The sequence below is a fragment of the Lepidochelys olivacea genome (genome assembly GCF_965140295.1).
Source record: "Lepidochelys olivacea isolate rLepOli2 genome assembly, chromosome: 8".
In the NCBI taxonomy this organism is placed as follows: domain Eukaryota; kingdom Metazoa; phylum Chordata; order Testudines; family Cheloniidae; genus Lepidochelys; species Lepidochelys olivacea.
Window position 1 is genome coordinate 42,886,526 of NC_140418.1, and position 288,358 is coordinate 43,174,883.

At 46.9% G+C, this 288,358-nt stretch overlaps 1 protein-coding gene across 1 annotated transcript; it reads right to left on the bottom strand.

The window, feature by feature from the left end:
• Nucleotides 1-40,646: 40,646 nt before the first annotated feature.
• On the bottom strand, nucleotides 40,647-222,455 carry TMEM121 (transmembrane protein 121). The gene is made up of 2 exons (XM_084637022.1): nucleotides 222,074-222,455; nucleotides 40,647-43,969 (listed from the first exon to the last, which is right to left on the bottom strand). Exon 2 carries the CDS (start codon nucleotides 43,184-43,186, stop codon nucleotides 42,248-42,250), a length of 939 nt encoding a protein of 312 aa, XP_084493148.1. The 5' UTR covers nucleotides 43,187-43,969; nucleotides 222,074-222,455; the 3' UTR covers nucleotides 40,647-42,247.
• Nucleotides 222,456-288,358: the final 65,903 nt, after the last annotated feature.

Below are 288,358 nucleotides of genomic sequence, written 5' to 3' on the forward strand. Positions count from 1 at the left end.
ACAGGTGAAAGGGTTTTTCCTCTGGCCAGGAGGGATTTTAAAGGTGTTTACTCTTCCCTTTATATTTATGACGATCATATTTTGCAGTTGCTGTGTGCCCCTGGGGGAATGTGCAGAGACACATCAGCGTTATCATATATACACCGCCACAGGCATGTGTGCTGTTAGACTGCAGCCTAGGCAGTGTATCATCTCAGACAATGATGCAGATGGGTACCAATGTGGTATCCAGATCAGTTTAGCAGAGTGAAAAGTGTGAATTGGCTATAGATGCAGAGTAAGTGGTTAGAGAATGAACCTGGGCATCAGGACGCTGGGGTTCCATTCCCAGCAATGAGGAGGTCTGTCTTAAATCAAACCAATGACAGCAGACACTTCTGGCCAATAGGCCTCCTGCAGCCTTATACTGCTCTAACTAACTTCAGAATGCAATGTAACCCCTCTGTTGCTGGATTCTAACAGAACGGATCACACATCTAGAAGTTTAAGTTTCTCCTTTTTACCTTCAGGTTGTTCTAAATTTCCACCTCTGTGGATACGTGTGTTCTCATCTCCTTCCCTTCACTTCATATAAGCAGCACCCTTTACCATTCATTCTCCCAATCTCGTTTCATCACTTCCACTGACTTCAATGGGATTTCTTACATGCTTTAAGTTGCACACATGCTGAAGAGCTTTGCTGGGCCACAGCCTGAGTGACTGGCCCAAAGGAAGTCGGTGGGACAGTCAGGAACGGACCCATCCAGCATCTATAATGAAAGAGGCAGAAATGCAATGGGCACCAGCCTTGCTCCAGACTCATCATGCAAGTGGAAGTCACCTACTACAAGATGGGCCCAACAAAGAAAGTAACAGAACGCCACTAGCCGTCACCTACAGCCCCCAACTAAAACCTCTCCAGTGTATCATCAAGGATCTACAACCTATCCTGAAGGATGATCCCTTACTCTCACTGACCTTGGGGGACAGGCCAGTCCTCGCTTACAGACAGCCCTCCAACCTGAAGAAAATACTCACCACACAAGAAAACGACACACCACACAACAAAAACACCAAGCCAGGAACCAAACCCTGCAACAAACCCCGGTGCCAACTCTGTCCACATATCTATTCAAGGGACACCATCATAGGACCTAACCACATCAGTCACACCATCAGGGGCTCATTCTCCTGCACATCTACCAATGTGATATATGCCATCGTGTGCTAGCAATGCCCCTCTGCCCTGTACATTGGCCAAACCAAGTCTCTACATAAAAGAATAAATGGGCACAGATCAGACATCAGGAATGGTAACATACAAAAGCCAGTAGGAAATCACTTCAATCTCCCTGGTCACTCAATAACAGACCTAAAAGTGGCAATTCTTCCACAAAAAAACTTCAAAAACAGACTCCAATGAGAGACTGCTGAATTGGAATTAATTTGCAAACTGGACACAATTAACTTAGGCTTGAATAAAAACTGGGAGTGGATGTGTGATTACAAAACCTAAATCTAATTTCCCCAATACTAATTTCCCCCTACCGTTACTCACACCTTCTTGTCAGCTGTTTGAAATAGGTCACTCTCATTACCACTTCAAAAGTTATTTTTCTTCTCTTGGTATCCTGCTGTCAATTGAATTGTCTCGTTAGACTAACCTCACACTTGGTAAGGCAATTCACATCTTTTCATGTATTTATGCCTGCTCCTGTATTTTCCACTCCATGCATCTGATGAAGTGGGTTCTAGCCCATGAAAGCTTATGCCCAAATACATTTGTTAGTCCCTAATGTGCCACAAGGACTCCTCATCATATTTCTAACAGTGTTTTTTCTAAATGTATTTTCCTCATTTTAAAAAGAATAATGAGGAAACAAAGAAATCCCACCCATGTGCTAAACAGCAGTAGAACGCCTCTTGCTGCACAGTATGAGTCATCATTGAAGAAGGCCCTCTGCCTCCTTCTACTGGCATATTGTTAGTTTTATCATATAACATACACCAGGGTGCCTTGGCAAAGTTAATTTCCAATAGACTCATTTGACCTAGGCAATGTTGCAGGGGTGAGATTTTATGTAACGAGATATAAATACAATAATAATGCATGGCACCCATATAGCACCTTTCATCTGAGGATCTCAAAGCATTAAGTAGGCTTCCTGAAAGCTCTGGGACATAGGTGTTGTTGCACTTGTTTACAGAATGGGTCCAGCGAGGTGAGCTGACTTGTCCCGGGTCAGTAGCACAGGTGAAAATGGAACTCAGGTCTCCTGACACCTTCTAAAGATGGTGGCATCTGGAGCCTTCCATATGTACTAGAGTGTCCCTTTGCATAGGAAGTTCTTGGCACTGAGCAGTTATGTTAGCACCACAGAAAGCTCTTTTCTGACATCCCTGCTTTACTCAGAGAATCTCCAGAGGCAACCCTCTCCCATCTCCAGAGAGGTTTAATGAATCCTTTCCCAGTAGGATTTGCATTGTTTTTCCAGAAATAAGAAATGGAAATAGCATCTTTAAAGGAAACAAAAGGTAAGGGGGGAAGTTTGAGCTTGGAGGACAATACAGATATAAAGAGTGAGCCTGTCAGGGTTCCCTCCCCACTCTGAACTCTAGGGTACAGATGTGGGGACCCACATGAAAGAACCCTAAGCTTATTTCTACCAGCTTAGATTAAAACTTCCCCAAGGCACAAATTCTTTGCCCTTCGACGGTATGCTGCCACCACCAAGTGATTTAACAAAAGAATCAGGGAAAGGACCACTTGGAGTTCCTATTCCCCCAAAATATCCCCCTAAGCCCTTACACCCCCTTTCCTGGGGAGGCTGGAGAATAATATCCTAACCAAATGGTTACAAAGTGATCACAGACCCAAACCCTTCGGTCTTAGGACAATAGAGAAATCAGTCAGGTTCTTAAAAGAAGAATTTTATTTTTAAAAAAGGTAAAAATCACCTCCGTAAAATCAGGATGGAGAATACTTTACAGGGTAATCAGATTCAAAACACAGAGGATTCCCCTCTAGGCAAAACTTTAAAGTTACAAAAAACTGGGATAAACCTCCCTCCAGCAAAGGAAAAATTCACAAGCTAAAACAAAAGATAAATCTAACATGCCTTGCCTGGCTTTCCTTATTATTTTTGTAATATTAGAGACTGGTTGAGGATTGATTTATAGGAGAAGGAGTTTTCTGACCCGAGGCTTCTCTGCTTCCCAAAAGAACACACTCAAACAAAGTCTCCCCCCCCACAAGATTTGAAAGTATCTTCTTTCCTCATTGGTCCTTGTGGTCAGGTGCCAACCAGGTTATTTGAGCTTCTTAACCCCTTACAGGTAAGGAGGAATTATAGGCTACACTTAGCTCTATGGTTATGACAGAGCCATACCCTATCATGCTTGATATTACAGATGAACACAGTTCCCATAGCGGCGATGCTGTGACAATGAACTTCTAAAGGGCAAACTTCATAATTCAGAGGAACATGGTGAGCAGCAGGCTGCCTGAAGGGTAAAGGATAAATCTTTAAAAGCATTGAATCTGCTTTGCAGCTATGTAAGACAATGTTCTAGCAGGACACAGATGGCTCATGCATTCATGAGCAGGAAAGAAAGAGGAAAAAGAGGGCAGTAAAACCCATATGCTTAATCATAGAAGTACCCAGTTTATTAGAGCTCACAAAGCATCCTTAAAAGAAATGAAAATTGTGCTTAAATTGCACAGATAAACTGGAACCATTCAGTGCTTGGTCGGTCCTAAATTGGGAATGAAAAGGGAAAGAGATGAAACAAAGAACTGATTGCCTGCGATATTCAGCTAAACAAAAAAATCTTCTGTAGATCTGATAGACCCAATGCTGCATGAGTTCAGGGGATGAGTAAATAAGAGGGCGGAATCACAGAGGTGTTATATACATTGGTATTTTCTGTAGTAGAGTATGGGGAACTTTCCGTCCCAAAAGCATTTCGTTTGGGAAGTCTGAGTGGTTTCTAAGGAGAAGGAACTCAATTGCAATAAATCATTAAGGCTGGGTGGTACTCATCCAGGAATTCCAAAGGAAATACAGTGTGAAACATCAGAGACCCTGACAGAGACATGTTTACTCCTCTACCACAGAAAACCACGTGGAGAGAGCAGAGATCTACCAGGAGATGGCAGGAAAGTGGCTTGCGGAAGAGGCACAGTAGCATCCCATCTGATATATGCACAGTCTCTAAATGTGGAGGGGATAGTGGGTCTGGCATATTGCAAATAGCCACACTGTATTTGGGGACTTCTTCCTTGTCTTCTTTCAATGTGACCTGCACAACAAGTGAAGTAACAGTGTCACCACTAGAGGGAGCTGTCGTACTAACATGATGGAACACTGCTCCGTACTGTTCATCATTGCAGCTTCCCTTTGTAAAGACTCAGGCTAATAATTCTAAGAGAACTTCATTAATGTTGTCTGATGCATTTTCTCCTAACTTCAGCAAGAACATGTCCTACAGAGTCACTACAGCAGGGGTCGGCAACCTTTCAGAAGTGGTGTGCCAAGTCTTCATTTATTCACTGTAATTTAAGGTTTCACGTACCAGTAATACATTTTAACGTTTTTAGAAGGTCTCTTTCTATAAGTCTTTAATATACAACTAAACTATTGTTGTATGTAAAGTAAATAAAGTTTTAAAAATGTTTAAGAAGCTTCATTTAAAATTAAATTAAAATGCAGGCCCCCCCCACCCGGTGTCCAGGACCCAGGCAGTGTGAGTGCCACTGAAAATCAGCTTGCGTGCCGCCTTTGGCAGGCGTGCCATAGGTTGCCTACCCCTACACTACAGCAAACATATATGTATGTATGTTTGTGTGAGTCATTAAAAGCTTGACATAGGCATAAGTAACCAACCACATACACGCTTACCAATTCAGCATTCCTTTTATTGTGTTTGTAACTTTAAAGTGAGAGCAAAGGTTACATTCTCATGACATCAGAGCATATTTGCCATAGAGAGTTGTTCTCTTTTGAGAGGTGCACTTAAGTTGTATGTCACTCAGGGGCTACTGAACCCCTCATTTTCCTTGATGCATGTATGGGCCTGCTTGGTCTTGCCATCAACAATTAGTCACTCCAAGCTAACAAAAAGAGTGGCTTTTCTGTCCTTTTGTAATAATTTGCTTCATCTCTTCACCAGCTCTCAGCTGCTTCTTAACGGAGTCACTATTGCTTGGTTTGAGTGAATGAACTGCAATTAGCAATCCTCTTTTCAAATGTCTGCCCACTGGGTATATTTTTGTATACAAAAATAGCCAAAGAAAGATTCTGATTGTGCTCCTTTACTTTCTCGAGAATATGTCCGGCAGTCTGACCAGTTCATTCTGCTAATCCTTAGCTACTTTGGACTTAGCGTAGCAGGCAAAACTTTTTAAACAGTTTGCAATTTTCACACAGATATTTTAGGTCATTATCTGAAGACATCTGATCAATAAGGCAGATTTCAGATGGCTGTTCTTTTTGTTTCACTCAGCATATTATAGTCAACTCTCTGCCAAATAGTAGCCAGTGTCAGGGCTTTGCAGGTCAGTTGCCTGTTGGAGGAGACATCAGTTACATAGGGTCTGGGTGTTTTCAAAATATAACTTGTTTATTTACACTGTATACACCAGTCCCTGAACAGAGGTAGAGGCTGCCCTAGCTATAGGCAAACTAATCAGCTGCCTAGGGCTGGAAGATTTCTGGGAGAAGAGATTTGTTTTGTAATGCTTGATGGTGAATGAAATGATATTTGAAAATGAGTGCTAAGGATTAGTCTCTGTGAGGTCCGCACATGCACAACTATGACTGTTCCTCCTCCCCACTGCTGCATGCAACAATCTGTGCATGTGCAGGAAGGGTTGAATGGAGGGGAGCTGGGGGTGGCAGCAAAGTTTTGCCTAGGGTGGCAGATTGCCTTGAGGAGAGGTGGTCACAAACAACTGGCAGGCAAATCCCTCTTTCAGGAATTGCATCCCAAACCTCAATGCCAGGTTCCCAGAATCAAATCTGCCCTAGGAGTTTATTCTAGATAGAGAGATTATGGCAGAGAGCTAACTCTCCTGCTGTTTGCAACAGCTCTCCCAAAAAAGAACTACATCACAAACCTAACAATACAGAATTTCTTTAAATGCTGCCCACTGCTTGCATACCATGAAAAAGAACCTGTCAGGATAAATGTACCAGCACCATGTTTTGACTCTTGCCATAACATTGTAGTAGATTTCACTCAAAAGAGCTTGAATACTAGTCTGCTTCCGCTAAATGGTCTTTGCATTCAAAGTACAGTAAAAGAGGTCAGTCAATACATTTTGCCAGTGTCTCATCTAGTTGAGTGTCAGGTCTTACTTCTCTCGGCCAATTAACCATTTTCAAAATACTGAGCATTCCCCATTGGTATATAATCTGGGAGTGATATTGCTCTAATTGCATTGCTTATTGGGATGAAATGATGTTTGTCTTCCAAATGGGCCTCTTCAGCTTGCTCTGCCTCCAGCTTTAAGCGGTCAGTACTTAGCAGATGATTAGTGGCTCTCTCCCTGGCACACCCCTGAAGGGGTCTCCAGGGCCTAACACTTCCGAACCAAGGTCCCAGTTCTGCTCCTTGTTCTTTGCACATGGATTGCTCCTGCACATGTGCAGAGCCCCAGTAGTTCACACTGGTTGAACTAGCCCAGGATTGCCCAGATAAAATGCAGGGGTGTGATGGGGGGGCTATAGAACCATCCCAGTCTGGAAAGGTTAACTTGCAGCCAGAGGCTCCCTGGTTCACCTGTACTGGCTGCTAGGCCTGGGTGCAGGATTTAAAATGGAAGCAGCCCAGCTGCTGGGGGGAGGAGGGGAGAAGGGCTGATGGGCTGCTCTGTGGGTGAGCTGCCAGCCTGACTGGAGACAGGCTCTGAGGAGCTGCAGCCTGCCTGAAACCCTGACTGAGGGGAGCAGTGGGCTGGCTGCTGAGCTGTGGGTTGGCTGAGGCCCAGGGGCCTGTGATTAGACAGGAGGACAGTCTACAGCAGCAGATTTGAACCTGTGATGATCTGGCAGTCGGCTGAGCCCAGCCATGTTGAAGGTTTGGTTGTTTACACATATCTGTTAGACCTTGGTAAAGGCCTCTTTGGCTCCAGAAGTGGTCAAGCTCTGTCAAGTGGTCTATCCAGATGGCCAGGTCACTCCTGTGGCTGGAGTAGACCAAAGAACAGTGGGGAAACTGAGGCAGACTTGCTGCATCACTACCTCCAGCCACAAGGGGGCAGGCTGTTGTGCCAGATTTGCTATGAGGAGATATGGAAATTGAAAGAAGGGAGTTGTCTGGAGGAGCTGGTTAATTACACTAGGCTAGGGCAAGGTCTCACTGAGACAGAGAGAAGGGCTTCTTCATCCTAAATAAGTAAATACAGTTTGACAACTACTTCCAGTCCTGCTGTCTGGTGCGGTGCCTGAGGAGGCTGGCTTGGAAACACTAGCACATGGTAGAGTCTGATGAGGGATTGGTACTGTGTTCAGAGAGAGAGCTCAGTTAATCTATCAGGGTGAAATTCACCCCGTGTGGAGGCAAGCACTTAGATCATCCTCATTGATGGCTATGGTGGGGTATGGTTCCAGTGTGCCCTGGCTGTGATACTGGGAGACATTGCCTCTCACTGGACGAGGCCAGCAGATGGCATTTCCCAGGGTGTTGCTTTGCATCTGATTCCTTTCAGTGTCAGTTGTGAGGGGTCTGACTTGGGCGATTGCTCAGTGCTCCCCAGCAATACTGCATATTGCTCTGTCTTTTGCCTCGGAGCAGAATTGGTGAGGCATAAAGGAGGGCATTGCTGAGACCAGAGATGGCTGAGAGAAAGCCGTACTTAAACCCTAGTGGAAGTGAACAGTCGCTGGTTTGGAGAGCAGCAGTTCCCCAGGCAGCCTTGACTGGGCTTCAGAGGGACACGTGTGACTTCTGGCGGAGCCTGACTTTATACACTCCGTTCTCAGCCATGGCCCAGGGAGCTATTTACCATTTAAAAATGACTACCAGGTGGCTTGCTGTTGTCGTCATCATCTATTTAGTGTATTATGGTAGCACAGCCGAGCCCCCGTGATGGACCAGGACCCCATTGCACTCGGTGTACTAGAACAAGAAGACAGTCCCTGCCCCAAAGAGGTTACAAATGAAGTCTAAGCCAAGAGACAGTGGCTGGCTACAAACAGAGAAGGAAGTACCAGGAAACAGAGACAAGCTTGCAGCTTTTCCTTTCTCCCCGCCTCCAACCTGGTGCCCATCACACACCCTGCCTCTGTGATATGGAGATTGTGCTCTGTATGTAGATCTGCTGAAGTGACCAATCCATCGCTCTCCCAGTTAGCATACAGGAGGACGGCCCCGTTACTCCTGCCTCCCACTTCTTCACTCCCTGCAAGCATTAGTTTCCCTGGGAGTCCTGCCCCGTTCTGTCCCATAGCAAAGCAATGTCCTACCAAGCTGTTCAAAGATGGTGCAGATAAAGCCGAGTGTCAGCAGGGAAGAGCCCTCCATTCAGCTGCAAGTGGAAGGTTATACTGACTCTACTGTCTCTGAATTGGTCTGCCCACCCCTAATTCTCCTAGACCTTTTGTGTGTTTTTGTTTTTTTGGAGAGGGATGGGATTTATTGGGATAGAGGTGATGGGGATCTCAGTTCATCTATGTTCTTCTCTTATGCTGTCAGCCTTCTCTGAATTTCCACCACTGCATGTGAAGCAAGGCTTGTGGCACCAACATGCTGAGCATTTCAGCTGGCTTGAAGGACCCTGGGGCAATATCAGCTGTGACTGTTTCTGATCGGTTTGGAATAATCTGATGTATGGGTCATTGTAGACAAACTAGTAGGGGGGAAGCTTCCCTGATGACTTCCTTTTGGCAGGTTAAAATGTTTGATGACTAAATCTAAGGTGTGGAGGAGGGCAGTGGTGTGGCAGCTGCCATCAGGCCATGGGGACACTACAGTCAGCTTTCTCACGTCTCTCTCAATGTGTGATGCCAGGCATGCAGCAGCACCAGCCCTTTGCTGTCACTTCATCCAAACGTTCATCCAACAAGGGATGCCAAATGGATTTGGCTGGGCTCAGTGCTTGGTGAGGAGCTGGAGTTTCTTGCTTAGTTAAGCTGTCTTGGAACTATTTATTGGCTCCTGCTTTTAGGTGAGATTTGGGAACACCTTGGGAAACACCTTGGGGAAAAAATAAATTCAGTTATAAATCCTCAGCACATCTACTCTGCCAGATGAATGATGTCAGATCATCTGTCTCTGCACAGATGCTAAGGCTAGTCTATAAGGACCAGAGTGCTGGAAAGGCTAAGAGAAGCTCTCTCTTTCTCTTTGTCCCTCCAGACAAAATGATTATGTTGTTCATGCAGCTGAAACTGCTGCAAACTCTGGTGTAGATCCTGCTATAAAAGTCTCCTTTTAGAGCCCTGAATTGGCTTGCAAGGATGTTTTTCCCCTTAGCTCTGCCCAAACGGGTATGACTAAATAGAGATCTAGGGCTAATCTACACTAGAAGCACTACAGCGGTGCAGCTGCACCACTATAGCACATCTGGTGAAGATGCTTTAAGCTGACAGGAGAAGCTCTCCTGCTGATATAGCGCTGTCCATGCCAACATTGCTCAGGGGAGTGGTTTATTCACACTCCTGAGTGACATAAGTTATACCGACATAAGTGGTAGTATAGACATAACCTTAGTTAGTTGGGGGAGTGTCTAGTTTTGGAGTTTCCAGAGGGGTCATCTGTGGGTGTAGTTCTGGGTAGCTACCCTCTCCTCATAGTCATGCCCTGAGCTGGCTTTTTGGAAGGAAAATCCTGGCAATATGAAATTAGAAGGTATCATTAAGAGGCACCAGGGGAAGCCCTCAGCTGATGACATTTGCTGTATTTTTTTCCCATCAAAGGGCTTGTTCTGTCCCATTGTGCTGTCTTCACATCAGATTGCCAATGGCTTTGCTGATTGAATCCCAACTCTTTCCTACAGGAACCAAATGGCCAAAAGTCAAGTCTAGTCAATGCAGGACTCTGATGGCCACATTGCATTTCTGAGCTGGAAGCACTGTTACCTGGATACTCAGTGCTGCCTTCTACTTTCTGGAACAGGTAGTTCTGTGTGTGCATCCTTCCAGATCCAGGAAGGCATTGAGTGTTTTTGTAGCCTTCATCGCTACTGTAAGCGTAGCTGGAGTTTTTGTAATGCTCAGACTGGTCTTACGAAACACTCTTGTTCCATAGAAGCCTGTGCTCATTCCTGAGACCCTACAATCCAAATAGGCATCTAGATAGCAATCCTGAAGCACTTACATGAGAGGAAAGTGATCAGGAACAGTCAGCATGGATTCACCAAGGGAAGGTCATGCCTGACTAATCTAATCGCCTTCTATGATGAGATTACTGGTTCTGTGGATGAAGGGAAAGCAGTGGATGTATTGTTTCTTGACTTTAGCAAAGCTTTTGACACGGTCTCCCACAGTATTCTTGTCAGCAAGTTAAAGAAGTATGGGCTGGATGATTGCACTATAAAGTGGGTAGAAAGTTGGCTAGATTGTCAGGCTCAACGGGTAGTGATCAATGGCTCCATGTCTAGTTGGCAACCGGTGTCAAGTGGAGTGCCCCAGGGGTCGGTCCTGGGGCCGGTTTTGTTCAATATCTTCATAAATGATCTGGAGGATGGTGTGGATTGCACTCTCAGCAAATTTGCGGATGATACGAAACTGGGAGGAGTGGTAGATACGCTGGAGGGGAGGGATAGGATACAGAGGGACCTAGACAAATTGGAGGATTGGGCCAAAAGAAATCTGATGAGGTTCAATAAGGATAAGTGCAGGGTCCTGCACTTAGGATGGAAGAACCCAATGCACAGCTACAGACTAGGGACCGAATGGCTAGGCAGCAGTTCTGCGGAAAAGGACCTAGGGGTGACAGTGGACGAGAAGCTGGATATGAGTCAGCAGTGTGCCCTTGTTGCCAAGAAGGCCAATGGCATTTTGGGATGTATAAGTAGGGGCATAGCGAGCAGATCGAGGGACGTGATCGTTCCCCTCTATTCGACATTGGTGAGGCCTCATCTGGAGTACTGTGTCCAGTTTTGGGCCCCACACTACAAGAAGGATGTGGATAAATTGGAAAGAGTCCAGCGAAGGGCAACAAAAATGATTAGGGGTCTGGAACAGATGACTTATGAGGAGAGGCTGAGGGAACTGGGATTGTTTAGTCTGCGGAAGAGAAGAATGAGGGGGGATTTGATAGCTGCTTTCAACTACCTGAGAGGTGGTTCCAGAGAGGATGGTTCTAGACTATTCTCAGTGGTGGAAGAGGACAGGACAAGGAGTAATGGTCTCAAGTTGCAGTGGGGGAGGTTTAGGTTGGATATTAGGAAAAACTTTTTCACTAGGAGGGTGGTGAAACACTGGAATGCGTTGCCTAGGGAGGTGGTGGAATCTCCTTCCTTGGAAGTTTTTAAGGTCAGGCTTGACAAAGCCCTGGCTGGGATGATTTAATTGGCGATGGGTCCTGCTTTTGAGCAGGGGGTTGGACTAGATGACCTCCTGAGGTCCCTTCCAACCCTGATATTCTATGATTCTATAGCCTGCCATTTTGCTGCTTAGTGTCCCGAGCCTGAATTTAATGGATGAATGGACTTTAAGGTGGATAGGAAGCTGGCTAGATTGTTGGGCTCAACAGGTAGTGATCAATGGCTCGATGCTTTAATGGATGATTGGCTCGATGATGGACCAACGGCTTGATGTCTAGTTGGCAGCTGGTATCAAGCAGAGTGCCCCAGGGGTTGGTCCTGGGGCAGGTTTTGTTCAACATCTTTATTAATGATCTAGATGATGGGATTAATTGCACCCTCAGCAAGTTCGCAGATGACACTAAGCTGTGGGGAGAGGTAGATATGCTGGAGCGTAGGGATAGGGTCCAGAGTGACCTAGACAAATTGGAGGATTGGGCCAAAAGAAATCTGATGAGGTTCAATCAGGACAAGTGCAGAGTACGGAAAAATCCCATGCACCACTACAGGCTGGGGACTGACTGGCTAAGGGGTAGTTCTGCAGAAAAGGACCTGGGGATTACAGTGGATGAGAAGCTGGATATGAGTCAACAGTGTGCCCTTGTTGCCAAGCAGGCTAGTGGCATATTGGACTGCATTAGTAGGAGCATTGCCAGCAGATCAAGGGAAGTGATTATTTCCCTCTATTCGGCACTGGTGAGGCCTCATCTGAAGTATTGCGTCCAGTTTTGGGCACCCCAATACAGAGAGGATGTGGAAAAATTGGAGAGAGTCCAGCAGAGGGCAACAAAAATGATCAGGGGGCTGGGACACATGACTTACGAGGAGAGGCTGAGGGAACTGGGTTTATTTAGTCTGCAGAAGAGAAGAGTGAGGTGGGATTTGATAGCAGCCTTCAACTACCTGAAGGGGTTTTCCAAAGAGGATGGAGCTCGGCTGTTCTCAGTGGTGGCAGATGACAGAACAAGGAACAATGATCTCAAGTTGCAGTGGGGGAGGTCTAGGTTGGATATTAGGAACCACTATTTCACTAGGAGGGTGGTGAAGCATTGGAATGGGTTACCTAGGGAGGTGGTGGAATCTCCATCCTTGGAGGTTTTTAAGTCCCGTCTTGACAAAGCCCTGGCTGGGATGAGTTAGTTGTTGTTGGTCCTACTTTGAGCAGGGGGTTGGACTAGATGACCTTCTGAGGTCTCTTTCAACCCTAATCTTCTATGGTTCTATTATTTGCAGGTGTTGTACAGGTGAAACAGCACTGCTTTCTGTCAGAGTAAAGTGTCACTTTGTGACACTGGAATGTTGTGTCCTCTCCGATGTCTGTGCTGGGTTTAAAAAAGTCTGTTAAAATTGTTTCCAAGTTGATGGAATGCAGAGTAATAGCCCTATAACACCCAGTGCTTCCAGCACCAACCCGGCTTCTCACAGTGATGAGAGACTGGCTTCCACACCAACTAGTTCTGAATGTGTACATTACTGCTACCAGCTGTAAGTCCCATTCTTCCATCTGTTAAAGACAGTCCTAGTTTCAGTTTGCCTAAATCAACCCTTCTTTTGCCTGTCCCCAGGGCTCTGTATAGCTCGCTGCACAGGGTTATTGTTGTGTGCTACACCTGAAAGGGATTCACTTGATCCCCTTCATCACCTGCATAGCCAGGGGACAAGGAAACCAGCCACCAAGAGGAAATGGTCTCTTGGATGCAGCAAAGGAGGCAGGAAGCAAAACCAGATTGTTGTCTCAATTCAAGCCCCAAGAGTGCATCCTCTCAATGATGTGGGAATGGGGGCTCCCCTTTTCTCTCAGCCAACAGAGAATGCCGGGACTTGTAGTCCAGGGGCTGCTGGGACTTACAGGTGATCCTGGCAAGGCATGCTGGGAAGAGTGCAGGATATTTAAGCAGCTCTCTTCCCTCAGAAGAGGGAGAGACTGTTTGTGGAAATTGAGTTCTCCCAATGACCGGAGAAACCCTGCCTGCCCAAGCACTGGGAAGTGACTGAGTTCTCCCTACAGATGCTGGGAAGAAAGTAGACTCTGTGGAAGGGCTGGTTTCCTTTGCTTTAGAGTTTGTTCACACTTGGCCTCTGACTCCTGGGGAGAGTCAGGAGAAATGCTTACAAGGCAGAAACCTCTGGGCAAGGGCCACATTACTTTTAAGGGAAGCCCGAGGGAGGGGGTGGGGACTTCTGAGCCACTGTTGTGAGCCACTTGGAAGGCTTTGTGCTTTGATAACTGGAAAGTCACCTCATGATGCTGGATATCCAGCCCACTGTGGGGCTTATGCCCCCTGTCACACTTTACACGCTGGTCTAGGAACCACTCACCACAAACTACACATGCCCCATGACCCAGCTGTGACAGCCATGAGACCTGGCACGTGTAAGGAGTTCAAAGGACTATACAGAAATGTGCCAGATGGACATGGACTTTTGGGACAATACGTGTTAAGTGGGTTTCCTGGGGAATCCCTGGTTATGCAGAAACCCAGCTATTTGAAGGTAGGGCCTGAGGAGGGAGACATTGGCTGGTGATAACCTGGTCCCAGGTCTGAGCTGTGTGAAGAAACAGCCGAACTCTCTAGTGGGGGTCTGGTTCCTGATCGAAAAGCTGACATGAACTTGGGACCAAGGGCAGACCCAGCTGAGGGGTTTGAAAAACTGATTCCTACCAGAGCCCGAGTTGCTTTGTGAAGGCTGGTTGTTAGTTGGTGTACGCTGTTAGAACCTGTGCAGAGAGTTACCCACAGATGCTGGACCCCGGTCAGACCTGCTGGGGAATCAATGAGATACAGAGGGCCTGCAAACCTAGTCCCCCACACACTCTGAAGGGAGAGAGATGTGGGTTTCCACCCCAAGAGAGGTGAGGTCTGGGACCCTGAAACTTTAAGTGGGTGCCTTTAAGGAAGACCACGAGGGGTCAAAGGTGGAGTTAACTGTGTCACCAGCTACAGTGACTCCCGCCATTAAACCATGCTTTACACCAGGGGTGGGCAAACTTTTTGGCCCCAGGGCTACATCTGGGAATAGAAATTTTATGGTGGGCCATGAATGCTCGCAAAATTAGGGTTGGGTTGCAGGAGGGGGTGAGGGCTCTGTTTGGGGGTGCAGGCTCCAGGGTGGGGCCAGAAATGAGGAGTGCATTCTGGAGGGGGTTCTGGGTTGGAGCGGGGGAGTGGGGTGGTGGTGAGGGCTCCAGCTGGGGATTTAGGCTCTGGGGTGGGGCTGGGTATGAGGGGTTTGGAGTGCAGGAGAGGGATCAGGGCTGGGGCAGGGGTTTTGGGCATGGGGAGAGGCTCAGGGGTGCAGGCTCCGAGTGGCGCTTACCTCAAGCGGTTCCTGGAAGCAACAGCATGTCCCTTCTCCAGCTCTTACATGGAGGCATGGCTAGGCCACCAAACATATGGTATGTCCCTCCACAGACACCACTCCATGAGATAGACAGACCAGTAAAGTCCCCCACCCCCACATACTAGGAACACCGCTGTACTTAGCTTAGACCTTGTCAGCACTGGGGATTTCAGCCACTAGCATAGCTGCCCCATTGCAAATTTTATGCCACACCCACAAGTGGGTGATTGGCAGCAGGGACTGAACTTCTCCCTCACAGCAACCCACAAGCCTCAACTGTTCTGTTATCTGAGGCTGTAGAAGGCTCACCAGCCTCTGTGTGAGTGTGACGTTCCCCTCTGGTGTTATCTGGACTGGTAATCTGCTAGGTAACTCCAATCCTTGATTCTGGGAGCCAGCCTTACCCTGCTTTGCTGTGAGAACCCCCACTCCTGGGCTATTTCCCTCACCCAAAATAAACAGAAAATAACAAAACTGTGACCTCCTCCTGATTGTTCTTAGCCACTGCACTTAAGACTCACTTATAATCACAAATATCAGTGCTTAAAGTGTGAACTTCACTTGAAGTAACAAGCCGTACATACACCCTACTCGCTGCGCCACTGTGACGTTCCCCTCTGGTGTTATCTGGACCAGTGATCTGCTAGGTCTCCCCAATCCTCAACTCTGGGATCCAGCCTTACTCTGCTCTGCTGTGAGAACCCCCACGCCTGGGCTGTTCACTCACAGCCTCTGTGAGTGAACAACTGAATGTTCACTTCGATTGTGCAACTGAATGACACTAGCCAATATCTCTGGTCCCAGACACAACCCTAGAAACCTCCATCTCGGAGTGTCCAGTTATGCCCGCTGGGCACTGCAAGCTTATATGAGTTCGTCAATTTAACAAAGAAATTGATATGTACCAGGCATTTTATCCCAAGGGGAGTCTCTGACATGCTTCAAACTAAACACATTGCTTCAGGTAGAATAAAGAAATAGATTTATTAATTACAAAGATAGATTTTAAGTGATTATAGTCAAAGCATAACAAGTCAGTTTTGGTCAAATGAAATAAAAGCAAAACGTATTCTAAGATGATTTTAACACTTGCAATGCCCTTATAAACTTAGATGGTTCTCACCACAGGCTGACTGGTTGCCCTTTAGCCAGGCTCTCCCCTTTCATCAGCGCTTCAGTGGTGTGGTCTCTGTAGACATAGGTCAGTGGTTCTCAAGCTTTTGTATTGGTGACCCCTTTCACACAGCAAGCCTGTGTGTGTGGGACGCCCCTTATAAATTAAAAACGCTTTTTTAATATTTAACACTATTATAAATGCTGGAGGCAAATCGGGGTTTCAGGGTGGAGGCTGACAGTTCACAACCCCCCACGCAATAACCTTGTGACCCCCTAAGGGGTCATGACCCCCAGTTTGAGAACCACTGATGTAGGTGGAAGAGAGAGGAAGAGCATGGCAAGCATCTCTCCCTTTTATCATAAGAACATAAGAACATCCATACTGGGTCAGACCTAAGGTCCATCCAGCCCAGTATCCTGTCTACTGACAGTGGCCAATGCCATGTGCCCCAGAGGGAATGAATCTAACAGGTAATGATCCAGTGATCTCTCTCTTGCCATCCATCTCCACCCTCTGACAAACAGAGGATAGGGACACCATTCCCTACCCATCCTGGCTAATAGCCATTAATAGACTTAACCTCCATGAATTTACCTAGTTCTCTTTTAAATCCTGTTATAGTCCTAGCCTTCACAACCTCCTCAGGCAAGGAGTTTCACAGGTTGACTGTGCGCTGAGTGAAGAACTTCCTGTTATTTGTTTTAAACCTGCTGCCCATTAATTTCATTTCTTATATTATGGGAACAAGTAAATAACTTTTCCTTATTCACTTTCTCCACACAACTCATGATTTTATATATCTCCATCATATCCCCCCTTAGTCTCCTCTTTTCCAAGCTGAAAAGTCCTAGCCTCTTTAATCTCTCCTCATATGGGACCTGTTTCAAACACCTAATAATTTTAGTTGCCCTTTTCTGAACCTTTTCTAATGCCAGTATATCTTTTTTGAGATGAGGGGACCACATCTGTACACAGTATTCAAGATAAAAAGAAAAGGAGTACTTGTGGCACCTTAGAGACTAACAAATTAAATACTCCTTTTCTTTTTGCGAATACAGACTAACATGGCTGCTACTCTGAAATCTGTCAGTATTCAAGATGTGGGCGTACCATGGATTTATATAAGGGCAATAAGATATTCTCCATCTTATTCGCTATCCCTTTTTTAATGATTCTTAACATCCCGTTTGCTTTTTTGACTGGCACTGCACACTGCGTGGATGTCTTCAGAGAACTATCCATGATAACTCCAAGATCTTTCTCCTGATTAGTTGTAGCTAAATTAGCCCCTATCATATTGTATGTGTAATTGGCGTTATTTTTTCCAATGTGCATTACTTTACATTTATCCACATTAAATTTCATTTGCCATTTTGTTGCCCAATCACTTAGTTTTGTGAGATCTTTTTGAAGTTCTTCACGGTCTGCTTTGGTCTTAACTATCCTGAGCAGTTTAGTATCATCTGCAAACTTTGCCACCTCGCTGTTTACCCCTTTCTCCAGATCATTTATGAATAAGTTGAATAGGATTGGTCCTAGGACTGACCCTTGGGGAACACCACTAGTTACCCCTCTCTGTTCTGAAAATTTACCATTTATTCCTACCCTTTGTTCCCTGTCTTTTAACCAGTTCTCAATCCATGAAAGGATCTTCCCTCTTATCCCATGACAACTTAATTTACGTAAGAGCCTTTGGTGAGGGACCTTGTCCAAGGCTTTCTGGAAATCTAAGTATACTATGTCCACTGGATCCCCCTTGTCCACATGTTTGTTGACCCCCCTCAGAGAACTCTGTTAAATTAGTAAGACATGATCTCCCTTTACAGAAACCATGTTGACTTTTGCGCAATAATTTATGTTCTTCTATGTGTCTGACAATTTTATTCTTCACTATTGTTTCAACTAATTTGCCCGGTACTGAAGTTAGACTTACCGGTCTGTAATTGCCAGGATCACCTCTAGACCCCTTCTTAAATATTGGCGTTACATTAGCTATCTTCCAGTCACTGGGTACAGTAGCTGATTTAAAGGACAGGTTACAAGCCATAGTTAATAGTTCTGCAATTTCACATTTGAGTTCTTTCAGAACTCTTGAGTGAATGCCATCTGGTCCCGGTGACTTGTTACTGTTAAGTTTCTCAATTAATTCCAAAATCTCCTCTAGTGTCACTTCAATCTGTGACAATTCCTCAGATTTGTTACCTACAAAAGACAGCTCAGGTTTGGGAATCTCCCTAACATCCTCAGCCGTGAAGACTGAAGCAAATAATTCATTTAGTTTCTCCACGATGACTTTATCATCTTTAAGTGCTCCTTTTGTATCTTGATCGTCCAGGGGCCCCATTAGTTGTTTAGCAGGCTTCTTGCTTCTGATGTACTTAAAAAACATTTTGTTATTACCTTGTGAGTAGCTAGCTGTTCTTCAAACTCCTTTTTGGCTTTTCTTATTACATTTTTACATTTAATTTGGCAGTGTTTATCCTCCTTTCTATTTACCTCACTAGGATTTGACTTCCACTTTATAAAAGATGCCTTTTTATCTCTCACTGCTTCTTTTACATAGTTGTTAAGCCACGGTGGCTCTTTTTTTAGTTCTTTTACTGTGTTTTTTAATTTGGGGGATACATATCATGTCCTTTCTTCCCTCTTGGCTTTGCTCCCCACCACTTCAGAGTCAGGTGATCATTACCTCATTGCAGTCCCAAACTGATCAAAGGAAGGGGGGTGATTCACTCGAGAGTTTGTTGTTGTCTAGGCCAGTGTCCTTTGTTCCTGTGAGGCTGGGCTGGGTTTGTCCCATACATGCCCTGGTGAGGTGTGAACTTCCCCTCCCATTCTGGAAGGCTTTTGCTCAGGCTTGCTTTAAGCCATGGGGACACATTTTCAGCCCCATAACTATATACATGAATTACAACCTATAACAGCACTATAACAACAATGGTCAGTATATCATGAGCCTTCCGAAGACACCCGACATGAGAAACTTTGCATTAGATACCACACAATCATATTATAAGATGAACATAGGGGTGCTGGGTGTTCCTCCGAGGTACAGAACGTCACAGTGTGGACTATCCACCACTAGAGGACAACAGAGTGCCACTCTGAGCCAGTTACACAAAGCCACAGTTAGCTACAGTTTGGACCAGTGTCACAAGGAAATTTAGTTAAACACATGAAGCCCTGGACACTGAGCCCTCTTTTTAAAGGACAGTATTGTTTGATGCCCTTGCAGCTTTTCAGCTGGAGGCTGGAAATGTAGGTGGTTCTCACACTTTTTGGTTTGGGTTGGTTTAAAAAGGAACAGGCTGGATTTTGCCAGCAGGATGTGTCATTTTGCAGAGGGAAGAGTTTGCCAACTCGCCTGCTCAGCACAAAGCTGAAAGGTTACAGACTGCTTATTTTGAATTGTTCCCATTGCCTGCTGCAAAATATAACCTCCACCAAACAAACAGCTGAGACAGACACCAGTAACCCAAGCATCTGGCCTGATAAACCTGTTGAAACATGTTACTGAATCTGTGTCCAAATTCCCAGACAAGCCTTCTCCATTGACCATGGCTCCTGCCTCTGTCGATGAGTTATCTATTCTCATGGATTATCCCACACGCACCCTAACCTAATTCTTCATTCATTTCCTCCATCAGCAACAACTGATCTCGCTCCTTTTTGTAGCCCACATTCGTTTGCTGCAGGATCAACAATATATCCACCTGACAATGAGCCTGTCCCATAGGCACTGGTGTCAGCATTATCTTTCAGGGATATTGAGCTGTTCTCCAAGAGCAGACTTAACCAAGAGCACCACTGTTTTACATGGGTGCCGGATTGCAACTATGCCAGCCCTCACTCCATCAGAATAATAGAATCATAGAAGATTAGGGTTGGAAGAGATCTCAGGAGGTCATTTAGTCCAACCCCCTGCTCAAAGTAGGACCAACCCAAACTAAATAATCCCAACCAGGGCTTTGTCAAGCTGGGCCTTCAAAACCTCTAAGGATGGAGATTCCACCACCTCCCTAAGTAACCCATTCCAGTACTTCATCACCCTCCTGGTGAAATAGGTTTTCCTAATATTCAACCTAGACCTCCCCACTGAAACTTGAGATCATTGCTCCTTGTTCTGTCATCTGCCACCACTGAGAACAGCCAAGCTCCACCTTCTTTGGAACCCCCCTTCAGGAAATTGAAGGCTGCTATCAAATCCCGCCTCACTCTTCTCTTCTGCAGACTAAATAAGCCCAGTTCCCTCAGCCTCTCCTCATAAGTCATGTGTCCCAGCCCCCTGATCATTTTTGTTGCCCTCCACTGGACTCTTTCCACTTTTTCCACATCCTTTCTGTATTGGGGTGCCCAAAACTGGACGCAATACTCCAGATGTGGCCTCCCCAGTACCGAATAGAGGAGAATAATCACTTCCCTCGATCTTCTGGCAATGCTCCTACTAATGCAGCCCAATATGCCATTTGCCTTCTTGGCAACAAAGGCAAACGGCTGATTCATATCCAGGTTCTCATCCACTGTAATTGCCAGGTCCTTTTCTGCAGAACTGCCCCTTAGCCAGTCGGTCCCCAGCCTGTAGCAGTGCATGGGATTCTTCCATCCTAAGTGCAGGACTTTGCACTTGTCCTTGTTGAACGTGATCAGATTTCTTTTGGCCAAATCCTCCAATTTGTCCAGGTCACTCTGGACCCTATCCTTACCCTCCAGCATATCTACCTCACCCTGCAGCTTAGTGTCATCCGCAAACTTGCTGAGGATGCAATCCATGCCATCATACAGATCATTTATGAAGATATTGAACAAAACCGGCCCCAGGACCAAACCCTTGGGCTCTCTGCTTGATACTGGCTGCAAACTAGATATCAAGCCCAATGATCTAGCCAGCTTTCTATCCACCTTACAGTCCATTCATACAATCCATATTTTTTTAACTTGCTGGCAAGAATACTGTGGGACACCGTATCAGAAGCTTTGCGAAAGTCAAGGTATATCATATCCACCGCTTTCCCCATATCCACAGAGCCAGTTATCTCATCAGAGAAGGCAATCAGAAGTTACTAGATCGCAGGCCCTGGTTCTCATGGGAGACTTCAATCACCCTGATATCTCCTGGGAGAGCAATACAGCGGTGCACAGGCAATCCAGGAAGTTTTTGGAAAATGTAGGGGACAATTTCCTGGTGCAAGTGCTGGAGGAACGAACTAGGGGCAGAGCTCTTCTTGACCTGCTGCTTACAAACCAGGAAGAATTAGTAGGGGAAGCAAAAGTGGATGGGAACCTGGGAGGCAGTGAGCATGAAATGGTCGAGTTCAGGATCCTAACACAAGGAAGAAAGGAGAGCAGCATAATACAGACCCTGGACTTCAGAAAAGCAGACTTTGACTCCCTCAGGGAACTGATGGGCAAGATCCCCTGGGAGAATAACATGAGGGGGAAAGGAGTCCAGGAGAGTTGGCTGTATTTTAAAGAATCCTTATTGAGGTTACAGGGACAAATCATCCCGATGTGTAGAAAGAATAGTAAATATGGCAGGCGACCAGCTTGGCTTAACAGTGAAATCCTTGCTGCTCTTAAATACAAAAAAGAAGCTTACAAGAAGTGGAAGATTGGACAAATGACCAGGGATGAGTATAAAAATATTGCTCGGGCTTGCAGGAGTGAAATCAGGAAGGCCAAATCACACTTGGAGTTGCAGCTAGCAAGAGATGTTAAGAATAACAAGAAGGGTTTCTTTAGGTATGTTAGCAACAAGAAGAAAGTCAAGGAAAGTGTGGGCCCCTTAATGAATGAGGGAGGCAACCTAGTGACAGAGGATGTGGAAAACGCTAATGTACTCAATGTTTTTTTTGCCTCTGTCTTCACGAACAAGGTCAGCTCCCAGACTGCTGCACTGGGCAGCACAGCATGGGGAGGAGGTGACCAGCCCTCTGTGGAGAAAGAAGTGGTTCGGGACTATTTAGAAAAGCTGCATGAGCACAAGTCCATAGGGCCGGATGCGTTGCATCTGAGAGTGCTAAAGGAGTTGGCGGATGTGATTGCAGAGCTATTGGCCATTATCTTTGAAAACTCATGGCGATCAGGGGAGGTCCCAGATGATTGGAAAAAGGCTAATGTAGTGCCCATCTTTAAAACAGGGAAGAAGGAGGATCCTGGGAACTACAGGCCAGTCAGCCTCACCTCAGTCCCTGGAAAAATCATGGAGCAGGTCCTCAAGGAATCAATTCTGAAGCATTTAGAGGAGAGGAAAGTGATCAGGAACAGTCAGCATGGATTCACCAAGGGCAAGTCATGCCTGACTAATGTAATTGCCTTCTATGACAAGATAACTGGCTCTGTGGATGAAGGGAAAGCAGTGGACCTGTTGTTCCTTGACTTTAGCAAAGCTTTTGACATGGTCTCCCACAGTATTCTTGCCAGCAAGTTAAAGAAGTATGGGCTGGATGAATGGATTATAAGGTGGATAGAAAGCTGGCTAGATTGTCGAGCTCAACAGGTAGTGATCAATGGCTCCATGTCTAGTTGGCAGCCGGTATCAAGTGGAGTGCCCCAGGGGTCGATCCTGGGGCCGTTTTTGTTCAATATCTTCATAAATGATCTGGAGGATGGTGTGGATTGCACCCTCAGCAAGTTTGCAGATGACACTAAACTGGGAGGAGTGGTAGATACGCTGGAGGGTAGGATACAGAGGGTAGGATACAGAGGGACCTAGACAAATTGGAGGATTGGGCCAAAAGAAATCTGATGAGATTCAACAAGGAGAAGTGCAGAGTCCTGCACTTAGGACGGAAGAATCTAATGCACCGCTACAGGCTAGGGACCGAATGGCTCGGCAGCAGTTCTGCAGAAAAGGACCTAGGGGTTACAGTGGACGAGAAGTTGGATCTGAGTCAACAGTGTGCCCTTGTTGCCTAGAAGGCCAATGGCATTTTGGGCTGTATAAGTAGGGGCATTGCCAGCAGATCAAGGGACGTGATCGTTCCCCTCTATTCAACATTGGTGAGGCCTCATCTGGAGTAATGTGTCCAGTTTTGGGCTCCACACTACAAGAAGGATGTGGAAAAATTGGAAAGAGTCCAGCGGAGGGCAACAGAAATGATTAGGGGACTGGAACAGATGACTTATGAGGAGAGGCTGAGGGAACTGGGATTGTTTAGTCTGCAGAAGAGAAGAACGAGGGGGGATTTGATAGCTGCTTTCAACTATCTGAAAGGGGGTTCCAAAGAGGATGGTTCTAGACTGTTCTCAGTGGTAGCAGATGACAGAACAAGGAGTAATGGTCTCAAGTTGCAGTGGGGGAGATTTAGGTTGGATATTAGGAAAAACTTTTTCACTAGGAGGGTGTTGAAACACTGGAATGCGTTACCTAGGGAGGTGGTGGAATCTCCTTCCCTAGAAGTTTTTAAGGTCAGGCTTGACAAAGCCCTGGCTGGGATGATTTAGTTGGGAATTGGTCCTGCTTTGAGTAGGGGGTTGGACTAGATGACCTTCTGGGGTCCCTTCCAACCCTGATATTCTATGATTCTATGATTCTATGATTCCTCCAAGTACTTCAAAATGGATTTCTTGAGGACCTGCTCCAAGATGTTTCCAGGGACAGAGGAAAGGTTGACTGGTCTCTTTCTTCCATTTTCTAAAGATGGGCACTATATTTGCATTTTTCCAGTCATCCAGGATCTCCCCCAGCCACCACGAGTTTTCAAAGATAATAGCCAATGGCTCTCCAATCACATCAGCCAACGCCCTCAGCACCAGTGCATTGCACCTAGCCCCATGGATTTGTGCATGTTCAGCTTTTCTAAATAGTCCTTAAACTGTTCTTTCACCACTGAGGGCTCCTCACCTCCTCCCCATACTGTGCTGCCCAGTGCAGCAGTCTGGGAGCTGACCTTGTCTGTGAAGACCAAGGCAAAAAAAGCATTGAATACTTCAGCTTTTTCCATGTCCTCTGTCACTAGGTTGCCTCCCCCACTCAGTAAGGCTCCCACACTTTCCCTGACCTTTCTTCTTATTGCTAACATACGTGTGTTAGGCGGCTTATTCCTTCACCCACTTACTTCCCTGGTCCTTCTCGCATGAACAGAGAGCAACAATACCCGAAGTCCAAAGGTGCAAACATTTCGATGTTTATTGGGGTGAACTTCCAGCAAGCATGATTCCAGTTTCCTTCCTTAGTGTCCCCCTTCCCAGCTCTGACACCACAGAGCCTTACACCTGTGTCCCTGTTCCCATTCCTCCCCTTAGCAAAACATGATTCCAATTTCCCCACCCCCATTCCATGTTCCCATTTCCCCCACCTCCTGATTGACTGCAGACTATATAGTAAAACTTGAGTTCTGCTTTGCTATACCTTAACCAATCATTTTCCTGAAATTTAACTAACCAATCCTAACATATTGTAACATGATTATTTAACCAATTATATCCCACCACATTAATTAGTTTACACTCAGCAAAATTAAATATACAGCAGACAGAAACAATCACAGACCAGACAGAGATTATACAGACAAACAATGGCAAAGTGGGAACTATAATGACAAAACAATACAGAAGTGAGGATTTCACAAAAGACCAAGGCAAAAAAAGCATTGAGTACTTCAGCTTTTTCCACATCATCTGTCACTAGGTTGCTTCCCCCACTCAGTAAGGGTCCCACACTTTCCCTGACCTTCTTCTTGTTGCTGACATACATGTAGAAACCCTTCTTGTTACCCTTCACATCCCTTGCTAGCTGCAACTCCAGTTGTGCTTTGGCCTTCCTGATTACATCCCTGTATGCTCGAGCAATATTTTTATACTCTTCCCTAGTCATCTGTCCAAGTTTCAACTTCTTGTAAGCTTCCTTTTTGTGTTTAAGCTCACCGAAGATTTCACTGTGAGGCCAAGCTGGTTGCCTGCCATATTTGCTATTCTTTCTGCACATCGGGGTGGTTTGTTCCTGCGTCCTCAGTAAGGTTTCTTTAAAAAGGCTCTCCTGGACTTCTTTCCCCCTCATATTAGCCTCCCAGGGGATCCTGCCCATCAGTTCCCTGAGGGAGTCAAAGTCTGCTTTTCTGAAGTCCAGGGTCTATATTCTGGTACCCTCCTTTTTTCCTTTTGTCAGGATCCTGAACTTGACCATCTCATGGTCACTGCTGCCCAGGTTGCCACCCACTTCTACTTCCCCTTCCAATTCTTCCCTGATTGTGAGCTGCAGGTCAAGAGGAGCATGGCCCCTAGTTGGTTTCTCCAGCACTTGCACCAGGAAGTTGTCCCCAACACTCTCCAAAAGCTTCCTGGATTGTCTGTGCACTGCTGTATTGCTCTCCTAGCAGATGTCAGGGTGATTGAATTCCCCCATGAGAACCAGGGCCTGTGATCTGGAAACTTCTGTTAGTTGTCCGAAGAAAGCCTCATCTACCTCATCCTCCTCGTCTGGTGGTCTATAGCAGATGCCCACCATTACACAACTCTTGTTGCTCTTGCCTCTAAACTTAATCCAAAGACTCTCAACGGGCTTTTCTCCAGTTTCATACTGGAGCTCTGAGCAATCATACCACTCTCTTACATACAGTGCAACTCCTCCACCTTTTCTCCCATACCTGGCCTTCCTGGACAGTTTATACCTATCTATGACAGTGCTCCAGTCATGTGAGTTACCCCACCAAATCTCTGTTATTCCAATCACATCATAGTTCCTTGACTGTGCAAGGATTTCCAGTTCTTCCTGCTTGTTTCCCAGACTTCTTGCATTCATGTACAGGCACCTAAGATAACTAGCTGATTGCCCTGCTTTTTCAGTAAGAATCAGGAGGCTTCCCCTGTTGCACCCTCCTCCTTGTGTTTCCTCCCAGTATCCCAATTCCCCCTTACTTCAGGGCTTAGGTCTTTATCCCCTAGCAAACCTAGTTTAAAGCCCTCCTCATTAGGTTAGAAAGCCTCCCTGCGAAGATGATCTTTCCTCTCTTCGCAAGGTGGATCCCATCTCTTCCTAGCAATCCTTCTTCCTGGAAGAACATCCCATGGTCAAAGAATCCAAAGCCCTCTCTCTGACACCACCTGTGTTACCATGCATTTATTTCCACAATTTGATGGTCTCTTCCTGGGCCTTTTCCTTCAACAGGGAAGAACGTTGTGGCCACAGAGAAATGTCTCTACATCTTGAGCATCTCAAAAGCAGGACTTTAGCTTACCAAGATATTCAAAAGGAACTTTCTTCAAGCACTGAAGAAGAACAAGAAGGGATCAGTGCGTCACAGAAATCGGGGCTATTGTGCATGGAGCAGAGCAAAAGAGTGCACCACAAGAAAACATAGGGGATGAGGTTTTCAAAGCTAACTATAAGGTTTGGATGTGCAATTCCCATTCAGTTTACTGGTACTCAAATCTCTTAGGCAACTCTGAAGGTATGGGGCAGAGGTGGTGCAGAACATCCTGGTGAACACTGATGGAAGAGCTGATAGTTGTTAGCAGCTTTATCCCCATCAGGAACAGAAAGATTCTGCCTCAGTGCAGGCAGGTCTTTCTTCCTTATGCACCATGCTGTGAATACAGGGATGCTGGAACTATGGGTGCGGGGGATGCTGTGGCATCCCCTGGCTTGAAATAATAATAACAATCCAAATACATGGTTTCTGCCTTCAACACCCTCACTATAAAAATTGTTTCAGCACCCCTGTGCTAAATGATAGCTAAATGATGATCCTGTCTCAAGAATGAGCTAGGTGAGATTGATGGAATTCTGCAGGAGATTTTTCTGTGCATTTGTTGACAAGAAGTTGAAGACTTGTCAGAAATCTGGTCTGCAAACTACACAGTAAGCATGCAGCACCATTCAGAATCTGCTGAGTGAGGGTGCTGTGGGAGAAATATGTCACAAAAGTCTCCAAGAGTTCAAAGTTTGTGTGTGTAAATGGCTCTCTGAGATTACTGTATGTCTGAAGCATCCCCAGATGTCTTCCATAAAGATGGAATTCATTTGCATACTCTTTTGCTTACTGGTTCAATCACCCACACAACTGCATAATCCCTCCCCTAGATGCAAGATCAGCAATCGGCAGCAAAAGACATGGTGTGTGTACTGCCATTTCATGCACGTCCATGGGTGGGATCAGAAGAAAAACAGGGGCCACTTGCCTTAGATCGAAAACACTCCTTGTGCTGACTAAATAGAATGGTTCTTTTGTTCTGCTTTAGAAAAACTTCAGCACTCCGTGAGAATCCTTGGCCACGTTTACTCTGGAAAGGGTATGCAGGTAGAGCAATACTGGGCTAGTTATTCATGTGAACCCTCCTAGTGGAGACACTGGGATGCAGGCAAGATTCTTTTACCAGTATAATTTATATCAGTTCTGTAAACAAAATAAGCTACACTTGGTAAAAGCACCTTTTTGCTGGTATAACTGTGTGTACACCAGGGCTTTTGCCAGCACAGCTATGCTGGTTATGGGGTTGATTCTTTTCATACTCCTATGACATGGCCATGCTGGCAAAACTTTTCCATGTGGCCCAGGCCTTACGTAGAGTCACACCCAGTGATGAGCTGCCAAAATCTTAACAACGGGTTCCCTCCTCATCCCACAAAGAGGTCGTTGCCCACCCCTACCCCCCAGGGACTCCTGCCCCATCCAACCGTGCCGCGTTCCTTGACGCCCCCCCCCAGGACTGCCCCCAGAACTGGGCAGGAGGGTCTCGTGGGCCACCGTAGTGGGTGCCCACCCCTAAGAGCCAGAGGCACCTGCTTACCTGGGGCAGCTCCCAGGAAGCATCCGGCAGGTCTCTCTCACTCCTAGGGGTGGGGGTGCGTAGCTGGAGGGGAGCAGGGGGAGCAGCTGCTCCCCCACTGATCACATCAAAGGTGGCGCCTTAGGCGCTGACTTCCTGGGTGCTCCGGGACTGGAGCACCCACGGGGAAAATTTGGTGGGTGCAGAGCACCCACTGGCAGCTCCCCACCCCGCGCCCAGCCCCAGATCACCTCACTTCCGCTCTGCCTCCTCCGCTGAATGTGCTGCCCTGCTCTGCTTCTCCGCCCCCCGGCTTCCCGCGAATCAGCTGTTTGGTTGGAAGCCTGGGAGGACTGAGAAGCAGGCAGCGGCTTCCTGCTCAGGCCGAGGGTGGCGGAGGTGAGCTGGGGCGGGGAGCAGTTCCCCTGTGTACCCCCCCAGGGTTACCTGCTGCGGAGCGAGCGGCCCTCCTCGCACCCCCCCACCCCAGCTCACCTCCGCCTCCCTGGGCCTGAGCTGGAAGCTGCGGCCTGCTTCTCAGCCACCCCGGCTTCATGCCCGATCAGCTGATTCGCGGGAAGCTTGGGGGGGCGGAGAAGCAGAGCGGGGGCGGTGTGTTCAGGGGAGGAGGCGGAGGCAGAGTAGATGTGAGCTGGGGCTGGGGGTGGGGCGGGGAGCTGCTGGTGGGTGCTCTGCAACCACCAAATTTTCCCCTTGGGTGCTCCAGGGCTGGAGCACCCATGGAGTTGGTGCCTAAGGCGCCACTTTTGGCCAGTTAAATTTAGAAGCCTTTTTAGAACCGGCTGTCCCCCGTGGAACAACCAGTTCTAAAAGGGCTTCTAAATTTAACAACCAGTTCTAGCGAACCGGTGCGAACCGGCTCCAGCTCACCACTGGACATCCTTTCCTTGCTTTGCACAGGTTTCCTCTGGTCTTTTTCTTTCCACAGCAAACCTCAAGCTTGTCTCTGAATTCCAAGGAACAGCTTTAGCTCTCTGCTCTTCTCTTTTTATTGCCTGTGCTGAGCAATCTGAGAACAGTGGCTTTTATGGACACATTGACAAGAAAGGATCGTTTAGCTGGGTAATGAGTGTGCTGAGCAGGGGGATGCTATTACTGCTACAGATGGATTTTTAAAAGCAGATTAGAGGCTTCCTGACCACTGACCTTTGCTACAGTTTGGGCAGCGCATGTACATGCCAGTCAGCAGCCACAGTCAAATGGCTGAGGGTCCAATAGTCTTGTCATTGAATCTTGGAAGTGGATCAGAAGAAACAAAGCTCATGACATGGCAGAAGAAAACAGATGTTGTCAGGGTTATTGTGGTCAGTGCCTGTCTCTCTGACACTGGTGATGAGTGGGATGGATAGACACACAGTCGGGAGGGACAGACCCTTGAATGAACACCCACCTAAAAGGGACACTTGTTACTTTCACATAACACAGAAGTTGGGCAATAAACATAAAATGGCCTTGCTGGGAGATGGCAACGTAACATGCCTTCTAGTCCTAGACTCCAGACCAATAATACACATTAATCAAAATCAGAGAGAGATAAAGCAGGCTGCACCCTAATGCAACAACCAAACTCACCCCACCTTATTCTTGGCTGGCTGGCTGGCTGCAGACTGACTCTGATCACATGCTTCCCAGCAGAGCCCTCCCCCTAGCCTGCAGGCAGGACCAGGAACCACCTGCCCTTCCTAAAGTGATAGGATGTCTTTCCAACACAGTCTTCAATACACCACATCTCTGTCAAATCAGAACTCATAGGGGACCCAACTCTCCCCTCACTAAAGGGCCTGGTCCAAAGCCAATCAAGGGGAGTCTTAAGTTTACACTGAGTTCAGTGGGCTTTGGCTCAAGCATGCACCACCTGTATCATGTTCACTGGAGTCAATAGAACATAATCTGTGTAAATGACAGGCGAATGGGCACATTGCACTGAAAAAAAATCCTTCACTCTGTTACTAATTCAACCCCGATACTGTCAAGGTGGAACCTGATGAGTGGGACTGGGGCAGGCCAGGCAAGTTTTGGTGGGACCTACATTGGTGTGACACCTGGCTCTCCTGTTTGCAAGCTGGGGCCAGGCGGCTGCCAAACAAACATAAGCCTCAGCATGTGACCCTGGCCTCTGTGCACACTCAGGAAAGATCTCTCAGCTACAGTCCTGGTTCCCTGGCACACTGCTAAGGAACCAGAAAGTGCTGGAATAATTTGTGCCTCGCCAGTGAGCTTTTTGTTTCTTTTTAGCTCTTCACTCAGGAAAACTGAACTGGCTACTTCCCTCTGTATTTCCAGGCCCTTGCAGGCTGTGACCTTCTGGCACTAGAAAGATGCTGGTGTGTTTTGGATTCTCAACACTGCAGGAGAAGGATTAGGTAGCAGGGGCCAGATTTTCACAGTCTTCAGGTGCCTACAGAGGCAGCTTGGTGCCCAGTGCAATTCTGAAATGCACCTAAGCAGGCTGGGTGCCTAATGCCATTGATTTCAAACCCTGGGTGCTCAGTTGCTGGGTATTATCTGTAGTCTGTGACCACGGTCCCCAGGAGCAGGGAGCAAGTAAGCTTCTCTGTCTATCCAGGCCCAGCAGGTGGAGGATGGAGGCTCAGTACACCAGCATGTTAAGCCATGCTCTGCATCAGCTCAGCTGTGTGGCCCAGCAAGCATAGGGGAGGGAGGCAGGCCAAGGTCCTGTCTGTTCCTCCCCATGCCATGCTGCCTGTAAGCCTATCTGCAGCTTCTGAGGACCCTCTGTGCCCAGGCCCAGTGGCTGCAGACCCTGCAGGTGTGTATATGATGAGGGAGGGGGCCTGCTGTCCTGTGTGGGCAAGGGAGCCAAGCCAGAGTCTAGTCCTAAGGCTGAAAAATCATGGCTTGTGAGTCCAAGCTGACCCCTGAATCTGGAGCCCAGTGCCATCAGACGCCAGGGAGGCTTTTGGGGTAACAGAAGCACACTTGTTTGGGTAATGGTGTGGGTTTTGTCAGGCACGTGTCGTGTGTTTTATGACTTATGCATTTTGTGTGTAATGCGGGGTGTGTTTTATGGGGCACATGGGGTATGTGTTGCAGGGCACGTGGGGTATGTGTTGTGGGGCACGTGGAGTATATTTTGTGACCTGTGCATTTTGTAGGGCACGTGGGGTGTGTTTTGTGACACATGTGAGGTGTGTTTTGCGACGCATGTGGGGTGTGTTTTGTATACTATATGTAATTAAAAAATTGCTTTTTCAAACCCCTGTAACCTGTGATTCTCACTAACGTTTGTCACTTGTCCAGCTCTTGTGTCGCTGTTGCCCTGACAACTTCACACAGCACCGGCATGAGTGAGGGCTCCAATGTACATACTTTTATCTACTCAGGATAGTAGCTTAAAAAATCCTGTCCTGCTCCCTCGTGCCACACCCACAATTCCATCCCAGCTACTGGGAGCAACCACTGGGGGCAGCGAACTGACAGCTGGGCCAGGGTGTGTGAGAGATGCAGGAGTCAGAGCCTTGCAAGAGCCTTGGCAGGTGGAAGGAGAAGTACCTGGAGCAGGTCCCTCTTATCAGCTAGACATGAATTGTGCTACCTCTGGCTGGCAAACTCTGACCACTGGATTACTAATAAGCCTGCCTCTGATGGGGTCTGTGGGCAACATTCTCAGAAGTACGTAGGCAATTTAGGACCCTATGTTTCATTTTCAAAAGGGTGTTAAGCATTTGGGGCCAGGTATTCAAAGTTTTTAGGTGTCTAACTTCTACTGAAATCAGTAGAGGAGGGAAGTCATTTATTGCTGTTATGGGCCAGTATTGCATCTGTCAGGCTTCCCTCCGCACTCTGAACTATGGGGTACAGATGTGGGGACACGCATGAAAGACTCTCTAAACTTATATTTTACCAGCATAGGTTAAAACTTCCCCAAGGTACAATTCCTTTCCTTGTCCTTGGACGGTATTGCTGCCACCACCAAGTGATTTACACAAAAATTCAGGAAAAGGGTCACTTGGAGTCCCTGTTCTCCCCAAAATATTCCCTCAAGCCCCTTCACCCCCTTTCCTGGGGAGGTTTGAGAACAGTGTCAATACTGACCAGACCCTTTGTTTCTAGGACACTGAAAATTAAACATGTTCTTAAAGGAAGAACTTTATTTAAAGAAAAAGTAAAAGAATCACACCTGCAAAATCAGGATGGAAAGTAACTTTATTGGGTAATAAAAAGATTTAAACACAGAGGATTCCCCTGTAGGCTTAGCTTCAAAGTTACAAAAAACAGGAATAAAACTCCCTCTTAGAATAGGGAAAATTCACAGGCTAAAACAAAAGATAATCTAACGCATTTCCTTGCCCTTACTTACAATTTCTGTAATTTTATATGTGTAATGTATTAGGTATGTTTTCAGGACATGTTTTACCTGCCTGGTCTCTCTCTCTGTCCAGAGAGGGAACAAACAAAGAAAGCACAAACAAAACCTCTCCCGCCCATTTGAAAATATCTTCTTTCCTTATTGGTCCTTTTGGTCAGGTGCCAGGTTATTTGAGCTTTTTAACCCCTTACAGGTAAAGGAGGGATTTAATGCTACCCTTAGCTGTATGTTTATGATAGCGTCCTTTTCCCTCCTCCCCTGGGAGGGAGAAGGGAGTGAATTGGGGCCAGAAGGTCTGTGATTCACAGTGCCTCCTGGCAATGCTACCATGCTGGTGCATGTTGTTCAGGGCTGTGTTCAAGTCATGAGCTAGCCCTAGCTGTCTGGTTGTGTGGAGGCTGAATGCACTCAGAAGCATTTGCTGCTGGGCAGAGTTAGCTTGTTTGTTAAACGTGAATGTGTGTGACCTTGCAATGGGTCATTTATATGTCACAGGACTGAGTCAAGGGCTGGAAAACCTGCCTCAGCATGAGATGAGTTTAGCAAGTTCAGTGAGAGGTGATTTGATCACAGTGGGAAGAAGATTTCTGATGCTAAAGGGCACCTCAGTCTAGCAGACAAAAGACAAACAGACTCCAGTGGCTGGAAGCTGAAGCAAGACAAGTTCAGACTAGAAGTTGGGTGCATGTTTTTAACAGGGAGGTTGGTTCACTATTGGAACCCCTTATCTGGGGATGCGGTGAGTTCTCCATCACTGAGATCTCTAAATCGAGACTGGGTTGTCGCTTTCCAAAAGATCAGCTCTAGCTCCACCAGAAGCTGTGGGCTGGATGCAGGAATCCCTGGGTGAGGGTCTCTGGTCTCTGCCATGCTGGTCAGATGAGATGGTCACAGTGAGCCTTTTCCGCCCTTAAAGTCTATGAATCTATGTTATTGTCACTGGTCATTTCCATGCTTCCTAATCCCTCAGTGTTTTGCTTGTAATGTCCTTGTGGTGCAGTTTACAAGAGGCTTGTGGTGTGTACGAGATCAGACTAGATGATCCAACTGTCCCTTCTGGCCTTAGACTCTATGCATCTGTGTTACCTGCTGGAGGAATCTTGGCCATATCTTACCAGTGGCATGTGCAGGGGATCCCAGCCAGCACAGCTCTGGGGGAAGATGGGCTATGTTACCTGTAACATCCCAACTCCTCTGCCTAGCAATGAGCTGTTCACAGGGAGCAGCAGCAGCAGCGGAGGGTTAGGGAGCAGATCTGTGAGCGCAGGGCTGGGCAGAGCTTAAGGTGTTACTGTGGGTTCCAGTGGCAGCTGGTAGGAGCATGAGAGGTAGGAAAAGGCAATGGGAGGGGGAGAAGGGTTAGCACCCTATGTTGTGGGCAGAGTGAAATCACTGGGCTAAGGCACTGCTTAGCCTGAGTGAGGCCAATACAAGGGCCAGAGTCACACCAGTTACACTGTCATTTTCGGGCTAGAGAGAAGACTGGCTCAGTGGTCAGGGCAGTAGCTGAGGACTTAAGAGACCTGGGCTCAAATCCCTGCTCTGCCACAGACTGCCGATGTGACCTGGGGCAAGTCACTTAGTCTCCATGTGCCTCAGTTTCCCATCTGTACAGTCGGGATAATAGTTCTGCCTCATAGGGGTGTTGTGAGCAGAAATACATTACAGATTGTGAGGCACTCAGGTGCTATAGTAATGGGGACCATATGGATTTGACACTCTGTGCCTCGGGGGAACCCCCTGCACCCCATGTTCATCCTTATAATATGATTGTGTGGTATCCAATGCAAAGTTTGTCATATTGGGTGTCTTTGGAAGGTTCATGATGCACTGAGCATTGTTGTTATAGTGATGTTATAGTAATTGTTGTTACAGTAATGTTATAACTGCTACAGTATGTTATAATTGTTACAGTAATGAAATGCATCTGATGAAGCGGGTATTCACCCATGAAAGCTTATGCTCCAATACATCTGTTAGTCTATAAGGTGCCACAGGACTCTTTGCCAGTAACGACAGGTTTCAGAGTAGCAGCCGTGTTAGTCTGAATCTGCAAAAAGAACAGGAGTACTTGTGGCACCTTAGAGACTAACAAATTTATTTGAGCATAAGCTTTCGTGGGCTACAGCCCACTTAAATCCGATGCATGCAGTGGAAAATACAGTAGGACAATTTTATATACACAGAGAACATAAAACAATGGGTGTTACCATACACACTATAATGACAGTGATCAGTTAAGGTGAACTATTACCTGCAGGAGAGAGAAAAAACCCACCTTTTGAGTGATAATCAAGATGGGCCATTTCCAGCAGTTGACAAGAACAGTAGGGGGGAAAAATAAACATGGGGAAATAGTTTTATGTTGTGTAATGACACATCCACTCCCAGTCTTTATTCAAGCCTAATTTAATGGTGTCCAGTTTGCAAATTAATTCCAATTCAGCAGTCTCTCATTGGAGTCTGTTTTTGAAGTTTTTTTATTGTAATATTGTGACTTTTAGGTCTGTAATCGAGTGACCAGAGAGATTAAGTGTTCTCCGACTGGTATTTGAATGTTATAATTCTTGACATCTGATTTGTGTCCATTTATTCTTTTACGTAGAGACTATCCGGTTTGGCCAATGTACATGGCAGAGGGGCATTGCAGGCACATGATGGCATATATCACATTGGTAGATGTGCAGGTGAATGAGCCTCTGATAGTGTGGCTAATGTGTTTAGGCCCTATGATGAGGACATCACTATGATGGTGACTGCTGAACTGGAATTAATTTGCAAACTGGATACCATTAAATGAGGCTTGAATAAAGACTGGGAGTGGATGTGTCATTACACAAAGTAAAACTATTTCCCCATGTTTATTTTTCCCCCCTACTGTTCCTCACACGTTCTTGTCAACTACTGCAAATGACCCATCTTGATTATCACTACAAAAGGTTGTTTTTTTTCTCTCCTGCTGGTAATAGTTCACCTTAACTGATCACTCTTGTTATAGTGTGTATGGTAACACCCATTGTTTCATGTTCTCTGTGTATATAAAATCATCCTACTGTATTTTCCACTGCATGCATCCAATTAAGTGGGCTGTAGCCCACGAAAGCTTATGCTCAGATAAATTAGTCTCTAAGGTGCCACAAGTACTCCTGTTCTTTTTGCCAGTAATGTTATCTCGAGTGAGTCAGCCCCCTTCCTTTGTCAGTTTGGGACTGCGATGAGGTAATGCTCACCTGACTCTGAAAAGGGGGGTGGGGGCAAAGCCAAGAGGGAAGAAAGAACATGATAAAAGGGAGAGATGTTTCCCAAGCTCTTTCTTTCTCTTCCACCTTCATCTATAGACATCACCATCAAGCCTCTGAAGCACTGATGAAAGGGGAGAGCCTAGCTGAAGGGCAACCAGCCAGTCTGTGGTGAGAAGCATCTAAGTTTGTAAGGGCATTGAAAGTGTTAAGATCATGTTAGAATACGTTCTGCTTTTATTTCATTTGACCAAATCTGGCTTTTTATATTCTGATGTATAATCACTTAAAATCTATCTTTCATAGTTAATAAATTTGTTTATTCTACCTAAAACAGTGCATTTGGTTTGGCATTTGTGTCAGAGATTCCTCTTGGGATAACAAGTCTGGTACATATCAGTTTCTTTGTTAAATTGATGAACTCATATAAACTTGTAGCGTCCAGTGGGCATAACTGGACTCTGCAAGAGGGAGGTTCCTAGGGTTGTGTCTGGGACCAGAGATATTGGCTAGTGTCATTCGATTTCACAATCCAAGGAGCAGCCTACATACCAGAGGTTGTGCATGAACAGCCCAGGAGTTGAGGTTCTCACAGCAGAGCAGGGTAAGGCTGGCTCCCAGAGTCAGGGATTGGAGTGACCTAGCAGATCACCGGTCCAGATAACACCAGAGGGGAACATCACGATGGAGTCTGTCCACACTGCATTGTAAATCTGGGTTTACAGTTGCTGGACCTGGGTCTCACAGCCATGCTAAGGCATCCACACTGCACTACACAGAACTTCTGACTCAGGTCTGTGGCTTGAGCAGCGTCCATGCTGCAAAATGACAAGGCATGGCCCCGAGTTACAGCAGGACTCAGGCTCTGACTCACCCGCCTTTCAGGATCCTGGGTCCTGAGTGTGGGCTGACCCAAGTTAGACTGATTTCCATGTGGACAGAAGCCTAGGAAGTGTGCATACCCTGTAAGTGCATACCCTGTAGACAGATAGCCAGGAGAGGCCAGAGCAGCTATCTGTCCTGGAGTAGTAAGGAGGTTGTAGGGACACCAGCAACAAGTATGCCCTTCCCAGGACGGCAAGGAGGGAGCAGCACCCAATGTTTAATTTGTGCCAGAGCTGAGCCTACATACCTCTAGGCTTGGCATTTCATGGCCCCAGCATGTCTGGGCTTGCGGCATCAATTCTGAATGTAAAAAAACTATTTGCACCCCAGCACCTCTTTCATTACAAATGAAGCAGTGCCTGTGTAACCCACACACCTCCTGGGTGTGGTATTCTGTCCCATGTAGTGGCACTGAGACCACTTAAAGAGAGAGAGATAAAATGAGTCTGCTCTACGGCCTTAGGTAAGAGGCAGTTGGCTTTAGCTCATGTGGTAGAGGCTCATGAACTCCAGAGGCCCCAGGTTCAATCCCACCCACCGATGACCAGGGTCTGCCGGCGTTACACCTGCACCAGATTGTGGCTACAGCTCTCAGTGTTCTCCGTTCAGCTAGAAAATGAGCTAAATTCTGCCCTGGCCCTGCCGCTCCCTCTCCCTTCTTGGCAAGGGGATTGGAGCCTTCATTGCTCGGGAAACATTTTGAGCTCCTCCGGTGAAAGGTGCTGGAGACATGCAAAGAGCTGGGGTCAGGCTGTTACTCTGACATTCCCTTTGCCTGCACGCAGCAGGGAGGTGCAACAGCTGTGGCTCACGGGCAGTGCTACGTGAAGATGTCTTCTGCAGAACTTCCCAGCACTAACTTTTGGATTGACTGACCGGGATGAGGGAGGGAAGGCAGTGAAATCAGACTGCAGACTAGCTGCAAGTTCTGTGTCTGATGCCTTATGGCAGCCTGGAAGGCAGGTCTGTATGAGTGCTTAGTGCAGTGGATATCCCTTTGTTCTGATCTCCTGGATGCAGGAGTTACTCTGTGTCCCATAAAAATTACTGACCCATGTTCCAAATGGCAGTAGCCATTATCTGGAACATGGTTAGCGCTCATGTAGCATCTTTATACAGTACCAATGCCAGAGGCATTGCAGGAGTTTGAAGGGTCGGTAGGTTCCCCATATATCTATTATGGGAAAAGCTTTAAAAGAATGGGACATAAATTAATTAGACACCAAAAAGAGGGGCAGAATGTTATTAGGTACTTGAGAGTTAATTGCACTTATGCTAATCATGATGTATTCTAATGACATCAGTAGGGTTATCATGTAATTCCAGAGTAATTTAGCAATTTAATTAATTTCTGCTAATCTATTTTAAATACCTGCTCTTCTCTCTCTTGCTCTCTCTAGGAAGGGAATGAGATGTCTAATCTCCAGTGCTACCCACTCTACTTGGGGCTATTTGAAAGTCGTTTGATTTTTTTCCATTTGCTTTTCTTCCTTCCCTGTTTTTATCCCAGTGGACAAGCCCCTACAACATCACCCAGGAGGGAAGTGACCTCCACAGAGTTAACAAACATGAATAGGGAGATGCGTCCCATTAAGACTAGATTCAGGTGTGAGGACAGCTGGGTGGCTGGAGTGGTCTGTCAGCACAATCAGGTAGCAGAGAGAGTCCCCAACAAGGTAGCAATGTTGAGCAGACTGGAGTGGCTGCTTTCACTAGGAGCCTAGATTCCTGCCCTGGGTCACCTGGATTGGCTGGGCCCTTAGGACTCGCAAGTAATTCTTCAGTCTCAGAACACTCCCCACACTAGATCTGGTACAAGCCCCACAGCAAGATGGAGCATCACTTACTGTGGCCCATGTTCTCAGAGAGGTGGGAGCAGGGTTGGGGGGGTACCTTTCTGTTTCAAGAGGAGAGCAGCTGTCACCAGCTCCATTTAGCACCAATTATATGGCCTCGCCAAGATCCCGGCAAGTTGCCAACATGGCCTTTGCGTGAGATGAATTTGGTGACTCTGACCCAGCGTGTGGGGTGCCAGCTAACCATGAGCATCCACACTAACCAGGGACATCATATCCCCACGTCCCCACAGCCATCTAGGGAGCATCTTCTGTGTGTGGGGAGGTAGCACTTTTGTTGGGGTGCAAATGGAATCTCATGAAGGAGCTTTGTCTCGTTACATCTCTGAGGAACCCTGGTCACTGAGTAGGCTCGGTCCCAGCTTGTACGGGGGGTGGCTTGGGTTGGAGTGGGTGAGGTGAGGTGGGACTGGGTAGAGAGAGTGGCTGAGAATGTGTGTGTGGGGTGAGGTGTAGCTTTTCTTTCGAAATCCCATGGCCATGAGGGCTCACACTAGCTGTTCCTAGATGACCGTGCTGTGGCCTTGTCCCTGTATGGTCAGCGCTGGGAGGCATCAGTGCAGATTGCCCATAGCTGTGCAGATAATGAGTGCCGGCTCCAGCTTTCCCAGTGCGCTGCAGTGAGACGTGCTAAGTACAGGTCCCCTGGGTGCCATGTGGACAAGGCTGTTGTCCTGACTAGAAATGGGCTCAAACCAGTCCTGGGCCCCATCCTCTGCCTTGCCCTGCCCTCTTCCCGGGGGTGGGGAGAGCTCAGATCCAGGTCTGAACGTGGTAACTAGGACAAGTTCAAACCCCCCCCCCCGACTCTGGGCGAAAGCTCCCACTCGGTGCTCTGTGCCCAAGCCCTGGCTGTGACGGGCCAAGCCCACACCCTGGAGTGGGCACCTGCAAGCTCGATGACATGCAGATCCAGGCCCATCTCTCACCCTGACAGCAGCTTGCTGAGCTCTCTGAAGCAAGAGGAGTGATGGCTGCCTTGGCAGGCTGGTTGCAGAGGAGACAGCGCTGCCCGCTGGGGTTCCCAGTGGCCTGAGCGTTGTGCCTGGGCCCCCCATGCACAGAGACCAGAGCCAGCCCTGCAAATCCACAGTCCTGCCTAGCTCAGGAACTGGCGGGAACTCCCATCCCTCTGCCCTCCTCCCATTGCAGGGTGGGGATGGCATGGGGAAAGGGTCTGGGTAGGCCGCAGGGAAGGCAGGGCCCTGGTCAGGGACTGTGGAGCTGCTTCTGGAGGGCACTGGGAGTATCGTGGGGCTGCAGTGATTTCTGGGTGAAGCCTGGAATCCCAATGGCTGTAGAATGGGACTCCAACCCATGGCAAGGTCTGGTGGTTCGGCACGAACTATGAGGAAGGGTGCCTTCGCTGCAGCAAGGCTTCACAGCAGAGGCCACAGGGCTGCAGTGGCACCTGACAGGCCGTTCCAGCCCAGTGATTCGGGACTCCTGGGGACAGATGGTGTCAGGGCCACGAGTGAGCAGAGGAGGGCAGCAAGCAGTAGGGTGAAGTGCCCCAAAGGGGGCAGGGTGGCAGTTGGGCCATGGCACTGCAAGGAGGAGTTGTCTGTACATTGTCCTTGCACATTGAACCTCTCAGGGAAGGGTGGCATGTCCATAGCTCAGTCCATAGCTACTCAGGGAGCCTCCCCCATCTCCTTCAAAGGAAGAGCGTAAAAAAAACCACCTGCGGCTTTCAAGAGAGCTGAGGAACTGCTGCCCACCCTCTGCCTCCCGCTCTCCCTGGGGGATGTGTGCAGCACCCCAGAGGGCAGGCCATATAGGAAATCTAGGCATCTGCGTCTGAAAACATTGCCTTGCCCGCTGATGGATATCTGCACTGCAGTGGGCTGGCCACTGCCTTGGCTGACCCTACAGTTGAACCCAGGTCACCCAGCACTAAAAAGCACACGCTGCTGCAGCATGTGCTGAACAGCCAACCTCTGAAGGGGGTGGTGTGGTGCAGTGACGGACTCACAGCCTTTGGGGGTCAGGCACAGAGGACGGTAACAGTGTGTTACAGTAGCACTATAGCCAGTGAGGATCAGTTATTGCCTGATGCAAACTGGATTCCGTGGGCACCTGATCAGGGTAAATAAGAATCTGTGTCATGCCAACAATGCCCTGCCATCGCCTCTGTGCCCTGCATTGTGTATGTTCCCCTGAGAAAAGCAGAATGAGAGACTAGTTCACAGGGTTTTGAAGTAGGGCTTCCTGGGTCAGGGAGGAGAGCAGAGTCAGCAGCTATGTGCTCTAGGGTGGGGAGGGAAGCCAGTGGCATGACCATGCTATTTTGGGGGTTAGCAGTACCAGCATGGGTGTATTATGGTGGGTAGGGGCAGCAGGAGAGAAATCGGAACATCTGGCCTGTGGGACATTCTGAAATTTTGAAATTTGTTTTCATCCAGTATTGGGATGTAAAGTTGAAATTTTCATAGAATGGAAATTCTGAAAAAAAAATCTCACTTCTGAAACATTGAAATAACCTAACTGAAATGTTTAATTTTGATATATTTAAATACCATATAATATTAAAATTTATATTTATAATGTAATATAAAAATCAAACTGAAACAAGAAAATCAGAATGGAACAAAATGGGAAACGCAAAATGAAATGAGAAAGTCAAAGCAAAAAACTCCATTTTGAAATATTTTTATAGAAAACATCATCAGAATCAACACATTCCCATGAAACATTTTGCAATCAATGAAACATCATTTTCTGATGGAAAACTGTTCCATCAAATTTTTTTCAACCAGTTCTAGGCAGCAGAACAAGCAAGCTATGGCACCCGGGGGAGGCCATGAGACACACCATGATTGTGCTCTCTGGGGAGAAGAGAGCACAGCCATGTGCTCTGGAATCAGGATGGAGTAGCAAGAGAAGATGCCGTGGAGCTTGGATGCTGGTTGCAGGAACTGCTGTGGATTCAGGAGATCCCAAATGAGATGGGACACCAGCAATGTTGCAGTACTACGAGCCCTCCACATGCCTCCAAACACAGACACAAAACTACAAATCCGGTTTGTTCTCACTGGGTTTTTATTTTTATTATTCAGCTGCCCCCCCAGCAGCGTGTATGAGCCATTTGGCATGCCCAAAGGGGAGGAGATCTGTACATGGTGCTGGTTCCCAGCTCTCCCATGGTCACGCGGCTCAAGCAGCATTTCTCTCCATTTCATGGAAATGTTTTATTTTTAAAAATATAGTAGCTGTGGAAAGCAGCCCTCTTTATAAACATTGATGCTGGAGTGAAATGCATCATCATCATCATCATCATCATTGTCATTATTATTAGCTCTCCTCGGCATCTGCTTCCACTCATGCTGGCCCTGGCTGGACTCACCAGGCCAGCTGCACTGCACCATCTGTTGTAGTCAGGAGCGTTCACACTGCCAGAGCGAGCGAGAGAGATATCCTTCTAAAAATAGAAATATTGTGCTGAGTCATTTGAAGTGAACAAGATACATAAAACACCAGCATTAGATTAACATTAGCTTGTCAAATACTGCTACCCGCTGAGTTGGCTTAGTGCACTAGCAGAGATGGATATCCCTGCTTCCCAACCTGTAGCCTAAGCCGAGTAGCAAGAGAATGAGAGGAGAGACATAGCTGTTTATAGTGTTGGGTGCTACTTTTTGTGTCATTCCTGCTGGGACTAATAGCAAAGGGAGCTGTTCCAGTGGATTACAAACCAAAAGAAGCCAGACCCAACAATGGGTATTCCCAGAAAGGATCAAAGAAGAGACAGTTATAAATAGGGAACAGTAAACACAACCATTTGGAATAAGACACATCTATAATCACAGGATTCACTGGTGCAAACGCCCCTCCCCCCCATTCCCATTCCATACAAAGGACTCTGGTAACAATATCTTCATTCCAGACTTGGAGCGAAGGTGAGAGTCTTAAGGAACAAAGAAATCTCAGCATCGGTGAATTTGGTTGGGCAGGGAAGGAGTGGGTAAAAGGAAGGGAAGGAAAACAGAAGGTGTAGCTGGTTCAGGTCCTTTGCAAGTTCATTTGGTTTTCCTGGAGAACTCCTAGGGCTATACCTGAGATGAAGAGGTCTAGGAAACACTCCATAGTTTGATTAAAATGTGGTAAGTGTTTTGTGCCTGGGAGAGCTCTCCTTGCTGGGACTTGTCCATCACGCATGCCCCATACAATGGGAGAGCAGCTTCTCTCCTCCCTACACCTCTAATGCAATGCAAGCCAATGCTGATGTCCAGAGGTGATCTGTCATGTAACCAAAATTTCCCTGGTGGGTGACTGCTCATGAGAAATGCCCTGTGTACTGTGGATAGTCTGATTGTGAGAGATTGAGTTCTGCTGGAGCTCCAGGGCAATAGCATTCTGGGGGAATTCTTTCACCTGTTTCTTATACTCTAAGAAAGTGCATGCCTTGGTGGCTATGGCAATGATGTTCTTGCCAATAAAGATAGTGGAGACCCTGCTGTCCTGGAACAAGACCATGTTAATGGCCCGGATGAATATGGTGACAATGTTGATGGTGACCAGGCTCAGTACAGGGTAGAGCATCATTTTCTGCGGAGCAATGTGCTCCCCTTGCATGCTAATCTCACTAAGAGAGACACAAGGCAGGATCAAGAGCAGTATGTAACAATAGAAGAACATGAGCCCTTCTGCCCAGATGGGAAGCCCAGTTTTGTGTGGCTCCCACAGGTTGGCCTGAATGTCTAATATATCCAGCAGGTCCAGGGCCACCCAGAAAAGGCGTCCCCGCAGATCCTCCTTCTTCCTGAAGGTTCGTATGTACTCCATGCTGTCCAAGGCCACCAGCACCAGGTAGAGCCCTGGCACACAGATGGACAGGAGCAAGGTCAAGGCCTTCCTGGCCACCGTCTCCAGATTCTTCTTGTCTGCTTTGTAATTCTGAAATATAAAATACAGCTTAATCTCCAGCACAAAGATGTAGAGAAACCACAGGATCATGGCGTAGCCCCGCTTGGCTGTTTTCACCTCAGCCCCCACCCATACCGCCACATAGCGCAGCACGATGAGGAAGCAGATGTCTCCCACCAGGACAATGATGCAGACGCCAATCTTCCGTGGCCCTTGGTTCTGCTCCACCAGGTAGGCGTCCATGAAGGCCATACTGGTCATGATGACAATGGTGGTCAGACATACGTGGCGTTTGTCAGGCGGCGGCAGCACCATGGTGAGGTGAGCGCCTCCTTGTTTCACTTCAAGCACAAGCCTGCATCAAGGGAGGAGGCCCATGGGCTGAGTGAAGAAGCTCATCAGTTATAGACAAAGCACCAAGGCCACCAGGAACAACCCCCCCTAAAAAGTCCCTGAAAGGACAAAGCAATAGACAATCCCGGCTCTCCAGGGTCTCACATCAGGGTGCTGCAGCAGAGAAATGCACCAGAAATTCCAAGTCACCCTTCATAACAGCTGATCCCAAAGGCTTAAATCCAGTAGCTCTGCTCTTTAGGCAGCAAAGCTGGTCCCACACTGAGCCCTCAGATAGATCCTCCACGACATCGCCTAACACTCTCCAGTGCTGTTCCCAAGGGCTACACAGGGGTTAAACACATGGAGCCTTCATTAAGAAATCCTCTGCCTCTTTGCTGGGTTTCCCATTGTGGTCAGTAAGAGGGGAGAGAATGCCCCTGAATGGCCTGTGGGCAGCAAGTTAATGTCTCCAATGCGCTTCGTAGCACCAAGCCGGAAATTCTCCTCCAGATCACTGGAAATCAGATTAATAATCAGGCAAGTGAGTCAGATCTGTACTGCCAGGACCCAGTTGGGGTGTAAGAAAGGCAAAGCAGCTCAGGAAATGGCGCTTTCCTCCTGGTGAACGGCTCAGGAGTCAGAGATTAGGGGCTTCTCACTACCTCCGCTGGAATCTCATTTGTATTATCCATGGTGAACCTTGTTCATTCTTCCTGGCATAGGGTTTAAAACCTTCACCTCTGGCCCACCATTCACTGCGATCTGGAAGAGACCAAGAAGAATACTGGTTAAGGGCCTACCAGTCACAAATACCAGGGGTAAAAAGATGCATTTGTGGATGTTCCTCAGCTTTAGAGGTGATGGGTAGGCTCTGAGCTGGACTCCCTACTTGTAACTGAGACTCCAAGTCCTGCACACTCAGTCTGCTTTAAACCTGTGTTAACCAATGCTACCAGAGTGTGCGGGAGGCTAATGTCCCTCTTCTCTTCATGCACAACTTAAATATGTACTAATATTAGAATGCCTGCCTGTGACTCTGGAAGTGCAGAATATCTTTCTATTCAGGGAGATGCACAGCAGGGTGGTGCAGTTACATGGATTTGCATAGGAAATATGCATCAAATGGCAGAGGAATAGAAGCCTCTTCCTAAGAACCCCAGCCCTTAGGTGCAAGAGAATCCCTGCTGGTCTCTATCGGACAGCAACACAGTGTGATGACTGGCCTATCAATTTACCCTCATTGTGAGCTCAGCTGTGAGAAGGGAGGAGTGGAAGGTCCTAAGGTGTCACAATAACCTAAACAGCTAATGCTGATGGGAAAAGGTGAAAAGGAGAGACAGAGGGACTGAATCCAAAGAAAAAGGCTATAACTCAAGGACTGTGTTAAGCGCATGCCTGGTAAACAGGAACAGTGTGAGACTGAAAGTCAATGAGCCAGTATTGGTGTGTCTGATATTAGGCTCAATTGGTGGATGAAATAATGAGGGGATGGGCTGCTCTACTCACCACGGCCTTCAGGGTTCCTTACAGAAAGAGACTTTGGGAGAAAAACTGGCTACTGGAGTGACTTTCACCATCATGGCTGCCACCCCCACCATCTTCTGGGCCCAGCCCTTCTTTGTGCTGATCCTGAGAGGTGTCCTGACCCAACCAGGCCGGAGAGAGGGATCCCAATGACATCACCACCTCCACCAGCTGTGGCTGAATCCCAGCTGCCACCTGGGCTGTGGGACTTTGCTAGCTTTGTGTATTCTTTTCCTTCCCCACTTTATTTCTTCTCTTTCCTATTCCTCTGATTGTCCCTTCTGTCTTAATAAGAATTTGATTTAGCTGGCTAAGACCATCCATTTTACAGCACTGCTGTGCGCCTGTGGCCCGATGGAGGTAGCTAAACCAGAGCCTTGAATAGCCTGATGCTGGTACAAGTTTGCTAGGTCTCGGTGTGGCTGGTCAGACCATGTGCTGGGCCTGTGTTTTTCCAGCAGTGAGGTTGCATGTCAGAGTCAACCCCAGAGACAGAAGCTGCATTTTCTGCCTTTGCTGTTCTTTTCTCTCCCCTCTTGTTTGTCTTGTTTTGTCTTCTTGGGAAATGAGATCCTATTTAACAACAGCAACAATGACAGCCCCAGCCCCTCTCAACTAACTTCTTCTCTTTCCCCACAAATGGACAGTTCTTACCATCTAAAGGATTGTCAAACAGGGGCTTTTTCACTTTAAAGACTCTCTCCAGCTGCAGGGAAAGGGAACAAGGGATGTTGTTAAAAAGAAAGCCTCACTTAAAACTTTGCATTTCAAACACATTAACTGTTTTCCTTCCTTTCTATATCTTTAGTAAAAGGTTTAGAAGACTGTTGAATGGGGTGTTTGCCATGGCACTGAGCAGGTCTCTGTGTACCAAACCCTGAACCTTGTTTAACACTGTTTAATGCTGGGCAGGGTCTGGTTATGCCAGCACCTTATATTCCATCCCAATTAACACACCACCACCTTTCAAATCATGCATACAAAGAAGCATGGGCGACAAGTGCTGTCCAAGAGGCTCTGTGCGCTTTAATGAATATGGGCTCCAGTTCAGGAGCTGTACCAGTGTGGAAAACTAGGAGGCTCCCTCGCTCCACAGACAGGCAACAGTACACAAGGCTATGGTTCTGCCAGTGGCACAGTTGGGCATCAGCATTCAGTGTAGTATGGGCTGGGTGATAGCTACAGGGCAGATCACTGCCACATATGTGGTGGCCCCCAGCTTGGCCAACACACTGGGGATTGAACCAGGGGCCACTGGAGCTAAAAACATGAATGGCTACAGCGAAAGAGTCAGGCAGTCGGGGCTGGGGCTGTAACAAACTCCCATTCTCTGTGGATCAGGTACAGCGAGGAACCTGTAGCACACACTCACCAGTGGGTTACACGGAGCCCTGGCCAAACTCAAAGCAAACAGGAAGTTTAGCTTTTACGTCATTCTTGTCCCTACAGTCCTAGTGCTGGATGTTACAACCTGGCCCAGCCCCCTCTGTACGGGCACCAGTCTCCTGCAAGTGGACCTAATTGCTGGGTTTCATGGACTTCCAAGCCATTTGGGTCTGGGTAGAGTCCAGTCCCTGAGTCGCTAGACTGTAGCTCACAAAAGCTTATGCTCAAATAAAAGTGTTAGTCTCTAAGGTGCCACAAGTCCTCCTTTTCTTTTTGCGGATACAGACTAACACGGCTGCTACTCTGAAACCCAGGGATATACTCTTTGCGATAGTCTTGAGGGAATCTATTTCTTAGCCATTACCTGCACTAATTTGCAGAAAGTTTGGTAGGAGTTGTAATAGAAAGAAAGCCTGGGACATGAGGCCTGGAAAAAGAGGCCAGGCATGAGGTGTGAGGCATGAACTAATGTAGTGGCCAGGCCTTGCGAATATAAAGCCGAAGTCAGGCTGTGAGCAGAAGTCAGGCTCTGCCTCCACGCACGTTCACAGTACCTGGCCAGAACAGGGCTGGGATTACCAAAAGACACACATTCCTGAGAAGTGCTGGGCACCGAACACTCACGCAAGCACATTCCAGAAGGGTGGTAGCAAAACACCGCAATACCTAGTATGGAACAAACACACTCCCCGAAGATAACAGGGACACACTTCTCAGAGTAACAGCCGTGTTAGTCTGTATTCGCAAAAAGAAAAGGAGGACTTGTGGCACCTTAGAGACTAACCAATTTATTTGAGCATAAGCTTTCGTGAGCTGTAGCTCACGAAAGCTTATGCTCAAATAAATTGGTTAGTCTCTAAGGGACACACTGACTCCCCCAAAAGATAAGGTCAGGATGACAGTCTGATTGAGAGAGATGTTTTAATTGAACCAACAGGTACAAGGTAAAGGGTGATAACTAGCCACGTCAGAGGAGCAAGACGTAACTTGTTTGTATTGGTGTATAAAGAGAAGTCTCAGCAGGAGTGTCTTTGTCTAGCCGAGGGGGGAATGGAAAGTCCTGCCGTTCTCTGAGCTTGTCCATTGTGACGAACATACATGTGTTAGTGCTTCTGTAGAGTCTACAGGATACTAGGACTGTGCTTTATTAACAATAAATCTGGCTGGGTGCCTTGGCTACTAATCAGGTCTTGTGGTCTTTGTGGGCAGTTTGATCGAGGTCTGCTGTGTCAGCTCTCTGGCCAGAGCTGAGGCAGCACACAGAAAGAATACAGGCGCAGCCGATGACTGACAACAGAAGTCATTTATATTGGCTGGCCCTGGTGCTGGTATTTGTGCTAGTGAAATACTGTGCAGCAGTTTGGGGGAGAAGTTGGCATATTCATCACGTGATTCAGATCTGAACTTGTACCATTAGTGGTTGCCTGAGCCGTACATTAACATCTAATTTCTACGTGTTGGCTCTAATAGCTCCTCCAAAACTTTAAGACAAGATGCCTTCACCCTTATAACTGCATGGAGGGCTGTGCCAGATGAAAACAAGCTGCCGCACACAAGGCTGACATGGTTCCAATAGGTGCAAATAAGCACCGCACACTTCCCACAAGAGCTGCCTGCCTCTGGAAGAAAACAGCTAGACTGGCAGTTCCTGCTAATTGCCATGACTGACTTTGCAACATCCTTTTATAGTGGACATTCATGCACTCATGTCCAGTGCTGCTGGTCCGATACCCAGCTCAGGTGAACAAGCGCATATCAGGGCCGACAGCTGTGTCTCGCAGAGTGACAGCAACTGTGGGTTAGACAGGTGTGCTGGTCAAATGTCAGAAGCCCAAACTTACATTCACCTGTCGGCAGACTGGGACACAGATCATGGACTAGCCTTAACAGGCTGCTGACTGGAACAGTCTGCCACCGGTCAGAAATTTGGCTTAGTCCAATCTTCACAGTGCCAGCAGTGCCTGCCAGCAAGGCAGACAGTCAACATGGGGTGGAGAAGTGCATGCTTAGAAGATCGCAGGGTGGACTGCAACGTTGTGCTACCCTCAATGATCCATCAGTTACATGGCTGAACAATCTAGATGTGTGATACACATGAAAGAAGAAACCTCAGGGTGGCACTTTGTGACCACAACTTTGGCCTTGGCCAAAAATGGAGGTTAATAAGCCTACTACAGACTTGGCTAGTAGAGCTGATTCTTCTAGCTCAGGCAGTAGAGGTGTGTGGTCATCCAGAAGTCCCAGGTTCAATACCCCTTGCTAACAACCTATCCAGGGGTGTGGTATTACCGTAGTAGCCACCCACTTTATTTTCTCCCTCTCCCACAAAGCAACAGGAAGGCTCCACTCTCCCCACCTCTGCAGCAGCAGAAGGCATGGCCAGCAGTGGTAGTGAGTAAGAGGCCAGGTGGCTGCCACCTTGGTATTATTGGTTGCTCCCCCTGCTGTAGGATGTCTGCATTCTCAGGCAGACCTTAGTGCCTTGGTTACAGTAGGGGCAGTCCCTCCTTTCTGACTGATCTTCCCAGACTTAGGCAGCTATCACTGCATGGGTTACACATGGAGCTGTTCCCTCTCTTAAAGCAATTGTCTCAGGCTTTCTGCAGACTCAGGCAGACACCACTGCATCAGTTACACTTGGGTCACGTTCTTAACCTTTTCGTCACAACCGCAAGGGTTGGAAACACATTTGTTTTAACGGAAATGAAGCTGAGATTCTGATGTCATCACATGGGTGGGAGTCAGTGTCTTAGGTACCTGCGTATTGTGCCTGTGTCAAAAAAAGGCTAATGTAGTGCCCATCTTTAAAAAAGGGAAGATGGAGGATCCTGGGAACTACAGGCCAGTCAGCCTCACCTCAGTCCCTGGAAAAATCATGGAACAGGTCCCCAAGGAATCAATTCTGAAGCACTTAGAGGAGAGGAAAGTGATCAGGAACAGTCAGCATGGATTCACCAAGGGCAAGTCATGCCTGACTAATCTAATTGCCTTCTATGACGAGATAACTGGCTCTGTGGATGAAGGGAAAGCAGTGGACGTGTTGTTCCTTGACTTTAGCAAAGCTTTTGACACGGTCTCCCACAGTATTCTTGCCAAAAAGTTAAAGAAGTATGGGCTAGATGAATGGACTATAAGGTAGATAGAAAGCTGGCTAGATTGTCGGGCTCAACGGGTAGTGATCAATGGCTCCATGTCAGGTTGAGAGCTGGTATCAAGTGGAGTGCCCCAGGGATTGGTCCTGGGGCCGGTTTTGTTCAATATCTTCATTAATGATCTGGAGGATGGTGTGGATTGCACCCTCACCAAGTTTGCAGATGACACTAAAGTGGGATGAGAGGTAGATATGCTGGAGGGTAGGGATAGGATACAGAGGGCCCTAGACAAATTGGAGGATTGGGCCAAAAGAAATCTGATGAGGTTCAACAAGGACAAGTGCAGAGTCCTGCGCTTAGGACGGAAGAATCCCATGCACCGCTACAGACTAGGGACTGAACGGCTTGGCAGCAGTTCTGCAGAAAAGGACCTAGGGGTTACAGTGAACGAGAAGTTGGATATGAGTCAACAGTGTGCCCTTGTTGCCAAGAAGGCCAATGGCATTTTGGGCTGTATAAGTAGGGGCATTGCCAGCAGATCGAGGGACGTGATAGTTCCCCTCTGTTTGACATTGGTGAGGCCTCATCTGGAGTACTGTATCCAGTTTTGGGCCCCACACTTCAAGAAGGATGTGGAAAAATTGGAAAGAGTCCAGCGGAGGGCAACAAAAATGATTAGGGGACTGGAACACATGACTTATGAGGAGAGACTGAGAGAACTGGCGATGTTTAGTCTTCAGAAGAGAAGAATGAGGGTGGATTTGATAGCTGCTTTCAACTACCTGAAAGGGGGTTTCAAAGAGGATGGCTCTAGACTGTTCTAAGTGGTAGCAGATGACAGAACAAGGAGTAATGGTCTCAAGTTGCAGTGGGGAAGATTTAGGTTGGATATTAGGAAAAACTTTTTCACTATGAGGGTGGTGAAACACAGGAATGCGTTACCTAGGGAGGTGGTGGAATCTCCTTCCCTAGAAGTTTTTAAGGTCAGGCTTGACAAAGCCCTGGCTGGGATGATTTAGTCGGGGATCGGTCCTGCTTTGAGCAGGGGGTTGGACTAGATGACCTCCTGAGGTCCCTTCCAACCCTGATATTCTATGATTCTGTGATTCCTGAGGAAATCACACACCACCATTTTGATACAGCTGAATAGAGGGATACTGACTCTAAACTCCGAAGGCACCATATACTATGTATGAGTTGATCTATTTGCCAAATGATCAACCATTCTTTTCTGACAAGTCCTTATAGAATAACATGTCAAAACACATTATAGCCTCTGGATTATTGGTTAATTGTTGGGAACTGGGGGTGAGGGGGGACTGATACCAGGACTAGGGAGTTTTAGGACACTGAAGATATTTTCCTGTCCTCCTTTACACAGGAAAGTGCATTAAACTTGGCTATGTGTATGGAGCCCAGATTTAATAAAAGCTAGTTTCTTTCTTGCTTGAGGGAATGAGAATGAGAGAATGAGAATGAGAGAGAAGTTAGATTTATTGGCTGTCTAGCAGAATTGACATGGATTTTTCTCTGTTCCCATTAATTCCAGGTAATTGCACTTGCATATTTGTAGTTATGCCCCCCAAAGGAACCAGAATAGCTTATAGAATGGGACACTGGGTCTCAGACAGCAGATGACTTTGTCAAGGTCAATAAGTATGTCACTGGCCAAGACAGAACCTGAATTCTGGTCTTTTGAGTCCCTGGGGAATGCCTTAATCACAAACCATTCCTCCTGCATCATGTGTTCATGGGTGGTTTCCCTACACAGACCTCAGAGAAGCCACTTCCCCGGCATCACACCACAAACTAGGGGTAGAGGAGAAGACAAAACCCAGTTCTTCTGGGTCTCAGTTTATTTCCTTAGCTTTCTTTGCTGCTGCTGCCTCTTCTTCATTCAGTACACACTATCACTGCACTGAAATGCCATCCTGTGTGACTACTGGCCAGGCAATTCAGCTGTATGTCTCCCAGACCACAAATCCACCTGCAAAGGTGGCAGACTTGTTCCCAGGGGCAGCGTAACTAGGCTAAACAAAACTTGGCACCGTGATATTAGTGCTGTGTGTTCTACCCCCAGCTAGGCTGAGTGTGATCTAGGCAACCTCTGTTACTTTGTCTGGTGAATGGGGGACACAGGCCTTGGTCAGAGGGAAGAAGGCCCACAAGTGGTAATGGCAGAACTGGCTGAAAATGAGAATTTCTGTGCTTCAGGAAAGGCTGACATTTCAAAATTTGTTTAATCTTGAATTGGGATGAAAAGTCAAAATATCAACATTTGTCACAGAACAGAAAGTTCTTAAACATTTCAGTTTGCCATTGTGGAAACATATTTTGGAGTGGTTCAGCATTAACTTGTGCTGCCATGAGTTGCCACAGGGGTTCATGGAACTTGTAGTTTGGGTTTCCCCATTCTCCTTTATGGGCCAGGCTCCTGGCTGGACTACATCTCCCAGGATGTAGCATGTTTATGCAACTGTCATGATTCATAACTGTGCTTTAAGAAGAGAAGAGACTGCAATGTATTGTGGGAGATGATGTCCAGCCATGGACCCCAGCCCATAGAAGAGAATTGGTCTATGAGACATCTGAACAACTCCTCTGAGGCAGCTCTGGTGCACACAGATGAATGTTAAAATGCCCTGAAATGAAACATTTTGATTCAGTTGGACACACTGAAATATTTTGATTCAGGATGACCTGCCCCAAAACAAAACGTTTCATTCTGATTTTCCTGACAAAATTTCAACAAAATTGAAATTTTTCCACAGAAAATTTAAATCTTGCAGTGACTGCGTTTGTGATCAAATAATCGTTTCCATGTAAAACGCCCAATCAGCAATTAGAAGGGGAGACGTGAACACATGGCCTCCAGATACTCAGCTGACTGTGTTCCTATTAGGGTGGAGGGTACTTGTTGCAGAGGGTCTCTTAGATGCCTCACAGGAGCACATGTCACACTGCAAACATTTCACAGGTTGTCTGAAAATGAATGGAAGGGTCCAGGAGTACCAGCAAATGGAGCTCCCCGTTGTGACTGGTAAAAATTTGCAAGCACTGTTCAGAATTACTCATGTGCTATGTGAGCAGCAGACAGCACTTAGCATTGCACTCATCAGCATGAGCATCCTCCTCACACTCCTTGACTGTTCCTTGCTGCCATCAGTGCCGTGATTAGTTCTCTCTGGAGGTTTCAGATAAAAATATATAGCCATTTCTGTAACTGCGTTTTAAACTCTTGCCAGGGTTTACTGGGGATTTACAGCCGGGGATGGATAATTCCAGATACATTAGGTCTCTCAGGAGGAAATGGTGGTTTCTGCCTTCAAGTATTTCTTCTTTCCAAAGACACTGATTATTTTAAAGTCTGTGTATGCCTTGTAAAGAAGCTGACGGCACCGTTTTATTTAGAAACAATTCTGCTTGTACATCCTCAGCTTTGCACTTCCCTTCCTCCATTCTGTCTTGCCAGGTGCTATCCAGCCACAGCTGCCTCCGTCTGAGGAATGGGCAGCTAGGAGAACAGCAGAGGTTTCGAAGAAGCACAAAGCCTCCAAAGAACATCTCATGCTTTAAGGAAAATTGTCCTTGGGCGCAGAAGCAATCAGAAATACCCAAATTATAATTCACTGCAAAACTGTTTCCCAGTGGAAGAGTCAGCAGTGATGGAGAAGGTGTAAGTCCTAAACACAGCACCTGTTCACAACTGCGGGACACTCTTCAGTCCTTGTGTGGCTCCCCCTAATGCCCTTGTGGGCGCATGTGCCAAAGGTGGTGGGAGAGCTGGGGTAGGTTAGAAATGCCTGCAGTGCTGAGCCTGAGGTGGTAATTGGAGCATTTGCTATACTGTGACATGCACACGAAAAGCCAAGGAGACAGTCTATCAATCAGGTAAGGCACAAGTTTGCAGGCCATGGCTGTGGAGGGATACTCAGTATTAGCCAAGGGCTGGAGGCAGTGATGGATGGGGAAGCCTTACAGCCATTGAATATGTGTAGCTTGGCTGAGCTACAGCTAAGGAAGTGACAATGCTAAGTAGGCACAGTCCTTCCTTGAGTGTGTGGGCTGCACGCCAGCACACCCAGGCTGCCCTGTGCAAGGGTGCAGGATGGAGCAGGACCACAGACCAATGCACCCCAGGGTCACTTCCCTGTGCTCCAGGATTGGGTACTGGCTCCAACCAATGACAGGTCTAAGAGTCAGAACCCTGCTGTTACACTGTGAAGACAGGTACTGTCCTTCCTGCCTAATGAATATCCCTAACAGAGCCGGTTGGAAACCTTTAACTGAACCATTTTCCACTGGAGAATGTGGTTCTGTCAGAATGGAAATGCTTCGTGAAATTGTGTCGATTTCCCTAAAATCTTGTTTTGGAGAAAAAAATGGAAAAAAGTTCCTGTTTCGACATTTTGTGAAGGAAACATTTTGATTTTTTATGTTGAAATGACTTTGCCCTATAGGCTGTTTTTATTTTGTGTAATATAATATAAAGTGATATAATTTACAAATTCAAAACTGAAATGGAACATTTTGATGTCATCAGAACAAAATGCTTTGATCAACCCAAACATTTTTTTCAGAATTTTCTTCCACAGAGGATTTAGAAATTTTTGGATTTCATTCTAATTCATAATGAAGCCAAATCTCTGAAACTTGAAATCCTTCACAAACCAAAATGTCCAGTCCATACTCTGTACAGCTCTCATCCCTAGTATCCAGCCTCTGCCTCCAGTGTCTCCCACAAGCCTAGCAAGACGTGAACAGGAATACACCACCCTATCTAGACTGGTGCTTTTAGATTTCAGACTCAACTTTGTTTGAACAACTCACTGAACAACAGAAATTCAAAATGCATCATGATCTCATTATTTCCAGTTACTGCCTTCCTTCCACATCAACCCAGACTGGGCAGAGTACCCAAGCCAACATCATGGGTTGGAAACAAAACACAGACTCAAAAAGCAGACAGACCTAAAAGACCAATTGCTGCTCTCTATGCAGGTGTGAACAGCAATGTAAGGAAAGTCCCCACACATAAAATACTATGACTCCTTGGCAAAACGCGAGTCCCCACTGCTAGTTCCATGGAGAGATTTCCAATGCACAGTAATCTGAACAGTTGGCCGGGCACTTTTATATAGAAACCTACTCAAACAGTAGGCCCGAGAAGTCACCAATACAATTAACCAGCCCCAGTCCTCTGCTGAAGATCATGTGGGCAAGAAAATCTCAGACAGTCTGCGATTCAGGAATCAGAAATGTCAGTCACACCTATGCAAAGGCATACAGAAAGTCTCCCGACTTCATTTAGACTAAAATCCAGCCCATTGGAAGGTATTTATTCAGGATATTAACAATATCAGCAAGGGATTTCATCATTGCTAGAGCTGAGTGAACTATTTAGAGCACACAATAATTTTGGTTTGTGAATTATTCAGGAACAGATCATAATGATTTTTAAGAATTAGTTTGTTTGTTTCAGCTGTTCACTGTATGGTTTGGAGGAAGAACTTTTAGCCATGTGATTGGTGAACTAAGTAACATGATTTGGATTCAGTTCCTTCTTTGTTTGATTTCAGCACTACGAACATTCATGTTGGACCCTAAAGGTTCGATACCCGAAGGCAAATGAAAAGAACCTAAAATGTACAGGCAGTCCTCGACTTTACAACATTCGACTTACGACAAATGGCACTTATGACATTTCTGAATTGACACACTGATTCGACTTATGACAGTTGGTTTCGACTTTCTGATGCTTGGTCCTGCAATGGAGTATATTGCGGTTCCGATTTACGACATTTCAACTTACGACGCAATTTAAGTCCAAGGACTGCCTGTATCATTTTTAAAAAAAACCTCATGATTTTAAACCAGTCTCTTTTATTCTGGGTGTCTGACTCCAGATTTTTGAATGATTCAGGCAGCAGCAGTCATAATTGCCTGACAAATCTGTTATGTAAGTAATAAAAAGAGCGTCTCAGAATGGCCACAAGAGATCAGCTGGGACAAATATTTATTCACATGAGTAGTCATCAAACTTTTGCTTCCCATAAGAATTCTTGCAAATAAAACCCAGCTCACCTGACTGCTCCTAAATAATGAAATTAGAAGGTCAAAGGAAAAAAAAATCAACAGTTTTGTACTGGAAACCATGAACCTGTGATTGGCTAACACAAGCCTTCTGGGAATGCTGTTGTAGGGGCTTATGTACAGAGGCAGTGTTGAGATTCACTCAGAAGCCTTGGCACAGAACAGGTATTTCTGTGATAAACTAAACCACTGCAAATATGGGATGAGCCAATATAGACTTAAATCAATATGTTAGATAATAAGTTGCTCTACTGCTAATAACTTATGCAAATAGCAGAACAATTACATTGGCACACTCAAGTGCATTCCACAACCTTCCTAATCAATAACGGTTTTAACTCAGCTGGCCAAGTGTGTCTGAAAATTCAGTTCCCTAAGTACACATTGTGATAATGACAAAGTGATCCAATGGAATCAGCGAAGGAGCTGAGGTGTGGAGGGGAAAACAGCAATCCCAATCAGAATATCCAGCCTCTTCACTGAGGGGCCAGAGGAGGGAACGGCACACCCTGCAGCGTAGAGTAGCCTGCTTGCTCAATGCCCACGGCCATTTGAGTAGAACAGAACCACACACTGCAGAACCTCAGCCTGTTAATTATGCCGCATGATCGTTAACTGTATGTTCCCCAAGGTGCCAAGTTGAAGGGTGAGGAAATGTGCAAGGTGATGTGTAAGTCACTGATGTGTGCTCCAGATCCCCCTCCATGCTGATTCACAGAGCCTATGACTTATTACAGCCCTTAGCTATAGAGCCTTGGCTCATTCACTCCCGCTGAACCAGCTCATGCTTTTAGCTCCGGAGGTACCCCATGTGTCAGTCAGGATGGCAGCCATCACAAATGTACACTGGAAGGCATGACTTCAGATACCCCTACAAGCTCTGGATGAGCAGCAATCAAAGGTCAGCTCTACACATCGATTTCATACCAGTATAAATCTAATGGTAAGGGTGTGATGCAGTTAACACAAGCCCTAGTGTGGCTGCAGTTATACCAGCATAAAGGTACTTTATCCCAGGCTAGCTATACTGCCTGTATGGGATTAGATACAAAGCACCTTTATTCCTGTATAACGGTGTGCACATCAGGGGAATTGAACTATATGTATCTGACTTTTGAATGTCACCTAATTCCACTGGCCGCCTTTGAAAATCTCACCCTCAGCGCTCGACCCTGCTCCCAGTGAGTAAACAACAAAAGTCACATTGACTTTGAGGGACACAGGAGCCTCAAGGAGCACTGCTGCCATGGAGCATACTTTTTAGAAAGTGAATTAGTGCTAGTAAATTGTCAGGGAACATCTTTGATCTGCAGTTCAGTTTCTCTGTCATGCGGCCAAACATTTAATTCAGGAGACTGGGAGTCAGGTTTAGAAATGCCTACAAAATCAAAACTTTCTTGTGAAAAATGTCATGGGAAACATGTCCTGTTGAAATTTGTCTGCTGAAAGACTCCAGTTTCCTGTGGGAAATTCCTCAACAAATTGAAAGCAATGTTTTCATTTTATTTAGTTCTGAGACACTTCAAAATGATGTTTTTGTTTAATTTTGGCTTGAAACATTTCCTTTCAACATTTGAAAAATAAGCATTTCAATTTTTCATTTTCAGTTTTGGGATTTTTAGGTTTTTTTTTTTTTTCCTTTTCTCTCCCTTTTTTCCCACTAGAAAAAAGGGGAGGAAGATAAAAAAGAGGGAGAAAAGTGACGGGAAAATAATTTTTGCATTTTTTTTTACTGTTTTTGAAAAGCGAGGCAGAAAGAAGGAGAGAGAGGGGAAAGGTCCAGTTTCTCCAAATAAATCTTTTCCCAGTCATTCAAATGACTCAATGAGTCGGACGACACTGGGCAGGGGCAGAGAAGGGAATGGCTAGAGAAAGCAAGGCAGTGCTTTCATTGACTGGTTTGATTTTCAAGACAAGGCCACAGGCTAGCAGGGTAATTGGTTACAGGTGCACAGCAAACAGGCTGGTGCAATATTCAGGTCGATGTAACTGCAGTTGTCCCAGTGTTGGGTTTGCTCCTCTCCAGGGACGTGATGAAGACCAGCAAGGAGGGGCATTGTTTGAAGAGTGAGATGGCAGCGGCATGGGCACCATTACAGGGCTTTGGATACCACAGGAGCTTTCCTTCTGCCCCTTGACATTTGAGCTCAATCATCGCTTCAGATAGCAGAGCTAGCTCTGGAGCAGGAGATGGCATGTGGCAGGACACGTTGCTGACAGAGGCCAGGGAGGTCAGGCTCAAAGCTTCATGCTCTTCTATGGATTTTCAGCTCCGTTGTGAGCCTGCTCCATTCTGTGGGGACCTAGCCCTTGGAGAACAAGTACATCCGCACTAGCGCACAAGGGTCCATCCCATATATTGAGCGTCGGTCCCACAGTCTCACCGGGGGACTGAAGTATCAGACGTCTGGGAATGATGATTTCCCACAAGCAATAGAACACTCAGCATGTGTGACCCAGGTACCACTCTACCTCATTGGGGTGGGGGACCTATGCTTGTAGCCACATGTGTCAGGGAAGGCTCGTTGTGTGGGGATTTGCAGCTTGCTATCAGGCAAATAATTGAGTGTGGGGGGTGATTAGAAAAAGCCCTGCTAGGACAGCATAGCTGGCTCTGCAGCAGGGCCTCACAGAAACCATGATGAACAAACAGCCAGAAATGTATTCCTCTTCACCAACAGCCTTGGATTCAGCTATGCTCCAAGCCCCTCTGCGTTGGGTTCCAGGGAATATTTGGGCACTGGCAGTTTGCTAAGGGCTAATGCAAATCCTCCGCACAAGCCCATTTTAAATGTGAATGCTTCAATCTCCCCTGGAAGAGAATTCTAAATCCCATGTTTGTCGTGTTCGAAATTCATGCTGTGTTGCTTAGTGACCTAAATCACCAGTCAGGGAACAGAACCAACACAGTGGAGATTTTGAAGGTAGTATGTTAAATATTTGCAGTCTGGCTCAGTGGTTGGGGTCCTGTCTCATCCCCTGCTCTCCTCTCGCCAGCAGCTCCTTCCTTGCACCATCAATGGTGCATCAGTGAAAACGGGAGCGGGGTCTTGTGAGACTCCACCTTTCTTTGTACAGACATCACTAACTACCTCGACTCCTTCACACACCTGCACCAAAGGCAGGGACTTCAAACCCAGGGAACCAGGCAGCTTTGAATTTGCTTTGCTGACCCTTGTTCTGCAGAGTGAGAGGAGACCCCTGGCCAGACTGGCTCCCCAGCTCCATTAGGGTGATAACCGGGAGGAACATGTGTGTACCTGGGACCTTCAGGGCCTGACTGAAATGAGCTGGCACATATAACAGGTGCGGGCAGCTGGGCAGACAGAGCTACTTTCCAGTTGTGAATTTCTTAACCATTTTTGGATTAAACCCAAAATTTTACATAGGGCGCTTTTGTCTTCTTCCTCCTTGGGTTTTTCTACTTTCCCCAGCCTGTCTTTCACCTCAGCCTCACAGATAGTATCTATCTAATCCAGTGGTTCTCAAACTGTGGCTTGCGACGCCATTAAAATGGGGTTGCGAGGGCCAGCATTAAATTTGCCGAGACCCAGGGCTGAAGCTGAAGCCCGAGCTCCATCCCCTCCCAGGGGGGCAGAGCTCAGGCTGTGGCCCCTTTTCCCCCCACCTAGGGTGGCAGGGCTTTGGCTCCAATCACCCCCCAGGGATCATGTACAGGAGGGGGTCACAGTGCAATGAAGTTTGAGAACCTCTGAGTTCTAATCTATCTATCGATCCCCGCACACCTCATCTATCTATCTATCTATCTATCTATCTATCTATCTATCTATCTATCTATCTATCTATCTATCTATCTAGCATAGAATCAGAGAAGATTAGGGTTGGAAGAGACTTCAGGAGATCAACTAGTCCAACCCCCTGCTCAAAGCAGAACTAACCCCAACTAAATCATCCCAACCAGGGCTTTGTCAAGCTGCGCCTTCAAAACCTCTAAGGATGGAGATTCCACCACCTCCCAAGGTAACCCATTCCAGTGTTTCACCACCTTCCTAGTGAAATAGTTTTTCCTAATATTCAACCTAGACCTACCTCACTGCAACTTGAAACCATTGCCCCTTGTTCTGTCATCTGCCACCACTGAGAACAGCCGAGCTCCATCCTCTTTGGAACCCCCGTTCAGGTAGTTGAAGGCTGCTATCATATACCCCCTTACTCTTCTCTTCTGCAGACTAAATAAGCCCAGTTCCCTCAGCATCTCCTCATAAGTCATGTGTTCCAGCCCCTTAATCATTTTCGTTGCCCTCCGCTGGACTCTCTCCAATTTGTCCACATCCCTTCTGTAGTGGGGGGCCCAAAACTGGACGCAATGTAGTCTCACCAGTGCTGAATAGAGGGTAATAATCACTTCCCTTGATCTGCTGGCAATTCTCCTACTCATGCAGTCCAATATGCCATTAGCCTTCTTGGCAACAAGGGCACACTGCAGACTCATATCCAGCTTCTCGTCCACTGTAATCCCCAGGTCATTTTCTACAGAACTGCTGATTAGCCAGTCGGTCCCCAGCCTTTAGCAGTGCATGAGATTCTTCCGTCCTAAGTGCAGGACTCTGCACTTGTCCTTGTTGAACCTCATCAGATTTCTTTTGGCCCAATCCTCCAATCTGTCTAGGTCACTCTGGACCCTATCCCTACCCTCCAGCATATCTACCTCTCCCTCAACCTTAGTGTCATCCGCGAACTTGTTGAGGGTGCAATCCATCCCATCATCCAGATAATTAATGAAGTTGTTGAACAAAACCAGCCTCAGGACCAACACCTATCCATCCATCCATCCATCCATCCTCAAACACACCAGTGCTCCTTAATCATGACCCATAGTACCTCATTCTGGTTCAGCTCTACGAATGCTACTCAGTTCAGACCCACAACACCCCCTAATAGGCTAGCCCTGGGGTTCCTCATGCCCAGCTCAGCTGATGCCCCTCAAATGTGACCCACATACCCCAGTGGTATTTCAGCTCTGGGCTCCCACACATACAGCTCTGCTGATGCCCCTCAATCCTGACCTACAGCTCATTCTGTCATTTTAGCTCTGGCTCCCCTGGCCCATGACCTTCAATCATGTCCCACAGCCCACCCTTGGATGTCCCAGCCCAGAACTCCCCTCTGCAACTTCCCTCCAGCTCTGCTAACACACCTATTACACTTGGGACGAAATCTCTTTGTCAAGTTTCTGCCCTTGCCTCAGACATACCTGATGAAGTGAACTTAGCAACAGAGTGTAGATCTCACTGTAATTGACTGAACTGTGCTCCCTCAGCCCTTGCCACCTGCCCTGTAGCCACGGTTCATGATCAGTGCACAGTTCCCAGGGATACAATAGCTGGGTTTTGCTTTTTCCGTTTTTTGCACTAAGGCCCCATTTTCATTGCTCTGTTTCTTGTTACTTAATGGGAGCATCCCTGCAGCCTCTGCCCCCGGTGCCACCCTGTCCAGCCCCTTCCTGCACAGATACATCCTGCACCAGTCAGAGCAGCGCAGGCAGGTTGCGTCTGGCTGGCGAAGCGTGGCTTCCAAGCAATCCCAATAGCTCTTTGATTGATTATTTCTTAGGCAAGTTTTACAGCCAGTGCCTGGAAATACCTCTGCTCTGCTCTTGTCTAGGGCAGGAAATCTTGGGCTGCAGAGGATTTACAATCAATCAGCTTGGGCAGCGGCACTGCATGCTGGCAGGGCCAAAATGCGCCGGTAGCTGAATGTCAGCTTCTGCGCAGTCCCAGGGGTCTGTGTGTCCTGTTAGCAAGGGGATCAGTTGTGTGGGGTCTCAGGGCTGGTTAGACTGATACGGGGCTTAGCCTGCACTAGAGTGTGATCTTTAGCCCTTGAAATCCTGCCTTTCAAAACCGCACACTGCACTGGCATTGCAATGTAGTCTGGCCAGGCAGCACTGTCCACTACCTTTCTTTTGTTTGCTCTTTTGTTTGGTCTTTGAAGGCCAGAACATGATTTGAACCATCTCCTTTTAAATCCATTCTCTGCCACTGACAAGGGTCAGCCAAGTACCGGCTGCTTTACTGTATAAAGAACTAAGACAGGCTCATCTTCCTCCCTACTATGTTTTGAGCAAGAAGACACATTAGATACGAGCCCTACTACTCCTTTCTCTCTAAGGGCAGGTCTACACTACTGCTTAAGTCAATGTAAGTTACATCGTTCAGGGGTGTGAAAAAAATCACCTCCCTGAGAAATGTAACTTACATCGGCTTAATGCGGTGTCTGCACCACTGTATGTCAGGAGGAGATGCTTTCCCGCTGATTTAGCCTCCGTTTCTCATTGAGGTGGATTAATTATGTTGATGGGAGAACGCACTCCTGTCAACATAGCATGTCTTCACCAGATGTGCTAAATTAACACCACTGAATTCTGATTTAGCATGTTAGTGAAGACAAGCCCTAAGTGAGGAAGGGAAGCTGAGTGCCCAGGTATTTATTATTTGTATCTCTTTTTTAAGGTGGTGTTTCCCACCCACCATGGTCACAGACTCCTAGACTTTAAGGTCAAAAGGGACCATCATGATCATCTAGTCTGACCTCCTGCACATCGCAGGCCACAGAACCTCACCCACCCACTTCTGTAATAGACCCATAACCTCTGGCTGAGTTACTGAAGTCCTCAAATCATGGTTTAAAGAGTTCAAGTTACAGAGAATCCACCATTTACTCTAGTTCAAGCCAGCAAGTGACCTGTGCCCCAAGCTTCGGAGGAAGGAGAAAACCCCCAGGGTCTCTGCCAATCTGATCTGCGGGGAAATTCCTTCATGACACCAGAGATGGCGATCAGTGGACGAGACAGCCAGGCAGACACCTAGGAAAGAATTCTCAGTAGTAACTCAGAGCCCTCTCCATCTAGTGCCCCATCACAGGCCATTGGAAATACTTGCTAATAGAAGTTGCAAGATGGCCCATATGCCTTTGTCAACCTTATCAAGCTTGGTCTTGAAACAAGTTAGATTTTTTTTTGCCCCCTGTACTCCTTCTGAAAGGCTGTTCCAGAATTTCACTTCTCTGATGGTTAGAAACCTTAATCTAATTTCAAGCCTAAACTTGTTGATGGTCAGTTTATAGCCATTTTCTCTTATGCCAACACTGGCTCTTAACTAAAATAACTCCTCTCCCTCCCTGGTGTTTACCCTCTGATGTATTTATAGAGAACAATCCTATCTCCCCTCAGCACTTTTGTTAGGCTAAACAAACCAAGCTCCTTAAGTCTCCTTTCATAAGGGAGATTTTCCATTCCTTGGATCATCCTAGTAGCCCTTCTCTGCACCTGTTCCAGCTTGAATTAATCTTTCTTCAACAGGAAAGACCAGAACTGCACATAGTGTTCCAGATGAGGGCTCACCAGTGCCTTGTATAATGATACTAACACTTCCCTGTCTCTGCTGGAAACATCTCGCCAGAGGCATCCTATGATTGCATTAGTTTTTTCATGGCCACATCACACTGGTGGCTCATAGTCATCCAGGTCTTTCTCCTCTCTGTCACTTCCAACTGATAGCTAAAATGCTTGTTGTTAGTCCCTAACTGCATGACGTTGCACTTTGCACTATTAAATTTCATCCCATTTCTACTACTCCAGTTTTCAGCATCCAGATCTTCTGATATTCCAGTCCTCCTCCATACCGACAATACCTTCCAATTTTGTGTCATCTGCAAATTTTATTACCACACTCCCACTTTTTGTGCCAAGGTCATGAATGAAAATGTTAAATAAGGTTGGTCCCAAGGCAAATCCCTGAGGAACTCCACTAGTAACCTCCCTCCTGCCTGACAGTTCACCTTTCAATATGATCCATTTTAGTCTTGCCTTTAATCAGTTCCTTACCCACCTTTCGATTCTCTTATTAATTCTCATTTTCTCCAGTTCAACTAAGCTGGAAACACACTGGGGTGGGGGGTGGGGGGGGGCTCCAGCTCGCTTGGCCCTGTCCCCTGCATCCAGGCCTGGGCGGGGAGTGAACAGGGTGGGCCACCGCCACATTCCCAGCTGGGTTCTCGCAGGGAGCCACTGCGCTGCACAGAGCAGCAACCTGGAGTGGGACAGGGGCCGAACATGCCAGGGAGCAGGTGCAGAAGGAGAAGGACAGAGCCACTCTACCTCCCTCTGCCCTTCCCACCCAAGCTGAGCATAAATTTGGGTGGGGGGGCAATTGACCTCGCATGCCCCTCCCATGCATCGCCAATGCCTGTACAAACACTGAACCAAAAGACATTCTATGGTGAATGTGGGAATTGTGGCAATATTTGCATGAGTCCTGTGTTCACCTCCATTTCTCTGTGAGCTTTGCATTGCTATTCACTCTGTGATGGGAAGGGATGAGGTGTTTGATTTGGGTAGTGGCCCGGTTGGAGACAAGAGTTGTTAACAAACTGACTAGAGTTTACATCTGTGACTGGAGGACCCGGAAGAGACAATGGGAATCCCAATGGCTGGGACTTTCACACCTTGAGACCACCAGCCAAGCGGAAAGAGTTTCCCCCACCTCTCTGCAGGGAAGCTGGAGAACAAAGAGGAACGGTGTCAGGCGTCGGGGTTAAGTGCTGAGCTCACAGGGTCTGTCTACACAGCTAAGAAAACTCCCCGGCTGGCCCATGCCAGCTGACTTGGGCTCATGGGGCTCGGTCTGTGGAGTTGTTTCATTGCTGTGTAGACTTCCGGGCTCAGGCTGGAGCTTGGGCTCTAGGACCCTGTAGGGTATGTGACAATGTCCCTGTCCCAAAGCGCTTACAATCTGAGTGCCACACAAGAGACCAGAGATGGATCCAGACAGACAGGGAAGTACAATGAGACAATCTGGTCACCAGGCCAGGCAGTGGTATCAGCACACCAGCATCTTCACTATTGTCACATTTTCCATAGGCACCAGGGCAGAGCATTTTTGAGAAGGGATTTGAAGATGGACAATGCGGAGGGTGACATTTACAGGGAGCCTTCCAAGCGCGGGGGGCATCCTGGGAGAAAGCATGAAGAGACTGGTCTGAAAACATAACAAATGGGTGATGGGAGTAGATCAAAGCCTACGAGGGACACATTAGTGCACAATAGTAGGGTCAAGATGGCCAGTTACTGCAGGGCAGGCTACAGCGCTAGAGTGTTGCAGATTTACACCCCAGCTTGCATCCAATAAGTCTCCGTGTGGACAAGCCCGAAGATTTTGATTCATTGTGATTTGATTTATTACAGCTAGATACTTTTAATGCACAATGCTATCTTCATCCACTTAAGCTTTATAAACACCCTCCTATAAACTAAAAACAATGAGGAGTCCTTGTGGCACGTTAGAGACTAACGCATGTATTTGGGCATAAGCTTTTGTGGGCTAAAACCCACTTCATCAGATGCATGGAGTGGAAAATACAGTAGGGAGGTATAAATACACAGCATATGAAAAGATGGGAGTTGCCTTACCAAGTGAGGGGTCAGTGCTAATAAGCCAATTCAATTAAGGTGGAAGTGGGCGATTCTCAACAGTTGACAAGAAGGAAGGAAAAATCACTTTTGTAGTGCTAATGAGTTCAATGTAATCAAGGTGGCCCATTTCAAACAGTTTACAAGAAGGTGTGAGTATCAGCAGAGGGAAAAATTAACTTTTGTTCCTTTGCTCTCTGTCACTGCTTATCTATCTTTAAATTTTGCTTTGGTGAATAAAACCTACATATTTATAGCTAAGCTTGGAATGATTCGATTTTTATTGGTCAATGTTGGTAAATGTCCAGTCACCGTACACTCAGAAGCCAACAACAATATTTCCAGCAATGATAATTGAAATGTACAGCTAGGCTAAGTAAGAAAAAATGCTGCTTCAGAACTTATTAAAGTTTTATTTATTTATTTACTTTCTATATTGTGACACGTGACGCTGACAATCTGTGTTTTAATGGCTATAAAGCTTTAACTTTTTGAATCTCAATATCCACTGTCATTAATTATTGTCCAACTGTCCCTATTACCTGACCTCCTTAATTTCCTACAACTGTGAACGTTTAAATAGCTAAACATAAAAAAAATGCTTAATACACCCCATTTTGTGCAGGTGCTACAATTTCTATTGATCCAAATAGAAAAAAATCTCGAAAAGAACCATTGATATTATCAGTCTGAATGAATTCCGCCAAGCCTGTCTCTAAGATCTGGAGCCTGTTTTTTAGAAAAGCACCTCAGAATTCAACTGCCACTGAAATGGGCAACTGGCCCATTAAAACTCCTGCAGCCGGTGTGCCTGCTTTATACCATATTCACCCTCATGCTTCGTCACCGGGCTGACGCCACATCTCAATCCCTCTGCTAAAACTTCTTCGCTCCTGGTACATGGTTCCTTTGCTCTCCCACAGCTAGGAGGGCTGAACTAAGCTTTCTTCAGAGTCCCATAGATGCTGCTGCTGGTTGGGCAGGTAGCATCGCTGGGTTCACCCTCCCACGTGCTCAGAGTAAGCCTGCTGCACTTCCCTCATCCATGTGTCAGCCTTTGGGGGAAGGGCTCAGCACAGCATGTGATATGGGGGTCCTGGTGTTATGCCCACTGGGGTCACAAATCACCTAGATGTGCCAAAACCACTGCTCACTCTTTGACTGAGGCTTCCCAAGATTTGTGGTGTCCTCAGCTGTGATTGAAGCCTGGCGCAGATAATCCACAAGGCTGCAAGTCTGTTTCAGGAAGCTAGGGGGTAGAGTGGGAGGGGAGGTTCATCTCACAGACAAGCTCTATACCCCAAGGAACAATCCTGCTTTGCCTTCCCCTTGCACCAGGAGCTGGACTGGAGGGGATCCTATAGCCCTTTCCCACATCCAGCTGGTGTGGGCCCGATCCCCAAGTTATCACCCTGACTTTCTCTGGCCAGACTCCTGTTGAATCCTGGATGGAGTGTGGGCCCTGCCATTCCAGGAACTGCTATGTGACTGAGAAGCTGTGGCTGGCCAGGGACTGGAAATGCATCTCCCGCTTCTCAAAGGCAAGTGCTCCCAGGAACCAACAAAAAGCGAAAGTTGGACAGAGCTGCGTGCAAAGATATAGCAACAGCTGAGCTGACTGCAAAAGACAGTCTCTGTAGTGGAAGCAGATGGCTTCTGAACCCAGCTCTACCTGGCAAATTAGATTCAATTATTTCAGTGATTTCAATTCTGCTATTAAAAATGAGAGAAGCAAAACCCTACAGAACATATGTCACCCGGTTAGTCAGGATGCGTAAAGAGTCATTTTGCCTTTAATTGCCTTGATTTATTCCAGATTTACTGGATGTAAATCTGAAGCCCCCCTTCATTTAGTCTTTCATTAGTGAAACAAACAGATTCTTGTAGGCCTCAGACAATCCTCTCCGCTGGGTTTGTTTTCAGATCAGGTTCCTACTGCAGCGCTATGCTCTGAGCAGCTGTTCAGCATCCAGGCAGGAAGAAGTGGCAGCCTGGTCTAGGTGGAAGGTCGAACAGCTCCTGGAGAGGCAAGTGACCTGTGGTCCTACCATGAGGCTGTATTTTACAAGGGACACAGGTTAGCTTTACAACAATTGCCAGTATTCTCTTTTCCTCCTTGGAAGCTGGTGCCACATTTGCTTTTCTCCAGTCTCTGGGGCTTTCCTGTTTCTCCAGAACTTTTCAAAAAGATTTGCCAGCATTGTCTAGAATCCTAGAGCTAGAAGGGACCACAAGGGTCATCTAGTCTAACCCCCTGCCAAGATGCAGGATTTGTTCTGTCTAAAAGGTTCATCATTAGTTGATTCCAGCTTCACCCCAGGATGCATGTCCTCTAGACCATTTGATTTGTCTGGGCGTTGGCCAAAGCCAGAGAAATGAATTGCCATTGAGTTTTGATGGCTTTGATGAGAGGGAACCCCTGTGTACTGAACCCGGCCCTTGCTGCTATCAACTTGGCCTGGCAGAAGGGTTACACAAGGAATCCGTTGTGTTCTGGGCTGTATGACCCCTCCCCTTGGATGAACAGGTAAGCTTTTGATTTTCGCCATACTCAGGCCCAACCTCCCAGGCTGCCATTAGGCTGAGCTGCCGCAGTGCCTCATGGGAACTGTAATCCAGGTGCCACATGCCCCATTCTCTCTTATGGGGAGGGCTACGTCTTCCACAATGCATCGTGTTGGCTCAGTGGAACATTTCGATGGCAAATTTCTGACCAGCCCAAGTGATGGGCACCATACAAACGCCTAGACAGACATGTTACAAACAACACAAAACAGTTGATGGGTTGTTCTGCCAGCTGCTCTTTCTGTTCTGAACGTGATTTCTTTGAATGGTTTTAACAAGCTCTGCCATGCACAGAATCTCTCCTTCACTGTACATAAAGTTCTGCCTTCCCCACTGCCTGGTCCTGATGGCTAATAGTGTCTTGCTGCCTTGCACGGAGATTAAACAAAGCTACAGCACAGCCTTCTAGGTGACAGTATTACTCACAATTCAGCTGATTGCATTTCCCAGGAACAATCTATTAATGATAAAGCCACCTACTTGCCGCAGAGGTCAGAGCTGAACAGTGGTGATAATTGCTTCTACTTCCTGTGACTGATTGAATAATTTGCAGTCCCTGATCACAACACTGCCCTGAAAGAAAAACCATAAATCCTGCTCCCCCAATGCCCACACAATCACTTACTTCCACTTACCCACTCTGGACACCATCATTAAACACCTGCTTTTACGCTAGTCAGTTTAGAAATTCACTGCACAAAACTGAAAATAGCCACAGATTTGGGGACTCTTTGAAATTTCTCATCAGCTCCACATGGTTTCTTCCAGAATTCACCATGATCTTCCCCAAATCCTCATCCTTTGCATGAACCTTGGATGTGACTTTCACAGGTTTGAAACCACAATTTGCACCTTACACCTCCTGATCCCATTTTCACCAGAGACCTTTTCATGCTAGTGTAAATGGCTGACATGAGAAGGCAATTATTGCTGATGAATAAAAAAACAACCTTTTGTCTCACAGGTTGACTGTGCATTATTTGAAGAAGTACTTCCTTTTGTTTGTTAAACCTGCTACCTGTTAATTTCATCTGGTGACCCTTGATTCTTGTGTTACGTGGAGTAGTAAATAACACTTCCTTATTCACTTTCTCCACACCACTCATGGTTTTATAGACCTCTATCATATCCCCCCTTAGTTGTCTCTTTTCCAAGATGAACAGTCCCAGTCTTTTTAATCTCTTCTCATAAGGAAGCTGTTCCATATGGCTAATCATTACTGTTGCCCTTCTCTGTCCCTTTTCCATTTCCAACATATCTTTTTTGAGATGGGGTGAGTAGATGTGCATGAAGTATTCAAGGTGCAGGCGTACCAGAGATTTATATGGTAGCATTGTGATATTTTCTGTTTTATTATCTATCCCTTTCCTAGTGGTTCCCACTGGTTCCTATCGATTCCTAATGGTAATCTGCTGCCGCATACATACACGGACTTGTGGTTGCCCATCAGCTATACACATGGCATCAGGGAATAGATCTCATGACCTCTAGCTCCAAAAGCCATGGCCTCTACATCAGATAAGTGAAAGGAAAGTCCCCCATGCCTCTCTGAAGTAATGGTTTAGAGTCTCTTTGCAGGATACAGCCACCACAAACTGACATAATTGAGCAGATCTGCACCTGAGAGAGGGCAATAGCTCTCTCTCTCTCTCTCTCTCTCTCTCTCTCACATACACACACACACACACACGTACGTATATTAGAAGCTATGAACAAGGACACAACATCCTTATCCCCACCATGCCCTGCTGCTTTTCTATGCCCATTAATTGCCATGTTGAGGTTCCCCACAGAGCTGAACTGCATGTCCCATACCCGGCAATGGTCAGGCATTGGTCTATGGCAAGATGGCAGAGGTGCTGTGGGTTGTGGGGGGCAGAGGAGGAGAGGCGCAAGACTGGGGGCAATGAGAGACAGGACAGAGAAGGGGAAGGGGCCAGAGGAGCAGGTGGCCAAGTGAGAGTAGGCCTGGGGAGGGATACCTCAGACTTGGAGAATGGGTGAGGGAGGGCTGGCTGAGGTTGGGAGGAAACCGGGGTGGCGTGCTCCTTCTGGAAAAGGAAGCAGTTGGCAAGATCCGGGGGTGGGGAAGCTTTGAGGGAAAGGCACGCTAGTCCTACGGCACAAGGGCTCAACTCCTTGGAGCAGCACCACGTCCATTTCCCACTGCTCTCCTCGCAGCAGGCTGGGAGATCCCTCTGGTGCCAATGCTGCCGCTGCATGTAGCTTGGAGCCCTGTGGTTGGAAATGTAGCAGACATGCCTCTCCTTGGGGCTGCTGTGCAGCACCAAACACAGGGAGAAATTAGAGCCCTTCTCCCCTTGCAGGTCAGGCTTGGCATGCTCACCCCCAGTTAGCCCCAGATCCCAGCATGGTCTGGAGAGGAAGGAGCTGCGTGAGTAGAGGGAGTGTGGCTGCAGAGTACCTGTTTACTCATGCAGCATCACTTCACCTTGCTGCTCTGCCTCGCAACCTCTCGGTGCCCAGCAAGGCGCACACACACAGTGCCCAGGGCAGGTGCCAGACTGCAGCTTCTGCTCAGCTCCTTTGCCCGGGAGATGCTGGGACCCACGAATTTATATGCTCAGTGCTCCCTTTCCAGCACCTTCCTTGCCACTGCACTGATGCAGGCTCCTGCGGACAGCGAAGCCAGGGAGTCAGTCAGGAACATGCAATCTCCCCAGGTCCTGACCCTGGCCTTGCTGAGCTGCTCAGTGCTGCTCAGCTGCTGAGTGGGTGAGCACAGCCCTCCAGCTGGGGGGCTAATTTGGCCTGCGGGCACCTGCCACTGTCCAACCCCCTGACAGATTTTAAAAGATCCCTCACCATGTATCTTTGGCTCCGTATGCTGCTCAGTCCACTCATGTTTCTAACGGACTGTCTCCTTTCTCATGTTTCCCTGTGCCCTGTTACTGGCCCAGCAGGCCTGGGAGCACCCACTCTGGGGAGGCACACATCAGAAGTCTCATTAGAATGCCCTGTTTCAGATGCCCGCTCCTTTCTGAAAAGCCGGGCCCAGTCCCTAGACAGACGTGACTTGTGCACAGGATGAGTAGAATGTGTCCAACCATTCTGGAGGAGAAGGAGGTTAATACAACCCACATTCTTCCCCTCTGAGGAGGGCTTCTGGCCCACACATCATACCCCACATCCCAGACCTTGGGCCCTGGCCATGACCTGGATGGGACTGATGACCTCTGGACCCAGCCTGCTCGTCCTTTGCAGGAAGACAGCAGAAGAGCTGCAGAGCTACAGAGCTGGCCAGGAGCAAAGGGTGGGGGACGGGCTGTGAGACAGAAGCCTCCGGAGCAGAGGGCAGGAAGCAAATGACAGGTGTAATAGGGTGAGAAGGAGCAGCTCAAGCTGATGGGAATAAGCCCCAAGGAGAAGCAGACTTTGGAAGACAGAGCCTCAGGTGGGAGGAATTGGGTCCAGCGGGGGGTCAGGGTGGAAGAGCCTCTTTGTACTTGAACTTTGAATGGAACATTAAAGAGAGGCCAAGTCCCTGGGGAGCTTGGGGCGGGGATGAAGACTCTGGGGGCTTGTTTATCTTTTGGGGACTGGGGTGCTCCAGAAGGGATGATTTTTTTGTTAAACAACTTAGAAGGAACAGCCAAACCATGCTGGGTTGTTTTTTTGAGAAGGCCTGAGAAGGGGAAACTGAGCCACCTCCATTCATGAGGGGGCACTCAGGAGGCAGCAGCCTGGCCACAGCACGGTTTAATTGGGATGGGATCAGCTAAATAGAGAGCCAAAGGATAGGAGAGGGTCCATAGGAGGCAGAGGGTGATGGGGACAGGACTAGGATGACCAGGTGTTCTGTTTTCAACTGGAACACCTGTTCAAAAAGGGATCCTGGTGGCTCCGGTCAGCACTGCTGACTGGGCTGTTGACTGTCTGGTTGGTGGCGCCACACAGCGGGGCTGGCAGGCTCCCTGCTAGCCTCCACGATGCATGACTTCCAGGAAGCAGCCGGAGCATCCCCCCTCCAGCTCCATGGAGTCCCCGCCACAAGCAGCACCCCCGCAGCTCCCATTGCCTGGGAACCATGGCCAATGGCAGCTGCGGGGGTGGCACCTGCGGACGGGGCAGCGTGTAGAGTCGCCTGGCCGCGCCTCCGCCTAGGAGCCAGAGGGTGGACATGCCACTGCCACTGGGAGCTGCTTGAGGTAAGCATTGCCCAAAGCCTGCACCCCTGAACCCCTCCCAGACCCCAACCCTTTGCCCCAGCCCTGATCCCCTTCCTGCCTTCCAAACCCCACAGTCCCAGCCCCACCCCAGAGCCCACATCCCCAGCCAGAGCCCTCCCCCAACATGCCCCAACCCCCTGCCCCAGCCATGATCCCCCTCCCACCTTCCCAACCCCTCATCCCCAGCTCAAAGCCCCCTCCTGCACACCAAATCCCTCATCCCCAGACCCACATCAGAGCTTGCCCCCCCAGCCGGAGCTCTCACCCCCCACCCCAACTCCCTGAGCTAGTCCAATGAAAATAAGGAAGGGAGTGAGGGTGGGGAAAGCGAGTGACAGAGGAAGGGGGGATGGTGTGAGTGGGGGCGGGGACTCAGAGAAGAGTTGGGACACATGTGGGGCCTCTGAGGAGGTGCGGGGCTGGAAGTGGGGCAAGGATGAAAGTAGAAAGTTGGTAACCTTAGACAGGATGGGGCTGGTGGAGGGAGGGGAGCATGTGGGGCAGGTGGAGTGGGGCTGAGGTGAGGGAGGGGCCTGGAGGGGATTGGAGCAAACAATTAACCAGCACAGGGCAGAGAAAGTCCAGAGTCACAGGCATGCCTGGTACCCTCCCCTTTACTCAAGGCTCAACCTAACATTTACACTCGGTTTCAGGCACACACAGCTGGGACATTGGCTAACAGCGACAGATATCACCCTGACTGAAGTGCTGCACTTGCACGGTAGCGCATAACTGTGGGGAAAGCATTCCAAAGACAAACTTTCCATGTTGTAGTAGAAAGAGAGAGCCTGAAGCCTGAACCAAAGTCAGCTCTGAGCAACAGTCAGGCCCTGTCCAAAGCAGATGCTTGCCAGCAAATCAGTGTCTGGTACACGAACTCGGCACCAGTATTGCTACCAGTGCTAAAACACACTGAACGTGTGACCACATTCCAGCAGGCCAGCACAGGAACCCCCCAGCCTAGCACACAATAAAATGGTTCGACAAAAGTGGTGGATAGTGATATTCTGTCTGAAACATTAGGAATAAAAGTACAAAGACAGGTGGTGAATAGGGATGTTTTGTTTGAGACATCAGAAGGAAAGTACAAGGGGAGGTAACAAACATTTCCTGAAACACATAAGATGATACGTTTCAGAGTAGCAGCCATGTTCGTCTGTATTTGCAAAAAGAAAAGGAGGACTTGTGGCACCTTAGAGACGAACCAATTTATTTGAGCACAAGCTTTCGTGAGCTACAGCTCACTTCATCGGATGCATACTGTGGAAAATACAGCAGATGTTCTTATACATACAAACCATGAAAAAATGGGTATTTACTACTACAAAAGGTTTTCTCTCCCACCCACCCCACTCTCCTGCTGGTAATAGCTTATCTAAAGTGATCACTCTCCTTACAGTGTGTATGATAATCAAGGTGGGCCATTTCCAGCACAAATCCAGGGTTTAACAAGAATGTCTGAGGGGTGGGGTGGTTAGGAAAAAACAAGGGGAAATAGGTTACCTTGCATAATGACTCAGCCACTCTCAGTCTCTATTCAAGCCTAAGTTAATTGTATCCAATTTGCAAATGAATTCCAATTCAACAGTCTCAGGATTTCCAGGTTTATGGATCTTGGGTAGTAGATAGAATATCCCAGGTCGGGGTTCCAGGGGTGTGTCTGTGCGGATTTGATCTTGTGCTTTTTCAGGGAGTTTCTTGAGCAAATGCTGTAGTTTCTTTTGGTAAGTCTCAGTGGGATCAGAGGGTAATGGCTTGTAGAAAGTGGTGTTGGAGAGCTGCCAAGCAGCCTCTTGTTCATATTCCAACCTTTTCATGATGACAACAGCACCTCCTTTGTCAGCCTTTTTGATTATGATGTCAGAGTTGTTTCTGAGGCTGTGGATGGCATTGTGTTCTGCACGGCTGAGGTTGTGGGGCAAGTGATGCTGCTTTTCCACAATTTCAGCCTGTGAACATTGGCGGAAGCACTCTATGTAGAAGTCCAGTCTGCTGTCTCGACCTTCAGGAGGAGTCCATCTAGAATCCTTCTTTTTGTAGTGTTGGTAGGGAGGATTAATCCACAGAGACCTCCCTAGCAACACTACAAAAAGAAGGATTCTATCTACTACCCAAGATCCATAAACCTGAAAATCCTGGGCGCCCCATCATCTCAGGCATTGGCACCCTGACAGCAGGATTGTCTGGCTATGTAGACTCCCTCCTCAGGCCCTACGCTACCAGCACTCCCAGCTACGTTCAAGACACCACTGACTTCCTGAGGAAACTACAATCCATCGGTGATCTTAGGACCTAGGGGTGACAGTGGACGAGAAGCTGGATATGAGTCAGCAGTGTGCCCTTGTTGCCAAGAAGGCCAATGGCATTTTGGGATGTATAAGTAGGGGCATAGCGAGCAGATCATGGGACGTGATCGTCCCCCTCTATTCGACATTGGTGAGGCCTCATCTGGAGTACTGTGTCCAGTTTTGGGCCCCACACTACAAGAAGGATGTGGATAAATTGGAAAGAGTCCAGCAAAGGGCAACAAAAATGATTAGGGGTCTGGAACACATGACTTATGAGGAGAGGCTGAGGGAACTGGGATTGTTTAGTCTGCGGAAGAGAAGAATGAGGGGGGATTTGATAGCTGCTTTCAACTACCTGAGAGGTGGTTCCAGAGAGGATAGTTCTAGACTATTCTCAGTGGTGGAAGAGGACAGGACAAGGAGTAATGGTCTCAAGTTGCAATGGAGGAGGTTTAGGTTGGATATTAGGAAAAACTTTTTCACTAGGAGGGTGGTGAAACACTGGAATGCGTTGCCTAGGGAGGTGGTGGAATCTCCTTCCTTAGAAGTTTTTAAGGTCAGGCTTGACAAAGTCCTGGCTGGGATGATTTAATTGGGGATGGGTCCTGCTTTTGAGCAGGGGGTTGGACTAGATGACCTCCTGAGGTCCCTTACAACCCCGATATTCTATGATTCTATGATCTTCCTGATAACACCATCCTGGCCACTATGGATGTAGAAGCCCTCTACACCAACATTCCACACAAAGATGGACTACAAACCGTCAAGAACACTATCCCCAATAATGTCACGGCTAACCTGGTGGCTGAACTTTGTGACTATGTCCTTACCCATAACTATTTTACATTTGGGGACAATGTATACCTTCAAATCACGGCACTGCTATGGGTACCCGCATGGCCCCACAGTATGCCAACATTTTTATGGCTGACTTAGAACAACGCTTCCTCAGCTCTCGTCCCCTAATGCCCCTACTCTACTTACGCTATATTGATGACATCTTTATCATCTGGACCCATGGAAAAGAAGCCCTTGAGGAATTCCACCATGATTTCAACAATTTCCATCCCACCATCAACCTCAGCCTGGTCCAGTCCACACAAGAGATCCACTTCCTGGACACTACAGTGCTAATAAACAATGGTCACATAAACACCACCCTATACCGGAAACCCACTGACCGCTATTCCTACCTACATGCCTCCAGCTTTCACCCCAACCACACCACACGATCCATTGTCTACAGCCAAGCTCTGCGATACAACCGCATTTGCTCCAACCCCTCAGACAGAGACAAACACCTACAAGATCTCTATCAAGCATTCTTACAACTACAATACCCACCTGCAGAAGTGAAGAAACAGATTGATAGAACCAGAAGAGTTCCCAGAAGTCACCTACTACAGGACAGGCCTAACAAAGAAAATAACAGAACGCCACTAGCTGTCACCTTCAGCCCCCAACTAAAACCCCTCCAGCGCATTATCAAGGATCTACAACCTATCCTGAAGGATGACCCAACACTCTCACAAATCTTGGGAGACAGGCCAGTCCTTGCCTACAGACAGCCCCCCAACCTGAAGCGAATACTCACCAGCAACCACATACCACACAACAGAACCACTAACCCAGGAACCTATCCTTGCAACAAAGCCCGTTGCCAACTGTGCCCACATATCTATTCAGGGGACACCATCACAGGGCCTAATAACATCAGCCACACTATCAGAGGCTCGTTCACCTGCACATCTACCAATGTGATATATGCCATCATGTGCCAGCAATGCCCCTCTGCCATGTACATTGGTCAAACTGGACAGTCTCTATGTAAAAGAATAAATGGACACAAATCAGATGTCAAGAATTATAACATTCAAATACGAGTCGGAGAACACTTCAATCTCTCTGGTCACGCGATTCCAGACATGAAAGTTGCAATATTACAACAGAAAAACTTCAAAACTAGACTCCAGCGAGAGACTGTTGAATTGGAATTCATTTGCAAATTGGATACAATTAACTTAGGCTTAAATAGAGACTGGGAGTGGCTAAGTCATTATGCAAGGTAACCTATTTCCCCTTGTTTTTTCCTGACCAACCCCCCCCCCCTTTCCCCTTCCTCAGACGTTCTTGTTAAACCCTGGATTTGTGCTGGAAATGGCCCACCTTGATTATCATACACATTGTAAGGAGAGTGATCATTTTAGATAAGCTATTACCAACAGGAGAGTGGGTTTGTGGGGGGGGGGGGGAATCTGGATTTGTGCTGAAAATGGCCAAACTTGATTATCATACACATTGTAAGGAGAGTGATCACTTTAGATAAGCTATTACCAGCAGGAGAGTGGGGTGGGGGGAGAGAAAACCTTTTGTAGTGGTAAATACCCATTTTTTCATGCTTTGTATGTATAAGAACATCTGCTGTATTTTCCACAGTATGCGTCCAATGAAGTGAGCTGTAGCTCATGAAAGCTTATGATCAAATAAATTGGTTAGTCTCTAAGGTGCCACAAGTACTCCTTTTCTTTTTATAAGATGATACATAAGCTGTTTATCCCAGATTGTTTGTCTCAGTCTATAAATTTGGGATACCTTAACCCTTCGGCTGGCTTAGGGGGCAGTGGACAGTCCTGCCACTCACTGAGCTGGTCCATTGTCACAGCATACATGTCTTAGTATCCCCATATGGTCTGCTGAGTGCTATTACCATGCTTTGTCAACAATAAACCTGGTCAGGTGCCTTTGCTACTAACTGTGGTTATTGGGCAGTTCAACTGGAGCCTGCTGTACGGGCTATCTGGCCAGAACCAGTGCAGCATGCAGAAAGAACATGTACGCACAGCCAACATCTGATGACAAATGTCTTCAGCTTTCAGCACAGAAGTGGGTAGCTTCTGAGCCCAGTGCTGCTCCAATGAAATCCCCCATAATTTCAGTGGGGTCGGGATCAGGCCTGCCACGCTGTACACTCTGCAGGAGGACCCTGTGGCAGGACCCCAGCCAATCACTTTGGGACTTTTTAAACATTTTTTCTTTCTTGAAAAAGAGAAAATAATCCAGGAACGTAAACTACAAGCACCCAAGTCACTGAACATTGCCAATGCACCATGATAGCTGGTAAATTAAATGGTCAGAAGTCAGGAAATGTGAATATTTAGGCTGAACATGAAACTGTATTTCTGTCTCTTAGTGCTCATGCATTAGGGTTATCTTTAATCACTTGATTACAAGCAGTACAATTTCCTCATGAATGCTATCAAATATAGCGTCCTCTTCAAAGTCCATTGAAGTGCCTTGGATTTACACTGGGCTCAGTGAGACCCGAGTTTGCTCCACCACCTTAGCACCCCACAGTTTTGTACAAATGCATTGGTTCAGAACAAGGCAGACTGGAGCACCAGCACTGCTTCTCGCAGTATCATGTGCACCTTGGCAGACTCCCATTGAAGTACTCACCAAGCCGAACCCTGCTTAATATCTGACAGCTGGGCATATAATAGCCACAGGGGTGACTGCCTGGAGAGCTGCAGCTCAGTAAAGAATGCAACACATAGGCTCAGAATGTGACAGTCTTATCTCCCAAATGTTATTGCTTCCACTGAGAATCATAGAAGATTAGGGTTGGAAGAGACCTCAGGAGGTCACCTAGTCCAACCCCCTGCTCAAAGCAGGACCAACCCCAACTGAAGGGTTAATGTCTAGCTATTCCACCTGGAAGCAGGCGGGGCACACCCTGACTGTTTCCTAGGAGCAATGCACACATTGCTCTATCCAAGGACAAGGGCTAGATATGAACCCTGAGAACTTGATTGTTTGGACAGCAACTGTGGGAGGTTTCTTTAGCCTGGGCTCAAGGCCTGAGAACCAGGATTGTAGTAGATAGAGGATGGTAACTAAGCATATGAATCAACGTCATACATTCCTTTGTGTAGCAGTGTGTAATGCTTAGGGGGAGAAATATAATAAAAGGAGAAGGTGGAAGGCAGGGGGGGCAGAACAGCCCATCTCTGCTGACCAGCCTGTTTGCTTGCATAAAGCTGTGTTCTGTCTCATCACTGAACCGCAACAACTGGCGCCCAAACGTGGGGCCCTCAGCACTCACCTCGCCCGGCAAGGGTTTCAGACGCGTCACTCATCCACTTCGTGGATCCCGGTGAGTATTTTTCATTGTGGTAAGTATGGGAAACTCCCTCTCTGCTTTGCAAGTGCAACACCGCAATGAGCTGCAGTATTTGCTGCGTAAGGCTCAGCATGACTGCCCGGCTTGAGAACTCACTCTCCTGCTACAGGAGGTGCGGGCCAAGTGCCCATGGTATCCTGAAGCCGGAAGCCTTAAGCTAGCGGACTGGGAGCGATTGGGCCAGACATTGCACAAAGAGCCTCGGGCGCCTGTGCAGGCTTTACATGCCTGGCACCTCTGCCGCGACGTGGTACAGCGTGTCGCCTCGGACAGACCCTCCCTCGCGAGGCTGGTGCTCTCGCTGCCCCCGTCCGCCCCTGCAGCCATCCCCCCTCCTGGCGATGTGACACAGCGTGTCGCCTCGGAAAGGCCCTCTCCAGCACCAACAGAGGAGCTGCCGATCCTGCCACCCCCGTCCGCTCCTGCAGCCATCCCTCCCCCTGCTTCGCCCCCAGTGCCTCTATTACCACCGCCTCCCTGGCCTTCCCCACCGGAGCCGGTGTGTGATCACCCTCCCCCCATGGGGCCCCCCGGAGAGTCATCTGCATCTGCTCAGAAGCTTTCGCTGGTGCAACAAATGGTTCACGCAGCGAAAGCTCGATCAGATCTTACAGCAGAGGAGCTGGCTGATCTGGTCTCCGTTTGCCCGGTGACCTGGCAGAATGATGACCAGGGCAACCCCGTGGGCACCTGGACCACTCTGCCATACTCGGTGGTTAGAGAGGTAAAGAAAGCAATTCTTGAATTTGGCCTGACTAGCACCTTTGTGCGTGGTCTCATTGAAGGGATGGGTGCTGGGTACTCCCTAATCCCTGAGGATTGGAAAACGCTGCTGCGCATGATGTTGTCACCCAGTCAGTATGTTATTTGGCTTAGTGAGTATCGGCAGATGGCAGAACGCCAAGCCCAGGTATATAGAGAGCAAGGTATCATTTATGAGCATTTGGCAGGGGAGGGCCAGTTTGCTACTATTGAGATGCAGTCTCAACTCCCTCAGGCCGTCTTCCCCATTATTTCCACCTGTGCCCAGCATGCTTTCAAGAAGGTCCCGGATTCAGGCAAGCCTACCAAAAGCTTTGTCAGTATCCGTCAGGGTGCCTTAGAGTCCTTTTTGGATTTTACCAACAGATTGCAGGAGGCTATCCTCCGGCAGGTGGATAACACTGAGGCAGCTCACGAGCTCCTGTTAAAATTGGCAGTTGAAAATGCAAATGAGGATTGCCGCCGTGCTCTCCAGGCAGCACACGCCTCTGGTATTTTAGAGCTCTCAGACATGCTGCGGGCGTGCCAGAACATTGGCACACAAGCCCACAAGGCTGGAGTTCTGGCTGCCGCCCTCAGAAAAACTGGGAAGGAGGGGAAGCGCTGTTACCGCTGTGGTAAGGAGGGTCATTTTCAGCGGGAGTGCCGCTCATCTAAGGCACCAGCCCGACCCTCAAAGAAGTGCCCCAAGTGTGGGAAAGGTTATCACTGGGCTAATCAGTGTCGTAGCGGGTCGGGAAACCGCGCGACGGGTCCCCCCCGAACCCAGGGCCAAACGGGGGTGTTTCCTACTCAGGCAATCGCTCCTCTGCCTTGGAATCCGTAGACTCTATGAGGGCAGCGACTGCTGGAAGTGCAGGGCTTGATTTGATCATGCAGGAGGACACTGACTTTCGGCTGCCAGGGGAGGTCTGTGCCATACCTACACAGGTGACGGGACCTCTCCCTGCCGGCTTTGTAGGTCTTGTTCTCCCTCGCTCACATGCTGGGAAACAGGGCTTTTTTGTCATTCCAGGGGTCATTGATGCTGATTACACTGGCATTATTAAGGTTCAGGTGTGGACTCATCTTCCACAGTCGCTCCCGCGTGGACGGTCAATTGCACAATTGATTTTAGTCCCCTATCAGGTGCCAGCTGCCGAGGATCGAACTCGGGGCAGAGGAGGCTTTGGATCTACGTTGTCTCACTCGCCGTCTCACAGCGCATCTTCTCCACTTGTTGCTCTGACAATGTCAGTCCGCCCCTCGAAACCTCAGTTAACACTTCTCTTAAATGATGTTCCTTTTACAGGGCTGGTGGACACTGGAGCTGACGTTACAGTGATTTGTGATCTGGAGTGGCCGGTTAGTTGGCCTACGGTTCCTTCTAAAGAGTTGTGGGAGATTGGGGGTAGCAAACCCGGGCGCCAAAGTTTGTCTTGGGTCACGGTCTCTAAACCAGGAGGCCGTGCCCTTGCTACAATCCGCCCTTTTGTGCTCCCTGTCCACCTCAATATTTGGGGCCGTGATTTACTTACAAAGTTAGACACCACCCCTCGATATTAACATCTGATGGCCCAAAACCCTCCCTCACCCACCGTGCCCTCCGCCTTACCCTTGGTATGGCAATCCTTAGAGCCCGTATGGATTGACCAGTGGCCCCTCCCTCTAGAAAAGCTAAAAGCGCTTCATTCACTTGTGCAGCAGCATTTGCAAGCACAGCGATTGGAGAGCTCCACCAGTCCCTGGAACACCCCGGTGTTCGTTATTAAGAAAAAATCAGGTGCTTGGCGGCTGTTACATGATTTAAGGGAAATAAATAAACGCATCCAACCTATGGGCCCCTTGCAATTTGGCTTGCCAAATCCAAATTTAATTCCTCAAACCGATCAACTTTGTGTGTTAGATTTAAAAGATTGTTTTTTTACCATCCCCCTTTGCCCTTAGAATTAGCTGCTGTTATTTTGGCCTTTCAACTTTTTGCTGATTGTCCCTTTAATTTAATTGTGGATACCCATTATGTTTATCAGGTAATTGATCATTTACCCCTTGCCCTCATTACCCCTCAGGTTGATGCAGACCTCCTTCACCTGTTTTTGTCTTTACAGCATCTTCTTGCCACTCGTCATTTCCCTTACTTTGTTGCTCATATTCGCAGTCATACCCCTCTGCCTGGGCCACTCACTGAGGGCAATGCACGCGCCGATCGCGCGTTGCGTGGTCAGGTAAATTCCCTTTTTTCTGACACCATTGAAAGCCATGCCTTTTTTCATCAGTCTGCCTCTGTTTTGGCCCGGTAGTTTCACATTCCTGCTGATCAAGCACGTTCCATTGTTTGTTCCTGCCCCCACTGTGCTGCTGCTGCTCCTACTTTTTCTTATGCCGTTAACCCCCGAGGTACCGCAGCAAATCAGCTGTGGCAAATGGATGTTACTCATGTACCACAATTCCGCCCCTATTCATTTTTACATGTTTCCATTGATACTTATTCAGGCTTCCTTTGGGCAACCCCACAATGTGGGGAAGCCACTAACAAAGTTATTCACCATTTGCTGGCCTGCTTTTCTGTTATGGGTCGCCCTTGCCAAATTAAAACAGATAATGCCCCAGCCTACTGCTCTGCAGCCCTCTCCACCTTTTGTGCCCGCTGGGACGTCCGTCTTAAACACGGAATCCCTTATAATTCCACGGGCCAAGCCATTGTTGAACGTGCCAATCGCACACTCAAAACCTTGCTAGATAAACAATTAAAACAAGGGGAGCTGCGTCTCCGAACCTTAGGAGACATTCAACAACAAATGCATATCCTCTTGTTTACTTTAAATAATTTAACACTGAATGCAGATCAGCAGACTCCTGCGGATCGGCATTTTCACAAATCTGAGGTACTGGAAAGACCGCATGTCTTTTACCGTCAGCTGCCCGATCCACAGTGGCTGGGCCCAGCACCTCTAATCACTTGGGGTCGGGGATATGCTGCTGTGTCTCTCCCTGCAGGACCGTTGTGGGTTCCAGCCCGGTGTGTGCGACCAGCACTTAAACAACATGGCATGGCACCAGGGGCTGTCGAATCCCATACCAGAGTTTCAGCTGACCTTGGAGGAGACCGCGTTGCCCCCCGAGTCGACAACGGCGGGACGGAAACGGAGGAGGCGTAGCGTCCCAAGCCAGCCCGTGACATGGGGAGCAGTAAAAGCATTGGTCGCCACGGCTCAACGAAAACTGGCAGCAGATCAGCAGCCAGAAACTCCTAAGACTTTGTTTGTGGCGATTCTCGCCCAAATCACTGCTAATTCTGTGATGATTGTGTGCCTTTTGTGCCTGTTATTTCCTGTAGGGGTTGGCTCGGAAGCGCCTCCCCCGTTACAAGCCCGAATGACATATAACATATGGGAAAGATTGGCTTCAATAGCAAATGTTACCCACTTTTGTTTATCTAATTTTGTAGCAGCCGGAGATTTGTTAGGTACATGCCTTATTCCAGTATGTCATCACCCTGAGGAGATGGAGAATAAGACACTGTTCTCTGCTTATGCTAATCTTTCCTCCCAGTACTCTAGCATGGCTAATTGGGGCCCGGCCAACTATACTCTGCCTCGCACGGCTATATCCCTCCACACACCGTACCCGGCCGGGGCTCACAATGTCACCGGTGCGCGTGTAGTTAACTGCACTAGTGCAAAGGTGCCCTTGGGCTGTCAAAAAATTTCTCAATCCCTTTTAAATTGTTCCCATGCTGTTAATGTTTCATATAATTATGGCCATATCATCCTACCATCAGGATGGGTTTTTACTTGTGGTTCATGCACCTTTAATTATATTCCTGCAAATTTAAGTGATGGCACCCTTTGCTGTCTTAGTAGAATGATACTTATATTGCCTTTTGCTGGTCACAATTGTAGTAAAAGAAGTGTACCCCTTTTAGATGATTATATTGCAGATGTTAAGCTTTTGGTTATTTTGTGTTTGTAATCATTGGGCTTATTTTTTTGTTGTTGCTGTGTACAATGTATTCCTTCCTTGTTAAGACTTTGTAAAATTTTGCCCTGGAAAGCTCCCCAGGTTATGTCCTTGTCTGTCTGGGAGTTAAATAGCATGACAAAACAAATTGACGGCTACCATGAGATGGCCAACTATCAATAAACAAAAAAAGGGGAGATGAAGGGTTAATGTCTAGCTATTCCACCTGGAAGCAGGCGGGGCACACCCTGACTGTTTCCTAGGAGCAATGCACACATTGCTCTATCCAAGGACAAGGGCTAGATATGAACCCTGAGAACTTGATTGTTTGGACAGCAACTGTGGGAGGTTTCTTTAGCCTGGGATCAAGGCCTGAGAACCAGGATTGTAGTAGATAGAGGATGGTAACTAAGCATATGAATCAACGTCATACATTCCTTTGTGTAGCAGTGTGTAATGCTTAGGGGGAGAAATATAATAAAAGGAGAAGGTGGAAGGCAGGGGGGGCAGAACAGCCCATCTCCGCTGACCAGCCTGTTTGCTTGCATAAAGCTGTGTTCTGTCTCATCACTGAACCGCAACACCCAACTAAATCATCCCAGCCAGGACTTTGTCAAGCTGGGCCTTCAAAACCTCTAAGGATGGAGATTCCACCACCTCCTTAAGTAACCCATTCCAGTGCCTCACCACACTCCTAATGAAATAGTTTTTCCTAATATCCAACCTAGACCTCCCCCACTGCAACTTGAGACCATTGCTCCTTGTTCTGTCATCTGTCACCACTGGGAACAGCCAAGCTCCATCCTCTTTGGAACCCCCCTTCAGGTAGTTGAAGGCTGCTATCAAATTCCCCCTCACTCTTCTCTTCTGCAGACTAAATAAGCCCAGTTCCCTCAGCCTCTCCTCATAAGTCATGTGCCCCAGCCCCCTAATCATTTTCGTTGCCCTCCTCTGGACTCTCTTCAATTTGTCCACATCCCTTCTGTAGTGGGGGGTTCAAAACTGGACGCAATACTCCAGATGTGGCCTCACCAGTGCTGAATAGAGGGGAATAACCACTTCGCTCGATCTGCTGGCAACACTCCTACTAATGGAGCCCAATATGCCACTAGCCTTCTTGGCAATAAGGGCACACTGCTGACTCATATCCAGCTTCTCCTCCACTGTAATCCCCAGGTCCTTTTCTGAAGAACTGCTGCTTAGACAGTTGGTCCCCTGCCTGTAGCAATGCATGGGATTCTTCCATCCTAAGTGCAGGACTCTGCACTTGTCCTTGTTGAATCTCATCAGATTTCTTTTGGTCCAATCCTTCAATTTGTTTAGGTCACTCTGGACCCTATTCCTACCCCCCAGAGTATCTACCTCTCCCCCCAGCTTAGTGTCATCTGCGAACTTGCTGAGGGTGCAATCCATCCCATCATCCAGCTCGTTAATAAAGATGTTGAACAAAACTGACCCCAGGACCAACCCCTGGAGTACTCCGCTAGATACCGGCTGCCAACTAGACATTGAGCCGTTGATCACTACCTGTTGAGCCCGATGATCTAGCCAGCTTTCTATCCACCTTATAGTCCATTCATCCAGCCCATACTTCTTTAACTTGCTGGCAAGAATACTGTGGGAGACTGAAACAAAAGCTTTGCTAAAGTCAAGATATATCATGTCCACTGCTTTCCCTATATCCACAGAGCCAGTTATCTCATCATAGAAAGCAATCATGTTGGTCAGGCATGACTTGCCCTTGGTGAATCCACGTTGACTGTTCCTGATCACCTTCCTCTCCTCCAAGTGCTTCAGAATGGATTCCTTGAGGACCTGCTCCATGACCAATACAGAACTGTCCAAATACTAGTAAGCTCCTGGGACATGACCAGGAATTGAATTCAGATCATCTCAGTCCCAGCCCTGTGTCAAAATCATAAGAGTGTCCAATACATAGCACAGGGTCAAGTCTGGCTGGCATACTTCTTATACTTAGATTGTAAACTCTTCCGAGCAGGGACCCTCTCCATGTGCTTTGTTTGTATGGAACCTAGCACAATGGGTCCTGGTCCATGGCTGGGGCTCGTAGGCACTACCAGAACACAAATAAATAATAATGCTAATCATGAATTCTTTTTGCGAATACAGACTAACACGGCTGTTACTCTGAAACCTGTTTGTGGTGTGTTAATAAAAAGTTCCATTCAGCCACCAAACAGGAACCATTTCAGTCAACTAGCTTTTGCCAAAGTTGTAAGAGGGTGCAAATTGGGAATGCGAATGAAAGCAGCTATGTTGACGGAAAGATGGGCCAGAATTATGAATGCAAATTGTGACTCTGTGCATCTGACAGCTCCAGTGTTTCACAAGCACCAACAGTGGCCAGTGAGGCAATGTCACTCAAAATGGAATGAATGATCAAGGCCACGGTCACTGAATCTCCCGACTTGGCTGCGATGGGACCAGACCCCACAGGTTCACAGCTAATCTCATTCTGACCGATGCTCAGCATCTTTCCAGTGAAAATCTCCTCTCGCTTTCTGCTGATCCCTTTCCCTGCTGAAGCTTTTGCTAGAACATAAACGAGGTCCCCGCCCACCAACCTTCTCCCATGCACTCTCCCTGAGTACGCTGTGCCAATGCTAGAAAGACATGGGAGGATGAGGTGTCTGTAGGCCACCGTGGAGACCCCGTTCCATGTCAGAGCCCAGCCCCCTGAAAACGGGTGTGCACAACACACACCTGCCAATGGAGCAAGTTAGCATTTACCATGCCGCTCCTGGCAGGCGAGCTGGCGTTCTGAGTGCATATGTGCAGGGGCTGCTTGCTCATTTACATTCCATGGCTTTCCCTGTAAATCCCTCACTGCCCTTTTTCCGGCACCTTTTCTCTTCCCTCTCTGTCGCTCTCCTCGCAGTCACTCCTTGGTTCTCAGATACTAATCCCTTTGTCTGGGCTGCAGGCAGACAGCAGCCAGAGGAAGCACACAGGGAGCACTGGTGATGTTACAGTTTAGCTTTGAATCAGTCAGCATGTTCTCTCCTGACAGAGATGGAGACCCGCAGCTCAGAACAAAGCCTAGGGACAGAGGAGATTCCGTGCCTGAGCCATCAACACTCTCTTGCCATTCTTCTCTAAGGAGAAATAATTTGTCCTTCTAGAAAGCTTCCCTCAAAGCACTTGGCAAATATAGATTAGTTGAGCCCTGTACTCCCCACTTTGAGGAAGGCCCAGTAAATGTCCCTTTTGCAGCAGAACAGACTTCCTCAGAGTCAAGCAGGAAGTGTGGCAGAACTAGGAAGAGAACTTAGGAAACAGAACACCCACACCAGAAGCAATGACATGGGTTGAGGATAGGTGCTTTTCCTCTATACCTGGCTAGGGCTGGCTATTGGGGCTTGGTTGCGCCCAGTCAGTTAAAAGGATCTGAAGAGTTTAGGAGGGGGTTTTGTCCACAGAGACACAGGCAGTGTTGGCAACTGTAACTGGTCAAAATATTTTCAGCAAATAGTAAATTTGCTGAGAAATCCATTTTTGGGGCACTGAAATTATTCATGAATTTGGGGCAAATTCAGCAAACTGTTTTGGCCCTGATTTTTTGGGGGGAAGGGGAAGATGTTGAAAGATTTTGTTTTGACACTTTCAAAATGAACTTATTTGGTTTTGAATCAACATTTCATTTCAAAATGTCATTTTGTTTTGAAATGATTGATTCAAAATGATTCATTCAGCCCAAAGAAATGTTGTTTGCTTGTTTAGTCAATAAATTGAAAAAAAAAGTCCATTTTAATTTAAAACTAACCAAATTTGAGATTGTTCAGATTGGTCACCAAACCGAGACTCAGTGCTTTGCTCAGCTCTGTTGGTGACAGTTCTGGCTGGAGCATTTGACCACCTGTCTGTTTTAACTTGTGCTCTGAAAGTGGGGCTACTCCAGTGCAAATGTCACAGCTACTTTTGTTCATTCTTGTTGTTCAAGGCAATAATAGCATCTATGTGCAGCATGTGAAGGACAATAAACTAGGAGAGATTATCCTGAGCCTCCGAACAAGGACATAACCTGCTCCCTAATTATTATTATTACATGTGATTTAATGTGCAATCATATGCTAAAATCGAGTGAAGTTACATAATTTGCCAAGAATCTGCCCAAACTCCAATCTGCCCAAACACAATCCAGCCGGGCCAAATGCACTGAGTGTCAAGCAGGTATAATTTGGCCTTAAATATGCCGATTAAATTTCCAATTGGCACTTTACAGTCACTGTGCTATTAGTCTGCTCATCTTCGATTTATACTCCCCGACAGATCATGCAACTACCTGCATCTCAGAGTTGATAGTGTCGTACCAGTACCACCTGCTAGTCTTGTGTTCACGCTGTATGCACTTGGAATGGCCTACTTAATGTAAGAGTAACTCTTGAAATTAATACCTACTGCTTACACAGCGAGGGCTGTGGAATTGCTCACTTACTGTGGAGCGTAAATCCCCAAACAACACTGACTGAACTCCCTTGCTTTCCATCTGAACATTTCATGCTTTAAGCTGACAGCCTGAATCTGCAACTGAACAAGGTGAGCACTTGCAGCGCAGTGTGTCCATGCTGGTCTGGGGGTGGGTTTGCCTCACTACCTCTGCATAAAACCAGTGCAGTCACACTGCCCACTGGATAGCTAGTCCACAGGGCCCAGACAAACCCTTCAAAGAAATGGCTCATGGGATATTTGGAAAGGCCTTCTGGGAGCCCAAAGGGGACTGTGGGAGAAGAGATCAAACTTCCATAATTCCCAGGGAAAACTTGTATTTCTGGGTCCTTTTTCTCAAAATGGAGGCCAGGATGAAGAGTCAGATCTCGCTTGCTGCTCAGCAAGAAAAAGCACTGCTGCAGCAGCATCTGAAAAGGACCTGTGAGGCAGCACGCTCTTGGAATAAGGCATACGTTTTTAACGGTGAGTGTAACATACCATTGCAACAATGTACCAAGGGTCGTGGTGAAGTTTCCTTCACTGGTAATATTTGGGGGATGTTCTCTGGCCTGTGTCATACAGGAGGTCAAACTAGATGATCAATGGTCCTTTCTGGCCTTGGAATCTACGGGAGGAAAAAAACAGTGTCCCTCTGTGTCATAAATATAAAGGGAAGGGTAACAACCTTTATGTATGCACTAATATAAAATCCCTCCTGGCCAGAGGTCAGAATCACTTTACCTGTAAGGGGTTAAGAAGCTCAAATAACCCGGTTATTTATTAAAGCACCTGACCAAAAGGACCAATAAGGAAAGAAGATACTTTCAAACCTGGGGGCGGGGGGGGACGGGGGAGAGAGAGAGAGAGAGAGAAAACAAGCAGGTAAACCATCTCTCACCAGCTGAAATGATACATCTAAAATTATGGAAATTGTAAGTAAATGCAAAGAAATGTGTTAGATTAACTTTTGTTTTAGCTTGTGAATTTTCCTTATGCTAAGAGGGAGTTTTATTCCTGTTTTTTGTAACTTTGAAGCTAAGCCTAGAGGGGAATCCTCTGTGTTATTAAATCTTTTTATTTACCCTGTAAAGTTACCTTCCATCCTGATTTTGCAGGTGTGATTCTTTTACTTTTTTTTTAAATAAAATTCTTCTTTTAAGAACCTGATTGATTTTCAGTGTTTTAAAAACCCAGGGGTTTGGTCTGTGCTCACTTTTTAACCAGTTGGTTAGTATATTATTCTCAAGCCTCCCCAGGAAAGGGGGTGAAGGGGTTTGGGGAAATATTTTGGGGAAACAGGGACTCCTAGTGGCCCTTTTTCCTGGATTTTTGTCGAAATCACTTGGTGGTAGCAGCAATACCATCCAAGGACAAGGAAAGGATTTGTGCCTTGGGGAAGTTTTAACCTAATCTCGTAGAAATAAGCTTAGGGGGTCTTTCATGTGGGTCCCCACATCTATACCCCAGAGTTCAGAGTGGGGAGGGAATCCTGACACTTTGCATGCCCCAAAGCAGAGCCTGCCTGCTCTTCCATTCCTCTCCCCATTTGGTGCATCACTAATTTGGCTATTTGTGATCTCAGACGCATGCCCCCTTGGCTGATCTGTAGGGTCTGGTCATAACACGGCTTGTGAGGAAAGCTGATGAGACATTTTTGCTGGAATAGTTTTGCATCAGAAAACACAATTTTGCCAAAATCAAAGCATTTTGTGGAAAAGTTGATTTCAATGACTTTTTTCATGGAAAAGTGTTGAAATGAAGTGTTGTAGTAATGCTGAAATGTTTTGGTTTAATAAGGTAAAAATGTTTCTTGTTTACTTTATCATTTAATTTCATTGCCTGAGTAATTACTCAGGGGTCAGGGCAGCTTGTACAGCCTGCACTGATGTGTCACTGCTCCAGTAACCAAGCTAGGTAGATTAAAACTAGCTTGCCTATGTGTCCACAAGCTGCAGTCAGACCTTGTGAATGACGAGTAAATATACCCTCTGGTTAGATTGTTATATTATATTATAGTTCATGTTTTATGGTATAATACTTCAGCATGATCAAAACAAAATATTTTGAAGTTTGCAGATCAAATTTTTTCAGAATTTCCATTCCATGAACATTTTTGAAGTTGTGACTTTTTGTTCTGATTTGGAATGAAAACAAATTTCAGAATGTTGGCCTTTCCTGTGGGATGGAAATTCCATTTTCTGACTAGCTGTACCTGTTAACGTGAGGAATAAGAAACTTCAGGGTTAATAATAACTATAGTGATGGCTCATCCATCCCTGGGACTACCAAAGACAGAGAAAAAAGGTGTGATAATTTCTGGTCATATTTGAATTCCTGGGCCTTCCTGCAAAGGGCTAAAGGTGGTGAGGGCATCAAGGTAGTGTTCAGTTACACATGTAGTAAGACCGTACTGGGGAGAGGAGAGGAATACTGCAGGAATTGGAGCCATGAGGTGGCATTCAGTTCCAAGGGTCCAGAGATATTTGCTTATTGCAGGCAAACAGGATCTTTGACAACATCTGTATGCAGAGGGGTACCAGCAAGGGAATGAGCAGGCCTGTCTGAGAGTGCTACTCATGCTGCCTTCCCTCCTCCTGCGCACTCCCTGGCCACTCCAGTCCAGCTCTGCTCCCTCCACTCCTCTGAAGCCACCCTCACCAAGTTCACTAATGATCTCCCCAGCTGCGTCTGTTTCTCTTTCTCATCTTGGCTGTCTCTCTCCTCTTGACTTCTCGGACTGCATTGTCTACACTAGAGCTGCTGCAGCGGCACCTCCCTGAGAGGCGGTACCTAGGGTGATGAAAGAATTCTTCCCTTGATCGTGCTGCATCTATACTGCACAAGGCGCGAAATATTTCACAGCCCTGAGCAATGTGGCTGGGTCAATCTAATATTTAACTGTAGACCAGGCTTTAGTCTCACTGCAAAGTGATGCTGGTTTAGCTACGTCAGCTAGGAGTGTGAACCAAATCCCCATCTACTCCTTGCCTCTCCCACTGTGCACAGTCTGACTTCTCTGCCAACCCCTTGGGAGCTCCCTCTGTCAGCTCACATTCCCATGCTACAGAGAGTGTATGTTCCTGAAGTGCTCTTACAAAACAGAGTCAGAACACGGACCCTGCCAAACATTTACACCAAGTGTGAGATATCACATTCAACCTGACATTACAGCAAGTGCTAACAACACCTCCAGGGCAGGTGTGGGGAAAGGAGAACAAGCTGATGGTTCAGATCCCAGGAGTCCCTGTTCATCCCCATATGGATAAAGACAAGTTTGAGGGAGCAACCTTTGTAGCAAGTGGGAGGGCTGAACCAGGGGAGGGAGACGTACAAAGGGGCAAGTGGTTAGGAGGGGCAGCAGAGGCTGTATGAGCATCAGCATAGGGTACATCTACACTGTGATAAAAGATGCACGGCACAGCCCCGGTCAACTGACTCGGGCTTGTGGACTATCACATTGCAGCAGGAAGCTTCTGCAGTAAAAGCAGTTGAAGTGAAGGTCCCATTGTCCTGCAGGGAGAAGCAGGGATGTGGCATATACCTGAGCTCATCATAATTACCATGGGCAGGGCCAAACGGGCATTATAGACAGAAATGCACTGCCCCATGGAAATCTCAGAGGGGATTGCACAGTGGAGACAGTCACTCCACAAGCACCCCAGAAGATGCGGGTGAGAGGGCACATCTGTATCTGTTAAACAGTGTGGCCCTCCCGGTTATTGGGAGTAGGGCTGGGCAACATGTTTTTGACAAAACTTTTCTCTGTCAGAAACAGCCATTCTGTCAAATGTTTTGAGGAAATGCACTGGGCTCAATTAACATGGCCTCAGGAATGTGTCCCAGGCCATGCAGCAATTCTGGGGGGGCTCTCCCTGGCTATATGCTATTCTGAGGTAATTGTCTGACTCTCTTGTGTTTTTTCCATGAAAAATTTCAAAAGGTTTAATTTCTGTTCCATAGCAGAACAAAAATAAATTGCAAAACCTTGACTTTTTGGCCAGACAGAATTGCTGTTTTCCAGACCGGCCCGGCAGTGCACATTGCCACATGACCACGTGCTGTACAAATTAAACAACACATGGCACCTCCCCCACAGGGTGGAAGGGCTAGGCAGAGACCTGACAAGAGAGGCTGACACAACACGGGAAGTGGCTGGCTTCCATTCCTGGCTCTGCTGCTGATCTCACGTGTGACCTTTGGCCAGTCACAACCCTCCTGCCTCTTGTCTGGTTAGGTTGTCAGCTCTTTGGTGTAGGGGCAGGCTTGCAGTCTGGGCTGGCGCCTCTAGGTGGCACAAATTAATACAAAGAGGCAGGTGAAAGGAGTGACGAGGGCTCCAGCTCCAGAGTGAGCCTGATGGCAGGGCAAGCTGGGGCTGGATGACAGGGGATGGATCACTCGATGATTACCTGTTCTGTTCATTCCCTCTGGAGCATCTGGCATTAGCTGCTATCAGCAAACAGGATACTGGGCTAGATGGACCATTGGTCCTACTCAGTGCAGCCGTTCTTATATGGAATATAGCTGTGTTTGTGATGTCATATTCATGCATAATGGGTGTATTAGTGTGAGCACAATAATCAGAAGACAAGCTCCCCCTTTTCTTGCTCTACCCCATTGCCTTCCTCTGGTGCTTGCTCTGTGACAGCAATAGTGTCTGGGGTTTGCAGCCGTGGCAGGATCTTTTCACCCCACTGTGCCATAGATGGGTCAGTAGAAACTCATTCTTATTCCGCTGCGTTGGAGGGAGGGGAACTGGTGATGCAGCATCATTAGTGCCCTGCCCTTTGCACAGCACCTTTGGAGACCTGGGCCTGTTTGTTTGACTCTGTCACAATCGCCAGGGCACAAGCTTTTTGCCACATGCTGTGAATCTAAATGGGTGCTGCCTCTGGCTCTGTTTGATGGACAACAGTTCTGCACGAGCATTCTTCCTGCCAGCCCCATAAAAACTAGGACCTGAGTTGTGCTGCTGTGGTAATTATTTTCTCTGCAGTGGCAGACAGCAGCATCTCTCTCTCTCTTTTGTTGTAGCTGGGTGATGGGCAGCTGCAGGCACTGGGGAGGAAAAGGGTGGCCTGACCACTTAAAAAGGACTTTTGCCAACTTTGATTCTTTGTAGCCAAACACAATGGTTGAAATGACAGTGCAGGTGCTTTCTAAAGACATGACACAGGGATGAGGGCCTGGGAGCTGCTGAGACCTGTATCATCTCCTGGGACTGGGTGATGAGAGACACAACTGGAGCAACTGCCCTGATTCTCCCTCCTCAAGAGAAGCAGCTGGAGCCACATACTTATAAAATCTACTAATAGCTGGCCACCAGACCACCCCAGGGCTTCCTGGTGGCAGGGAGGAGATCCTAGGAGGTCCTGTGCAAAGTTAAAGCAAATAATTGGAGTCAGGATACCTAGGTTCTATTCCTGACTGGGCAGCTAATCTTCTGTGTGACAGTGGGCAAGTCCCTGCCCCTCTTTATGCCTCAGTTTCCCCATCTGTAAAATGGGAGCTAATGATCCTGACCGTCCATGACAAAAGGCTTGGAGATGTGCTGTATAACAGCTGGGTTGTATTATAATGTGGTAAGGCCTTGATCCTGATGGGGGCCAATAACCACTATCACAATGCAAATAATAGTGCACTCCCAGCATACCTTTGTACTAGCTCTGTCTGTGTTTGGAAAACATTTTATAATCAGCCTGAGTTACTCAGAAATATTTGTCATTTGGACAATATGAATAAAGCTCATTGACAGGCAACTAGACTGAGAAAAATATAGACTACTTCAAGCTTCCAGAAATATTCTTCTGCCCAAGATCATACAATGGGTTTCATTTTGGGCAAAGGCAGAGGCGAAGCGTGTGAAGGACATGCGGGGTCACGTCTCCCCTCCCCCCGATTTACTGCTTGGCTTGTACTGAGCATGCTCACACTGCTGCCCCTCCCCCCGCTATTAGCAGGCACATGTCGTCTCGGGGTAGAGAGAATGGGCTTGGTTTAACTTGGTCTTGTAATGGACAGCTAGCTTCAGCCTTAACTCTAGAGAGATCATAGTATCATAGAATATCAGGGTTGGAAGGAACCTCAGGAGGTCATCTAGTCCAATCCCCTGCTCAAAGCAGGACCAATCCCCAACTAAATCATCCCAGCCAGGGCTTTGTCAAGCCTGACCTTAAAAACTTCAAAGGAAGGAGATTCCACCACCTCCCTAGGTAACGCATTCCAGGGCTTCACCACCCTCCTAGTGAAAAAGTTTTTCCTAATATCCAACCTAAACCTCCCCCACTGCAACTTGAGACCATTACTCCTTGTTCTGTCATCTGCTACCACTGAGAACAGTCTACATCCATCCTCTTTGGAACCCCCTTTCAGGTAATTGAAAGCAGCTATCAAATCCCCCCTCATTCTTTTCTTCTGCAGACTAAACAATCCCAGTTCCCTCAGCCTCTCCTCATAAGTCATGTGTTCCAGCCCCCTGATCCTTTTTGTTACCCTCCGCTGGATGCTTTCCAATTTTTCCACATCCTTCTTGTAGTGTGGGACCCAAAACTGGACACAGTACTCCAGATGAGACCTCAGCAATGTTGAATAGAGAGGAACGATCACGTCCCTCAATCTGCTGGCAATGCCCCTACTTATACACCCCAAAATGCCATTGGCCTTCTTGGCAACAAGGGCACATTGTTGACTCATATCCAGCTTCTTGTCCACTGTAATCCCTAGGTCCTTTTCTGTAGAACTGCTGCCTAGCCATTCGGTCCCTAGTCTGTAGCGGTGCATGGGATTCTTCCGTCCCAAGTGCAGAACTCTGCACTTGTCCTTGTTGAACCTCATCAGATTTCTTTTGGCCCAATCCTCTAATTTGTCTAGATCCCTCTGTATCCTATTCCTACCCTCCGGTGTATCTACCACTCCTCCCAGTTTAGTGTCATCTGAAAACTTGCTGAGGGTGCAATCCACGCCATTCTCCAGATCATTAATGAAGATATTGAACAAAACCGGCCCCAGGACCGACCCTTGGGGCACTCCGCTTGATCCCGGCTGCCAACTAGACATGGAGCCATTGATCACTACCCGTTGAGCCCGATGATCTAGCCAGCTTTCTATCCACCTTATAGTCCATTCATCTAGCTCATACTTTTTAACTTGCTGACAAGAATACTGTGGGAGACTGTAACAAAAGCTTTGCTAAAGTCAAGGAATAACACGTCCACTGCTTTCCCCTCATCCACAGAGCCAGTTAGCTCATCATAGAAGGCAACTAGATTAGTCAGGCATGACTTGCCCTTGGTGAATCCATGCTGACTGTTCCTGATCACTTTCCTCTCCTCTAAATGCTTCAGAATTGATTCCTTGGGGACCTGCTCCATGATTTTTCCAGGGACTGAGGTGAGGCTGACTGGCCTGTAGTTCCCCGGATCCTCCTCCTTCCCTTTTTTAAAGATGGGCACTACATTAGCCTTTTTCCATTTGTCCGGGACCTCCCCAATTGCCATGAGTTTTCAAAGATAATGGCCAATGGCTCTGCAATCACATCCACCAACTCCTTTAGCTCTCGGATGCAGCACATCCGGCCCCATGGACTTGTGCTCATCCAGCTTTTCTAAATAGTCCTGAACCACTTCTTTCTCCACAGAGGGCTGGTCACCTCCTCCCCATGCTGTGCTACCCAGTGCAGTAGTCTGGGAGCTGACCTTGTTTGTAAAGACAGAAGCAAAAAAAGCATTGAGTACATTAGCTTTTTCCACATCCTCTGTCACTAAGTTGCCTTCCTCATTCAGTAACGGGCCCACACTTTCCTTGACTTTTTTCTTGTTGCTAATATACAGAAACTTCTCACTTAAAGTCATCCCGGTTAACGTTGTTTTATTGTTATATTGCTGATCAATTAGGGAACATGCTCATTTAAAGTTGTGCAATGCTCCCTTCTAAGGTCGTTTGGCTGCCGCCTGCTTTGTCCTCTGCTTGCAGGAAGAGCAGCCCGTTGCAGCTAGCTGGTGGGTGGTTGAAGTAGGGTGGACTGGCAGCCCCCCTATCAGCTCCCCACTGCCCTAAATTCCCTGTGCAGCAGCTGCTCAGCAGGCTATCAATTGCCGGCAGTTCAGCTGTCCCTCTCCCACTGCCATGTGCTGCTCCTGCCCTCTGCCTTGGAACTGCTCCCCAAGACTCCTGCTTGCTGTGGGGGGGGGGAGGAGAAGAAGAGGGGGGCTAATATCAGGGTGTCCCCTTCCCCCCTGCTCCTGCACCCCACTTACCCCATCTTCCATAGAGCAGGGGGGACATACGGATGGAGGGAGCTGCTGTCCGGTCTCAGCTTGCTGATCTAATTAACAAGGCAATGTACTTCTGACCCCACTCTTCATACTTAAAGGGGAAATCTCTATCTCACAAACACACACATGGTGTGTGTCTCTGTTTCTGTCTGCCCTCCCTCCTTTCCTGTAGAGTGTGAGAGTTAACCCTTGAGGGCTCAGCCAATTGCTAGTTCATCATTTAGCAGTAAGGCATTCCCTGGGAAATATCCCACCCTCTGACTTCACCACCTCAACCAAGCTTCACAATCACCGTCACTGTGTACCAGTATTAAATTGTTTGTTTAAAACTTATACTGTGTATATATATATATATTGTGACAAAGCTCTGTCCTTGCCTCCATGGGTCCCGCATTTCCTGACAGATTTTGCTAGCCTCAGAGGCTGACTGTCACCCTCCACGTAACCCTTCTCTCTCTAGAGACAAGGGTCACAGTCTACTGAGCCATTTTCATCATAAGCCAGCAAGGGAGGTGAGAAGTTATCCTTCCTTGCACAGTCTCTGTTGTCTCCTAGTCTCAGTGATTAATCAGGGGGCAAAGGGGGGGGAGCCCTGGCCCACACTCTACTCCAGGCTCCAGCCCAGGGACCCTAATAGTATCAGCTATGGTAGCTGACCTTTTAGAAACATGACATGTCCAATTCCCTGGGCTACTTCCCCCACAGCAGCCCTCACTTCCTCAAGCTCCACTTCACCCTTACCTCAGGGCCTCCTTCCTTGTGCCTGATATGGTGTGTACTACTCAGTCTCTCCAACAGTGCAACTTCCTCCCACAGCTCCTGACATGCACACCCACCTGACTGACTGGGAGGCTTTTAACTAGTTTCAGCCAGTCCCTGATTGGCTTCAGGTGTCCCAATCAACCTAGCATTCTCCCTGCCTTCTGGAAAGTTCTTAATTGGCCCCAGGTGTCTTAATTGACCTGGAGCAGCTGCCATTTCACTTATCCTGGTACCAGGGATTTGTTTAGCCTGGAGCTAATATATCTATCTCCCACTACTTTTCTATAGCCATCTGACCTTGCCCCATCACTATATATATATATATATATATATATATATATATATATATAGTCTTTTGTCTGGTGAAAAAAATTTCCCTGGAACCTAACTCCCTCATTTACATTAAGTCTTATGGGGAAATTGGATTCGTTTAACATCATTTCCCTTAAAGTCGCATTTTTCAGGAACATAACTGGAACGTTAAGTGAGGAGTTCCTGTACCTGAAGAAACCCTTCTTGTTACTCTTAACATCTCTTGCTAGCTGCAACTCCAGGTGTGATTTGGCCTTCCTGATTTCACTCCTGCATAACTGAGCAATATTTTTATACTCATCCCTGGTCATTTGGCCAATCTTCCACTTCTTGTAAGCTTCTTTTTTGTGTTTAAGAACAGGATTTCACTGTTAAGCCAAGCTGGTCACCTGCCATATTCACTATTCTTTCTACACATCGGGATGGTTTGTCCCTGTAACCTCAATAAGGATTCTTTAAAATACAGCCAGCTCTCCTGGACTCCTTTCCCCCTCACGTTATTCTCCCAGGGGATCCTGCCCATCAGTTCCCCGAGGGAGTCAAAGTCTGCTTTTCTGAAGTCCAGGGTCTGTATTCTGCTGCTTTCCTTTGTTCCTTGTGTCACAATCCTGAACTTGACCATCTCATGGTAACTGCCTCCCAGGTGCCCATCCACTTTTGCTTCCCCTATTAATTCTTACCAGTTTGTGAGCAGCAGGTCAAGAAGAGCTCTTTCTTTCTTTCTTTCTTTCTTCTGGAGGAATTGGTTCCTCCAGCACTTGCACCAGGAAATTGTCCCGTAAACTTTCCAAAAACTTCTTGGATTGTCTGTGCGCTGCTGTATTGCTCTCCCAGCAGATAACAGGGTGATTGAAGTCTCCCATGAGAACCAGGGCCTGTGATCTAGTAACTTCCATTAGTTGCCGGAAGAAAGCCTCGTCCACCTCATCCCCCTGGTCTGGTGCTCTATAGCAGACTCCCACCACGACATCACCCTTGTTCCTCACACTTCTAAACTTAATCCAGATGCCCCAGAATCCATAGCTGTGCTGTAGGGAACAGGCCTGCATTGGCTGGAAGGAGGGAGGGGAAGACTAGATGTACCAGACGAGGTCTCCTCCACCTCCGACGTCTGTCAGCCAGATTCTGATCTCAGTGATGCGGGTGTCTGATTCCAGCGACACACGTGCATTGGTGGCATGACGGTGAGTAAAGCTGCCTTCTAAGGCCTGGTCCACACTAGAAAATTCAGCTATATCAGCCAAAGAATTCTTCTGTCAACCCAGCGCCCACCTCCTGGGTATTACCTGTGCTGATGGGAGAAGTCTGGCTGTGCAGGGAGTGTCTCCACTGCAGTACTCAGCAGTGCTGCTGCAGCGGCCGTGCCATAATGTTTAGGTGCAGACAAGCCCTATGCCGTTCACCTGTGTGTGATTGCCAGCATGGCAGTGGGCTAACTGAGGAAAGATTGCTGGCTGCCTAGGTGGTAACCTGCCTTATGGGGGTGGGAGGGTAAATACACTGAAGACTGAAAGTGCTCAGATACTATCACAATGGGGCCAGATAAGTGCCTTGGATACATTGGTGTAAATCCCTGATTCACTTCACTGGTCCTACACAAAACCCACAGGCTGGAACTCAGAGGAGAAATAGGCCCTTGGCAAACCCCAGGACAGGCACCAGAGATCAGTTTAACCTACCAGAGGAAGCTAATGCAGGCCCTGCCCAAGCACCAGAACCCAGAGCCCATATGCTGCAGCACAGAGGGGTGCATTTTTACTCACTGGAAGGCTGAGGGCTGCAGCTAATTTGCATAAATTATTAAATCAAAAATAAACATGCACATTCCTAGCTGTGGTTTGTGCTTGTGGTCTCCTGTGTAGTTCAACCAAAACTGAATGGTGGTTAGCTTCACCAGCACGAGATACCTGCAGTTGGGGTTATCCACCTAACCCCAACTCCAAGCCAGCCCAAATGGAGCGCTTCAGATCTGGATCCAAATTCGAGGGCATGAAGCTATACTAGCAGCATCACTTGGTTCATGGCAGGTCAGGGTCGGGAAAGGCTGGCATCTTACTGGACTCAATGGATATTCTCCCTTGGCAACTGTAAAGCCCTGCAAGTGGAGCACTGAAAAACTACCAGCTCTTGGAGAGGCTCATCCTGATGCTCATAAGAGTTAGCAGGAATCATGGACTCTCCCAGCAACCCCAGTGTCTGCACTTGGAAACTAACAGTTTTGTGTTGACGACTTATGTTTAATTCCCCAGTCTCATGGAAGAGGCACAATGGGATCCAATGGCTGGAAGTTGAAACTGGACAGATTCAGACTGGAAATAAGAGTGAGGATAATTAGCCATTTTAATTTAAGTTATTTTAATTTAAGTTAATTTAAGTTTTAATATAAATAATTTAAGCTAGGGTAATTAGCCATTGGAACACACCTACAATGTGGTGGAGTCTCCATCACCAGCAATGATTAAATCAAAATGGGATGTTTTTCTAACAGACCTGCTCTAGTTCACACAGGAAGTACTTTTGGAAAGGCCTGTGTTATACAGGAGCTCAGACTAGATGATCACAGCAGTCTCATCTGGCCTTATCACCTAGGAGTCTATGAAATTTGACCACAAAGATCACTTTTTTGTGGGCATCCATGGCAGTTTTACTTGGAGAAGCTGGGTTAAAAGTTGTATGGAAAGCAGCATCAGGTTGGAGGGGAAACTGTAAAATGCTTTACTTGTTATGGAGCGGGTGAAAATTTGATTCCTTCCCATCTCTGCCATTCAGCAGGCAGGAGGCCTACAAGACTTGAATTGGTTAAAATGGCATGAAAAAATGGTCAAGATAAATGACAATTTACTGCGTTGTGAGGAGGTGCTTAGGGGGTCACCATAGGGACAGCATAAGGACTTTTCTTATTTAAAAACTTTGTTAGCAATTAGAAGGATGATGTGAACAATGAGGACATTAATGACGTTTACAGATTATTCTAATTTGCGGAGGATTACAAATGTCAGAGAGGGCAGAGAAATGGCACAGTGGGATCTAGTGCAGGGGATAGAGGAATGCTAAGCCCAACTATGGAAAATGTCAGTTCCAAATGAATTATTTTGAGCAAGTTGTGAGTTGATGTAAAAGAAGTGACTTTGTGTGTACAAAGTGCAAGCTGGTCTCCATATTGGAAGAGAAGGTTCAAGGTCTGGAGCAACAGGTATCGATCCTGCGTTGCATAAGAGAAACTGAAGATTTCCTGGACAGACGTCAGGATATGCTTCTACAGGCACAAGGTTCTGAAGATTCACAGCAGCGCGGACAGGAGGATGGTGAAGAAATCTGGCAACATGTGACCTCCAGAAGAAGAGGGGGGAACGTCCATGTACCAGCAACGTGGATACAGGTAAGTAACCGTTTTCATGTTCTCTCCACAGGTACCATTGTGGGGAGTGGCCCAGATGATACGTCTGGGGGAAGGGAGCAGAAGGAGACTCCACCAGTTGAAAAGCATGAGATGCACTGTCCTAAGGTTGGGGGTTCCACGACCACCACGCCCAAGAGAAGGAGGCGGGTGGTGGTGGTCGGGTACTCTCTCCTCAGGGGGACTGAGTCATCTATCTGCTGCCCTGACCGGGAAAACAGAGAAGTCTGCTGCTTGCCAGGAGCTAAGATTCGCGATGTGACGGAGAGTCTGCCGAGACTCATCAAGCCCTCGGACCGCTACCCCTTCCTGCTTTTCCACGTGGGCACCAATGATATTGCCAAGAATGACCTTGAGCGGATCACTGCAGACTATGTGGCTCTGGGAAGGAGGATAAAGGAGTATGAGGCACAAGTGGTGTTCTCGTCCATCCTCCCCGTGGAAGGAAAAGGCCGGGGTAGGGACCGTCGAATCGTGGAAATCAATGAATGGCTACGCAGGTGGTGTCGGAAAGAAGGCTTTGGATTCTTCGACCATGGGATGGTGTTCCAAGAAGGAGGAGTGCTAGGCAGAGACGGGCTCCACTTAACGAAGAGAGGGAAGAGCATCTTCGCGAGCAGGCTGGCTAACCTAGTGAGGAGGGCTTTAAACTAGGTTCACCGGGGGAAGGAGACCAAAGCCCTGAGGTAAGTGGGGAAGCGAGATACCGGGAGGAAGCACGAGCAGGAGCATGTGGGGGAGGGGCTCCTGCCTCATACTGAGAACAAGGGGCGATCAGCGGGTTATCTCAAGTGCCTATATACAGATGCACAAAGCCTGGGAAACAAGCAGGGAGAACTGGAGGTCCTGGCAAAGTCAGGGAATTATGATGTGATTGGAATAACATAATATGGAGACTTGGTGGGATAACTCGCATGACTGGAGTACTGTCATGGATGGGTATAAACTGTTCAGGAAGGACAGGGAGGCCAGAAAAGGTGGGGGAGTTGCATTGTATGTAAGGGAGCAGTATGACTGCTCAGAGCTCAAGTATGAAACTGCAGAAAAACCTGAGAGTCTCTGGATTAAGTTTAGAAGCCTGAGCAACAAGGGTGATGTCATGGTGGGAGTCTGCTATAGACCACCGGACCAGGGGGATGAGGTGGACGAGGCTTTCTTCTGGCAAGTCGCAGAAGCTACGAGATCACACGCCCTGGTTCTCATGGGTGACTTCAATCATCCTGACATCTGCTGGGAGAGCAATACAGCGGTGCACAGACAATCCAGGAAGTTTTTGGAAACTGTAGGGGACAATTTCCTGGTGCAAGTGCTGGAGGAACCAACTAGGGACAGAGCTCTTCTTGACCTGCTGCTCACAAACTGGGAAGAATTAGTAGGGGAAGCAAAAGTGGATGGGCACCTGGGAGGCAGTGACCATGAGATGGTCAAGTTCAGGATTGTGACACAACGAAGAAAGGAAAGCAGCAGAATACGGACCCTGGACTTCAGAAAAGCAGACTTTGACTCCCTCAGGGAACTGATGGGCAAGATCCCCTGGGAGAATAACATGAGGGGGAAAGGAGTCCAGGAGAGCTGGCTGTATTTTAAAGAATCCTTATTGAGGTTACAGGGACAAACCATCCCGATGTGTAGAAAGAATAGTGAATATGGCAGGCGACCAGCTTGACTTAACAGTGAAATCCTTGCTGATCTTAAACACAAAAAAGAGGCTTACAAGAAGTGGAAGACTGGACAAATGACCAGGGAGGAGTATAAAAATATTGCTCGGGCATTTAGGAATGGAATCAGGAAGGCTAAATCACACCTGGAGTTGCAGCTAGCGAGGGATGTTAAGAGTAACAAGAAGGGTTTCTTCAGGTATATTGGCAATAAGAAGAAATCCAAGGAAAGTGTGGGCCCCTTACTAAATGAGGGAGGCAACCTAGTTACAGAGGATGTGGAAAAAGCTAACATACTCAATGCTTTTTTTGCCTCTATCTTCACGAACAAGGTCAGCTCCCAGACTACTGCACTGGGCAGCACAGCCTGGGGAGGAGGTGGCCAGCCCTCTGTGAAGGAAGAAGTGGTTCGGGACTATTTAGAAAAACTGGACGTGCACAAGTCCATGGGGCCAGATGCGTTGCATCCGAGAGTGCTAAAGGAATTGGCGGATGTGATTGCAGAGCCATTGGCCATTATCTTTGAAAATTCATGGCGGTCGGGCAAAGTCCTGGAAGATTGGAAAAAGGCTAATGTAGTGCCCATCTTTAAAAAAGGGAAGAAGGAGGATCCTGGGAACTACAGGCCAGTCAGCCTCACCTCAGTCCCCGGAAAAATCATGGAGCATGTCCTCAAGGAATCAATTCTGAAGCACTTAGAGGAGAGGAAAGTGATCAGGAACAGTCAGCATATATTCACCAAGGGAAAGTCATGCCTGACTAATCTAATTGCCTTCTATGATGAGATAACTGGTTCTGTGGATGAAGGGAAAGCAGTGGACGTGTTATTCCTCGACTTTAGCAAAGCTTTTGACACGGTCTCCCACAGTATTCTTGTCAGCAAGTTGGATGGATGCATTACAAGGTGGGTAGAAAGTTGGCTAGATTGTCGGGCTCAACGGGTAGTGATCAATGGCTCCATGTCTAGTTGGCAGCCGGTATCTAGCGGAGTGCCCCAAGGGTTGGTCCTGGGGCCGGTTTTGTTCAATATCTTCATTAATGATCTGGAGGATGGTGTGGATTGCACCCTCAGCAAGTTTGCAGATGACACTAAACTGGGAGGAGTGGTAGATACGCTGGCGGGTAGGGATAGGGTACAGAGGGACCTAGACAAATTGGAGGATTGGGCCAAAAGAAATCTGATGAGGTTCAACAAGGACAAGTGCAGAGTCCTGCACTTAGGACGGAAGAATACAATGCACCGCTACAGACTAGGGACTGAATGGCTAGGCAGCAGTTCTGCAGAGAAGGGCCTAGGGGTGACAGTGGACGAGAAGCTGGATATGAGTCAACTGTGTGCCCTTGTTGCCAAGAAGGCCAATGGCATTTTGGGGTGCATAAGTAGGGGCATAGCGAGCAGATCGAGGGACATGATCATTCCCCTCTATTCGACATTGGTGAGGCCTCATCTGGAGTACTGTGTCCAGTTTTGGGCCCCACACTACAAGAAGGATGTGGATAAATTGGAGAGAGTCCAGCAAAGGGCAACAAAAATGATTAGGGGACTGGAACACATGACTTATGAGGAGAGGCTGAGGGAACTGGGATTGTTTAGTCTACGGAACAGAAGAATGAGGGGGGATTTGATAGCTGCTTTTAACTACCTGAAAGGTGGATCCAAAGAGGATGGATCTAGACTATTCTCAGTGGTAGCAGATGACAGGACAAGGAGTAATGGTCTCAAGTTGCAGTGGGGGAGGTTTAGGTTGGATATTAGGAAAAACTTTTTCACTAGGAGCGTGTTGAAACATTGGAATGCGTTACCTAGGGAGGTGGTGGAATCCCCTTCCTTAGAAGTTTTTAAGGTCAGGCTTGACAAGGCCCTGGCTGGGATGATTTAGTTGGGATTGGTCCTGCTCTGGGCAGGGGGTTGAACTAGATGGCCTCCAGAGGTCCCTTCCAACTCTGTTATTCTATGATTCTATGAAGAAGGGTTAGAACTAACTGATACTGACACCACATGTTTCCAACAGTGAGGTTAATTAATCATTGGAACCACTTACCAATTTACTAACAAATATGCCCTAGGTTGACCAAAATTTATGGGCTCAAAGCAGGAATCACGTGAAATTCTCTGGCCTGTGTTATGCAGGAGGTCAGACTGGATGATCATACTGGTCCCTTCTGGCCTTAGAACCTATGAGTCCATGTCTTTCACTCCTCTTGAGGAGCTTGGATTCCAACCCTGACAACCAGAAGAAGATTGCAGAAGACCATTGAGGGCCAGCCTCAGATCTGGGACCTTCTACTTTTGTGTCTTGTTACTTTTTCCACTACTAACTGCTTATGCTTGGTATTTTAGACAAAGATAAGAGCTCTAGAAGAACCAGAAGGGGCAAGGGGTAACCACTGAACAGATAAAACAGATTAATCTCAGTTAAGGCTGTGTGTATGCTTGGGGATGCTCAGTTCTTATTATATCCAAACTGGTTCAACCATCATTAGTGAATGATTCCATATAGCTCATTGCTGGTTCATTCTAATGACTAGGAGAACCTTTCATGCATTACCAGATGTTGTGACTTTGGTCTACACTACACAGTTAGGTCAAGAAAACTATATCGCTCAGGGCTGTGAAAAATTTCACACCCTGTGCAACATGGTTAAGCCGGCCTAAGTGCCAGAGTAGACACTGTTAGATTGATGGAAAAATTCTTCCATCAACCTAGCTACCTCTTCTCAGAGAGGTGGATTGAGTACAGCAATGGAAGAACCCTATTTGGTCTACATTACAGTGCTATAGCCGCAATTGCACCACTGCAGCTGTGCTGCTGTAGCGTTTCCTGTATAGGCATAGCCTTAGCGTGAAAGGGAATAAGCAGGATTTACAAAAGCAAGGATGCTTCATCCCTCAGCATGCTTAGTTCATTTATTTTGGCAAGTGTGATTGAGTTCTAATTATTGGTGGTAATATCTCATTGCCTACTAGTAAATGTGCTGCAGTATATTTTATAAAAGTCATCAATTCTTAGCGTTAGGAGATCGCTCAGCAGCTCGGCCTCTCTTAGATGGCTATTAAACCTGTTGCTATTAAGTCTTGGTTGAGTCCTGGGTTGGATTTGATGAGGAGTGTCAGATTTGCAGAGTGGAGGCAATGTACTCTGCTGTATTTATTTGCATTTGTAGCTTGAGAAGAAGCATGCAGGCCAGTGTAGCACCTGCACCTCACAGACACTTAGAGATGAGAAATTTTCTGAAAGCTGTGGCTGTTAAGACAGCTGGGGCTGGGGCGATGCTGGGTTTCAGTTACCAAAGAAAGCAGGAAGCAGTGAAGCAGGTATCCAAATGGAAAAAGGTTCTTGCTGGTGCCTTTCTCAGGGTCTGCTCCATTGTTTGATAGGGAGTATTGTGGGTGGTGGCTGCTGCAGCATTGGCTGAATGACCTGGGGAGCAGTAAATATTCCCTCTACACATCACCCCATCTTCATCTAGGACAAGAAAAATCATCCCAGCCCATAAGTCACTGAGGAGTCACTTCTTGTCCTCTATTTTCCAGCCTTCTTTCCTACCAACCATCTAATAAATCTAATAAAATCTGTCTAATTCAATCTGTCTAGAATGGTGTCTAATTCCATTCCAGCTTCCTGACTGCAGAGTTCCTATATCACTCACAGGTCTAACCAGCTGCATCAGTGGCATATGAGCCAAGCCAACAGGCTGCTGCATGCTGCTCAAGGAAAGCAACTACTTGGAATGGGAACTTGCTCACCTGATCGATTATAGGTTTATAGGCTTCTCTGCAGCTAGGTCTAATTGAATTATCAGGAGCTTTGAGCTCCAGGGTCACAAACAGCTGACTGCTTCTAGCCTTATGTCTGGGCAGTAAACAAGTTGCCACTTAATTTGTGTGGAGATGAACATCACACACCACACTCTGTCTCGGTACTTACAGTGTCTGAGCACCTCACAATCGTCTATGTATTTCCTCACAACCCCCCTGTCAGGTAGAGCAGGGCTGTTATCCATGATACTGATGGGAAACTGAGGCACAAAGAGACTAAGCGACCTTCTCAAGCTCACAAAGGAAGTTTGTGATAGAGCAGGGAACTGAACACCATGCTCCTAAGTCCTAGCCTAGTGACCTAACCACTATCCCATCCTTCCTCTCCAACACTAGTTAGTAGCTCCCCAACATCCGAACGAACTCCTCCCTTGGGGAACAAACAGTTGCAGCTGCGATTCCACTCCACAAGATCTACTCTGTTCCAAAGCACGGGGGACCTGGGCAGGCATCAGCTGTGCTCTCTAATGTAAGAACCAGAGCTGGAATTGTGCTGATCAGATCTTCAGAAGCTTTGCTTTCTGTCAATCTCCTGGACACAGCTTCTGCTGCTGTGAGGCAGGGAGATGGACAGCACAAGATGCATGGCTCTGAATGAATGATTTCCCTCCCTGCTGCGTGGCTCCCAAAAGCATATCTGAAGGAGGCTCTCAATTTCATTAGCTTCATAGGCAAAAATACCCACACCTGGCATACAGCGTTAACAAGCCTCAGCGCATCAAAGAACAGGAGCGATTTGTACATCTCCAAGGGTCTCAAAGTGCTTTACAAACAATTCAATAATGATGCTTCATAAAAACCCGGCACAGTGGAAAAGGGACATAGAGTCATTTTCGGTTTCAGAGTAACAGCCGTGTTAGTCTGTATTCGCAAAAAGAAAAAGGAGTACTTGTGGCACCTTAGAGACTAACCAATTTATTTGAGCATGAGCTTTCCAACTTCCCTGAAATTCACTGGCTTCTTGGGGACAGCATAGCAGCTCCTCCACAGGGCACAGCAACACTGCATGAGAGTGAAGAGGAATACCATGTCTCATGGAAATTGCAGGGGTGATTTAAGGTTAGCTGAATATAATTAACTGAGCTGTACACTGGGATGAATATTCCTGCTCTTAGGGGAAAAATGTGCCAGGTGATTTAGATGACCAGAAATCGTAAGGGTGTGGATTTTATGCCTCATGCAAAGCCATCACTACATGATCCCTTACATCTTGTCTGGGAACATGTCCAGTGCTAGATCAAAAGAAAGAATGCGTCACGGACCAGGATGCAGGCACTCAGAGCAGTAGTGGTCATGCGTAACTCTCAGAGCAGGAGTCAGGAATCAGAGCCAGGGATTAGAGCCAGAAACTGTCAGAAATCAAACCAAGGGTCAGAGCCACAGTCAGTAGGCAGCAGTGGGGCACAGAAGCAGGGATCTTGAACAAAGCAGGAGGGCAGGAAGCAGGAACAAGGCAGGTATCAGGAGTCAGGCAAGAAGGTAAGATCCAATGTAGCAGCCAGCCAGGAATTCACCTAGTTGCTCAGACAACTTCCTGTGCCTTCTTCTGGCCTAAATAGTGAGTCTGAGCCAATCGGAGAGACCAGATGTCTTCTCCCATCAGGAGCTTCATTGGCGGTGCCTCTGGTAAGCTGGGGTCCACCCACTGACACTCCCTGCTGGCAGCAGCAAGCTGCCAGATGGTGGCTGCGGCCCGAGGACTGCCTCGAACCCACGACCCCTCAAAGGATGCCATTAACAGTATCTCCAGCTAGTTAGGGGAGCACCTCATTGTTCTTCGGGGGACTTCTACCCTCACTGGGTCTGCCTCTAATTAGCATAGAGTAACTAATGGGATTGCAGCTCCAAAGGCTGATTGCAGGAATGACTGGCAGCTAGCTGTTAACTCTACTCCCCAAAAATTGCATGGAAGTGTATTTAATGCGAATTTGCACTCCAGCCTCTGATGTTGTCTCTGCCACTGAGAGATCAGCAAACAACTCCTCCGACAGGGAGGGGGTGACTCCCAGGTCAGCAGAGAATTCCTCAAAGGGTATGCTGCTGGCCTCACATTTCCTCCCTTGTTAGTTCCGAGAAGACACCAAGGGAAGTGGGTGGCACTTACAACTGCACAAATTCTCTAAAGCGGGCTCCAAATGGGCGGTTGGAAAATTCCTGACAATTCCCTGAGCCTAAATCATTCATCCACTTCCAGAGTATTATTTCCAGACTAGCATAGAAGGTGTCAGGCACTATGTTAATCAAATCAGGAACCATCAGTGTACAGAACGTACATTGTGTTATCAACTGGAATAATAGTGCATGCAAGGTGGGGGGGGGGGACACCCCAGCAAGTCAGTCTTGCTAGCAATTGTCTGCTGCATGACAGGGTCAGTGGATTCTTGTGCCACCACCACAGATCCACGGCTCCATGGATCATGAGACCAAAGCAGCCTAAATGTTTTTGATCTCCTGAGGGGTGGCACCTCTGTGGATTATTTCAACAGGTGAGTTTGTAATGTGAAGTGACCTGGTGCCCATTCATATCTGCTGTGTGTTTTAGCTCTTAGGTCTTTGGACCACTGGAGTCAGGTGTATGTTTTCTAATGCTGGTTAAAAAATGCCATTTATTTTCCACAGGAAATTTAGATTTTTTAAAAAAATTCATGTGATCAATTTTGAAAACTAAGAATGTGCACCAAAAGAAAAAAAGTTTTTCATTGAAAACAGAATGTTTTGACACACATACAAAGTTTTAAAATGTTTAAAAATGGTTCAATGACAAAATGTCTAGCAGCTCCAGTGCTTTGATGGTGTTCTTCTCTGAATGATTGATCCACCATGTGTATGGAGCACCAATCACTGCGATATCTGGCGAATAGTGGTCAAAGAGGATTGGCTCTGGAGTGAATGTACCCTAGGCAATGAACCACTGGAATCAACTGAAGGGAAGTGATGGATTCTCCATCTTTTGCAATCTTCAAATCCAGCCTGGCTGCCTTTCTGCAAGATGCATTAGTCAAACACAGGATTTTGGGCTCAATACAGGGGTGCCTGGGGGAAATTCTTTAGCCTGTGATATACAGGAGGTTCATCTAGATGATCTAATGGTCCCTTGTGACCTTAACATCTATACTCAGGTCGAGACTGGAGGATAAGGCACCGATCTTGCGTGTTCTGAGCTCACTCCAGACAACACAGGAGCTGCCAACTGGAATGATACTGCTCTGGGAAGTACCAGAAATGGTGCTTCCTGGAAAGCCATCCAACTATTTTATTTTACAGTATTCCAAGTGTGCTAGCTTCCTGACAGTGCCAATAAAGAGACAGGACCCTGCTTTGAAGCGGTTACTCTCTTCACAGATACATACTCATAGACTGTAGCTGCCCACTCTGCGCATCTAGTCACAGTACGACTGACCAATTGTAAAAAGGTTCATGGTGGACTGGAATGAAACACACGCTAAGGTAAGTGGGCACTGCCTAATGTTAAACCTGGATGCGTCTCCCAAGCCAGTGGATGTGGCACAATGGAGACCTGATTCTTTTCTGTCTGACCGATGTGATGGTCCTTGTCTCATGCCAAACTGAGCAGCAGCAGGGCTCACTGGGAAAGTCATCCTGGAGCAGCCAGAGCGGACAATAATCCCAAGACTGCATCCCCATGCAACACCAGAGAGCGTCAGAGTCCCCTTGCCCCAGAGAGTGTAACATGGTGTGAAAATTAGCTGTACTGGAGCTCATTGTCAAGGAGATCAAATATTTATGGCTGCATTCTCCTGCTTCCAATTTTAAGCCGTGCTGCCTTATTTGTTACAAATTTACACAAATGTTTAAAGACATCTTTACATTCTTTCTAAGTACAAAAGGCTTATTTCTCCATGTAGCATTTTGTTAGTTAGACTCAACCTCGACATCTCATCTCCACCTGCATTCATCCTTGTCTTCAGTGCACTTCTTTTCCTCTTAGTAATGATTATCATTATGCTGAGAAAAATGGGTCATTTAGAGCCATTTCTTTACTCCCCAAATAAAAGGCAATGGGATGCAGGATATCATTAAAATTCTAAACCTGACTTCCAACCTCAAAAACAGCCTTCTTGGTATTCATATGTCTCCTCTGCGGCAGGCAGGAGGGGAGGTAGGAGGGCAGAGAAATAACTTTTCAGAGTTTTCCAGTGAGACATGCTCTGTCTGCAGTGAGATGCATTTGCATGCAAGATCCAGCATGATCATTAAGTGACGTGTCAGGAGAAGAAAAAGAACAGAGCCATGGGCACAGTCACTGGCAAACTGAGAGCAGACTGGCAGAGCCATGGGCATAGTCACAACCTGGCACAATTCCAGTGACTTCAATAATGCTATGTGGACTTACGCCAGCTCAGAATCTGGCCCCAGGATATTAAGTAAGACTGACCCTGTGACCAGAATAGTGCTGCTTATTACTCTCTACACACAGTCTCTACTCTACTCTCCATTCACTTTTCTTTGGGACAATGTTCATACTAGAACAAGTCAAATTCATTTTAATGGTAGGATTTTGTGGAACACAATATCAACTGATTTACAAAACTCTGGATATATTATATTTCCGATCCCAGTTCCAGGATAAAAAATTATCTCAATTTGGTGGATCTCATCCTAGTTCTAGTACCATGACTGACAAATATGGGGTGTATCTCAGCCTGCTGCTGCCCATGGTGATTTCTGTATAAATGTTTGTGATTGAGAGCTTTCTAATAGGGGACTGTCTGGGATGGCCCAGGCAGGAAGGAGGAAATGGCTCAACATAGCCATCTAGCATCTTACACTTAATGGTGGTTAAGAGACAATGACAGAATTATTAGCTCTGCTGTCTCTAGAATCCCCCAGTTACAGTGGCGGATTAATTATTTTGCTGCCCCTAGGCCCAGAAATAATTGCTGCCCCCCTCACCCCCCCAGCTCACCTCTGCTCTGCCTCAACCTCCACCTCCTCCCCTGAGCACGCCGCTGGGTCCTGCTTCTACCCACTCCCTGCCAGTGCTTGTGCTCGAAACAGCTTCATGAAGGAGGGGGGGAAGGGGGGGAACGCGGCATGCTCGGGAGAGGAGACGGGGCTGGGGCAGGGATTTGGGGAAGGGGACCAATAGGGGCAGGGAGGGGTTGGGGCCTGGGGGGTGGGGGGTGGGGAAGGGGTGGAGTTGGGGCGGGGCCGGGGACAGAGGGCGCGAACCGGCACCGCGAAAAGCAGCCTGTGGCTGCTATTATAAATTTGCCACTGTCATAAATATAAAGGGAAGGGTAAACCCCTTTAAAATCCTCTCACCTGTAAAGGGTTAAGAAGCTAAAGGTAACCTGACCATAATGACCAATGAGGAGACAAGATACTTTCAAAAGCTGGGAGGAGGGAGAGAAACAAAGGGTCTGTGTCTGTCTGTATGCTGCTTTTGCCGGGGATAGAACAGGAATGGAGTCTTAGAACTTTTAGTAAGTAATCTAGCTAGGTATGTGTTAGATTATGATTTCTTTAAATGGCTGAGAAAAGAGTTGTGCTGAATAGAATGACTATTCCTGTCTGTGTGTCTTTTTTGTAACTTAAGGTTTTGCCTAGAGGGATTCTCTATGTTTTGAATCTAATTACCCTGTAAGGTATCTACCATCCTGATTTTACAGAGGTGATTCCTTTACTTCTATTAAAAGTCTTCTTGTAAGAGAACTGAATGCTTTTTCATTGTTCTAAGATCCAAGGGTTTGGGTCTGTGGTCACCTATGCAAATTGGTGAGGATTTTTACCAAACCTTTCCCAGGAAGTGGGGTGCAAGGGTTGGGAGGATCTTGGGGGGAAAGACGTGTCCAAACTACGTTTCCCAGTAAACCCAGTTAAAGTTTGGTGGTGGCAGTGGAAATTCCAAGGGCAAAGGCTAAAATTAATTTGTACCTTGGGGAAGTTTTAACCTAAGCTGGTAAAAGTAAGCTTAGGAGGTTTTCTTGCAGGTCCTCACATCTGTACCCTAGAGTTCAGAGTGGGGGAGGAACCTTGACAACCACCCCTGCAAATTTGCCGCACTAGGCCTAGGCCTTGTTGGCCTAGGCGTTAATACGCTGCTGCCCAGGTAGACTGCGGAACTGATTTGATGGGAGGGGCGGCCAAAGCCTGCCGACACATAGAGATGCCTCACGGAGAACACAGATCCCAGCATGGCTTAAAAGGATACACTCATGCACAGGAACTGGAGTGAAATGGGGCATGTCAAGGAAGCTATGCCTGCTAAGAGCACCCTGCTGTGCTGGCAGGACCTTAGCTAAGACAGATGTGCATAGGCTTTTTGTTTCAAAAACCTTAATGCTTTGTTCCAACTGATAAATAAAAACCATTTTGTTTTAAGGAAGCTGTCGGTCATCATCTCACTGGTCACAGTTCCCAGAGGGAAGAAAAGTGGGCCTGAAATCCAGTTCCCCCCTGGGCAGGGGGCAAATGGCACTGCCCTACTTCACAGGGGTATTGTGAGGATACATACAGTAAAGCCAAGGCAGCTGCTGGAGATGCAGTGAACCAGATTCTGAGCTCCCTAAACCACACCAGGGACTGAGCCAGTGTAGACATGGCCCCTGGACTAGGGAGCTGAGAACGGCACTCCCAGTGCATATTGAGCACAGCTGGGAATTGAGGCCACTGCATCTCCAGCAGCTGCTTTGGATCACTCAGTGAAACTAATCAGGAATGGTGGGTTTCCCTTGTGGTGGCTTGCACTTCCCATAGAGAAGATCCACATCCCTTCACAGACAGCTGCCAGCCCAAAGGGACATCAGCAGAGGAGCTGCTGGAGCAACAGCTTCAGAGAAGGAAGCTGTTTATTCACAGAATAGCAACTAGTTTCCCCTGCATGCCATTTGCCAATGCATCTCAGCTGTGAGCAGTATGGCCCATCAAGAGCTCAGGTGCCATAGCACATTGAGTCCTTAAAGCATAGAATCATAGAATATCAGGGTTGGAAGGGACCCCAGAAGGTCATCTAGTCCAACCCCCTGCTCAAAACAGGACCAATCCCCAACTAAATCATCCCAGCCAGGGCTTTGTCAAGCCTGACCTTGAAAACCTCAAAGGAAGGAGATTCCACCACCTCCCTAGGTAACCCATTCCAGTGCTTCACCACCCTCCTAGTGAAAAAGTTTTTCCTAATATCCAACCTAAACCTCCCCCACTGCAACTTGAGACCATTACTCCTTGTTCTGTCATCTGCTACCACTAAGAACAGTCTAGATCCATCCTCTTTGGAACCCTTTTCAGGTAGTTAAAAGCAGCTATCAAATCCCCCCTCATTCTTCTCTTCTGCAGACTATATAATCCCAGTTCCCTCAGCCCTGGTCTACACTAGGAGTTGAGGTCAAATTTAGCAGCGTTAAATTGATTTAACCCTGCACCCGTCCACATGATGAAGCCCTTTTTTTCGACTTAGAGGGCTCTTAAAATCAATTTCCTTACTCCACCCCCAACAAGGGGATTAGCGCTTAAATCGGCCTTGCCGGGTCAAATTTGGGGTACTGAGGACGCAATTAGACGGTATTGGCCTCCGGGAGCTATCCCAGAGTGCTCTATTGTGACTGCTTTGGACAGCACTCTCAACTCAGATGCACTGGCCAGGTAGACAGGAAAAGGCCCACAAACTTTTGAATTTCAATTTCCCGTTTTCATGGTCACCTGCAGCTTGCCATAATGGCCAGAGCTCATCAGCAGAGGTGACCATGATGGAGTCCCAGAATCGCAAAAGAGCTCCAGCATGGACCGAACAGGAGGTATGGGATCTGATCATTGTATGAGGAGAGGAATCTGTGCTATCAGAACTCCATTCCAGTTTTTGAAATGCCAAAACATTTGTCAAAATCTCCCAGGGCATGAAGGACAGAGGCCATAATAGGGACCCGAAGCAGTGCCATGAGAAACTTAAGGAGCTGAGGCAAGCCTACCAGAAAACCAGAGAGGCAAACGGCCGCTCCGGGTCAGAGCCCCAAACATGCCACTTCTATGATGAGCTGCATGCCATTTTAGGGGGTTCAGCCACCACTACCCCAGCCGTGTTGTTTGACTCCTTCAATGGAGATGGAGGCAACACAGAAGCAGGTTTTGGGGACGAGGAAGATGATGATGATGAAGTTGTAGATAGCTCACAACAAGCAAGCGGAGAAACTGGTTTTCCTGACAGCCAGGAACTATTTCTCACCCTGGACCTGGAGCCAGTACCCCCCGAACACACCCAAGGCTGCCTCCCGGACCCACCAGGCGGAGAAGGGACCTCTGGTGAGTGTACCTTTTAAAATACTATACATGGTTTAAAAGCAAGCATGTTTAATGATTAATTTGCCCTGGCATTTGCGGCTCTCCTGGATGTACTCCCAAAGCCTTTGCAAAAGGTTTCTGGGGAGGGCAGCCTTATTGCGTCCACCATGGTAGGACACTTTACCACACCAGGCCAGTAGCACATACTCGGGAATCATTGTAGAACAAAGCATTGCAGTGTATGTTTGCTGGCGTTCAAACAACATCCGTTCTTTATCTCTCTGTGTTATCCTCAGGAGAGTGATATCATTCATGGTCACCTGGTTGAAATAGGGTGCTTTTCTTAAGGGGACATTCAGAGGTGCCCGTTCCTGCTGGGCTGTTTGCCTGTGGCTGAACAGAAATGTTCCCCGCTGTTATCCATGGTGAGGGGTGAGGGGCTAGCCACGTGGTGGAGGGAGGCAAAATGCGACCTTGGAAAGAAAGCACATGTGCTGTGTATGTAATGTTAACAGCAAGGTTTACCGTGAAAGAGTGTAGCCATTGTTCTAGAAAATGTGTCTTTTTAAATACCACTGTCCCTTTTTTTTTCTCCACCAGCTGCATGTGTTTCAAGGATCACAGGATCTTCTCCTTCCCAGAGGCTAGTGAAGATTAGAAGGCAAAAAAAACACACTCATGATGAAATGTTCTCTGAGCTCATGCTGTCCTCCCACACTGACAGAGCACAGACGAATGCATGGAGGCAGAGAATTTCAGAGTGCAGGAAAGCACAAAATGACCGGGAGGAGAGGTGGTGGGCTGAAGAGAAGGCTGAAGCTGAAAGATGGCGGCAGCACGATGAGGAGACAGGATTCAATGCTGAGGCTGCTGGAAGATCAAACGAATGCGCTCCAGTGTATGGTTGAGCTGCAGGAAAGGCAGCAGGAGCACAGACCGGCGCTACAGCCCCTGTGTAACCAACCGCCCTCCTCCCCAAGTTCCATAGCCTCCTCACCCAGACGCCCAAGAACGCGGTGGGGGGGCCTCTGGACACCCAGCAACTCCACCACAGAGGATTGCCCAAGCAACAAAAGGCTGGCATTCAATAAGTTTTAAAGTTTTAAAGTGCTGTGTGTCCTTGTCCTTCCCTCCTCCACCACCCCTCCTGGTGCTTCTCTCCTCCACCACCCCTCCCAGGCTACCTTGGCAGTTATCCCCCTATTTGTGTGATGAATTAATAAAGAATGCATGAATGTGAAGCAACAATGACTTTATTGCCTCTGCAAGTGGTGATCAAAGGGAGGAGGGGAGGGTGCTTAGCTTACAGGGAAGAAGAGTGAACCAACGGGCGGGGGGTTTCATCAAGGAGAAACAAACAGAACTTTCACACCGTAGCCTGGCCAGTCATGAAACTGGTCTTCAAAGCTTCTCTGATGCGCACCGTGCCCTCCTGTGCTCTTCTAACTGCTCTGGTGTCGGGCTGTGTGTAACCAGCGGCCAGGCGATTTGCCTCAACCTCCCAACCCGCCATAAACGTCCCCCCCTTACTCTTACAGGTATTGTGGAGCGCACAGCAAGCAGTAATAACAATGGGAATATTGGTTTTGCTGAGGTCTAACCAAGTCAGTAAACTGCACCAGCACGCTTTTAAACGTCCAAATGCACATTCTACCACCATTCTGCACTTGCTCAGCTCCTGACTACTGTCCAGGCTGCCTGTGTACGGCTTCATGAGCCATGGCATTAAGGGGTAGGCTGGGTCCCCAAGGATAACTATAGGCATTTCAACATCCCCAACAGTTATTTTCTGGTCTGGGAATAAAGTCTCTTCCTGCAGCTTTTGAAACAGACCAGAGTTCCTGAAGATGCAAGAGTCATGTACCTTTCCCGGCCATTCCACGTTGATGTTGGTGAAACGTCCCTTGTGATCCACCAGTACTTGCAGCACTATTGAAAAGTACCCCTTGCGGTTTATGTACTCGTTGGCTTGGTGCTCTGGTGCCAAGATAGGGATATGTGTTCCGTCTATGGCCCCACCACATTTAGGGAATCCCATTGCAGCAAAGCCATCCACTATGACCTGCACATTTCCCAGGGTCACTACCCTTGATATCAGTAGATCTTTGATTGCGTTGGCTACTTGCATCACAGCAGCCCCCACAGTAGATTTGCTCACTCCAAATTGATTCCCAACTGACCGTTAGCTGTCTGGCGTTGCAAGCTTCCACAGGGCTATTGCCACTCGCTTCTCAACTGTGAGGGCTACTCTCATCTTGGTATTCATGCACTTCAGGGCAGGGAAAAGCAAGTCACAAAGTTCCATGAAAATGCCCTTACGCATGCGAAAGTTTCGCAGCCACTGGGAATTGTCCCAGACCTGCAACACTATGCGGTCCCACCAGTCTGTGCTTGTTTCCCGGGCCCAGAATCGGCGTTCCACCGCATGAACCTGCTCCCTTAGCACCATGATGGCAGCATTGCCAGGGCCCGTGCTGTGAGAGAAGTCTGTGTCCATGTCCTCATCACTCTCATCAACGCGTTGACGTTGCGTACTCGCCCGGTATCGCTTTGCCAGGTTCTGGTGCTGCATATACTGCTGGATAATGTGTGTGGTGTTTAATGTGCTCCTAATTGCCAAAGTGATCTGAGCGGGCTCCATGCTTGCCGTGGTATGGCGTCTGCACAGAAAAAAGGCACGGAACGATTGTCTGCCGTTGCCCTGACGGAGGGAGGGGCGACTGACGACATGGCTTACAGGGTTGGCTTACAGGGAATTAAAATCAACAAAGGGGGCGGCTTTACATCAAGGAGAAACAAAAACAACTGTCGCACAGAATGGCCCCCTCAAGGATTGAACTCAAAACCCTGGGTTTATCAGGCCAATGCTCAACCCACTAAGCTATCCCTCCCTCTTGTATTTCATAGAATCATAGAATCATAGAATATCAGGGTTGGAAGGGACCCCAGAAGGTCATCTAGTCCAACCCCCTGCTCGAAGCAGGACCAATTCCCAGTTAAATCATCCCAGCCAGGGCTTTGTCAAGCCTAACCTTAAAAACCTCTAAGGAAGGAGATTCTACCACCTCCCTAGGTAACGCATTCCAGTGTTTCACCACCCTCTTAGTGAAAAAGTTTTTCCTAATATCCAATCTAAACCTCCCCCACTGCAACTTAAGACCATTACTCCTCGTTCTGTCATCTGCTACCATTGAGAACAGTCTAGAGCCATCCTCTTTGGAACCCCCTTTCAGGTAGTTGAAAGCAGCTATCAAATCCCCCCTCATTCTTCTCTTCTGCAGGCTAAACAATCCCAGCTCCCTCAGCCTCTCCTCATAAGTCATGTGTTCCAGACCCCTAATCATTTTTGTTGCCCTTCGCTGGACTCCCTCCAATTTATCCACATCCTTCTTGTAGTGTGGGGCCCAAAACTGGACACAGTACTCCAGATGAGGCCTCACCAATGTCGAATAGAGGGGAACGATCACGTCCCTCGATCTGCTCGCTATGCCCCTACTTATACATCCCAAAATGCCATAGGCCTTCTTGGCAACAAGGGCACACTGCTGACTCATATCCAGCTTCTCGTCCACTGTCACCCCTAGGTCCTTTTCCGCAGAACTGCTGCCTAGCCATTCGGTCCCTAGTCTGTAGCTGTGCATTGGGTTCTTCCGTCCTAAGTGCAGGACCCTGCACTTATCCTTATTGAACCTCATCAGATTTCTTTTGGCCCAATCCTCCAATTTGTCTAGGTCCTTCTGTATCCTTTCCCTCCCCTCCAGTGTATCTACCACTCCTCCCAGTTTAGTATCATCCGCAAATTTGCAGAGAGTGCAATCCACACCATCCTCTAGATCATTTATGAAGATATTGAACAAAACCGGCCCCAGGACCGACCCTTGGGGCACTCCACTTGATACTGGCTGCCAACTAGACATGGAGCCATTGATCACTACCCGTTGAGCCCGACAATCTAGCCAGCTTTCTACCCACCTTATAGTGCATTCATCCAGCCCATACTTCCTTAACTTGCTGACAAGAATACTGTGGGAGACCGTGTCAAAAGCTTTGCTAAAGTCAAGAAACAATACATCCACTGCTTTCCCTTCATCCACAGAACCAGTAATCTCATCATAAAAGGTGATTAGATTAGTCAGGCAGGACTTCATGGAGGGAGGGCGGAGCAAATGAATACAAAACAAATCTGGTCTATTTCTTGTTTTGATCCACTCCATCTATCTTTTACATCTTTGGCTGGTAGCAGACGGTGCAGAAGGACTGCAAGCCATCCACATCTCCTGCCTGGCAAAAGATGGTACAATAGGACTGCTAGCCATTCACATCTCCTGCCTGATCACCATAAGATGGTACAATAGGACTGCCTGCAGGGCTAAAGAGAGTGACCTGGTTGAGTCACTCCTAATGTAGCCCCTGCACCCATGTCTGCCCAGGCGCTCCTGACCGACGTGGCCAGGAGCACCTCGGACATGACGATGATGGCTACCAGTCCTATTGTACTGTCTGCTGCCACAAGGCAATGGGTTGCTGCTGCTGTGTAGCAATGCAGTACTGGGTCTGCCAGCACCCAGGAGACATACGGTGACAGTGAGCTGAGCGGGTTCCATGCTTGCCATGGTATGGCGTCTCCACAGGTAACTCAGGAAAAAAGGCACGAAACAATTGTCTGCCGTTGCTTTCACAGAGGGAGGGAGGGAAGGAGGGCCTGATGACATATACCCAGAACCACCCGCGACAATGTTTTTTGCCCCATCAGACATTGGGATCTCAACCCAGAATTCCAATGGGCAGAGGAGACTGCAGGAACTGTGGGATAGCTACCCACAGTGCAACACTCCGGAAGTCGACGCTAGTCTCGGTACTGTGGAAGCACTCTGCCGAGTTAATGCACTTAATGCACTTAGAGCATTTTGTGTAGGCACACAAAGACAGAGGCAAAAAAAGCACTGAGTGCATTAGCTTTTTCCAAATTCTCTGTCACTAGGTTGCCTCCCTCATTCAGTAAGGGGCCCACACTTCCCTTGACTTTCTTCTTGTTGCTAACATACTTGTAGCAGTATACCCGGAGCTCTGAGCAGTCATACTGCTCTCTTACATACAATGGGAGGGGAAATGTTTCCTGTTTCTCTTCATCTCTGCTTGGTCAGTGAGCTGGTGTACGATGCCTTCAGGATTGAGACAACACTCTCATTTCTCCTCAGAGGGATCATGGGACAGATGACTAGGCTTGGAAGATGTCTCTGAGAGGGGGCTGGTCAAAGGAGGATTAGTGGTATGGTAAAAAGAACTGTGTTAAGTGCCCATGGACCAACCTCCACTGGACAAAACATCTGGTGGCTCAGTCTCTTTAAAATGAAGGGCATACTTCTGCATCCAGCTTTAGTCTTACATTTGTCCCCATCACATTGTCTTTGGCCTATCTTCTCCCTTCCTTTTCCAAGGCTTGCACCCTGTAACTTACTGTCTGCTGAATTCTCACAACTGCCTTGACACAGCCTCACTGGGAATATGTCATAATCAGCCTCCCTCTGGGCCCATGTATGGGATGTGCCAGCTCCCCCAGGAGGTGTGCATTCTCCATCAATCTCTTACTCTGTGATGCAGGAAGGGTGGTCCAGTGGGGAGGTTCTACCTGGGGACTAGAAAGAGCTGAGTTCAATTCCCTGTTTGCCACAGACTTCCTGTGACCCATGGCCAAGTAACTTGGGCTTTGTGTAACTTAGTTCCTCATCTGTACTATGGGGCTAATAGCTCTGCCCTGCTCATGTGGGTGATGTGAGGTTAAAGACTCTGAGGTGCTCAGATACCATGGCAATGGGGCCATCTTGGTACCGCAGATAGAGTCTGTTAAGCAAAGAACTGACAATGAGGTCTCCTTCCTCCAGGCAATACCCCTCTTCCTGGCTGCAGTAGACCTCAAGAGATTTTGGTGCACGCTGTGTGACACCCTGGTACCCCCTTATTCACCAGTGTCATGTAATTAGGATATGTTTTGCACAAAGTAGTGAGGTATCATTCTAAAAGACTGGATCTGCTAGACATTAATATCTTGTTGGATTGCATGTGCTATTGTTGTATGTAAAGTTATGAAGTTTGGCTATGTATGTGTTACTGAAACATGTTGTGAGGTTGAAAACACCCACAAGCAGCCTTTCAGGTACAACAGTAAAAAGGCCAAACAATGTTAATGGCTTATTGAGGAAATACACACAAGCACAAGGATTACCCCAGGAACTGTGTACAACAGAAACCTCTCAGAGATAGCACTACACAATGGGAACTGTTTGACCCAGGTCACAGCAAAAGAGCTTTCTAGCAAGTGGGAAGAAGACATAAAATGGGGAAATGACATCATGATGGTACCTCACTCTACTTACAACACCACACCTGGAAACACCTGAGGAACACAGACTGAACTGGGGGATGTGATGGTCCCAGACTAAAGGGATTTCTAGCCTGTGTATGAAAACCTGGGAAACCCATGCTGAAAAGCAAAGGCAGCTTGTGCCTTAAGAATCTGCCAGTCTGTTTATCACTCAAGGTGAGAATTTGCTAATTCATATCCTACCTATCTAGTATGTTAAACTCAGTTTGCGTTTTTGTTTACTTACCAGGTAATCTACTTTGATCTGTTTACTATCACTTATAATTGCCTAAAATCTATCTTTTGGAGTTAATAAAGTTGTTTTTGCTTTATCTAAACCAGTGAATTGGAGTGAAGTGTAGGGGAATCATAGCTCAAGGGGCAAAGGCTGTTGCATATTCCTCTCCACATTGAGGGAGGGGGCGACTTTATGAGCTTACACTGTACAGTTCCCTATGCAGTGCAAGACAATATAATTTTGGGTTTATACTCCAGTGGTGGGTGCATGTCTATGGAGCTGGGAATTGCCTTGGTTGTAGTCTTCCTATGCAGGGGCTGGTCAGTGAGCCTGCATATAACTGCAGCTGCATGTGTCCCTGCCTGTATATAGGCTGGTGAAAGTGCAGGCTGGAGGGCTTTGCAGCTTGTCACAGCAGTACAGTGTAAAGAGGGAGCTCAGGCTGGTGGGTCAGGGGACTCAGTAGTACCCCAGTACCAGGTGGCACCCCGGGGGGAACCCCATCACACAATGATCCTCTGCCCCACTACTAGTCTGAAACTCCTCCCTCAAAATCAGGGCATGGGGTGAAGGAGGGTAAATATACAAAATCTTTGTACAGTTATGGGGAGCTACCTGCCCCCAGCACAAGGAGAAGGAGAGCCCAGCAGACACTGCACAGCCGTACACTAAGATTTCTGAAATGTCCTCTGAGCTGCTCTGCTCCCTCCCTCCACACCCAGGGTTGTGATTCCCTGAGGCCTTCTCCCCTGCCCCCACCCACATGAGAAAGGCTTCTCCTTCCACCCCACTTACTTACTCTGAGTAGCACTGTACGCTGGGCACAGTCCCATTGCTTTCAAAGGGCCAATTCAAGGGGCTGGGTGACATTTAGTGGGAGGAAGAACCTGATTACAAGGAATGATTTAGAACTAGAGCTAGTGGGGAATGTTCCAATGCAGTCAAAACTGAAACTGTCCGCGGGAAAGTTAGTTCCAACAAATGTTTTGACTCAAAAAATGGAAAAAAAAAGTTTTGAGAATGTTGTTTTGTCATTTTCAAATTGAAAAACTCTGGTTTTCCAATTCAAAAGAATTTTTTGTTTAGAAATTTTAACTACTTATAGTAAAAACATATTTTGATGGTCAAAATTAAAACAAAATGTTCTGAAATGATCAAAATGGCTCATTTTGATTGACACAAACTGAATTTTTTTTTGTATTTTCAGTTAATTAAAAAATTGAGATTTTAAGTTTTCATCACAATTTGAGATGGGAAAAATGTGCTATATCTTGAAATTTTTCACAAGATGGGAAAGCCATATCTTGCCCATCTATATTTACAACTGCTTGAAAAATAGACAAAAAAATCACCTTAATTCCCAAACTTTTGAAGTTCTTTCTGCAGGGTTCAAAACAGATTCATTTCTCAAATAAAAATGTTGTGAAATTTTTAATTTTTTTTAATCAAAAGCATTCTTGAAATTCTTATAGAAATTTCCATTTTATCCTAAGTCAGGTTTTCAGTCAACAAAACAAAACAAAAACGTCACCAAGTTGCCAACCATTTCGGTATGAGCTTCTGGTAAAAATTTAGATGACAAATGTAATGAAAATTTGTTACTTGTTTTTCTCACCAACAGAAGTGGGTCCAATAAAAGAGATTACCTCATCCACCTTGTCTCTCTAATATCCTGGGACCAACACGACTACAACTACACTGCATACATCTCCTGATATTTGGTGTTTTTTTTAAAGCCCCAGCTCCTGGGGTCATGTAAATACAGTGGAATCTCAGCTTTCATGTAATGAATAAGTAAGTGCATAGTTGCACAGAACAGCTTGAAAACTTTGTACCTTGTATATTGGGTGACCCAGGGATACCCTAAAGACTCAAACTCAAAAGGTAAATAAAAAGAATGACAAATCTTTTATTTGTTCGGCCAATTTAATGAATTTGGGGGTCCTAACTCAGGGTGTCTAGTTAGCAGCCGGTATCAAGTGGAGTGCCCCATGGGTCAGTCCTGGAGCCGCTTTTGTTTAACATCTTCATTAATGATCTAGATCAGTGGTTCTCAAAGCCGGTCCGCCGCTTGTTCAGGGAAAGCCCTGGCACACCGGACCGGTTTGTTTACCTGCCATGTCCGCAGGTTTGGCCGATCGTGGCTCCCACTGGCCGCAGTTCGCCGCTCCAGGCCAATGGGGGCTGCGGGAAGCGGCTCGGGCCAAGGGACATGCTGGCCGCCCTTCCCGCAGCCCCCATTGGCCTGGAGCGGCAAACTGCGGCCAGCAGGAGTCGTGATCAGTCGAACCTGTGGATGCGGCAGGTAAACAAACTGGTTCGGTGCACCGGGGCTTTCCCTGAACAAGCGGCGGACCAGCTTTGAGAACCACTGAGCTATATGATGGGATGGATTGCACTCTCAGCAAGTTTGCGGATGACTATAAGCTGGAGGGAGAGGTAGATACACTGGAGGGTAGGGATAGGGTGCAGAGTGACCTAGACAAATTGGAGGACTGGGCCAAAAAAATCTGATGAAATTCAACAAGGACAAGTGCAGAGTCCTGCACTTAGGATGGGAGAATCCCATGCACCGCTACAGGCTGGGGACCAACTGGCTAAGGGGCAGTTCTGCAGAAAAGGACCTGAAGATTACAGTGGATGAGAAGCTGGACATGAGTCAACAGTGTGCACTTGTTGCCAAGAAGGCTAAAGGCAGATTGGGCTGCATTAGTAGGAGTGTTGCCAGCAGATCAAAGGAAGTGATTATTTCCCTCTATTCAACACTGGTGAGGCCACATCTGGAGTATTGCATCCAGTTTTGGGCCCCCCACTACAGAAAGGACGTGGACAAATTGGAGAAAGTCCAGCGGAGGGCTATGAAAATGATTAGGGGGCTGGGGCACATGACTTAGGAGGAGAGTCTGAGGGAACTGGGGTTATATAGTCTGCAGAAGAGAAGAGTGAGGGGGGGATTTGATAGCAGCCTTCAACTACCTGAAGGGGGGTTCCAAAGAGGATGGAGCTAGGCTGGTCTCAGTGGTGGCAGATGACAGAATAAGGAGTAATGGTCTCAAGTTGCTGTGGGGAAGGTCTAGGTTGGATATTAGGAATAACTATTTCACCAGGAGGGTGGTGAAGCACTGGAATGGGTTACCTAGGGAGGTGGTGGAATCACCATCCTTAGAGGTTTTTAAGGTCCGGCTTGACAAAGCCCTAGCTAGGATGATTCAAGCAGTGGGTTGGACTAGATGACATGCTGAGGTCTCTTCCAACCCTAATCTTCAATGATTCTATGATTTTGAACACTGGGGGTTGGCCACATTGCTGCAGTGACTCCTAAGGGGTACAGATCATGTTCCTATGTCCATGTCCCTAGCGACACACAACTAAGGAGAGAGAAAAAAATCAGGTTATTGTCTTTTTATGGAATCTTTGCCAGAGCCCCTGTTAATGAGTCTCCAGGCTGGATGACATTCTGCATGCCATATGCTTGGCCAAGCCTTTGAAAGCTCTCCATTTTCCCTGCCCTCCCCCCAGGAAGCAGACTTCCTATGTCCGTCAGTGTAGAATGCCAAGGCCCATGGGCCAGGATTTGGGAAGGTTGATTAGTAGTTTCTCTGTGTTAGCGGATGCCCAGCGACACATACTGGGGTTCCTCTCTCCAATTCCCCTTTGTTTGGCTGGTCTTTGTTTCTCACTGCAGCTGGCAGCCTCCTAGAACCATCACTGATGCCTGCTGCAGAAGTCTGAACAACCTTCTATTTAGAGGTAATTCTGCTTGCATCTCTGTTGCTGTCTGGTCTGTCTCTCTATCCCTGGTTAGTCAATGAGGTGTATTTGAATCGAAACAGACTCCCTGCTGTTTAACAGTCTTCTCATCTTGTTTTATTTCCCACCTGAGGCCATCTTTTAATGGTGCCCATTGCAGACTGCTGAGTGATACCCTCCTGCGGACCATCTCCTAGAGGACTGTCCAGTTATTAGGCACACATCCCGTGGCACTGAATGAAGGGGAAGCTGCTCCTCTTTTTTATCACTTTGGTAGCCACTTTGTGATGCCGGTTTAATGAAATGCAAGGCAGTGTGAATAGAACACTGGACTGGGACTCAGGAGACCTGGGCTCTGCCACTACCCTGCTGAGTGATCTCGGACAGGGTCATTGTTCTGTGCCTCAGTTTCCCCATCTGTAAAATGTGGAAATGACACTGACCCTCTTTGTAAGGCACTTTGAGACTTACCGATGAAAAGCTCTAGAGAACAGCCAGGTATTATTATTATTGCCTCTACCCCAACTTGAAAAGCTCTGTATGGACCCTCTTATTCCAGTTCAACAGTAGTTTGTTTGGCTCAGCATAAAGTCAGGAGCAAATGAGCCCAAGTCCCCTTCTGCTGCTTTAACTGGAAGGCCCCACTTCCTTCTGCTCTTAGCAGGGTGTCCCACTAGTTCTTACCTCTGCAATGAAGCTAGGTATCAAACCCAGCCAGTGTTTGGCAGGGAAAGCCAAACTCCACAGCCCATCTCTTCCCTCACTGCCAAGCATAGAGAAACTGAGCTGGACTCAGCTAAGACAGACTCTTTCCTTCGGGAGAGCACATGGGGGCTGCAAGGAACGAATGTGAAGGGCTGGGTGCAGGCTCGGCAGGAGATGAGTGTGAATGAGGAGGGCGGAGGGGAGCATGGGGGCTGATGGAGTATGTGAGTGCACTCAGTGCATATCCTAGTGTAGGGTGGATGAAAACATGTGTATATCTGGAGTGCATCTGTGAGCTGGAGCTTGCGGGGCATTGGCTGAGAAAGAGTTAGACCAGAAACTGAAAGCTGTCCTCAGGAAAAACCTAAACTGAATTATTCATTTTGAGTCACTTTGGCAAAAATTGGTGTCAGCCTGAGTGGCCACAATGTCTTATGAAAGTTGTTGTATGGGTGACTCGTCCCTGGCTGGACTACATCTCCCGCTTCCACTTTTGTACAAGGTCATCCATGGCCAGAGGACTATTTTTTGCCCAATCTTGGAGGGGTTTGGATACTTTGTTTCTGGGATATGGGACTTGCATGATACTCAAACCAGGCCCAAACCTATGTTTAAATGGCTTTGTTCTAGAACCTTCAAGTGAGGCTAAATCTCAATCAGTAAGAGCTAAAGCAGAGGGCGGCTTATTGGGAAAGAGATCCACTGGTGCATTTGCAACATGGGATGTCAGGCTCCCTGGGTTTTTTTCATGTGCCAATGAGCCCTGTGAACACCACAAGAAGAGAGAATAAATTGCTAAAATCACACTAGTTCCCAGGGCTGGCTCCAGCTTTTTTGCCACCCCAAGCGGTGAAGAAAAAAAAAAAAGAAAACCCGATTGAGCTGCTGCCGAAGTGCCGCCAAAGAGGAAGAGAGGGAATGAAGAACCCACTGCCGAAGTGCTGCCGAAGAGGAAGAGAGGGAATGAAGCACCCACCGCCGAAGTGCTGCCAAAGAGGAAGAGAGGGAATGAAGAACCCACCGCCGAAGTGCTGCCGAAGAGGAAGAGAGGGAATGAAGAACCCACCGCCGAAGTGCTGCCGAAGAGGAAGAGAGGGAATGAAGAACCCACTGCCGAATTGCCACCGAAGACCAGGACGTGCTGCCCCAATAACACATGGAGTGCCGCCCCTTTCTATTAGCCGCCCCAGGCACCTGCTTCCTTCGCTGGTGCCTGGAGCCGGCCCTGCTAGTTCCACCTCTGTGGTGACTCCATGAGAAATCCCTGAAACTCAGAGACAACATTCTCTCTCCAAAACAAACAGTTCCCTCTCCTCCCAGACTAGGATGCTTTACACTTAAGGACATGTTCTGCTCAGGGATAAAAACAGTATTTGCACATTCCTGATTAGACAAACTCGGGACTGAATCCACTCATTACCCTCTCTGCACTAAGACACCAAACATAAAAAGGGTCATTACACACAGAGCTAGTGTATCCACATAGATACAGACTTCCTCAGTCTGAATCATGAAGTCATGGAAAGAGCCAAGATAACAGTGAGCTTTAAGAATCAGCCTTAGTGGTGGAGACAGGTATATATGAAATCAAGTGTAATGCTAAAACCCTGTACTAAACCCCACCTGGAAGTTGTACTGTGCTTTCTCCAGATCTAGTAACAATAATTACCCACAGTCAGACTTCTTTAAAACCTGTATGAGAAAGGTGATGGAAAACAAGATGGGAGGATCATAGAATCATAGACAATTAGGGTTGGAAGAGACCTCAGGATCTCATTTAGTTCAACCCCCTGCTCAAAGCAGGACCAACCCCAACTAAATCATCCCAGCCAGGGCTTTGTCAAGCTGGGCCTTCAAAACCTCTAAGGATGGAGATTCCACCACTTCCTAAGTAACCCATTCCAGTGCTTCACCACCCTCCTAGTGAAATAGCTTTTCCTAATATCCAACCTAGACCTCCCCCACTGCAACTTGAGACCATTGCTCCTTGTTCTGTCATCTGCCACCACTGAGACCAGCCTAGCTCCATCCTCTTTGGAACCCCCCTTCAGGTAGTTGAAGGCTGCTATCAAATCTCAAATGAGGATAATCCATACAATGGCCTTTCCATTTTTTACAGCTGCAGGCTCAATGAGTTATCATGTGCTTGAACAAGTGTTTTGTGTCTTTTAGAAAAAATAATTTCTGTTCCTAAAGCACAGGGAATCACATGAGGGAGTAAAAGTAACAGGATGCGATGCAGGTGACCAATCATGCAGTACAAAAAGCAGATAGTGAACACTGCCAGCGAAGAGTTTGTAAATGATCCACCTTCCGTTGGGTCAGAAAGACCATTCCTCAAACAGTTGCAAATGAGAGTAAATTCAATAATATCATGTTCTGCTCCTGGAAAAGGGGTTAATCTATCCCATAAAAAACGGAGGGGGAATAAATATCACATGCATCACATGCATTACCTTGTAAGGCCATATTATCATGCAACTAGTTTAAACCATTTCTGTATTTGCTCACTGCAGGCCATGCTATTCCTTCCCATGCTGCATGATACCTAGATCCCCACAGGACTGGTGGCTTTTAAATTCCTCACTAAATTGAAGTAGCCAGAAAATGTTCTGCTCCATAAACTGAGTGTTACACAGAAAACACCCTTCTCTCCTACCCCACCCTCCAGTATTGTTTCATTTCAACCTGTCAGACTGCAATCTGCAAATGAATTAGTACCAGTGTGATGGAAAAGGTGCAATATCATCTCTGATGTTGTAATCCCACCACTCGGCAAGGAGGGAAGAGGTTCACAGGATAGCAGCAAAGGGGAAGGAGGAAAGGAGAAGAGGATGGAGGAGATGGATTAGTATCTAACCTAGCTCTTCATAGGCAGATGCAGTGACAGGAGGGGAGCGTGTGCTCAGACCCACTCAGCCTGGCGCTCCGTCTCCTCTGCTGGTGGCTGATGAACCTGCTACCGTCTTGACTAGCACAGCTGAGTCTTTTCGCTCAGGCACTGCCGCTTTAAGATTTTGAGGTCCCAGGTTTTATCCCTGCTGCACAGGCACTGTATTACAAGGGCAGGAGGTGGGGAGGGCATTCACAGGCCCAAGGGAACCGCAGTGGTACTGGGGATAAACATAGCACTTCCTTCTCCAGGGCTGCTGATCCAGGACCAAAGCCCCTTCCAATCATGTTAGTGAGAGGGATGGGGTTGTACACACTGCTCTCCCCTTGCCTTCCTGGCTCTGGCCACCTGCAGCAGCATGGCCTTCCCATCACGAGTAAGGACTCAGGCTGCTACACTGGACTATCAGAGCACAGACCCTTCAGCTACGGCATCCCAAGCATAGGCACTGACTCAGTGGGTGCTCCAGGGCTCAAGCATCCACCAAAAAAATAGGGGTTGCTCAGCACCCAAAAGCCACCAGTAGGAGCACATACCTGGCGCACAGTGAAACCAGAAGGCGGAAATACCCACCAGCAAAAACAAAAGTCAAAATCTATGACCCCAAGTGACTGCGGATTGCTTCGCAATGACCATGTTTGGCTCCAACAGGAACTCCCAGGGAGGCTGCTGCTCTGTGGCTTGGACAGAAATCATCCCGTATTTACTTTGCAGTTCTATGGCACTTCCCATATAATCATTTAACTAATCACTACTTAGTGACTGCCAGCCCTGTAACTAAAGTGGTCCAGTGCCCTGAAAGGGCAGGATTTACATAACACTTACATCTCCTGACCTGACCAGACAGCTATTACCTTCGCTTCGGGAGCGTGGCCTGTCACATGCTGTTCACACATTAGAACAGGGGTGGCCAACCTGTGGCTCCGGAGCCACATACAGATTGTCAGAAGTTAATATGCGGCTCGTTGTATAGGCATCGACTCCAGGTCTGGAGCCACAGGGGCCAACTTTCCAATGTGCCGGGGGTGCTCACTGCTCAATCCCTGGCTCTGCCACAGGCCCTGCCCCCACTCCACCCCTTCCTGTCCCCTCCCCTGAGCCTTCCATGCCCTTCCTCCCCTCCCCCCCAAAGCCTCCTGCATGCCACGAAACAGCTGATTGGGAGGTGTGGGGAGGGAGGGGGAGGCGCTGATCGGCGGAGCTGCTGGTGGGTGGGAGGCATTGGGAGCAGCGGGGTGGGGGAAGCTGATGGAGGAGCTACTGACATATTACTGTGGTTCTTTGGCAATGTACATTGCTAAATTCTGGCTCCTTCTCAGGCTCAGGTTGGCCACCCCTGCATCAGAAGATGCTTATGGGCTTGTACATGGTCCTCACCACCCCTTAACCCTTCCCATGCTGCAGTGGAACCTTCCTTCATCCTCCCATCCAAACTGGGCTACTGGGCCATTTTCACAGTGATGTAAAATAGAAGTTTGATGTGGGAGCAAACCAGTAGCCTGAGTGAATCTAGGCAGGAGTTTCTCATCTGTTGCAAAGTGTTGTTTGCCCCAGAGCTGTATTTAGAGCTGTGATTGTCTTCTCTCTGATATGGGTGTTGACTTATCTCAGACAGCGATACCCCTCCCTCTCAACTAGCCAGCTGTCCCAGCAGTGCTGCCTCCAGAGAGCTGCAACAATAGGACACCAGTCAGCCATGAACAGAGGATTGCAAGCCTGGGAATGTCTTTCAGTTAACAGCTGCTTTCCCAAATGCAGTTACTGCCAAGGCCTGCCTTCGTGCAGCTGAAGTGGCGTTAGTGTTGACTCAGCTCTCACACAGGGTCTGTCTATACTTTGAGCTGGGGGTGTAATTTCCCAGCTCAGACTGAGCTAGCGGGCTGGACACAGACTGTAGCTGTGGTGGCATGGTGACACCATGGGCTAGCCTCCCCAAACACCTGGCTATTGAGTTCGATGGGATCGTAGGCAGGGTGGCTAGCTCCTCCTGCTGCTTGTGCCACTGCAGCTATGCCCTATGTTTAGCATGCTAGCTCAGTCAGAGCTAGCCAAGGTACATGCCCTTGGGCTGGGAATCACAGTCCAGCTTAATGTGACTGGTGCAGAACCAGTGTAGGAAAGAGGCTCCGGGGGATGGCACCTGTTCCGGGGGATGGCACCATGGGGCAGCAAGTATCTAGCCGAAAAGGAGTAACTGGAGGTCACAGAGAGGAACAGGCCCTGGTCTCTGACATGCTCTTTGTACCTCTGCTTTCGGCCCAGTGAGACACAGATGCCCCCACCCTCACTGGGGCCTGAGTCTTAGCAGTGACGAGTTGCAGCTTTCCCCGTGGTCACGGCAGCCCTAGCCTGGGTTGCAGCCCAGTGTCTGGGTTGCATCCAAAGGGCTCAAGGGAGAAAATGTCCATCCTCCCCTCATCTGAGCAGCTCAAAGCAGGTGGCAGATTAAGGAAGCTTTTGCCCCTCCACAGGAGACAGGGATCCATTTTACAAAGTGGGAATTCGGGGCACAGACAGGTCAACTTACTTGCCCCAGAGCATCTAGCAAATGGAACCAAGAGACATGACTCCAACACCCTGACAACATTCCCTTGTGGATAGCCAGGTACCAAGCACCACAGGAGAGTGGTTTCCTTCCGTGCAGCCCTGTGCACTGATGTCAGCTTCACCTGCACTCTCAGGGTCTACGCTGGGATTAAAATAGAAGAGCTGCTGCTGATACCTGGCATACCCGGAGGCAGCTGCTGCAGAGACTGTCAGGGGCTGAACAGTCTCTGCACAGCAGTCCTCAACCATTTCTTCTCCATTAGTGTCAGCACAGTCTGTACCGGACAGGCTCAGGGGAAAGCCCGGAGCTGCTGAGGAAAGTCTCTCCTTAGCCTTTTCTTGTGCAGGACACATGGTGAAGTTTTGGAGAGGGGGCAGCTGGGCTTGGGCTGTGCTGTCAGCGGCCCCAGCTGAGGCACTGTGGAGCTCCCCATCACTTTCCTTTCTCCCATAAAACCCTGGAGCCAGGCACATGCTTGGCCCATGCAGACCAACTCCGTATTACTGACTACAGTAACATTGCTAGAGGCCACTACCCCCACACTATGTTCCAATACCTCCCACTGCCAAGGGGGCACAGCTCAGACTCTGTCCCAGTGGGATTGCTCACTCAGCCACCCCACCTTCACATGTGCAAAGAGACCTTTCCACATGCTCCAGCTGGGCTCTCAGGGAGGAGCCTCTGGAATAGGGTGCTGCTGTATGAGGCTCCTGACTGGGGAGGGGCACTCTGTGCTGAGTGAGGGGACACCAGAGGCTAAGAATGGGAACAGGGTCATGGGCTGGCTGAGAGCTGCTAGTGACCTCCTTGGGGGTCAATAATCCAGACTGTCCTTATTGGGCCTTTTCTATCCTCATGCTTTCCTATCCTCTAATGCATATAAGGATGCTGAGGGAATTGGCTGATGTGATTGCAGAGCAATTGACCATTATCTTTGAAAACTCGTGGCGATCGGGGGAGGTCCTTAAGGACTGGAAAAAGGCAAATATAGTGCCCACCTTTTAAAAAGAGAAGAAGGAGAATCCGGGGAACTACAGACCGGTGAGCTTTGCCTCAGATCCTGGAAAATCATGGAGCAGGTCCTCAAGGAATCCATTTTGAAGCACTTGGAGGAGAGGAAGGTGATCAGGAACAGTCAACATGGATTCACCAAGGGCAAGTCATGAGATAACTGGCTCTGTGGATAAGGGGAAAGTGGTGGACTTGATATATCTTGACGTTAGCAAAACTTTTGATACGGTCTCCCACAATATTCTTGCCAGCATGTTAAAGAAGTATGGATTGGATGAATGGACTATAAGGTGGACAGAAAGTTGGCTAGATCGTCGGGTTCAACGGGTAGCGATCAACGGCTCGATGTCTAGTTGGCAGCCGGTATCTAGCGGAGTGCTCCAGGGGTTGGGCCCGGGGCTGGTTTTGTTCAACATCTTCATTAATGATCTGGATGATGGGATGGATTGCACCCTCAGCAAGTTCGCGGATGACACTAAGCTGTGGGGAGAGGTAGATATGCTGGAAGGTAGGGATAGGGTCCAGAGTGACCTAGATAAATTGGAGGATTGGGCCAAAAGAAAGAGGTTCAACAAGGGCAAGTGCAGAGTCCTGCACTTAGGACAGAAGAATTGCATGCACCGCTACAGGCTGGGGACCGACTGGCTAAGTGGCAGTTCTGCAGAAAAGGACCTGGGGATTACAGTGGATGTTGGATATGAGTCTGCAGTGTGCCCTTGTTGCCAAGAAGGGTAATGGCATATTGGGGAGTGATAGCTCAGTGGTTTGAGCATTGGCCTGCTAAACCCAGGATTGTGAGTTCAGTCCTTGAAGGGGGCCATTTAGGGATCTGGGGCAAAAATTGAGGATTGGTCCTGCTTTGAGCAGGGGGTTGGGACTAGATGACCTCCCGAGGTCCCTTCCAACCCTGATATTCTATGATTCTATGACATTGGGCTGCATTAGTCAGAGCATTGCCAGCAGATCTAGGGAAATGATTATTCTCCCTCTATTCGGCACCGGTGAGGCCACATCTGGAGTATTGCATCCAGTTTTGGGGCCCCCACTACAGAAAGGATGTGGACAAATTGGAGAGAGGCCAGCGGAGGGCAATGAAAATGATCAGGAGTCTGGGGCACATGACTTATGAGGAGAGGCTGAGGGAACTGGGCTCATTTAGTCTGCAGAAGAGGAGAGTGAGGGGGGGATTTGATAGCAGCCTTCAACCACCTGAAGGGGGGTTCCAAAGAGGACGGAGCTAGGCTGGTCTCAATGGTGACAGATGACAGAACAAGGAGCAATGGTCTCAAGTTGCACTGGGGGAGGTCTAGGTTGGATAATAGGAAAAACTATTTCACTAGGAGGGTGGTGAAGCACAGGAATGGGTTACCTAGGGAGGTGGTGGAATCTCCATCCTTAGAGGCTTTTGAGGCCTGGCTTCACAAAGCCTTGGCTTGGATGATTTAGTTGGAGTTGGTCCTGCTTTGAGCAGAGGGTTGGACTAGATGACTTCCTGAGGTCTCATCGAACCCTAATCTTCTGTGATTCTATGCTTTATATTTTCCACGATGAAGATTACAAAACAGAATTTTATTCTGCAATGCCTTCTTTTCAATTAAGCACAGTGGTGTGAGACTCATCCATCTACCTACCCATGGCATTGTAAAATGCCCATCGCGGTAGCATTTAATTGGCCAAACCTCAATCTCAAAACCTTTGCAAGTGAGTTTCAAACATGCTCATCCAGTACCTCTCCAAAGCTCTCTGATCTGGAAACAGGACCTCCTGCATCCTAGTGTTGAGTCACATGCTGCTCAGGAAACATCTGTGGCTGCATGAATACAGATGACAGCATTACCAGCAAACAGGCATCAAGCAAAGGTACGATCATGAACTTCAGCTCCAAAGCCACCAGTCTCCATCAGATATTACGCAGTGACAAGTCAATCTAATAGATAAGCCCTAAGCCCATAACTTGCAGTCACACACTAGGCCTCCGAGCCACGTTCCTTTTCTAGGTGACCTGGAGTGTTCACTCCTCCAGAATACAAGCAACTAACAATAACTCTCATCTCTGGCTCTTTCCATCAGTAGATCACAAAATAGTTCACAAAGGAGCTCAATATCATTATTCTCACACCCAGGGCATGAAGAGGGAAAGTGACTTGCCAAGGTCACTGGCAGAGCTGGGAACAGATCCCAAGTCTCCTGAGCTGTAGTCCACTACTGTATCCACTAGGCCACACCACCTTCATAGCTTGCAGCTCCCACACTCGGTTTCTGAGGCGCATTCCCTCTCTGGGCAATATAAGGAGTACAAAGAGACAGCTGAGCACTCTTGTGAGAATAACCCTGCCTGGCTTACATTCAAAGAACTGCAATGATTCGGAGCTGCTAAACCCCATTACTACTCTCTCCGAGGCTGCTCATCTTGGCTTGTGTAATGCCCCCACCAACAGATCGCTTTGGAAGCATTTGTTTCCAACTGTAGTTAAAGAGAATCTCTCTTCGAATCATCAGTAGGAGTCACTACAGCCTGTGTGGCTCTACAAACTGAGTGGTGGCTGGAGTACTTCTTAGCAGTAAACAGAACTCCAGCTTCCACTGTTGCTATCACAGGTGGAGCTGCACCAGTCAAGAATGACGCCTCCAGTTTTTCCCACTGTACTCTAAGATCAGCTGCTAGTTTAACCCATTTTGCAAAGCACATATCTACCAGGCAAACAGAGGAGAGCAGAGACGACCCATGCCAGCCAATGGGGTGAGGCAGAGTGAGGGCAGCCATCTTCAGCAGAGTTACTGAGCATGCTCAGTCTGTGTGCGCATGCTCAGTGCAACTCAAGGAGCAAATCTGGGCAAGGGATGTGACCCCACATGCCCCTCCCGCCACGCGTCAACTCTGGAGGAGAGCATGGGACAGTTGGTATAACTTAGTATTACAACAGCGCATGGAAACACCGAAGGTTAGGGATAGAGATGAACTCATATGCACTTAGCCTCTCCCTTGCCCCTGATTACGGGAGTCTTGCCTTTCAGTAGTGAAGATAATCCAGTTCTCCATTTTAATGCAGGAGCAATAAATGCATTAATGCAACTGCCAGCATTTAACCCTGGCGGGGAGAAAGAACAATGTCTACCACCGAGCACCTAGAGCCCTGGACATGCGAGAGGCTGATGTTAGCTTCTGAGCTCAGAATCAACCCAAGCGACATAGCTAATACTCACTGCTCAAGCCACTGACCAGCGAGAGCTACCCCGCAAGGCAAGGTAGCTGAGACTGATTAGTGTTTCCTACCACTGATATGTGCTGCCTGGAGCTGAGCCAGCAATTATGGAAATGTCTGGGGCCTGATGCCTCACCAACCATGCCAGCTTCACTCTGCTGTGACTCAGAGTGGCTCTGGCAGCCATATAGCATAATGCAGCAGGGAAGCCAGCCTCTTATCTATCATTCTGTTCTGCCAGCCCGGCCAATGGTTTGTTTGGAGAGTCTGATCCCTGTATGCTTGGGACAGAGGCTACATATCCCATCAGGGATATCTGTAAGCATACAAGTTAAAGAGAATCCATCCATAGAGGTTTCTAAGGCCCAGCTTGACAAAGCCCTGGCTGGGACGGTTTAGCTGGGGATTGGTCCTGCTTTCAGCAGGGGTTTGTCGTAACCATACAGCTAAGGATAGCCTAGAATTCCTCCTTACCTGTAAGAGGTTAAGAAGCTCAAATAATCTGGTTGGCACCTGACCAAAAGGACCAATGGGGAAAGAAGATACTTTCAAATCTGGGAGGGGAAGGCTTTGTTTATGTGTTCTCTGGGGAAGCAGAGAAGCATCAGGTTAGAAAACTCCTTCTCCTAAAATCATCCTAAAATGAGTCTCAATATTGCAAAAAGAGTAAGTAAATAAGGCAAGGCGTGTTAGATTATCTTTTGTTTTTAGCTTGTGAATTTTCCCTGTGCTAAGAGGGAGGTTTATCCCTGTTTTTTTGTAACGTTAAAAACGTTAAAGTTCTGCCTAGAGAGCAATTCTCTGTGTTTTGAATCTGATTACCCTGTAAAGTTACCTTCCATCCAGATTTTACAGAGGTGCTTCTTTTACTTTTTTTTCTTTATAATAAAGTTCTGTTTTTTTAAGAATCTGGTTTACCTATTTGGTTGGTAGATTATTCTCAAGCCTCCCCAGGAAAGGGGGTGAAGGGGTTTGGGGGGATATTTTAGGGAAACAGGAACTCCAAGTGGTCCTTTTCCTGAATCTTTGTCTAACTCACTTGGTGTGGCAGCAGTACCCATCCAAGGACAGGGAAGGATTTGTGCCTTGGGGAAGTTTTTAACCTAAGCTGGTAGAAATAAGCTTAGGCGGTCTTTCATGCGGGTCCCCACATCTGTACCCCAGAGTTCAGAGTGGGGAGGGAACCCGGACAGGGTTGGAGTAGATGACTTCCTGAGATCTCTTCCAACCCTAAGCTTCTGTGATTCTATTATTCTATAAGTGTGCAATACAATGCAATGCACTGGATGGGGAGCACATGTCACAGTACCATTAGAATCTTGATGCCTATTTTTGGCTGATACCAGTCATCCAGTCATCTGAGTACTCATCCAGTTGTCAAGATCATTGCTCCATTTTTCTAGTTTACAATTCAGTATACACTGTTCTCACCCCATCAGTGTCGCTGTTAACCACCCACTGCCGCTAGCCAGAGATCCTGACATGCCCATTGTAATGGAGTACTCTGCTCCCAGGCTCTGTGCCGTCCTGGCTAGTGAGAAGCTCATCACTCCTGGAGAGTGGGGGCCAGGTTCTTTCAATGCATGCTAGAGGTGACTCTAGTGCAAACAATGGAAAATCTGGGTCCAGGTTCCATTCCTCATTTAGATCACAAGTGAATATTATTGGGGTGAGTCTGCTCCTTTAGTCCCTTGTGGACACTTGGTCTGTAGCCCCAAACTGACAGTAAATCCAGCTGAGTGGGGACAGCAGGTTGGGTTCGAGGGGCACTGGCAGAGCTGTGGGGGAACAGGGGGCTGGGAGAGCACGGAAGTCAGAATTGAGAGGCACTGGCAGAGCTGTGTGTGGGTGAGGCAATCAGGCCTGGGATAGCAGAGTCAGAAGAGGGGCAGAAGAGAGGGACATCCACAGAGCTATGTGTGTGGGGAGCCTAAGACTGGAAGAGCAGGGAGTGCTGGAGGTTAGAGGGATGGTGTCGTTATTGGCAGAGCTGTGTGAGGAGAGCAGAAGTGGAAAGTGTCCTGTACATCAGGGTTGAGTGCCAATGACAGAGCTGTATTTGGAGCAGCCTTTCTGCAACCTCCTTCTAACGCATGCAATTACCCTTGTACAGCACGAGCCTTAAACTCACCCAACCAGTCCTTTTAAAAATCACCTCATTTCCTACTATCCTTGGACGCTGTGAATCTACTGCTCCACTGCTTTGTCTCTCCTGAGAGGAGAGCTGGAGGGCCCCACTCCAGAAGTCTGTTGCCAACTATCATTAACTGAAAAATGTTTCTGCAAATTGCACTGATCAACTGCAGCAAGTAACCCCCAACACAGGTCAGGCAGTGTGACAGACCTTCTGAGGGGAATGCCAGGCAGCCATAAATGGGGGCTGCACAGAATGCCTCTCTCCTTGTGGCGCCGGAAGATCCAGGAAGCCAAATGCTGGTGAAGCCCAGACGGCTGCACTGTAGCAGTCCCATAAATAACAAGAAAAAAATTAGCCTCCAGTGTGATTAATTCCTGGCCTTTCAGGGTGCTTGATTCATCACCAGAAGCTGAATGGGAATGATAAGAGGGGAGGAGTGTTGCATGCTGCAGTCCTGGCTTATGGCAGGAGCTCCCAGGCCTGGCGTCAAAGCCTGTGGGAGAGAGTTTATGGGGTGACACTGATCTGACTGTCTCTGACCCCTCTCTCCACCCAGGCCACAGCTATTGGGATGGGAGTAACGGATGGGGCAGCTGAGGTGTTCCAGGAGAGCCCTGGCGGGAGACCAATGAAAGAGCTAATGGGGCTGGACAAGCACTCCAGCCAGTGCCCACCTACTCTAGTGAAAGGACAGTGTCAGGGCTTGTGGGATAACATGGCTAACTCCTTTTATATAAACCCAGTCTATTATAACCATGTCTCCATGAACCACATTACAGTTCTAGGACACAATCGCCTAGCATGGCAGTGACCATGAGATGGTCGAGTTCAGGATCCTGACACAGGGAAGAAAGGAGAGCAGCAGAATACGGACCCTGGACTTCAGAAAAGCAGACTTTGACAACATCAGGGATCTGATGGGCAGGATCCCCTGGGAGAATAACATGAGGGGGAAAGGAGTCCAGGAGAGCTGGCTGTATTTTAAAGAATCCTTATTGAGGTTACAGGGACAAACCATCCCGATGTGTAGAAAGAATAGTAAATATGGCAGGTGGCCAACTTGGCTTAACAGTGAAATCCTTGCTGATCTTAAATACATAAAAGAAGCTTACAAGAAGTGGAAGATTGGACAAATGACCAGGGAAGAGTATAGAAATATTGCTCGGGGATGCAGGAGTGAAATCAGGAAGGCCAAATCACACCTGGAGGTGCAGCTAGCAAGAGATGTTCAGAGTAACAAGAAGGGTTTCTTCAGGTACGTTAGCAACAAGAAGAAATTCAAGGAAAGTGTGGGCCCCTTACTGAATGAGGGAGGCAACCTAGTGACAGAGGATTTGGAAAAAGCTAATGTACTCAATGCTTTTTTTGCCTCTGTCTTCATGAACAAGGTCAGCTCCCAGACTACTGCACTGGACAGCACAGCATGGGGAGGAGGTGACCAGCCCTCTGTGAAGAAAGAAGTGGTTCGGAACTATTTAGAAAAGCTGGACGAGCACAAGTCCACGGGGCCGGATGCGCTGCATCCGATGTGACTGCAGAGTCATTGGCCATTATCTTTGAAAACTCATGGTGATCGGGGGAGGTCCCGGACGACTGGAAAAAGGCTAATGTAGTGCCCATCTTTAAAAAAGGGAAGAAGGAGGATCCTGGGAACTACAGGCCAGTCAGCCTCACCTCAGTCCCTGGAAAAATCATGGAGCAGGTCCTCAAAGAATCAATTCTGAAGCACTTAGAGGAGAGGAAAGTGATCAGGAACAGTCAGCACGGATTCACCAAGGGCAAGTCATGCCTGACTAATCTAATTGCCTTCTATGATGAGATAACTGGCTCTGTGGATGAGGGGAAAGCAGTGGACGTGTTGTTCCTTGACTTTAGCAAAGCTTTTGACACAGTCTCCCACAGTATTCTTGCCAGCAAGTGAAAGAAGTATGGGCTGGATGAATGGACGATAAGGTGGATAGAAAGCTGGTTAGATCATCAGGCTCAATGGGTAGTGATCAATGGCTCCATGTCTAGTTGGCAGCCGGTATCAAGTGGAGTGCCCCACGGGTCGGTCCTTGGGCCGGTTTTGATCAATATCTTCATTAATGATCTGGAGGATGGTATGGATTGCACCCTCAGCAAGTTTGCAGGTGACACTAAACTGGGAGGAGAGGTAGATATGCTGGAGGGTAGGGATAGGATACAGAGGGCCCTATACAAATTAGAGGATTGGGCCAAAAAAAAATCTGATGAGGTTGAACAAGGACAAGTGCAGAGTCCTGCACTTAGGACGGAAGAATCCCATGCACCGCTACAGACTAGGGACCGAATGGCTAGGCAGCAGTTCTGCAGAAAAGGACCTAGGGGTGACAGTGGACGAGAAGCTGGATATGAGTCAACAGTGTGCCCTTGTTGCCAAGAAGGACAGTGGCATTTTGGGCTGTCTAAGTAGGGGCATTGCCAGCAGATCGAGGGACGTGATCGTTCCCCTCTATTCGACATTGGTGAGGCTTCATCTGGAGTACTGTGTCCAGTTTTGGGCCCCACGCTACAAGAAGGATGTGGAAAAATTGGAAAGAGTCCAGCGGAGGGCAACAAAAATGATTAGGGGGCTGGAACACATGAAAAGCGGGTTTGAACACGGCTGATATTTTTCAAATTCCCTCCAGACTCTGACAATAATCACTAAGCCAACTGACAAAGAGAGACACAGCACATGGTGAAGGGGCTGTGTCTAAGACCAGCACTCGGCTCCCACAAGGCCCAGATCTCTGTTCTCAGAGGGCTTTTGTAGCCGTCTAATTGGCGGGGAGGGGAAGGGGATGGGGATGGGAATTGCACCAAACAGCATGAGGGGCTGTGAGAGTCCGCGACCCAGCGGTTCTGTTCCCCATTAGCAGAGAGGTTAAGAAATGTCCTGACCATCTAGTACGCAACTTTGCAGCCGTTAGAAAATGCAGAGCTAGAAATGCGCTCCCCCTGGGGCTGATATTGTGTCTGGAACTCCACTGGGCCAGTCTCACTCTGTCTTCAGCCACTAATCTGTCTGTCAAAAAAAAAAAGAAGGCAAACTTGCTCCACCCTATACAAAACCTGCCTTCATATTGCTCATGAGACCATTCCCCTCCCAGAAACTGAATGATTTTTTTCTTTTTATCCTGAATATCTAATATTTTCCCTAAAAACTGTTTTTTAACAGATTTTTTTTAACAAAATGAATATTTTTGTGAAGTGTATCTGCTTTCCACAGAAAATTTCAACTTTTCATTAAAAAACCCACCTCCCCACTCCGCCACCCCAGAATGAAGAAATTCAATTAGGAAATTCTGCTGAAGTGCTTCATAGGAATTGTAGGTTGATGCCAACACTCATATTTTCTTGTATGGGTCCAGTTATCCAACCAGATCATGTTTCCTGTAATGTATTCAGCAATGTGGTGCACCATGGGAGATGTAATCCAGCCTGCAGCATAGCCCAAAGGGGAGAATGTCATCATTAGGCACCCAAACCACAACTCCCACAAGGCCCCACAGTGACATTTCTGGATCAGTTTTCTCAGTTTGCAGCTGAAACGGTGGGGCTTTTGATTTTTGATTTTTTCTGACCAGCCATACTTATTATGGATTAATTATTTTACTGGGGATAAAATGTATGAAATGCTAACTGCCGGGGTCACACTTCTTTCCTTTCCTGAAGCTCAGTGCTACATTGCTGTTCTCTACTCATCTGCTACTTCCTCCAGCATCCTCTGATTGGTTGCCTGATGCATCTTCTAGCTCCCTGCCGAGGTAGGTACTGCACTGGAAGCGGCAGCACAACTTTCTCACATGCCATTGCCCAGCAGCGGGTCTCTTGACCAGAGGGGCCACGCATAGAGAGGGGATCCCAGTTGCTACGTCCATTCAGTCCTTTGCTTCCCCGATGAGGCTGCCAACAAGAGCAATCTATTGGGAACAATGGGAAGTTGCATTCAGTCTGTTGTCACCTATATCATTCTATGATAACTTTGTGGCTCATTCACAGCACCTTCACACATTTCTCTCTGTGTCTCACAACTGTCACCAAAAATGTATACGTGAGCAGCACTGGCAGTGGATAAATGCTGCTGTATGGGTGAGGGTGGAGGGCAGACCTGGAGAATTGGGACATCCAGAAATTTAGTGTTTTCCCAGCCTTTCCACTGCTCCTTCTTTAGGCAGGATTATGCGAGCTCTTTTCATTGTCAGCATGTCAAACCCATATCTTTCACCCTGCCCCGCATCAACCCCAAATACTTTCCACACAGTTCCAGCTGGGTAAGCCATTTCATATCCCATCTTAGGGTCCTACACAGGGGCTATCACACAGATGTCTCTTATTAACATTCACAGGCATTCAGCTCTCCTAACAGGAGAGTAGAACAGACCCTATATGTTTGTAAATACACAATCCTGTACGCAAGGTCTGCTCTAACACTGCTTCCTTACCGAGCTACCTTCCTGTATTTAGCTTATTTACATGGTGCATATTGTATCGCTATCTTGGTAGTTAATTAGTATGTAACTAGGCAGCTAACAGCTGTCATGTAAGTATCATGAAATTCATGCCTTGTAGCTTGATGAATTGTCAGAATGAATAAGCATGTACTAGCCTCTCAAAAAGGAGACATCAGTGCATTTCAGAGGGGAAGAAAGGCGCCAAAGTGACAGCTCTTGGGAGCACAGTCCCCTCTTTACACACAGAGCAGGCAACAGCCGTACGCATTTTCTCCAGGCTGCCCTTTGGCCAACATGCCTCTGCTCCAACTTGCAGGGATATTCCCATGACCTCTTCAGTCCTTAACCTGTGTTCTGAGGCTGCCAGGAAGAGACCACTTTGGCTTTTCTGGTGGGTTTGGGATATTGGGTGCCTGCCCCCAAGAATTGAACTGAGACCCTCAACTTGCACAGGCAGCCAAAGAGCTATGATATAGCAATGACCTGAATTTGAATTGGGCTTCATAAGCAGCTTCTAATGCCCTGGGCCCTAACATCCCCTCTGCAGTACCATTCAACCTTGATATGACAATATCCTGGACAAATCTTATGGAACTAAGTGTTAGGGGGCCCAGTATATTAAAAATGCAATTGTTTATGTATTATTGTGGAATTGTATGTAACTTCTCTAGGAGATGTCATTAATGCCATTTCTAAGAAGTATTAAGAACTTCAAAAGACTTCTGGGGACAATACATGTGACATGGATTTCCTAGGAAATACTTGAGGTGAGGGGAATGCAAATAACCCACCCCACTTTTTAAGCTTGACCTTGAGCATAAAACCTGGCTGATTACCTGTTCACAGTCCCCTCAAAGGCTCAAACTGGCTAAATGAATGACTCACAGATCCATGAGGGTTCTTGTTCTGGGCAAAGGGGTGTTATGAACTTGAAACTACACAAACCTCCTATGTGGGGTTGTAGGCCCACTCACCTGCCAGAATCCATGTTGGAGTTTGAGTTTTATTGTTTTTAATGTTTTCTCTGTAACACTTTTACCTTAAGAATAAAATGTGCTTGCTTAGAAAGAGCTGGATGGTAACATATACCTATAGCAATGACACTGTGTACCATCTCTGAGGAGAAGCCAAAAGAAGCCAGCTTTGGCAGACTGTCTTGCTGGGGATTTCACAGTATAGTCAGGGCACTGTGGAGCCTGGAAATACCCTAGTAAGAAGGCAGAGAGATGTATGTCTCCACCCAAGAGTGGCAGTGGCTGGGGAGGCAGAAGCCTGAGGGTGGGTGCCCTTGCTGACCACTGAGGGGAAATACAAGTGCAGTTGCCATGAATCATGAAAGCTTCATAAGCAGCTTCTAGCCACATGGGCTACACTGTTCCCTGTTCAATGACACTCAGCGTTTCTGGTACTCATGGGAGAGTGGCCAGCCAGACCAATGGCCTTTCTAAGCATGTCACTGATGAGAACTTGCCAGAGAACTTGCCAGTAGGCAGCCAATTAAACCATGGCATTGAAATCACTGGAACACACTGCAATTCAGAGTCCTCTCTCCCAGAATAAACATGGCCTTTCACCTCCAGAAGCTCCATTCCTGAGGCAGTGGTTGTGCCAAGACAAAGAAACAATACAGCCTGGAAGCCTTTCCAGTGAAGAGAGAAAATGCCACTTGCCCCCTCCGGCTCCGAGCTGTTCCAAGACTTTAGGGCCAGATTTTAATTACACTATTTCAGGCTTTAATTAATGGAGTTAGTCCATTCCACAGTGCTACTGTGATGATAATCTGGGCCCAGGTTTGCCCCTCCTACACCAACCAAAGAATGTGCAAGAATCTTAGAGCTTGTCTACATTTAAAGCACTTCAGTGAAGACACAACCCACACCAACAGGTGGGGTTCTCTCATCATCATAGGTACTCCATCTGCTCAAGAGGAGCTAGCTAGATTGACAGTAGAATTCTCCCATTGATGCAGCACTGTCTACAATTGGAGTTAGTTTGGTTTAGCTGTGTTGCTCAAGGAGGTAGATTTTTCATACCCGAGCAGTGGAATTATAAAGACGTAATTTCCTAGTAGACTAGACTTTAGACATGAAAGCAAAACCAACCTCTGTACATTTAGCACTGGTGTTGGGAATGCTGAATTTCTTCTTAATTCTGTGCTGGCCCTCAGCTGTCTGTGCCCCCACACCAATCAGAGGCTGCCACTCATGTTTCCCTTCAGCCCAACACAGATGGCTGGAGCCTGATGGGGTACAGCATCTCTTTTCCCCTTGTTCAAAGCCCTCCATAGCAGTAATGCACCTTAGGAGAGCCCCAACTGAGCTCTTCATCACTTAGCTCAGCATTGTGCTTACTAATCACTGTTTCCTGCCAAAGGAAATAATAGCCTATGGACAGCTCTTGGATCTTGTTATGACACTCATGCTTTACTCCCAAGGGGCACATGTATGTCTGTCTGACCTTTCAGGATCCTCCCACTCGCTGCTTTCCCTCACCTCTGCATGCTCCTTAGCTAATGGTGGGCCATGGAGAGTCTCTCTTCAGAACTGCTATGTAGTCAGTTAGAGGCGGCCCCTTAAGTTTTTTGAAGCAGTTTCCCTTTCCCTGACATCCAGACTTGTATGGCCAGGATTTCGTTTCTGCGTGAGGGCCTGTATGTCTATCTAGCCAAAGTATTTCTAGAGCATCTGAGCACCTCACAATCTCTACTGTATTTATCCTCACATCACCTTTGGGAGGCAGGGCAGGGCTATTATCCCTTTGTACAGAAGGGAACCAAGGCAGAGGGAGACTAAAAGACTTGCCCAAAGTTTCACGGGATGCCTGTGGCAGAGCAGGGCGAGAACGTCGGGCTCCAGAGTCCCATGTTAGTGCCCTCATCCCTTGGCCAGCCTTCCTTTTGAGTTTTTCTCCATTTGCAATTGCTGTCCAGTTGGCAGTAGCCATAGCCTTAGTCCTTTGAGCTTAATGGGGAGCTGGGCCTGTTTTGCTAGAGACCTTGCTCTTAGTAATGGATCTGCCCTTGCTTCGACTCCTCTTAGAGCACTGAAACAGTAGGTGCTAAGTGGTGGTAAGAAAGACACGTGCTTCTCACTTCTCACTAGCTGCTAATTCTTTCCTCACCACGATTACCTGTGTATTAGCTCCCAGAGGAAGAGCACCAGAATTATACCTAATACAAAAGTAATCGTGGTGAGGAAAGAATTAGCAGCTAGTGAGAAGTGTGTCTCTTACTTACCACCACTTAGCACAGATGGTTTCAAAGTGCATGAAGAGGAGGTGAAGCAAAGAATAAAGATTTGACAGAGTGTCAGAAGGGCATATGCTCAAGACATAGTTCTCCTCCATTAGAGGAGACTGACTCCAAAGTAAGGACTTTATACAGACGTCCTTTGTGCTACTTACTGTTTTCCCAGTAGAAATTCCTATAGATTTTATGCTGGTGGCACCACAGAGTGGATTTCCCAACTGGCCTTGAGGTAGTGGGGCAGAGCCATCTCAGCCATGGAGTGCCACGCCAGATGCCCTGAGCTACCGCTTGTAAGTGATCAAGTGGTGAATGGGGTTTCACATGGTGGAGTCATGGTTGTCAGCAGGACTTCCAACTATTGGAACCTTATTAGTACTGGAGTGGGGTGAGGGGGTTGAATAAACTCCCACTGTGCTGATTTGGGATTCTTGCTTTTACATCTGTAACTACTGAGTGGTCTGGAGGTTGTGTTTCTGTCTGTGTTCTATTTCCCTTTCAGAGAAGATTGCTTTGTTCAATACACCAAGACCCATGGGTGCTTTTGAGTGGGAAAGAACTACCTGCTAAGGGGGACCAGCAGAGTTCTCTTTTTTCCAGAGCTGAGCTACAAGTAAGGCTATGGGTGGGAGCTTGAAACATTTGATTTAGTTGTTTTCCAAAAGGCACCCCTAAATACTTTGAATCTGGTCATTGTTGCTGCCATCAACACCTGGCAGAATAGTTCCATCTAGAGCCAAACTTGCACCAGTTTAACTTTAAATTGGTTTAAAAACCATTTTAGTTAAAGCACTGCAAACTGTTATCTGACCATTCTTAATTTGATTTGTAGGGATTTAGCTTGTCAGCTCCTTACCAAATTAAAGTAAGTCAGTACTGGCTAGCTTTAAAATGAATTAATAGTGGCCACACTGGAGATTTCACCAGATTTACTAATTTGATTTTTTAAAAAAAATCTTTATTTAAATCAGTGAATATAGACAAGGCGTGGATGAGACGATGGTGTAGGGAGGAGGAGTCTAGATTTATTAGGAACTGGGGAAACTTTTCGGATCAGGGAGCCTATACAGGAAGGATGGGCTCCACCTAAACCAGCGTGGATCCAGACGGCTGGCACTTAACATTAAAAAGGTTGCAGAGCAGTTTTTAAACTAAGAGATGGGGGAAAGCCGATTGCTGCAGAGGCGCATGTGGATCGGACAGAGACTTCTCTTAGAGGAGAGTCTATTGATAGAGATTCTCTAGGTTTTAGTCAGGAGGAGGGGATGAAAGAGGATAAAGTATGGGCCAGATCAGATGAGAAACATTCACATAAAAAAAAAAGTGACATATCAGAAAAGGGCAGACAAATAAACAGTGACAAGTTTTTAAAGTGCTTGTACACAAATGCTAGAAGTCTAAATAATAAGATGGGTGAACTTGAGTCCCTTGTGTTAAAGGAGGATATTGATATAATAGGCATCAAAGAAACTTGGTGGAGTGAGGACAATCAATGGGACACAATCATTCCGGGGTACAAAATATATCGGAAGGACACAACAGGCCGTGGGGGGGAGGGGGAAGAAGTGGCACTATATGTGGAAGAAAATGTAGAATCAAATGAAGTAAAAATCTTAAATGAATCCACATGTTCCATTGAATCTCTATGGATAGTAATTCCATGCTCTAATAAGAACAGTAGGGATCTATTATTGACCACCTGACCAGGACAGTGATAGTGACTATGAAATGCTAAGGGAGATTAGAGAGGCTATCAAAATAAAGAACTCAATAATAGTGGGGGAGTTCAATTATCCCCATATTGACTGGGTACATGTCACCTCAAGACGAAATGCAGAGACAAAATTTCTCAATACTTTAAATGACTGTTTCTTGGAGCAGCTGGTACAGGAATACACAAAGGGAGAGGTAATTCTCGATTTAGCCCTGAGTGGAGCGCAGGATCTGGTCCAAGAGGTAAATATAACAGGACCGCTTGGAAATAGTGACCATAATATAATAACATTTAACATTCCTGTGGTGGGAAGAACACCTCAACAGCCCAACACTGTGGCATTTAATTGCAGAAAGGGGAACTTGCAAATTTAATTGCAAAAATGAGGAGGTTAGTTAAACAGAAAATTAAAAGGTACAGTGACTAGAGTGAAATTCCTGCAAGCTGGATGCACATTTTCAAAGACACCATAATAGAGGCCCAACTTAAATGTATACCCCAAATTAAAAAACACAGTAAAAGAACTAGAAAAGAATCTCTGTGGCTTAAAAACCATGTAAAAGAAGCAGTGAGAGATAAAAAGGCATCTTTTAAAAAATGGAAGTCAAATTCCACTGAGGTAAATAGAAAGGCGCATAAACACTGCCAAATTAAATGTAAAAATGTAATAAGAAAAGCCAAAAAGGAGTTTGAAGAACAGCTAGCCAAAAACTCAAAAGGTAATAACAAAATGTTTTTTAAGTACATCAGAAGCAGGAAGCCTGCTAAACAACCAGTGGGGCCCTTGGACGATAGAGATACAAAAGGAGCACTTAAAGACAATAAAGACAGGTTTCAGAGTAGCAGCCATGTTAGTCTGTATTCGCAAAAAGAAAAGGAGTACTTGTGGCACCTTAGAGACTAACAAATTTATTTGAGCATAAGCTTTCGTGAGCTACAGCTCACTTCATCGGATGCAAACTGAATGCATCCGATGAACTGAGCTGTAGCTCACAAAAGCTTATGCTCAAATAAATTTGTTAGTCTCTAAGGTGCCATAAGTACTCCTTTTCCAAAGACAATAAAGTCATTGCCGAGAAACTAAATGAATTCTTTGCTTCAATCTTCACTGCTGAGAATCTTAGGGAGATTCTCAAACCTGAGCCGTCCTTTGTAGGTGACAAATCTGAGGAATTGTCACAGATTGAAGTGACACTAGAGGAGGTTTTGGAATTAATTGAGAAACTTAACAGTAACAAGTCACCGGGACCAGATGGCATTCACCCAAGAGTTCTGAAAGAACTCAAATGTGAAATTGTGGAACTATTAAGTACGGTTTGTAACCTGTCCTTTAAATCAGTGTCTGTACCCAATGACTGGAAGATAGCTAATGTACCGCCAATATTTAAAAAGGGCTTTAGAGGTGATCCCGGCAATAACAGACTTGTAAGTCTAACTTAGTACCGGGCAAATTAGTTGAAATAATAGTAAAGAATAATATTGTCAGACACATAGAAGAACATAAATTGTTGAGCAAAAGTCAACATGGTTTCTGTAAAGGGAAATCATGTCTTACTAATCTATTAGAGTTCTTTGAAGGGGTCAACGAACATGTGGATAAGGGGGTTCAAGTGGACATAGTGTACTCAGATTTCCAGAAAGCCTTGGACAAGCTCCCTCATCAATGGCTCTTACTTAAATTAAGTTGTCATGGGATAAGAGGGAAGATCCTTTCATGGATTGAGAACTGGTTAAAAGACAGGGAACAAAGGGTAGGAATAAAAGGTAAATTCTCAGAATGGAGAGGGGTAACTAGTGGTGTTCCCCAAGGGTCAGTCCTAGGACCAATCCTATTCAACTTATTCATAAATGATCTGGAGAAAGGGGTAAACAGTGAGGTGGCAAAGTTTGCAGAGAATACTAAACTGCTCAAGATAGTTAAGACCAAAGCAGACTGTGAAGAACTTCAAAAAGATCTCACAAAACTAAGTGCTTGGGCAACAAAATGGCAAATGAAATTTAATGTGGATAAATATAAAGTAATGCACATTGGAAAAAATAACCCCAACTATACATACAATATGATAAGGGAAAATTTAGCGACAACTAATCAGGAAAGAGATCTTGGAGTCATCGTGGATAGGTCTCTGAAGACATCCACGCAGTGTGCAGCAGCAGTCAAAAAAGAAAACAGGATGTTAGGAGTCATTAAGAAAGGGATAGAGAATAAGGTGGAGAATATCTTATTGCCCTTATATAAATCCATGGTACGCCCACATCTTGAATACTGCATACAGACGTGGTCTCCTCAGCTCAAAAAAGATATACTGGCATTAGAAAAGGTTCAGAGAAGGGCAACTAAAATGATTAGGGGTTTGGAATGGGTCCCATATGAGGAGAGATTGAAGAGTCTAGGACATTTCAGCTTGGAAAAGAGGAGACTAAGGGGGGATATGATGGAGATATATAAAATCATGAGTGGTGTGGAGAAAGTGAGTAAGGAAAAGTTATTTACTTGTTCCCATAATATAAGAACCAGGGCCACCAAATGAAATTAATGGGCAGCAGGTTTAAAACAAATAAAAGGAAGTTCTTCTTCACATAGCGTACAGTTAACCTGTGGAACTCCTTGCCTGAGGAGGTTGTGAAGGCTGGGACTATAACAGGGTTTAAAAGAGAACTAGATAAATACATGGAGGTTAAGTCCATTAATGGCTATTAGCCAGGATGGGAAGGAATGGTGCCCTAGCCTCTGTTTGTCAGGGTGGAGATGGATGGCAGGAAGGAGATCACTTGATCATTACCTGTTAGGTTCACTCCCTCTGGGGCACCTGGCATTAGTGACTGTCGATAAAAAAGATATTGGGCTGGATGGACCTTTGGTCTGACACAGTATGGCCATTCTTATGTTCTTATGTTCATAGAGCCATGCTGTAGGGAGAAGCTATTCTCCTGCGGTTTCTCCTGGAATGAAAAGCATGTGTGTTGCCGTACAATCTGGCTAGGATATAAACAAACTTTGGGTTAAATTCTCCACTGGTGAAGTCACGGGAGCTGCATCCAATTTACATAGGCCAAGAATTTGGTCCCATATGCCTAGTGAAGAGTCTTGCATCAGAAAACAATACAGCTAAGGTGGAGCAAATAACCAAACCTGTTAGGATACATGCATGGTGTAAATGCCTACACTTTCTCTGGCTGATAGACATGCTCTGTCAAATGCCATCACCTAACTTATCCCAAGGCTTGCTAGGCAGGATTGAACAGGACAGCGTGAGATAGAGATGGCCTGTTAGAACTGAGAGTAGAAGCTCAAATAGCATTACAGGCATCGTTTCTTCTAGCCACAACTGGGAAATTTATGTGCAAAAGTTTTATTAGTGTTTATGAGTTACCTGTGATAACAAAGCTCTTTACTGTCAAATTATACAGACCTCTGTGGGCTAAATTTAGTCCATAGCATCAATGAATGTTACAGGAGTTTATAGAGGAGGGGAATATATCTCCTCCACATTTCAACACGATTGTTAATCAAGGGTGCTATTCCTGATGGTTTCTATAGACGGAAGTCAAAGCATTAAAATTTTGAGCACAGTTCACATATTTGGTTTGGCAAGTCTCTAATTTTGGGTAAAATACAATGAACATCTTCAGGCAGGAACTGAACTTCACTGACCTACCCTGCTGTTAATGGTATCTCAAACATGGACAACGTGGTTTTGGCAGATTTCGTGGTGCATATTATCATACCATAGAACATGATGTGAAGGTTTTTGCTAGCACCCTGGCACCTCTTCTATATTATTATTCCAGCAGAATAAGTGAAACAGCCATTGTCTCCTCTTCCCCTAGATAGATGCTATTTATTGTGTTATTTTATCTGGTGCCACATTTTCTAAAAAATAGAGAAGATTCTTGGATTCTAAGTTGAACACTTCTCTACTATTCCACATTTCACTTCCATTATTTACCCTTTATCATTCAAGCGACCTGTTGGGCCAGTAGAAACCGGATATATAATTCTCATTTGCAAACTAATCATTTTAACAATACAAAATAAATAAAATGTAAGAACCCTAATTCATGAGTATATCTTTTTCTCCAATTAAATCAACTCTGGGGATCAGTCATGAGTAACCTTCAATAGCAAACCCACAGCAGTATGTGAACAGCCCACAGCTCATCATCAACCCTACGGTATCCTCTGCCCAGTTCTCATGAGCCACATTCACAAGCAGCAAGCCAGCTTGTTAACAATGGGGGAAAATAAATTTCACTTTCAAGCTTGCAGAGGGAATTGCTATGAGTCATTGACAGTCAGCACGCTTTTCATCAATAGCCTGAAATTATCACATGCAAACCCAGGATCCAAATCCCAAATAAAAACTAAGAACCTGGGGAAGCTCATTGTAAAGTGGGTTTCATGGGGTCAATTGGGTTACCCAGAGTATTAGGGAATGGAATCATGCTCCATCCCTCCCTTACCTCTTGTTTGTCTGTGGAAGTTACTCCCTTCTCAGTTTGTTGTGATGCAGTTGAATAAAGCAGAACATTCCCAGCCTGCAATCCTGTGAGCAGAGTGTTATTTTTGTTGCATTGAGCGGTCCCTTTACAAAACTCATAAGGTCCATTGTGCAGGCATTTTTGAACAGAGAAAAAGCAATATCAACTCCCAGAGAGTCACAATTCCATTTCTATCAGGTTATGTACACCCAAACGGAGGGAAGCTCAAAGCAAATAATGCATCAGAACAAGCTGAGCTTTGGGCAGTTCAGATCTGAATCCAGACTGTGGACTGGGCCAGTCTCTAACTTAATTTAGAAATCTGCTCAACTCACTTCAGAGAATGGGGCTGCCAATGTCATGTTGCTGGCAGTGGCTAGCTATGGCTCAGTATATCCCTGAAAACTAATCCAGAGAAAAATGGGAGGAGGAATTTAATCCTATCGTTCTGGCAGCAAAGCATCAGATGAACCTGCTCATCCTCTGCTCTAAGTTTAACCCCAAACAATATAAAGAGATACTGTTGGGTTCTGGACTGACCCTACTCACAGACACAGCAAAATGTTGGAATTGGAGTGGGAGTGGGGGCGGGGCCTGGGGCGGAGGGGGAGTCGAGCACCCCTGGGTAGAGAGGAAGTTGGCACCTATGCTCTAAATCCCATTGAACGTCAGATTTCTGACAGTAGCGGGCTTTTTATCCTAGAAGACAAAACAAGCGCAACTACTGGAAATTGAAGCTAGATAAATTCAGAACAGAATTATCAGACATATAGAATAATACAGTGTGTTGGGGAAGAGTTGACACAGTTTTTATAAAGGGAAATCACACCCCACCAATCTATTAGAATTCTTTGAGGGAGTCAACTAACACATGGACACTGCTGATCCAGTTGAGACAGTGTACTTGGAATTTCAGAAAGCTTTTGACAAGGTGCCTCAACAAAGGCTCCTAAGCAGAGTAGACAGTCATGGGGTAACAGGGAAGGTCCTCACATGGATCAGTAGCTGGTTAAAATCTAGGAAACAAAGGGTGGGGAAAATGGTGAATTTTCACAGTGAAGAGAGATAAATATCAGGGTTCCCCAAGAATCTATACTCAGACCAGTGCTATTCAACATATTCATAAATTGTTTGGAAAAGGGGTAAACAGTGAGGTGGCAAACTTTGCAGATGATATAAATTTACTCAAAATAGTTAAGTCCAAAGCAGAGTGCAAAGAGTTACAAAGGGAATCTCACAAAACTGAGTGACTGGGCAACAAAATGGCAGATGAAATTCAACACTGATGAATGAAAAGTAATGCAGATTGGAAAAAATAATCCCAACCACACATAGAAAATGATGGGATCTATATTAGCTATTACCACTCAAGAAAGATATTGGAATCATCATGAATATTTCTTTGAAAACATCCACTCAATGTACAGCAGCAGTTAAATAAGCTAACCATTAGGAAAGGGACAGATAAGACAAAAAATATCATAATGCCTGTCATAAACATAGAGATACGGGTAGCATAAAATCCCGCCTGGGCAGCTGTACTGAATTGCTTTACTGGTAAGGGGTTGGCACCTGACCAGAAGGACCAATGAGGAAAGAAGATAATTTCAAATCTTTGGGGGAGGAGGCTTTGTTTGGGTTCTTTTTGTTTGTTCCCTCTCTGGACGAAGAGAGAAACCAGGCAGGTACAACATCTCCTGAAAACATACCTGAAATGAACGATCTAAAATTACAAAAATTGTAAGGGCAAGGAAATGCATTAGGTTATCTTTTGTTGTGGCTTGTGAATTTTCCCTATGCTAAAGAGGTAGTTTAAGTCCTGTTTCTGTAACTGTGAAGTTGAGTCCAGAGGGGAGTCCTCTGTGTTTTAAATCTTTTTATTACCCTGTAAAGTTACCTACCATCCTGATTTTGCAGGTGTGATTCTTTTACTTTTTTCTTTATAATAAAGTTCTTCTTTTAAGAACCTGATTGATTTTAGTGTCCTAAAGATAAGGGTCTGGTCTGTACTCACATTGCTAAGGCAATTAGTTGGTATATTATTCTCAAGCATCCCCAGGAAAGGGGGTGAAGGGGTTTGGGGAGATATTTTTGGGGGCATAGGGACTTCAAGTGATCCTTCCCTGAATTTTTGTGTAAATCACTTAGTGGTGGCAGCAATACCATCCAAGGACAAGGGAAGGAATTTGTGCCTTGGGGAAGTTTTTAACCTAAGTTGGTAGAATATAAGTTTAGGGGGTCTTTCATGCGGGTCCCCACATCTGTACTCCAGAGTTCAGAGTGGGGGTGAACCCTAACAATGCCACTATTTCAATCCATGGTACACCCACATCTTGAATATTGTGTGCTGATCTGGTCTCCCTAGCTCAAAAAAGTCATATTAAAATTAGACAAGGTACAGAGAAGGGCAACAAAAATGATTAGGGACGTGGAACAGCTTCTATAAGAGGAGATATTAAAAAGACTGGGACTATTCATCTTAGAAAAGAGACTACTGATGAGGGAATATGATAGAGATCTATAAAATTATGAACGTTGTGGAAAAAGTGGTTCTTCACATAACACAAAAACCTGGGGTCACCCAATGAAATTAATAGGCAACAGGTTTAAAACAAACAAAAGGACATACAGTCATCCTGTGGAACTCACTACCAGGGGATGTTGTAAAGGCCAAAACTGAAACTGGGTTCAAAAAGGAAGTAGATAAATTGATGGAGGATAGGTCCATCAATGGCTATTAGCCAGGATGGGCAGGGACCCAACCCCATTCTCTGCATATCCCTAACAGTTTGATTGCCAGAAGCTGGGAGTGGACGACAGAGATGGATAACTCGATAACTGCCCTGTTCTGTTCATTCCCTCTGAAGTACCTGGCATTGGCCACTGCTGGAAGAAAGGATACTGGGCTAGATGGACTACTGGTCTGACCCAGTTTGGCCGTTCTTATATACCCAAGACATCAGAGATCCTATGAAAGACACCCAGTTATATCCTAAGGGCCAAATACACACACTAAAGCAGTGGTCACCAACCTGTAGATTGTGATTGACTGGTTGATCCTGGAGCCCCTGCCAGCTGATCGTGATCTCTGGCCATTAAAAGTCTGGCAGCGCAGTGGGGCTAAAGCAGGTTCTTTGCCTGCCCTGGCCATGTGCTGCTCCTAGAAGTGGCCTGTATGCCTCTGAGTCCCCGGGATAGAAGGGGGGCAGAGGTCTCCATGTGTTGCACCTGCCTGCAAGCACCGCCCCCGTAGCTCCCATTGGCTGGGAATGGGGAACTGTGGCAAATGGGAGTTGCGGGGGCAGTGTCTGCAGAGAGGGGTAGCACACGGACCCACGCCCCCCCCCCAGGGGCTTCAGGGGCGTGGTGGCCACTTTCAGGAGCTGCGTGGGTCCAGGGCAGGCAAGGATCCTGCCTTAGCGCAGCTGCACTGCTGACTGGAAGCCACGCAGGATAAGTGCCACTCGGCAGGAGCCTGTGCCCCTCCAACACCCCAACCCCCAGCCCTGAACCCCCTCCCTAAGCCAGCACCCCATACCCCCTTCTGCACCCCAAACCCCCTCCTGCACTCCAATCCCCTGCCCCAGCCCTGAGCCTCCTCCCAGCACCAGCACCCCATACCCTTTCTTGCACCCCAACACTTTGCCCCAGCCCAGAGCCCCCTCCTGAACCCAAACTCCCTCCCAGAGCTTGCACCCCTCACCCCTCCTGCACCCCAACCCCTCTGCCCCAGCCCAGAGCCTGCACCCCCTCCTGAATCCCAACCCCTTGCCCCAGCCCAGTGAAAGTGAGTGAGGGTGGGGGAGAGCGAGCAATGGAGGGAGGGGGAATGGAGTGAGCAGTGCATGGCCTCAGGGAAGGGGTGGGGTAAATCCCATGTTGCACTTAAATTCAAAAAATTATCTTGTGCATAAAAAGGTTGGAGGCCACTGCACCAAAGCCACTTTCTGCTGTTCGGGCAGTGTAAAGGATCCTGAGGGTGGAAGTAAGGTCATGCGTTCACCCACTTTAAGGCCTCTCTATGCTGCTAGAGTGGTGCAAAGTGGGAATCAGGCCTCAGGTGTTTCACTTGGCCACTTAGTGTATGTCCAACTATGCAGCTGGGAGTGAAGCTCAAGCCAGCACACTAAAAATAGCCATGTGGACACTGCGGCTCTGGCAGAGACTCAGGCTGCCGCCTTAGCTTGGACCAGGGTGTCAGGCAGGTTTGACTTGGGCGATTATCCTGAGCCTTTGCCAGAGCTGCCGTGACCACACTGCTATTTTTAGCATGTTACGTTGAGCTAAGCTAGCACGAGTCGGACTACTCATGCTGTCAGGTGCAGTGTAGACATACCCATAAAGGCCTGATCTTTTAGCCCTAGAGCAGACAAGTCAAGGCCCCAAGAACAGCCCCAACTGGGTAGCCAGTTTCCTGTACATTCTTTCCACCTAGAGTTTACTATTACTGAACATTTCTCTTTCTATCTGGGTGTGCCTTGATTTAGAACAGCCTTTGTTTTCCTCTTCCTTTTAGAATAATGAACAAATCTGTCACACTTTATAGGAAGGGTACGAATTACAAATAGCATATCAAAGTTTCATAAAGGATTACTATGTGTTTTAATGAATAGTTAATTAATTGTTACAAAGTCCAACAGGTCAGTGGGTTTCTTATAACCAGCTACAGTAATTTCTACTGATGTTCTTATAACCGTCTAAAACAGAAACTGCTCAAGTCTGCAAAAGGCTTATAACAGCAATTCATCATTTGTTAGCTCTTTATACATTATTTATACATGTACCCTTAATTTAAACCATGAGCAGTAAACCAAGAATTGCATCAATGAAAAAAAGCTAACAGAAATTAGATCTCATCCTTGTCTTTGATAGAGACTGGTTTAAGCTCTAATGCATGAGGTTCAATATCCCTGTGTGATGGGGTGTACTGGCCCTGCACTGGAGTGGAAGGGGTTAAAGCAGTGCTCTTCGCAACAAAAGCCAAGTCCTCCCAACCATGGTGGGCATGCTCCAACTGCTGATGCAGAATAAAAGGAAGCTCAGTCTGGGCTGGAGGCTGAAGAGGAAGGATGTACCTCGCCGGCTCCAGCCCAGGAGCAGCCAGGATCTCAGACCGCGGCAGCAAGAGATGACGAGGCCCAGGCAGGGGCCCTGGTACTTGTGGACACCCCAGGGAGATTGCAGTCATCACCTGAGGGACCCAGAGACTCCAAAGACACCCCAACTTCAACTGCAGGAGTTATGGTAGGAAGTAGCCCAGGGAGGGACTAGTCACAGTCCCGACAGCAGTTGGCACGTTGCGGGCGGATTCCCTGACAACTTAGTGGTGAACTCATTTTCTATTACCAGGGCCCTGGTCTGGGAACCGCTGGAGCAGGGAGGACCCGGGTCCCCCTACCCTGTCGCCCCCTTTGGGGGGTGGCCAACCGAACCCCCTCCCATTGACTCTGGTCATTAAGCCGTGCTTCCCCATAGCCATTGGGCTGTGCTTCCCTGCAGTCCAGGGGAGTCCAATTGACTCTGGCCATTAGGCCGCACTTCCCTGCAGTCCAGGGGAGTCCTATTAACTTTAATCACAGGCCTACCCCACCCTTGCCTCAACCTCAGGGGGACAGGGTGTAGTGGACCTGAGACACTTGGTGTAGAATGTGAGCAATGGTCAGGACCTGCTAACAGGATTCGAGTGAGGGGAGACCACCTGAAGCCAGCATAGAGTTCCCCAACTTGGTAACTGCTGCAAAGCAAGATGCAGACAGACAAAATATTGAAGTGGTTCTTAGAGAACCAACAAGGAGACTCAGCAGCACCAGTGCCAAGCACAACTGATACAGCAGATCACCACCCAGCAGCAACAGCTGATGCGCAAGCTGGCCGACCAGCACCAAACTCAGCAGGAGCGGTTGAAGCAACAAATGGCACAATTGTTGTGGCCCGGAGGAGCCCCTCTCCCCGACCCAGTGGGAGCAAATGCAGGAACCCTACTCGCCAACCTCCCAGTCCGACTCACAAAGATGGGGCCTGGAGATGACCCAGAGGCCTTTCTAGTGACTTTTGATGGGGTAGTCACGACTGCTCAATGGCCTCCGGAACACTGGGCCACCTTGCCTGCCCCGTACCTGACGGGTCGGGCCCAGACTGCATACTACAATCTGGACACACTGGACGCCCTCGACTACCAGAAGGTAAAGGCTGCTATCTTAGACTAGGCAAGCATCAGTCCCGAGACCTACTGCCAGCATTTCCGCTGGAGACAATACCCTCTTGGGGCCAGGCCAAGGGTGGTGGCTCAACACCTCCAGGACTGCGTCTGGTGGTGGCTAGAGCCTGAGAAACAGTCGGGGGCCCAGGTGGTCGAAAAGGTGATCCTCGAGCAGTGGACCCAGATCCTTCTCAGCGGGGGGAAGGAGTGGGTACAACAGCATTGGCCCACAACCCTCGCCGAAGCCGTCAAGTTAATGGAGGACTATCTGGTGGCAGAAGTCCTGGACACATGATCCCCCAAGCCGGAAACCCCAAAGGGGAAGGAGGGGCTAGCCAGAGGAAGCCCCTGTCACTACAAACCTGGTAGACCACAGCACCTCCCCCGAATCTTGGCTACGAGCTTGGGACCTGAAGAGAGGCAGCCACCTGGCTGAGGACCAACCTGGAGGGAAGGAGACCTGTTGGCGCCCCTCCCCCCCCACTGAGGATGGGCACACCCACCTAGGGAAGTCAGGACTGGTGCTATGAGTGCGGGCAGGAGGGGCACTTTCACCAGGATTGCCCATACATGGATTGCAGTTATGGCCAAGTATGGGAAGCCAGCTCCTGGGCCCGAAGGAAGGGACCAGAGAAATTTGTGGTCCCCATAAATGTGAAGGGGATCCCAACACAGGCCCTGGTAGACCAGATGCAACCAGACCCTCATCTGCGATGGGATGGTATCTAATCCCAAGCCCACAGGGAAGGGGATATAGTTTCAGTATGTCCACAGGGACATATGGATCTACTCCCCGGCTAAGGTTAGGCTGGAGACTACCCTGCATGACACGGTCCTCCAGGTTGGGGTCACCACCAGATTAATGCACTCTGCGATCCTGAGGCATGATTGGTCTTGGTTCAAGGAGCTCCTAAGGGGCTATGGGCACCAAAACCCAGGCAGGGACAAGGAAGTAACCCCACAGAGAGGGCTACTAGGCCAACTGGTGAATCTCAACCTGGGGGAGGACTTTGTAGGCCCCCTGTTGACTCCGGAGGGGGACTATCACCCTAGACCGAGACCCCTGTGGAGGATGCTCAGGGGGAACTCAAGAATTATGGGGATTTTGTCCAAGTATAGAGGGAAGACCCTACCCTATGCCGTGCCTGGGAACAAGCAACAACCCTCAGCCCAGAGGTAAGGGATGGCACCCGCCACTCAGAAGGGCCCCACTTTGAGATCCAGAGGAACCGCCTCTAATGGGTGGTTAAAGACCCCCGGATGCAGGAAGACCTCTGACAATTACTGGTTCCATGGAGGCTATGTTGCAGACTCCTGCACTTGGTTGACTTGGTGGGCTGGGCAGATCACCTCAGGAGAGAGAAGACCCTCCAAAGGGTGGCCTGGTGGTTCTTCTGGCCGGGCATCCACCAGGAGGTAAAGAATTACTGCGCCTCTTGCCCAGAGTGCCAGCGGACCAGACCAGAGGGGGTATCCAAGGCGCTCCTCATTCCTTTGCCCATGATAGCAGTCCCATTTGAACGTATCGGCCTGGACCCAGTGGGGCCACTGGAAAGGATGGGAAATGGTTACATCCTGGTGGTCATGGACTATGCCACTCCCCTTTCATTGGTTTTCAATATCCCACCTTTTCATTTCATTGATGTCCCCTTATTCTTGTGTTATGAACTAGGAAGAACAGATGTTCCTGATCTCCCTTCTCTAGAGATTTCATTATTCACTGGGACACATAATCCACATCAATGACCTCCCCCAATTCACAGATTTTAATTTTACAGCAGTGCTGTTCTATTCTTCCTCATGACAGAACTTGATTGAATACACAGGAGAATTAAGAGTAAAAATTGAATAAGAATGCCATTTAGTTTAAATAAAATGTATTTCATAATTCTTAGCAACCTAGATGCAAACAACCTTTCATAACAATCAGAGGTAATACAGTATATGAGGTTTGGCCTCTTCAACAAAAGTGCTTTATTTTCATTAAATGCTGAGGATTTGGAGATGATAAAAGTAATTAAGTGTTGAAAATGTAATGATCCATTTGACACAGAGAATGAAAAAAAGATGAAAAATTCCCCATAAAGAATATTATGCAACCACAGAATTGGTGTTAAATATCTTCAAAGTTTAAGGCAGAGAGGTTTGCTTACAGCCGTGACGTTTCTAAGGCACTTGATTAGCCACAGGAGGGCTTTACGAGTATTCCCTGAACTCACTAGCAGTGCAAGGGCAATTACATGGAAATTTTGACTTTCAATTAAAGACAAAAGATGAGTGAATTCAAATACATTTAAGATGAGTGAATTAAAATAAAACCTATTCCCAGGTTCATACCAGGACCTACATGCAGGTGGAAAATTTCATGAAGATCAAGTTTAACTTACTGTGCAATTTGCTCCTTTAATTACAATTAGAATTAGACCCATCCTGTATTTTGCCTGGAATTTTCTCCCTCATTTGGACACTTAATAATTTTCTGTGCATGCTGCTAGAGGGCAAAAGAGTGTGGTCAAAACATGACATCCAGGGACAGGTTGTGCCCTTAGAATCAGCACATGAAGGGCAGGGTTTGGATATATTACTGCCCCCATCCCTACAGTAATAGTGCCCTACTCTAGCTCTCTGAGCAGGACCCCTTCCTGCCACCAGCGCAGCTATGAAGGCCCAGCTCCTCACTCGCCCCTTGACCATAGATTCATCACACTGCAGTTTTTCCTGTGAGAGGGGAAGGCATGGGGAGTTGTCCTGGCCAGCCCCAGTCTCTCTCTGGTCTGAGCGGAAGGGGGTAAGGACCCAGTCAGTCCTGGTCTCTCTAGTGAGTGGAAGGAGAGAGGTCCCACTGTCACCTGGGGCCCACCCTTAGAGATGGAGAAGGAGCGGTGAAGCTGTCAGCGATGTGGCATGGGGGTGCAGTACCTCCTCCTTGGGCTCTAGCCTCCTGGACCCAACTCATAGAATATCAGGATTGGAAGGGACCTCAGGAGGTCATCTAGTCCAACTCCCTGCTCAAAGCAGGACCAATCCCCAATTTTTGCCCCAGATCCCTAAATGGCCCCATCAAGGATTGAACTCACAACCCTGGGTTTAGCAAGCCAATGCTCAAACCGCTGAGCTATCCCTCTCCTCTTCCCAGAACCCCAGGCTGTCATCTCCTCATGCTGCCTCCTCCACCTCTTCTGTCTCTGGGCCTGCTCCGGAAGGAGAGATGGCAGCTCACTTGGCGAGGATGTACATGTGCTGTGTGGTAATGTGACAGGTGGAGCCCCGCAGACATGCCCACACCACTCAGAATGCAACGCATGCATAAAGCAGGATCTGACAAAGAAACTTGCTGGTAACCTGGCTCCCCTCAGGAAAATTCTGGTTGCACCACTTGCCTGTCTCCTGCTTCCCAGCCTGGGACATGAGGAGATAGACTGCCTCATAGGGCACTGCAGGGTAACATGCCTGCAGCTGAATTCCTTCCATTTGGCAGCAAAAACAGAGGTGGAGCAGGTGGGGGGCCAGAACGGTTCAGATACAGGGAGAGAAGGAGCCAGAGCTCCAGAGACAGAGAGCTACCTAGCTGCCATTTCTAGCCTACACAGGAAGAGGAAGAGGGAGGATGGAGTAAGGTCCCAGTGTCTCCAGTAGGAGGATGCAGCCTTTAGAATGGGAGGGAGAAGTGAAGGGCCCTGGGGAAGGAGGAAGAGAAGACGGAATCAAAGGGGGTGACCTAGGAGGAGAAAGGGAGGCACACTGGGAGGAGCTCCCAGAAAAAGGGAAAGAGAGAGGAGAGGGAAATAGATGGGGGAAACCTAAATGCCAGGAGAATGTAATAGGAATGTTGATATAATTAAAGATTAATTTAACAAGCACTGTCATATAAGGAGCATTCATTAATGCCACTAAATGGTGGTGGTGGGGGGAACCAAACAACAAGTAACAAATTTGTGCATTGGAGACCAAACATCACGTTCTCTTTTCCAGAGAGTGTGTTGAGCTTTGTTGTGGATGGTCCATCACCGGGAGACACAGCACTGTGCAGCACTCACAACTGAACTGCTTTGGACTCTGTAGCCATGTGTACACTGCAAACTTTGGTCAGTCCAAGTTATGCTGGCCTACAGCCACCCTATTTAGTACATCGCTCATGTACAGGCACATGTGGCTGCTTGTCTCAGCACTGCACATACTCACTAGGAACATACGTGCTGGAACTAGGGGTGTGGGGGTGCTGCCTGAGGTCACCCACAAGGCTCTGGTCCTGTCACCAGTTAAGTCCCTCATACAGCCCTGTGATGATTTCAGGGAATCAAGCTGACGCCTATACAGATTGTCTATGAAATGCCTGCTGTTTCTGTTCCCCTTTGCACAGCCCAGACTGTGTTCCCTGAAGTAGGCAGGGTTCGGAGAGCACCTGGCACTTCTGGGCACTCCTGTAAATTAATCATTGTACACAGGATTTACAGTTTGGTTCAATGGCTCTCAGCATTCACGCTATAAAAATTGTTCCAGCACCCGTGACCAGGAATGCTTCTGTCAACGCAAAGTGCAGTGCACCACAGGTAGCTATCCCAGCATGCCACTCGCAGCAATGCCTTTTGGGGAATTTTTGCAATGCATTGTGGACAGAAACAAGTCATGCAGGGAGCTGAGAGCAAGGGGTCAAGTTCCCATGGTGCAACTTTCTCCTTCCCACAATGCCACCCGTACCCCATAATTTTCACAGCTTCTTTTAAAACCTCACAAATCTGCACAGCACTTTTCACTGTCCACCCCCTCTGACAGAATTGTAGAGCCTGCACAGGTCTGCATGATTGTAATAAGTATGTTTGGAATCAAACCTTTTCCATTGGACCTGTCTTTGACAAACATGATGCTTTTGGCTGAACAATCAACAAGAGTGTTGATAAAAGGTCAACCATTTCCTGTCTGCAGGTTTCAAAAGAATTATGTCTTGTTTATTTGAAATCTTTCACCCCAACATTTTTTTATTTTGGGGTTTTTTTTCTAAAAATTTAAGGAGTTTTTGCTTTTGATGTATTGTTTCCACCTTTCTTTTATCCCACTTTCCCCCACTGCATTTATTTTCTTTTATCCAATCTGCTCCAGAAAAATGGGAGGGAGAAAAAACAGAGAGAAACTGAAAAAAAAAATACACCCCCCCCCATATTTTTTTCATGTTTGGATTTTATCAAGAAATCTGAACCTCGTCTCAAAATAATTGTTTTGGGGGAAAATTCCATTTTTCAGTTTAAAAATCTTTTGGATTGGAAAAATTGCAACCAGCTTTATTCCACCCCACTGCACACGGTATCCCAAGGTGGTTGCACTCTGGGCTAACACTCGGTTACTCAAGGAACGTCTGCACAGCAATAAAAGACCCATGGCACCGAGACTCAGAGCCCAGGCCAGCTGACTCCATCTCACAAGGCTAAAAATAGCAGTGTAGACATTCAGACTCAAGCTTGAGCCTAGGCTCTGAGACCCCGTGAGGGAGGAGGGTCTCAGAGCCTGTGATCCATCCTGAGCCTGGATCTCTACACTGTTATTTTTAGCCCTGCAGCCCAAGCCGGCTGAGCTGAGCTCTGGGCCTTGCTGTTGTGGGTTCCTATTACTGTAGATGCACTCTCAGTTGCAATTCTGCCCTACAAGCAAGACAACTCAGGACGTTTGTACTTTTAAAATAAACAGAGTTCCAGGGCATGTGCTAGACAGACAAGGAATGGATGACACAGGGAGGAGATGGGGAGGGGGGTGGCCATTTTTTGTCCAGCCCCCAGAATTTAATTCTAGAATGCAGTATTTTGCACCATTTCAAAACCCATCATAAAAGAACCCTAAGCCACTCCCCTTTAAATAAAAGTCCCTTTTTAAAGGTGAGGAGCACATTACTCATATTGTCCAGGACAAAACTCCCCTCTTTGAATACCGCCACCAGCTCCCCTTCTGCTATTGCATCAAATTAAGAATGTAAGAATGGCCATACTGGGTCAGACCAATTGCCCATCTAGCCTAGTGTCCTGTCTGCCAACCGTGGCCAATGCCAGGTGCCCTAGAGGGAATGAACAGAACAGAGCAATTATCAAGGGAAAAAATAAACTTATTTTCCCCACCTGCAAAGCTCCACACAACTGCTCCTCCCTTGACAAGCTTGTATTGCCCCACCCCCTCCACTGCACCAATGCCCCCACGCTTATCCAGCCAAAGGTCAGATATTCAGACAGTCCTCCCTGTCTGCCTCTCTGCAACCCCTTATGCCTGGTACAACCTCCCTGAGGTCGTCTGCAAGACTCCAATCCTGTCAGCAGTTAAGTTCTTCGTACAGCCCTGTGAGGCTTTCAGGGAATCGAGCTAACTCGTATATAGATTGTCTATGAAATGCCTGCTGTTCCCATTCCCCTTTGCACAGCCCAGTTCCCTGTGTGTTCCCCGAAACAGGCAGGGTTTGGAGAGCACCTGGCACTTCTGGGCACTACTGTAAATTAATCATAATAATAAAAACAAAACTGTTGATCCAATACCATATTAGGAGAGGGATGAGTTATTAATTGAATGTTACTCAGCAGCTAGTATTCAATTGGTTCAATAATGAAAACAATTGCCAGACGAATCCAGACTAGAAATAAGGTGAACAAATTTCATGGTGAGGGTAATTCACCTCTGGAGCAGATTAGCAAGGGACATTAGCAAGGGACAGATTAGCAAGGCATTCTTTGTTTCTTGAAGTCATTGCATTAAGATTGGGTGTCTCTTTCTAAAAGATCTGCTATTCTGCTCTAACTCAACCAGAAGTTATGGGCTAGTTACAGGAATCACGGGCTAAAATTCTATGCCTGTGTTATGCAGGAGATCAGGCCTGGTTATCAGTATGGTCCCTTCTGGACTTAAAATCGAGGGGTGAAATCCTTGCCCATTGACATCAATAGGAGTTTTGCCATTGACTTCAGTGGAAACAGGATTTCACTCTGTGGATCATTTGATCAGGGAGTTGAGCTGAACCCAAATCTGAAAACTGGTTCAGACAGTTTTTTTGAGTGTGTGGAACTGAAAACCTCTGACACATTGAATCCAAACTGGAACCGACCCCCAAAACACCAAAAACTGGTAACCAGTTCAAAATAACAGGTTCAGTAATCAGGCACTGACGGAAGGTCTTTTGAGGGTGCTGAGGAAGGGTCTCTCTCTGCTCCAACCCTAGAGAGTGAAGGGCAGAGACTACACTTCCCTGGAAGCCACTGGAGGACATGAGAAGGGGGGAAGAGAGGGGTTCTGGGATTGGTAGTGCTCCTGTCTGTCATGCCCACATAAAGGACTGCCCATGGAAGAGAACTACAACTCCCAGAATATCTCCCTCCCCTCTCTAACTCCTTGTTCCTGCTATGCAAGTCAGAGTAGAAAGGGCATTTTCTGGACTGAAATTCATTTTGTCACCACAATGGTCAAATATGACTGACATGGTGTTGTACTAGTGCATGCAAATAATTTATTTAAAACATAAGTAATTTTTCTACAGTGAAAGAAATGTTTATCATCGTATTCTTTTGCGTGCATGACAATCTGTAGGAAATGTATCTGATCTGGGTCAAGCAGGTTCAAAGTGGCTGAATCGGTTACCAAACCATCATTCTAAATCAGTGTCTGAACCAGAACCAAACGGGAGTGTTGGGAAACACTGATGAACTGGAACCTAAACCGAACAAACATTTGTAATGGTTTGATTTCCAGCATTTGACAAATAACATTATTCATTAAGGGCCCGATCCAAAGTCCATTACAATCCATGAGTCTCTTCATTGATTTCAGTGGGCTTTGGATCAGACCCCAAATGCATTAGCTGATTAATAGTATTTGACCAGCTCTGTCCAATATATGAAGGAAGTGGGGGAAGTGTCTCTCTTCAGTTCCTAGTAAACAAATCACTGTTGTTTAGCTCAGCAGAGATGCCAAGGATGGTCCCTTATTATTATTTATATAAGCATAGCACCTAGGATCCCCTAGTTATGGACAGGACCCCACTGTGCCAGGTGTTGTATAAACAGCAAACACAAAGATGGTCCCAGCTCCAAAGTGCTTCCAGTTAAATTTCCCTCCTGCCTTGTAGGAAGCTCTCCCAGAGCACTGTAGCACCCGGGGTGGAAAAGGATTTGAAAAAGAAAATAATGTACAAGTCACATCCTCCCAAAAAGAAGAATGAGTGTCTGCTCCCTGCACCGCAGTCTGTGATCACTTGCTCCTGATTTATAGTATGAGAGCGTTTCAGTGGATCAACATGTCAGATCTGTAGAGCTGCCAAGAAATACCATTTTCTTTTAAGAAGCTGAGAGCAGCAGGTCATTAAGTTCCTGTAACTGCCTTGCTCTGCTAGCAAACATATGGGATCATAACTCTCCACTATGGCTCCTCCTTTCCCACTTCACTAAAAGGGATTTTCACGTCGTTTTGTTCTGGCTGTCACGTTCATTCCAGTAAAATGCACTGTTTCCCTTTTTTGTTTGCAATGGTGTTGTAGCCATGTTGGCCCCAGGATATTAGAGAAGACAATGTGGGTGAGGGAATCTCTTTTATGGGACCAGCTTCTGTTGGTGAAAGAGACAAGCTCTCGAGCCACACAGAGCTAGGCTTGTCAGGTGTCCAGTTTTTGACTGGAACACCTGGTCAAAAAGGGACCCTGGCAGCTCTAGTCAGCACTGCTGACCGGGCCGTTAAAAGTCTGGTTGGCAGCAGAGCAGGGCTAAGGAAGGCTCCCTGCCTGCCCTGGCTCCGTGCGGATCCCGGAAGCAGCGGCATGTCCTCCCTCCAGCTCCTATGTGTAGGAGCAGCCAGGGGGCTCCACATGCTACCCTTGCCCCAAGCGCCGGTTCCGCAGCTCTCATTGGCCAGGAACGGTGGCCAATGGGAGCTGCAGGGGTGGCGTCTGTGGATGGAGCAGTGCACAGAGCCGCCTGGCTGCATTTCCACTTAGGAGCCAGAGGGGGGATATGCCACTGCGTCTGGGAGCTGCTTGAGGTAAGCACCGCCCAGAGTCTGCACCCCTGAACCACTCCCGCAACCCCCTGCCACAGCCCTGATCCCTCTCCAACCCTCCAAATCCCTCGATCTCAGCCTGGAGCACCCTCCTGCACCCCAAACCTCTCATTCCCAGCCCCATCCCAGAGCCTGCACCCCTAGCTGGAGTCCTCACCCCCATGCACTCCAACCCTCTGCCCCAGTCTGGACCCCTCTTCTGTGCCCAAATCCCTCATCCCCAGCCCCACACCAGAGCCCACCGCCCCAGACCCCAACTTCCTGTCCCAGCCCTGATTGCCCTCCTGCACTCTGAACCCCTCAGTCTCAGGCTGGAGCACCCTCCTGTACCCCACACCCCTCCTCCAAAGCCCCAGCCAAGAGTCAGCACCCCCAGCCGGAGTCCTCACACTCCCCAGCACCACAACCCCAACCCAAAGCCCCTTCCCGCACTCTGAACCCCTCAGACCCAGCCCAGAGCCCCCTCCTGCACCCCAAATCTCTCATCCCCAGCCCCACATCAGAGCCCGCACCCCCGAGCCAGAGTCCTCACAATCCCCGCACCCCAACCTCCTGCCCCAGCCTAGAGTCTCCTCCTGCATGCTGAAACCCTCATTTCTGGCCCCACCCCAGAACCTGCACCCACAGCCCAGAGCCCGTACTGTCTACCACACCCCAACCCCCTGCCTCAGCCTGGAGCCCCCTCCCATACTCCAAAACCTTTGGCTCCACCCCCACAGCCCAGAACCCCCTCCTGAACCCAAAACTCCTCATCCCTGGCCCCACCCCAGAGCCCACACCCCCAGCCAGAGACCTCACCCCCTCTTGTATCCCGACCCACTGCCTCAGCCCGGAGCCCTGTCCCACACCACAAACTCATTTCTGGCCCCACCCCAGAACCCGCACCCACAGCCCAGAGCACGTACCCTCTACCACACCCACCCCTCTGCCTCAGCCCAGTGAATGTGAGTCAGTGAGGATGGAGAAAGCAAGCGACAGAGGGAGGGGGGATGGAGTGAGTGGGGGTCAGGCCTCGGAGAAGGGGCGAGGCAGGGGGCAGGGCAAGGGTGTTCAGTGTTTGTGATTAGAAAGTTGACAACCCTACATAGAGCTGTTCTTCAGGTCTGGAAAATCATACTCAGAGCATCACACACACACAAGGTAGAACAGATTGTTTAGCATAAGCACTTAACACATATTGTAAGGGACCATTCAAGGTGGAGTGGCCCGTTAACACCCCTGCAGTCATAGGACAGAGAAGGGCTTAGTGGGTTACAGATTGTTGTAATAAACCATATCTCCAGTGTCTTTACTAAAACTGTGATTTTTTAGTGTCTAGCAAAATTATGAATTTAAGCTCCCAGCTCAACTTTTGAATATGTTATGCAGTTTTCCTTTGAGGTTGAGGACTGAGAGGTCAGCTATGGAGTGATTGTTCTGTGGAAAGTGTTTGCATATGGGTGATAGGGTGTTCTTGTCTTTTATTATTTTTTCTGGGAGTTCATTCGAGAGTGTACTGATTGTCCATTTTCACCCACTGGATGAGGTACATGACGTGTTGTAAATGACAAGTAGCACACACGCATCTTGAAAAGGTGTCTTGTGTGGGGTATTGATCATTGTGGCATACGAGATAGGTCTGCAGGTTTTGTACCTGCTGCTATGGCAGCATGGGCGGCCAGTGACCCAGCCACTGGGGGAGGCTAGTCTCTGGCCCCTCCCCTTGTGCCTGAGGCCCCTCCCCTCCCCCTTCCCTTCCCTTCTGCCCCCCTTTCCCTGCAGGAGCCCAGAGCACCCCCACCATGGCCCACAGCCCCAGCGCTGCTGCAATGTCCCAATCCTGGAGGGCCAGGTGGCTGGGCGGTGTGGCGGCGGGGCTGCAGCTCCTGGTGTGCTGGGCGGTGCGGTCTGTGTGTTGGGTGGGCAGCACGGCCCCAGTGCCAGCCACCCCGAGTCCCCACAGCTGCCTGGCCAGCCCCAGCCTCATCCAGCCTGGGCCAGGACAGAGTGCAGGGAACTGCAGGAGGGGACCTGGGGGCAGGGCATGGGCACACCAGGCTGTTTGGGGAGGCACAGCCTCCCCCAGCCTATGATACCCGCCACCCAGGGTCTGGTGCTCTTTGGAGCTGGTGGGTCCTGGTCTGTGGGGAGTTTGCCTCTGGTGAGATTGGCAAGGTCTGGGGGTTGTCATCTAATGGCCAGAAGAGGAGGTCTGGGAAAGATTTACTTCTGGACATGGTCTCCAACTTACAATCTGTTAACAACTTATAATAAACAATCTGTTCCACCTTGTATATGGCAGGGAGACTGAGTACCTTTCCCAGACCTGAAGAGCTCCGTGTAGTTCCAAAGCTTGTCTCTTTCACCCACAGAAATTGGTCCAATAAAAATATTACCTCCCCCACCTTCTTACTCTCTTCCCTTTGTGAGGGTTGCGCCCCCTAAGACTGGCTCCTTCAGAGTCTTGTAAAGGGAGCTGTGAGCCCCCTAAAGTGTTAGCATCATCACAAATATTAATGGGGACAGTAGGAAGGGGAAGCTCTGAATAGGGAAGAGTACTGGGATGGCTGCCATGTTTGTTCCCGCCAGTCAACTCACCATTCTGCTGTAACATGGCAACTCGGGCAATGGTGTTACACAGCCAGCCTCCTTGTGTTTACAAAGTATGTTAATGCCTCTGTGCTGTGCTCATTAATCGATGTTCCTGTCCAGGAGCTGAGTTCATACAAAAATAGGACTTAGATATCAAATGAACTTGCATCAGGAGTGCCAGAGCGGGGGGTGGGGGCAAGGGGGCCGTGCCCCCTCCCACTTTTTACTGGCTGTAAGGGCAAGAGATGGGGAGGGGGAGAGGAGTGAGAAGGGGTGGGGTCTTGGGAGTGAAGTTGTGGTGCAAGGGAGGGGGACTCAAAGGGAAGGGATGGCATAGGGGTGGAGGTTCAGGGGCACAGGGCCACAGTTCAGGCACTGGTGGTCCCCACACTTTTAGGGAGCTTCCATTGCCCCTGACTTGCATCTCTAAGGCTCCAAAAGTGCTTCTCTGAGGAATCAATGGACCCACCACAAATTCAACCAGTGCAGTAATGGCTTAAGTGTGCTTGGCAATGCATTTAGGAAAGGAAGTGAAAGATCTCATTTCCTGTGCTATGCAGGAGGTCAGAGTAGACTATCATAGCAGTCTCTTTGGCCCTTGAAACTTATGAGTTAGATGCAGTGGGGAATTTCAGTCAACACAATGGAATGATCAGAGTTGCAATTTCCAGAATTTGGGGAATATTTTTCCCATTTCGACATGGAGCAAAACCAAATTTTTTGACATTTCCTATGATATCAAGTTCTGAAAAATGGTTTCAGGTCAATCAGAATGTTTCATTTCTATAAAATCTAAACTTTCCCCCCAAAAGTGATATTATAATATAAAATGTTAAAAACTGAAATGAAAAATTGTTTTTGAAACAGAAAATTGAAACATTCTGATTCTTTTTCACAGAAAGTTATGTTGAAGTCAGCATGCTTCTGCAAAAGTTTTGTTTTTGACAAAACAACAAATGATTTCCATTGGAAAATTTCTGATCAGCTCTAGTCCGGATCCTTCCTAGCACTGCTTAGCTGGGGAGATGTAATTAGCCAACAGCCCAAGCTGACAGGGAACCTTGTCTTGAACACTTCTATAGCCACCATGGAAAACTCCAGCAACAGGTCCTGAGGGACCACTTGGAAACTGACCATTCCCTGCCTCTTCCCTGTACCCCCTCCCAATCACTCACCCACCCCACCCATCACAACAGCAAATTTCTTCCTCTGCACTTCCAACAGATCTCCCAACTGAATTACTGGGGAGCAGCCAGCAGTGGGGATATCAGAGGCCCATGCATCTGTTGGTGTCTCAGGATGGGACCTTTCTCGAGAGGTGTTGTAATAATAATAGGTGTTTCTCAAGAGGTCCTAAAGAGTACCAGGGTCCCAAGCAGCTCTGAACTTTTAGCTGGTGGTGTAGCAGGGAGGAGGGAGCTCTGTGTGAGGCACCTCTCGAGGGCCAGCAACCAGTGGCGTCAGCTGAGCACAAGATTACCAATAGATAACTGCAGAGCAGGGGTTTTGTGGATCCCAGTGGGCCTGATTCTTGTATTTAGGACCCAGAGTGGCAGGTCCCTTTTGAGAGGACTGTCATCTCTGCTCCTGGATCAATTTTAAAGTCAATAGACTTTCCCTGAATATTCAGTTTCACCCTCTAGGCAGGCTGAGTCATCACACGTATCGAACACAGAAACAATGGCTCTTGACTGGCTGTAATACAAATCAACTCTGTGACTGGTGTGGTGTGGCAAACAGTTTCACAATGTCCATATTTTGTGCATTTATTGCATCTTCTGCCTTTGGCTCGACATACATCTGGTGGGCTATGAATTTTGCCAGTCTTGTGCATGTAGTCTGAAAGATGTACTTAGCCTGGGAATGATTCCCTCAGCCTGAGTGGTCTTGTAATTACTTTTAGCACTTACACTGTATCTGTTTACAGCTTCTAAGCTAGCATCTTGTTTTTTAAGTTTGGTGCGTTGCTCTTGGTTTTGCTGTTTCAACAGCTCAGTCTGCGTTGCTATTCAAATAGCTGTGTATAGGGCAAAGTCTGTTTCTAATTGTAGCTGCTGTGGAAGATTTTTATCTGTTAATCCAATAACCAGCCTGTCTGATATTTTCATGTTTTGCAGTTCCACACGTCCCCCCAAAAATCAGTTTTCTGCTAACGCATGTAAAGCTGTGATAAAAGATTCAGATTCCCCAGGTTGCTGAATTCTCTGATGAAAATATGCCCTTTCATAAATCACATTTCTTGGAAGTATAAAGTATGCATCAAACATAGGCAGAACCTTTTCATAGTCATCTTTGTGACTGTCTTCAGTAAAGGTAAAAGATTTAAAGATATGCTCTGCCTGCTTAGTTATATTATAAATTACAAAGCATATCTGGATGTTTCTAATTTCCCTGTTGAGTTTGGTTACAATTCAAAGTCTTGCAAAATGCTGCTTCCAGTCTTATTTGGAGTTTTGTTGTAGCCATACTGGTCCCAGGATATGCTTCCACTCTGCCTGTTAAGTTCTGAGGCACTGAAGAGTAGCGCATTGATAGAGCAATGCTGCAGCCTTTGCTGCTTTTTTTCTCCCTTCTTCTACTTCCAATCTTTTTTGCCGCTTTCCTTCCGTTTCCCTCTGGCAGTTACGTGTCAGAAGTAAAGGCAACCTACCAGATATGGACTGATTACAGAGCCTCCATTTCACAGAGACACAGGAAATGTATTCTCTTCAAGACACTTTAATGTACTCCCAGCTGTAGCTACTGACTGCTCAGGTAAGGTGTATTACATATGGCGCCACTTCGTGGTGAAATATTTTACAGGCATTACAGGCACCTCCCTCCAGCTTGGATTTAAGTGCAGAACTGAGAGGCGTGGGGCTTAAGACACACCTTTGGTTTGACATTTCCCATTTGATATCTTAGGTGGGGAGCCTCAAATCATGCTGGCTTTTGTGCATCCTGTTCAGAGCTTCCCCCCTTCCCCCCCACACCTTCGTTGTACAGGGAGCCTACACACCAAATTCTGGCTATGAGAATCCCAGTGATTTTCTAGGTGCCTAATAGTGAGGGGTGGTGATGCTGAGAATCGCCAGGCTTGACCTCCTGTGTGATTCTAGCCTGTAAACAATAAATAAAATAAAACTGCTGTCAGTATATAGTTTTAAGGGGGAGGAAATGCTCCTTCTCTCCCCATTCCTCCCTTCTCCTCAGTGGTTTCATACACAGTAGAGGGAGATCAGTTTGAAGCAAGCCTTTGAGAACAGAGCAGCTGCTTCCTTGAGCAAATGCCCATATCCAGATCTGAATGGGAAATACAACCTGCTCATAATCAGAATGGTGAACTGGGACCTCACTGCAGCCACTGTACAAATGAGGGAGCCCTGCTGAATGGTCTAGACAGAACCTATTTAGGTAGTGCAGAAGTGTTCCTTACATTATATTCCTCAGGGCACTGGCCTCTCTGGTCTTAGTTAAAATGACACAAGCAATGGGGCCTCCATGACTTCACTACAGAGTCTATTGCACAGCCAAATAACTCACAAATAGGACATTCCCCTCCTTTCCTTCCCCCTGCCTCGGATTCAGCCTCCCTTTTCCTAAGCCATCACATCTAGGAGACTCCCAGCTGGGACAGAAATCTGCTATCTGATCACAAAGCACAGAGGGAGGGCAGCAGCGTTAAAGGGAGTTCTCCAGATGCAGGCAGATGGCTTTGGGGCCATGTATAGAGTGTGTAGATTTCTCTGTTCAATTTAATCAGCTGCACAACAGCTCATAGCACAACTGGCATCTACAAACTGCTTCCTCCCCAAAGGGCTGCAATTACAGCACATGGATGTTCCAGTGGGTTAACTACATTTCCTTGGCAATGACATCTTCTCTCTGCAGCCTACTCCATTTGCAAGGTCACCGCTGAGCTTACAAACTTCCTGGATCCTGCTACCTGTTTTATGCATCATTCTTCTTCATCGCTGCCGCCACCACCAGCCAGTCCCTGATCGAATCATTTTTATAGTGCATAGCAGTAGTTCTCAAAGTGAAATAGTGAGAAATCCTGCAGTCTGGGTATGACATTCCTGAGATGCTTTCAAATGACCATTAGAAGGAAGGAAAAGGCTTTGATTTTTTTTTATATTAAAATAAAAATTCACCCATGAGGTTTAAAAAAAACCCAAGTTTCACATGGGTCAGGAAAATCCTGCTTCTCTGTGTGAGCTGGGAAAAGTGCAATGAGCCAGGCACAACTGGGGTATTAGCCCAAGGGTCAGCCTGTCACCATTTGGAATTTGTTCCCCTGCCTAGGGCATATCCCCCAGTAGATGCACTAACAGAAGCTCTCAGAGTAGCAGCCGTCTTAGTCTGTATCTGCAAAAAGAACAGGAGTACTTGTGGCACCTTAGAGACTAACAAATGTATTTGAGCATAAGCTTTCGTGAGCTACATATATCGTGTGATATATGCCATCATATGCCAGCAATGCCCCTCTGCCATGTACATTGGCCAAACTGGACAGTCTCTACGTAAAAGAATAAATGGACACAAATCAGATGTCAAGAATTATAACATTCAAAAACCAGTTGGAGAACACTTCTATCTCTTCGGTCACTCGATTACAGACCTAAAAGTGGCAATTCTTCAACAAAAAAACTTCAGAAACAGACTCCAAAGAGAGACTGCTGAATTGGAATTAATTTGCAAACTGGATACAATTAATTTAGGCTTGAATAAAGACTGGGAGTGGATGTGTCATTACACAAAGTAAAACTATTTCCCCATGTTTATTCCCCGCCCCCCCCCCCCACTGTTCCTCACACGTTCTTGTCAACTGCTGGAAATGGCCCACCTTGATTATCACTACAAAAGGTCCCCCCCCCCCCACTCTTCTGCTGGTAATAGCTCACCTTACCTGATCACTCTTGTTACAGTGTGTATGGTAACACCCATTGTTTCATGTTCTCTATGTATATAGATCTCCTCACTGTATTTTCCACTGCATGCATCCGATGAAGTGAGCTGTAGCTCACAAAAGCTTATGCGCAAATAAATTGTTATTCTCTAAGGTGCCACAAGTCCTCCTTTTCCTTTTAACAGAAGCTGTTGATTTACCTAGTTGCATATTGAGGAACCCCAGTGCTTCCTCATTAGGCACACTGTCCTGGGGAGAAGTCAGCTCATTTGCTTGTTAGGGAAAACAAATCTCATGCTTCAGATGGCTGCAGGGATCGGGAAGGGATTGTCTCCACTTCCAGGTGCAGCAATGCAAACTTGGCCAGGTGCATTGTGGGGTTTAATTACCTTATTCTGAAGCACCAGCTATTGGCTGCTGCCAGGAGTGAGATACCAAATATGGTGGACCAGTTCCCTGAGCCACTGTGGCAGGAGGGAGGTTATCCAAGGACCAGTGGGTTGATTCAGCCAGCCCCATACGGAACATAGGCAGACGAGAGGAGATAGCTTCCCTGCTCTCAGGCTGACCACACCCCAGCACCCAGAGCTGGGACCAGTAAGGAAAGAAACACAGCTACAAATGAAGGAGAGCAGAGTGCCCCCTTGTGTCTGGGCATAGAGTTGCCAGTATCTTCAGCGCCTGCTGCTGTCTGCCTGCCTCTGGCTCCAGGTCTCAGGCTAGTGACTCAGCCCTCTGGCCAAAGTACAAAGTTCAAAGGCCTTCCCGAGTATCACAAACAAGCCTAAAAGAAAACAAGGAAAGAAGAAATGGGACTGCTAAGCATTGAGGATAAGATGGAGTTAAGACAATCTAGGCATGGCCGAGCACCGAAACCGATGGATTCGAACACTTGGCCTCAGTTTTCAATGAGGGGAATGAAGAACTTAAGGGCAGTGGCAGGGTGTCTAGTGGAAATGAGGATATGAAAGCAGAAATGACATCCGAGGTGGAAGTCAAACCCAAACAGCTTAATGGGACTAAATCGGGAGCCCAGATAATCTCCATCCCAGAATATTAAAGGAACCAGCACATGAAATTTCAAGACCAATAGCAATGATTTTCAATGAATCTCTAAACTTGGAGATTGTACCATATGACTGGAGAATTGCTAACACAGTACCTATTTTTACGAAAGGGGAAAAGTGATCTGGGAAACTACAGGCCTGTTAGTTTGACCTCAATTGTACACAAGGTCTTTGAACAAATTTTGAAAAAGAAAGTAGTTAAGGACATTGGGGTAAATGGTAATTGGGATAAACTATAACATGGTTTTACAAAAGATAGATCATGCCAGAGCAACCTAATCTCCTTCTTCGAGAAGAGAACTGATATTTTAGACAAAGAAAATGATGTAGAGGTAATCTGCCTGGATTTCAGTATGGCATTTGATATAATTTTACATGGGAAATTAGTTAAATTGAAGAAGATGAGGATTAATATGACAACTGAAAGGTAGATAAGGAACTGGTTAAAGGGAAAGCTACAATGAGTCATACTGAAAGATGAACTGTCAGACTGGAGGGAGGTTACTAGTGGAGTTCCTCAGGGATCGGTCTTCGGACCTATCTTATTTAATATTTTCATTAAAGATCTTGGCACAAAAAGTGAGAATATGCACTAATAAAATTTGTGGATGACACAAAGTTGAGAGGTATTGTCAATATAAAGGAGGACCGGAATATCATACACACAGATCTGGACAACCTTGTACACTGGAGTAATAGAAATGGGTTGAAATTTAATCGTTCAAAGTGCAAGATCATGCATTTAGGGACTAACAACAAGAATTTTTACTATGAACTGGGGATGTATCAGTTGGAAGTGACAGAGGAGAAAGACCTGAATTTATTGGAAATTCACAGGATGACTCTGAGCCACCAATGTGATGCGGCCATGAAAAAGGCTAATACAATCCTAGGATGCATCAGGCAAGGTATTTCCAGTAGAGACAGAAAACTGTTGGTACTAATATACAAGACACTGCTGAGACCTCATCTGGAATACTGTGTGCAGTTCTGGTTTCCTATGTTTAAAAAAGATGGATTCAAACTGAAACAGGTGCAGAGAATACTAGGATACTCTAAAGAATGGAAAACTTACCTTCTGAGAGGAGACTCAAACAGCTTGGCTTGTTTAGCCTAACCAAAAGAAGGCTGAGGGGTGATGTGATTGCTCTCTATAAATCCATCAGAGGAATAAATACCAGAGAGGAAGAGGAGTTATTTAAGTTAAATGCCAACATGATCACAAGAATAAATGGATATAAACTGGCTGTGAGGTTATACTCCATATTCTTTATGGAAATATACTTATAATATGGATGTGACATAACAGATATACTTTATGCAAGATGGGTCTTGTAAGGTATCACTGGAAAGGTTATGATTTATTGAATGTGATTATCCAATTTGTATGCATGTATCATTTCTGTATCAAAAGTTAGGAATATGGACTATGTAGCAATTACAACTGGATGTGTATTGGGAAGACACCCACCAGACGACAGGCCATCAGATTTGATGGGCCATCAGGAAGGAACAACAGGACCATGAAGATACTAATCTCTCTCCCTCCTGGGAGGCATTTGGGGACATAACTGTGACAATACTACTTTAGGTGGTCTTGTCACCTGGTACTAAACATTATCTGGGACCTCTTGTAACTTTCCACTGAAAGGGAAGGGGAGTCAAGTTTGGGAAACAAAGGATTCCCGCCTTATGTAAATCTTATTTAAGGGTGGGGAGGAAGGCAAATGGGACTACTCCTCTCCATGGCCTGTCTGCCCAAGAAGAAAGAGTGCAAGACATCTGAAGGGAAGGCTGAGACAATGGTCCAGTCTGAAAAGAAATATAAACTACAGAAACTTTGCAACCTGCCTATAATAACATTTAGGGTAAGAAATTACATTTTGTAACCTATTTCTTAAGTATATTGAGCTTAGCTTGTGTATTTTGTTTTATTTACTCAGGAGTCTGCTTTGTTCTGTCTCCTTTTCTTTTTGCGAATACAGACTAACACGGCTGTTACTCTGAAACCTTTGTTCTGTCTGTTATCTCTTATGCGTAGACTGTCGGTCCTTCATCAGTTGGCATTGCACTGATCACAACACGTCTTCCAATCTTCTCTCGCTCTGGCCAGCCTTCGCCATGCTTGTCCATACCTCCTTGTGAGGAAATCATCCCACCTCTTTGGAGGTCGACCACATGGCCGTTTATGTTCTTGTGGATACCACTCAGATATAGCCGCGGTCCATCTGTTGTTGCTGAGTCGGGCCACATGTTCTGCCCACCGCATTTTGCTGAGCCTGCTTTCAACAACATCTTGCACTCCAGACTGCTGCCTAATTATTTTGTTGGGGATGTGATCACAGAGCGGAATGCCCAAAAATGTTCGTTCCGTCGCCCTCTGTGTGACAGACTGTTGATGTTCTTCAATCTTTGTCAGTGACCGTGTTTCGCTGCCATATAACATCACTGGGAGCACGGTTGAGTTAAAAAGATTTGCACATGTTGTTTTGCTGATCTTTCCTTGGAGGATGTCCTTGATGTCATTGAATGCGCACCATCCAGCTTTTTTTCTGCACAACAGTTCGCCTTTCTGATCATGGCGCATGTTGACTTCCTGGCCCAAATAAATGTATTTATCAATCTCTTGGATCTGCTCTCCTCCAAGAGTTATTTGGGTTCTTGACAGAACATCAGATCTCATGTATTTCATTTTCGACCGGTTCATTTTTAATCCGACTTGACTACTTTTCGCGTTCAGTTCTTTAAGCATTCTCTCAAGCTGGGCTGTATTTTCGGCTATCAGCACTATATCATTTCCGAACCTGAGATGGTTTAGCCACTCACCATTGATATTAATCCTGCCCTTCAAGTCTGCTCGTCGAAAAACCAGTTCAAGACAGACTGTGAATAATTTTGGTGAAACTGTATCTCCTTGTTTCACACCTTTCTCGATGGGGATTCGGAGGGGAGTATCGAACAGTGATATGTCGTACTGCAGCCAGAGTTTGCTTCCTTTAGTAATGTGATATATTTCGTGCTGATGCCCTGTTCTGAAAGAGCTTCAAGAATGGCGTTAGTCTCTACGCTGTCAAACACCGTCTCGTAGTCCACGAAGGCAATGCACAAAGGGAACTTGTATTCCCTTGAACGCTCTAGTAGTTGGTTTAGAGTGAAGACGTGGTCTATTGTGCTGTAATTCCTTCAAAAGCCGGCCTGCTCTCTAGGTTGTTGTTCATCCAGGTTTCATGACAGTCAATTTGTTATTATTTTAGTGAACAACTTGTAGATATGTGAAAGCAGGCAGATCGGGCGAGAGTTCTTTAGATTTTCTTGATCGCCTTTCTTATGCAGCAAGATGGTACTGGACTCTTTCCAACTGGATGGTATCTTCTGAATTTCCAGGTAGAGGCTGAACCTTTGGGTGAGAGCTTTCCAAAGTTCCTGACCTCCTGCCTTAAGCACTTCTGCTGTCAGACCATCCTTGCCTGGAGCCTTCCCCTCTTTCATTTGATGGACTGTGTGACGGACTTCACTGATGAGAACTGGGAGTATGTGTTCATCAGTTTATTGAAGTGATGGCATTGGGATGTCTATATGGGGTGCAAACAGCTGGGTATAGAAATCCCTGCAGATTGCCTCCATATCTGTTCGATCGGTTACCGATTCTCCATCTCTGTTTTTCAAAGCTGATAATGACCTGTACAACGCCAGTTCCCATTTGCATTTTTTGAGACTTTTACGATCTTCAGCACCCTTTGGGAGCTTTTCGGTTCTAAATTCCTTGAAGTCTTCCTTCAACTTCATTTGTATGAGCTTACAGAGAAGGGAGTACTCAAGCCTGTCGCTGCCATTTCTTTTAATTTTCCTCTTCTTCTCCAATAAAGTCTTTGTATTTTCCGAGATTCTTCTGCTAACTCTTCTTGGTCTTTCACGCTCAGCTGATTTCACACACCGTTTCAGTCTCTTACTGAAGTTCTCATAATCATTGTCGCAGTCGTCCAGAAGGCTCCAATCCTCCCTAGAAATGTTTTCCTTCAGGATTGCCTCGTCAAAAGCTACCAGTTGGTGCCTTCTGTTCACCATATACAGTGCCTTTTTCTCCATCTTCACAGTGAACGTGAGTCTGGCTCTCAGTAGGCGATGGTCGCTACCGATATTGAATGATGGCACTACTGAAATATCCTGCACAATGTGTCGTCTATCGATCAGAAAGTAATCTATTTCATTTTTTGTCTCCGCATTTGGTGCAATCCAGGTCCATCTTCTGTTGGCCTTCTTTCAGAACCAGGTGTTACCAATGAACATTTTCCTCGTCTCTGCCAATATAGCAAGTCATTCTCCTCGCGCATTTCATTCTCTGATACCATACCTTCCTATGAACTTTTCGCCCTCTCTCCCTCTTCCAACCTTGGCATTAAAATCTCCCATCACAATCGTATATGTGGAACTCTGAGCGAGGGTTTCCTGCAGTTCCTGATAGAATCCTTCTACATCATCATCTTTGCATGCACTTGTGGGAGCATAGATCTGGATGATTTTGAGGGTACAATTTTGTTCAATCGGAGGTAACGCACCCCGTTACACGATGACTTCAAATGGCATGAGACAATTTTCAAAGGCCATTCCTTGTTTATGTTGAATCTGACTCCTCCAACTGTCCTCGTGCCTTCTCCTTTTCCTAGAATGACCGTGCTTCCATCCCTCCAGCTGACCTCCGTCTCCTTCTTTCGTCATGTTTTGCAAACACCCAGCACATTGCAGGCTGTTTTTGCCTTTTCCTCCATGAGATGGTTTATTGATTCCTCCCTCGTCAGTTTTCTGCAGTTATAAGTGCACACTGAGAGAGTTGTCTGGTTTCCTTCTGGCGGCCTGGCACCTGAGATTCTTTGCAGCCTCTTGTCATTTGAATGCCTCACTGACTCCAGAGTGGAGATCGAGGAACATGCAGAGAACTGAGACTTGGTTTTCCATGTTGTTCTAGCCATTGTTTTCAGCCACCTGCTGGCTGGGCTGTCAGTGGCACATTTACCTCCTCAACTTAGCTAGCTTACAGCCTCAGAAAGAGGGATTATACGCCCCTCCACAGAGGAAGCAACCCCCTCACTGGGCTGACAGTCTGACACCTTGATAGCATGGTTAGACTTGCCAGAGAATGCACTCCGCTACCATCGCTGTCGAACAGCCAGGGTCACCACTGCACCATGTTGAGGCATCAAGGTAGGATTTGCAACAGGTTATCTCTTATATTCACTTAAAATCCATATTTTGTAGTTAATAAACTTATTTCTTGTTTATAATCTAACTCAATTTGTGCAATTTATAACTGGGGGATGGGTGGTGAATAAGAGGCTGTGCATAACCTCCTTTACATTGAGGGAGGAGGTGGATTTCATAAAATACCTTTGGGTCTGCATTCCAATGCAGGTGGACACCTGAGTGCCGGGGCAAGTCCCTTAAACTGAGCCTTCCCAGAACTGATCTCAGGGTCTGTTTCGTTCTGCAGTTGGGTGTGGCCCAGCCTGTGTGTGTGCTGGAAGACGCTTAATAGCTTGGCTCAGCAAGACAGGTAAAAAGGGTGCCCAGGCTGGCATAACAGGCAGGCTTGGTGGTATCTCAGCACATCAGGTGACATCCTAAGTGGGGAACCAGTCACACTGGCCATTAAAAGGTTAGGCTTGAAATTAGATGAAGGAATCAGAGAAGTGAAGTTCTGGAATTACCTTCCAAGGGGAACATTGAGGGCAAAAACCCTAACTAGCTTCAAGACTGAGCTCGATAAGTTTATGGAGGGGATGGTATGATTGCAAATATCCCTCAAGACCCAGTGATGGGACACTAGATGGGGAGGGCTCTGAGTTGCTACAGAGAATTCTTTCCCACATGGCTGGCTATAGGGCCTTGCTGAAATGCTCTGACCACCATATGGGGGGTCAAGAAGGAATTCTCCCTCAGATCAAATAGGCAGAGGCCCTGGGGTTTTTCACCGTCCTTCTCAGCATGAGGCATGGGTCACTTGCAGATCTAAGACAGTGTAAATGGTGTATTCTCTGTAACTCCACCCCCTCTGGCTAGGAATCAGGAAGCTATTTACCTCCCCAGGTGCAGAGCATAACTACTTGGTTGCAGTCACTAGCCTTACAGGGAATGGAGATTAAGCCCTATCACAGGCCCTAAGTGACAGTGATTCAATGTTACTGTGTTATGTGAAGCTGGTAAAAAAATTGAATTTGAAATTATTTTGTTGAAAAATGGATTCCCCCCCAAAAAATAATAAGATTTCTCATTGTTTGTATCTTCATTTTCTCCACTTAAACAAAACATTGTGCAGATTTACACTTGAGTGTTTTTTTGCTCATCCCCCCGCCTCCCTTTTCAGTGGCAAAAATCAAGAAGGGAAAAATGAGGGGAGAAATATAAAAGAGGTAGGGGAGGACAAAATGAAAGAAATAAAAGAAAAACAATAACCCTGAAAAAATCCCTGAAAATGGAATGTTTTCTCTAAATAATTTTGTTTTCAAATTCTGGAGAATCAACACTTTGAAATTTTGCATGGAAGATATAAGTGTTTGCGTAACTGTCTATCAGACTCATGACCCACACTGGGAAGCTGCTGGTAAAATGCTTTGGCATCACCATCCAAAAACACTGCTAGGTGCTGAGTTGCTTTCTCCTCAGTCTACTCATTCAGAGAGACCGACAGCTCAAAGTCTGTCAAGCACTCACAGATTCTAGTCTCATCTGCATGATCATAGATTTCTTCTAAAGAAAAAGTGCTTTTGCCATCATGAAGCTTCTGCTAACAATTGTAATACTCACTTATAGAAGTCACAGGATTTACTGGGACATTGCAGGTAGCAAGACTAAAACTTCCTACCAAGGCCCACCCCCAGATCAAGACAACATAATATCAAAACAAGACAAGATAAATACAGATACAGCACCACCTCCTGATCATTACAATATTTCCATTTTGCGATCAGCTCTAGCATTCTGGTGTAGCTTCAGGTTTTGGCATGTGACAAGCCCTGTTTACACCCTTACCACTAAAAATATATTTGCAAATATTTCACAGGTTTTTTCAAGACTCCTGCACATTGAACTCAGAATCAGATCCATTTACCAGCTATCAGCTTTCCTTTAGAGCATCCCAAGCAATGCAGGTGAGATTTCTGGATTTAGATATACAAACCCACAGATTAGGTGACAATCACAAAATAAATGCACAGCATGAAGATTTGCTGCTAACTCAATGATGGTTTTGCATGAATGAGTCCATAGGAGCAAATTCTATCAAGAACCATCAGGCTATCAGCTAGACTATGATCCAATGGAATACTGACCTTGATTATCATGGAGAATATTGTTGCTTGGCTGACCTTTGACCTTTTCTTGTCAGATGGTCACATTTGCAGATTGTACTGAATTGGGAAGAGTTGCAAATAGTACTTAATATACAGGAGCAATAGAAAAGGATGTTCATGGACAGAAAAACTACCTGAAGGTGATTTGGAGATATGGAAGTTAATATACCTGGGGAAAATTAATCTGTAATGCAAATATTCAAAAGCAAGGAGGAACTGGGAACACAGTAATGCTAAAAGGCATTAAGGAGTTATAGTGGGCAGTGAATTAGACAGGAGTTTGCAATGTGGTGGGGAAAAAGCCAACACCTAGAACTGCTCATACAAAGCAGGGAGTTATTATAATACACCCACTACTGAATGCATCCGATGAAGTGAGCTGTAGCGCATGAAAGCTTATGCTCAAATAAATTTGTTAGTCTCTAAGGTGCCACAAGTATTCCTCACCCTGTCTTCAGGGGTCCCTGAGACTCCACTCAGAATACTGCACTCTGTTCTGGGCACCTCTTCAACTGAAACAATTTCTGAATATATGTATGGTGTAAGCACCATATGAGAGGAAGAGTTTAGCAGATTTGCAAAGAGGTATAGCTAGGCCTAAGGAGTGGAAAAGAGAGGCTGAATACCACCACAAACATTGACAGAGAGCAATATTAGGCTCTGGCATCATCTCCCCATGGAAGCTGGAATAAAGACTGCAGCACAGGGAAGTAATTCCAATGAGGTTTTTTTTAATTTCATTTACAGATTGTGCTCTGTTTCCTCCACTAACCCCTTTGCCACACTCTGCTCTATTTATGTGCACCTGCTTCCCAGTCAAGCCAAACATCTGCAGCAGCTTTAGTTTCAGCTGACAGCGCTGCAGATATCAAAACACTTCTCTACATTTTCCACAGCCCACTGAGAAGGGGCCAGTGTTGGTACCCTGAGCACATGCCAACTTCCCGGTGGCATTCCCCAAGTTCTTAAGCAGCTCCCAATCACATTATTGGGGCACTCTACCTGTTTAAGTCCACACTGCACAGCATCTGGATACTGCTGTTTCACTAAACTACAGAGCACTGAGTCATGCTTAACTAGCAGAGGACAATTGTGACAGAGGGGAAGTCGGGATTTATAATTAAGGCACTAAACTGGGATTCAAGAGCTCTGGCTCTGTCACAGAGGCCTGGGTCAACTCAGTAATGGCCCTGGCCACCATTTGTAAAATGGAGATGATAATCTTTCCTTTCTCAGGCTGGCATTTTAGATTGTAAGCACTCTGGGGAAGGGGTCCTCTTTTGCTATGGTATCTCTACACTGCAATCAGGAGGTGTGACTGCAGCACATGTAGGCATGACTAAACTAACTTGGATTAAGCCAGTGTGCTAAAAATAGCCATGCAGCCACAGTGGCACAGGCTGTAACATGGGCTTTCACCCAAGTACATACCCAGGCTTTTGGGTAGGGTCGTATTTGAGCCACTAGCCTGGGCTGTCAGGACTACACTGCTATTTATAGCTTGGGTATTATGAGAACAGGTATGAGAAAGGAGCATCTGCTTTTTCTTCTCTGCACCATTTATTATTTTATACTTCATCATGTGTCTCCTCTCGAAATTAAGTAGTCCCACTCTGACTCTCATCTAGCTATTTTTGTTGCCCTTCTCTGGGTCCTTTCTATTTCTGCTGTACCTCTGCCAAGCAGGGATGACCAGAACTGAATACAGCCTTCAAGGTGAGACTGTGCTATCGACTTATATAATGGCATTATAACGGTTGCAGTATCACTATCTACGCCATTCTTTATATACAATATTCATGTTTATTTGTTGCTTGGACGGATGCTGCATACTGAGCACATGACTTTTGTGAGCTGCCTACAGCGATGCCCTGGTCTATTTCATGGCTACTTCCAGGTAGCTTAGAATTCAGAAGTGTGTACGGGAAGTTCTAATTACTCCTCTCAGTGCACATGACATTCCCCGTGTTAGCACTGAATTTTATCCATACTATTGTGCTGCCCCCAGCCACCACCTAGCGAAGGTAGGGGGCAGAGTTAAGGTTGTACTTTGGAATTTCCAAACTACTCTTTGTCCAACTATGTAACCTTGACTTTGCATTAACATTGTTGGTTCTTCAGTCCATTCTGCAAATATGCCTACTTATCAGTCCCTATCTTGTGTTCTGCTTGCACTGCTAAATTCCTAAACTAATGCGCACACTCATCAGTAGTATATTCATATTAATATAGAATTGACTATTCATTTAAAGGTTTCAACTCATTCACTTTTACTATGTTCTTTTGTATGACCATTCTAGCAAGTGGCACTGATTCTCCTCATCTGCACTGATGTAAATCAGGAATTATTCCACTGATTTCTTATTCCACTGATTTCAGCGTAGTTGCACCAGGATAAAACTGGTATAGGCAAGAAGAATATAAGACCCCGTGTGCTTACTGGAAAGAACATTAGTTTAACCGTAAATTTTTAAGTGAATATTGCAAATTACTCATGTAAGTGAATTCTAAACACGTACGCCTGGGTATTTGCACTGAGACCCTGAGTCTAAGAATTATTCATTCAGTCAGAGAACAGAAACTTGTCATTTGACCCATGTATTCAATCAAAACAGTTCATAATTTGAATATCAAACATTTGCAAAGAGCTTGCAAATGAGCTAAAACCAAGAATTTATTTATTGACATTTGAAATGTTGATCATCAAATGTGTTTGAAAAAAAACATGATCTGTTTATAGATAATTTGCAAGTGGAAAAGAAGCAAAATCCACTGACTAAATGATTCATCAGTAGGAATTATTTGTCCAGACCAAACTGTAACTAGAAGTGCAGCACAAAAAAAAATAGTATCAATATTTCTTTCTTCAGAGAAGTCCACAGGACTTCATATCACCCATCTCTTTTGTCTATAAATAGGGCTTTGTTTAGGTTTATTAATTTAATTTTTGACAGTGTATTTTTAGCAATTTGACTTTCTCCTTGTATATACCGTAATAAGTAATATAATACACATTGCTCATTACAGTAGTATATGTTATCATGGTTAACCTCTGCCAGGTTCCCTCATGTGCTTTAATGTAGTACTGTTTCAAATAACATTTAGTGCACACCAGAGGATCTACATAGACCAATTAATGCGCAACATAATAGTTCACTTTAGAAATCAACCCCCCATCGTCTGCGTTACTGTTCCATATAGAGAAGCCCTTAGATAAAAGTAACCATTTCCAGTATTTATTGGATAAATGCTGATTTGTTTCTTTCTCTCTCCCTTAAAAAAATAATAATTCAGGGGTGTTTTATCAGTATTTATGGGTGAAAACATAAAAATCAGAAGCCCTATCTATAACCCTCCTCTTGTCACAAGCTCTGTGTTCTATTTATGTCCACTTGCCTTCTAGTTAATCTGCAGTGGCTTTACCTTCAGTCTATAAAACAGCAGACATTAACCCTTAAATACCAAGCCTTAGAAATAACTAACCTTCAGTGAGCAGCTAGACTACAGAAATGGTGGAATCCCATCACTTGGGACATTTAAAAACTAGACTCAAAACAGTCAAAAATATGCAATAAGAAGCACCAAATCCGGGATAGACTAAGGATGATCTACTACAGTCCTGGGGCATTAAAATTAGGTTTAATGTAAAATAACTACTTATTTTCTGTAGTTCAGCTGATATGAAGGCTCACTTACCTCCGTACATTTATTATTGTATGATTTGATTGGATAAAGCTTAAGGCATATACACACAGTCACCATTCACAATGAATGCACAGAATCATGACTTGGATAGCAAACTGAATCCCCTTGCAATCTTTTTTCCATGGCAGAAAGCTTCATAAGCACATGACTCTTGCAGCAAAAGAAATTCAATTTATTTGCCCTATGAGAAAGTCTGTGAACAAGAGCTTGCCAGGGCTAAGCGAAAACAATGCAACAGGCAATGGAGGGAAAACGCACCTGATTTCACACATGAACTTCTCTGGAAGAAGAAAAAACCCACCTCTTTACTGGTGCTAACAGTAAGTAACTGGGATAGTAAACATTAGTGGAATGATTGTACTAAGCTAAAGGACAATGTATGTCTTGTCCTTTCCTCAGAGAAAGTTTCCTATGTATTTATTTATTTAATTTCTTTAACCACGCACCTTTGGTGAAGGCACTTTACTGTTATCCAGAAATGGTAAATTAAACAGTTACAGTGATGTATCTGATAGCTCCTTTCCTGCCACAACTGAAAAGAGGAACAACAAGATGGGTGCCACCAGAAATTATTATTTTAATTAGAGGTTTCAGAGTAACAGCCGTGTTAGTCTGTATTCGCAAAAAGAAAAGGAGTACTTGTGGCATCTTAGAGACTAACCAATTTATTTGAGCATAAGCTTTCGTGAGAGACTAACCAATTTATTTGAGCATAAGCTTTCATGAGCTGTAGCTCACGAAAGCTTATGCTCAAATAAATTGGTTAGTCTCTAAGGTGCCACAAGTACTCCTTTTCTTTTTATTTTAATTAGAGTTTTCATCTCCCAGTACACTCCCTCCCTCCCTCCCTCCCTCCCTCCCAGGCAAGAACTACTTCTCCCCCACTCTGCTGAGTTCAGTTCCATTGATAGGAAGAGCTCTCACACTGATGCAGTCACTCTCCTTTCAGATTTCATACTCTTGAATTCAGTTGCTTCCTTCTATTCTCTAGGATAAAGAGTTTACTACAAAGAAGGCTATAGGATAGTGTCTGGACTTGTTCTCCAAGCTTATACCACACAAATGGAGAGTGCAGCTGTAGAATTTGTATGACACTCACCTCTAAGCCAACACAACAGTGACTGACCCAGGAGTCTCTGGAGCTAAATGCATGAATCCCTACTGCTTGAGCCGGAGTATCAGGCTCTGTAGGTGGTGGCTGTACACACATGGAAACTCACTTGTAAAAGCAGGCCCATTGACTTCAACTGAAGTCCTCTCAGGAGTTAGCACTTACAGTGGGAATGTGGATTACACAGACAGGCACGCAAAGTGCAGTGGTGTTGCCCTTTATCCTTCTATTGTAGTTATGAGATATTTTTACTCTTAGAAATATGGTGACTGGACCGGATTACTGTCACTGGGAATGCTAGGCTGTTATAGAGAGGGATGAGCCAAACTGAGGTGGAGGTTTCTCTGAAGAAAAGCTGATGTTAGAATTCCCATCATGGGACATTTTGACCAGCTCAGCATCTCTGAGCTGGGCTGGTTCTGTCCATGGGCACCAGGTGTGTATAATTTTTGGTGGTGCCCAGAGCGGGTCCAAGCAGAGCTGTCCTGTCCATAGGACTGACTGGGGCAACTGCCCCAGGCCCTGCTCTTCGGGGGGCTCTGCGCTTCAGGGGGATGCAGGGTCCAGGGCAGCCTGGGGGGTTAGCAGTGGTCTTGGTGCTGGCAGAGGCAAGCAGCCCGCTCCCAGCCCGCTCTGCTCCGCCCCGCCAGCTCCTGGCATCGCTTGGGGGAGGGGGTGGAAGCCAAAAAGAGGCGGGGCAGGGGTGGGGTCTTGGGCGAAGGGGTGGAATGGGGGCGGAGCAGGGGTGTGAAGAGGCAGGGTGAGGGCTTGGGGGAAGGGCTGGAGTGGGGGTGGGGCAGGGGCGGTAAGGGGCGGGGTGGAGCGGGGCAGGCTGGGGCCAGGTCACTCGCTACTGCTGGCACCAGGCCCTCTGCTAGCCCCCCAGACTGCCCTGGACCCTGCGTCCCCGTGAAGCGTGGGGCCCCCCCAAAGCACGAGGCCCGGGGCAATTGCCCCAGTCCATCCCATGGACAGGATGGATCTGATTAAATATAAACCCAAACATTGGTGGAGCCAGACCCACATTCCTGAATATTGGTGGAGCAAGGGCACCATGGGCCCATATAACTCATCACCTATGTTTCTGCCCTCTGGCTTTTCATCACTGTATACACACACCCCTCCAAGAGTGTTCTCTCCAGGGTTGTCTCTGCCACTGCACTGGAACATCCGGACTGATCAATATTGTTATGGTCTCATGGGGAAATCCAGCTCAGAAAGCCTTGAAAGTAGGTATGCCATGAGAACATGGTGCCACACAACAGTTCACTGAAGGTCTTGGGGGAATGATCCTGTGGGTATGAAAGTATTTTGATTTCCATTTGAAATGTGTTCAGTAGACTTAGTGCCTATTGCATACATTATAGCACTAGCTAAGTGCCCTACAGAGCTTGACAGATTATTTCTATGCACTCTTTGAAGAGGCCTGAACTATTGTTCTAAAGCCCAAGGGGAGTTTTTGAATTCCTGTTTATTTCATACAGGTTTTATTTTTTTAAATCAGATGTGGCAGTTGTTTACAGCTGTCATTGTCAACCTTCATGTCCACTATGGCAATAAACATAATGATGCCTATAAATAAAATAAATATGCTACATACTGGCCCTTTCATGCACTAGATTTTTTTTTATACAGAATAGCTCAATTAAGCATGGCTGCTGGCTGACAATGAATTGCCCAGTGATGGTTTGCAGAGAAATTATATTAAGCAAGACAACTTAACAGAGAAGGCCAGAAGCAGCTAGCATGTGGGATTTCGTGTTGTGTTTGCTCTTCTGAAGATTACTTGTGCCACATCTTGTCCTTATAATCTTTAGAGTCCCAGCCAAAATGATACTGTGTGGGTTGGGTTAAAAGTCACCTGTGGAGCAGAAATCCAACACATTCCATATGCACCACCAAAAGGAACGGTGCACCAGCAGTGCCTGGACAGGCATGTGAGGCCATGATTATGGTTGGCTGGAAACAGACCAGGAAGACAACGGATCCACATTCACATTGCTACAGTGGCACAATGACCTGTGCGACTGATGCAGAGGGGTTGTTTTTCCATTCTGTGAGTGAGTGGTTCCACAGCAGCCTCATTCTCTGACCTTGAGTGGTGGTGGAGAATAACACTCCCTCACCCTTCCACCTACACAGAGCTAAATTGCTCAAGTGTGTGTGGGAGGAGCAGATTTCCCTGTCTGAGAGTGGGATCTGGCACCCAGAGGAATATATACAATCTACTATGACAGCACAGTGAAATACCACAAACTACGTTCAGGCAACACACAAATTGTACAGTTAAGCATTGACTAGTAAGGCTATGCCAGTGTGAAGATTTCAAAGGAGACCTTTAACTTCCCTCATTGTGCAAATCCATTAAGGATTTCGTTGAATGGTCACATACTATACTAGCTAAGAAACCATAACACTGCATGCTTGATTGCATACATTCTGGGTACATTCCGATTAGAGCCATCTATTTTGCTTTGGATTCAATGTAATGTGGTCAGAAATCCAATATTTTACAGAAGCTTTAAATATAGAATTGCTGTTGTGGAACTGACAACACCTAGTCAGAAATTCCATGTCATGAAAAGATGGATTTCATGTGACAAGTCCCTGTTTCTATTAAGACATTATGAAGTAGACTTAAGTCCAAGTAAAATGAACTTAAGTCAGCTACAATCAATAGTCTTTGCTTTCAGAAATCAGTCAGTTGATACAGGTTTCAGAGTAACAGCCGTGTTAGTCTGTATTCGCAAAAAGAAAAGGAGTACTTGTGGCACCTTAGAGACTAACCAATTTATTTGAGCATGAGCTTTCGTGAGCTACAGCTCACTTCATCGGATGCATGCCGTGGAAACTGCAGCAGACTTTATATACACAGAGAATATGAAAAAATACCTCCTCCCACCCCACTGTCCTGCTGGTAATAGCTTATCTAAAGTGATTATCAGGTGGGCCATTTCCAGCACAAATCCAGGTTTTCTCACCCTCCACCCCCCCACACAAATTCACTCTTCTGCTGGTGATAGCCCATCCAAAGTGACAACTCTTTACACAATGTGCATGATAATAAAGTTGGGCCATTTCCTGCACAAATCCAGGTTCTCTCACCCCCTCACCCCCCTCCCAAAAACCACACACACAAACTCACTCTCCTGCTGGTAATAGCTCATCCAAAGTGACCATTCTCCCTACAGTGTGCATAATTAAGGTGGGCCATTTCCAGCACAAATCCAGGTTTTCTCACATCCCCCCCACCCCCATACACACACAAACTCACTCTCCTGCTGGTAATAGCTCATCCAAACTGACCACTCTCCAAGTTTAAATCCAAGTTAAACCAGAACATCGGGGGGGGGGGTAGGAAAAAACAAGAGGAAATAGGCTACCTTGCATAATGACTTAGCCACTCCCAGTCTCTATTTAAGCCTAAATTAATAGTATCCAATTTGCAAATGAATTCCAATTCAGCAGTTTCTCGCTGGAGTCTGGATTTGAAGTTTTTTTGTTTTAAGATAGCGACCTTCATGTCTGTGATTGCGTGACCAGAGAGATTGAAGTGTTCTCCGACTGGTTTATGAATGTTATAATTCTTGACATCTGATTTGTGTCCATTTATTCTTTTACATAGAGACTGTCCAGTTTGACCAATGTACATGGCAGAGGGGCATTGCTGGCACATGATGGCATATATCACATTGGTGGATGTGCAGGTATACGAGCCTCTGATAGTGTGGCTGATGTTATTAGGCCCTGTGATGGTGTCCCCTGAATAGATATGTGGGCACAATTGGCAACGGGCTTTGTTGCAAGGATAAGTTCCTGGGTTAGTGGTTCTGTTGTGTGGTATGTGGTTGTTGGTGAGTATTTGCTTCAGGTTGCGGGGCTGTCTGTAGGCAAGGACTGGCCTGTCTTCCAAGATTTGTGAGAGTGTTGGGTCCTTGCAACAAAGCCCGTTGCCAATTGTGCCCACATATCTATTCAGGGGACACCATCACAGGGCCTAATAACATCAGCCACACTATCAGAGGCTCGTATACCTGCACATCCACCAATGTGATATATGCCATCATGTGCCAGCAATGCCCCTCTGCCATGTACATTGGTCAAACTGGACAGTCTCTATGTAAAAGAATAAACGGACACAAATCAGATGTCAAGAATTATAACATTCATAAACCAGTCGGAGAACACTTCAATCTCTCTGGTCACGCAATCACAGACATGAAGGTCGCTATCTTAAAACAAAAAAACTTCAAATCCAGACTCCAGCGAGAAACTGCTGAATTGGAATTCATTTGCAAATTGGATACTATTAATTTAGGCTTAAATAGAGACTGGGAGTGGCTAAGTCATTATGCAAGGTAGCCTATTTCCTCTTGTTTTTTCCTACCCCCCCCCCCCGATGTTCTGTTTTAACTTGGATTTAAACTTGGAGAGTGGTCAGTTTGGATGAGCTATTACCAGCAGGAGAGTGAGTTTGTGTGTGTATGGGGGTGGGGGGGATGTGAGAAAACCTGGATTTGTGCTGGAAATGGCCCACCTTAATTATGCACACTGTAGGGAGAATGGTCACTTTGGATGAGCTATTACCAGCAGGAGAGTGAGTTTGTGTGTGTGGTTTTTGGGAGGGGGGTGAGGGGGTGAGAGAACCTGGATTTGTGCAGGAAATGGCCCAACTTTATTATCATGCACATTGTGTAAAGAGTTGTCACTTTGGATGGGCTATCACCAGCAGGAGAGTGAATTTGTGTGGGGGGGTGGAGGGTGAGAAAACCTGGATTTGTGCTGGAAATGGCCCACCTGATAATCACTTTAGATAAGCTATTACCAGCAGGACAGTGGGGTGGGAGGAGGTATTTTTTCATATTCTCTGTGTATATAAAGTCTGCTGCAGTTTCCACGGCATGCATCCGATGAAGTGAGCTGTAGCTCACGAAAGCTCATGCTCAAATAAATTGGTTAGTCTCTAAGGTGCCACAAGTACTCCTTTTCTTTCAGTTGATACACTTTGCCAAGGTCATTCTGAGGATGTCATGGTTCTTTAGGTTGTTGTGACTAATTTATTTTTGACACACTGAACATTGCACACCTGCATCAGCAATGAGTGACCTACATTTATCACCGGTATAACTATACTGACTTAAGTGGAGTTTCACCAGGTATGAATTTGGCCCTTTTGCCATCATCCCCACCTAGCAAAAGTTCTTGCTGGCTTCCCTTGTGTCTAATTCCAGACCCAGAGCCCATTTATGAATGTGAAATGGCATTGCTTTCCTCATGTTGTCTGGAATCACCTTTTTTAATCCTTTGTAATTACATCATCAACAATCATTAAATCAACATGAACAGACCAAAAATGATGACTAGGAAGGAGACCCCTCTCAGCTGTGGGCCATCACTCTGGTATTGTTTTGAACACTGGTAGCCTGACAACTATACACGTAATGTCATAACGCCTGTGTTGTTATGAGCTCACTAGGCAGATGGTCAGTAGGTGCAAATTGTCAGCGCTCCATTGACATCAATAAACCTGCTCACTTAGGCTTCCATATTGTGTTCCAAGCGACTCAGCATCAACAATGCGTCTACGATAATTAGAGTCTTACCCAACACATTTCTTAGGTTAAACTAGAGCATGTTGAAAATTTTCCAGTAGAACAGTTTTCTGCTGGAAAATGCTGATTCTAGAAAATAATAATTTTATGGGAACATATCTATTTTGTCTAAATTTTTGACAAAATATATCAAAATGCTTCTTTTCATTAAGGTTGAAGGATTTCATTTTGAATAATAAAATAGAAGTGATCAAGTCAAAAATCAAGTGCTTTGTCCTTATTGAAACAAGACATATCAATAAGGTCATTTCAATATTTCCAAAATAAAATTATTCAGCATTTTCATTTCATGGGAAATTGACTTTTTGTTTTGATTTCAAAATGCCAGAATTTTCCACAGAACTAAACTTCTTCATTTTGACTAGCTCTAGATTAAACTGGTATCTCTGTAATCTCAACATTAACTTTTATATTATGAGGTCATTTGGTTAAAGATTTTTAAAACTGATTTGCTATGGCTTATGGTCAGTATCACATGCTATTTACCAGAAATATCCTAGTGAAACCTACACACAAACACAATAGCAAACACCTGTGTCAAGCTGGGTATAATTCTGCAGTTCCAGTTACTGCTCTTAAAGCAACAGCAGTCAGGGTGAGATCCTGTGTATTAAAGCAAAACCCAGTCCACTGCTGGTAGCATCAGTCAGTATGACTGGTTTGCTTTAATCAAACACCAAGTAAGAAAGAAAGTAACACTTTCATTAACAGTTCCTATCAGAACCCTAACAAGTGCAGTCAGGACCCAGGGTCAGAGTTGGGTCAAACCTGAGGCTGGGAGTAGCGGAAGAGCTCGTAGTCAGGTTCTAGACCAGGGTGAATACCAAGGGTCAGTCTGAGTCGGGTTTCAGAATCTGGCTCAGGAGGCAAGGTCCAAATCAAGCCAAGATCAAAGCCAGGAGCTCGAGAGCAAAGAGCAGTCATGGCATCAACAGAGGACCAACACCGTTACCTGGATACTTCCCAGAATGCCCCTTGGGTTTATACAGGCGGGGGAGCCAATCAGGAGCCATGAGACTGCTGACTATCAGACCCCTTGAGGTGGGCCTTCCCATAGTCTGTGACCACAGTGGGTAGTGGAGTGCAAGCTGATTACAGCTGCTGCTTGGTGACATCCTAGAGCTGCCAGCTACCTAGGAGCTCTTCTGCCCTGGATTCTAGACCCTTACGGCCTTACAGTTTCCTGTGCTTCTCTACCCTATTAGTGTGGCTTGGGTCCTATAGCCATTTATAATTGTTCTGTAGTAACTCTCTGTATGACATGGTTACTCTGAATGCTGTGTAGGTCCCAGGATATTAGAGAGACAAGGTGGGTGAGGTGATATACTTTATCAGACCAACTTCTGTTGGTGAGAGAGACAAGCTTTTGAGCCACACAGAGCTTTTCTTCTGGACATTTGTTGCAGCAGGTTGGAATGATTCATGTCAGTTTCTAGCAGTGGCTGTGATTCCTGTTTATGCCCTGACATTTCACAGAATCATAGAATCATAGAAGATTCGGGTTGGAAGAGACCTCAGGAAGTCATCTAGTCTAAATCCCTGCTCAGAGCAGGACCAACCCCAACTAAATCATCCCAGCCAGGGCTTTGTCAAGCCGGGCCTTCCAAACCTCTAAGGATGGAGATTCCACCACCTCCCTTTGTAACCCATTCCAGTGTTTCACCACCCTCCTGGTGAAATAGGTTTTCCTAATATCCAACCTAGACCTCCCCCACTGCAACTTGAGATCATTGCCCTTGTTCTGTCATCTGCCACCACTGAGAACAGCCGAGCTCCATCCTCTTTTGAATCCCCCTTCAGGTAGTTGAAGGCTGCTATCAAATCTCCCCTCACTCTTCTCTTCTGCAGACTAAATAAGCCCATTTCCCTCAGCCTCTCCTCATAAGTCATGTGCCCCAGCCCCCTAATCATTTCTGTTGCCCTCCGCTGGATTTTCTCCAATTTGTCCACATCCTTTCTGTAGTGGGGGGCCCAAAACTGGAAGCAATACTCCAGATGTGGCCTCCATAGTGCCAAATAGAGGGGAATAATCACTTCCCATGATCTGCTGGCAATGCTCTTACTAATGCAGCCCAATATGCCATTAGCCTTCTTGACAAGAAGGGCACACTGTTGACTCATATCCAGCTTCTCATCCACTGTAATCCCCAGGTCCTTTTCTGCAGAACTGCTTTTCCATCTTAGCCTTAGCATTATCCCTTGATACATTCCCCATGTTAGACGTTTAATATTGCAATATGGAATTTTTCTTTATTAGATTTTAAACCCTCTTGCCAGACAATTTTTTTCTTAATCTCTGCACTGCATGTTTGCAGTTTCATTGAAATTCCATCTCTAGGAGACTCTACCCATGAGAGCTGGTTGAAAAATGAAATATTTTTTGAGAGAAATTTCATAGTTGCTTCCATTTTTCAGGCTCCAAAGTGGGACCATTTGTCAATTAGTTTTTTCATAACTTTTAAAATAAAAATATTTATTAAAATTATCAATTTTTCATTTACAAAAATAGGATTTTCTGTATCCAAACCCCTCTATCCTTTTCCCTATGAAAACTGCAGGGCTTGATTCCAGCCCCACCAACTAATACTGCTGTCTTCACTGAGGTCAAGCACCCACTTTACCACTCCTGCAGTGCTTAATTTGTAATGAAAGTGGTGTAGAGATATGTTTATGGAAAACTGTGATTTGAAGATGCTCCCTCAGTTGGAGACAGTTGTTGTGAATATGGGAATTTGGAGATGTTCCCTGGAGGCAAGGTTTCCTAACACTGCAGGGCTCTGTGCAGCAGCTCACAACAGAAGCTGTCCTGTTTGTTTTATTAAAGTTTAATTCCTTTCTCATTCACTGGTTTGTTATTTAATGAACCCTAAGATCATTACATGGTGTCAGAAGTGCTGAATGAGAAGGAAACTGCAGTCATTTTGAAGTTAACTCCTCCTCCTCCTTTGGCATAGCTTCAGCACCAGAAGTGTGCCACAATACCATACATATAGATTCATAGATTCATAGATATTAAGGTCAGAAGGGACCATTACGATCATCTAGTCTGACCTCCTGCACAACGCAGGCCACAGAATTTCACCCACCACTATCTATCAACATATTAATGGTGAAAAGAAAAGGAGTACTTGTGGCACCTTAGAGACTAACCAATTTATTTGAGCATGAGCTTTCGTGAGCTACAGCTCACTTCATCGGATATTCATCGGATAAATATCTTCATTGGATAAACAGCACATCTTGTGTGTCATTACTACAAGGAAAATGCCAGAGCCCATGCTCTCTGACTCACACCTGTGTCAGAGTATCAGCGAAGCATTTTGCATCACTCTAAGAAATCTGAGCTCATCGCTCGCTCTTCCTTTCCCACATACGTACATGCTCCCCTGTGAAGGCCTGTCCTGCACTTTCCTCCCTGAACGTGGTACCTTTTAGCAAAAAGATTAGGTTTGAGACATGCTCTACCTCCACCTCCTTCACTTGCTTACAGATAGCCCCAATGTCCACTGGTTTTTGCTTTGAGTCATTAATCCCACTTTATATTAAGGGTATACTTGTAAATAGTTTATAAAGGGTTCATAAATGAGCCACAGATGTTATAACCATGTTACAGATGTGAGTAGTATGTGTTATAGATGGTTATAAGCACATAAGTAGAAGTTGTTACAGACGGTTATAAGCAACCACACTCTCTATATCTATATACAATAATCAATTAGCCATCTACTGAAACATCTGAGACTGGTTTCTTAATGCTTTATAAACTTTTATAAATGCATCCTTAATATAAAGTGGTTATATTAATTGACTTTTGAATGCTGCTTTTATTCTTAACTCCACTGTCTCACTCATTTTCTCATTACTCACTTTTCCCAAGTCAGATTTTTTTCTGCTATAACTTTTGAGCCTTCATTTATTTTATGTTTTAACATAACTCTGCACTTGCCCTCCCCAGTTTCCAGAATGTTCCCTTTCAAACTAAGTGTATTTGATGATTTCAAGGTAATTCATATTACATTGTTGAAGCTGTTTAAACAAGAAACACACACTTCTGTTGACTACTAAGATTTATAGTCTGCTTACACTTACTGATATGTTAAACTTTACTGTGTTTCTTTTGCTAGTGTTCAGCTCCTCTCTTCTTGACTTCAATGACAGCTGAACATCTCTCAAAATCAAACTGATTAAATAGAAAATAAGAAAAAATATTGTAATGTCACTATTTAAATCCATGGTGCGCCCATACCTGGAATACTGTGTCCAATTCTGGTAGCCCCATCTCAAAAAAGGTATAGTGGAACTGGAAAAGGTTCTGAGAAGGGCAAGTAAGATGATCAAGGGTATGGAACAGCTTCCATGCAAGGAGAGACTAAAAGATTAGGGCTGTTCAGTTTAGCAAAGAGACAATTAAGGGGGGTATGACAGGTCTCTAAAATAATGAATTATGTGGAAAAAATGAATAGAGAAGCACTATTTACCTTTTCCCAGGATAAAATCAGGGGTCACCAAATGAAATTAATAGGCAGCTGGTTAAATAAAAAACACAAGGAAATACTTTTCACACAATGAACAATTAACCTGTGGAACTCATTGACATGGGATGTTGTGGAGGCCAAGAGTATAACTGGGTTAAAAAAAGAATTAGGTGAGTTCAAGGAGGATAGGTCCATCAATGGCTATTAGCCAAGATGGTCAGGGATGCAATCCCAGGCTCAAGGTGACACTAGACCTCTGACTGCTGGAAGCCGGGAAGGGAAAACAGGGATGGATCTCTTCAAAATTGCCCTGCTCTGTTCACTCCCCCTGAAGCTCTGGTACAGGTCACTGTTGATGACTGGGTATTAGGCAAGATGGACCATTGGTCTGACCTAGTAAGGCAGCTGTTAGGTTCTAACTTAGGTTCTAATATAGATTTAGGGTAACATTTTCAAAAGCACCAAAGTGATTTAGGAGCCTAAGTTTCATTTTCGAAAGTGGCTTAGGCACTAAGGACTTATTTACACTGGTGTAAGACAGAATGTGAATTTAAAGCACTACAGGTATTTAACTCCCTGTGTGAACATTCTTATTCTGGTATAAGAGGGCCTTTTTCTGATTTATTTTATGTCACTTTGGCAGCAGATTAAGTTAAGCTGAAAAAAGCTGCTCTTATTCTGGAGCAAGAGTGTCCACATGGGGGAGTTATACTGGTATAATGAAAGTGGTTTGAACATACTGGTAGAATTGATTTAATTGGAGTTAGGTAGCCAAGTATTTTTCACAATCCCAGAAGGTCCATCTGAGCACCTAAATACCTTTACAAATCTGGACCTTGGGCCATTTTGAAAATGTACCCATAGGCATTTAGGAACCTAAATCTTAAAGACTTTCAATGAGACTTAGACTCCTAAGTTACTTAGGCTCACTTGAAAATTTTGCCCTAATATGCCTACCTTGAAAATTTGGCTCAAAGTTACGACAAATGAAGCATTTATTTCCTTAAATATAATGCAAGGTTAATAGAAAACATGCTATGTTAGGTTAACAAAGGACTGCTGTATTTGCTCAGCTATTATTCTATGTCAAATTTTCAAATAAATTCACTTCAATGGTGGTTAGTCACCTTTCATATTTGCTTTCTGCAAATATGTTAGCACATAGCTTCACTTGCAGAAATGTTGCTAAAACTGTGGAATTTTAGCAACTATTGCAGAATGTTCAATGAATGGTAATTTCAAATTTGTGATCATGAGCATTCCCGTGGGAAATCTGATCTAAGAGTCATGCTCGGCCTGTTGGAGAACACAAACATACCAAGCGACATAAGTCAAATTAGCTTGAATTTCAGTTTGCAAATGCCTTGTGTTTGATACAGTACTTTAAATGAACTGTTCATGAGCAATGCAAGGGCCAGAATAAAGTCACATAAAATTACTGATGAATAATGTTATATGAACAAATGCTGAGGAAAGAGCCTATATCTGAAGCCTGTCAGGTCAGCTAGCTCTTATCAGAATACTCCCATCTGAGATCTGAAACCATGAATCCCAATATGCACAGCAAGAATGAACTTGCCACACCAACCGCACATGGCTGGATTTTGCTGATTTCCTCTGGTGACAGACAACATGAATTAAAGAAGGCACAATTATTTAATGTAAGCTGATATGCAAACACAGTATCTTTGAAGACTCGACTGGGATTTGAACCAACAAACACATTCAGGCAAAACAAGAATTAAAAGCCTAGAGTAACAAGCTTGCTGGATGGCTTCTGAGCTGTAGCCCTTCAATCATGCAAATGGTCAACTGATAGAGCAATTATTTCCTAACAAATAAGGCAAAAGAGATTTTGCTACCTGGGAATGCTTCTCCAGCATTTGAAAGTAGGAGTGTCAGCATCCAAACCAAGTCAAGGCAAACACCATTCTTGTGCAGTCTTCTGGTGAGAAGTGCTCATGAGTTCATTCTTCTGACAACTAGGCAGGAGGAATTAGGTCCTCTCCATCATCTACGGCAGTGGTTCTCAAACTTTTTTTTTTGCGGACCACTTGAAAATTGCTGACTGTCTTGGCGGACCACTTAATGATCTTTCCAAATGTTGTTTGTACCATTATCTAAGTATTGTAAAGCGCTTTGGATAAAAGCGCTATATACAAAAACTTTATAATAATTAACTTTTTTTGTTCTACAAATAAAATCACAACACTCATTTTAATATCAGTAGTCTTACCTTTCTAATGTGATGGATGTCTCTCCCCCACCATGGCAGCCCCCGAGCTGGGGCTGGAAAGCAGGGGGGTGTCTCCCTCTCTTCCCCACTGCAGCAGCCCTTGAGCTGGAGCTGGGAAGGACGGGGGTCTCTCCCTCACCATAGCAGTCACAGAGCTGAGGCTGGGAAGGAGGGATGACTCTCCCCAGCAGCCACAGCCCTGGAGCTGGGAAAAGTCGCCTCTTTCTCTGGCCGCTGCAGCCCTGCAAGTCCCAAATTCCCCGCACCCTCTCTTCTCACCCCCTCCCACCTATTCCCCCCAAGGCCACCACTTTACCTTACATGTGCGGGGTCCAGACACCTAATTAGTGGAGCCACGCCTGCACGGCTCCATTAATTAAGTATGTGGCCCTTCATTCTCTCATGTGCAACTGCCCAGGCGTGCACCTTAGAGGGAACTATCCACGGACCACCTGAATTGAACTCGCAGACCACTGGTGGTCCGCAGACCACAGTTTGAGACCCTCTTATCTATGGCAATGGAATTGTCTCTGCCAATCACATAGCATGGATGTTGTAACCACTCTCTTGCACACCTGTACAGGTTTTATTTACTCAGATAATTCCCTGCACAATGACTGATTAGGGAGGAAGGTGTGTCTCTGATTTGCATAAGCAGTGCACAGCTATTTGAAAATGTAAATCCCTATGCTCTGATTCATGCCTGTGCTCCTATTTTTCCCTCTTTGCTAGTAAGCAATATGAGGCCTCAATTTCTCACTCTCTGAAGCAGAAACCCCCCAAAACTGTATGCTGTGGAGGTTTTTGTGGTGGCTGTGGGGATGGGGTAATAACTGCACACCTGAACAGTGTTGCCAAGATCATAACAACAGGTTCACTGCCTGAAGTGTCTCCTGTGCCAGGGATCAACCTAGTGTGCTAGAGGTATGAGATCTCGGAAGGAGAGGTGAGGGACGGATGCATTTTGCGCGTGCATCTCTGTTTAAACAGGAATGTTTTGCCATTCCCTAGCCATGGGAAGAGGCTGCAACCCTGGGAAAACACAAGAATATGACACTGCTCTTGAAAATATACAGCCGGATTCTGCCTGGCCCTGATGTAGGTGCACAGTGTGTGAAGGGCACATGGGCTCTTCCTTGTGCTGCCAGGCAGAACTCCAGTCTCTGCATTCACAGAAGGACAAAGACTGCTCTGTTCATAGTACCCCAGGGTCACATGGCACCAAGAGGGACAGGCAGGGAAAAGGCAGGGCTATGGCTCCACCCCGCTATGCACCAGCCAGCTGCATGGGGGTGGAGGAGCAAGGTGCACCTTATAAAGAGGGTGTAGCAGCAAGCACTCTGCTTCAGTGCACCAGGTAACTCCCCAATGAGCATCCTCTAATCCCTGCCTTGGGCTCAATGCTGGGCCAGAACAGGCGTAAAGGGGGCTCTCATGGCTCAGAGCAGGGTGAAAAAGCATTGCTCAGCAAGCAAAACAGCGACCCCTAGATCAGAGATGGGCAATGCAGCTCAGCCCAAATTTTTGTGCTGCCACCAGATGCTCACGTGATCCTCAAAAGCCTTTAAATAGGCCCTAAAATTGCAGCAATGCCTATGATAATAATATGATGAGAGTAGATAGCACTGAAAATCCAAGTCTGAGCATTGCACTGTACAACCTACCATACTTATTTAAATAATCGTCTTCCAGATTGTAACCTCTCCTGGGCAGAGCTTACTGTGGTATGCATCTTTTACACATGATAATAAATAACAGCAACCAGATCATCTTGCTAATTATTAAGGAGGAAACAGGACCTGAACCAAGAGCAGATCAAGGCTTCTGCAGGCAGATCCTCCATCACTCATGACCACAACTCTCCTCAGCCCAAGCAAAGAGGAAAAATCAGTTTCCCAATAGGCCTCTGCGGAAGGTGCTTTCCCTCTGAGCATGCTCCAACTTCTGCTTCCCTAAGGGGAGAACTGAAGTCCTGCTATTGGCCCCATCACAGCATCACTTCCACAATGCAGCCAAATGGGATTTTTCTTGCATAGCCTTGTCATCAGAGACTTCTGGCTCTTTGGCCCAGGTGGGTGAGTCTGACCTACATGCTGTTGAGTTTTCCTGGCAGACAGCCCACAGGAAGAGACTACCAGTGCTTCAGTAGTAGAGATTATTGCTCCATACTGTTGCGGCTGATGACTAGTTAATGGGATGCTCATTTAAAAAAATTACTTGCCATGATGGCAGGTCATCCTTTCTGCAATTGTTGAAACCTGTGTGGAAATACAGCGATAATAATGCTTGTAGGATTGCTCTGCCTCCTCCCTAGGGTCTGAACCTGCACCGAAAAAATACGTGGAATTTCAGTCTTTTCCTCGTCCTTCGTAGAAACTCAAAGCTCCACTTCTGCCCCCAGAGAGGCAACCTTTCATGAAACAAAATCTCCTTCAAATCCAGGGCTCAGCACAGATGCATCATTCCCAAGTGCTCTGTAAAATGGAACAATATCCCTTTCGAAATAACCCCCTGATTTGGGCCTTCTCAGCTTAAAACAAAAAATAACCGTTCCAGGTTAGAAACGGTTCAAGGAAATGGAAAACATAATGATGCTGGACAAGGTCCTGGAGTCTGAGGGACGCAGCTGGCAGCTGATACAAAATGATGCTGCTGGATAGCATCGAGCTCTTAGCGAATGTTCAGGTCACTGGCTAGCTGGACTGACTGCACAGTTACTACATGCAGAGGTTCCTTCATGCTGTAGAACCAACTGCTTGTTAAAAATTTTCAATTACTGAGTAGATTTTCCCTTTTCTCTCTCTCTCAAACAGTCCTTCAGCCAAATGTCCCTAGACCTGTAATCCTTCTCCACTCCACTCTATCATTCTTATACACTTACCTTTTCTTTCTTCCAACACATGTCCCTGGCTCGTCCTACACAAAGCAATGCAATTTATTGCCATTTCAGTGTGGCTGGCCAGAAGGTATTGGCTCTGAATTCAAGAGAACAAGTGCTCAGCACACAACTGGCATCAACTTTCCACTGCAAAGACAGATCAAAGGAGATTTTTGCTGAGATCACCCAACGGCATATATATTTTATGTAAGTAAGAGTGTGTGTCCATGTGCAATATATACACCAAGGCAATGTACATGCTTTTTAGGCTAGGAAAACAATGCTGTTCGTATCTTTTTACCATGATGCTGTGTAAGGCCAATATTTCCTCAAAGGTTTGGGTTTATGATACTTTTCCATGGAGTCAGTCTTCTATTATGTTGTTTACTATTTATTTATTTGTATTGCAGTAGCCACTAGGACCCCCAGCCAGGGACCAGGATCTATTGTGCTGGGTGCTGTGCAAACCCAGAATACAAAGATGGTCCCTTCCCCAAGAAGTTGACCCTCTAAGTATAAGGCTCTATATATTCTAACGTTGCCCATCAACATACACTTGCATGAGGAGGAGGTGATTACGACACTGGGCTGGGACCCAAGACATCTGGGTTCAAGTCCTAGCTCTGCCACAGTGTGACCTTGCACAAGCCAGATTATGTCCCAGCCTTCTGAAGACATAAAGGGACATTAGTGGGGGTAAGAGATCTACCTCTCCCCAGACTGCTGCTGCAGGTGATGGTGGTGGCCATATGTCTCATCGCTTTCTCCCCCATGGGCAGAAGGTGGGTGTAGAGCCCTACCAACCCTCCGGTCATCAGAGTGGTCAGGGCCAAAACCAGAGTTCTGCCCCCCTGGAGCAACCAGTGAGGAATGGCAACTCTCAGAGAGGATTTGGAAGAGGTATCCACAAATGTGTAATACTTGCACTATGATGCTTTAGACAGTTTCATCAAGGCACTTGTAGTAGGAAGAGAGCCTGAGACATGAGGCCTGGGCGAAAGTAGTAGTCAAAGATTTACTAATATAAAGCAAAGACAAGCAGTGAGCAAGAGGCAGGACCTGCTCACAGAATCTGGCAAGAACAGGGCTGATATTGCAGAAATACACATCCCTAAGAAGTGCTAGGCACAGAGTACTCATGCAAACACATCCCGATATCAAGTGGTGGCAGAATATCCTGATATCAAGGATGTTACCAAAACATTCCCCAAGGATAACAGGAATACACTGACCCCAGTACGTAATAGAGACATTGTGATTGAATTAACATGTACAAGATAATGGGTGATAACTAATCACAGCAGGGGGCAGTAACTAACTATGTCAGAGGGGCAGTACATAATTTGTTTGTATCAGGGTAGAAAAATGTATCTCAGAGGGAGTGTTTAGCCTAGGGAGGAACGAAAAGTCCCACTGTTCACTAAGCTGGTCCATTGTTACGGGCGTACATGTATTAGTGGTCCGATAGAGTCTGCTGGATACTAGTACCATGCTTTTTCAACAATAAACCTGGCTGGGTGCCTTCATACATGAACAGATCTTGTGGTCATTGGGCAGTTCGTTCGAGGTTTGCTGTGACAGCTCCTCTGCACAGGGCTGGGGCAGCATGCAGAGGGAACACACACAGCCAAACATCTAACCACAGCGCTAAGGCTGGCAATCATTAAATAAAGGTCACACTAGATGTCTACATTCTACTCCCCTGTTTTAAGTCCCTAATAATGCCAAAATTTTATAGGCCCGGTTTCTGCCTGAGAGGCAGTGATTTCAGAAAGTTTGAGCAAAAATAGCTCTGGTGTTTGGGAGCATAAAGGACAGTAACAAGTACAGTATACTAGCTGATGGGTGCTACTTAACTGCAGCCTGCTAACATGGCACACTAGGCACTAAGTGTTCTTTAAAAAGGTGTTCATTTCCTCTGCTTCAAACACTAAATACTTTCCCAGTGTAGGCAAGACCCAGGTGGGAGTGGTAAAAGTGGCTCAGAAAAAGGCAAAGGCAATCTCCTAAAGTGTGTAATTGAATAAAGTGAGAATGTGTTGGAGCCCTACATCATTCAATAGAAAAGTGGATGATACGGTGTCATTGGAGAAATAGTATGAGATCCTCTGATTAGCCTGTATGGGAATGCATAGGCACAAGGGCACAGTTAAGGGTGTGTGTTCAACACTAACTCTGCCATTTCCTGATTTTTGCAACCCTGGTGTTCTTTTAATGAAGGGGGGAGAAAAAACTCAAACTGCTAGTAAGGGAAGGATAGCTAGGGCCAGATCTTCTGCTGGCTGTTACAGAAGTGTGCTGTATCTGTATATATGTGAAGAGTTAATTAACAGAGAAGCTGCCACTAGATGGCACTCAGGAATACATACCATTGTTCCTGGGTGTTGAAGGCCCAATAAAATTTCATGTTGTGCACTTGAAGCGGTTTCCTCTGGTCGCTCTTTGCATCGGCTCTTAACAGTGGCATCACCCCATTGGCTTCAGTGGGTCACACTAGCAGAGTAGTTGGGGTCCCATGTTCTGTGCAATTTGCTTCAGTGGCCCTAAGTAGCTGTGGCCTGGCTACATTGCCTGTTGGGAACTTACAGTGAAAAATGGGTGTCTGAAATCTGCTCCATTTTATGCCAATTGAGTGTAGGCTTCTGGGTCCTGGTTAGCTTTCCGCAGTGCCTCTGGGTTTCGGCAAGTGAGGGCACTTCATAGGTTATGGACCATGTGGGTGTATGGGAGTTACATCTGGTGCTAGCTCCTGGCAGTGGAGACAGGTTTCCTGAGTACTCCTGGCTATTGTCCATCTCACCAGTGCTCCTGAACTCCATGGGCACAGAGACACATTGCACTGACAGTTTACGGGAGAGGGAGACTGGAAAATATCTCATTTCTTCCAGTCAGGTGGCTGTATACAAAGTGTGGGACAGAACAGCAGGAGATACAGCTTGGGTTCCTGCCATGGGTATCTTCCTCATCCTTCCTTCTTGGTAGATGGGGAGCAGGAAAGTGAGTTCAGTTCATTCACTGATGTTTCAGATATCCTATGGTGGAGCCTACAGGTGATAAATGCTGCTGAGGAGAGCTCCAGGGCCCTAAAGTATACACAGAAAGGCACACACAGAAAGACAAAGAGAAGGAGGGACCATTCCACCACGATGGTGACTAATCCAGGTCTCCCTTATGAGAGGATTATCCTGGGGCAGTAACGGGGGTTTGCATGAGGGCAAGACCTTTCTGTGTGTAGGAACATTAGTATGTTTCCTGTGGTGTCCTACTTACCCTGAATGTTAAGCTTAAAGAAAATCAACTGGGAAAAAGCTTTTGGGGCATTAATGTATGGAGTTTGGGAGTAGAAACCTCATCACCTGAGACCTTTAAAACTAGGCTGGAGAAATCACTGATGCATACCATGTAAGGAGCAATCCTGCACTATCCCCTGAGCTACAAACCAGGTGACCTTTACAGGTCTTTTGCATCCCTAATTTCCATGATCCCATGACTAAGTAGCTCTCTTGTCTGCAGTCACAGGAGAGCAGTCAAGGATTGAAAAACTTCTGCTGCTCGGAGCCAAAAAGCCAGAAATGCTAGGCATGGGATTATTCAGAGATACTGGGTGACTCAGCAATTAGATATGGAGTGGTCAGTGGTGCTAAACCATCCCACTCAGCAGTGGCCCAAAGTAGTTCTTGTGACAGATGTGATGTTTTGGAAACCTGGAATATTAAATATTATATTGAGAGGTGACAGATGCAATGGATACATGGAATGTTCAAAGCCATTGTATCAACTTTATAAATGCCTTATGCATCCGTATGGGCTGGCTAGTGATTGTATTACTGGCTCAATGGGGGAGCTGATGGATGTCTCCTGGAGGAACTAAAAGCACTGAGGGATAATTAATGCAAATCCCTAATGCAGGTAACAAGTCCTGGGGAGTTTCATGCCCTGGGGAAATAGCAGAGACTGGATTGACCTTGTTAAATGGGCCAGGAAAATAAAGAAGAAAAAACGGTGTAAAAAGACAGGTCTGATCTGGGAGAAGGGACACTCACAATCTCACACTCGATCCAAGATCTGACTTGAAACTGTGACCAGGAGTGCCAGACCTGCAGAAAGGGCCTGAAAAAAGATGGGTGACTGTCTGGTAAACCACACCTGCATATCAGGTGTTCAGTGTTTTATGGTCTGTCTTCTCTATGATGTTTTTGTTCTGAATTAATAGTATTAATAGTAAGTAGGGGCATAGCGAGCAGATCGAGGGACGTGATCGTCCCCCTCTATTCGACATTGGTGAGGCCTCATCTGGAGTACTGTGTCCAGTTTTGGGCCCCACACTACAAGAAGGATGTGGATAAATTGGAGAGAGTCCAGCGAAGGGCAACAAAAATGATTAGGGGTCTGGAACACATGACTTATGAGGAGAGGCTGAGGGAACTGGGATTGTTTAGTCTGCAGAAGAGAAGAATGAGGGGTGATTTGATAGCTGCTTTCAACTACCTGAGAGGTGCTTCCAGAGAGGATGGTTCTAGACTATTCTCAGTGGTAGAACAAGGAGTAATGGTCTCAAGTTGCAGTGGGGGAGGTTTAGGTTGGATATTAGGAAAAACTTTTTCACTAGGAGGGTGGTGAAACACTGGAATGCATTTCCTAGGGAGGTGGTAGAATCTCCTTCCTTAGAAATTTTTAAGGTCAGGCTTGACAAAGCCCTGGCTGGGATGATTTAATTGGGGATTGGTCCTGCTTTGAGCAGGGGGTTGGACTAGATGACCTCCTGAGGTCCCTTCCAACCCTGATATTCTATGATTCTATTGTGCTTGATAGAGGCTGGCTGGTCACTGGTTAACCCTGTCATTGCCCCTCAGAGAACAGTACTGCTGGTGGTGTCACAATTTAAATGGTTTAAATACATTAAATGGATTAAAAGCTGGTTAACTGATAGGTCTCAAAATGTAATTGTAAATGGGGAATCATCACTGAATGATTGTGGTTCTATGGAGTTCCACAGAGGTCAGTTCTTGGTTCTACGCTATTTAACATTTTTATCAACAATCTGGAAGAAACCATAAAATCGTCACTGATAAAATTTGCAGAAGACACAAAAATTGGGGGAGTGTAAATAGTGAAGAGGACAGGTCACTGATACAGAGCTATCTGGATTGCTTGGTAAGATGAGCACATGCAAACGATATGCATTTTAATATGGCCAAATGTAAATACTTCTAGGACCAAAGCATGTAGGCCATACTAACAGGATGGGGACTCTATCCTAGGAAGCAGGAACTCTGAAAAAGATTTGGGGATCATGGTGGATAATCAGCTGAATGTGAGCTTGCAGTGCAATGCTGTGGTCAAAAGGCTAATGCAATCCTAGGAAGCATAAACAGGGGAATCTCGAGAAGGAGTGGAGAGTTTATTTTACCTCTTTATCTGGTCCTGGTGCAACCAATGCTGGTAGACCATTCCCAATTCTGATGCCCACAATTCAAGAAGGAGCTTGATAAATTGGAGATTTCAGAGAAGAACCATGAAAATGATTAAAGGATTAGAAAACCTGCCTGATAGTGATAGACTCAAGGAGCTCAATCTATTTATAAATGTATAAACAAAGAGAAGGGTAAAGGATGACTTGATCAATGTCTGTAAGTATCAACAAGGGGAACAAATGTATAACAAATACATACAAACATATAATATGATCTCATGCCTGGAAGTTGAAGCTAGACTATTTCAAACTAGAAATAAGGTGTAAATTTTATAAAAGTGAGAATAATTAACCATTGGAACACTTTATCAAGGGTTGTGGTGAATTCTCTACCACTGACCATTTTAAATCAAGATTGGACATTTTTCTAACAGATCTGCTCTAGAAATTATTGTGGGGCAGTTCTCTGGCCTATGTTATACAGAGGGTCAGTTTAGATCATCACAATGGTCCCTTCTGTCCTTGGAATCTATGAACCAAACTCAGACTGCTGAATGAATCATACTGAATTGCAGTCTGCAGCGTAAGGCCCAAGTCTAGAAGGGGAAAGTTGCAGGGCTCTGCCCTGAGAAAGGTGATGACTAGAAGCCTGAGGCCAAATTGGCATGCATTCGAGGAGGCCACAAAGATGTCAGAGGTGCATTTCCCAAGAGAACTCTAACAGTTCTCATTTGGAGATTCCTTAAAGACCATTGTGAAAGGAGCTGGTAGAACTCTCTCACTCTGATTCCCACTGGAACCTCACCAGAGTTGAGCTGTGGGAAATTCTGACATTTCAAAGGAATTCACACATTGGGACAAAAAGTTGAATTACTGACATTTTTGGTGGAACAAAAATTTCCAAAAATAAGATAATTTTGAATTGTCTAAATGTAGTATTGCCAGAAAGCACAAATCAGGACCCCCCCACCTCACCCCCCTGCAAATAATGAGCCTTTCTAAAATAGATGATATTGTATTTTTGTCTGTTTTAATTTTTGAACTCCCCCTGCCGTACCCACTCCCCCTGTGTGTAGGGGTGACAATTAGTGCCTGCCTGAGCTGCCACGGTGCATCATGGGAGTTCTGGTTCTCCCCTACGGGCCGGGCCTTCGGGCTGGCATACATCTCCTTTCTAGTCCATTGAAGCACCCAAACCACAACTCCCATGAGGCACTGTTTCACCACAGGTAGATGCAGCTTATGTTAAACTGACTGTAAATAGATTCATAGATATTTAGGTCAGAAGGGACCATTATGATCATCTAGTCTGACCTCCTGCACAACGCAGGCCACAGAATCTCACCCGCCACTCCTACAAAAAAGAAACCTCACACCTATATCTGTGCTATTGAAGTCCTCAAATCATAGTTTAAAGACTTCAAGGAGCAGAGAATCCTCCAGCAAGTGACCCGTGCCCCACGCTACAGAGGAAGGCGAAAAACCTCCAGGGCCTCTTCCAATCTGCCCTGGAGGAAAATTCCTTCCCGACCCCAAATATGGCGATCAGCTAAACCCTGAGCATATGGGCAAGATTCATCAGCCAGATACTACAGAAAATTTTTTCCTGTTTCAGTTCAGTTCAACAAACTGACAAGCTTCGAATCGGGCTGGAATATTTCATTTCCACTGCCCCAAGGGAAAATTTAAAAATACCAGCAAACTTGAAAATCTTGATTCTGCAGAGACTGCGTGTTCCTGACAGCAATCATTTTGACAGAAAATTCCCACTCAGCTCTCCCCACAGCCCTCTGCACGTCCCTCCCCACAGAACAGTGCGTGACACACACACCGCAGCTTGGGTCTGTGATGGCGGAGGTTCCCCCACCTACACACTAAAGGGTCAGGATTCTTTGTCTGAAAGTGCACTTGGCATTAGTAAGCAGGGCGTGAATATGCCGTGGACCTTGCATGGCAGTCCCCTACCAGAGCTTCCAGCAGGAGCAATATGTTTCTCTGGGAAGCCATGCAGAGCACAGTCCTTGGGGGTGGAGGGACTTAGGGAGAGGGAATCTGCTTCTTGCCTCTCACTTGTGTCCATGCACCATCATTTAAAGCCTGTTCATAACTGCAAACACAAGTTACAACACAGCTGTCTTCATTGCCATATGTAGAGTAGGCAGGGCCTTAACGGTGTCTTGTAACCAAGCAAGGCTTAATTATAACCAAGGTTTGGTGAGAGCACCCAGTTAATGTCCAGTCTAAACTGCCAGTGGTAGCCACACTGTAAGTGGGGCCCCATCTGGGCAGTAGCTGTCGTGTGTTTGTAGCCTAGATATTATTATATTAATAACAAGGAATCTCCCAAGCCTCCCAATTCCTTGAAAAGGCCGCTCAGATCTCCAGGGCTGGTTTCAGTAGTTAGATTCCGTGCTAACAGCCCTTTCCTTCATTTATGGCTGTGTCTAGACGGAAAGTGAGGAGCTGCTATAAACATTTAATGTAACATCCCTGCCTACCTCGTAGTTTCAGCATTTCATGTCCCAGTGGTGCACGCTCACACAAGCATCCTCCAGCCTATACAAAGTCACACACACACACACAAATCCCCCTGCCCTCACTCACAATCACTCCCACACAGGCACCATTCACAGCCCTTGCTCATCTGACATCTGCACACAAAGACATACACAGATACAGACTGAAAGACACACACAGTAACACCCACAGGCACATCTAGGGTGACCAGATGTCCTGATTTTATAGGGACAGTCCCGATTTTGGAGGCTTTTTCTTATATAGGCGCCTATTGCCCCCCCAACCCCCTGTCCTGATTTTTTACACTTGCTATCTGGTCACCCTAGGCACATCTTATCAAACATGCTCTTATACATCAATCTTCTTCCGCAGCCCTCTCATTCCCTGCTTGCCTGCCAGTCATGCACATTGACAATCAGTCACACATACACAGACACACTCAGAAACGCACAATGCACCTGTGTTCCCTCACCCATCTCATTAGCTTCATGTTTCAGAAGTTTCAGTCAGCCAATCAGGAGGCAGAAGCAATCCCATGTGACGTAGTCAGTTTACCGCACAGAAGGAATAATGAACAGTGCAGAGGTTCTCAGGACTTGATTGCACCATGCCCCCCTTCTGACAACAAAAATTACTCCATGACCCCAGGAAGGGGGACCAAAGTGTGAGCCTGCCTGAGCCTCACTGCCTTGGACAGGTGGAGGGGGGGGCAAAGCCAAAGCTTGAGCCCTACCGCCCTGGATGGGGGGCCAAAGCCCCAGGGCTTCAGCCCCAGGCAGGGGTCCTGTAACCTGAGCCGTGCTGCCTAGTACTAAAACCCTCAGGCTTCGGCTTTGGCCTCGGGCAGTGGGACTCAGGCTTCAGCCCCAGACCCCAGCAAGTCTAAGCCAGCCCTGGTGACCCCAATAAAATGGGTTTGTGACCCACTTTGAGGTCCCAACCCACAGTTTGAGAACCGCTGGAATAGTGAATGGTCTAAATAACCAGTTCACACAATATCCACTGGCAGAAAATTGTTCAAATAAATTAATCCATTTGAAGATAATGAGCGCTGCTGAATACACTGAGTGGGAACTAGGATCAGTTCAGGAAGGGTTCACTAGCTGTAGAAGGGGCAACATTTGTAACAAATATTATTTTTAATTTTAATTTAATTTAATTAAAAGCCTGTCTGGGTATCATAAACATGTTTAGTAACCCTGAAATACTGGATTTAATGTGCTGACAGCTCCAGTGATTCCACTCCAGCTGCACCTTACCCAGAGTGAGCCCCCATGCCTGGGCGTGCTGTAGAGAATGAGAGTGAAATCCTGGCCTTGTGGAAGCTAAGCTTAGTTTTGCCCTGCTGACCATCAAGGGCTAGACCTGTGACAGAACCAGGGGGCTTAATTACAGCAGTACCTGGAGCTGTCTCGTGCTGCAGTAATGTGTGGAGAGACCTGGGTCTAGCCCCCTGGCCAGCAGGACAGCCAGGCTGGAGAGGGAAGAGCTAGAGAGATTCCTGGGAGAGACTCAGACAAATACCCCCCAACATAAAAACAACATTGACCATGCCAGCCTCACACTCAGCTTCTTAGCACCAGAGTGAGAGGGGCTGGCTGCTGATTAGCTGTCCAGCTTCATGGAGCTTTATGACTGATCCCATGAGTCTTGAGCAGGCTGAACAATGCTATGGGCCACACACAGTCAACTGAACCGTCCAATTCACTGCCTTTGGCTGAGCAGTGCCCCTTTTGTAGTCAAGTCCCTGTGGTTTGCTGGCACAGAGGGTCAGTTCTTGAAGAGCTTACTCCTCTGGCTGTTCTCAGTGGGAGTTTGGCCTGAGAAAGGGCTAAGTAAGTTGTCAAGGTTCCTCCCCCACTCTGAACTCTAGGGTACAGATGTGGGGACCTGCATGAAAAACCTCCTAAGCTTATCTTTACCAGCTTAGGTCAAAACTTCCCCAAGGTACAAAATATTCCACCCGTTGTCCTTGGACTGGCCGCTACCACCACCAAACTAATACTGGTTACTGGGGAAGAGCTGTTTGGACACGTCCTTCCCCCCAAAATACTTCCCAAAACCTTGCACCCCACTTCCTGGACAAGGTTTGGTAAAAAGCCTCACCAATTTGCCTAGGTGACTACAGACCCAGACCCTTGGATCTTAAGAACAATGAACAATCCTCCCAACACTTGCACCCCCCCTTTCCTGGGAAATGTTGGATAAAAAGCCTCACCAATTTGCATAGGTGACCACAGACCCAAACCCTTGGATTTGAGAACAATGAAAAAGCATTCAGTTTTTTACAAGAAGACTTTTAATAAAAAATAGAAGTAAATAGAATTAAAGAAATCCCCCCTGTAAAATCAGGATGGTAGATATCTTACAGGGTAATTAGATTCAAAAACATAGAGAACCCCTCTAGGCAAAACCTTAAGTTACAAAAAAGATACACAGACAGAAATAGTTATTCTATTCAGCACAATTCTTTTCTCAGCCATTTAAAGAAATCATAATCTAACACATACCTAGCTAGATTACTTACTAAAAGTTCTAAGACTCCATTCCTGGTCTATCCCCAGCAAAGACCCAGCATACAGACAGACCCAGACCCTTTGTTTCTCGTCCTCCTCCCAGCTTTTGAAAGTATCTTGTCTCCTCATTGGTCATTTTGGTCAGGTGCCAGCGAGGTTACCTTTAGCTTCTTAACCCTTTACAGATGAGAGGAGCTTTCCCCTGGCCAGGAGGGATTTCAAAGGGGTTTACCCTTCCCTTTATATTTATGACATAAGTATGTCAAGTTTTGGCCTAATCAGCACATTTCAGGGCCATATGCACAAATAATGGTGGTAAACAAGCATTATGTGTGGCACTTGTTGTGCATTCATCCAATCCAGGTACAGAACAATGCCATGTGACTTTTCAGGCCAGTCATCACAGAGCAACACAGCTCAGGTTTGGAATACCCATCATAAATTCACAGAGTAAAAGATTCCAAACAATATTCATTGAATGATTTCAAATGATGAATACATTAAAAAAATGGTGATGTGTTTTATGGTTATTCTGCCACCGGAAAAGAGACTAATTTCATTAGATAAATTTAGCCATTGTGAATTATTCCCCAGCTCTGCTGTGTATGTGTAGTCTGAATAGCACTTTGGATCCTTCAAGATGAAAGGTACTATTATGGAGCTGTAGTGACTTGCTTCCCATTATAGGACTGATTTTGACACTCTACCACCTCCCTGTCTAACTTTCTCTACAAAGCTCCTTTCTGCCATTTCGTCTTTCATCTGTGGTCTCTAGCTGGAGAAGATTTTATTTAAATTTCTTTTTAGAATGCTTGAGATTAATCAAACAAGGCAGTCTGGGGATCTGAGACTCTCACTGAGGTGTTGCTCACAATAAGTCTGCAATTTTTATTTAGTTAGTTTTGTAAACTCCGACCTCAAAATGGCTTGGACTGAAACAATCCGCTTTGTTTTATACATTAGTCCTTGATGAGAACTGCTGCATATTTTTATTAAGGTCAGGTGGGAATTTTCAGTCATTTGATGTGCTGATATGAATTTCTGAGAGCTCTCTGCAAGGCAGCTTCCCATTAATCCTGTGGAGTTTATCACCTCCTTGGTGTTGCCTGCAGCATTTGTAAACTCTGTGGGCTTAGCAGCTGTGGCTCAGGGAGTATATGGGCTCTCTTCTGTGTCTCTGCGGGAAATGAAGTGCTCAACCTGCACACTGCTGCAGCTTGCCAGCCCTTGACAGCAGTAGCTCCATTGCACAAAAAATTAGAAGCTCCACAGGAGAAGGAGGTGCCTGAAGGACACTGAAACCCCCAGTGGGGGCTCCCTGCAAGTTATAGTCTCAGCTGGATTATGGAAAGGATCTAATGCAAGATCAGGGTGAGGGGATAGCTCAGTGGTTTGAGCATTGGCCTGCTAAACCCAGAGTTGTGAGTTCAGCCCTTGAGGGGGCCATTTAGGGATCTGGGGCAAAAAGGATTGGTCCTGCTTTGAGCAGGGGGTTGGACTAGATGACCTCCTGAGGTCCCTTCCAACCCTGATATTCTATGATAAGAGAACCCAGAGGAAGCAGCTGCTGCCTAAGGCAGGGAATGTGCCCTAGCTGCAGAAGAGCTTCCCCAAAGCACCTATAGGCAAAGGGGAAGCCTGGTTCTCACTGTAGACCCCTCCAATAACTCTATGCACTTCGTCCTGGACCCTCCCTGCTCTGTAAGAACTTAGGTGACCTCTTGCCCCGTACCGATTATGAATTCTAGACAACCCTTTCATTCCCATTGCAGAGTCATGGACACTGGGCCTTCTCTAATCCAGTCATTGGCATCCTCCCCCCACTCCAGTCACAGCCACTGAGGTCTAATGGGGGCCAATCACATACTCTTGAAATCAATGGAGCAGAGAAAGGATAGCAGCAGGTCACTGACCTGCCTGTCTCAGAGCCAATTAAGGGAGAAAGCTATCTGTCTCCATTTGGAGAGAGTCCAGTGGAGGGCAATGAAAATTATTAGGGGGCTGGGGCACATGACTTATGAGGAGAGGCTGAGGGAACTGGAATTGTTTAGTCTGCAGAAGAGAAGAGCAAGGAGGGATTTTATAGCAGCCTTCAACTATCTGAAGGGGAGTTCCAAAGAGGATGGAGCTAGACTGTTCTCAGTGGTAGCAGATGACAAAACAAGGAGTAATGGTCTCAAATTGCAGTAGGGGAGGTCTAGGTTGGATATTAGGAAAAACTATTTCACCAGGAGGGTGGTGAAGCACTGGAATGGTGAAGCACAAGGGAGATGGTGGAATCTCCATCCTTACAGGTTTTGAAGGTCCAGATTGACAAAGCCCTGGCTGGGATAATTTAGTTGGGGTTGGCCCTGCTTTGAGCAGGGGATTGGACTAGATGACCTCCTGAGGTCTCTTCCAACCCTGATATTCTCTGATTCTATTATTCTAATGCAAACACAAAATATTGAACAGTGGCTCACTCAGTGAGCACCCTCTGTTCTGTGCTCTGAACAAGGCAGGGTCCTGTGGAAAAAACAGTATTTGATCATGTAATTAAAGATGGTATCCTAATGCATACACATGTGGGAGGGGGAGGCAAATTAAGGAAGCACAGGTAACCTTAATTCTGGTATTTCCTAACTTTTGCATGCTTGGCTTTGCAACTTTAATGTTCTTTTAAGAGAGTTTTGCATGAGAGAGAGAGACTAGGTTTTAAAGCAAATTGAAAAATGAGGAACTCTGTCCTGAGAAATCATATTTCAGAGTAGCAGCCGTGTTAGTCTGTATCCTCAAAAAGAAAAGGAGTACTTGTGGCACTTTAGAGACTAACAAATTTATAAATTTTGTTAGTCGCTAAAGTGCCACAAGTACTCCTTTTCTTTTTGAGGAATCATATTGATACCCACATGGTTCATCAGCAGTAATGGAACCTTTAGATCCATTGGACAGACCTCTGCCACTTGAGCTAATCGAGGAACTGATAGCACCAATGATTATTTTTTTTAACAAGGGCAAAACAACATATTTTACCCAAATCTTGTTCTTGGAAATGGTTGAACCATTTAGGCTGAAATGTTCACACATACAAAAAAGTCAGCCTGAGGTAGACACCTGGCATGGAAAATTTCAGCCCAAGCAGTTAAAGACTGGCCAGGTATAAGCAACTGAAAACAAGGGCTTATAATGGGACGAACCTTAAGTATAGGTGGCACTACTATATAACAATTTGTTGATCTCCAACAGTATACAACAGTGTCTAATTTGGACAGTTGGTGTGAATGGCTCACGGTGTCTAGGATGGAAGTACATGTAAAGCTAGGTGGTGGATGCTGCAATCTTTCGCTGAAGTGGAAGGAGGTCTGGCGGAGCCTTGAGCCCCATATACACAGGATGTTTAGCAGTTCATAGGCTAGTTTGTATAATGGGTAGGTGGGTCACGGTTAGGAGGATGAATGTCTGGGTTCTTCATGGGAAGGGAGGGTTGGCTAGATATGGAGCATATTGCATAACATATTTGTAGTATATATGAGTTCGTTTCTGTCCCTCCCTCTCCTCAGTGGAACAAGGGCCCAAGGATACTTATACCTGATAGGTTAGGTTGGGTTTGAAATTCAGGGAAAAGAGAAGGCCCAACCCTACTTCAGACCCAGAGAATGCCTCATTCCTGTCCTGCCCACAGAGCCCTCCTCTTGCTTCCCTCCGACTCCCTCAGCAGCCAGCCATAGGCTCAGCCCACTCCTTCCTTCTGCACTGCATGAGGCACAGCATGTAGGGGGACAGGCAGATGTGCTACATTAACTCACAGCCCCCCACATTCTTGAGCCCCGCTGTGGGTTCCTCCTCTAGCTTCCCCAGAGTCACTCCCACTGTAAGCTGACATGGATGAATGGCTTCCACTAGCAGTTGTACCTGTCTATGCTGAGGCTGACTGTGGTCCTTTTTCTTGCATCACAGATGCACCAGTCTCTAGCTGTTACAATCTGGGCGACACCAGACAGATACAGGTGCCTTATGCTCCACATGAGTCTTCATGGGCAGTGTCGAGGAGGCTGCCGGTGACTTGCTTCTCTCCCCCCCTCCCTCCGCACCGAGATGTTGTGTCTGACTGCCCCCAGCCCCTGAGGGAGGCAGAGCAGCTTTCAACAGCCACAGGGCTGGATACCAGAGTGTTTGATGTGACTGGAAGATGGAGACAGCTCTCCAGCAGTTTACACCCATTCAGGTTTCTGTAGGGACTACTCTTATCCAGCGGCACTGGGAGAGAAGAACCAGCACAGCACATAGACCAGCCCCACCACATAAATATCACTCCCCAAATCCAAGTGCTGGCTCTGTGGCTGTCCAGAGCTGGTATCGTGATATATTCCTTTTCCCTCCACCTCAGCCTGATCTACTGCTGCCCACCTGAATTAACCTGCCTCTGCCATGGGGGTGCAGAGCTCCGTAGTCAGCTCCTCCCATTCCACTGACACCATTTCCAGGGCTAGCATTACTGGAAGGTTTGGTGTGGGAGGGAACTCTCCACTTGGCACAGGCAGATTTTGGGGGTGCTCTGTGGCAATTTCCAGTCCCAGATTGATGGGATGTGGCTCATTCTGGAATAGCTCCTCCCACAGCGTGGGCACATGGAGAGCTGCAATGGCAGATATGCAGGTGCTGGGAGTGGGAAAAAGAAAGGACTGCAATCTCCCCTTTGCAGTGTGATGCTGCACCCCATAATGCTTTATGGAAATACGCTTATGAATGTATATATGACATAACTGGAATATGTTTTATGCTACATATGCCATGTAACATATCTCTGCAAAGGTTATGATCAACTGAACATATTCATTCTATCTGTATGCATGTGTCATTTTTGTATTCAAAGTTATGAATATTGGCTGTGTACTTGTTTGATTTTAAGTAGCCTTAGTAAGGCATTTGGGCAGCTTCTTTAGAAGGGAATTTGCAAATTAAGTGCCCAGTCAAGAAACACTTAACGGACAACGGATCTTGGAAGGCTCCAATCCACGTAAGAAGTCTACCTGAGGATGTTCAAGGTAGCATGTGAACAATGGCTGCTACCTGTAAGTTCTGAGTCATACATGGACATGTGACTTGCCCATGTGACTCCAAAACTCCATCTTGTAGCTGGGATTCTACACAAGGGGAGGGAGGGGTGTCCACGTACAAAAGAAAGTCTATTTAAATCCCTGGGAGACCCCTCCATTTTGTCTTCAGCTGGCTCAAGAGATAGCTTCTCCACCCCAAAGGATACCTGAAAGAAACTGGAACAAAGGACAGTAACCACCGGGAGGTGGGAGTGGGGGAGTGACTGCTGAACCCAGACTAGAAGGAGGCTAGTCTGTAAAAGAGGCTTATTTTACATATCTGATGGTGAGATTTTATCTGTGTTCAGCTTCTTACTGTATTAAGTTTAGACTTGCGTGTTTTATTTTATTTAGCTTGGTAATCCACTTTGTTCTGTCTGTTATCACCTGGAACCACTTAAATCCTACCTTTTGTATTTAATAAAATCACTTTTTACTTATTAATTAATCCAGAGTATGTATTAATACCTGGGGGGGGGAACAGCTGTGCATATCTCTCTGTCAGTGCCCCTTCCACTTCCCAGGCAGCCTTGACTTCTCTAGCCTTAGCTCTTCACAAAGCTGTGTGTGTGTGTGTAGGGGCATACCTCAGCACTTTTTGTAGGCTGCCTTTATGAGCAAACAGTTTTCTCTTTAATTCTCCAGCTTTCCTTCTCATTCAAAGGATTCTTTTGTATTCTCCACACACATCGTGATGGGCCGGAATCCAGGCTCGATCGCCCTCTCTCCAGAGGGGCACACAAACATCTCAGGCGTTCCCATATCAAGGTTCTAAGTCTCTCTGCTTCACAGGTGCCAGGAATGAGGGGTGCTGGCTTTGTGCTTGATAGCAATGGCATGAAGAGGTCCAGCTGAACGGGAGCCATCTGTATTTACTTGCTGTGCCTTCTCCTCAATTATCTGCCATTGCTTTGATAGTACACCTTGTATGTAAATATGGATCTCTCCAGAGAGATGCTAGGAGGCACATTTGGCAATTTAATCGCCTTGGAGCAAAACTATTGTGAGTGGTTTTCAGTTGCAGAAAACAATAAAAAACAATGGAAGAGGGAAAGTGTTCAGATTTATGGAACCAAGACAAGTCTAGTTGGGTTTATCTGTTTCTCCTCGTTTTCCCTGCCATCTTGTCTAATTATCCAAGATATTTGTGTTTCCCAAGAAGCCAGTTTTGTCCTCCTACCTGACCCTGAAGCAAGAGATTTCGGGCAGAACAATCCCTTCCCCAGCAGCATTGTTTGATGGCATGGTGCCCAAGTCTGAGTTCACTGCAGGCTTTGTGGAGAAATGAATCCTGGGTGTTTGGGAAAGGAAGCTGTTAGCTGAAGATGGAGATCTGGGGGATCCAGCATAGGGCAGGCTGTGGGAAATGCTTTTTGTGTAGGATTCTCTCTCAACTCCTCCCCCTCAAAAAAGTTTCTTTTCTCGGTGTGAAAAATAATGTGAGCGACTTGTATAAGTACCATGTCTGTGATGGGTTGGATCACAGAAAAACCCTTGGGAACTGCCAACTGATGTGCTGAGACTACTTCTAAACTGTTTTCCCTGCCAGCTTGGAACTCCAGTACCTTGCCGTGTTTCAGCCAGACCCGCTAGCCTGCTACAAACCCAGGCCGAAGTCTGAACCACATCCCCCAAAAGCTTGCAGGCTTAACTGAAAACAGCTTAACAAGTGTTCCTGTCTCCAACACCCAGATGCCCAGTTTCCAATGGAGTCCAAACCCCAAATAAATCTGTTTTACCCTGTATAAATCTTATACAGGGTAAACTCATAAATTGTTTGCCCTCGATAACACTGACAGAGAGTAAAGGAGGACTTGTGGCACCTTAGAGACTAACAAATTTATTTGAGCATAAGCTTTCGTGAGCTACAGCTCACTTCATCGGATGTAGCTCACGAAAGCTTATGCTCAAATAAATTTGTTAGTCTCTAAGGTGCCACAAGTACTCCTTTTCTTTTTGCGAATACAGACTAACACGGCTGCTACTCTGAAAACTGACAGAGATATGCACAGCTGTTTGCCCCCCTTCCCAGGTATTAATACATACTCTGGGTTAATTAATAAGTAAAAAGTGATTTTATTAAATACAAAAGGTAGGATTTAAGTGGTTCCAGGTGATAACAGACACTTCAGGGCCTCATCCTGCTCTCCTTTCCATCAGCATACACTGGGAGTAATCCCAGTGATATGAATGGAATCACACCAATGTGAGAGGAAAATCAAGCCCAGACTATTCCCCATCTGGAAATGTTATCCTTGCACAATTATCATGTAAACCAGAGCTGAGAAAGCAGTAGCTTGTCCCTTCCCTGTCTCCAGCCCATCCTCCAGGGAGGCAGGGCTGGACTGTACTTGGGACTGCTTAGCCCAGTCTATCTAAGAAGGATTTCAAACTGAGGAATTTCCACCACTTTGCTTGGGAGGCTGTACCACAGTGTAAACAACCTCAGCATTAGAGACCTTTTCCTGGTGCTCAGCCCCACTAATTTTCTGCTTGATTATATCCCACTATTCCTCCTTATATCCCATCTCACTCCATTAAGTCATTCCGATGACTAGAAGCCGCTGGACAACCAGGAATCAGTGGACTTAGGGTCTATCCTGTAGTACCTGATCTAGAACCTCAGATTAATCACTTCATTTCCCTGAGGCTCTGTTTCTTCTCCCACCCCGTCTGTCAGGTCTGTTTAGACAGTAAACTCTTCAGGGCAGGATCTCCTTTCGGTAAGGGTGTATACAGTGCCTAGCACAACAGAACCTGGATCTGAGTCGGAGCCTTTAGGCTATAATTATAACATAATATAAATATTACTGCTATGATATAAATAACAAAGAAGAAACTAGCGGGAATATTAACACAGCTGCATTGGACACCTGTACAATTTATGGTGCACATTGCACAGTCACAGTAATAATATATCAACCTACATATTTAACTAGGAAACCAGGAACAGAAAATATTACATCTCTGTAGCTAGGTGCTAGTACAGAACCCTTCAACATAGCATCTGGGCATCTCCCAGGACTGCAGGGATTTATTCTCAAAAAACTCCTGTGAGGGAGAAAAGTTCCACCTCTTTGTTACATCCAGGGACCAAAGGCCCAGCTCCTCAAAGGTGTTTAAGCTCCTAAATTCAATCAACTTCACACAGCTAGTCTATAGCAGAGCTGGGAACTGGTGACAGATCTCCTGCATCCAAGCTTAGAGCTCCAGCACAATCATTGCTATGGAGTAAGGGGTGTCTCTCTTGGCTTTTTGAGATGAGGTGGATGGGGCAGGGTTTGAGTTCCCATCTCTACCACAGCTATTGTTTGGCTGGAGGCAGTTTTCTGTAAAACTGGGTTAAGCAGGCAGCCGAACATCTGTTTCCACTGTGACGGCTGCATCCTTGCAATGGGAACAAGAAAGAAACCCATTTTCTATTCAATTCAAACTGTTATAAGATGCAGCAAAAATCATGGCCAGACCCTAAAATCGCAGGATCCGCACTGATTTTAATTTTTGTACACCCTGATTTTTGTGGCCCTGGAGGCTCTGGCGGGGGGATTTTTTGGAAGATTTTGCTGTGTGTGTTTCTCTGAGAGACTTACATTCTCCCTCATGTACATTACCCCGCAGCAGCTCTGCACCTGACAGCCAGAGCAGGGAGAATGTGCATGGTGATGTCACAAAGGGGGCAGGGACTCTGCTAAAAACTTAGACAGTAGGTGCTGTGGGTGAAAGCTGATGCTCAACATTGTGAAGATCAGCCATATCTGAGCTGAGGGCAGACCTTGTGGACATGACGATAGCACAGATAGATGGAGCCCAGACATACTGAGCAGGGCTGGGAGGTCCTGCCAAAAGAATGAGAGCTGGTTCTCCCTCCTCCATGTTATAGAAGAGGAAAGTAGGACTGTCAACCTCCACGCCTATCTCCTCCAACGGGAGGGTAGATGTGGGCACTAAATGTGGGCAGGAGCCTGTTGCCAGCATGGGCCTGTACGGTGAGCTTCCCAGAGGGAGTGATATCCACTGTTCAAGGCAGGAGACAGAAGGGGACATGTTTTTGCCTTCTTGTTTTCCCCATAATATTTAGCACCTTCCTCGGTCCTCTAACAATCTGCCTCTCTCAGGCAGGAGACAGCTACAGTGGGATATTACATAGGGGCTTAAGTCCCCAAGGCGAAAGGGAGCAAGTGATGGACAGTTCCTTGCTGATCCCTCCTGTCCCTTTTCACTGGTATAGCCCCTGGGGCACCATGCCAGCATGAAGAGCCATCGTGATACACACAACAAGCCTCACAGAGCCAGAGTCCTGCCAGAGCACAGCTCCGCTCCAGGGAGCCACAGGACAACCCAGCTTCCTCCCCAAGTGGGAAGGGAAGAGCCCCTGGAGTTCTACCCACTGAAGTCTCGGGCAGGAGTGGCTGTAACTTTGCTGCCTGCTTGCAGGGATGCAGCTGTCTGTAACAAATAGCTGGGGGAGGCAGAGAGGGGCAGTGGTGTCAGGTGGGCAGGAGACTGAAGCTTGGGCACTGGCTAATGCACGTTGGTGGGGTTTCGTGGCCAGTTGCCTCCTCACTCGGCAATCACGGTGCCCATGGTTATGTTGATCGATGCCACCCCTTCCCTGCCATGGGGTGCCGGGAAAGATCTAGGGAGTCCGGCTCTCCCATAACACGGAGCTTGTCTGGGAGGAGCTGTAGCTTCCCCCTCCATGTACAGTTCAGGGAAAGCCAGGCTCCCTCCCGCAGCTGCCCACGAGTCACTCAGGCTGGGCACCGGACGGGTGCAGCCCTCCGACTGGCATGCCTGCCACCCACGGGGAGCCCCTGCCTTCGCCCGCCGAGCGAGTGCCTGGGGAAGAGGGAGCTGCCCTGTGGGAGGTGGCAGCCCGAGCCACACTCCAACTAGTGCTCGCTGTCCGAGCAGCTCCACAGGAGGCGGCAGGGGGACCCTATTGACACCCCACGCCCCCATCCTCCCTTCGGCCGGGTCTGAGTCCCTCCCCCACCGGGAAAAGGCTCCGGCCAGCAATGCCTCTGCGCCGGAGCAGGGCTCGGAGCCCGGCTCTGCTCCATGCCAGGGAGTCAGGCAGAGCCGCGGGAGGGCGGCCAGCCCCCGGCGCCCCCGAACCAGCGCGGCGGAGCGCTTGCCCCCTCTCCTACCTGGGAGCTGTCCAGCGGCTGGAATCCAGCGGCGGCTGCCGGGCTTTGCTCGCCTCCCTGCGTGCAGTGAATGCTCGCGGCGCTCGCGCGGCGGGGGCCCCGAGCTGGCTCCTCCCGGGGCCGGAGCTAACCCCCGGCGCGCCGGGGCCCCGGCGCTGTCCCCAGGGCGCAGAGCGTGCGGCGTAATCCCCTCGCCCAGAGCCCGCCGCTCGCCACTGCCCGGCCGGCGCCCGCCGCCTCCCGAGCGCTCCCTGCGCTCCGTTTCGCTCGCCGCCGATTGGCCGCGGGCTCCTGTGCGGGGCCAGGCGGCATCGCCCGCGCCTTCAGCCTGCGCCCCCGCCACCGCCCTGCGTCCCGGCAGCCCTGGGCAGGACGCACGCCAGGGAGCGCGGAGCTGCTGCTGCCGAGGCGGGGGCGGGCGGTGGGGAGGGGGGGGGGCACGGGGGATCTCCGCGGCTGCTGCTTTCACAGGCCGGGGAAGCCGGTCGGGCCGCCAGCTGGGCTCCGTGCCGGGGGAAAGCCCCCAGATCCGGGGCGCAAGGGGCGTGGGCCCCGGGCCCTCCTTGGGCTCTGGCCGCAGCATAGAGCGAGGCACCGGCTGGGCCGCTGTCGTTCCGCCTGCCTCAAGTTTTCCTGCTCGCGGGCCCTGAAGTGCCCAGTGGCCCCGTGATCGAGTCCCTCCCGCACAGGGCCCCAGATGGGCTCAGCCCGCTGCCTGGGGCACGTCCCGCTCTTAGAACTGAGCCTGGCACTTTGGAAACTGGCGCGGGGGTGAAGGGGGTCACGCTCACTTTGCAGCCGGGACAAAGCTCAGGGGGACCCAAAACCCAGCCCGGGGGAACCCAAGAGATGGGGCCAGTTCAGGTCAGAGGTCGGTGGGCTTGTGTCCCAATCAAACCGAGCTCCAGCTGTTTTCAGCGGCGCCCCTTAGTCCCTGTTGCATCACGGGGTGGGCCTGTGGAGCCCAGACAAGGGCAGGGCTGTGCCACTGAGCCACTTGTCTGAGCTGAAATGTGGAGAAGACACCATCTCCCTCCCTCGCCATCTGCACCACTCCCCTGGAGAGGGGACTGACCCATGGGGGCCCAGAGAACTTACTTGCATGGCCCACGCAATGCCCTGTGCTCTTCCGTGGGTGCAGTGACACCGTCCCCAGGCACCACTGCCAGATCCAGGGGTAATCCACCCCCTCCCCCTTTGCTTGCCTTTCACCCCCTCCCTTAACACCAGGAGTCACAGAGCTACTGTCACGGAGACCCTGGGCAATGCTCTGGAACTGCTCCCTGTGAAGCCAGTCAGGACTCTGGTGAAGTCTCCTCTCTGTGAGCAGACTGTCTTCAGGGCAAGAAGGTCACACGGCTTCCACCTTCCTGGGTTTGACTTCAGGGCATTCAGCGTCCTCTGCCCCTCCGTGTGCTTCCCACAGCGAGTCTGCCCAGGTGAGGTCCTGGGGGTCCTCAGTCAGACGTGACTCTCAGCCAGCCAGTAAAACAGAGGTTTATTAGATGACAGGAACACAGTCTAAAACAGAGCTTGTAGGTACAGAGAACAGGACCCCTCAGCTGGGTCCATTTTGGGGGGCAGTGAGCCAGACAACCACGTCTGCACTTCACTCCACATCCCCAGCCAGCCCAAAACTGACTCATTCTCCAGCCCCCCCTCCTCTGGGCTTTGTCCCTTTCCTGGGCCAGGAGGTCACCTGATTCCTTTGTTCTCCAACCCTTTAGCTACCACCTTGTAGGGGGGAAGGGCCCAGGCCATCAGTTGCCAGGAGACAGAGTGTTGGCCATTTATGTACACTGGCCCTTTGCTCTGCAACAATTACACTCCCTTATCCCACCACCAGAGACTTAAGAAATGCATAGGGGAAACTGAGGCACCCCTGCAGTATTCAGAGGAAACATTAAGAACAGTCCCACTTCATCACAGCTCCTTCACCTGGGGCATCCCCATGGCAACCTGAACTCTGACCCACAGGACACACTGATGAACTCCCTCCCCAGAGACAGGCATGCTGGGATGATCCCCTTTTCCAGACTAGAAGTACTTGTGGCACCTTAGAGACTAACAATTATATTTGAGCATAAGCTTTTGTGAGCCACAGCTCACTACTTCATCGGATGCATGCAGTGGAAAATACAGTGGGGAGATTTATATACACAGAGAACATGAAACAATGGGTGTTACCATACACACTGTAACAAGAGTGATCAAGTAAGGTGAGCTATTACCAGCAGGAGAGCGGGGCGGGGAAACCTTTTGTAGTGAGAATCAAGGTGGGCCATTTCCAGCAGTTGACAAGAACGTGTGAGGAACAGTAGGGGGGGAAATAAACATGGGGAAATAGTTCTACTTTGTGTAATGACATATCCACTCCCAGTCTTTATTCAAACCTAACTTAATTGTATCCAGTATCCCTTAATTATATCCCCCTACAAAAGGTCCCCCCCATGGTAATCAAGGTGGGCCATTTCCTGATTATCATACACATTGTGTAGAGAGTTGTCACTTTGGATGGGCTATTACCAGCAGGAGAGTGAGTTTGTATGTGGGGGGGCGGAGGGTGAGAAACCTGGATTTGTGCTGGAAATGGCCCAACTTGATGATCACTTTAGATAAGCTATTACCAGCAGGACAGTGGAGTGGGAGGAGGTATTGTTTCATGATCTCTGTGTGTATATAATGTCTGCTGCAGTTTCCACGGTATGCAGCCGATGAAGTGAGCTGTAGCTCACGAAAGCTCATGCTCAGATAAATTGGTTAGTCTCTAAGGTGCCACAAGTCCTCCTTTTCTTTTTGCGAATACAGACTAACACAGCTGTTACTCTGAAAGGTGAACATATTCACTGACTCCAATGGGCGTTGGAGGAGGCCTAGCTGCTCACAGCTTTCCATCTAGACACCTTTAAACGTTTTAACATGGCTAGAAGACTCCACCTTTCCCCTCCTACACTCTGTGCCAGCGCTGGTCCTTTTTACTTCCACTGCATCCCCTACACACATGCCCTCTCATCTTCCCTGCCATACCTTGCCATCCCATAGCTTGTTATGGCCAGAAGGGACCACAGTGATCATTGCTCTGACCTCTGCATAACAAAGGCCATGGGACTTCTCTGAATTAATTTCTGCTTCAAGTCCAATACATGTCGTTGAACTAGAGCAGAGCTTTTAGAAAAACATCTAGTCTTGATTTAAACTTTGCCAGTGATGGGGAATCCACCACATGCCTCAGTCAGTTGTTCCATGGTTAATAACCCACATTGTTAAAAAATGATGTCTTATTTCCAGACTGAATTTGTCTAGTTTCAGCCTCCAGCCCCTGGTTCTTGTTATACCTTGTCTACTCAATTGAAGAGCCCATTATCAAATTTCTGTTCCCACATAGGAACTTATACACTATGATCAGGTCACAACTTAACTTTCTCTTTGATAAGTGGCATACATTGAGCTCTTTAAGTCTTTCAGTATAAGGCAGGTTTTCCAATCCTCTAATTGTTCTCATAGCTCTTCTCTGAATCCTTTCCTATGTTTCAACATCATTCTTGAATTGTGGGCACCAGCCCTGGACACAGTATTCCTGTAGGTTTCAGAGTAACAGCCGTGTTAGTCTGTATTCGCAAAAAGAAAAGGAGGACTTGTGGCACCTTAGAGACTAACCAGTTTATTTGAGCATGAGCTTTCATGAGCTACAGTGGTTGCACTGGTGCCAAGTGCAGAGATAATAGAACCTCCCTACTCCTACTCCAGATTCCCCTGTTTCTAGAGCCAGGGAGTGCATTAGCCCTTTTGGGAGCTCACTTTCAGGTGACTAACCTAGGAAGCAGTGACTCTCAAAAGCACTTGGGTCACGGTGGATAGAATACTCCGTCTTATAAATATGGCTGACATGCTTTGTTCCTAGATGTATAACTTTACATTTAGACGTATTAAAACACACATTGTTTGCTTGCGCCTAGCTTATCAAGCAATCCAGATCTGTCTGTGCCAGTGGCCTGTCCTTTTCATTATTTACCACTCCTCCAAACTCTGTGCAATCCATAGACATTGTCAGGAATGATTTTATGTTTTCTTCCATGCCATTGATAAAAGTATTAAATAGTATAGGGCCAAGAACTGGTCCTCACACCTTCTCCATAATGATTCCCCATTTAGCATTACATTTTAGGTCCTATCAGTTAGCCAGTTGTAATTCATTTAACGAGTTTCATGTTGAATTTGTATAGTTCTCGTTTTGTAATCAAAATACCCTGTGGTATGAACTCAAATGCCCTACATAAGTCTAAGTATATACATCAACACTATTACCTTTATCAAACAAAATTGTAATCTCATAAAAAATCAAGTTAGTTTGACATGATCTATTTTGCCATAAACCCTTGCTGATTTGCCCATATGCTCAGGGTTTAGCTGATCGCCATATTTGGGGTCGGGAAGGAATTTTCCTCCAGGGCAGATTGGAAGAGGCCCTGGAGGTTTTTCGCCTTCCTCTGTAGCATGGGGCATGGGTCACTTGCTGGAGGATTCTCTGCTCCTTGATGTCTTTAAACCACGATTTGAGGTCTTCAGTACCTCAGGCATAGGTGAGGTTTTTTGCAGGAGTGGGTGGGTGAGATTCTGTGGCCAGAGTTGTGCAGGAGGTTGGACTAGATGATCATAATGGTCCCTTCTGACCTTAATATCTATGAATCTATATTACCATTTTTTAATTCTTTATTAAGTCCCATATCAGCCATTCCATTATTTTGCCCAGGGTTGGTATCAGGTTGACAGGCCTATAATTATCCATGTCATCCCCATTTACCCTTTTTTAAATATTGGGACAACAACATTAGCTTTCTTCCAGTGTTCTGGAATTTTGCCAGTTTTCCAAGACTTATTGAAAATCAGCATAAATAGTCTAGAGAGCTCTTTAGCTAGCTGTTTTAAAACTCTTGGATGCAAGTTATCTGGACCTGATGATTTAAAAAGTCTGACTTTAGTAGCTGTTTTTAAACATCCCTCTAAGTTACTGTTGGAAGTGGAAAGCATTTCATCATCATCTGATATTTACCATCATCTGTCTTTTCCCAAATACAGAACAGAAATATTTATTGAGCACTCTGCATTTTCTGCATTATTGTTGACAATTCTGTCATTTCCATCTAGTAATGGACCATTGCTAGGGATTCTTTTGTTCCTAGTATACTTAAAAATCCTTCTTATTGTCTTAAACTCTTCTGGCCATCAGGCTTATCTTATGTCCTTTTGCTTCCCTTACCAATTTTCTACAATTTCTAACTTCTCATTTATATTCATAATTATCAACTTTCCTTCTGTCCTAATTTTATTTAGCTATATATTTATTTATTATTGCTGCTTTTGCTTCCCCTCTAAGCCAGGCTGATTTTTGAAACAATGTAGCCTTCTTTCCCGATTGTGGGTTAATGGCTTTGGGGCATCTAGTCAAATGTTTTTAAAGTTCCCGATTATTATTCACATTTCCATTTCTATTCTTCATCCAGGCTGATTTGGCTAATAGTTGTTTTCAACTTTGTGAAATTGGCCCTTTCAAAGAACCAAGTATTATATTATTGTCCCCATCTCCCTGTCCCTTCTCTCCTTCCCCTCTATGTCTGTCTGTTGCCTGCTCCTTTCCATGCTCCTCTCCCCTGCCCTCCTGTGATGTACAGTAACAGACACCCATACCTCTGTTGTACTGTGCCACTCCCCTAGCACAACAGAGGCCCAGTCCTGACTGAGACCTTTAGTGCTACCCCAATTCAAATAACAAATGCTAGTAGTAGTTTCACTGGGGCCTCTATTGGTTCAGAGAAGCATCCATCCTTCTGAATTCCCCAGACCATTTGCTTTTCTCCCATGGGTAGCGTAGAGGTGTATATACGCCATGATGAGATTAACATGAGGTACAAGATCCAAGTCCTGGATCACGAACATGCTCATGATATATACCCAAAAAGCACATAGAACAGGAGCACACACAACATTCTGCAGCCCCAGAGCCCTGGCTCACTTGGAGATGAGTCCCTGGAAAATGAGTCCCTGATGACAACTTTGGTGACTCCATTCTCCTGACAGGCAGTGTCACAGCTTTTGGATGCAAAAGTCCCCAGTTTGATATCCTGCTGAAATGGATTCTTCATGCACAGGGGTAATCCTTCACTGGCTCTTCCTGTGTTTGGCACCACTGGATCAACTGTGCCAGGCCTCGTGGGTTTTATTTCCCGGTATTTAATCAGGATGCATCTATTCTTCTCTCTGACATTAAGAGGCATTTCTGGTTTAATCTCCTCTTTTCAGAGGCTTCCAGTCACTTTGTGAAACAGCTTGTTTCCCAGGGAGAGTTTGGTTTTTGAAGTTTGAAGATGATGTGCTCAGCTGGGTTTGCAGTTTTTTTGAAACACCCTTATTGAAATATATAATTATTTCACTGCACTGGGCTGTTAGCTTGTGTCGCTTCAGGGAGTGCTGTCGCAGAGACCCCCCTCTGAGGCACAGTCCCCTTGGGGTAGTAATTTGCTACTGGCCTAAACCAGGAGCTAAGGATGAGCCTCCTGCCCTCAATGCTGGTTCAGTTATGCAGGCCAGCACACATGGGGCATGAATCCTAGGCTCTGCCCATTCCCCTGCAGCCAGGGGCAAGTGCAGGAATTTAAATTTGACCTCTTTTGGAGGGGCATGTTCTGTGCCCCCACTGTGGCCTGGGGGCTGGAAAAGCTATGTGACCCTGCCATGGACCCAGGGGCCAGAGGAGCTTGCTTTCCCCACCGCAGCCCCAGAGGAGCTCTGTGAACCCACTGATTTCTGGGGGGCCCATGCCCCTGCCTGCACTCCTGCTCACCTGCTCTGGGGAAGGAGGTTGCAGGCATGTCTCGTACTCCATGTAACTGAGTAGTCCAGGCAGGAGAGTGCAAGGAGAGCCTTCACTGGCCTGGGCAGGCACAATGTAGCCCTGGGTGACTGCAAACAAACCGATGCCATTACATTTCAAAGCCTGCTCTGTTGCAGCATTAAAGGGACACGGGACAAGACACCCATGTAAAGTCATAGCCACTTCTCTGAAGGCCTTGGCATCACACCATCTGTACAGTGCTGTGAGATCAGAGCCTGGAGCCCAGAGCCCATTGGTGCCAGCCATGTCATGCTCTTTCTAGTGACAGGTAACACTGTGCTGCACGAGAGGGAAGAAAGGGGAGATCTTCCGCTCTTGCTGTGTCTTGACTTTGGACTCAATAGCACGGTGTGTCGCTTCCTCAGCTCCTACCCTTGCGCGATGATATCACATTCGTGCCAAGGATGATGGCTGCACACGAGTGCCGTGCTCCGGAAGCAGGCATACACCCCATTTCCCAGCCACTCTGGGTTGGGTGTGAGAGTGCTGTGTCCACACACACCCACATACCATGTACAGCCGTCCTGCAGCCTTGCCCAGAGCTGGGTGGGAGTGGGACAGAGAGTCCCTTCCACTTCTCTGCAGGGTAGGTAGAGGTGCTGTGAATTGGAGGAAAGCAGGATTCCTGCTTCCTCCGTTGAGCCGTGGGAGACACTGGGAAGCAGGCAAGGCTACCTAGTGTCCAGCCCCTTATGTGACAGTACATTGTGGCTGCCCTGTCCCACATTCCAACAGCCCAGCTGAGATGCTCCCACATCCAGCTCCAGTATGCCCGTCCATGGCCATCAGGGGCTGCTGTGGTGCCTGGCCTCTCCGTAGCTCCCACTGCTGCAATCCCTGGGGAGGTGGTGGAGCTGGTAGGGAAGGAGGGGAAGGGCTGCAGACTCACAAGTGGGAAAGGTCTGAAAAGGGATGGGCCAGAATGAGGAAGGAGAGATTATTTGCAAATATGCAAATTATTTCATTCCATAATTTGCATTAAATGTCCCCTGTGGAGTTACCCGAGGCTTGAAGACAGGCTAATATAGCTGTCCCTCAACTCCTTGGGCCTGGAAGAAGCCACAGGCAAAGGGCAATGGGGATTAGATGCCCCCTAGCTTGCCCAGTGGTGCAGGGGCACTGGTATGTGGCCTAGGGAGGAGCGCAATGTGTTTGTGATAAATGAAAGGAGGGAGGGTGATCTTCCTTTTATGGACACTGAGCCAGCCAGTAGCTATAAAATCCCTCTTAGTAGCTGTTTTCTAATTGCTCTACCTGTAAAGGGTTAAAAAGTCTCACTGCTATCCATAGGTAAAAGGAAGTGAGTGGGCACCTGGCCAAAAGAGCCAGTGGGAAGGCTAGAACTTTTTAAAATTGAAAAGACTCCCCTTTTGTCTGTCTGTTGTTGTTCTCCCGGGGAGAGGCGGATGGGGCTGCAGCTATGCTGTAAGAAGCTTGGGTCAGATATGAAAAAATCATCAGTATCATACCTAGAAACTACTCATTTAAAACCCCAGATATGTAAGTAGATCAGGAAATGTCTAGGAAAACGCGGTTAGGTTTATCCCTTTTATTTCGTTATGGCTTGTGGAATCCTCTGTGCTAACCCCAGGTGCTTTTGTTTTGCTTGTAACCTTTAAGCTGGACCTCAAGAAAGCTATTCTTGGTGCTTAATCCTTGTAGTTGCTCTTTTAAACTCTAGCAATAGCCTGAGTTCCCAGATGTATTTTATTTCTTTTTTTTAAATAAAATTTACCTTTTTAAAGAACAGGATTGGATTTTTATGTCTTAAGAGCTCTGTGCACATGTTGTTTAATTAGCTGGTGGCAACAGCTGATTTCCCTTTATTTTTCTCAGCTCTTTCCAAGGTGGGGTGGGGGGTGGGGTGAAAGGCCTTGAGGGTACCCCACAGGAAGTGCACCTTCCTGGGCTCTCACAGGGGTTCTGCACTTGGGTGGTGGCAGCATCTACCAATCCAAGGTCAGAGAAAAGCTGTAACCTTGGGAGTTTAATACAAGCCTGGAGTGGCCAGTATTAATTTTTAGAATCCTTGCAGGCCCACACTGTGACGGGTTGGATCCAAAAACCCCCTTGGGATTGCCATCTGATGTGCCAAGACTACTTCTGCCCCTGCTTTTCCTACCAGCTTGAGACTCCAGCACCTTGACTTGCTGAGCCAGACACTCCAGTCTGCTCCAACACAGACCCGGGGTCTGAACCACTTGCCCCAAAGCTGCAGACTTAACTGAAAGCAACTTAAGAAGAGTTCCTGTCTTTAACACTCAGATACTCAACTCCCAATGGGATCCAAACCCCAAATAAATCCGTTTTACCCTGTATAAAGCTTATACAGGGTAAACTCATAAATTGTTCACCCTCTATAACACTGATAGAGAGATATGCACAGCTGCTTGCCTCCCCCCAGGTATTAATACATACTCTGGGTTAATTAATAAGTAAAAAGTGATTTATTAAATACAGAAAGTAGGATTTAAGTGGTTCCAAGTAATAACAGACAGAATAAAGTGAATTACCAAGCAAAATAAAATAGAACATGCAAGTCTAAGTCTAGTACAGTAATGAAACTGAATACAGATAAAAGCTCACCCTCACAGATGTTTCAATAAATTTCTTTCACAGACTGGACGCCTTCCTAGTCTGGGCACAATCCTTTCCTCTGGTATAGCCGTTGTTCCAGCTCAGGTGGTAGCTAGGGGATTTCTCACGATGGCCACCCCTTTTGTTCTGTTCCACCCACTTATATAACTTTTGCATAAGGCGGGAATCCTTTGTCCCTCTGGGTTCCCACCCCTCCTTCTCAATGGAAAAGCACCAGGTTAAAGATGGATTCCAGTTCAGGTGACATGATCACATGTCACTGTAAGACTTCATTACCCACTTGCCAGCCCACAGGTATACAGGAAGACTTACAAGTAAAACAGAGCCATCTACAGGTAATTGTCCTGGTTAATGGGAGCCATTAAGATTCCAAACCACCATTAATGGCCCACACTTTGCATAATAACAATAGGACTTCAGAGTTATATTTCATATTTCTAGTTTCAGATACAAGAGTGATACATTTATACAAATAGGATGACCACACTCAGTAGATTATAAGCTTTGTAATGACACCTTACAAGAGACCTTACACATGAAGCATATTCAAGGTACATTATATTCACGCTCATTAGCATATTTTTATAAAATCATATAGAGTGCAACGTCACACACACCTTCTTCACTCAAAGTGCCAGAGTGGGGAATTAGCCTTGACAGTGTTGCTGTTGCCATGGGGGAGTAGGAGAGGGGAGGGGCTGAAGCTTGGCCATGTGGGCCTGCAGGTCTGGTTTGGGTCAAAGGTGAGCTGCGGTCTGCACCCCTGTCAGTATACACACTCCCTCCCCACTTCCAGCGTGAGAGTAATGGGGAAGAATAGTGATAACACCCAGCCCTGAGCTAGTGCTCCCCACCATAGATCTCCAGACACTGTACAAGGGGGGTTGTCCCGCAGGCCAGTGCCATTAGAACATTAGTACAAACCCAAAGGAATGGGCCTGATTCTGAGCTCACTGTCACGCATGTCACCTGCGTGTTACGCCACTGCCGTCAGTCCTGCGTTAGTCCAATGTGTGCAAGCACAGGATCAGCCTGGTGGGCTCATCACACTGCGCTTTGCCACAGTTTGGAACACTCACCAACACTTTGTTAGTCACAAAAGCTGCCAGTGGCGCTCTGAGGCTGAGATTTTAATTACTAAAATGTTAACAAACTCAGAGCTGCTGAACTGCTCCCTTGTGTGTAGCTGTAGCAGTGTGAAGGTCTTTGGTTACACTGCACAATGTCACCTGCCTGGCAGAGAACACCGTAGGGAAGAGACGGATGCTCTCCCACACCTCCTCCTGAGTCAGATGGTATGTGGGCTAAGGGGGAATAGGGTTACAGCCACATCGAGTAGGTGTTCCTATTGAATTACCCCTTTGCTGTATGCGGGGTGCTCATGTAATGAAAGGAGCGAATCTGGGGAGCTGAATAAAAGTATGGAGGTAAATTAGAAAATCAACTGTGTCCATGTGGTGAGCGTAATCCAATCAGATGCTCAAGCCCTGGGGCCATGCCCTAGCTGCACCACAAGGGATGGCTTGGTGCAGGGGTCAGCAGGTGGAATTCACTGATTAGGAGGAGGCAGGAGACGAGGCTATATGATCATAATGCTCCCTTCTGGCCTTAGGAATTTACACCGCCAGGCAGTCAGTGCTACGTTAAGCTCCAGGATGCCCAGCAATGGCAGAGAGATCTCTCTGATATCCTGGTACTAACACTGTGCAAAGCAGTAATATGTTCATGCTGTGAGAAATGAGCATGAACATATTACTGAGAAATGAGCTAAACAGGACCAGAATCGACACCAGGCATCTGGAAATCCTGCTGCAGCATTAACTCCTCCCAGCATCGAGTAATACCCCTCACCCTCCTTCCTTGCCCACACACTCAACGCAAAGGCTCACTGCTGTTCAGTTTGTTACTGATTGCTTTGGAGGGTGAGTGTTTGCCAGGCCCTCCAGGCAGCCCAGCTTCACTCCCTCTGCCCGTGCTCCTGCAGTGCCAAACCCCCTGCCCCCACACGGGCCAGGAAAGAAGGGCGCTTGTAGCCAGTCCCAGTGGCTCAGCTTCCTGGGCCTCACTCCTAGTGGTAAGCTCTGCTCCTAGGGATGAACAGGGCAAGGCCCATGATCCTGTGGGGACATGAATCACAAAGTCTGCCTCCTGCTGTCCCCGGCCACTCCCTTATTGATCAGCAGGTTCCTGGTTGCAGTGGAAGGTAGCTGTCCTGGGAGGTGATAGCCACAGGGGGGGGGAGCAAGGATGTGTCCAGTATCCAGGGCCAATCCCATTCCCATGCATGACTTTGAGTATCAGGAGAGACCTTTGCTTGGCCTTATGTTCACAGGAATGCAGAGAGTGGAGCCACCGGGCCAAGGGAAGGCAGTGCCCTTTCTTGCTACACAGATGGGCAACTGCATGTTGTACCAGACTGAGCGTTTTCAGGATGTGCAGCTCCGTTCCCAGCTAAAGAGCAAGATCCTGACTTGTCCTTCCAGTGTCACGTGGGGAGCTAGGGGGTGCAAAGCTTACAGAGTGGCTTATCTGGATCACTGCTCTTTGGGGGCAGGGGCACAGGCTCCATGAGGTTATTCCTCCTCCCTGTACAGATGGGCATGGAGTGAATGGAGACTTCAGGTAGCCCCATGCTCTGGCCCCCAGCCAAGTCAGCCTGAGGCATGGCAGGGGAGTTTTCCCTCTCTGTTAGAGGCAGATCTAGGGGTAACCAGAGAAGAGACGGGGACTTGAGGCTCTGTTCCTGGGGCAACACAGCCAGATGCGCTCCTTACATGGGGCGAGAGGTAAAGTCACAGCCGAGCCCATGCCGCATTGCAATAGGCGATGCAGGGAGGTCAGGAATGCCTGGGCACTAGCTCTGAGATGAGGTGCCAGCTTCTGGTGCTTTTGCTGCCATGGGTTTTTGAGCATCCTGAAGCATTGTGGCATTTCAATGGACCCCAGCAGGGGGTGGATGGCCCCTTGAAGAGGAATTAGGGCTCAGTCCACTCATGATAGGCTTCCATCTCAGTTCACCGGGGGGGGGAGAGGGGGGTGCACATAACCTGTTTGACTTATGCACCTTTCCAATGTGGTTTAAACCTAAGGATTGTCACTTGATCAAAAGAAACACATTCTTAGATCATAAGGCTAGAACAGACCTCTGTGATCATCCAGTCTGACCTCCTGCCTAACACAGGCGATGGGAGTTCCCTGAATTCATTCTTGTGTGAGCTAGAGCAGAGCTTTCAGAAAAACATCCCATCTGGACTGAAAAATTGCCAGTGGGGAGAATCCACCATAGCCCTTCGGAAATTGTTCCCATAGTTAATCACTCCTACTATTAAGACTTTGCACCTTATTTCTAATATGAATTTGTCTAGCTTCAACTTCCAGCCATTAGATCATGTTAGACCTTGCTCTGCTAGACTGAAGAGCCCTCTACTATTAAATTTCTGTTCCCCATGTAGGGATTTATAGACTGTGATCAAGTCACCCCTTAGCCTTCTCTTTGTTAAACTAAATTGATTGAGCTCCTTCAGTCTATCACAATAAGGCAAGTTTTCCAATCCTTAAATCTATTCTGTGGCTCTTCTTTGAACTGTCTCCAATTTATCAACAGCTTTACTGAAGTATGGACACAAGAACTGGACACAGTCTTCCAGTAGCAGTTTCACCAATGCCAAATACAGACGTAAAATAACCTCTCTACTCCTACTCAAGATTCCCCTGTTTAAATGTCCATTAGCCATTTTGGCTTCAACATCATACTGGGAGCTCATGTTCAGCTGTCTATCAATCTTGACACCCAAATCTTTTTCAGAGTCACTGCTTCCCAGGATAGAGTCCCCCAGCCTGTATGTGTCGCCTATACTCTTTGTTTCTAGGTGTATGCATTTACATTTGGCTGTAATAAAATGCCTATTGTTTGCTTTCACCCAGGTTACCAAAGCATCCAGCTTGACCTGCCCTCTTCATTATTTACCACTCTCCCCATCTTTGTGCCATCTGCAAACTTTATCCATGATTTTATGTTTTCTTCCAGGTCCTTGATAAAGCTGTTAAATAGTGTAGGGTGAAGAAACAATCCCTGCAGGACCCCACTGGACACACACCCACTTGCTGGTGAGTCCCTGTTTACAATGAAGAATTGAAAGGGTGGGGGCCGGGGGTACCTTGGACAAAGGATGGCCCTGTGCTTAGGGCACTAGCATGAACCCCAGGAGGTTCATGTTCAGTTCCCTGCTCTGCCATGGACTTCCTGTGTGACCTTGCGCAAGTCATGCAGGGCTTGTGTACATGGAAAGGTATCACAGCCTAAGCCAAGGTGTGAATTTAACCTGATCTAGTTATACTAGCATGGCTCCCTGTGGACCCAGAGTGAGCGTGGCTCTTTCTGGTTGAACTTACTTCACTTTGGCAGGGGTTTAAACTAAAACAATGACAAAAATGCCATCTTTACACCAGAATAAGAGTAGACTGGTATAAATAGATTGGTTTAACTATACTAATATCCTTACATGGGTATAACTGGGGAAATCTTTCCATGCAGACAAGCCATAACAACAACAACAACAAATCTCTCTGTGCCTCAGTTTCCCACCCATACATTGGGAATAATAGCTTTGCCCTGCTTCACAGGGGTGTTTAGACACACTAAAGACTGCAAAGTGCTCAGCTACTGTTGTAATGGGAGCCAGACAGTACACTGGATAAATGGATGTGCTGTGTGATAGACATAGACCTGCTATGCACCAGAAACAATCTTTCCCCACCCCTGACACAGTGTGCTTTGAGTTGATCTTTTCCATTAGAGTTTCCTTGTCTTTCCCACTCATCACCATTTGCATTTTTTTCACTCATGTTTTTCCAATGGGTATTTCTTTCTCCCGTGTTCCAGTCTCTCTGGAGCAGAACACCAGCCAGGGGATTTGGACTTTGAGTTGACTCTGCAGGTCATTTGAATGGTTAAAAATCAGCTGAACAGAACTTGCAGATGCATCTTTGAAAGCACACATGAGCTAGGTATCGAAGTGCCAAAAACCTAACAATTTTCCATACTGGTGCTGGCTGAATAATTTGAGAGGTTTGTGACTAACTGATTTGCTGATTGGTGGGGGAAATGTGAATTCTTTCATCACACATCATAGAAATGCAGGCCTGGGGGGAGGACTTTGTTTTAGTTTTAGTTCCCCATACTGAGGCAGGACCAAGTAAACCCTAGATGATTCCTGAGAGAGGACTTTGTCCAACCTCTTCTTAAAACCCTCCCATGACAGGGATTTCACCACCTCCCTAGGTAACCTGTTCCAGAGCTTAACTACCCTTATACTTACAAAGCTTTTTCCTTTTTCTAACCTGAATCTCCCTTACTGCAAACTAAGCTGATTTCTTCTTGTCCTAGCCCCAATATCTTATCAGCAAAGGGGTGTAGGCTTCTTGCAGACTGAGTGCCACTGGCTTGATCTCTAGCTAGGTCCTTAAGGTGGTCTGGCTGGAGATTCGGTCTATGTCCATCATTGGTGATCTTATTGCACCACCGAAGCTTTGGTACCCATAGGATCACCATAATTTGTTGGTCTTCCATCCTAATAGTATATCCATGCCAGGAAAGCCACCAAAATGGAACCAGCGCTGATGGAGGCAGTTGCTGGGCTCAGCTACAAATATCCTCATTGCTGAGCTTATCCTGATGTTGAATATGAAGCCACTGAAGATAGTGAGAATCAAAAACTTCCATCTGCTGCTCTTCAGCCATCCTCAGTGCCCATGTTGTGGTGAATATTGTTTGATCATCTGTCAGGCTGGTCAAAAACTACAAATAATTCATTGTGAACAATGTATTGTTTAGCCGAGATGTGTCTGTTTCCAATGCGACTCACATGGCTGTGTCGCTTGGTGACCCCAGCAGATTTCCCTCTGGTCATTTTTAGGAAGGGATCACTAGTGCTGCCTTGAAAAACTCTTTTGAAGATTCAGGGTCAAATCTTCACTTGGTGTAATTGCTGCAGCTCCACTGGAATCTGTGGGCCAGATTCTCAGATGGGGTAAACAGGAAAAGCTACATGGACTGCCATGGAACAACGCTAGTTTATGCTGACTGAGGATTTGGCCCTCTGAGGGTGCTCATGGCCCCCGGCAATGAGGATACAGCTACAGCCTCCAGCAAGAGAGCAGCATGCTAGCCGGGGTCCCCTCTATATGTGTTCTGCTGGGGCTGGGGCTGCAGCTGGATGCTGAGGGCCAGTTTCCTATTTCCAATCCTGCTGTTCTGTGCCACTCAGGGATTCTGCACCTAACTTGCCCAATGAGAATTCATAGAATCATAGAAGATTAGGGTTGGAAGAGACATCAGGAGGTCATCTAGTCCAACCCCCTGCTCAAAGCAGGGCCAACCCCAACTAAATCGTCCCAGCCAGCGCTTTGTCAAGCCAGGCTTTTGTTGATTGGTGGGGAATTGTGATCTAATTTCATCATACATCATAGAAATGCAGGCCTGGGAGGGACTTTGTTTTAGTTTTAGACCCCCATACTGAATTCCACCAGCAGGGGGAGCTCTCAGCAGGCATACTGTCACCCCCTCATGGGCACAGGAGGCACATGGGGGGAGAGGAGGCGTGTCAGAAACGGGGTTGGGCTCCAACCCATCCAACCAATTCTCAGCTCCTGTATGGACTCTTAAGGCCCATACGCCATGGGCACAAACTAGAGACGTCTGGAGGCTGCTCTAACTCATGCTGGGGCCAGTTCCCACTCACCCACAGAGTCAGGAAGCCAAAACAGGCTCCATGATTCCTCCCCCCGCCCCACACAAGTCCCCTTCCCACAGCAAGCGGATCTCAAACACTGGGGAGCCTTGAATTGTTCAGCTTTGTGAGTCTGTCAAAAGCAGGGGAAACCCAATGCTTCTGCACAGAACAGAAAACAAGGAGCAAAGAAGCAGAACCCGGGGCAGGAAAGGGTCCTACCCATGTGCCTGTAGCATTGGGTCAGATGGCTGAAGACAACAGCAGCCAGATCAGACTACTCCCTTTTTCTTCCAGAGGCCATATCCATGCTACAGAGGTTGCTCGCAGTGAGATGGCGTGTGACTGGCAGGGTTGTGTAGCCAAATGCCCCCAGAGTAGATGCAATTCTACCATCCACACTACTCTTTTCTGGTCTATCTCGTGTCCCCTGGGGGAGGGGCTGCAATAAGCAAGCCCGGCGGAGGCTCGGTATTGTTGGTAGAAGCTGCAAGCTCCCCAAAGCGCTTTCACAGCCCAGTGTCCTGGTGCAGCTACCCTGGCAAAGTGCTCCTAATGTAGACGTGGCCATAATGAGACCCCCGCAGAACGACCCCTCCCCAGTTCTAACGGTCAGCCCCATCCCCCTAGAGGGAAAAGCCACTTTCCCTGGCACTCTAGGAGCTAGCAACAGTGCTCCCGGCCTGATGCACTATGACTGCTCCCTCGTAGTGGGAACCTGCCAGCCAGGGGGGTGCTGAGGGTCCCTCTCTGCTCTGCAGGGAGCCGGGAAACAGAGCAGGGGACACAAACTCTCCCAGGTCTGGGTTAACACCACTTGGGAACAGAGCAGTGGGATCACAGCAGTGAATTGGTTTCCCATCCCACGCCCCAGGCTCAGAGTGGGTGAGTGCACAGTGTGAGGGGGCAGTTCCCATGCTGCTCCCCCAGCTTGCTTCCTGTTCCTTCATCCCAGCAGCTCCTCCTTTGGGGACAATGCGGCTGCTGCTGGGCTCTGATTCCCTACTTGTTCCTTCCCCAAGGAGGTGAGTGGGACCCAGGGAGCAGGAAAGGCTGGGAAGCTGCCTCGTCTCTGTGGCTGTCACGCTGCCCTTGCTTTCAGACAGAGAGCTTTTTGTTGCCTTCTTTCTGCACTGGGAATCAAGGGAGCTCAGTGTTTTTGGGAGCCCATTAGCATCCAGCCGAGCAGGAGGGGGCAGGAAAGTCACTGCTCTGCCCATGGAATGCATGATGTACATCCTCAAGCAAAGGAAACTGCTTCTCCCTGCCCGCTCCCCTGTCCCATGTCTCTGGGCCCCTGAATCCTCTCTGTGGATCCTGGGCTAGGAGCTGGCACTCCTGGCACCTAGCCCTTCTGGATGGTCTGAATGAGTCTCATCACTCCAGTGGCTCCTGCTAATCCGCAGCCCCATTCAGATGCATGGTGCACGGGGGCTGGCATCAAACCCCTGTGCGCTGGGAAACATTCCCTTCCTGCCCCAGTGAGGTGCACATCTCCCATTCCCCAGTCAGCCCATATAACAGCGCCAGCATGCACTGGTATTGGGTGGGGGTGGGGAGACCTCTTGAGGGTAGAAATGACAGTCTGGACCTATACATAGAGTGCTTCCGCCGCCGTGCACAGGCAGAAATTGTGGAAAAACAACACCGCTTGCTTCAAGTCGTGCAGAATGCAATGCCATCCACAGCCTCAGAAACAACCCTGACATTATAATCAAAGAGGCTGATAAAGGAGATGCTGTTGTCATCATGAACAGGTCTGACTACCAAAAGGAGGCTGCCAGACAACGCTCCAATACCAAATTCTATAGGCCACTTTCCTCAGATCCCACTGAGGAATACACTAAGAAACTGCACCATCTACTCAGGACACTCCCTACACTAACCCAGGAACAAATCAACATAGCCTTAGAGCCCCAACCAGGGCTATTCATCTACTACCCAAGATCAACAAACCCAGAAATCCTGGACGCCCCATCATCTCGGGGCATTGGCACTCTCACTGAAGGACTGTCCAGATATGTACTGTCTACTCAGACCCTACACCACCAGCACTCCCTGTTATCTCCGTGACACCACTGATTTCCTGAGAAAACTACAGTGTATTGGTGATCTTCCAGAAAGCACCATCCTAGCCACCATGGATGTAGAGGCTCTGTACATAAACATCCCACACACAGATGGAATATATGCTGTCAGGAACACTATCCCTGATGATGCCACAGCACAACTGGTTGCTGAGCTCTGTGACTTTATCCTCACGCACAGTTATTTCAAATTTGGTGACAATATATACCTCCAGACCAGTGGCTCCTGTATGGGCACCCGCATGGCCCCACAATATGCCAACATTTTTATGGCTGACCTGGAACAACACTTCCTCAGCTCTTGTCCACTCACTCTCCTTCTCTACCTACGCTACACTGATGACATCTTCATCATCGGGACCCATGGGAAGGAAACCCTGGAAGAATTCCACGATTTCAACAGCTTCCACCCCACCATCAACCTCAGCCTGGACCAATCTACACAGGAGGTCCACTTCCTAGACACCATGGTGCAAATAAGTGATGGTCATATTAACACCACCCTATACCGAAAACCCACCGACTGCTATGCCTACGTTCATGCCTCCAGCTTCCATCCTGGACACACCACACGATCCATTGTCTCAGCCAAGCGCTGAGGTACACTACATTTGCTCCAACCCCTCTGACAGAGACCAACACCCACACGATCTTCACCAAGCATTCTCAAAACTATGACACCTGCACGAGGAAATAAGGAAACAGATCAACAGAGCCAGACGTGTATCCAGAAGCCTCCTGCTGCAAGACAAGCCCAAGAAAGAAACCAACAGAACTCCACTGGCCATCACGTACAGTCCTCAGCTAAACCCTCTCCAACACATCATCAGTGATCTACAACCCATCCTAGACAATCCCTCACTTTCACAGGCCTTGGGAGGCAGGCCAGTCCTTGCCCACAGACAACCAACCAACCTTAAGCATATTCTCACCAGCAACGACACACCACACCATAGTAACTCTAACTCACGAACCAATCCATGCAACAAACCTCGATGCCAGCTCTGCCCACATATCTATACCAGCGACACCATCACAGGACCTAACCAGATCAGCCACACCATCATCGGTTCATTCACCTGCATGTCCACCAATGTAAAATATGCCATCATGTGCCAGCAATGCCCCTCTGCTATGTACATCGGCCAAACTGGACAGTCACTATGTATAAGGATAAATGGATACAAATCAGATATTACGAATGGCAATATACAAAAACCTGTGGGAGACCACTTCAATCTCCCTGGGCACACAATAGCAGATTTAAAGGTAGCCATCCTGCAGCAAAAAGAACGTCAGGACCAGACTTCAAAAAGAAACTGCTGAGCTTCAGTTCATTTGCAAATTTGACACTATCAGCTCAGGATTAAACAAAGACTGTGAATGGCTAGCCAACTACAAAAGCAGTTTCTCCTCCCTTGATGTTCACACCTCAACTGCTAGAAGAGGGCCTCATCCTCCCTGATTGAACTAACCTCGTTATCCCTAGCCTGATTCTTGCTTGCATATTTATACCTGCCTCTGGAAATTTCCACTACATGCATCTGATGAAGTGGGTATTCACCCAGGAAAGCTTATGCTCCAATACGTCTGTTAGTCTATAAGGTGCCACAGGACTCTTTGCTGCTTTTACAGATCCAGACTAACACAGCTACCCCCTGATACTTGAGATTTACATAATTACTATGTGGTTCTGACCCTCACCAAAGGTTTATCTGCTTTATGATTTGGGTCCTCTGTTGGTCACCCAGTGGGATTGACTCGTATGCCATGACTGCAGCGTGGTCCTAATGTAGGAAAGACATTTTGGCTGTTGTACAAAAGGGGGAAAAGGACTCGTGCGTTGTTAAGGTTGGCAGACCAAGCAATCAAAGCCAAAATATGCAGGTGCTTGGAAGCTGAGCCTGAACTTAGCCCCTGGTGCCATGCCCTAAGAAAGGGGTCTCTCCTTTACAGAAGGTGATGAGGGTCTGTAACTCCAGATGAAGATGATTTAGATTGTTCTTGGCCAGATGACTCCCAACAGGTTTCTTCTTCCTTTGCCTTGCTGAAATGATCTCTTGACATGTTTGCTGACCAGTTACTTGTGTGATTGTTACTTTATACATCACAAGACAATACCTCTTTTGATTTTCCTATCGTCCCTGTGGTTCTAGGCTCTCTCTGCTTCACCAGTGGAAATCTGGTGAATTTCTTGTTCCAGCACAATGGCATTTAGCAGCTCCATTGCTGAAGCAGGCAGAGCTTTGAGACTCTCCAAGATGAAGAACTTGATTTCTTTCCTAAAATAATGGGGACATTAAACACCAAACCCTAATGTCAATGCAACATTTATGTTGCGGGACAAGGAAATTCCACAGGAACGTGGCATAGTCCAGGGATTAAGACTGCTCCCACAGCAGTGTTGCATGCATGTGTAAGCGGGGGAATAGTCCTGCTATTGTGGGGAACTTTTCTGGCTTCTGCACTACCCCAGTGAAGTGGGCTAGCGAAAGGATCTGAGTCCTTGCTCCCACTTCCTTTACCCAGTGGCCTCCCTGCCCTTGAGGACTCCCCTTCCACGCTCCTGTCTGGCAGCGTCCTCGTAATCCCAACAAGGCTGGGCCCAGGATTCCTGGGGGTCTCAATCCCCAACTCTGCTGTGGTCACCTAGGACAGGGGCTAGGGTGTCCCCACTCTCTGTACTGGGCACTTCTCTGACCCACTGATCATTACATACAATTTGAAGCAAATGCAAGTTAATTATCATAAATCAACAATTAATTTTAAAAAGAATAAGGGAAAATGGGAAAGGTTAAAGGAAACACATCACCCTGCTCTGTGGCAGGGAACATCACAAACAGTGTCTCTGGAATGTCCGGGCAGTTCACAGTCTGTTCCTTGTAAGTCCCAGGCCTCCTGCTCAGGCCCTGGCTGGGCTGCAGGGATGCTGTGGGTTGGACACTCACTCTGGTGGTGGCCATATGCTCTCAGGCTCTGGGTGGCAGGGCCCTTCTTCCAAGCATTGCCCCCGCCCTGTCAGGGTTACCAACCCCCTCCGAGTCTGGTCTGCGGAACCTCCTGGCTGAGGCGTCTCCCTGTGCTGGGCCCACTGCCCGGGGTCCCCCTCGCTCTCCCCAGCTGCTCACGACACCCGGCTCTGGACTTCTCCAGCCCCAGCTCCACTCTGCCTCAGCACGGCTGCTGCTCTGCCTCCAGCTCCCTGGGCTGCTTCCCTGGCCCCTCTGGCTCTGGTTGCTGCAGCTCTGCTCCCAGGACAGGTCTGCTCTCTCTGGGCTGTGCCTCTGGCTTTGGGGCTGCAGCTCTGCTCCCAGGACAGGTCTGCTCTGCAGGCCGCTTCTGTGACTCTGCTCCCAGCACTGACCTGCTTCCTGGGCTGCTTCTCTGGCCCCTTTGGCTCTGGTTGCTGCAGCTCTGCTCCCAGGGCGAGTCTGCTCTCTCTGGGCTGTGCCTCTGGCTTTGGGGCTGCAGCTCTGCTCCCAGGACAGGGTCTGCTCCCTCTGGATCTGGCACAGCTCTGCTCCCCAGCTCAGCTTGGGACCCTGTTTTCTCCTTCGCTCAGCCCCACTCCATCTGACCCAGGCAATTCCAGCTCACACGGAGGACAGGACCTCCCTGGCTTCCTGACTCCCTGATAAGCCTGCCCGCCCTGTCATTCAGGCTGACCTGGAGCATTGACTTCTCCCCTTTGTTCCTAGGGACTGGTTTCAGAGTAATCCGATGCATCCGATGAAGTGAGCTGTAGCTCACGAAAGCTCATGCTCAAATAAATTGGTTAGTCTCTAAGGTGCCACAAGTACTCCTTTTCTTTTTCCTAGGGACTGTGAGTCTCAGGGTCCTGATTCCCCATCAACCCTTCCCCCTTTTAGTACTGGGAGCTAGCAACTAAAACGCCCCCACTGAATGTTAGTATGGGGGCAACAGTCCCCTTACACATGTAAAATTATATATTCCTGTTTCTTTTAAAGTGTAAAGATTAATATATTGTTTAAGTCCCATGAAATATGTCCCATGTGCATCACAGCTGAGCTAAAGCTGTGCACCCAGCCTTAAATGTGCACAATGCTGACATTCAAGTGCTTAGAATTGCATTCGTGCTGGCATCTTTGCCTTTAATACACCATGTATTGTGCATCTGCTCACTCTTGCATGGGCTCAGAGTGCTGTAAACTCATTCTGCCTGAGATCTACCCTGCAATGGTAGGTCTGCAATTGAGGGTCTGAAGCAGCCAGGGGCTTTTTTGGGAAGAGAAGAGATTCAGGCAAGGGGCCCTTGAGACTCACAGCGACAATGAGTGTTGCTGTGTTTTTGCTTGGTTCCCAGTCACTCCTGACAAACCTTTGTCTCATTAACGCAAGGATCCAGCTTGAGTTTGTCCCTCTCCTGCGGCTGTTCCACACAGAAGGGCTGGTGGACTGGCGTCCGGGCAAATAGCTCTCTGGTGAGAAGGGATCCCTGAGCTCTCTGGCAGCTGCTGAATGCAGGGGTGAGGAGATAGGGGAGGGTGCCCCTAGCCTCTCGACTCCCCTCCCCCACTAGTCTATGCTCAGAGCATCACTAGCCCTAAAGCAGCCATAGTACAACAGGGTGAGGGGGATCCTACCCCGTGGGCCCACCTTCAGCTTCGTTCTGGGCCCTGGCTCTGTGCCCTCAGCACCCCATGCTTCTCCCATGAGCAAGGTGGGCATGGAGAGTAGGCAGCATCCTGGCTGCACACAGGGAGGGAAGTAAGCTGCATCCTCTTCTGGCTTCAGTAAAACACCCCTCCCTTCCTCCCTCCCTCCCTCACCAGCCTCCAAGGGGTGGGATGCCCTGGGAGGAGCTTGGCCTTCCCCAGAGAGTTTCTTTCATCAGCAGAGCCTGCCAGGAATACTGGGGAGTGTATTGCCTTTCCAAAAAGCTCAAACATGCCCAGCAAGGGGTCATGTCAATGATTCCCTATGGAAATATTGCAGAATTTCAGTTCCATGAACATTTTGCATTTTTGGCTTTTCAGCCCATTTTGGGATGAATCAAATTCCAAAAACTCAACATTTTTCATGGAACGGCAATTTTGTTTCTTGGCAAGCTCTAATTATAAACCCAACCTGAGCTCGCAAATTCCTTTCCCGCTGGAGCTTGTGAGATTTTTTCTGGGACAGCTGGAAATAGGAGAGATTGGGAAAAGAGGGATTCCCCTTTCAGATGAGTCTAACATCCTGACTGGAGAAAATAGCCTACGGCTTCAGATTGTTAGCAGCCCTAGAGGGCTATAGAGCCATAGCTGAGGCCTAGAAGGGCAGCTGGTTAATTCTGAAATGATTTCCTAGGAAGATGTGAATCTCAGAGCTCTAAACTCTAAGGAGTCAATAAACTTCTTGCTATATGGTGTAGAATTTATCTCTATAGATGTGCCATATGGAGTCTGGACATCCTCACCAAAGAGCTTGGGCTCAGACAGATGATATATTCTGCAGGTGTAACCCGAGGAGTTTACATGCCACAATGCAGACAATCCGGTGTAAGAACGAAATGCTTCCTAGGAACATCAGTGGAGGTTACTAGCATGAGGAGCTGAAAAAGATGTTTCATTGAAGTGGGCAGCTTTAAACTTCTACTACGCAGAGCAGCGAGTGGGCACCTTGTATAAAGACACACGATCCCAGCTGCCCCAGAGTTCTGCTGAGCACCAGGCTTGTGCTGGGGATGTACTCTGGCTCCTTGTCAAGCAGTGGAGGCTGAATTCCACCGAGAAGTTGCTACTCCTGTTTTTAGCTTTGCTCAGACTTATCTACACTATGAAGTGTTGCTATCAGAGCTCTGCTGGCAAAAGCCCTAGTGTAGAGCCAGTTATACTGGCCGGAGTCCTTTTACCAGTGTAGCTTATGTTGTCCAGGACATGGTTTAACTATGCTGACAATAAGTTGTGTCTCTGCACAGCTACACGCACAAAGCATTTGTAGTGTAGACAAGCCCTCAGAAGTCTGCAAGAGAAGCAGCTTTACTGTTCCCAGCTCCGTTTCTTATTAAAGGTAAATGTTTAAACAGGGCTGCTTTGCACACGCACTAGTAACAAGCTATGGCAGCGTGTCCGGGTGACACATTCATGCTGTATCCAAAGGGAGAGCAATTAGAGCTGGCTGGGAACATTTGGGTGAAATCATTTTTGCTGGAAAATGCTGATTTGTTGAAACCGAAACTTTTTGCGGACATGTATCCTCTCCCAGGTCCAGGACCGACTCCCTGGCTAAAACTAGAGAGTTACCCACTCTCAGCTAGCCAGTCACCCCAGGGTAGGGCTCTCAGCTGGGATGCGGGCAATCCATAGCCAAGTCCCTGCTCTGACCCAGGCAGAGGACAGACTTGAATGTGGAGTGCTCTCATCCTACATGAGTGCCCTACTCCCCCACTCAGCTTATTCTGGGGGTCTCTCTCTGGTTGCTTCATAGTCTATGTTCAAGGATCTTGGTTTGGTTCCATTGTGGAATGAAAACAAATGCTGAAATCTCAACATTGTTTCACAAAACTGAATTGTGGTTTCCCACCCAGCCCTACTGTCAATAATCTTGTGGGAACAGGTGAATTTGCAGGGCTGAGAGTTCAGAGTGTAATACATGAATCGATGTAAACCCTTATCCCTTTTCAATGCTAATTCAGGGGCAATGACAACTTTCAGCTCTCAGTCATTCTGGTGCTCTAACACTGTTCGGGAGCCTCTTGCCCACCCATCTCAATTCATTTCACAGCTGAAAGCAGAATATGCAAATTGGCTTTGTACAGGGCGGTGAATGGGTTACACACATATATACCAGCAGTTTGCCTGTATTTCTTTGACTGCATATTTCTTCTTGGTAATTGGCCATTTTAGCCTATCTGTGGATTCAGTTGTTACAGGAGTCCAGCTGGCACAATAATCTACTTGTGGTGTACCTCTGGTGCCTCTTTCTATTTGGTCTTTAAATATCAAAGTCAAATATTTAGTTGTCAGCACATACAACGTATGGATTTGTCGTACCCTACATAGCATGCAGTGTTGTTGTAGTTATGTCAGTCCCAGAATATTAGAGAGACAAGGTGGGTGAGGAAACATCTGTTATTGGACTAACTTCTACTGGTGAGAGACAGAAGCTTTCAAGCTACACAGAGCTCTTCTTCCGGTTTGGGAAATTCACTCAGAGTGTCACAGCTAACTATAAGGTGGAACAGATTGTAGCATTGAAATATGTGCTAACTGCTTATGCTAAACAATCTGTTCTTCCTTGTATTTAGCTGTGACACTCGGAAGACCTTTCCCAGACCTGAAGAAAAGCTCTGTGTAGCTTGAAAGCTTGCTTCTCACCAACAGAAGTTGGTTCAACAAAAGATGGTACCTTGCCTACTTTGTCTGCCTAACACCGTGTACAAAACATTTCAAAGAGAAAACTACATTATGAAAGTGCACGTCCCTATTTTTGTTTTGTTCCTGCCTCTCATGGTATCACCCATAGATTACTTGGAAGCTCCAGAGAGCCTTTTCCCTTTGTTCTACAAAGCACCCACCACACCTCTGGGCACAGGTTGAGTAACTAATGTACCATGCTGCAATGAGGCCCCAGCCTGGGCTGAGAAGCAGAGGAAGCCCATGGAAGTATCTGAAGGACAAAGCCCGTGTTTGAAGTCCCACCATGACTGAGGCACTTCTAGCAAACTTCTAAAGATTTCAAGAAGCCACCATATAAGTGCCCAGAGCAGGCAAGGGAACATATGCATTGCCAGGCCTGGGTCAATGCCAAGCTCCATCTACCCCAGTCTCCTCACTGCAACAGTGGCCAGCACCAGTTGCTTCAGAGGCAGAGGTAGTTGCAGCTGGTGTAAGTGGGACAATTCACCCCTCACATAGGTCCCTTCCTGGTCTCCAGCATCTGCCGAACCACAGCCTAAGCCTCTGCTTCATCTTGCCAGCCACCTGCAGCATGAGACTCTGCTCTGGTTCCCAATACTCTCCCTCACTGCTATACACCTGCCCCAGAATTACCACCAGCACTCAGCCAGGTGGGGACCAGTTGTCCCATCCTGAACAAACTTTCAAGACATCAAACAATTTCCCATCCAGAACTGAGGTGAAAAGTCCAAAGCTCAAAAATGTTCACATATGGAAAGTCTGGAAAAGTGTCACTTCCTGCACATGGGCAGTCGTGTGGAGCAGTGCAAAGTGGGTGCCAAGCATCATGATACCAACAGCAGCGTTTCACACAGCCTGTGCTGGGGTAGCTGACTGCACGAGGTGCTGGGGCAATGCAGAACCAGCCTCTGGAGTTTATTGTCCTCTCAGGCTGGATTGATAGCCATGCAAGCTGTGTCTGAGGACTCTGGTCCCATTAAAGCGGAGAAAGAAAATGGATTAGTGGCCTTTTTGTTTCGTAATGGTAGATAAAGAGAATAACTGATAGGGTCTGGTTACCTTTAGAAATAGCAGGAATATCTTACCTCATCTTCCCTTTTTCTGTTGAAGGATTTTTGGATAACTCAGCCCTGCAGGGATGCTGAATACTCAGCCAAGATCTTTTCTCCCAAGTGTACCCTTGTCTAGACTAGGATTCAAAGGGGTGTGGCAAGCACGTGTAACTATCATGTTACAATTAACATGTCTGAAAGGTCTAGTGTAGACAAGGCAGCATATCCTGTTAAGATGCTCTAGCTGATCCCTGGGATCTCTAAACTCAACCAGTTTAGCATGTGCTCAAGCCCCACACATTCCCAGTGGTCTCCCAGCAGAACCCTAGCCAGTCCTGATTGGTAGAGGCCTCTTGCCGCTCGCCCCAGGACACATGCTGGAATATTTTCCTTAGCAGCTTCTTGTGTGTGGCTTAGTCAAAGGATCTTTGATGTTCTGATTACATGACAGCACCTGATTCTCCGGCATTCTGTTTTCCTGAGATACTCAAACAATTCTAGGGCAGAGGCCCCCAAGCTGCGGTTGCTGGGACACATGCTGGTGTATCCGGTCGCACTCTGCCTCTCCAATTCTTCTGCTTACAAGCCTTGTCCATGCTGTGCTATAGGGCTGGCGTATCCCTGACAATCAGAGAGGGTGTGATTATTGCTGAAGCCTGAAGGAAATAAAAACATGAGGCAGAGGATGAGCTCAGTATTCTGAGACACACTATAGCTGGACGAGCCAAGGAGGCATTTATCTTTGCAAGACTTGACACTGTGATTGTTTCCAGCCAATTCCCGGTTGCCTGGGCCTGGGCATAGTTTTCCAGTGGGTTTGATTTTTAGCTATATCATATATCCAAAGAGCTCTAGAGAGAGACTGAGTGGGAGACACAGCATGGCAAAAGGAAACAGCCCAGGTAAGAATTTACACTCAGTTGCAGACAATGTATTGTTTCAGACGCATATAGCGCATGAAAAGTAGCCACTCTCTGTCTGCGATGAGCTCCTCGGTGCTATGTCTCCTTCACCAGATTCTGCATCGCTGAGGCGAGGGGCCCATGTGCACAAGGGCTTGCTTAAGGGATCACGGCACGTACCGGAGCATCCTCTCTGCTCACTCACCACCAGCTTGGGCATGTGCCCATCCCTTCTGCTGGGGGACCCCAGCTTACTTTGAAAGATGGTGGGTGACACATTCTGAAGTGCCTCAGTGTCTGAGGCCCCTGAGGCCCATTGATCTTCAGAAGTGACCAGCATAAAGCCACTGGGTCCATAGCTAAATCCCACTCTGTGAGGACAGGAGCAGAGCATTTCATTTGGCCCTTCCCCTGACTACTCAGCCAGTCTCCGCTCAAGACAGAACTTCCTCCACTGATACTTGCACCATGAAGATGTCACCAGCCTACCTGTCCTTCTCCAATATGCATCTATCTGTCTGAGGTACTTCTCTGGCCTCTGTTGCCATAGCATCTGAGTGCTTCACAGCCATTAATGTGGATGTTCTAACAATGCGCCTGTGCAGTCGGGCAGTGCTATGGGTCTTATTTCTTAGCTGAGGAACTGAGGCCCAGAGACACTGTTGGCCAAGGGTCACACATGGAGCCAGCTGAGCAGCACAGAATGGGAATTGAGCCTGGGTCTTGGCTAGTGCCCCAGCCATTGGGCCACTCTTCCTGTCTAGCAGCTGCTCAGTGCGGGTCACAGTGAGGGAACTGGCCACAACTTTTTAGTACCAGGCAACGCTACCCCTTCAGGGGGCACTACTGAGTTGCGAGAGGCACATCTATTCATTCCTTCCCACGCTCCCGGCACCAGCCGCTGTGGAAGCAAGAAGCAGGGGTTCGAATGCCACTTCCCCCATGGCCTTAATTATGATGACCCCTAGGACATCTACCCCAGCCCCAGCTGAAGGAAAAGATACTCATCTGCCTTTCACAAAGGTGGAGGAGCAGGAATTTTGAACAGCTCCAGCACAGGCAGGAGGGTGGAAGGTTGTCTGGGGCAGAGGATTCATCATGATCAGGGAGTGCCCTGATTGCTATGGCTGTTTCAGCCTCCAGTCAGATGGATGTCAGAGAGATGAGGGATGGCCAGTCAGAAGGCATGTCAGAGAGATGAGCCTGAGCATCCTGCCTCTGCTCAGCACCCAGGGCACGGTGTGTCACAGATCTGCTGTTGGCTTCATGGACTGCTGAGAAGGGATCCAGACACTCAATCCTTGGGTAGTTGAAGCTTCCGTGAGCCTCAGCAGGCTGCAGCCCTGGCCTCTCTGGCATACTTCCTGGGCACCCACTCTCAGCCTGTTACCCCTTCATGGAAATGAAGCTCCGCAGCCCACCTGCTCTAGGACCCAGGACCAGCACTGACCTCCAAGATACCCCACCATCCTAAACACACCCTCTTCCCAAACTCCACCCAAAGGTGTGAGCCTCCTGATTTACTTCTGCAGGGGACCACATGGTGGGTGCAGTGTGCAGAACACACACACCATGCACAGAACATGCTCTTAATCACATGAGAATACACAAATCTATACCAAAATAATAAACCCCACATGCAATTCCCTGCCTCAGTTTCCTCCCCATTCCAGATCACTCTCTGGGCTGTGGTCAGGGTCATCTGGGGCCATCCAGGATCCTTCTGTTGCAGTGCATGGCTGGTGTGCTCTGAAACATGGGACTTTCTCCTCTAGCTCACCTTGGCTGCTCCATCCCCTTCCCCTCTTCTGGCCAAACTTCCTGTGTGTCTCTCTGTGTGTCTTTTTTAAAGCCCTGCTTTGTCCCATCTGTCTCTTTGTCTTGTTTGGGAATTTTCCATTCTCCCAACACCACCCAGTCTGCAACAGGAAAGTGGAGAGTGCTGGTTTCCTCTCAAAAGTCTTTGGCTCTCCCATGTGAGACCTCTGCAGGTGCAGATAGTCCTTATTGATCAGCTGTTGTCCCTGGTCTGGCAGAGACAGACTTGTAAGCCATGGGGGATATACAGCTCTAGAGGCATGCCAACATACAGCAATTTCATAATAACAACTTCATCACCTTAACCAGAATTCTTAAAGATATCCAGGCAGATTCCCCCAAATCATCACAGTGTGACTGTCCCCTTTAAGCTTATAAATCACATATGCTGCACACTTCACCCTGAGCTAAGCTTCCTTTTGGTAAGGTTGGGAGGGGGCAGGTGGCACAGTCATATGCACATAGGTGAACTGTTTATCATTTCATGAATACTAAAATCATAGACATTGCTCAGGTGGTGTTCTCCTGTGCTCAGCTGGGTCCAGCTGAGCAGACTCTGCTGTCTTACTGAATGCCAGGCACATCAGTGGAACATGGCAGTATTTTGTTGCTGTGAAATGTCATTGGAGAGGGGAGCGATCATTAGCAATGAGAGGACCCTCGGAAAAACAGAAACAGGGTGTCACCATGCCTCAGTGGGTCACAGCTGAGGATCCAAAATTCAGGATGAACTGCTGAGAAATAGTGCAGACTTACCCCAAAGTGGTGATTATTCTATTATTAGATATATTAAGCCAGTACCAGAAGTAAACTTCTGTCTCACCACACTGGTTAACAAGAAGTCCAAATGGCAGTGTCGTTAGCCCTTGTTTCACCACCCAGATACTAGACTTTATGATGAGTGGTTATTGAAAACGGATTTCATTAAAAAAAATGTTCTTCTGATCTCAAAAGATCAGCCAGGTCACCAGGTCAACATATAACTCAGATCTTACCCAATAATCATGCTGTTGTGAACACTTTAGTATCTAGTATCTAAACGTTTATTTATAAGAGAAAAGAATAAGGAGAGAATTAAAATGGTCAAGGAAAACAAATACATACAAACATTGCAGAGTTCTTGTATCAGGTTTGAAGCAGTGATGTTACAGACTGCTGGCTTGTAAAGTCTCTGGTAACTTCCAAAATATTGGGAGGTCCTCAGTCGATTGGTTGGAATGCTCCTTTTAGTGTAAGTCCATAGTTCACAGATCAGAGCAGGAAAGAGGCAAAATGGAGATGCTTCCGGGGTTTTATACCTTCTCCCATGTGGAGAGAATGCTGTCAATCTTAGTTTGTGGAAAATTACAGGCACAAGATGGAGTCTGGGGTCATATGAGCAAGTCACATGCCCTTATATGCTTTGATAACTCATAGGAGCAGCCATTATCCATATTCTGGCTAAGGCACCCATAGGAAGGCTCACCAGATTAGGATAGGCTTATTCTATGGCCCATTGTGTTCTTTAATGGGCCATCAGCTTGAATGGTATATTCATAATGTGCTGCCTAGACTGGATGTAAACTATCTTGTGGGATATACCGGGATACACCAGAAGCAAACCCATTTGAAATACTGGTACATAGTCAATATTCATAACTTTAGATACAAAGATGATCCATGCATACAAACAGGATAATCATATTTGATAGATTGTAACTTTTCCATTGATACCGTACATGATATGCTTTGTACCAGGTTTGTTGCAATTGTCTAACTCTGCCAATATTAATGATATAAGTGGTCCTGTTTCAATCATGCAGCATCACCAAGGAAATGACCCCCCAGTGGATCATTCTGATATGGAGGGCTATTGGGAAAGAGCTGTGATTTTTTGGTTCACCCGCAATTCTGAAAAAAAAAATTGGGGTTGAAATGAAAGCTTCTTTTTGGTTTTTTTTGTTTTTTGTTTTTTGTTTTTTGTTTACATATTCAAGGAATCACAAATGTAAAAAAATGTTGGGGGTTGAGCTAAAGGTTTTGTTTGGGTTTCAAGCATTTTTAACTGATTTGTTTAAAAAAAAATTGAAGGAAATTTCCAAATGAAAAGTTGTTTCAAATTGAAAAACGGAAACATTTAGACTTTTTCAGAATCTTTTTTTTCCCACATGAACAATTCAGGCAAACTGACAGGAATTCATGAAACTTTTCACAGTTGCCAAATCTGCATTTTTTGCCAAAAAAGTTTTGACTGAAAAATTTCACCCAGCTCTATTTGGGAGTGGCGGGGTGGGACTAAAGCTTCATTTCCCAGGCTGAGCTGGAGTTGGAGGAGTAATCATTGTTCATGGTTAAACCATCTTTCAAAGAGGTTCCCTCCTGCTCTTATTCACAACACTTTCCACGATTTCACATATGTCTTTTTTTCCTCTTACAACCAAGGAGGTGAAGCTTTTGCTGGGAGATCCATACACCAGGGGATAGAGAAGAGAGTGCAGAGGATCTGATAGTCCCAGGCATGATGCCTGATCCCGAGAAGTAGAATGGCAGAGCTGAGCTCCATACTCAGAGGCAGAGCGGTATGTCTGACCTGAGCTGAAAGAGTGCACCAACTGAGGACAGAGCACTGGAGTGCTTCTGGGGAACAATGTGCATGGACGGGGTCTGAGGGGCACAGCCGACAGTGGGGAGCTCTGTGCATGCAGGGAGCCTGGTGCCAGATGTAGAGCAGGGCAACATTTTTTGGTCAAAACCTTTTTTCTCCAAAAAATGAAAATTGAAGTCGACTGAAACATTTTGCAAAAAAAAAAAAAATCCCCCAAATCAAAATGTTTCCCTTCGACATTTTCAAAACAAAACGTTTCGACCATTCAATGCAAAGTGACTTGTTGTTTGAAATCTTACTTCAATAGACACTATGGGGGGGCACCAGCTAAAGGGAAGGACACATGATCTCCACACGTGACTCCTCCCCATCCCGCCCCCATCTTGGGACCCCAGTGCTCTCCTCTGCCCCCCGGCATGCTCTGTGTGCAACAGTAGTTGGTTGTGAGAGAGACTGGCTGGGGCGGGGGCAGTGGCAGCCTGCTCCCTGCCCAGGCTCGACTTCTGGAGACAGGAGCTGACTCTGAGCATGCCAGAGGGGCAGGGGGTCTCCAGCTCACTCAACCACAGTCACCAGAAGCCGAGCCTGGGTGGGGCAAGGCACTCTCCCAGTCAGCCGCTGCACTGCACCAGGCAGCATCCCAGGAAGCATGGCTAGAAGAGGCTCTGGCCCTGCCTCTTCCCTTCTGGCTCTGGCCCCGCTCCTTCCTCTCCCCACCCCGGGCAGCTGCTTCACCTTTGCTTATGTCTGCATTAGACCACATTGCATGTAGCCAGCTGTTTGAGGATGCATTATCCACATTATTGACTCTTGCTGAGGGAATCCACCATCATGCCGCCTTCCTGAGGAATGTACCACTACTCTAGGCACAAGAAAGCACCCCCGGTATGTATCTGCCTGTATACAGGGGTCAGCAGAGCAAGCTCCTTTGATCTGACTTCTTTGTAGGACCTCTTGTCTTTGCCTTATGTTCTGAAAGATTAATGCTGGGAACAGGAAACAGATTCCATGCAATGGCCAATAAATTTCATTCTCCAACGCACTTCCCGGCTGGCTGTGCTGCTTCCAGGAATGGACAATGAGGATCTTTGTTAAGTTAGTTGAGGCACCACCGCCCAGCCGAGTCCTGCTGCCCCGTACAATGAAGGAAAGCTCAGGAGCTCCTGTGCTTTTATAACGCTCCCCAAAGCTGTTTGCAAGCTCAGGTATGTAAGAGTGCAAAGGCGAGGATGCAGGCATGGCAAATTCACTTTCAGCACACTGTCTAACAGACAGCTCCTTCTTTTTTCCACTTCAGCTCAGCTCCGTACCCGGAATTCAGTGTCAGCAACACCTGATGGCAACACTCCCTGATGGCAACACAGGGAGATCTGTTCCCAGGTTCCTTATCCTGCTTTCCTCCTTAGTTATGTGAATTGCACTCAGGTTTTCCAGCTGGATTTTTGCTTTCAACAGTAAATAAATGTATTTGTGATGAACTGCACAACCATCTTTTGACTGACTTTTCAGGACGTCAGTCTTTATTAAACAATACCTTTGCAACTCCCCTTTTCATCAGCCCTGCATTCTTTTGCTCTTTGGCCAGGTTTCTCACTGGATCCGAGAGCTCAATGTATAATACAGTGGTGCAGTGTGATGGCAGGTAGAATCCCACTTGGAATGTGCAATTCTTTTAAGGTTCTTGGTCCAGACAATCACACAGAAAGTAGAAAGCTAAAACCAAGTCTGGCAAGAACAGTCTGTCTCACCAGAGTTCTAATATCCCTGCTTCTTGGTTGCCAGAAATGCTGTGAGAACAATGTATTACGGTATTTCTGCTCTTGCACACTGGGAATCATTTGACTCATTATGAAATGAAGCCATAGCTGGGGATGGAGCACTGCAGTTGCTTCAGAGTGCACAGCAGCAGTACACAAGGGCTTAGGACCAGAAGTTAAGAAGACTCCCAGGAACAGCATGGAGAACTGAGGATGTCAACCGTCATCTGAGCTGGAATCTGGCCAGGACACCGGAGACAAGTGATCCTAACACTTCATGAAAATATCATCCCTTAAACCAGGGGTGGCCAACCTAAGCCTGAGAAGGAGCCAGAATTTACCAATGTACATTGCCAAAGAGCCACAGTAATACATCAGCAGCCCCCCATCAGGTCCCCCCGCCACGCTCCCAGCACCTCCTGCCCACCAGCAGCGCCTCCCTTTCCCTCCCTGCACCTCCCGATCAGCTGCTTTGTGGCATGTAGGAGGCTCTGGAGGTGGCGGGGAGGGGAGCGAGGGCACAACAGGCTCAGGGGAGGGGGTGGGAAGGGGTGGAGTGGGGGCAGGGCCTGTGGCAGAGCCAGGGGTTGAGCAGTGAGCACCCCCCGGCACATTGGAAAGTTGGCATCTGTATCTCCAGCCCCGGAATCGGTGCCTATACAAGGAGCCACATATTAACTTCTGAAGAGCCGCATGTGGCTCCAGAGCCACAGGTTGGCCACCCCTGTCTTAAACAAACTTAATTGAATCTGGCAAAAGGTTCAGGTTTTGTTCACAAGATGCATAGCGGCGTGGTTGGGTCTTATTTTATATACACTGGTTCAGACACACCTAATCCAGTCTGTTCAGATGGGAGCATGACTATGTCCCCGTGGAGACCCCCCCCCAAGCTCACTGGGGGATTTGGGGTGTCTCCGGAGAGATACCTTGGCTCTTGGGATGGGGGATCGTGGTGTGCCTACAGCAGCAGACAGTTAGAGGAGGTTGAACATAGCAAAGAACTAGTATCCCCAGGTGGTAACAAGAGGTCTGAATGTTCTGATTCTACTGATCCCCACATCACAATGAACCATGTGTCCAGTGCAATGGGAGACATTTGATTGGAAAGCTCGGAGCGGTCTGTTTATGGTTCAGCACCATGAGTACCTATATCACCACCTCTATACTACCAGTAGTGTGGCAGCACTTTGGCAGCGGGGAGTGGATGGACAGATGTTTACACACGTGTAACACCTGTTTGAACAGAGATCAACAAACTTTTCACGGCCAGCCTCCATCAAAAGTCATAGTGCATAGGGGCAAAGTCATCACATGGGTATGATAGCCATGGAATGAGTCATTTCCAAAGGACAGGAAAGTCCCCAAACAGCTTCTTATGGGATTTGTAACAGGCTTGTGGCAGGCAAAGGAAAATAAGAAAAAATAAAAGTGAGCTCCATTTACTGAGCCTCAAAATAGCGTTTTGAGTTTTTTATTAGACCTTACTTTATCCATACCAGTACACACATCATCTATCTATCCTATAGTACCACCACATATGGATTTAGACACCTAACTTTAGGCATCTCAGTTTGGCCCTTCACCTCCCTGGCCAGAATTCTCAGACTCAGTGATGTTGCATCTCTGCTTCCACTGAAGTCAAATGACAAAACTCCCAGTGAGCACAGGGCTTTTAAGAATCCCACCCACCGTGCCTTAGTTATTTCATCTGCAAAGTGGGGGTGATGACAAATCCTTGCCCCTCAAGATGACATGGGTTTTAATGGAGAGCCTCAAATGCAAGGTCCTACATAGATACCAAGGGTCATTGTTACAGCCATTGAATCAAAGGGAATAAGGGTGAGTAACTGGCTTCAAATGCTTGAAAACAGAAACAGTTTTCTAATCCTGATACTAAATGAAAGGTGCAGCTGACATGGAATCTGCCAGCCACTGCCCATCCTACAGGCAGGAATACATCCAGACCATAGTTTTATGCTGTATGGAAGACTGTTGGAATTGCAAGCTATCACTTTAAGAGAGCGAGTGTGTGTGTGTGTGAGGGGGAATCCCAGTCCTCCTTACAGGCTAGGGGGCTCTGTAGCAAAGTATGTGAATGGTGCAATCAGTGTCATTCTGGGAAAAGCCAGTTGTTTAAAACAAGGTAGGGTGAGTTTTGCTTTGCTGTGTTAGGAAGCAGCCTGTTTTCTCTCTCTCTGGTTTTGGGGTCTTGTGGGTTTATCATTCTGAATTTTAAGAAATAAAGTTGTGTTATGTTGCAGCCTTTCAGCAAGAGTATTTATGTGTGTGTGCTGTGAACATAACAGGTATATTCCCAGCTAGCCCTAGTTCTTCAGAGCTAAAGTGCCAGTTCATGAGGCTAGGGAGCAGTGTGCAGCATGGGAGGTTTGGTGTGGTTTCTCTCTCTCTCTCTTTCTCCCGCTCTCTGAGTGAGGCACTCTGCCATTTAGCTGTTGCCCAAATTTATGAGGCTGGACATTTTTATAAAGTCACAAAATGGGATTTGGTGGCAGATTTAATGGGCTTATTTAAAAGGAGAAAGAAAATTTGAATTTGCTGAAATGCTCGGTGGAGTTCCAAATTCTTATTTATTCTCCCTGTTGTGCAGCTGGGGCTGGCTCCGAGGAGCTCAGCAACTTTGGGAGACATGCTGGCCACTGGCCAAAAAGCAGCTGAGATGGAGAAGAAATATCTTCCCATCAATTCAGCAAAAGAAAGAGGCTATAAAATAAGTCACTCCGCAGCCAGAGATCATAACAGGCTTTGTGGGATGTGTCCTTTGGGTAAAAGGGCTGAGGGGTTCTGACTCCTTAGCTGCGCATGTAGTGGGGGTGTTGGGAATGGACCAGTTGACCTACATGGCCATTTTCACCTGTTTCTGTGGTTTTCTGTAGGCCTTAGCTCTGCAAGATGGATACATATGCTGCAGCCAGGCTTCCTTCCCTCTCAGCTAATAGATCTAACCATGGCCAGCAACTTCTGTCGTTACAGCAGGGCAGGACCAGCTGGGAACAGATCTCCCATGGTTCCTCCAGCCTGCCCTTCAGTATCATGGAGGAGCTTTCCCAGAACAATAGGTACAAGACTCACTGCCAGCACTCTTCAGCAGTATCTAGGCATTGCAGCACTGTGCCATTGGGGCACATTATCCCCCCTTGATCTCTGCATGGAGAGGCCCCTCTGTGTGGCTGTTTCCCGCTTTCCATGGGGAGAAGGGATGCTGCCTCTGTTTCCCATTCCCATCTCTGCAGAGGGCCCTCGGAGATCCTCCAACAGGTGGGATGTAGGGATACACGTCATTCCCGCACCACAAGCCACAGAGTAGTGAGGAATGGGGATGCTTGGAACCCCTTGGAGTGCCCTGTGTGTGGCTGAACACCATGGAAAGGAGGTTTCAGGGCAGAGCCATGTTGACAGGGGGTGGAGGAGAGCAGGGGGCCAGGAGAAGGAGCAGAGACACAAGGTCTCCATGCATTTCCAGCAGATTCCCCTCCCGAATCTCCAGGGATCGCAGATGTTGAGACTCTCCTGCCTTGCCAGTGGAGGGTACAGACCCCCGCCTTGAGGAGGTGATCTAGGGGAGAGTCCCCCCAGGATGTGTTTTCATTGAGGAGGATGAGCTAGGAGGCCCCACAGAGCAGGGCAGAAGCAGAGACATGGATCACTGCTGCCAGGCAGCTCCCCAGTCGCTGAGGAACATGGGCATAGGTTTCCCCATACAGGGAGAGTGGATGTAATCAGGTATAGGGGAGTCTGGTTTAACTCACACCCCAGCCGCATGACCCATGGCTGAGTCTCCCGCCAGTAGCTGTGCAGCACTCTGCAGAGGGAATTTCTTCTCAGAGTCCTTGGTGGTGAGTGGGAGACAGAGCCATGCAGAGTGGCTAGGCCTCTGCTCCACCCCATCTCCATCTCCAACAACCCAAAGGGGAACCTCACAGAGCTTGCACAGAGCTTCACAGAGCAGTGAGAGGGGGGTTCCTGGGAGGGTGGGCATGGCGTCGAAGAGACAGCTGCTGCACAGGTAGAGGAGTTAGCAGAAGAGAAGCCCTGGCTCTTGGTTTGGCTCAGTCAGCTCAACTCCCAGGAAGTAACCCATTTTGAAGCTGAGCGCAAGTGACATTCACTTGGGATTGTTTTCTGGTCACTGTGGTTTAGCAGGCATCCTCTTGCTCTCTCACCTGCTGTCTCATCTGGGGATGGTGGAACATTTTCCAGGGAAACGCTTTTTTTTAAATGGGCAATTGGGTTTTTAACTAAATTCGATTTGTGCCGAATGTGTCTGCTTCCCTCACAGGTGTTTGATTTGTTTACTAAAAATGCAAAAGACAAAAACATTTCAGCCAAAAACCAAAAGATTTTTTGTCTTTTCACTGAAATGCCAAAATTTGCAGGTAAAAATTTTGATGAAAACAATTATTTTTTTTCTATCTAAGTTTTCTGCAGGGAAAAGCCCCTACTTTCTGGCCAGTTCAAGCGTGCATTCTGGGACTCAGAACAAGCAGAAAACCCGTGTCAGTGGCAGCTCCCTTGCTGACCCTGGGAGCCAAATTGTGCATGCCTGTGAGAGCAAGAATGATCTACTGTAGGGAAGCGAGCAGTACAACTGGATCCATCAGAACATGCCAGCCTGCCAACAGACCTGTCCCTGTGAAGCCCTGTTCCACTCGGTTCTGACCACCTAAGTTCTTGTCCATCACACTCACTGGTCATGCTTCCAGATTCCAATGTTAGGGCTTTTCTCCAAGCTGCCTTGGGTTTTCTCTAACCCTCACACACCTCTGAAGAGTTGCTGCTATGAAGGGCAATAAGTTCTCTCTGTTTTTCCATTGAGAACAACAGTGGTTTTCTCAGCTGAGGTGCCTGCAGTGCCACCCATTGTGGGGGGCAGCTCACGTAATTTATGGTTTTAATTTCTATATGAAGGGCCTACAGGCTCTGCAACAGGCATCATATCAATCACTGACAGGAAGAAATCAAAGCAATGCTTGTTGGGAGGTGTCAAAGGGTCTCTCACCACACTGGCGCCTCCAGCTTGCTATTTCAGGAATTAGCTCAGTCTCAGCGGGTGTGCCATCAGGTGGTGGCGGCTCTCCCGTCCTGGCCTCTGCCTGCAGACCCGTTACGGCTCCTTTCTCTCGGCATCTGCTTCATGGCACAGCCGTCCAGCCATGTCACCTTCCGGTTCCCCCCTTCCCAGGGGACTAATCCAACAATAGTCCAGTCACTCCTCATAGCAGCTTGGCCTTCCACAGCTGGGCCACTCCTTCGGGGAGAAGGGGAGGGGGCCCTGCAAACAGCAGCCTCCCGTTACCTCTTCCATCCAGCTCACTGTCTCTTTTCCCTGGGCCACTTCCCCACAGCCTCAGTCCCTTCTGCTCCTGCCTCTGGCTCCAGCTCCTTTGCCCCCTTCCTAGGGCCTTGAGCCCATAAATCCTGGCAACCCATCAGGAGCTCTCCCTAGCTCTCCCAGTCCCTGCTAGCATCTGTCCTTCCCCAGGTACTGGTCTCTCTATAGCCCCCTGCGAAGCCAGTCTTCTCCCTAGGGCTCCCTGCAGCAGACTAACTCACTCTGGTCTGCAGCTTCCTTTTATATTGGCAGGCTGGACCCTGATTGGCTGGTCCAGCCACTGACCTAATTGTCTGCAGCCACCACCCTAATTGGCTGTTTCCCCTGCAGCCACTCCTTTGACTGCCTGCCACTCAGCCTTCCTAGGTTGGTTTTAACCCTCTAAGGGCCAGTGCAGAGAAGGTGCCTCATCACAGGAGGTATCCAGGTATCATGGCAGCAGACTCCACCTTTCACTTACATGAACCATACAAGAGTGTTTTATGTTCTTGCTAAGAACAGCCATTTTCCAGCACCGATCTTTGCTGTATTGGTCGATGGTACAACAGCACGAGGGAGGGCTGGGCAGGGCAGGCTGAGCTGGTGTGTAATGAGCCTGAGACCAAAAACGCCTTGGTGATTTTTGATAGAAACAGTAAATGTCTTCTTTCTCATCTGAGCTATTAAACCCTAGAAGAATGAAATAGAAACCCCCAAATTCAAATCACTTTAAAAAGGGGCTGCATTTAATACTCAGCATTCACAAATGTGAATTATCCCACAGCAGAGAGCTCCAAGGCTCGTACTATGTTCCTAGAACCTGATCCAAAGGTGATTGAAGCCAATGGGAAAATTCCCCATGCCCTGTCCCATGTGACTTCCCCTTACAGTTTACTGCTCCAACTCCTGCTTATATTAAGTTCCACACAAAATCATTTTTCCTATACATTGTCTGACTTTTCCAAGTCTCTCTCTCTATCTACTCTGTCTATGTTCTTATGCTGACACCCATCACTGTAGTTTCTGAGAATGGCCCAGTTCACACAGACTTCTGTGCAATCCTACTGGGACCACAGCACCAGAGCGCCTCTGTCAGTTTTGAACGAGCTTTACTATTGAGCTACATCCTAGGTTATGTAGTATGTAAATCCTAGGTCAATGTCAAAGACAAACTTCATTTCCAACCTGTGAGCAAGAGACACGTTTTCTCTTCTGGTGTTTGACATATTTGGTTTTTAAAATCGTGACAGAAAAATAAGCTGACCTCTAAAACGTTACATTATAGTAGAACCTCAGAGTTACAAACATTTTGGGAATGGAGGTTGTTCGTAACTCTGAACAAAACGTTCTGGGTGTTCTTTCAAAAGTTTACAACTGAACATTGACTTAATACAGCTTTGAAACTTTACTATGCAGAAAATAAATGCTGCTTTTAACCATCTTATTTTAATGAAACAAGCACGGGAACGGTTTCTTAGCTTGTCAAATCTTTTTTTAAAACTTTCCCTTTCTTTTTAGTAGTTTACATTTAACACAGTACTGTGCTGGATGTGCTTCTTGGGTTTTGCGGTTGTTGTCTTTGCTGCTGCCTGATTGATTACTTCCGGTTCCACATGAGGTGTGTGGCTCACTGGTCAGTTCATAACTCTGATGTTCATAACTCTGCGGTTCTACTGTACATATATTAATATTCAATGAAGTATGCTTTAGGGAGTATAGCAATAGTATAGTATTTCCATTGCACTGCTGGGAGTTTCCATTCTGCTCAGAGGAGGGTAATGCTCTGTGCCTGTGAACACCACCCATCATTTTTGGAGAAGTATGGAAATGTTCTCTTCATGTTCCAGGGATAAGGAATCTCTTTCCTTTCTCTAGCAACCCTCAATTTTAACTACAGATTGACATAGCAGAAGACGGATTGTGTGTATGTGTATGATGGATGATGCACAAGTTTAATCTGAGCACAGAAATATGGTGCTTTCTTATAGCTGAAGGGAGATAAGGTGCTGTAAGATGAGTGAGAGACAAATTGGTGTCTCATTTTCTATGGAGGAATGCATCTATGTTGCCTGGGATTTGAATGCTCAGTGCCCAGTTGATGGGCACTATATAGTTATGTGTGGGGAGTTAGATGTGTAAATCCCTTATGAAACTTTGAAAATCCTAGCCAATAATTTTAATTGCCAAGGTTTTGTTACATTAAAATAACAACTGCAACAAATGTGACGTATTTGTGTGTGACTACGTAAAGGCTCATAATCATATGACATTCACTCCTGTTGGTCTCATTTAGAGCCCATTGGCCTTTCCACTGACTGCACTGGGCTTTGCATCAGGTTCCATGTCACTATCAGTGGTGCCTCACTGACATACCTTACTGCAAATCTACTACTATTATTTGATACATTGTGAAATACTCAGTAACTGGAAACATGCACACACATTTGTGTCAAATCATGACAATGGTCAGTTTTCAATTTATATGCCATTGTGAGGCTAGAATATTACTAACTGCCAGAGCAATAGCCTAGAAGAATACAGTCTGTTCACAAAAAATTCTTATATGATCTCCAGGTCACACCCCACCCCAATCCGTGATGCTCTGTGCAGAATTTGTGCCAAAGAGACAAAGCCTGTCTATGTGAACCCAATGTTGAAAGCAACAAATGATGAAGCAGGAAGCATCTGACTAAATGAAAGAATTTCTTCGACGTGCAGTAAAAATGTCAGTAGGAAGTGGGAAGGCGTGTGAGATTTGGCTCAGGGTCTTGCCTCCAAATGATTCCATCAAGAGCTGGGCTCTATGTCCCGAGGACTGTAAAGGTCCCTTAATTGGTGGGTCTCCAGTTCCACGCTGCTCTCTGGATGCTTGTGGAGGCCAGGGCCCTTTGCACAGAGTCTCATTGTCTATGCAAAGCTCCTTGGCCGTTGTCCCCTCATGGCATTTCACCCAGTAGAGGAGAGAATGGGGAGCAAGCTCCATCCCAACCCACCTGATCTGTGTGCTCTCCACTCTTGGAAGAAGGAATTATACAGTTTAATTTTAGATGGCTGGGCCCAGTGTGGTGTTTATCCCAGAGATATCCAAACTCCTCTCCCTGGAGCACTGGCTTGTGTGCTGCTGAGAGCTGGCTGCCTGGCTGGTCACGTGGCGCTGGCTCCTCTGTCTTTTCTCCAGCTGCTAAATTTCATTAGAAGACAATGACAAATATATGAAACTACTTCCTAATATTCGTTTCCATTCAGGCAGTCGCTGCACTGTGAGATGGTAAATGGATAGGGAGGTGGCCACAAGATGAGCTCTGCATTGAAATGTGACCTGCACTAGGTAAGTTTGGGAACTCCTGGCTTAGTAGATCAGTGGGCCATATTCTCATGTTGCTTCCAGCAGGGCAAAGCTGGAGTTGACTCCAATGAGGTCAATAGAGTTGCACCAGTGTGAAAGCAGTATAAGAGAACCAAAAGGCAGGTAGAATCCATTGTCTTTCCCCACAGCATTTCACTCCATCTAAGTACGCTCTCTAAATTCCTTTCCCTTTTAAAAGATAGAAGGGTAAAAGGCCCATATCATGGAAGGTTTATATTGGATTTACAATAGGAACTGCAGGCTCTGCTGCTATGTATTGTATCTGTACTAGAGGACCCTGGCCCTGCTTCACTTTTCAGAAACCCAGGCTCTGTGTGACACTACTCAGACCCACTATTAAACAGAGGAATACAAAGCCGCAGTGCTCTTGCTGGGGGCAGAGACACAAAAGAGAAACCCAAAATAATTGAGCATAGGCAGGGGAAACACATATGGTCGGCAATTATCAATGATGGGAAACAAAAATACACTGTACACAGCATTCCTTGGGTGTGCCAGATAGGGCATGGCAAACAGAACATGCCGGTTGCAAAACCACTAGAAGTGAAATTCATCCCCATGCAGGGCATATGCACCACTTAGATCCCAATTAATCTCACATCATGGGGCATCAAGGGGATGTAAATTATACCTAATCTTTGGCTGGCCCTCTTTTTATAGGGCTGAACTGCACCTTCTTTGAATTCATCTGGATAACCACCCTCTGCCTATTTCACAGCAGTAAATGCACACACCTGCTATGCTATTTTCCTTCAGTCACAGCTGGAACAGGTTAAATAATAGCCACAAATAATCCATTTGTTATTTTTTCCCTATCGGTTATTGAAAAATTATCCAGAGAAACAGTTTTTGTTGTCACTAATCAGCCACATCTATCAAATATAAATCTTTTGCTATTCTTTCCCACCGACATGTACACAGTTTGTTTGGCAAAATCATTATTCAGCTAGGGCTAATTACAATAGCTTTTATTTTTGCTCACTCAGGACAAGCTGCCTCTGTTATTATCCAACTGCAAAACAAGCGAAGTGGGACCACTAACAGGGAGTTTCGAGAGGGAGTTTGGAAGGGGAGTGGGAAGGGGGCAAGGTACACTTGCCATTCTTTAAAACCTTTAAACTAAACTATAATCAAAACTTCTTGATTTAAACAAAAACCCTATCATTAACCTAGGTAACTGTAGGAGAAAATGCAGGCAGAAGCCCAGGAGCAGAGTGGGGGCTATCCTGTTTATTGCACTCAGTGTAGCATGTATGATTATCTGCCTTGTGGGCGGGTGGCATATGTGTGCATTCGGTGCAAGGAGCTCCTGGCCCCCAGAGACTGTGTACTGGCTTTGGAGGCCAGGGTGGCAGAACTGGAGGAGCTAAGGGAGGCAGAGAGGTATTTTGATGAAGCTTTCTGGGACACTGCAGATTTGTGCCATCTCCAGTCAGACAGACCCTGCACTGTTAAGGAGGATGAAAGGCCCAGAGAAGGAGAGCAGTCAACAGGAACAGAGGGAAACCTTCCCATAGTTACAACAAGGAGTCCGGTGGCACCTTAAAGACTAACAGATTTATATGAGCATAAGCTTTCATGGGTAAAAACCCCACTTCTTCAGATGCATGGAGTGAAAATTACAGATGCAGACATAAATATACTGACACATGACGAGAAGGGCGTTACCTCACAAGTGGACAACCAGTGTTGAAAGGGCCAATTTGATTGGGGGGATGTAGCCCATTACCAACAATAGATGAGGAGGTGTCAATTCGAGGAGAGGCAAAGCTGCTTTTCTAATAAGCCAGCCACTCCCAGTCCCTATTCAAGTGAATTTTAGTTCTGCTGTTTCTCTTTGAAGTCTGTTTCTGAAGTTTTTTTGTTCAAGTATAGTTACTTTCAAATCTGTTATAGAATGTCCAGGAAGACTGAGGTGTTCTCCCACTGGCTTTTGTATGTTACCATTCGTGATGTCCGATTTGTGTCCATTTATTCTTTTACGTAGGGACTGTCTGGTTTGGCCAATGTACATGGCAGAGGGGCATTGCTGGCACGTGATGGCATATATAACATTAGTAGACGTGCAGGTGAATAAGCCTCTGATGGTGTGGCTGATGTGGTTGGATCCTTTGATGGTGTCGCTAGAGTAGATATGGGGACAGAGTAGGCAATGAGGTTTGCTACAGGGATTGATTCCTGGGTTAGTGTTTCTATGGTGTGATGTGTAGTTGCTGGTGAGAATTTGCTTCAGGTTGGGGGGCTGTCTGTAAGTGAGGACTACCCTGTCTCCAAAGGTCTGGGAGAGTGAGGGATTGTTTTCCAGGATAGGTTGTAGATCATTGATAATGTGCGGGAGAGGTTTTAGCTGGGGGCTGTACGTGATGGCCAGTGGTGGTCTGTTATTTTTCTTGTTGGGCTTGTCCTGTAGTTGGTGATTTCTGGGTACCCATATCGCCTGGCTCATTACAAAAGCAGCTTTGCCTCTCCTGGAACTGACACCTCCTCATCTATTATTGGGAGTGGACTACATCCTCCCTGATCGAATTGGCCCTGTCAGCACTGATTCTCCACTTGTGAGGTAACTCCCTTCTCTTCATGTGTCAGTATATTTATCTCTGCATCGGTAATTTTCACTCCATGCATCTGAAGAAGTGGGGGTTTTACCCACGAAAGCTTATGCTCAAATAAATCTGTTAGTCTTTAAGGTGCCACCAGACTTCTTGTTATTTTTCTGGATACAGACTAACACGGCTACCCCGAATACTTAGTTGGGAGCCTTCTTCCAGATGATGTTGGGGTACCCTCTCTCACAGAACTCCAGTCATAAGGAAAAGGCAGGTGTTAGTAATGAGAAATTCAATCATTAGAAACATAGATAGCTGGGTTTGTGATGACTGGGAGAACCGTATGGTGACTTCTTTGCCTGGTGCGAAGGTTGCGGATCTCTCAAGGCATCTAGATAGACTTATGTGTAGTGCTAGGGAGGAGCCCGTGGTGGTGGTACATGTAGGTACCAATGACATAGGGAAGGGTAGGAGAGACGTCCTGGAGGCCAAATTTAGGCTGCTAGGAAAGAGACTGAAATCTAGGACCTCTATGGTGGCATTCTCAGAAATGCTTCCAGTTCCACGCACAGGGCCAGGTAGGCAGGCAGAGCTTCAGAGTCTCAATGCGTGGATGAGACGATGGTGTAGGGAGGAGGGGTTTAGATTTATTAGGAACTGGGGAAACTTTTGGAATTGGGGGAGCCTATACAGGAAGGATGGGCTCCACCTAAACCAAAGTGGATCCAGATGGCTGGCACTTAACATTTAAAAGGTTGCAGAGCAGTTTTTAAACTAGGAGATGGGGGAAAGTCGATTGCTGCAGAGGCGCACGTGGATCGGACAGAGACTTCTCTTAGAGGAGAGACTATTGATAGAGATTCTTTAGGTTTTAGTCGGGAGGAGGGGATGAAAGAGGATAAAGTATGGGCCAGATCAGAAGAGAAACATTCACATAAAGAATCTGAAACATCAGAAAAGGGCAGACAAATAAACAGTGACAAGTTTTTAAAGTGCTTGTACACAAATGCTAGAAGTCTAAATAATAAGAGTGGCTTGTGTTAAAGGAGGATATTGATATAATAAGCATCACAAAAACCTGGTGGAGTGAGGACAATCAATGGGACACAATCATTCCGGAGTACAAAATAAATCAGAAAGACAGAACAGCTATGCGGTGGCGGGGGGGCACTTTCTGTGAAAGAAAATGTAGAATCAAATGAAATAAAAATCTTAAATGAATCCACATGCTCCATAGAATCTCTATGAATAGTAATTCCATGCTCTACTAAGAATATAACAGTAGGGATCTATTATCGACCATCTGACCAAGACAGTGACAGTGACTATGAAATGCTAAGGGAGATTAGAGAGGCTATCAAAATAAAGAACTCAATAATAGTGCGGGATTTCAATTATCCCCATATTGACTGTGTACATGTCACCTCAGAACGAAATGCAGAGACAAAATTTCTCGATACTTTAAATGACTGCTTCTTGGAGCAGCTGGTACAGGAACCCACAAGGGGAGAGGCAACTCTCGATCTAGTCCTGAGTGCAGCGCAGGATCTGGTCCAAGAGGTAACTGTAACAGGACCGCTTGGAAATAGTGACCATAATATAATAACAGTTAACATTCCTGTGGTGGGAAGAACACCTCAACAGTCCAACACTGTGGCATTTAATTTAAGAAAGGGGAACTGTGCAAAAATGAGGAGGTTAGTTAAACAGAAATTAAAAGGTACAGTGACTAGAGTGAAATCCTTGCAAGCTGCATGGACACTTTTCAAAGGCACCATAATAGAGGCTCAACTTAAATGTATATCCCAAATTAAAAAACACAGTAAAAGAACTAAAAAAGAGCCACCGTGGCTTAAAAACCATGTAAAAGTAGCAGTGAGAGATAAAAAGGTATCTTTTAAAAAGTGGAAGTCAAATTCTAGTGAAGTAAATAGAAAGAAGCATAAACACTGCCAAATTAAATGTAAAAATGTAATAAGAAAAGCCAAAAAGGAGTTTGAAGAACAGCTAGCCAAAAACTCAAAAGGTAATAACAAAATGTTTTTTAAGTACATCAGAAGCAGGAAGCCTGCTAAACAACCAGTGGGGCCCCTGAACGATCGAGATACAAAAGGAGCACTTAAAGACGGTGAAGTCATCGCAGAGAAACTAAATGAATTCTTTGCTTCAGTCTTCACGGCTGAGGATGTTAGGGAGATTCCCAAACCTGAGCTGTCTTTTGTAGGTGACAAATCTGAGGAATTGACATGGATTGAAGTGTCACTAGAGGAGGTTTTGGAATTAATTGAGAAACTTAACAGTAACAAGTCACTGGGACCAGATGGCATTCACCCAAAAGTTCTCAAAGAACTCAAATGTGAAATTGCAGAACTATTAACTATGGCTTGTAACCTGTCCTTTAAATCAGCTACTGTACCCAGTGACTGGAAGATAGCTAAGGTAATGCCAATATTTAAGAAGCGCTCTAGAGGTAATCCTGGCAATTACAGACTGGTAAATCTAACGTCAGTACTGGGCAAATTAGTTGAAACAGTAGTAAAGAATAAAATTGTCAGACACATAGAAGAACATAAATTGTTGCACAAAAGTCAACATGGTTTCTGTAAAAGGAGATCATGTCTTACTAATCTATTAGAGTTCTTTGAGGAAGTCAGCAAACATGTGTACTAGGGGGATCCAGTGGACATAGTGTTCTTAGATTTCCAGAGAGCCTTTGACAAGGTCCCTCACCAAATGCTCTTACGTAAATTAAGTTGTCATGGGATAAGAGGTAAGATCCTTTCATGGATTGAGAACTGGTTAAAAGACAGGGAACAAAGGGTAGGAATAAAAGGTAAATTCTCAGAATGGAGAGAGGTAACTAGTGGTGTTTCCCAAGGGTCATTCCTAGGACCAATCCTATTAAACTTATTCATAAATGATCTGGAGAAAGGGGTAAACAGTGAGGTGGCAAAGTTTGCAGATGATACTAAACTGCTCAAGATAGTTAAGATCAAAGCAGACTGTGAAGAACTTCAAAAAGATCTCACAAAACTATGTGCTTGGGCAACAAAATGGCAAATGAAATTTAATGTGGATAAATGTAAAGTAATGCACATTGGAAAAAGTAACCCCAACTATACATACAATGTGATGGGGGCTAATTTAGCTACAACTAATCAGGAGAAAGATCTTGGCGTCATCATGGATAGTTCTCTGAAGACGTCCACATAGTGTGCAGCAGCAGTCAAAAAAGCAAACAGGATGTTAGGAATCATTAAAAAAGGGATAGAGAATAAGGTGGAGAATATCTTATTGCCCTTATATAAATCCATGGTACGCCCACATCTTGAATACTGTGTACAGATGTGGTCCCCTCATCTCAAAAAAGATATACTGGCATTAGAAAACGTTCAGAAAAGGGTAACTAAAATGATTAGGGGTTTGAAATGGGTCCCATATGAGGAGAGATTAAAGAGGCTAGGACTTTTCAGCTTGGAAAAGAGGAGACTAAGGGGGCATATGATAGAGGTATATAAAATCATGAGTGGTGTGGAGAAAGTGAATAAGGAAAAGTGATTTACTTGTTTCCATAATATAAGAACTAGGAGCCACCAAATTAAATTAATGGGTAGCAGGTTTAAAACAAATAAAAGGAAGTTCTTCTTCACTCAGCGCACAGTCAACCTGTGGAACTCCTTGCCTGAGGAGGTTGTGAAGGCTAGGACTATAACAGGGTTTAAAAGAGAACTGGATAAATTCATGGAGGTTAAGTCCATTAATGGCTATTAGCCAGGATGGGTAAGGAATGGTGTCCCTAGCCTCTGTTTGTCAGAGAGTGGAGATGGATGGGAGGAGAGAGTTCACTAGATCATTACCTGTTATGGGCTGGATGGACCTTTTGGTCTGACCCAGTATGGCCATTCTTATGTTCTTACGTTCTAAGCCGAGATTTGTACATTTTAAGGCTGGAAAGGACCACTGCGACTATCTGGTCTGACTTCTTGCATAGCACAGGCCAGAGAATTCCATTCAGAGATTCATGTAGTGAATGGGATAAGGTTGCACCTATGGAGTGGCCCAAAGATTCTAATCTGGCACTAATATGAGATTTGGGATTATGTCTCTGCTCCATCACAGACAGAGTGGAGCCTTGGGCCTCAGTTCCCATCTGTAAAATGGGGCTGCCATAATAGCACTTCCCTATCTCACAGGGCTGATGTGAGCATAAATGTACTGAAGGCTGTGAGGTGCTCACATACTACAATGATGGGCACTGTATAGATACCTACCAGAGACAGCATGTCTCCCAGAGCAGCTGTAGCCTTCCTCATCTCTCGCATACCTCATCTTTGGCCTGAGAATAAGCAGGAAAAAACCAGCCATAGGGCAGTTTTGGGGGCTAGTTATAAGCTCCAGAGAAATGGGGGGTAGAATAGAGGTGCCTCCTTATGCATAAGCCAAGTCTCGCTGCTCAAAGCCTCCCTTATCTGGGGTCTGTCCCTGGGAAATAGCCAACAGTGGTCCTTGCTGTCTTGTTCTAACTTGGTGCACTGGACAGACAGCATGTTCTCTGCTCATGTTCTTCCTCTTGCTTTGCTTTTCCTAGCAGTCTAATCAGAGCTCTTTCTTGAAAAGCCCAGGGCATATGAGTGTCTTCTGGCTGCTATTGGGTTTTGCTGTTGGAGATCAGCCACCTCTCTCCTGGCTGCATGGTCCTGGTTCTGGTTATTTTACTCTTATACCCTCACTGTGTGGGGTAGAAATCTCACCTTAGGTTTAGGGAATGCTGGGGGAGCAGCAGACATCTAAGGCCCAGCCAGGGGCAAGGCAGTGGGGCTGAAAGCTCCATGTGTTTGCCAGAACCCGGCAAAAAGGCCATTTTCATTATGTCCTCAAGTCTGCTCCTTCTCCCATTGACCTTGCTGGCAAAACTCCCAGTGAGTGACATGGGAACAGGATCAGGCCCACTGATTGCAATGATCCTTTTCGAGGCTGTTCCCAGCCTACCTGATGAGACACCCTCATGTTAAAAGATAAGCTGATCCCCCTTGTTCAGTGCTCCCTGTAACCTGGAAATGTGCATACAAGCAGTGCCTTGGGGCCTATCCCAAGCCCCATTGAAGAAAAGGGGAGACTTTCCACTGACTTCCTGGGCTTTGGATCAGACCCTGGAAGCAGCTTGTGTGTTTAACTCCAGAGGTGCCTGGTTCAATCCCTGAGGTTTCAGCCATGAGGGCAGCTGTCCAACATGCAATACCCTTATGGCTCTGTAGTGACACTATAAATGGGGCTCAGCTTTGGGGGTGTTCAGATTTTGGCACTTTGCTCTGGATCTGAATTCTGCAGGCACCCCCGCTCTCGTTATAACAGGAGGGACACAACACCAGTCTGACGTTGGAGGGTTTTGTGATCTAAAACCATTCAGCCTTAATTCAGGCATTTACAAACGTTGAGGGCTTGACTTTGCAACCTTAATGTTATTTTATTGCAGGGTTCTTTTAAAATGTAGTTTCTTAAGAAAACAAACAAACAAAACCAGAAACTCCATCATGTGGTACCATATTGGCTTCTATATGTATCAACCTAGACTATTTGAGCTACGGGTGTAACTGGCAACAGTAGTAGGCTGTTATCCTCTATATGGACCAGCCACTGGGTGGGAGGAAGGACACACACTTTCACAGCTATTTGCTGACAGTAAGGGAATGTTGGCACTCAGCAATACTCCAGGGTCAACTCAAGGTGCTGGAAGGGTGAGGGTCTAGTGGTTATAAACCACTGCGCTCTGTCCATCCCCCAGACCTGTCGCTGTCACCCACTGCTTCTCTCCCATGCATCCCCTCCTCCCATCACCCTGCTTTCAGTTCTGGTGCCAGACTGGCCCCTAGCAGCTGGGAAGAGCAACTGAAGGAAAAGTCTTGCTCAGCTCCTGATGCCCCAGGATGGAGCATGCTTAGTAGCTCTGTGGGGATAGTGCGCGCTTAGTGCAAATGGAATCTTTGAAGAATTTAGCTGCCACCCTCTAATAAACCTCTACTGAGCGTGTGCAAACTGATCTGCTCAGGGGCTGCTGACTTGGCCACATTCAAACAGACTTTATTGGGATGGCTTGCGCTGTCCAATACAACGGGGGGGGGGGGGAGATTTTTTTACATGGGCAAACCAGCAAGGTTTCTCCTATCCTCACTCTCAGAAACAACTTAAACATTGTCGCTGAAACTTGGGGAAAAAAATCAGCCTAATGCAGATGCCCAATGTGAAAAAAATCCATCTAAACGGTTTAAAGTTGGCAGTTAGAAGCAACTGAAAACAAGCTCTTTTTATGGGATGTACCAGGCGTCCTTAAACTTGGGTTTGCCAGCTCAGCTGCCTATAGGTAGCTAGGCAGGTGAGCTGGATCTGTAACACACAGTATGGAGCAGAAATGCTGTGTTTAGCATCTCTCCATTTCTCAGCCTTTCTTTGGCTCCCAGAATCAGTGCAAGGAGATAAGCTCACAACAACGTTTTAGATCCACTTGTCCCCTCTCTGTTGCACCATTCACTGGATGTCATAGGTGCCGGCATGCAGCCAGGGGAAGTAAAAAGTCTGTAACATGCCAGTAAACATATTCCATCATGCGGACCCACTTGCCTGCACTCTAACAGGCACTGCCCAGAGGATGCACCACTACAAAAACAAGCCACCTTGAAGGCACACTGGGGCATGGCCATGGAAAAACAGTAACCGCCCACCCTGCACGTGTGGAAAATCCAGCAGTTGTGGCACTTTCCCAGGTAGCTGTAGCCCAAGTATTTTTCCATTCTGTTCTCTGTGACTGCAGTGAAAGGGGGGAGCTCAGGGTGGGGGCAGGGAAGCTGAGTCAAAAGGGAGAGAATCGTGGGCAGCCCCGGAGCATGGCAGTGGACCCAGGGAGACCAATGGGGCATTCTAGGTACCCCAGTACTGTGTGTGATGTGCTGTAGGCATGGGAACCCAGTGTAGGTCAGTGAGTGCCCCCAGCAATGTGGACACACAGCGTTGCTGATTCACAGGTCTCTCTAGGGTGGCCATGTCTAGCACACGGTAGGTAGCCCACTATTAACAGTAATAAATGCACCTGACAGCAGAGAACCGCCCAGCCCTGCTGCTCCTCTGGCCACCCCCATTTACTGTGGGAACCGCCCACCTTGCCCTGCTGCTCCTCTGTCTGCCTCCATTCACTGAGGTGTTGGCCTCCTTGAGCTCTAGTTTATTCCCCATTCCCCTCACTTCACACAGGTACTGTGTGCTCCACTGGTCACCTCTGTCTCTGCTACTCACAAGGCCCATGGCCACACTACTCGCCAGAAGATGGTTGTATCAGTGGAACACGTCCCCATTACTTCCCATTTTCCTGGTGTGTTCCCTGCTTGTGATCACATCGTGGGATGATGGGGCCCTTCCTCAATAGCCATGGTGGGTTGTCCGCGCTGATATCCCAGCTCTCACGCAGTGGCTGACTCTCTATGGGAGGCTGTGTCTTCACAGCAGGCAGCCGGCAAGCCTTCTAAAGCATTTGCTTGTAATTTGCTTCTCTTTCCACTGCAAAGACTCTCTCCCTATCTCTCTGTGCTTTCCCTACCATGCTCTTTGGGATGTAAAGGCAGCTTCACCTCCTGAATGACTCACTCCCTGCACAGACCAGCCATCGATGGCTTGGCCTGTGGGATGATGAGGCTGTGATTACCCCTCTGGAGCTGCATCAACATCTCTGTTACCATGTTGTGAAGAGCTAATGCAGAACTGCAAGCCCATGACACTAGACATGGGCATTGATCAGCGGTGATGGTCACACCTCACAAGCTTGCGAATTCCGGTCTGCTCTGAAAGGATCATGAACTCTTTCCATGTATTAAATGCACCTTGGATGTGGCTGGGTCAGACAGACAGTGGAGACCATGCCCTTTTTAGGGTCAAATCCTAGCCCCATTGAAGTCAATGGGAGTTTTGCCAATGATTTCAGTGAGCCAGGATTTCACCTCCTTTGTAGTTTCCTCCATGTCTGGAAGGCAAGTGGAAAGTGCAGAGGAGCATTAATATGGGGGCAGAAAATGAAAACAAAGGATGTGAACCACAGTTCCTAAAGCCTAAGGATTTGGGAGCTTGGCTGGCAGTGAGCATGGAGCAATGGATTGTTTCTTGTCTCATTCAATTTATTCATCTGCAGTGAAGAAGAGCCCCCCGATTCTCCTCTAGCTCCACTTGTGAGGGCAGCAAGATACTCTGTTTGTACTTTGCAAATGTTCACTTATTTCATCCTAGGAAATAGTCCCTATTTCTGCCTCCTTTATTTAATTCTCTTCAATTGCCTCTAGCCACACGCAACCCTGAATCTTTCTTCCGTGTTCTGTGCAGATGTGTTTGTACATCAGTATTGCGGGGACTCCAGGGGTTGTAATATGGGGAAGGGACCATCTTTGTGTGCTGTTTGTACACAACCTAGCACAATGGGGTCCTGGGCCATGAGAGCTACAGAAATACAAATAATCATAATTAATAAAGCAGAAGCACACAACAGTTGCCTCAGGGGAATTCAAAGGACAAGCTCCAATCCCAGTGGATCATTTGTGCAGCTGGTTGAAGAAAGGTATGCACATTCTGAGGAATAAAATGCACTGTTTTTGTTTTATTTGAATATATCCTTGACTTTTTGACATAAAAAAAACAAAAAACTTTTCCTCCTGGAAAAAGGAGGAAAAAGAAAGTAAAGAAGTTGGTGAAAGTATTTCCTCCATCACACCTGAACAAAAGGGAAAAAAATAACATATTTAATTTCTAAAATTTTCAAATTATTTTTGCCAAAAAAGAAAAAACAGCAAAGAGATTGACATGCTTTTGCCAAAAGTTTTGATTTCTTCATATAAAACCATCAACCACTGTCCTTCTTACTGTGTACAGGGAGTTTTAAAGTCTGTGCCTCTATTCACAATGATCTGAAAATCCTGCACACTTGCTCTCTCGCCGATACTCATATTGTCAGAAAACCACTTCATCTTTGATTGTCACTGGCAAGGAGACATTAGGATTAGTCAGAGACAGAATCTGGAAGCCATAAGAAAACTCATTCCAAATGTGGAGGGGAAACTAGCAGTTAAAAATAAGCTACCAAATGATTCCCTTTTCTATTAGTATCAATGATGAGGCGCTAATGGCTGAGGGAGTTAATGAAATTGACAATAACTGGAAATGGACAGTAAAAGATTCATTATGCTAAAAACTGAGAGGAATGAGAAGGAACAAAAGCAAGAAAGTGCCCAATGAAGTGTGTGGAGCTTCCTGGGAGTACACCTGGGGCTGCCTTCCTCTCCTTTGGGTGGACAGCACCAGCAGGTTTCTCACTAGGAAAAGTAGCAGGATATTGGCCACCATAGGCGTTGACTCGGTTGACAGAAAAAACATAGTGGGTGCTCAGCACCCACCAGCCACCTGCCGATCAGCTGTTTGGCAGTGGGAGGGAGGCGCTGGGGGGAGGGGGTGGAGTGGGGGGGCGGGAAGAGTCAGAGTGAGGGTGGGGCCTTGGGGGAAGGGGCGGAGTGGTGGCAGGGCCTCAGGGCGGAGTGAGGGTAGACTACCCACCCAGAAAGAAGAAAGTTGGTTGTTGTGTTGGCTACAGCACTAGTGTGAGGGGCAGCATCCCTTGCAGAATGCCACAGCGCCCTCTAGTAATGTGTTAAAGAACTGACTGCGAACCAGCTGAGCAGCGAACAGCAGAGAGGCTAACAGAGGGAGTTTGCCTGGGATCTGCCTGAGGGGAGGTACATTAAGGGCTGCATTAAGGAGGCTGTGTTGTGCTTTGTTCCAGGTGAGCCTTGAGTGGGCCTGACTGTTATAAAAAGCCAGTCAGCTGCAAACCAGCTGAGCAGCGAACAGCAGAGAGGCTAACAGAGGGAGTTCGCCTGGGGAGAGCCCACTGGGGTTACATCTTGCCGGCTTCTCTGGGTAGTTACTACAACTCCTGAGGAAGCTCGTAGAAGGAAGGTAATATGGATGGGGAGTGTACAGCTGTTGTGACCTGCACTGGATGTGCCATGTTTGTCTTTCTTCCACAGGACAGAAGCGACTTTGTCTGTACAAAGTGCAAGCTGGTCTCCACATTGGAAGAGAATATTCAAGGTCCGGAGCAACAGGTATCGACCCTGCGTTGCATAAGAGAAACTGAAGATTTCCTGGACAGACGTCAGCATATGCTTCTACGGACACAACGTTCTGAAGATTCAGAGCAGGCTGCACTGCCGGGACAGGAGGACAGTGAAGAAATTTGGCAGCATGTGACCTCTAGAAGAAAGGGAAGCGTCCATGTACCAGCAATGCAGATACAGGTAAGTAACCGTTTTCATGTTCTCTCCAGAGGTACTAATGTGGAGAGTAGACTAGATGATACATCTGAGGGAAGGGAACAGAAGGAGACACCACTGATTGGAAGGCATGAGATGCACTGTCCTAGGGTTGGGGGTTCCACGACCACCGCTCTCAAGAGAAGGAGGCGGGTGGTGGTGGTCGGGAACTCTCTCCTTAGGGAGACTGAGTCATCTATCCGCCGCCCCAACCGGGAAAACCGAGAAGTCCGCTGCTTGCCAGGAGCTAGGATTCACGATGTGACAGAGAGACTGCCGAGACTCATCAAGACCTCGGATCGCTACCCCTTCCTGCTTCTTCACGTGGGCACCAATGATAATGCCAAGAATGACCTTGAGCGGATCACTGCAGACTACGTGGCTCTGGGAAGAAAGATAAAGGAGTTTGAGGTGCAAGTGGTGTTCTTGTCCATCCTCCCCATGGAAGGAAAAGGCCTGGGTAGAGACTGTCGAATCGTGGAAGTCAACGAATGTCTATGCAGGTGGTGTCAGAGAGAAGGCTTTGGATTCTTTTACCATGGGATGGTGTTCCAAGAAGGAGGAGTGCTAGGCAGAGACGGGCTCCAACTAACGAAGAGAGGGAAGAGCATCTTCGCAAGTAGGCTGGCTAACCTAGTGAGGAGGGCTTTAAACTAGGTTCACCGGGGGAAGGAGAACAAAACCCTGAGGTAAGTGGGGAAGTGGGATACCGGGAGGAAGCACGAGCAGGAGCAAGCGAGAGAGGAGGGCTCCTGCCTTATACTGAGAAAGAGGAACGATCAGCGAGTTATCTCAAGTCCCCTTACACAAATGCAAGAAGCCTGGGAAACAAGCAGGGAGAACTGGAAGTCCTGGCACAGTCAAGGAATTATGATGTGATTGGAATAACAGAGACTTGGTGGGATAACTCACATGACTGGAGTACTGTCATGGATGGATATAAACTGTTCAGGAAGGAGAGGCAGGGCAGAAAACGTGGGGGAGTTGCATTGTATGTAAGGGAGCAGTATGACTGCTCAGAGCTCAAGTATGAAACAGCAACAAAAACTGAGAGTCTCTGGATTAAGTTTAGAAGTGTGAGCAGCAAGGGTGGTGTCGTGGTGGGAGTCTGCTATAGACTACTGGACCAGGGGGATGAGGTGGACGAAGCTTTCTTCTGGCAACTCAATGAAGTTACTAGAGCACACGCCCTGGTTCTCATGGGAGACTTCAATCACCCTGATATCTGCTGGGAGAGCAATACAGCAGTGCACAGACAATACAGGAAGTTTTTGGAAAGTGTAGGGGACAATTTCCCAGTGCAAGTGCTGGAGGAACCAACTAGGGGCAGAGCTCTTCTTGACCTGCAGCTCACAAACTGGGAAGAATTAGTAGGGGAAGCAAAAGTGGATGGGAGGCAGTGACCATGAGATGGTCGAGTTCAGGATCCTGACACAAGGAAGAAAGGAGAGCAGCAGAATACGGACCCTGGACTTCAGAAAAGCAGACTTTGACTCCCTCAGGGAACTGATGGGCAGGATCCCCTGGGAGAATAACATGAGGGGGAAAGGAGTCCAGGAGAACTGGCTGTATTTTAAAGAATCCTTATTGAGGTTACAGGGACAAATCATCCCAATGTGTAGAAAGAATAGTAAATATGGCAGGTGACCAGCTTGGCTTAACAGTGAAATCCTTGCTGATCTTAAACACAAAAAAGAAGCTTACAAGAAGTGGAAGATTGGACAAATGACCAGGGAGGACTATAAAAATATTGCTCAGGTATGCAGGAGTGAAATCAGGAAGGCCAAATCACACCTGGAGTTGCAGCTAGCAAGATATGTTAAGAGTAACAAGAAGGGTTTCTTCGGGTATGTTAGCAACAAGAAGAAAGCCAAGAAAAGTGTGGGCCCCTTACTGAATGAGGGAGGCAACCTAGTGACAGAGGATTTGGAAAAAGCTAATGTACTCAATGCTTTTTTTGCCTCTGTCTTCACGAACAAGGTCAGCTCCCAGACTACTGCACTGGGCAGCACAGCATGGGGAGGAGGTGACCAGCCCTCTGTGAAGAAAGAAGTGCTTTGGCACTATTTAGAAAAGCTGGACGAGCACAAGTCCATGGGACTGGATGCGCTGCATCCGAGAGCGCTAAAGGAGTTGGCGGATGTGATTGCAGAGCCATTGGCCATTATCTTTGAAAACTCATGGCGATCGGGGGAGGTCCTGGACGACTGGAAAAAGGCTAATGTAGTGCCCATCTTTAAAAAAGGGAAGAAGGAGGATCCTGGGAACTACAGGCCAGTCAGCCTCACCTCAGTCCCTGGAAAAAACATGGAGCAGGTCCTCAAGGAATCAATTCTGAAGCACTTAGAGGAGAGGAAAGTGATCAGGAACAGTCAGCATGGATTCACCAAGGGCAAGTCATGCCTGACTAATCTAATCACCTTCTTTGACAAGATAACTGGTTCTGTGGATGAAGGGAAAGTAGTGAACATGTTGTTCCTTGACTTTAGCAAAGCTTTTGACACAGTCTTCCACAGTATTCTTGCCAAAAAGTTAAAGAAGTATGGGCTGGATGAATGGACTATAAGGTGGATAGAAAGTTGTCTAGATTGTCGGGCTCAACGGGTAGTGATCAATGGCTCCATGTCTAGTTGGCAGCCGGTATCAAGCAAGGCGCCCCAAGGGTAGGTCCTGGGGCTGGTTTTGTTCAATATCTTCATAAATTATCTGGAGGATGGCGTGAATTGCACCCTCAGCAAGTTTGCAGATGACACTAAACTGGGAGGAGTGGCAGATATGCTGGAGGGTAGGGATAGGATACAGAGGGCCCTAGACAAATTAGAGGATTGGGCCAAAAGAAATCTGATGAGGTTCAACAAGAACAAGTGCAGAGTTCAACAAAAATGATTAGGGGACGACTGGAACACATGATTTATGAGGAGAGGCTGAGGGAACTGGGCTTGTTTAGTCTTCAGAAGAGAAGAATGAGGGGGGATTTGATAGCTGCTTTCAACTACCTGAAAGGGGGTTCCAAAGAGGATGGATCTAGACTGTTTTCAGTGGTAGCAGATGACAGAACAAAAAGTAATGGTCTCAAGTTGCAGTGGAGGAGGTTTAGGTTGGATATTAGGAAAAACTTTTTCACTAGGAGGGTGGTGAAGCACTGGAATGGGTTACCTAGGGAGGTGGTGGAATCTCCTTCCTTAGAGGTTTTTAAGGTCAGGCTTGACAAAGCCCTGGCTGGGATGATTTAGTTGGGGATTGGTCCTGCTTTGAGCAGGGGGTTGGACTAGATGACCTCCTGAGGTCCCTTCCAACCCTGATATTCTATGATTCTATGATTCTATGACTCAACATGAAGTGCACCCCTCCTGGCCCACTGACCCCCACTTCCTAGAACAAAGCACTGACTAGCAACATGCTGAGGCATGAGAGAAAAGCACATCTGGCTGAAACCCCAGCACTACTCCCTGAACCCCCCTGGGCCATCCCTGAAAGTCTCCCAGTCACTTGTTGACCCCACCCAGCTTTCAAACTGAGCCAAGAGCCCAGTCTGCAGTGGAATGGCTGCACAGCTCTCTTGTTGGTGCTGTGTGCCAAGTTCTGTCCCTACGCAGAAGTCCAGGAATTAGACAGACAAGGCAGGGGAGGTAATATCTTTTATTGGACCAACATCTCTTGGAAAGAGAGACAAGCTTTTGAGGCACACAGAGCTCTTCTCAGAAGGCAGGTTATTCCAACCATATGGAGAGCCAACATTTTACCCCTGTGAGTGCACAGAAAAGAGATGTCCCTCCAGGGGAGAGGAGGGAAATCCTGGTTGAAATGATTCAGCACCTGCTTTCCCTGACCCTCTCTGCCCCATAGCCAAAGCTGGGGAGTCCAGCTCAAAGCCCAGCTAAAGTAAATGGTACTGTTGGCCCTGTAACTAATCACAGGGTCAGGTGCAAATCTGTGATGGTGCACTGTGATACCAAAACTTTTGCAGGGAGCATTCCTCCAGCCCTCTCTGCATCAGTGATGTCAAGCTTAATGTAGACACAGACTTAGACTGGTTTTCAAGAGTCCCAGGTTCTATTCCTGGGCTTGCTGCTGGGTGACCTTCGGAACATCACTTTCCTGCTCTGTGCCTCAGTTTCCCCATGTGTAAAATGGGAATAATGATCCTGACCTGAGCTAGGTATTGATTATTATTATGTTCTCAGCTTCCTTCCACTGCACTCACCGAAAGGGCAGGAATTAGCTGCTAAACTGCTGTAACATGGGGAGGAACATGCTTCTGGGATGAAGGTAAAGTGTCACGTCTGGCTTGCCTGTAGCTTGAGACTGCCCATCTCTCCACCACTCAGCACAGAGATGGAGCTTTTATAAACGCCTCCTGTCCCTATAGCATGTCCCTTAGAGATGGGTAGGAGTATTCAGGGCTTTGTCCCACTCCAGCTGCTCTGAAGGGGCTAATGCTGCTGAAAAGGGAAATGCTGATAAACAACAGCCACAGCACATCCCTGAGAGGTGATGCAGTACACGTTACACAGGATGGGACACAGGGGAAGGGGACAGCACCAGAAGCCTCCAGAGCCCCCAAGGGGATTTCAGACTTCAAAGGAAGGAGCTATTGGGAGGATGAGAACAGAGACACACATAAAACCCAATGTGTAGCTCTGGAGGCTTTGGGCCATGTCCCTAGTTTATGCAAATCAGCATATTCCCCATTAACATAATCAAACTACCCTGATATATAGCAGCTGGACTCTGGCCCATTGCTGTCCTCATGTCTGACAAAGACTAGTGACAACTGTCTAGAGTCTATGTGATCAAAGCATTCTAATTGGCTGAGTGATTGAGATTGCGCTGAGAGTCAGCCAATCAGAAACCAGGATCTTCATAACATTCCATCCAGCTCTGTTTTTATTATGAATTTGATTTTGGCTTGGCTGGGAGAAGTTGGTTCTCTTTGTTGATTATATTCACCTTGCAGGGGGGAGGTTAGTTTTCCAGTAGTTGAACTGGCTGACACTGATTTAATTGTGTGCGGTGTTGTTGCTGTGGAATTCATTTTGAGAAAGAACCTGAACATGAAAAGGTCAGATCCTCAGCTTTATTGACTCCAGTGGATTTACACCCACTGAGGAGCTGCATCAGCAGCTTCACAACTTGTTATCTGAAAACAGATCAAATGTAACACACTGACAAACAGAGAGAGAGACACGAGGTGGGTGAAGTAATGACTTTTATTGGGCCAACTTCCGGTGGTGAGAGAGACTGGTTTTGAGCTACACAGGGCTCTTCAGGTCTGGGAAAGGTACTCATAATGTCACACATAAATACAAGGTGGAACAGATTGTTTAGCATAAGTAGTTAGCACATATTCTAAGGCAGTGGCTCTCAACCTTTCCAGACCTTTCCCCAATGGATGATTCATCCGATGAAGTGAGCTGTAGCTCACGAAAGCTTATGCTCAAATAAATTGGTTAGTCTCTAAGGTGCCACAAGTCCTCCTTTTCTTTTAGTGATAACTTTGTGAGACATGGTCACTTACAGGTGATGGGGTGACTTTGTCTTTTATAATTTTCCTCTGTGAGTTCATTCGAGAGCACAGTGACTGTCTGGTTTCACACACATAGGTGCAGTGTACAGATTGGTGTTGGGGCACTGTGCAGCAGGAAGAGGTGCTGGTGAGTCACTTGGGGATGTTTTATCCCTGCCAGTCAGCTGGGTGATTGTTACTCCCCCACACACGACTCCAGCACTGCTTTGTGAGAGCTCATCCCCCCGAGTTCACCTGTCATTCAACAGCATTGTCTGTTGTTCGCAAACCACAGCATGGACTGGCTGGTATGCGGGAGCTCATTTAATCTATCCCTGTGACCTTTTCCCTCCCTCTCTTTCTGCCTTGGAAACCTGTGCTGCTTCAAGCTGAGAGCAGATCTGAAATTATTACTGCTGGTTCTCCATGGCTGCTTTCATTAGCCCGCAGGATTTCCCCAGAGTAATCAAACCAAATCAGAAATCACATTAAACCAGCAGTACAAACTCCAGTGTTAGCAACACAAAGTTCTTCCATCATCATTAAGATCAATTAAGTTGCGGCATATTCCCCTTCCTTTGTGCTATGACTTATCCAGTGTGCCATCCTCTATCCAAACAGAAGGGCAGAAAAATGAACAAGGGCAACAGAAAACTTTCAGAGGAAAAATATTATTGCAGCCTTTAAGTTGTGTCCGTTTGATGCAGACAATTCTCTTCCCAAACCTCGCTGCAAAGATAAATAAATCCTTATAGTCTGGCTGTCTGTAGCTTCTTCTCTTATCCTTTCCCTTTACCCCAATGGAATTCTGATAGTACTTTAGACTTACATAGCACCTTCCATCCAATGTGCTCAGAACACTTACAGCAATTAACAAATGATCACATCATAGGTATTATTGTCCCCATGCTACTGATGAGACAGAGAACCTGTCCAATGTCACACTGCAAATCCAGAGCAGAACTGGACATTCTGACTCCCAGTTGTGTACGTTCACTACTCCACATGGGCCTTGGTTAATGGCTGTGATTAGGCTCCAGGAAGTATTTTTCTTATATATTGTTAATGTTTCTTTTCCATTTATTTATGATGATAGGTTCACCTGATGGGGCCACAGCCTCAGCTGGTGCAGACTGGTGCAGCTCATTTGAAATCAGAGGGCCAGATCCTCCACTGGTACAAATCAGCCTGGCTCAGCTGAGGTTAGTAGAGCAATATGCTGATTGACACCAGCTGAAGAACTCTGTTGCTGTTCATAGTCTCTGCCTGTATGAAATCCAATACAACTATAACTAAAAGACAGCCAAAAAATGAAAACCCCACCAACAGAAAACACACAATTGTCTCCCTGTGTGATCCTCGCCCTCCAAAATCCCTCACCAGTGGAGCAAAGGGGTGGTGGAGCAAAGGTTCATAAGGACGAGTGGAAATGCCCCACCACACATGTGAGCACTTACTTTAATCACTAGCGACACTGTACCCAAGTGGAGGTTGCGTGTATTGGAGCTCCCAGCTATCTGCTCTGATCACATGCTAGAATTGCACAGACATTGTTCTTGCACAGATGTAATCTGCCATCACACACAGACAATCATTTCAGGATGTGTTGGTGCTATTGTCATGGAGCAAGCTTAGCATCCTAGCAAAACCCATCTACCTCCCTCTGTGCCCATGAAAATGATGAATAAATTCCCCATCCTGACATCACTGGTCGGTGGCTGCTGGTAGGAGGCCCAAAGGTGCCTGCTTTAATTACAGACTTCATTAATTTTGCAGCCTCTTTCCCCTGTTTACCTGCTGTGCAGCAAGGCGCTTCCCTCCTGCACCACAACATCTGGGCATCATGCAGAGTAGAACAGTGTGGCTCTCCTTAAGGCCACTAGGACAAGAATAAGCATAATTAAACTCTTAAGACTCTGATTACAGACATTGCAAAATCAAATTAGCTACCCAATCTAAAGTTATGAATTTCCCAGGGAATGGACAGTCCAAGTAACATACAACAGACTTCTGGGAATGTCCTCGCATCACGAGCTCACGCCGCCAGAGGTTTCTCATCTACATTAAAGGATATTGACCATCAGATGCCACAACCCCATCCTGAACTTTCAAAAACCACACGGAGAATCCAGAAAGCACTACGAATTCCCAAATTCTCCTGTTTCTAAGAACATATCTACACACCAACTGGATCACTACATTGGTTGTTATTGCTTTTTTAGCAGAGTCATGTGTGGACACTCATTTTAAGAGGTGTCACAAATTCTTCCCATATGTGGAAGTCCAGCAATGACAGTGAAACACAGGAAATGCTCCAAAAATGTCCCAGTTATTTTTGTCATATTGGAACATTTACAGAAATGCTGGTGATGGTCAGAGTAAGTTTGCAAATCTGGAGAAGGCTGAGGAATGTATAGTGCTTGCCAGAAGTACATTTGCCAAGAATGTCTGATTTTGCTTTAACTTAAATAGGTGTGTTGTTCTTGTTGTTGTTGCTGATTTCAATTCAGTTGAAATAGGACCCTTTTATTCACAAATAAGAACGTCCCCACAAAATTGTACCCAAACTAAAGCAGTGACTCACAACCCAACTAGTTATTGCAGGTGCAGCTTGCATGTAGATCAGGCTTAACCCTGCTTGGGAGCTCGGTATGTTGGTAAGATTATGCCTAGCCTGTCTGCAGCATAGCAGAAGGGGAGGTTAATTAGAGAGGAATTTTTCTTCAAACTGTTTTTTCACCCCAAAGTGCTGATTAGTTTACATCAAAACTGTTCCTAAAACAGGGTCAGTTTTGGCAAATCTTCTGACTCATAAAAATGTGTGGAGAATGTTTTTGGTCTTTTTCAAAGTGACTTTTTGACAGTTTTGAATCAGAAAGTTTTTGAGCTGAAAACTTCTCATTTCAAAATTTTTGCAAATTTAGACTAACAATGGTTAATAAAAAGAAAAAATCAAAATTGAAACAAAATGTTTTAAATTACCAAAATTGACCAGATCTGAAGTGGAGAACTGAGGGCCAGACACCAAAGCAGAGAAATGACAAACTGTTTTAACGTTGTCTTTTGGATTTACAAAGGGTTGAGCACTAACATAGCTAAAGAAAGCAAGAAATGGGAGCAGCAAAGCCCTTTCTGTGGTTAAAAAGTTATCAGATGGTGGGATTGGGTGAGAGTTTTCCTGGCAAAAGGTCCCTGGGTTAATCACTGATTTGAATAGTTTTTGTGGGTAAATTTCCAAAAAGAGGGACCTGAGTCCATATACATAGTTACTGGGCACAATACAGGAATAACTGGATGAGACTATCTGGCCTGTGCTGTATAGCAAGTCAGACTAGATGGTTCCAACCTGATGGACTAGCTGTCATTAAAAATATCCTCTACATTTTTTTCCCTGGTAAATCAAGGCTACTGTGTGTCTTCCTGCAGTAGCCAGTGTGGAGTGGGGCTAGGGGTGAGAGTGAGGGAACAGAAAATGATCTTAAAAGAACAGGCAAATCAGAGTTAATAATTCCGTTAAAGTGAGGCACACGTGCTGGATAATGACTAATTCACCTGCAGCGGTTAGTTTCCAGAAACTGAATATTAACCTTTAAACAATATGAACTTCAAGCAATCAATTTTACAAATCAATAGCAATGATTGCTCTTGTTCCAGTGCTGGATCAGTGAAACTACACTAGATGTGACAACAGTAAATGAATCATTTTACCAAGGCAATTGGATTCACATGAGACAAGAAACTGAAGTTCATGGAGATGCCAGTTCTCTTTGTTTATTTCACACAGCTAGTGCCAGTGTAACTTGGATGGTATTCACTGTCACACAACTGAACACTGACAGTTCAATTCCCATGCTGTGGCTTGGGTTTCTATTTGAGATTAACACCACTGTCAAATATTGATTAATATAGCCACATCAGGTACAGTGCAAAACAGCCTTCTGACTGTTAATTAGAGCTGGTAGGCAAATGTTTTTCCTGTCCTGGGAAAAACTTTGAGATTCCAAACATTTTTCCCATCCCAAATTGGGACAAAAAGTCAAAAATTTTCATTGATTAAAAATCTGTGGGGAAAAAAATCATTTAGGGTCAATCAAAACATTTCATTTTGATAATTTCGAAAGGTTTCATTTTGACTTCAAGTGGGACATTTTGACAATTTCAAAATTTTGTCTTTCAATTCTTTTTTCAAAGCAGGAAATGAATCAAAACAAGTCCACTCCCATTAAAACTTTCAGTGTTGATGAATTGGCATTTTTCTATGAAAATACATCTTGTTGAAAAATTCTAGCCCCACTTGGATCTGAAGGAGAAAGCAGCCCAGTGTTTGCAAAGTTCTGGAGCTTGTATCCAGCAAACTCTAATGCTAGTCACTGAATGACTCCGGTAATTAGTAATGGGACACAGAACCCCCCCCCCCACCCCCAAATCAAAGGCTTTGGTTCAATTCTGGGCCAGTTATGTGGTGACAGAGTCAATGGCTCTTTGGTGGATGGTGGGAACTCAGGTTGGTGATCTCAGTCCCATTCCTATGACCACAGCACCAAACCCATCACTGCAGTTGCCACTAACTTACCACCCCATAGGCAGTCTCAGCAGAGAGCCTGATGCCGAGTGGGCCAAGGGGATGAAGCCAGTTTTCACCCTTAGAGGTAGCTCCAGCAGATCAAAATCAGGACGCACTGGCACGGGGTATTGCTGGGGAAGCTTGTGCTGCTACTGCCTATGCTCCCCTTGCTTTCGGGATAAAGAAAGGACCCCAGTTCATGGGGTTTTCAGCAGCCTGGCAGGGCTCTTTGGCTAAGCCACCCAGCAGCTGGAGCCCTGCTAGTACTTATGGAATGATCCCTGCAGACTTGGTACGGCAGGTGCACCTGGTTAGCTGCGCTGAGATATTGGGCAGAGAAATTGAGGGTTTAGGGTCAAGTGTTTTGGCCACAGGAACCACAGGGACAGTCCGGGGAGAAGGCTTGGGCTGAGATTTACATTATTGTTGCTGACCTTGTTAGTAAAGCTCAAGCCTGGGAAGAGGATGGGCATGGGCTATAAACAGAGAGTGAGATCCTCACCCCTCTCTTGCCAGGTAAAAGGGACAAAGAACATGAAGGAGCCCTAAAAGCCCTTGATCCATCTAGGGGAGGGTTACCCTGAGGTGGATACTGCAGACACAGCTGTACGGCTGCCTTTGGAGGCCCCCCACGCAAGCCCTGTTGGGAATAGGGCTACAGGTACACAGTGCTTCAGAGATTCCAGCAGTGCCATAGCCCAGAGCAGCCCTAGGAGGTTGCTATAACTTAGACAGGCCCCTCAGGGCTATGTACTTTGTCACGTGGGCCTCTCCAACTCCCAGAGCAGCCCAGAACCAGAGGGTGCAAAGCTGACTTAACCCACCTCCAGGCTGTGAATTCTGGGCTTCCCCTCCTGGAG

Coding starts and splice junctions, on each gene's coding strand:
- TMEM121 (XM_084637022.1), bottom strand. CDS start 43,186: ATGGTGCTGCCGCCGCCTGACAAACGCCACGTATGTCTGACCACCATT.